Consider the following 223,291-nt stretch of genomic DNA (forward strand, 5'->3'; position numbering starts at 1 on the left):
CAGCACATCCCCCAGAGAGACATCAAAGCAGACCCAACATGAGGCCTTTATCTGAACAATTGCTCCTTTCTATCCTGCACCCCAACCCTGACCACCCCCACAACCCCTATTCCAAATTTCCACTTGATTAAGCCCTAAGCTGAACAGAGTTGAATCTGGAGGGAAAATGGTTCACTAATTATGTCTCTCAAGTCTAACGTGAAAAAAAGACCCCTGCTCTCTCTGCTTTAATTTGACTAAGGTAAAAATAAATCTGTTAATTTAGGTATATGCAACTTCTAAAGCTATCATTCTCATTATTAACACTTTGCATCTAATATGCAATAGAATGGGTTTAGACTAGAACTGATTGAACAGGATGTAATATAGCAAGCAGGGCATTGTCATAAATGTAAAGCAATTAATTAAGATGTTTTGAGAATAGTTGTGAAGTTGTCTTTAAGAAGTGGACCCTAGCTTTCAGGGATTAATGTGAAAACCACCAGAGTTGTTTATGTCTTGGAAAAACTCTCCTGAAACTCTCATCCGTATGGCTCTTCCCTTCAACAATTCTGATCCACAACAATTGCTTTTGCAAAATGCACATTTTACTTCTAGCTCTTGACATTAATTTCCCACAATTGGTTTTCTCCTATTTGTAAGTAATTACCTCTGTTGGCGAGTGTAAGCAGAAGCAGCCTGCAGACCACTGTACACATTCCCTGCCTGGTGGTGAGGTTGCCAGGCAATATGAGCTGCCGGGTGAATGTCTCTTTCTCCCCCTGCATGCTTCCCTCTCAGCTCTTTCTGACCGGCCACCCCCCAACTCTTTTCTCAGCTTGCCTCTCCTTTATTTGCATACTAAAAGATCAAGCAAATGCTCATTATAAACCAGGGTTGTCAAACTGATTATCACTATTAAACACTTTAGGGAAGTTTGAGGGCGCTCACATGAGCATATGAACAATGTCAACTGTATTTGCATGTCTGTTGTAGTTTTTATTGTGAAATACAGTAGAAAAAAAGTCTAGTTGTTTTATATAATGTTAATTGCATGCATCATGTTTGTTGTATTCCAGAAAATGTAAGCCTTTATATTGTTTTCTTTCTGTTGTCCACTAGAGGAGGGCAATGTGCAGGTGTTGAAAAGTTGTAAACACATTATCAGAGCTGTAATTCTACTTGTGCAGTCATGTGAAAAAAAATAGGCATAACCTCTATTAATTCTAAGGTTTTACATCTCAGGACATAACAAGAACTCGTCAGATCTTTCCACAGCATTTCAGTCAGGTTGAGGTATGGACTTTGGGTCGTTGCAGCACCTTATTATTTTTTTTTCTTTTTTACCCCTTCTGTTGGAGATTTGCTGCAGTGCTTGGAATCATTGTCCAGTTGCATGAACCAATTTAGATCAAGAGTCACAAAAACATTGGTGTATAAATGAGTTCATGGTCAACTCAATGACTGCAAGGTGTCCAGGTCCTGCAGCTGCATAGCAAGCCAAATCATCATCTCTCCATCACCGAGCTTGACGGCTAGAATGAGGTGTTTGTGCTGACTTGCTGTGTTTTGTTTTAGCCAAATGTGGCGCTGTAAATTCTGACTGAACATATTAATTTTTGTCTCATTTGTGTCAAGGACATTGTTCCACAAGTCTTGTGGTTTGTTCAGATACAAAACTTAGGCTTTGAGACCACGCCTTATTTTGTAAGAAGTCACTTTCTCCTGGCGGTCTTTCCAAATAATATATCCAGATTTGTTCAGTCTTTTCTTCTTTAACATTTAACCAACTAATGGAAGCCTGTAGAGTCTAAGATGTAGCTTTTGGAGTTTTTGCAATTTCCCTCAGTATTGCACAGACCGACCTTGGGGTGAACTTGCTGGAACATCCACTTCTTAAAAGTATCTTGAATATTTTCCACTTGTCACACTTGCTGAGTACATTTGGAGAGCACCACCTTAACTCAGCATACTTAGTTTTTCATAGATTACTTTTGCATTTTAACTTAGTTTTTGTGACATGACATATTACACATGGTGTAATGTGTCAAGCTCTGCTGTTTATCTAAGAGTTTACTTGCCTAAGATTTTAAAACCAGGTATGGGCCAGATGATTTTTAATGATGATCTGATACATAAACCAATAGACTTGAAAGAAGGTGCACTTCCTTTCTGTGGCCATCTAGGGAATTTATTAAACACTGGGTGATTAACCTGTCACTCTAAGTTGATAATACATAATTTAAATCTTAATACAGGTTAAATCTGTAAGTTTGTGTATACTGAAATTCATCCAGCTGTCATTTAAGAGGAAATTAGCCAGGCTGTAAACGCGCTTAGTGCTGTAAAATTTAGGATATCATCATGGGTTTCATGGGGCTGACTTAGTCTTGAGTGACCATTCAAGGTACTGCAGTTTACGGCACCTCTGTCTTGACTTTCTGGCTTTCGTCTCTGGGGGCTACAAACTATTTACCCCCAAAGCCACAACATTTCAGAAGTCTATCGCCACTGCATCTTTAAACAGGAAGGAGTCATTACTCTGACAAAACTCACGAATAAATGGAGCGGACTTTTAGTTTACATAAAACAGGCGGCCACAGTGGCAACGGCTTACAAATACTACAACAACTCACATAATGTGTATTGTAATGAGCCTGGAAATTTGTTGTTTGTTTTTTTAGTTCTTTTGTTGAAAATAATTTTGCTGGGATTTCAAAGGGCAGAGTTAGAAAAAATACTAATATTGTAAAATAATAATTTTCTCTTGTAATTTGTTGTAGACGTGTAAAATAATGCTCAATGAAGATCTCTTTGTGTTTTCCAACTTATTTTAATTTGATGGTTTAATTTATTCAATCCAGACATGCAAGGAGCATATAGGAGACCATAAAATCTTGCTTTGTCATTGAAGTGCCCTCAGTGACAAAATGGCTCTTTCTAATAGGTCCTATCCTCAAGAGATGTGTATAATTAGAGCTATGAAAACAGGAAACACCTCACCCTCCCTATCGTTCTCCTCTCCCTCTGTCCACCCTCTTGTCTCTTGTCCCCTCCCTTAGATGTGTATTTAAAAATTATCAGGTGCAAGATGTTGAGTATCACTGTAATGAGCCAAGTGATGGTTATCACTGTGTCTTACATCCTTTGGTTTACTGGAATAGAGGACGTGGCTGCGCTCTTTTATTTTTTTCTGCCAGAAAACTGAAAACAGGTTGCAAGCCACACATTCAGAGTAGACTGTATTGTAAATTCTAACTTGTAATGAAGATTGTAGACTCTGTAAGGTCTCTAGCTTACTGAAAAATCCTATTACAAATCACTTAGTTGCTTTTATTAATTAATTTATTTATTCATTCATTCATTTTTTTTTTACCAGAATAAAAAAATGTAAAACTGTTAATTTTATACAATCATTTTTTAAGCTATTCCAATTACTGAAGCCTACCCCAGCAAAGAGGGGTATAGTCTGAAAAGGTCACCAGTCCCTAATAAGGTTAAAACAGTAAGGCAAATAACCACTACATTTGAAACTAATCTCTGGTTAATCCCATTTCTATAAGCAGTTCCTGCAATGATTCTACAACTTGACTGGAGCCCATACATAATTAAATTAATTGGGCATCAGGGCACACATTTGTCTATGTAAGGTATCTCAGCTGAGTTGTTGATCATGAAATTAAGAGGATCGTTTGTGGACCTCCAAGAAAAGGACTGTGTCAAAGCACAGGAAGAACACAATATCTCTCCAGCTGGTAAAATGACTGAACGTTCAACATCATTCTAAAATGGAAAAAAGTTTGAGAACACAAACGAGCTTCTTAAGAACGGGGAAGGAAAGGTCTTAGTTAGACAGACTAAATGCAAGCAGATGGTTACCATAAAAGAAATTCTGAGTTCCTTTTTGAATATTGGGTGACTTTTACAGGACAACGATCAATACAGCAATCAACCAGTTAGGATTTGTAGAGTGACCAGTCAAAAAAAAAAGTTTTTATATCACAGAAAGGTGTATAGCAGCTTGATGGGAATTTGTCAAAAAGGGACATGAATGAATCTCAGAAACACAAATTTTCTAATATTTTAAACAAAGGTCTAGCTGAGCACAATTATAAGCAGCATGGGAGGAAACCTGGCTCTGATAATCACTGTAAAAGCAGTCCTACAGTCAGCCATGATTTTGGCAGCATAATGGCGTGGTGTTGTTTTGGTTTGGGAACTGGGAGACCAGTCAGGACAGAGACAAAAATACAGTGCAGTCCTCACTGAAAACTTTTTCTGGGTTGTTTAGGATCTTAAACTATGGTAAATATATTATTTGCATTTGTACACAACAGTAACCTGAACCAACCAGCCAAGAAAACACTAAGCTTCAGGAAACTTTTGTGAGTGAACTCAGCTACAGTCAGACTTGAAATCAGCAGAGCATCTCTGTAGAGATCTAAAACGATACATCCAAGAAGAAAGAGACAACAACCCTAGGACAGGTGGACCAAATTTATAGGATTATTTAGGTGGCATGGCTCAGTGGGTAGAACATGAGCGACATGAGCTCTCCCGGCCCGGAGAGCACATGTCGAGGAGTCCATGAGCAAGACACCAAACCCCTAATTGCTCCTGATGGGGCATGGTTGAGCGCCTTGAATGGTAGCTTCCGCCATCAGTGTGTGAATGTGTGTGTGAATGGGTGAATGACGTGCATGTAAAGCACTTTGGATAAAAGTGCTATATAAGTACAGACCATTTACCATTCATTTGAAGACCTGAAGCTAAATGTTTTCTTATCAAGCAAGTGGACTGAATAATTATGGGGTGTATTTAAAATGAAAAAGTTGCATCAGACAATTAAACATTCTCACATTTGTTTTTGCTGATGAGGTAGAAATGTTCTGAAAACTGGAAGTATGCACCATATCTTGTCAGAGAAACATAATAATTCACACCATTCCAAATATAACTCTTCACCTTCACTTGCATCCCACTGCTTCCACTTTGACATCCAGGGATCCATTTGTACTGAATGTTAACATGGTTTTAATAGTTTGGTTCATTGTGGGGGATGTGCTGGTGTGGTCTCTAATTTATGTTTCTTCCTGCAAAGATTAAAGACTCCATGGAGACCAGGTGTACACCTCATACCAAAAATTACGTACTTGTACTGCCCTTCATTTTAAAGGCCACATAAGTGATAAATTCTTCCACTTCTGTGAAAGGGAACAATTTAAATTCTTTATGGAGCATCTGCACTTAACCCACTTTTCTTCTCTGACTAAGGTATGCAGAGTTCAAGAGAGAAAAGCCAGCATTTTTTTTTTATTGATCCAAAGCCCCCTTCCCCACCCCCCGCCCCCCGCCCCCAACTCCCGGTGTGGTATGCACACCTGGAGGTGTTTGCTGAGTGGCTCAAGTAATCCATATAACAATGCAGACTGACATCTGGTGCCATCAAAAGCACTGGAGGCAGTTTGCTCTGACAGGCTTTGCTTTGTCTCTAGTGATCAGCAAGTGTGTAATGCTGTTTTCTTTAATGTGATAATCCTTTATTTTAACACTGCAGATGAAAGCAGATTTAGATATTTCAGCAGAAAAAAAGGTGAGAAATGTATGTAACTGATTTGTGAAAACAAATAAGATAACATAACCAAAATGTTTGCCTATGACATTGAGGACCAAAGAGCACAGGTAAAGTCCAGTTGTCTAGACTTTTTTTTTTTTTTTTTTTTTTTTGATATGGCAGGCTAGTTGAGTTGCTCTGCTCTTGGATCCCCTCACCGAGTACACACTGGAGAGAGATGGGTGCAGATAAAGCAGCAGGGTTACGCCCTGCTGAGGAATTGGGTTGCCTTGGGGGCTGGGAAACTTTCTGGCTGGCTAGCCTTAATATTGTGATTCCCTTCAGTCAACAAAACAGTGTGTTTGATGGGACATGTTAGGTTGCTCCAAGACTTGGGGGCTGGCCCTCTCTGGTTAGACAGCTGTCAGCTCCTCAGTGCTCAGAGAGCCAGCAAGTACTCCATGTGTTGTTGGAGACTTTAAAGTCAGAGAGCATAGTGAGGTAAGTGCTGATTTATACAATTGAGGAAATATTTTGATTGGGAATAATTTGGATCCAAGGTTAGACTTTATAGTCAAGTTACTCTAATTTGTCTCAGGGATTCATTCTCTTTTGTCAGATCTTTGTCTTTGGAGATTTTTGTTCTCAAGAGACACTTAACAGAAACCATTGCTAATTTGAATTAATCTGAAAGTTTAGCATGGTAATTCAGATTTGCAATGAAATATGTTGTGGCTGCATGCTTTATCTGATATAAAGTAACTTATATAGTCTTTTTGTGGTTTGAATTTTTGTTGAAACAGATTTATGAGCATGATATGATCCAAGCATGACTTTGTAAAGATTACTAAATCTAACATCAGTGCATTTAAAATAGGAAAGTTACATTTTTTGTCTACCTGTTCTGCCCTACCAGTTAGATTAGGGAATGAAGGGAGTGAAACTGTTTAATAGCTTTTATTACAACAGTTTTCCATCAGGGACTAAACACTACTTCTGACCTCTTATTAGAAGAAGTATAGGTCATGCTTCAGTGTATTTCTTGCTCTCAGTTCATTCTGCTGTGTATGAATACCCTGTCAGTCTGAATGAGTGCATTCTCCTTGACTCATTGAACTGTGGGTGCTTCTGCTGTAACCCGACCTTGCCTCTTCCAGCCACCTGTGCTCGTGCGTTCAGGGAAAACACTGGCTTTTGTGTTGGAGTGAGACGTCCACACAGCAGGGGGCTGCGGTACATAAGAGTCGGCTGTGACAGGTGGCACACTCTCCCCGTGTTTCCCCACAGTACAGATATGGTCGGGCCTTTGGTGGAACAGCTGTACTGTACTGTCATGGTGTAAGGTTAGGAGTAAAATCACATTCCTAACAGCATTCTTATAGATATTTCATTTAAAATGTGTTTCTTTTAGATCAAAGCAAGTTTCCATATAGATTTTGATGTCATTTTGTATGACTTCCGATGGCTTTGGGGAGCAGGAGGTTAGGGTGCAGTGTGGGTGTTTCTGTTTGTGTAGCTGTGTGCATTTGTAAACTGTGGGTAATCAGTCTGAAATGTGCAGTCTGTGTGCAAGAAGAGGAACAGTTCACTTCAGAGTCTCCAGTGACTGTTTGAAGCAGCCTACTGGGACTGGTCGATAGGGGTCAGAGGGGGCAATAGCCTTGGTTGTGTGAACCTGGATGAGGATGTGATTTCACAAGACTGTGTGAGACAGACGGAGGTACAGAGATGGTTTGTTGTTCCTTTTATTAATTTAGAGTCCAACCTTATCTGTAAGTACAAAACATAGCTTTATTTAATTCTTTCTGAAGATTTAGATTGTAAAAATTGTTTTTCTTTTTTTATCTAAAGCACTGAGAATTGGTTGAGAATATTGTAAGCAAGAATTTATATTTATTTTTATTTAAAATATTTATTTCATTCATAACAAGAACTTAAAAAAACAAAACAATCAATACAACAAAATTTTCAAAAATTTGAATGAAAAAGGGCAGAAAGAAAAAAAAAAAACATTATATAATCTGCCCCTCTAATGTAATCCGAGCTGCAATGTACAATGTATTTGCTAGTGTTTTGGAAGAATTTTGATTTCTAATCATTTTGTTGTAGGTTATGCTAGTTTATAAGCACATATCTGATGCTTTCAGGTTAGTAAAGTTTAATAATTTGCTTTATTTCCTAGTTTCATCCATCCATCCATCCATTTTCTATACCGCTTATTCCAATTAAGGGCTGCGGGAAAGCTGGAGCCTATCCCGGCAATTGGTAGGTGAGAGGCACGGTACACCCTGGACAGTGTATCACTGATCCTAGTTTCATGTGTTTTGTTTTGTTTTGGTTTTTTTGTAGCAATTAGACAAAACAAGTTATGTTGCTTTTCATAATTTCAATCAAAAAAGTATTAGAGAAACTAATGGCCAAGTTATTCATTGCAAATTTTTTATTCCTTTTTTGTAAGGAGATAGATACTGTCGTGAAGATATCTAACTTTACTAGGTGGACATTGCCACAGCTTTTGTAGTTTGTAAGGAGAGGAAAAGTTGATCTTTAACTTTTCATCACAGCTGTTGGTGGCCTGTGTGTCACTGTGGGGTTGGTATGAAGTGAGGTAGGATGAAGGTGTCACATTCCACAGTTTGGTGTGTGTTTGTGTTAGTTCATCACAATGACCACCCATTTACCTGCAACAGGGTTTTGACTCCATCTACTCCACTCTAGATCCACCATTCCCCTTGGTAATTCCTCCTCATTCTACATTTTGGTGTGTGTACCCATGCTTGTTGGCCTGTGTGAGTATATGCACATCTGAAATAGACCACAAAAATGTCTGTCTTTATATAAACATGTGCTGTGTTCATCCACCCCCTCTTAAGTCTCTCATATTTTTATCAGTCAGACATGATGAAAAATGACGGAACTGCAACTCTCATGTCATCTGACTAATTTGTTCCACTGATAGCTTTATCTGATCCACCCCATGCCACCATTGGGACCACCACTATCTGCTTTTTCAGATCACATAAATATTGTTTACCAGAAGTTTGCGTAAATGAGGTTATATTAAGCCTCATGATTGCTCATGGAAAAACAGGAAAAGTTTAACTCTGGTAGTTGTGCAAGCATATTAGTGTAAATGGAGCTGATGCATTACCTTAAAGAAAATCCCGCAGGCATGTGCAGCTTGTGCATTGATTTATTTTGTTTTTCAAAGTTTCTTTGGTAGCAAAAAAATGCATCCCCACACACACACACACACACAAAGTTTCAGTCAATATAAATGCAGTAAATAAAAGAAAACAACATGCTTACACTAAAAAGTAATGCATCTTAGTTAGGTCTTATGACCTACGGTAAATATATGGTGATTTTTTTTCTCTCTGTAGAAACCCCATGTGTTTGTTTCTTCTATTTCACAGTGTTGTGGAGAGTTTTTAAATAAACACCTGCCTGGCACAGGAAGCAGGTGTGAGGTCTATAAAAACTGAGACGTTTAAATCTCAATTTGCCCTCCCTTCTCAGCGTAAACATCACATGTATTACACACAACTTGGGCACTGTTGACAGAACAAGAAGTTTCACGTGAAATCCAGTGATATAGTTCATTCAGAAGGTTTGTTCAGGAATTACAATATTTCAGGGTGTATTTTTAATCAGAACTAAGGGAGTGGAAGGGTCAGTACAGACAGTACACAGGTATCAGATAATTTCATTAGCATTTCTAAGTCATGATTAAATTAATTTTATTCTATTCTATTCTGTTCTATTCTATTCTATTCTACAGTCAGGCAAGAAATCAAACAGGAGGGGACATCATAATTAAGTGGCAGTCAGATTGCTGTGAGTTCAGTTGGACAAAGGTACTATCATGCAATGCTAGAGGCTGTGCTCTTTTGGTCACTACCCACAACTCTTGACCATAGGTGAAGGTAGGAACACAGATTGACTGGTAAATCGAGAGCTTTGCCTTTGGGCTCAGCTCCTTATTCACCATGTCAGACCAATGCAGAGTCCACATCACTGCAGACGCCACACCTATCCGCCTGCCGATCTCCCGCTCCATCCTTCCCTCACTTCTCATGAACAATACCCTGAGATACTTGAACTCCTCCATTTGGGGCAGGACTTTTTGCCGGCCCGGAGAAAGCACTCCAATCTTTTCCGGCTGAGACCCATGATCTCAGATTTGGAGGTGCTCATCTCATCCCAGCCACTTCACACTCAGCTGCGAATTGCTCCAGTGAGAGCTGAAGATCGCAGCCCGATGAAGTTAATAGAACCACATCATCCGCAAAGAGTGGAGACCCAATTCTGAGGCCACCAAACTGGATCCCTTCAACACCTTGACTCTGGCACTGGTCGTACAGGGACCAGACAACTTGTACAAGGTGGTCCGCCACTTCATACTCCCAGAGCACCCCCCACAGGAGCCCCTGGGGGACACGGTTGAACACCTTCTCCAAGTCCACAAAAGACATGTAGACTGGTTGAGCAAATTCCCATACCCCTTCCAAGAACCTGAAGAGGGTGTAGAGCTGGTCCACTGGTCCACTGTTCCACGACCGGGACGAAAGCCACACTGCTTGTCCTCAATCCGAAGTTCGACTACCCGACGGTGAGGAATGTGATCCCCTTGTAGTTGGAGCACCTCCTCCAATCCCCCTTTTTGAAGGGTGGACCACCACCCCAGTCTTCCAGTCCAGGGGGACTGTCCCCGATGTCCACGCAATGCTGCAAAGGTGTGTCAGTCAAGACAGCCCTACAGCATCCAGAGCCTTAAGAAACTCTGGGCGGATCTTATCCACCCCTGGGGCCCTGCCACTGAGGAGCTTCTTAACCGCCTTAGCGACCTCAGCCCCAGAAATAGGAGAGCCCATGCCAGGGTCCCCTGACTGTGCTTCCTCATCGGAATACGTGTCATGGGATTGAGGATGTCTTCAAAAAATTACCTCCACCGACTCACAACGTCCTGAGTCAAGGTCAGCAGTCCCCTATCCCCACTGTACACAGTGTTGATGGAGCACTACTTCCCCCTCCTGAGTCGCTTGATGGTGGACCAGAATCTTCTTAAAGCCGTCTGGAAGTCATTCTTCATGGCCTCGTCAAACTCCTCCCATGCCCGAGTTTTTACTTTAGTAACCACTAAAGCTGCATTCTGCTTAGCCTACCAATACCCATCAGCTGCCTCCAGAGTCCCACAGGCCAAAAAGCCCTGAAAGGACTCCTTCAGATTCACGGCATCCCTCACTGCTGGTGTCTACCTACGAATTCGGGGATTTCCGCCATGGCAAGCACCGATAACCTTACAGCCACAGCTCCAGTTGGCCGCCTCAACAGTAGAGGCACAGAACAAAGCCCACTTGGATCCAGTGTCTCCCTGGCTCACTTGGGACATGGCTGAAGCACTGCCAGAGATGGGAGTTGAAGCTCTTTCTGACAGGGGACCCACCATTCACAACTGGATCCTCACAACACACTTGGGTCTGCCGTGCCTGACTGGCATTCTCCCCCACCATCTGAGCCAACTCATCACCAGATAGTGATCAGTTTACAGTTCTGCCCCTCTCTTCACCTGAGTGTCCAAGACATGAGGCCGCAAGTCTGATGATACAACTACAAAGTCAATCATCGGACTTCCAACCTAGAGTGTCCTGGTGGCAAGTTCACACGTGGACACTCTTATGCCTGAACATGGTGGTTGTTATGGATAATCCATGACAAGCACAGAAGTCCAATAACAAAACACTACTCAAATTCAGATCAGGGGAGCTGTTCCTCCCAGTCACGCTACCTCCAGGTCTCGCTGTCATTGCCCACATGAGCACCAAAGTCCCCCAGCATCATGAAGTGTCAAGATAGCAGGCCACTATTAGACAGAATTTGATGTCATGAGAGTGACTCCCAACCCCGCTATCTTTAAAATCCTGAAGTCGTGATTGTGAATAACAACAATTGGCCGCTGCGGCAGTTTGTTGATCCTTTGTGTTTTGCATCTTGCATCCAACAGCCTTCTCTGGCTTAAACCGTTTTCTGATTCCGTACATTAAAACAATCAGCATGTAAATCATGAGCTCCGCGTCCTCCATTATTGTTCTGTGTGTGTCGCAAACAAATAACTTCACAATAGTTACTAGCTGCCTTGCTAAGATGACCCCACCCTTGAGTGGTTTACTACTCTACGGTCAATTTTTTTTCTAAGAAATTAAAAAAATTTAAATCAAATCCAGTGTCTCACCCAGTACCGAAATATTAGGTGGTGACACAATATCTGCATCTGACAAATTAATTTTAAAATTTAATTTAATAAATAAAAATGGCAAATTTTTAGTTAACATTCAGACTGTCAACTTGGGAATAAATACACAAAGATATTCCCAAACTACACATATAATAAACTTAAGTTCGTTGCCTATGTAACATATTTTTTAACTCAATATTTTAAGACAGAATGAAGAATAAAGAAAACAGAATAAAAAAGAGAGATGAAGAAGAAAACCTACCTTCTCCAGTCCAAGGCAGCAGAAATTATAGGCTCCGTTTTGGCACCAACAGCATACAACGTGGAGAAAGAGGAGTGTATATTTGAATAGTCCACATGTGAGGTATGTCTGCTTCTGTTTACATAGTAGATTATAGAGTAGACATAGGAATGAGACTAAATAAGACCGAATGTAGATCCTGTAACAGTCAGCATGTGCTGTGTGCAACATATATATTTTTTATTTTGCAGAGGTGTTTCCTCCTTGCAGCCATGTTCTACATCAAAGTGTAAATTTCACAGGACACTATTGCCAGCATGATCCACAGTGTGTTTGAAAAGCCCACGAGTGCTGTGTTACTGCAGCCAGTGACAGTGGGTCTTCTTGTCTCTGTCAGGTCATTTTGATGTCTTACCATAATGACATCTCTAAATATAAACCAACTTAATTACCTATCCTCACTACTGTCTCTGTTTAGCAGGCTGACTTAATACGATCTTCACATTTTCACACAGTGTTCATTCCCACAGAGCATGTTTTTTTCCCCTTTTTTTCCTCACTTGAACAAGGATTTCCTGTGTTTAGGAAGAAATAGGATGGAGCTAAAGTTCAGTGTTAACAAGCTGTTCACTTTGCTACATTCCTGTTGTAAAAACACAAGCCTCTTCTGTGTTTTTGGTCCCATTGAGGAGTTTCCGGCATTAACTGACAGTTGTTGTCATCATCATTAAACGGATATTAGAAGATGCCATATCTAGCTGCTGTAACAGAAGGATGTCTCACATATGCCAGTGGTTTGTAAGAGGCAGTTAAAGGATCAGGCATTCCCCTGACAATATTTAAGGGGAATGCTATTGTAGTGGTTGACCTGAGCCTCCAATCCAATGCTGATGTCTTCCTTTCTTTTTTCTTTTGAAAAGCAGCAGAATAAGCTGAAACCCTAGTCCATTTGTATTGTGAGGACAAAGAGACAGCATTGTGGTAAGAGGGGTAGAGGGGAGCCGTCGGTGGAGGAAGGGGTGCAAAGGGTCGGGGGCATAGAGAACAGTTGGTCAAAGTCTGATCCATATTGGCTTGAGTGTTGGGGGTTGTTCCAGTTGGGGTATACAGGTTAGGTTGTGTGGGTCTCTGCGTTTTCTGAATGACAAGCTTGGAGTTGCTTCATCATGCATTTATCCAGCTGGAAGAGGCTTCAGTAGCAGAGCAGCAACAGCAGGGCGGGGGAGGTTATGTAGGAGGAAGGGAGGGAGAGTGACGGAGAATCTAGCGCTCTGCCTCTCTCACGCTCTGGAGTTCAGTCTGCTTCAGTTATCCACACCACAGCACACACACACTGTCAGACATGGAAGAGGAATAGTGCTGGACCTGTTGATATCATTGCAATGACATACAGCGGTCAAGGTGTGGACTACCAGATCAACCACTTGGAGCTCATGACACGTTACTTATTGAAGTTTCGGATTTCTTCTGGTGCATGATTGCTGTCAATGGCCAAAATGCACTCCAGAGCAAAGTCTCGCAGTTGTGACAACTACCTGAGTATTAAGGTATGAGCCTGACATGCCTTACTAACTTTCTAAAACCTTGTGTTTTTCTTAGATATTTTGATTATTTCTACTGTACTGTGTGTAAACAAAGCTTGCTGTTAAACTCCAGCATGTTTGTTATTTTACATATTCCAGAGGTGGATGTTTTTTAAAGCAGCAGCACACAGGCAGCTGATGTTTTGACTCCTTCAGGGGTAGACAAAACATAGCAGGTAGCTTTTTTTGCGAATGCGATATGTAAGGGAGAGACAAGAACAATATATGTTGATATGTAATTGCTCGAGGTATAAAACATATTCCTTTAGTTTTGGGCATTCAGTAATTTCAGTTTTGTGTTTTTTGTTTCTTTTTTTAGCAACAAATTGTAAAAATTACAATAAACTCGTCATATTTTTCATCTTGTATTAGTTTCTTAAGTAGGTACTGACTTATGTATAAATATTTAAAGAACATTTGTCATCTCTGAGGGTCAGTGACAAGTTTGCATCCTCTCAGACTTGTTTTGTTATCAGTGTGCAGCCACTTGTTGGGGAATGTAGCCATTCTATATTTACTCTGCTAAGGTATCAACAGACTTTGTTAGTCTCCTTTGTCTCTACTGTCATTGCTCATCACAGCTCTGATTGATTGAAGGACCTCCTTTCACTTTTTGTCCTCTTTGTTGGATTGTCTTTAATGCAGAGGCATAATCAATAATGCAAATGTTTATGTTTTGTACTGTACAAAATGCATTTATAGTGTCACTGAGGTCTGTCGGTGCAGTTCGGGGACAACATCCTATCAGTGCTGTTTACATCCTGTAGGACAAAGTCATTAGTTGCTTTCTGTACACATGAATCAAATCTTTCTGATAGTCTGCGTGGGAATCTGTAGAAAAAATATACCTTCACCACTAAATTGGGCTGCTGTAGTTTTTAAAGTTGCTTTAACCTAATGATTGGCAGAAATGTTATTTCATAGTTCATGTAAATGAAAATTTAAATGAAAAGAAAATCAATGCTGGTACATGTTGGTACTCTAGTTTATTATATTACCTCATTACTTATCTACATTTGTCACAACATTATTGTGCCCCTTCCTGGTTATATTCTGTGAAAACAATCTGTTTTTAAAAGCTGCATTTCCCATTATCTGTATTGATAAGTGAGAAATGTAGTGTATTTTTGTATAAAACTAATGTCTTTGTATGTTGACTTGAGAGACAACTTGTTTTTCTTTTATTTATTTAAAAAGAGGGACAACTTGTGATGTAACAGAGATCTTTGTCTGACATTGTTAAGTAACCTTACTGACTAAAGCTTCTTGCAGTGTAGATATCCTGACTACTTACCTCAGTTCCTTTTCTTTTCTCTCTCCCTCAAAAGAGATAGGATTTCTATTGGTGCAGATCAAAAACTGAATCAATTTATTCACTAAGGTGGGGTGGTGGTGGTGATGGTGGGCCGGGGGGAGGGGGGGGGGGGGGGGGGGGGTGTCTCACCAGACTCCTTTTGTTGGCATCCTGGCACCTGGCAGTGGGGCAGGTCTGTGCAACCTTCAGCCTTTGTCATCCTGCTGCCTTTGAGGCTGTTAGCAGGTTGGTTAGTGAGTAGCCTGTATGGGGGCTCCAAAGCTCTCCTGTTACACTCCCCTGGTGGCTTCATGCTCCACTGGAGGCCTGGTAGGCAATGTCTTTTGTGTCCCTGACCCAGTAAATGTGTCAGTGACCACTTCGCGTTAACTCTCTCTGACTCTGTGTCTGTCTCTCGCTTTCCTTTATCTCAGTGATGCACTCCTTTGTTCTTTTCTTTTCCAACTTGATCTCCGACATCCACTTTAAAGGATGATACCTTTTTTTAGAAGACCGAACATGTGAGCAGGACATGTTTGAAGTGTTTTTATAAAAACACGAAAACAAGTAAAAGAAAGCTTGAGCTGATTAAAATGTTAATTTTTGGCAGTGTCATCTCAACTGGGATTTAACTCCATACGTAACCTTGAAGTTTGTTTGTTTCACCAAAAGACAAAACCTCCGGTGTTTAATGTTCTTATTTTCTATGTTCACCTCTCGAACAGCTGGTTTTACCGACAGCTCAGACAAAAGCATCCCACCTGGAGCTTAAAGCCACTAATTACCACCTCCATCGCTCAGCCAGAGGCTCACAAAGACCTGGCATCAGAAAGGGTGGGACATCCCACTTTGCTCTCGTCCTGGCTAAAGCTCCGAAGCTAGACATACACAGCTATACACACTGCATTCCTCTGTAGCACAGAGCGGATGGGAACCTCTGCTTTGGTGGCTAAGCTCAGTTATTCTGCTGAGATATGCAAATATGTTGTGCTATAGACAGGTAACACTCAGTGAAAGCCTTAAATGCATCATGTCAATAGAGGGATATGTTTAACCATTTGATTAGATTAGATTAAATTAGACTTTCTTCAACCCTCATTAGGAAAATGTAGTGTTGCAGACAGCTGTATATAGTATCCACAGTACACACAGAACCCAAGATAGAAAACACATCCATCAGTATGTACATATAAAGAACTGCAAAAAAGCAAAGTGACAATACAATTGAACAAATAAGTAGGTATAAATATACGTACAGCTGTGAGTTGTATAAAGGAAAATTGCTAGATTTATTATACCCAGATATTGCACAATGATGAGCTTTGTTGTGGGTGGATGATCAGCTCTGCTTGGAGCAGGCCTGATTATGGAGTCTGACAGCAGAGGGGAGGAAAAACTTGCGGTATCTTTCTGTCATGTACCACAGGTGAAGAAGCCTAAGATATTAGGCATCACTTTGGCATCAACACTTGACTGCCACTCCAACAATACAACGTCTTTGATAGTAATTAAGCTTAAATCTGTTATCTATTCATTTAATTGTTCTTCAAAACTCTTCCTCTATCACTACCACAGTTTTTTTTTCTCTTCTTTGGAAACCTGAGAACAAACTTGTTAGTCTGTCCTAGCAAGGGCTTTCCTCTCATTGTTAGCTCTCCACCATGTTATTCTTCTCCTCTTGGGTGCAACGGTGACTAATGCCCAGAGAAGTTTTTGTTTCTCTACAAGCAAGCTGACTGCTAATGGAAGTGGGTGTTTTTGTTTTTTTTTTTCCTGGGCACCAACACTGTACAGCACATGCCACTTAGAGAGGCGGAGCACACAATGAGAGCCTTGTAGTAGAGTCCTGGCATGCGTACGAATGAGCTGAACTGTACTCTCTTTTCTAATTGATGGTGCTGAGCTGCTTAGATTAAAAGGACAGATCCTACAAAGGGTGAAACATGGGCTGTCTGACCAGCAAAATCCAACAGAGCATCCCTTGATTTTTAGGCAGTCTTTTTTTGTATCTTATTTTACACATGTATTGTTATGGAAATGTAGCAGAGACCTTCAAGTGAGAGTAACAGGCATAAAGAGCTGCATATTTGAACGCTGCGTTCTTCAACATGCTACATGGTTGTTATAGTGTGCCAGTCTCCCTGGCTTTACTATTTATCTGTCTGCTTATCATTATAGGCAGATGTCTCTATTCCACTGTTGTTCCATTCAGGAAGGACAGATAGTGAAGTGATGTTTGGCCTTAGCTCTGACTAATCAGAGGAAGGTCATAGCCTGAACTGTGAGCATAACCACCCCTCCAGGTCAACCTCATTCAGAACTGCAATAATCCCCAATGTCCTGTCTGACAGTTTGTAACTAACATGTTGGACATGCCATTAGCTCTGTTGGGGACTGATGGTGGTGGGGCCAGGTCATGTATGGGTCAGATGATGACATGGTTGTTATTAAAGGGTAACGTTCCACCATCCTGGACGCAACTGGAGTCCAGTCAGGACTTTCCAGTTTGGCTGTTTGTATTTGCTGACGGTGACATCACTCTGACCAGGTGTTTCCCCTCACTGGGATGCTCAGACTTCCTGACTGTCCAGTTAAATGGGATCCTGTGTAGCTAATCACAGGCATTAAATCATATCTTAAAATTTATGTACAGTCTACAGATACTTTGTAGTTTCATAAAATTAGAATGATTGCAGTTCAAAGACATGTGTTACCAGGTGGTTTTGCTATATTTCTTGGATGTTTGCCTCTAATGTAATAATAAGCATTGCTAATGATAACATGCATCTTATTTTCCTCAGGACGCTGAGTCGTTGGACAAGTGTATCCAAAGCACCTTGTCTGCCTTGTACCGTCCCTTCAGCGCCACTGCTTCCACTGTCCTCTGGCAGCTCTTCAGCGTGGTGGAGAGACAGTACCGTGGGGACGGCCTCCGCTGCCTCATTGACTTCTTGCTTCCTTCCAAGAGGATTCTACAGATCATCCAGAAAGAAACCTGTGTGAGTGCATGATGGACACGGTTAAATTGAGGAATCCAAGAATGCCTGCTGAGATTTATTTAAGGAACCTTTTTGGGCAAAACACAATGAGAGATTTACTTGCTGGACTGTTGGGGATGTTTATCTTGGATCTCTTTTTAGTTTCTGTTTGTGCAGATTATGAAATGTAAAGAAAGCTGCAGGGAGGACATAACAAGAAAAAATGCACAAAGAAGAAAGCTGCTGAGTTTGAATATTTTTGCTGAGTGGGAAAAGTGACACTGAGACAGAGTTGATGATTGTCCTGAGAACAAGTGGAAAGCAGTCAACTTTTTCTGAATGGAGAAACTGTGGTCTGCTTGAGGAGCTGCCATTCTCTTGGGTCTGAAGTGAAACTCAATATTTTCTCTCACAAACTTTGATTACTGTTGAGTTAGGGCATAAGACCACAGCACTGAAACTTTATTCTTCTGTATTCATCTCTCTGGCGATTACACTGTGACGATAGCCGTACAGCAATAGTTTCACCAAAGCCTAGCCCCGGAGAACAGCTCGCTGTGCATGCAAGTCTTTGTATTGGAGGCAATATGAGAGGCTTCAGAGGGAGATCACATCTTCAGCCTTTTTTTCTTGGTTTTCATATGAGATGAAAAAACAACCCTTAAGCAATGTGTCTTTTCCTCAGGGTATGTTTCTTTTTCATGGCGTCACTGCAAAAGATTTGTGTTGCTGTTACTGTGAAACAAGGCCTGATCAGACAGGTTCATCTTTAGACGAATGATCCCTCAGAGTGATTCATCCTGTGCATCCTGTAAAAGCAACTTGACGCTCCATTACAGCTTAACGTGTATTTGAACACAGCTTTGCAGATGTCAGTAGAAATTATGTCAGTGGCTTAGCAACCACACAGATGATAGCTGTGTTTAGCAGGAGTGGGTACTGACTGATTTCTCTGTTTTCTTTCAGGTGAAATTCAGAGGATTGCTGTTCTATCATGAGGGGTGGCCTCTTTGCATCCATGACAAAGTTGTTCTGCAACTTTCCCCTCTTCATAAAGTTCGACTAAAGCAAGGAGACTTCTACTTTCAGATAGTTCCTTTAGGCCGCAAGGCTGTCAAGCTCGTGATAAAATGTCTGTCTGCCAGTGGGCAGGCCGTTGCAGAAATCCCCATTTCAGACAGCATGTTTGGCAACATCTTCACAGCTGAGTTCTTGCAGAATGTAACACGTGACAGAAACCTACACCCACTACAGAACTGCCTGCTTACCACCGGTACGGCTGTGTATAGGACACCGTGGAAGAACGTGGTCAACCCGCTCTTTGTCAGCAGCACAACGGATGCAATTATGCAAGCTCGCTGTAGCAGAGGTAGCTTCCGTGGCCCTCTCAGCACCTGCAGCACCAGCGGATCCACGGGAACTCTGGACAGTCACCGCAGCTCTAGAGAGTCCCTGCTTTCTCAGGGAGCGGAGTCCATCTTTTCTGAGCCCACTTCCCCCAGCAAAAATCACATGGATTCCAGCATAGAGAACCAGAGCACCAACAGCGAAAATAATGCTACACCCATCATTAAAAACAAAGGACCAGCTGAGGATTGTGATAAAGGGGCAGGAGATAAAGAGGGCAGTGAAGGAGAAAGACAGCCAGGATCCAAGATGCTCTCTTTTAGTACAGACCTCAGTAACCCAGGCCCTCAACGCCGCATACCGAGAGACTCTGTTACCTTTGAGAGCAAGAGACTTTTCAGGAAATCTTATATGGAGGCTCTGCAGAATCCTATGAGCCTCGGGTCTAGCTCTGAATCCATCCTGGAGGAAAGCCCGGAGCATAGCACCAGCCCAAGAGACAGAGCAGTTACACCAGGCAGCAGCCCCGACACCCGCTTGTCTCCCAGAGAACATTTATCTCTTAGGTTTGGTAGCCGGGGCTGGCTCAGTGGTGATGACTCCAAGCCCAACACACCTTTATTTTACCTACAGAGAGGGTTGCGGAGTGCTGAGAGACGGGCAGAAAGGCGCTCCAAGTCACTAGAGAGGACTAATAAAGCAGGCCAAGTTAAAGGCCACAGAGAACGATCGTCATCTGGAGGCTCAGCTAGCATCTCTCCCAAAAAGCTGATGAATGGTTATGCTCTCCGTTTTGGGAAGGTCGATGTGGAAGCTGTTTTTCCTGGAAATGAGAAAAGCAGCAAAGAGGAGTCGGGTATGTCATACATCACCGCAGTTCTTCTCCTACTCTGTCAGCACACAAAACTGACACTTCAAATGATCTTTTGTGATCGTGTCATGGAGCCATTTCATATAAATATTCAATCCCTTTAGTCTCTTACTATCTTTTATAAAACCTCCACTTGAAAACAATCCTCAAATCCAGTTATACACTCAATACTTTAAAGCCAAAATGAACATCTTTGGGCTCCTTGGATATGAATGGTGTTCTGAAATAAGACATCATTATCACCAGGGAATTAGAGGATTATCTTAACAACTCAATCAAAATATACTTTTCCACTTTTACCAAGTAAAAACTATAAATTAAAGAATAAATACCAACCTCATGACAATGACCTAAGCACTATGAATGGACATCTTGCTATACCAGATTTAATTATGGGTCTGCTGGTTTGCTTTTTTTTGTGCAGCTTGCAGTGAAAAGTGAAGAGGAGTTCAGTTTTTAAGATGGAGATCAGGTGCCAGTCAATCAAATCCTCTGAATAGTCATGTGCTTCATTTCATAACTGACTGTTACCTGCCTCACTGATGGAATTAATGGAGTTGTTACTGAGTGTGATTTCATAGAATCATCTAATTTGGCAATTGGTTAATTCCAGCAAGTTAAAGTCATACTAGTGAGCCATGTTTGTTTGGCACATTAGTTTATGTAGAGATTAACTCTCAATCTGTATATTACATATTATTTTGCTTTTCTGCTGACTCCAAAACTTCTTGACTAGTGTCACTCTTTCTAACAGTGGTTGGATCAGTCTATGACTCATCGCTCATCAAATAATACAACCTGAGGTTGTGAAAGCTTCTTAATAGCTAGATGGTGGTGTTTCACCAGTGTGTAATTATGCCCTGCAGCAGGACTGGTTGCAACACTTCATCAGATGGCTGGAGTCTGAGTAAAGACTCCTTACATCTCTGGAGCATTAATGCTTTCATTAATGACAGATTGCCTTTCAAAGCCCACACTTTGTGTTCTTTGGCATGTTCAGGGGACAGGTATGGCCCTACCCTGGAAACAGCACTTTAGCCACAATCCTGTGTTTTCTTTACTTCTGTCAGTCTGTTTTGTGTTGGTTTGTGCTGGGTAGCTCAGGAAAGAAGTAATGTGAGAGCACCACCCAGGGATTCATACTGTTTTTATAAATAGATCTACTTCCATGAATTGAAATGTGAGGTCCAAACTAAGTGATGATTTTGGTCGATCTTTAAATCCAAACTTTGGACCATGGCACACTGCAGCTGTGAATGCTCCAGTCTGCCAGTGCTGACTTAGCCTCTTTTATAGTTTAAAAACCTAACACAAGATAATACTCAGGAGGCTTTTCTTTACATTTGCCACTTCCTCTCACAACAAAGCATTTTAGGAAACATGCAGCAAACACAAGCCTGGTCACACAGTCACACAGGAAATGCACTGACTATTTAAAGACAATAGAAACTGAGCTGGCAGGGTTTACTGTCACAGAACGAGCAGAACAATACAAGAGGCCTCAAACTGTTTAAAAAGACAACACACACCACAGGCGTCCATCAAACACAGATAAATACCTGCAGAGCTCCTAACAGTTGGTTGAACAATGGTTGATGTTAAACTGTGGACCTTTTAACAGATTAATGAATAATTTCAGGGAAAAATGTAATGTTTATAACCTATTTTTAATATATTCATTTGTCTTAACAATCTAAATTAATTGGTTCTGTTCTGAGATAAATCCTTACAAATGGTTGAATTTTGTTTCTCTTGCTTGAATTTGCACCACCTCTCATCTAATAATCAAGCTAATGTGCATTATTCTAAGTCACCTGTATCTGTTATGCCTAAAACCAGCCTCAGAAACCTCTTAGTGAATATTACTTTAGTCTAAAGATCTTGTTTAGCAGCTCTGAAAATGCTGTTAATATTAAAAAGCATTAAGCTAAATATGAGCAGACATTTACAAACTGTAGAGGACTTTCCAGCCATTCTGCTTACTTCCTCACCCACCCTCCCATCTCCCCTATAGGCTGGGTGGCTGTTCATCTCAAGCTTGGGTCCTCTACCAGAGTTTTTGGAGCTTGTGGGTCCTAAGCAGTATCTTTGCTGTTCCTACAACTGCGCTCTTCTGGATGGGGGTGTCTGATGGTTCTCCAGGTATCTGTTAGAGCCACTTCTCCAGCATGGGAGACGTGGTCCCCAGTGCTAGGATGACCACTGGTACTAGTGTTGCCTTAACACTATGGCTTTCCTTTGCCACTTATCCATGATCACTGTGTCTGGAAATCTCACAGGATCTTAGCCCTCTCATTCTCCACCACCTAGGGAGGTGTTTCCAATTTTCACCTAGGGGTCTCCTTTCCATATCCTGCACAGATGTTTCTGTACACCATGCCGGCTATTTGGTTATGGGGTTCTATGTATTCTTTGCCTGCCAGTATCTTGCACCCTGATGTGAGGTGCTGAAATGTTTCAGGGGCCTCTTTGCACAGCCTGCACCTGAGGTCCTGCCTGGTGTGGCAGATCTGGCCTGACACTCAAATCTTGCTCCTGTGTTGCCACGATTAGTGCCTCTGTGCTTTCCTTCAATCCAGCCTCTCAAGCCATTGGTAGGACTTCTGCAGCATCCACTTTAGCTATCTGTCTGTGGTACATCCTGTGCAGGGGCTTGTCCTCCCATGACTGTTCCTCCATTTCATTCTCCTCCAGGTTCCATTGCCTGAGGCACTCACTCAGTGCTTCATCCCTTGAAGCCATCTTCCTGATGTATTCATGGAGCTTGGATGTTTTATCTTGAATAGTGGCCGTGATGCTCACTAGTCCTCTGCCTCCCTCTTTGCGCTTAGTGTATGGCTTCTGGACACTGGATTTGGGGTGGAACCCTCCATGTATGGTGAATAACTTACGTGTTGTAACATCTGTGGCGTGAACTTCCTTCTTTGGCCAGCTTATTATCCCAACCGGGTCCTTTATTGAGAACAATGTTTGATTAATAAATCAAGAATGGTAATAAAATGGGTAAAAGTGCACAACTGTATTGAGCATAATAATAGGCACTAATGTGGCTAAACCCCATTGTGTTGTTGGTAAAACTAGAACTTTTATTAAAAGACCCAATAACCCAAACACATTGTTTACTGATCTTTATTTGGATTATATTTATTTATTTAGAGTATCATTTAGAACCAAAACTACTTGAACTGACTGAAATCCAAATAAACTTTATGTTAGCAATTTGTATTTATTGTCAAACATTTAATTAAATCAAATATTCCTGTACAGTAGCATCTACATATATGTATATGTGTAAACCATTAAGGAAATCCAATTTCAAAAAGGATTTAAAAATACAGCGGGAAAAAAATAGAAATGTGTTTATAACAACATTTAAGAATTAAGTTATTTAATTCTCCTTTTCGAAATGGCATTTGAAAATACATCTACAAATCACAGTATTTAATAATAAATTAATATTTCAATATGGAATTTCTCTTGAATATTTCAATTTAAAAATTCGAATTACAAAACACTTGATTTCTTGCAATTTGATATATTTTAATTTTTGAATTTAAAATTATATTTAGCTATCTATATATTTATTTCATAATTATTTAGTCATCATCAGAATGCTGTATTGCTCTTTCAAACACCCTCCTAGTCCTTCATAGCTTTTGTCTAGCAAATAGTTAAGAATCAGCAAATGTTCAGCTTATTATCAAATAGGAAAAAGAAATGAGACTAAACCTCTCATTAGACAGAATAAACCCACAGAATTAGGAATTGCTTATCACATTTTTGTTGCTGATGAATTTTCTGCGACTCAAATCATTAAGGGTGTTTGCAGTGACAGCATTTTGTTGGAAAATGCGCTGCCTTGGGAACACGTTCAGAGTTGTAAACTGTGGTACCGCTTGGGAATGTCAAGCACATCATTCCTGTAAACAAAGCCTCTAGCTATGCTGAACTGAACAAAGGGATGTGAAGATATGAAAGTCTAATAACACCAGAGTTAGCCATGACTCAGGCTGACTAAACACCTGGATTCAATGATGACTCAGGGTGAGCTCACTAATGGAGCGCATCTATTTTTCCTCTAAGGTACTAGTTTTTGGTTGAAAAGTACAGATCAGTGAAAGGAAACTTTTTATTTCTAATGTTTGTTTTATTTTTTTCTTTTTGTTTGTTTGTTTTCGGAGAAATGTACACATCGCCATGAATCTATCAAAATTTTGCTCACTGGTTGTTTATCTCTGCAGGTCAGCATGATGTCAGCAAAACAAGTGGCGAAGAGTCACACAGTCCCAAAGCAGCCACTGGGATGACCCTGAGGCCAGCTTCAGATCAGAGTTCTTCCTATGACTATAATTCAACTTTCCCCAAGCTGATGGCAGAGGTCAGCCAAGAGCTGCTCACATCAGGGGCTGTCATTTTGCCAGGTAGGGGGCTCTAACTTCCACCCATCAGCTTGTCTGACAGTTAACTGTAAGCCAAAGTCATTCATTCATCCCAATTCATTTGTGTTGTGCATACTTGGAATATAGAAATGTGTTTTAACGAGATGGTGTTTTTTAGTACTGGTCTCTGTCGCTATTGTTTTAATACTGTTTTTATCCAATGTTCTGTTTTTTTTCCTTTTTATTTTGTTTTTAATGTTAAATTATGATTCTTGTATTCTGTAAAGCACTTTAAATCACCCTGTTGTTGAATTGTGCTATACAAGTAAACTTGCCTTGCCTTGTATAAATCACCTTTAGATAGATGACAGTTAAATAATACATTAAACTTTTTATTAACTTCTTGTAATAAATTAGTTAAATAATAAATTTAACCTTTTTATTAACCTCTTGTAATAAACACTTGTGGAAAAAGTAATCAAAACTATAAAAGACACATGCTCTATACTTATTTTCCAGCAATTAAAAACAACTGGCTTTACACTTTATTTTGTAGTACTAGCTCTTTATTTCTGGGTAATATTTTAGATTGCTGTGGGTACTCCTTCCTCGTTGTGTTGCGTTTAATTAAACTGGTATTTATAAAACCTTTTGTTCTTGTTGACCTCCCTCCCACCCGCCCTATTCCAGGAAACAGAGATCGCAGTGGAAGAGCAGTGCTGCAGGTGTGCACGAGAGCTCAGGTGTGGGCAGGCGAGACGTGCACAGTCAAGGACCTTACCTGCTTATTAGGCTACTACCAATCAACTCTGCGGTAAGTGTCAGGTTTAACCACTTTTGTGTAAGATTGTAATTTAAAAAAGTAAATTTCACAAGTAAATTAGGATTATTGATAACTTTTACACCTTAGTTTTACTTGTCTGCAGGTGTATTTGAACCAATTTGTTTGAAACTGTGAAAGAGAGAACCTATTTTTAGGTTGCGCAAACAATCAAGTGTTTGACAAAAACAACCCACTAATTGTTATCCTCTGGTTTTAGGAAAGAAAGGCGTGATCAAGGTCTAACTGTTGTAATAGACAGCAGAAGGCAGCAGCCCGTTCCAGCTCTGTTGTCATCTCTGTCTGAATTTCAGGTGAGGCCACAGTGGAAAATATGTAATTACTCTCTGACACGCCCATTACCTTTTCAACCCTGCAGAAGTCTCTGCAGTCTGTAATGCTACATCTTCCTCTAAAAGTCATGACACTCTGACGTTGCTTACAGGTTAGCTATTGCTCTGCCTCCCGGTCTCTGTCGCTATGTGATTTGTGTTTTTGAGGAGGCACACCTTAAACAATAGAAACTACACTTCCAAGGCATTTCTTTGAAAAAGCCTGGCCTCGATGCTCCTTGTGGAGAGCTCTGTCCTAACTTGTCTGTTTTTAACCACATGTCAGTAGCGGGTTGGCTGCAGCCAGCTCAAAAGATTCATATGATCATGCAATTTTATGGTAATGACTTTCTGTAAAATTTCTATAGTGATGTAAGACTATAAAGTTTTTAAATATCTTTACTCTGTAGTTCAAACTGTCTTCAGATATTTTTGTATTATTTTTCTATCTTTAGTTAAAGTGAGTGTAAAATTGCTTGTGCTTGTTTTTTTGTTTTTTGTTTTTTTCAGACTTTAGTACCAAATGCACTTTACTCCATCCTTTTCCTGGTGGACAAGGAGGCATCAGCAAATCTTGATAGAGACATTAGTGTCCAGGTAACACTCTTCATTTCTCTTCATTTCATCTATAAGTAGACATACTTAGATTAAAGTAGATCTGATAAGGGGAGTTTGCAAGAATTCAGCTTATCCACGTCTGTTTTTTTACTAGAATGAGATTAGATTGAATTGTATCTAATCTCCTTAGAACAAGCTCTGATGTCAGAGCTTAATGACGAGCAGGAACTGTGCTGAAGGTGGTTAAAGCCTCTGTCGCCTAAAGGCACAACAAGTAGCACACTTTGAGAGACCTTTGTTTACATTTTTCTTCTTTTTCACCCAGACTGAGACGCTTACATCTCTAAAGGCCCTGCTGAAGCACATTGACCCAACTCACCTCACACGTGACCTGGAAGGCACCTTCAGCTATGACCACAACCACTGGATCAGCTTCAGACAGGTGGGTGGAGGAGGCTGGACCCTAGAAACATGATGGATAAACTTACTCCTACATTGTCAGACTTTTGTTGAGCCTAAGAAAAAATGTCATCTCTGAGCCAGTTATAACAGTATCAGCTTCATATGTGGCAATATTTTTGTTTTCTTATTGTTTGTGCTAATAATCTCCTTCTCTCTGATTTCTTCGCTCATCTTTCTCTTGCAGAAAATTGAACCATTTGCCAGCAGTTGCAGTGCAGCCATCGCCTCCCTTCAGGACTCTATCAACACACTGAGAAACATTGGTACTCTCAAGACTTCTAAGGTCAGAAAAAAATCTGCACACACACAGTCCAGCCTTTGTATAAACATGTCTAGACTAGCACATAATAGCTACTGGCTACTGTCCCCCTAACCCCATACACCACCCCGCTTGAGTAAACAGTTGAGGAGGTGTGTTGCTGTCAGCTTCAAAGATTCTGAGACTAAATCAACCTTGATAATATTTTAAAGGACACTATATTTTATTTACATTTTGTTCATTTAGCAGGTTATTTGGGCCAAAACAACTTACAAGGGAGGCACTACATTCAAGCCTCAGTGCAATAAGACACCCTGGTCTGGTCAATGCTAATATTTGCTAGTTCATTCCACAAATGAAAGCAATCTGGACTGAGACTTCCTTATATGTAAGAAATCCAGTGCAAGAGTATAAGCTTGTATGTCTGAGTTAACTGGGTACAGATCGCACCAGTATGTAGGTATTAGAGACTTGAATTTAGTTCCGAAATCTATGGGGAGAATTGGCTAGGATGACCAATAGGATTCAAGGATTCAAGGATTCAAGGATTCAAGGAACTTTATTGTCATACCAGCTCACATTTACATGTTTATGGTACGAAATTAGAACTGAGGTCCCGGTTTGAGCCATAAGAAGGAGGGCAATAAGTGAAATAAAATAAGACATGAAGAGAAAAAAAAAAATAGAAATATAGGCTAAATATAAATAGAATATAAGCTAAATACAATAGAATATAAACAGCACAATTTTAAATAAAATAAAAATAAAAATAACAGTAAACACTAAAGAGCCCAGTTTGCATGTGCAGCCTAGATAAATATGTGCAAGTATGTATGTGCATGAGGTAGTGGTAGTCCAAAGTATAACATTTCTGATATTAATATTAGTGATATTGCACTTATATGGACAGCAGGTAAACATGTAAACATGTGGACAGGAACTCCCCTGGGGGGGGTAAAGTGTTTGCAGTGCAGGTCTGTTTGTCGGAGTGGGGGGGTGGATTCAGTTTAGGATGGGGATGGGGGCAGGGCAGCAGGGTTTGGGCTGGTGTTCAGAGGTGGGGAAGGGTGGGGTAGGGTGGGGAGGAGTCTACAAGGCATGGCAAGAGTTCAGCAGTCTGACAGCTTCGGGGAAGAAGCTGTTCCTGAACCTGGTGGTCTTGCTCCTTATGCATCTCAGCCGCCTGCCTGAGGGGAGGGGTTGGAAAAGACCATGTGCTGGATGGGTGGAGTCCTTCATGATGCGGAGGGCCCTCCCCCTGCATCGTGCTGTGTAGAGGTCTGAGGTGGTGGGAAGGCTGCTCCCCATAATCCTCTGTGCAGCCTTTACCACCCTCTGCAGAGCCCTCCTCTCAGCGGCGGTGCAGTTGCCGTGCCACACAGTGATGCAGGTGCAGAGGACGCTCTCCACCGCGCAGCGGTAGAAGCTCCTCAGGACAGCGCTCCCTAGTCCGGCTCGCCGCAGCTTCCTAAGGAAGTAGAGGCGCTGGTGTGCTTTCCTGACCAGCTGGGAAGTGTTGGTGTTCCAGGTGAGGTCCTCGGTTATGTGCACACCCAGGTACCTGTAGCTGGAGACCACCTCCACAGCTACTCCTCCGATGTGCAGGGGAGGAGTAGGGCGCTTATCCTTCCTGAAGTCCACCACCATCTCCTTGGTCTTCTTCACATTGATGCAGAGGTTGTTTTCTCTGCACCACTGCACCAGGTGTTCCACCTCCTCTCTGTATTCCGACTCATCGTTGTTGTTGATGCGTCCCACAACCGCTGTATCATCTGCAAACTTCACTATATGACAGCTGGGATGTCTCGCCGAGCAGTCATATGTCAGCAGAGTGAACAGGAGGGGGCTCAGCACACAGCCCTGAGGAGAGCCGGTGCTGAGGGTGATGGAGGAGGAGGTGGAGTTATGGATCCTGACAGTCTGAGGTCTGTTGGTCAGAAAGTCCAGGACCCAGTTCCCCAAGTCCAGGACCCAGTTCCCCAATTAGTTCCCCAGTTAGATCAATCTAAAGAGGTATTAGTTGTAAATGGTGATCCTTCATCCTTCATCCATGTAGGTACATTTGAGAGAAAAGATGAAGTCCATGCTGACACCATGGGGGTCATCTTGGGGGAATGAGAGTTCAGCAGACGATACCCAACTGTATGTGTTGTATTATGCATCAGTGTGTTTTATTGCCTTTGATGGATGGAAAAGTTCTGCAAAGTTCAACAGCATAATGCATAATGCCTGGATGGTTGCTAGTTTGGCAAACCTCAAATTCATAATGAGTAAAATGTGATTTTTAACATTAAAGCCTGTAAATATGTAATCCTTACATAAAATAAGGACCTGTACATGAACATAATATGGAATTTTATTATGATGTTGATTAAACTGCAGCTGTTATAATGCAGTCATTAATTTGTCACTGCTTGCGTCTTAATCAAGGAGGTGTCTGAGGTGTTAGAAAAGCAGAAGCATCTCATGAAGTGTGTACTGGATGACACCCGTCTAAACAGACTGCGTCTCGAAGGAGGAACTGTACTCGCCCGCATCAGGAAGGAAGAGGCCTGTGAGAATGAAAACTACAGGTACAGCTAGAGGACAGGATGGCCTTGTGATGACCAAAGGGCAACTCCTTATATCCTGTTTAATTATTCTGATTTTTTTTTTCTTCAGGGACACCGTCGACATGTTGAATGCACTGTACAACCAAGTAGATGAAGAAGTTCATAAACTTGTAATCTTATCTAATAAGTCACAGAAAGAGTTAGAGGGCCTGCTGGAGGTGCACAAGTTTGAGGAGCAAACCCAACAAGTGAGCTCAAGTTTACATGAATCTTAACATTGTTGCCTCTCCAGCAAATCTTCAGTAGTTTATTTTTTTTTATCTCTTGTGATAAAATGCTCATTTGATGAACAATCATTTTATTTTCCAGATTAAACACTGGTTTAGTGTAGAAGGAGAGAAACAGCTCACATCTCCGGAATATATCAATCTGTCTGTGGCCAAAATAAAGGAAATGAGAGAGAGTTTGGACCAGTTTCTTGAGGAGTCTGTGGTAAAAAAAAAAAGTGCTTCAAAATATTTTCATATTTACTTAATTTACAACATGCAACTTTATAAAGATAGTTGAATTGATTTGTTTTCCTGATAGCATCAGCAGAGGATTGGCCTTCAACTTGTTAAAGAGTCCCCAGAGTGCCTCCCTGGTTCGGTTCTACTAGATTTTAAGCAACATCTGGGTTCCGTCTTAAGCAGAGTAGAGCAGAGGAAGGCTAAACTAGACATCTTATCAAACCTGTATGAGTTCTATGACTCCGTAAGTATGATATTTCCTAGTTTATACCAACTTTGTCTGATCCTCAACATGGATATGTGTTATATGATATAATGAAATAAAACCACTCTCTCCCATCCTTAGGCAAACCAGTGGATGGACCACTGTCAGGATTATTTCCATCAGTTGAGTCTAGACAGCTCAGATGTGAGATTTCCCCCCTCTGTGGTGCAGATCCTGCAGGATTATTGCACTGAGGCATCTAAGTTCTCCATGGAAAACTTCAGCACGCTCAATAACATGGTGCTCTCACTTGAGAACCCTCATCAGCTGCAACAGTGGAACTCCGTGTGGCATAAATGTCAGCAGACCAAACAGCAGCTGGAGGAGACTCTAGCCCAAGCCTTGACGTCAGCTTCGAACTCAACAGATGCTGATACGGAGGATTCTATGAAGACTTTAGAGAGTCCAGCTGTCACTCCAGAGCACCACAGAGCTAATGAATGTGTTCGTTTACCTGTGGCGATTGCATCATTGACTTTTGAGAACAGTAAGGATCACTCTGTGGGGCCTTTCTCAGAGAGTCCCTCATCTTCATCGCACTTCACGTTCCCTCCTGACATTGACAGTAAAACCGACTTGGGGCGGAGCTTATCTACCATCGATGACACGGACAGTGACTGCACCATCGACTCAACCATCTCCTGCCACTCTGAGCCCGTCTACTCCAAGGCCACTAGGCTCCGCAAGCAGCCAATGAAGAAAATTATGAAGAAGACAATGAGCTTTGAACTATCCCCAAGAGATGTTTGTCACTCAGATGTCAGCCACATTCATGGATACACAGGTGTGTACATTAAAGGTTTGGAGGTGGCCAATAATGTGTCTGTGGAGAAGAAGCTGCAGAGGCCTGATGTGATGAGTCCTGCAGTCGGGCGCAGCCGCAGTATGTCAACGCCATGCAGGATCCATAACGGACACACTGATGCAGAGAGCAAGAAACAGAGCACGTGAGGAAGAAAACTTTTTTTTTCTTCATTATTTTGTGAATGAACTTATTCTTATACCCTGTTAAATTGTTTTCGTTCACCAGTAAAGTGCAGCACATCATGGATGAAATGATTTCCACAGAGAGGGAGTATGTCCGTTCTCTCAGCTACATCATTGAGCATTATTTCCCTGAAATGGAGCGCCTCGACTTGCCTCAGGACCTGCGTGGGAAGCGCAGCATTATTTTTGGGAATGTGGAGAAACTGTGGGACTTCCATAGCCAGTACTTCTTGAAAGAGCTGGAGGCGTGTGCCCACTTCCCGCTGTCCATCAGCAGCTGCTTTCTGAGACATGTGAGTCCACACAATCACATCTTAAACTGAAACATTGTCAGTTTAAAAAACAGTACTCACATGAAGAAGATATGACTGGAGTCAGAGCTCTGGAAAATTTTCCATTGGAGTAAAAAATGTGGAAATCTAAAATTGTAGAATAATTAAGTATAAAAAGAAAGAAAGAACGAACAAGAACGAAAGAGAGAACAAGAAAGAAAGAGAAAGAAAGAAAAGAAAAATGAAAGAAAGTTTAAGACAAAAAATTCATATGAGTAATAGAAGAGTATTTTTTTTATATTTATGTAAAAAGATATACACAACATTATGTATGTAAATGGTTGTGGGAAGTAAAATGTGATTTTCTATTTGATTATTTTGACATTCATTTACATTTTTTCTTTTGTCAGATAATCTTTATTTCATTTTTTATTTTTGAACATTTTCTTTATATATTCATTTTTATTTGTATTTCTTTACTTATTTATTTTACTATTCTGTCTTTATTAACATATCTATTAGTACATTTCTGTTTCTATGTTCTCGTCGTTTTTAATTCACTTTCTTTATTTCCCTTTTATTCATAATTTAATCTTAAATTCTCGTTATAGGTTAACATTTGTGTACTTACAGTATATATTTATTAATGTATTTTTTATACTTCTATGTTTCTACTTATTAATTTTTCTTAATTTGTGTCTTTGTAAATTAGTATTTACCTATGGGCTTGTTTATTCTTATTTCTATTTCCTTATTCTTTTTTAATGTCAAGCTATTTTCCAGAATTTATTTACATAGTCTTTGACTGTTTATTTTAATACTTTCACCTTTTTTATTATTATTTTTTTTAAAGATTTATTTATTTTTTTATTTTTTTACTTACTCATATGAATTCAAAACTATCAACATTGTGTTATATTAATTTATAGTTACTGCCTTTTTAAAAAGAGTAATTTTTGTTGTTGAATAACATGGTTTCACTGTCCTGCACTGTCATGAGTGTATGCATCACCTCTTACCATCATAATGAGTATCTGGGGCCTCAACCAAACATGTATGGCCTTTGAGAGCTGAGTCATCCACCGTGTTTGGCACACCAAAGTGAAATATCAGCATACTTCATGCTGTATTCTGTGTTGTAACTTGTTAATGTTGTATGCAGGAGGATCAGTTTGGAATGTATGCTCTGTACAGCAAGAATAAGCCGCAGTCTGATGCCCTGCTCAGCAGCCATGGGAACGAATTCTTTAAGGTGTGTCTGGGATTTCTGCTCTGGTCACATTCCTCACACAGTGTTTGATCCCAGGGTCAAGACACTGGATGCTAAATTTTATGATCATAAGGAAAGAGAAAGAATAGCATCCAACAATCCGGTTTACTGTTTCTTTCTCCAGAATAAGCAAATGGAGCTCGGAGACAAGATGGATTTGGCATCATACTTGCTGAAGCCCATTCAGAGGATGAGTAAATATGCACTGCTGCTCAAAGACCTGATAAAGGAGTGCAGCCAGTCCCAAGAGCAGGAGCTGAGTGACCTCCGCACCGCAGAGGAGATGGTCAAGTTTCAGCTTCGCCATGGAAATGACCTGTTGGCCATGGATGCCATTCGGGGCTGTGATGTAATTAGCAACACACATACACATAGCCATGAAGCATGAGCACTGCCTACTGTCATTAAAAGACTATCAGGCAGCAAAGAAGTCATGAAGGGTATATTTGAAATGGAAGTCATCTTTCTGTGTTTACAATAGAGTGAGGTCAGAATCCCACAAGGAATTGCATTGTTCTCTCTGACGCATGTGAATGGCCATGTTTCCTCTCCAGGTGAACCTGAAAGAGCAGGGTCAACTCCGCTGCCAGGATGAGTTCATAGTGTGGTGTGGACGCAGGAAATACCTGCGCCACGTCTTTTTGTTTGAAGACCTCATTCTCTTCAGCAAGACAAAGAAGATAGAGGGAGGATATGACATTTACATCTACAAACAGTCTTTTAAAGTAAGAATTCATTGGTTTCCTTTTTTAATGTTACTGTTTACATAATGGAGTATAACCTGCATTTTTGTCCATATAGACAGCAGAAATAGGTATGACAGAAAATGTGGGTGACAGTGGCCTTCGTTTTGAGATCTGGTTTCGTCGGAGGAAGTCACAGGACACATTTATACTCCAAGCCAGCTCTGCAGAGGTCAAGGCAGTGTGGACGGCTATTATTGGCAAGATCCTTTGGAGGCAGGCCCTCAGAAACAGAGGTGTGTTTCTGTTCAGATTTTACATTTCATATGAAAACTTCATGGATTCCTTTTTTTATTTTAAGGAAACATTCAGACCTCTTTCACACTGTGTCTACTGATAATGTGGAATCCTTGTACAATCATCATGGGCTTTAGAAGTTAATATTTCCTGTTTAGCACGGTTCCACTGTCTTGAATTCCTTAAGCTTCAAGATGATCAAGAGTTTTCTTACATATATTGACATTTAAACAACATTAATGTTACATATCCCTCATTTTTTTGTTTATGAACTATTTATTGTTGGATTATCTCCTTTCTTTCATAAATGATGCTCCAGTATTTCCTGTGCTAAATTAGATAAAAAAGCAAGTCCTAAAGCTCCTATTTGGAAAATTTAAACAGCCCTAACTCCTACCCTAACGGCAGATGGCCACGCTTCCTGAGTTTGGTTCTGCTAGAGGTTTTTTAAATCAAAGGGAAGATTCAATGCAATCTGACGGTTCCCTTAACTAGACCATTTGTTTTATGAGCTGGCTGGTTAGTATGAATTGAACTACAATGGACTGTATAATCAACTTGATTTAATTGGATTATAATTGGATTCCAGTGTCCCTTTAAAAGCGCATTGGGATGACTTTGTCATGAACTGGTGCTATAAAAACATAAGAAAATAAAAAATTAATAATAATAAAAAAATGTAACATAACATCACAGTCGACCATGACACTGACAGGGTACACCTATCATCTGATATCTACTGTCATTTAATTTGGAAGGACTGATTCTAACCTTATAATGTTTATGATGACATAACTTTCAGGGGTTGTTTCTTTTTTTCCACATGATTAATTGGGTTTGTTTTACTTATTTAAACAATAAAAACATGTTTAAAAAAATGTCCAGTGTATGTGTCAGAGTATATCACAGGGAGTTGAAAAAGTCATAAAAAGTTTCTTTTACAAGGTTTTTTCATTTATTACTTTTATTGTTGTGCTTCTAGAGCTACGTATGCAGGAGATGGTGTCCATGGGGATTGGAAGTAAACCCTTCATGGACATCAAGCCAAGTGATGCGGCCATTAGTGACAGAGCCATTGACTATATAATGAAAGGATCAGGTGAGAGCTTAATTTGTTCCGATTGCTCTTATTTTCTGTAAGTCTTCAAATATTAGTTATAGACCTCCTGATCATTAAGTTACATAAAAACATACTTTCTTAAAACACAAAAAAATGTGCTCTTGTTTACAGATGTCTTCCAGAAATACATAAATAGCTCTGTTAATTAACACAGATGTAATTCAAGTGTTTAAAGTTATTTGCTATCTAAAATTGTCTATGCCTTTTCATGTCAGCCAAAGGATTAACCATGAATCCATTTATTTATTTAGCCATCCGTACATTTCTCTCAACCAACAGAGCCTCGGACCAGGGCCTCCATTGCAGTCCCCTCATTTGAACACTGTGCTGCATTCAAGAGGCCCCACTCCACCATCTCCAACAGCAGCACCTCCTCCTCCAGCAGCCAGTCATCCTCCTCCCTGCTGGGATCACTCAATCTCCACCTGTACTCCTCACCTTCTCACTCACACACACACCCATACTCAATCGGCAGCATTACCTCCTTTGTCCAGTGGCCTTACGACTGCATAGAGGAAGATGAGCTAGAACAGGACACTGGAAGCAGCCAGCCCTCCATGAGTAAGTGGAAAATACTTAAATTGGTTGCTTATTTTTATTTTGGTTTCGGTTAAGAATTAGGGCTATGGGTCATTTTAGTTATTTAACATAAAAGAAATAAATTAAATGTGCCATCTGAAGCCTTTAATATTTTTCAGATTAATAACTACTATCTGCTGCATTGTCTTTTTTTAGTGCTACCACTAGGAGCTGCCAGAAGCCCATAACAGCTGCAGTGTGTAATGTGTTTCACTTTATTTTAGAATATCTTATTTGTTTGTTGTATGACAGTCACTGAGAGCTCGGAGACCTCCTCCCAGTGTAACTCCAGTGAAAGTGTAACAGGACTGGGTACCATAACCATACAAGGGCAGCCCAGCGTTGTCATGGAATCATACAACAACAACAACAAGTCCTCCTCGTTCCTCTGCTCCTCCACTCCTCCCTCCTCCATCACCTCCTCCCCTATATTCCAGAAAGATGAAGGCCTTCATCCCCAGGGCACCAAGTTCATCACAGCGGTAAGTGCTTGATGATTTTCAGCAGATATTATTTATATGAGATAAGCTCTTTATATGAGTGTTTTTCTAGAAATGTTGCCTAAAATGTGCCTGCGGTGACAGCTTTATGCTGTGGTTGGAGTATATAAACACAAATATTTTTTATGAATTTTATTTTCAACTTCTGCTTTATGATTGCCATTGAATCAATTATTAGTCAGTTGTTTATAAAATTATAGTTTATAAACAACTAAACTTTTAAATTCTTATTTCTGTTTCACCCTTTTTTCTTATGTTTTTAATTATTAGATTTAATTGTTGCCTGATTTTTAAATGAAATTATGTTTTTTTTTCTTAACTTCACCTCTTCTTTGCTCCTGTGGTTTCTTTCTCCTCTAATTTTTAGTAAAAATATTGAAATTTATCTTGCTGTATGCTATAGTGTATTAGTGCATCCAGGTGTTTTCCATTACTTATTTTTTTCAATAAGGGGAAGCTAAGTTAATGCAAGTTCTTTATTTTTAAATGGTTACAGCACACTCATTAATGTTTCATCCCTGAGTTGAATCAGTACCTTTCTAAAACAAAATACATTAAAAACTACATCACCTACCTAGAAGTTGGCATCAGAGTGATCTGTATATTCTCGCTAACAGCCTTGTCATATTCCTCATGCTTTTTTGTTTCTTTTGACTAACTGACATCTGAGTGTTATGGGCTCCATATTTATCGTAAGATGATTGTTATGCAGAAATGTCAAGCAAAAAAAATGAGGTCAAAGTTCAGATGATATATTCTGGAGTTCTCTCTGAATGTAGTTTTTACATTTGCTTCCACCAACAGTGACAGTGCAAAGAGTTTGAGTATTAAGAAAGAGAAAGAGAAAATGTCTTGAATTAATTTGTTAATTTCAATCAGATTATGACCTGAGCTTGATGATCAGTTTAACAAGTCCGGTCTGTATGAATAACTTAAAAATTATTTTCTGTGAACATGAAACTGAGGCTTCTTGTGTAAAGATGGTCTAAGAGTTAAATTACTGAATTTGGGTTAATGAAATGTAAATTCCTGTAACATGTAAGAATCTAAACATGAACTAGATTTTTACTCTTTTACTACTCTTTAACCTATATTAAACAGTAAGTAAGGGATTATTGTTTCATTGATTGGGTCCGTTTTTAAGTTGGATTTTAACTGCTGAATCGAATGTAAGTGGTAGAGAATCAACACCACTTTATATTTTCTCATTATCTTTTTGCCTTTTTGTTTTTACCAGAGCTCAGCCGCTCATTTAGCAATAGGCCTCTCCACAGCAGTCTGACTCCAGTGGGTTTTTAGCTCAGTAAGTAACCACGGTTATAGCAGTGGGCATCTTTGTTGTTCTAACAACATTAACAGCTATTAAAAAAAAAAAAAGAAAGAAAGAAAACTGCCCAAAGCCTGATTACTAATCTGTGTGAAAATGATTGTTTTGTGCCTGTGTTGCTTGGTGCATGATGACGTGATCCTAAAGGGTTTAGTCGGTTCTTCTTTTGACAAGTAGTTTGTCTTATAAACTTTTGGCTATGTTTCGTGTTTTCCTCTTGGTTTCCACTTCTTTTCGTTTTCCACTGTTTGACATGAGGGTGAAGTGCAGGCTGTAAATCACCACATGTCGTGCATGTTTGAACACATGCATGCTGTGTTATGACCTTTGCTTTAGGGCTTTTGCATTAGTAGTGAATGTAATTGGCATGTTATTTGCCTGAATTGTGTTAAATAGTTGATCTAGTCAATGTTACTTTTTATTGCTTTTGATGACAAAAAAACATTACATTTTAAGATTAAACAAAATATACCAATGCATGAATCGGTATTAAATTGCTGAGAACAGTAGAAAATGGAATTAACTGTTAGCTCTGTGAATACAGTGAAGCATTTGGAGGATAATTGGAGTAAATAAGGTTGTTCTGTCATTCATAATGCCCATAAATCACTTGGTTGTTATTATTTGTTTCACACATGACTGCATAAAATTTATACTTTTTAGTCAAGAAGAAACAGTGTAAAGACTAATCTTTCTGGAAAAGTTTCAAAATTGTGTAACATTGCTTTTTCATCTTGCAAACATTTAACATATAACTTAAACATTTAACTCCTTGTTATGAACATTCAGTTTGATGTTACAAAGATGTTATGTACTTAAAATAAAAAGGTAAGCACATATTTTAGCCATGGAGGAGGGGGGAGAACTGACAAAGTGTATTTCCTTGTGAGTTCTGCATTCTAAGTCAAGTAGAGCTATTTCTGTTGTTCCGTTGTCATATGTGGAAGTGTTTAATTTTGAGTATCTTATCGTGTTTTGTCTGATTTTAATTGCAGCTGTGATGTCCTCAAAGCAGAACAAATAGCAGATGGAAAATAAGAGTCGAGCGTTGGAGCACAAAGACTTTAATGGGTGAAACTCAACCATCAAAGATTTCACGATGATAATGTAAATTGACAACTGACATGAACTGACATGATATAAACTGTCGCAGCGGTACGTCAGAGGACTGTACATTTGTTTTAATGAGCTAGTCATGTGTTTAATTTGTAGATTTGTTTTACAAGATGCAAAAAATAGCAAACCGAACCAGACTATTGTATTTGTACTGTTGTATTTCTTTTGTCACCAGTCTTGAGTTATGACAGATTTGTACAGTTGAATAAAATATTTTAAACATATTGTTGTGTTCACTTTATTTATACCAACTAATGATTGACCAAATAACTTTAACAAGCATTTTTGTACCATAAGAGAAACGTTCAAAGCGTAAATTAAGCTTTAAAAAAAGTTGCAGATATTTCCACTGATAACAGTGTAAAACCACACACACAAGCCTTTGCGCTAAATACTAAACGCTAGATACTTCTGCAAAGTGTGACACACCACTAACCTTACATGAAGGTGTACAGGGGGGAGGAGGAGTGGTTTTGCAGAGGCGCTGTCACATGCTAACCACAGTTCTTGTGTTCACAATCCAAGTCAAACATCAGACTCATACCACAACCAGCAACAATATAGGCAACAAAACACAATGCCACTCTTAATGTACAGAAGGCCTAGATTCTTTTCATTGAAGTACTTCTGTTCAGCATATAGCTCTAGTCTTTTATGTAGAAAAAGCTCCTGATCCTCTATACACCATTCATTTTAAGCTTCAGCTTGCTGCAGTTTGATCATGGTAATTTTGAACGTTTCTCTTTAGTGAACCAGAAGCAGAGGACTACAGAGAGGAAAATCTCCAGCCCCAACACACACAGCTCCAGCAATTCCATCTGTTGGAAACAAAAATATCATTAAATTCACATTATTTACCCACAGCAAATATATATGTATGTAAAAGCTAAACAAGTCCTTTCTTTGAATAAGTTGCATTAAACTTTATATTAATCTCTCTTACCTTTATGTACTCGTTAGGTCCCGAAGCCGAAGCCCAACCCCGAGCCAGGTCCACGCTTATCAGACAAGCTGCAACAACAGCTAAAATAATGCAGCCGCAGTTAATTCCAAGAGACACCTGTGACAAAAATCATAGCGTTGTTTTTCTGATAGTAACCACCATTGATAACTTAGGAATTTTTCCAGGGTGTCCGTTGAGTTTTACTCACAGTTAATAATGCCGGAAATTTGAACAACAGATTGGAAACAAGTCCAGCAATTATGTACTGTAGGGGATGAGAATTCACCGTAAATTACCTTTTACTTAGTGCAGATTTTTTTATTATTTATTTCTTATTTTAATGGAGACTTACAAGCACTCCAGTCAGTTGTGAGACTCTGAACAGATTTAAGAGGGAGCCTTGGATGGGTTGGGTAACAGCAAAAACGATCCCCACTCCAACACTGAGGAGGCCACTCATTACCTGCAGAGACTGACAGAGGGCCGGAAACATCAAATAATTAAACCAAGCTATTTTTAATCTTCCCAAAATCTAAACTCTGTTCATACTTCATACTCTGTTCATACAGAAAATAAAAAACATCATTCACAGCACCAACTATACAACAATCAAACAATTACAATATTACTTCTACTGAAAAAAGGACAACACCACCTAAAAATGTATTGAAGGACACAGTTATAATTATAACATTAGTGGGCTTTGGCGATATGTCCAACTATTTGTATATCTGGATATTTTCAGACAGAATGATACAGACATCACATACATACGGTCTTTGGTATTTACTATTATTGAGGTATCTTTTCTTGGTAAGTAGGTCTCTTTGTATTTACAAAATTTATAATTTAAAATACCAGTTTGATATGTGATATCTGCATGAGTGAAGCAGCAAGACAGAAATTACAAATGTATTTTTTCATGCAGATAGAAATAATAATGAAAGACATTTTACTCTTTTGTACAGTCGTTGTGAACATTTAAATATTAATATGTACAAATTTCTGTCTAAAAATTTGGACATAAACAGCTTAGAAATTGATTCAATAGTTATTCAAATCTTATTTTTCTAAGCTGGTCTTTTTAATGAGAGATTGCATTTCTGTGTGTTTAAAACAGGATCAGAGCAGAACCCAAGCAGCGCTTAGACCCTCTGCAATGAGGGAGTCACTTTGAGCTATTTTATTTCAAGCAAAAGAAAAAAATTACTAAGTAAGAGGATGCTAAATATCAACTCAAAGGTGTGTCTGTTGTTAAAAAATATTAGTAGAATACAATTTTTATTTATCTATTTAAGTCAGAGAGACTGAGGACAATAACAAGAAATCGTCACCCTGACAAAAAGTCGATAAACTTCCCAACCCAAAATAAAAGTGTGTTACTTATTTGTTACTTCTCTGGTTAAAAAAAAAATAATAATAAAAAATAGTATTTATATAATTGCTTTGTTTTATTTGTAATTTAGCTGCCTCTTAATTTCTTCTTAAAAACCTGGTATAGAAATGGGGCTCACAGCCATCTGTCAGTCAAATTCAACCAATCATGTCTCAGTCTTTCTTATTTTAGACATGCACCCTTATTATTCTATGTCTGGTTCACTTTCTTCTTGAGGAAAAAAAACTTTCCCATTTAGGATGATCAGGAAGAAGTATGGTGGTCAGGGTGGAACTGGACTCTGGACGACGTAGTGGAGAAGAGGACTCTGTCTAAACTACAGCTCATCTTGACAACCCAGTAGTGGCAAGCTGTCAACATAGAGGAGCTGCACAGACAAACTGAGGACATTGTTTGTCCCTCGAGCCATCAGGTTGCACAACATGAATGTGGGAAACTGGGGGATGCGAGAGTGAACTTAATAACAATCAGCTGATGACATTTTTTTTCTGCTGACTTTCAACACTCCATCTGTACAGCTTTAGTGTATTAAGTAGCTTATCAAGTAATCTCATTAACATCTGCTGTGATGAAACTTTTTAAACTAATATTTGTATATTTTGATTTTAAAATGATGGAAAAAAAATTGTTGCTTAGTATTATCGCCTCAAAAAGAGAAAGTTGTGTGGGTTCATTCTATAGACGTCCTTCTACAGTCCAAAAACATGCATGTTAGGGGGAGTCTTACTTCCTCTGTATGTGAATAAGTGTGGCATTGTCTGTGTCACTTTGATGGACTGGCAAAAAAATGTGTGTGTGTGTGTGTGTGTGTGTGTGTGTGTGTGTGTGTGTGTGTGTGTGTGTGTGTGTGTGTGTGTGTGTGTGTGTGTGTGTGTGTGTGTGTGTGTGTGTGAAAGAGAGAGAGAGAGACAGAGTTAATAAGCACTAAAAAAAAAACAACTAAACAAACATTCATATGTCTGTAAAGTATGAGCTAATAATTCATGGTTGCAACAAAAATTACAACTGAAATCCTAATATTTTAGGTTAAAAAGCAAACAAATAATATAAGTTTGTGATATCTTTGCACATTTTCTGTATTGATAACATTATGAGAAACTTTAGCCTTCACATTTACCAGTGGTACCACAAAACCACCAAGAAGAACTTCCTGTTGCTGCTGCCCAGAAGTACGCAGTGAGCGTTTATTTGAACATGTCTGCTTTTCATATCTGTCTCTGAAAACGTGCAGGAGCTATTGTATTTAGTCATTGTTCATTCCTTTTTTTAAAGCAAAATAACTTCCTTTTCTTTTATGTACAAAGTTTACTTGGAAAGTACAGTGAAACACTTATTAAAAAGCTCCTCCAGTCATTACAAGCAGGTCATCATATTACAGTATGTACAGTATTTCTAATCTAATAAAAAGAACCACAGACACTTACAGCCTTCTGACATTTTGGAAATCTGAAATTCTTCATATTGGCTTCAACTGTACCCTCAATGAAAAGGGACATATATGTAAGCTGAGTTACCATGAAGCTGATTGTGTTGTAATTAAAGTGCAGACAGTTATTTCTCATGCTCTCCATGAGCAGTGCATCCCATCAATCTGCAGATGTTTGTACTAAACTCAAGTCGTGATCTCAAGACTTAACTTTGCATGTATTTCCTATTTATTATTTATCAGCTGTTTAGTAAATCCTGAGCAGTTTTAACTCTCTTACCCCTAACACAGCTGGCTGTTTCTGCAGCAGGTTGTGCAGCGGCCTTTTTGCAGCAGGCATCATTTCTGAGGCCTGGTAACAGTGAATCAGAAGTGGAGGGGGAGGCGGCTCCCTCCGGCCAACTGCTGGGGGAAACTCATCATCTAGGATGTCCATCTCAATGTCGGCGCAGGCCATGGTGATTCTCTGATCTGAAGAGACAGTTTCTTGATTATTTAAAAATCTTTACAATTTTTAGATAAACAGTTCCTCTCCCCTGTAGGTCCAACATGTAATGATTATTGCACTAATATAATAATTTAATAAAACTGCATATGACAGTCCTGTTATAAAATTAAAGAATTATATTGTGGGGGGGGGGGGGGGGGGGGGTTGCTTTTTTTCCATTACCATGGCATTTCTATTAGTCTTGCCATATGGTTGATATATTGTATTATATTATATTATATTATATTATATTATTACTATTATAGCGTTACATTTTATACTATTAATTTTTATATATTATATTATCAATTAGCTTATTTTGTCTTATTTATTTATTATTATTATTATTAATAATAATAATAATGTTTAGATAACTTTACCGATCCTGTTTTATCATTTTTATTTGTTTGTTTTTGGGTTTGTACTGGGACCAGAGTAACAAATTTTGTTCCGCCTCATGTTTTTAACATGTGTCACGTGACAATAATGAATCCTGGAATTATTGATTATATAGCTTTTTAATGTTGATCCTGAGAAGTTTGTTTTCTCATTCAGAACAAATAGCAAATTTATGACAGATTAAATAAAAACCTTAAGATTCAAACTATAATTAAGTCATTATAGATTTTTGTGATGTTAATGGATTTTTATGTGCAGATATCCAATAACAGATGACGTTACAAAATGATAAATTATATAGCATATTTTAAAAACTACATAACACTGGATAATAGCGTATCCTTTTTTAACTTCAGATTAGTTAATAGCAAACATCATGATGCAAAACAAAGGAGCTCTAATCCACAAGTATTTTGTGGGATGTTTTTTACAGAAGCTTCAAATTGCCCATGCAGAGCAACACTGGTAAATTGTGTTTAAGAACGCTAAACCCAGTCTAGTTAAAAAAAAAAGATTTTAGATCAGGCTTCTTACCACGTTTGGCTTGAGCAGTATCTTTTACACACTCTGTATCTGCCTCCAACAAGAGTCTCGCTCTTTAGACACTTCCCTGCAAACACTGACGGATGAGGTCATCACACATTTTAACTTCCTCACTCAGAAAGATGTCTCTACAATTTCACCATTTTTAGTCCTCAGATGCTATTTCGATTGTTGTTTTGTAATATTTCTTAATTAATGATAATCACTTTTTGAGACCCCCCCTCATACACACACACACACGATAATAAGATAAAAATAATAATATAGATTTTAAAATTTGGCCAAAGTAGTTTGCATGCTTTTTGTGGGTGTGAGATAAGGGGCTTGGCATGAGGGTGGGGGTAGAGTCAGAGACAGAAGAAAACAAGCAAACCAGGCCATTTCCTTTTAGAAGTCATTTGACAAAAAGGTGAATTTCAGGTCTGAATTGAGCTAAATTAAATATAAAAAGGTATATTTGGTTTTACTGAAAACAACAAAAATTGATTGCCAGCTGTTACAAAATCTGTTTTAACACTTTTTTTTATCTTGTTCACAGGACAATGAGGAAGACATTTACATGTAACGAATCAATGATCATCACCATTCCCATTAGAAGTCTCAAGGATGTTCAGATGGGTCAGCTGATGCCAGAAAACTTCCACTGCGTGTTCAAAGATAACTTCAAGGTCTTTGTCACTAAGGGGAAGCCTAAACCAGTCGGTGTAAGTTTAACTCTGCTGTATTTGAAGCAGGTGTAATGAAAACATGCTTACAAACATTATACATTTGCACGTAAAACTGGCTTTATGTTCCGTATTGTGTTTCTGTCATATTTAGGCCGCCCAAGCCACTGCTGGCGTGTTTATTATCGCTCTTGGTCTGCTTTGTCGGGGCTTCCTCATCTTCAATCTTCTAAGTGTTCTGGTACATACAATTACTAATTTATAATCAGGAAATAAGGACATTTTTATGTTTGTGTAAAATAACTGACTATTATTTCTCTAGTTTGTGATCTCTGGTATGTTGTCCTATGCTGCAGGGACTCGTCCAAACATACACTTGGTAAGCCATCTCATTTATGATGATCTTGTTTGCACTGGAAAATCCATCAAAAGTCAGAAAAGTTGGTCTGCTTTTAAAGAAAACATCCAATTCTTCTATCATGACTTGACCTAAAAATGATAATATATTTTAAAAATTGTACGATACCATTTTGTTTCTCTCACTACAAGCTATAGTGACATACAGAATTCTTTAACAGCCTAAAAAGAAATAATCATATAAGTCAGACCAGGATGTGTTGCTCTCTATATTTCATGTTCTATAAATGGCCACAATGTGTTTTTAGAACAGAACTCTTCGTTTGATCGATTTTGTCCCATTAATGCAATAATCTGCTGTCTGCACTGATGGGAACATTGGATCTATGTACATTTAGTATAATGTTTTGTTTTGTTTTGTTTTTTTGCTTTTTTCTTTACTTTCTAGACAAAACTGTCATTCTCTATGAACATCATCAGCTTCTTTTGGTCACTTGCAGCACTTTGTGTCTTCATAATAATCATATTTCCAGGCCCAACCCCGGTACATTACAACACCTTCTTCTTTAACAAAATCAAAAGTTGCTTCTTCTATATAACAGTTGCTGTTGTACTTCAACATTATTTTCCCCATTTGTTTTATAGGAGATTAATGGAATCCTAGGACTGATAGTAAGTCTGCTTGTTGTTGAAAGTATGATTGCGCTGTTCTTGGTCTACTGGTTGAGTAAAGCCATTTGCAGAGAACATTTCAACACTTTGGTATGTTTGTAATTTTCTTCATGCACATTACCACTGCACATAAAGAAAACAGTAAGCTCAGGTTAATCATCCTTAAACAATAATAATCCTTTGTTTTTCTGCAGCCCACCATACTGCTGAAAGAGACTGAAGCAAACCAATGATCAACTCACATGAATGCGGTACAGCCTGATAATGTCATTTCTCCCCAATATTCAAGAAAAAACTGAGAAAATCCTCGTTGTTTCTTTGCAAGAATGCTTGGAAAAACTGCAAAAATGCATAAATGACTGGCATGTTACTTTCGTTTATATACAATTACCAGTTTATATATATATATTTAAATTCTAGTAGGCTGCACATGTTCTTGTTAAATTAGAGAAAATACAGTCAGCTAATCTCGACACGCAGTTCAAGTCTCTTGTTTTACATAATTTTTGAAAAGCTTTGAAAAGTTTTTACTCTGAGTGCAAATAATGCAAATAAGGACTGATGATCTAATGTTTTTCTCTATCTCTTTCTTTTTTATGTTGGCTGATAATTTGACTGTACATATCTAAATGAAAGAATACAGGATTTTTTTCTACCAGGACAGCTGTTAAATCAAACCTGTAAAATCTGTACATTTTTAGAACTCAACTATAACATCATTGAAACTTTCAATATTTCATGTGCTAATTTGTACAAAAGTTTATTTTGTTTTGGATTTGTTCAACAAACTTTAAAATGTTAGCTTTACTTATTGTCATCTTGTAATCTGCCTAACATATAAACGAGTGCCACTTTTTTTTGTAACTATAGATTTAGTGTCTTTTTTGGATTAAAATGAAATAAAGACATGTTTCAAAAATAGTTTTTAATGCTTTATCCTCCTTTTTTAAGCTTAAACAAAACTCCTTGTTGCACCCACAAAGAATATATAATTATTACATGCTGTTTTTTTTTTTTTTTTTTGTAGCCTAAATGCATTTCTTATATTGATATTAAATATACATTTTCTTATGGACATAATTTACAAAAGTTGCCAGTCTCAAACTGTAACTGAACAAACGTTCACAAAAAATATTTTGTATCCCACTTCATCAAAAAATTCAGATAGGTAATAAAATAAATAAATAAATAAATAGTAGTGGAAAAATACTGCAAGACTATTGAAAACACTCCATGGGTGCGCGAATCCGGTCCTCGAGATCTACTATACTGTAACATTCAGATGCATCCCTCCTTCAGCACAGCTCTATCTAATGAATGGCTCAACAGGCCTCTGCAGAGCTGAATGACGCGCGGATGAGAGATTTCAGTCGTGGCCACTAGAGGGAGACAAATACAATAAATCAAGTAAAGTAATTTTGTTATTCAGTGGAAACTATGGCGACTTCCCAGAAATATATTTATTTGACATTGAGAAGCTTTATTTTATATTCGGTTTTCCTAAGCAGATACTGGTGAGAAGTTATGTATTGCAAAATGCACTAAAAAATTATTATAATCTCTTTTAGATATTTCTATTCTATTAAACTTGTATGTAAATCTGCCTGCATTTACTTGTATTTAACTTATCTTATTACTTTTCATGTTTTATGTAAAACTTGTTATGGTTTAAACATGAAATATGAAAGGTAATTTTTGTGGTTTAAAGACACAATAACAATCCGCATATAACGATAAAGAAAAGTCTTCCGCTTTGTGACACTCCCAACAAACACAACCCAATCATAACCCAACGTGAACGATTTCCTTGGAACTGGCTTCAGCGCTTTACGATTCCGCTTTTCTCTATACGCTGGTAGCAAATAATGTAACTTATATCAATATTCCAGCTGTTTTCTGTTTGTTTTGGTGGCGGTTGCTGGTTGGAGGGGGGATCACTTTCTCATGCCACTACTTCGAGGCGCTGCTGCTGCTGCTGCCTGATTCCAGCTATGGCGTCCTTGTATAGCGGGTCCCATACCTTGAGCAAGGATGATGTGAATTACAGGATGCATTTTCGTATGATAAACGAGCAGCAAGTTGAAGATATCACCATAGATTTTTTTTACAAGCCGCACACGATAACGCTGCTGACATGTACGGTGCTCAGTTTGATGTATTTCGCGTTTACAAGGTGAGTCGACCACTGCTAATGTTAGCTAGCCCCTGAGGGTTAGCTTAGCTAGGCTAACAGGAGCAGTGATGCTCAGGCAGGTACACAGATCTTAGCTAACTAGCTTGACCACCACTTAGAGGATTTTCTCACTTTAAGTAACTGGGATTAGCATCTTAATCCTTACTGTTATTAAGCGTTGACCTCAGCTAACAAAAGAAGAACAGATTATTTAACTATAATCCAGTGGTGGACGTTGTTTACTGTGTTTACATTCGCTACAACACTGTAACTAACAGGGAAACGACTAGCTTTACATTTTAAATCATCTGCTTTACTAAATCTCTCTTGGTTAAGTATTCACACTGTAATTACTGTAATGACCCGCTGTTCTGTTACACATTAAGGTACGTCGATGCTTTTACAGCAGTTTCTGAGCTGTAAATTATACTGAATGGACTGGGCTGTTGAACATACCTTTGTAAGAATATTGTTTTTTGTTTTTCACCCTGTCTGCAGAGATGATGGAAATCCTGACAGCAATCTCTGGATAGGACTGATTCTGGTCATCTCCTTCTTCCTTGTCATCAGTGTTTTGGCATTTCCCAATGGTGGGCACAAAACGTAGTACTAGGGTGGTAAAATACTGGAATAAAAGCGATCCAAAACACACATTTTATTTCCACTCATGTATTGTAATATGGAAATATACATGGATTTAGAAAAATAGTAGGAATAATATGAATAGATCTATTTAGGAATAATTAATCACAATTAATTATTCTCTGCTGAGCTTAAATGTTGTACTGTAAAACATAAAAACAGGAGCATGCTAAGAGTTAATTTTGAAGGGGAAAGTTATATAGTTTAATATGCTGACTGAATCGCCATGGCGCCATTTATTTATGCATTAAAAATAACTAATGATCAATATGTGATTTGCTTTTGATGGCATATTACATTTTTAGCTTGTCAGCTTTGTTGACATTATTTAAATAATAAAGCAAATTAGTCATGTTGCCTCGTGATAAAAGTTGCAAAGCTTGTTGATTAATCTCCTGGTTCTGATTACCATCACCCAGATTTATTTCCACAGAACTGATGCAGTAGTTTTTGTAACCAAATTTTTATTTCTGTCAATCCAGTGTCCTTTTCTCATTTTGTTATGTGCATGGAGACTCAGCGTGTCACTCATCAACAACCAACCATCTGGTTTATTAAAAAGATTTTAAATAAAAAAAAAAATCCCCTGTTACCTTAAATTTCCCTGAGGACTCTCCAAAGGGATTAATGAAGTATTTCTATTCTATTAATCATGGGGGATGAGAACCGCCTATAAAGTGTGTTTGACTAAGGCTTGATTGCAGTCATCCTGAAGGTGTTTCACACACAGTTATATTTGTCAAGCACCTTTGGGATGACTAATCAGTAAATAATGAGGACTACTTATGAGCTTAGAGGAGCTATAATAACTACCTCAGTATGACAGGAAGGAAAGGGAAATAGATCACGGGAGCTAAATTTGAATCCAGACATGACTATTAATTATCGGTATGTTCTCCCAGTGTCATATTTGTTCATAGTTTGTCAGTGATTTTAGTTCCCTTGCAAGGCCATAAATGCACTATCTGCAGACAGAAGCAGGGGAATGATTAGCATAATGAGTTGTATGTTTTAAAGTTATTTAAATATTTGCATTATCACTTGTAGTGGATTATATCATTGACAGAGTGCTACTATATGACATTTTAGGTCCATTCACCAGACCACACCCAGCAATATGGCGAATAGTGTTTGGTGAGTAGTTCCTGAAAGTTTTTAAGAGAAAAAAATATATATTTTTGTTCAGACCTTTTCCCTTCCTAATATTTCATCTTTCTGATTCTAAGGTCTGAGTGTACTCTATTTCCTCTTCCTGGTCTTCATCATCTTCCTCAACTGGCAGCAGGTGAAGCAGCTCATGTACTGGTTGGATCCAAACCTGCGTTATGCCAAGAGAGAGGCAGACATAATGGTGAGTGATGCTGGCTTAAAGTGAAGATGATTTTCCCAATAATATACAAGCACTGGTTGTTCTCACTGTCAGGGGATTATCAATCTTGATAATGAGGCTTTCTGTTCTGCTGCCTGCAGGAATATGCTGTGAACTGCCATGTCATCACATGGGAGAGAATCCTGAGCCATTTTGACATTTTTGCATTCAGCCATTTCTGGGGTTGGGGTATGAAGGCTCTCCTCATTCGAAGCTATGGTTTGTGCTGGACCATCAGTATTACCTGGGAGCTTACAGAGGTAGAGAAACATGCAAACTTGTCAATGCTTTCATCCTGCTTGCCTGCTTTCCTGCATCTGATCACCAAAGCCGATGATGTAATTTTTTATCTAGTAGAAATTAATGACAATCACTCGTTCATTAAATTTACATAAGATATTAAATAGAAGTTTTGAAGTTATGTAATAGACTCTAATCACATTTTGTTCTTCTGTACCAAAAGCTGTTCTTCATGCATCTGTTGCCTAACTTTGCTGAGTGCTGGTGGGACCAAGTGATTCTGGATATTCTGCTGTGTAATGGAGGTGGAATCTGGCTTGGTATGACTGTCTGTCGCTTTTTGGAGATGAGGACGTACCACTGGGCCAGTATCAAGTATGACAACTGTTTTGACTTTCTGTTGTGGTTTTATGAGATCTGATGAAAAGGTGCCAATCGGTAACTTATAATCAATTGCTGAGAGTTTGAGCCATCTATTCAAATAGCTGCAATTTTATAAATGAACAAATATATTAAGTATTACAAAGTACTGACAAGTTAGTTTGATTGGCCAAGAGTGGACCATTTATTAAGGTGATCCTTTTGCTCAAATATATATATTTTTTATTGTTTAAATACAAGCAGCGTGCCGTCTTAGAGTAGCAGTCGACTGTTTCTTTGCACCAGGAACAGCATGATACAGCCGCTGTAGGACGCATCAATAATGGAAGGATTGTAAATATGTTGTTAGTAATAAATATTTGTATGTTTAAGTGAACTTAATATAATTCTAGACATAAATCCTTTGTAATCCTTGCTCTGTGCTTCCAACTAGGGACATCCACACCACCACTGGGAAGCTCAAACGGGCAGTGTTGCAATTCACCCCTGCAAGCTGGACCTATGTACGCTGGCTTGACCCTAAGTCCTCCCTGCAGAGAGTGATGGGAGTCTATCTGTTCATGATCATATGGCAGGTGGGTCACTGAGAAATCCTCTCTTGCCATCTTAAGATGACTAAATGCTGAGTAGCAAGAGATCATCCTGTGCTTGGCGTGCTAAGTCTGGGCTAATCTAATTGGCTCCTCTGTTGCTAAAATCTAAAGCCACATGGATCAGTTTAATGCACAGGTGTCCTGCTGTTTGCACATAACGGTTAATCCCTGAAGAGTGTGACTGTCTGGGTTACTTGGGAGCAATTTGTGGTAATGTGAAAACCATGGATGTAGAAATTCCACCCCCAGTGGAACTGATTGCCACTGGCGGACATGAAAATGTTTTGTTTGGAAGAACACCATCTGCCTTTCTCCTCACTTATGCTGATGAGGCTTTAAAAAGTAATAATTGCCCATTTTTGACAATTAGTTTTGAGAATTAGTTCATCCACAGAATAGGTCTACTATATGTGTCCTGTAAAAAATCTTACTGCTATAGTTTATTCCTTAAGAGTACTCATTAAATTAAAATATTTAATTGAAATTGTGTAGTCAGTCAGTATTAAATCACAAAGTTTCACACATCCTGACCAACAACATACACTTTGAGTTGTCAAAGGCACATGTAAGGCTACATTCCTGATATTTATACCAGTTTTTGTGCTCGCAGTTTTACTGCCGTTTTACTGACTTTCCAGCTATGGAACAAAGCCCTTGTTAAATGTCAAGTCCACACCTGTTGCTTGTCTTGCAACAATTTCAGCATGTGTGTTGTGAGTGAGATTTATGAATGACGCATGGTGGAACAGCTCGCTCGGCTCGTGTCAAGGGAAGATCCAGCTGTTTAATGAAATAGACTAAAAGTTAGAAATATCCTGCCTAACTCATTGTTCTTCTGCCAAATGTTGAGTCAAGTTGATGTTATGTGATCATTGCAGTTTGCTTATTATTGTTGGCAAGATTAGCGTAAAAATGAATAACCTCCTCTGGAGAAGATTATCTGTTCATTATAAACTACCATGTTGATCTGACCAGGTTAAAAGAGAGCCCCCTTCACAATGTAAACTCTTTATGCACAACATACATCGCTAACCCATTAATATCTCTTCTTCATGCACCCTTCTGTGCAGAGTAGTCGTAAATTTGAATTTCCTCCATTTGTATACAGTCTGTTTAACTGGATTGTGAAGTTTAACCTCTTTAGAGGTTTATGAGCATCATAAACTCAAGTTCCAAGAAACTCCCCTTTATTTCATGATGGAATACCTCAAATATGCTAGTTTGGTATAAGCCTGGCAGACTATTCGCATGACTCAAAACACCAGAATTTCCACTTTAAGTATAAATGGTTTACACATTTTCAAAGATCTCTTTGAGTGTTTAAACATCATTGTAATATAATAAACGTATCGTTCTTTCTTTGTTTTTTTTCCTTACAGCTAACAGAGCTGAACACTTTCTTCCTCAAACACATTTTCATCTTTCCTGCAAGTCACGCTCTAAGCTGGTGCCGGATCCTGTTCATTGGTATCATCACAGCTCCGACAGTGAGGTACACTGACACGAGTTCCTTGTTTTTACAGTTTTTCAGTTTAATGTTTTGGGTGAGAAACTGAACTTGAACTGCTGGTGAATTTTGCTGACGTGTGTTTGTTTCTGCTGCAGGCAGTATTACGCCTACCTTACAGACACACAGTGTAAGAGAGTTGGGACGCAGTGCTGGGTGTTTGGGTAAGTCAAAACTAAGTGTAAACCTGAGTACAGTTTATTTTTACAAATTAAATGTTCCATCCCTGTACATGGACTGAAAAAGGACTATTCTGTTCTAGTAAGTAAGGTTTACTAAAGTTTTAATCCTATAAAAACACCAGAGTGTCTGACAGCCAGAGGCAGTGGCTGCAGATAAAGGAAGTAATGTTAACAATCATGAATGTTAACGGATCTACATTATCAGGGGTTGTAGGGTTTCCAGGCATTTTACTTACTCCTGTAAGATCAAAATTTTTATCTGATCTGTATCATTAATGTTATTATCCCAAAAGTAATTCGTTTTCCCGAGCCTGTGTTAATGTGCTGCTTTCATTCTGCAGATTAAAAACCACAGATATTTATTTTGAGCCCTTTTTCTCTTTATTAAGTGTGTATTAGCTGAATACATTTTTTTTCTCCTCCTGTTTGCAGGGCAATAGCCTTTCTGGAGGCCCTGGCTTGTATTAAGTTTGGACAGGACTTGTTCTCAAAAACACAGATCCTCTATGTGATCCTCTGGCTGTTGTGTTTGGTAAGATCAGGATCACAGGCTTCTTCTGTCGAAATGAATAACAGCACTCTCCAGGAAGGGAATGAAATATGTGAAATTTTGTACCTTTACTACTAACAGACCACAGGTTTTTCATGTCTGAAACTTTTTGTACTGCAAGTTATTGATTTGCCATAAATCACTCAACAGTCTCCTTTACCTTTGTTCTGTTTTAAGGCCTTCATCACATTCCTTTGTCTGCATGGAATGGTTTGGTGTGCAGAGACATATGGTCCAAGGGAAAAGGTGTGTTTATTGCTTTGGCTTTCAAGAATGTTTTCCATCAAACTGCTGCAGACCAGAGGCCTGTACTAAGGAGTAGGATTTGTGGCATAGCTAGGAAGTCCAGATTTAGTTTAAGGTTTCCAGAGCCATGAAGACACTTAATTTCTTACTGCCATGTAATTTGCCATATTTTCTATCATGTTGTAAGGTATCGTACAGTCCAGTTCAACTTGGCCCAGTTCTTCATTTTCCATTGTAGACAGTATCCCCTCAACATGGGTGGGATCAGCTGTTCATCATAGCAGGATATGTGACAAAGACAAGGCACTATGTTTATGAATGAGGAGTGTATTGTTTTTGCTACAAATCTTTAGTACGAGAGGCTTTGAATATTCTTTGGAAGTGTTAACAACTGATTGCCACTGAGCTCACCTCTGAGGTGCAAAAAAAAAAGATCAAACTGCATCTGTACTCGGTAAATAAACATGCTCATGTATTAATTAGTCATGCACACTATAGGTAATCCATGCAAACAAAAACATATCAGTGACTTATGTTGTAAGTTGTGTGCTAGATTCTCTAACAGCTTCATAGAACAAGCAAGTGTTTTGGCTGTGGTAGAACCAGATAAAGTGTCAGTTATTCGTGTATGGTGCTACTATCAATGACAAAACCACACACGAGCAAACTGTACTGCACCATGCAATGGAAAAACACGTTATGCTGCAAGCGTACTCTGTTCTGCAGCCAGCTACTTTTGAGATAAGGCATCATCAAACAGAAAGAGACCAACAACTAATCAGTAATTTCCATTGGAAAAGAGGAGAACTAACAAAAGGGGGAAAGTTTTGTTTGTGAATAATCAATGGCTTTCCCCAATGAGCACCTGTGAGGGAGACATCTTAGTGGTAGGGACTGCTTTGTCTCAGATACTTGCATATCTGTTATAAGGCTGAAACAAAATAACTGTTGCTTTTTTTCCTTGATGTTATCTTTGAATCCCCTGTATATGTTCAGAATTATACTGTCTAGAAATTTGTGGTTTTGGTGGGACGCTGATGCCAACACTGCTCCTTTCACATGAATGCACATATCCAGAGTCCGGAAACCTGGGTCACTTGTTGAGCTGATAAAAAGTATTGTCCCGTGATTAAGCTTGATCTTTATTCTTGGGGTTTGTTAAGCTGGGTGACAATAAGAAACACAGTATAAAACTAACGGTGGTGCTGTGGTTAGCACCACAGCCTCACAGTAATAAGGTCGCTGGTTTGAGGCTCGGCTGTGGGGGAGGTTTGAATGGTGGCTTTTCTGTGTGGAGTTTTGCATTTTCTCTATGTGTATGGATGGGTTTGTTCCGGGTACTCCGGCTTCCTCCCACCATCTAAAGACATGCATGTTAGGTTAATTGGTTACTCTAAATTCTCCCTAGGAATGAGTGTGTCAGTGTGAGTGGTTGTTTGTCTCTCTGTTGGCCCTGCGATGGACTAGTGACCTGTCCAGGGTGTACCTGCCTCTCACTTGCTAATTGCTGGGATAGGCTCCAGCTTCCCTGTGACCCTGAATTGGACTAAGCGGTATAAAAAATGGATAGACGGATGGATGAATAAAATTAACTTGCTTCATAATATAGGTCCTAGTAATATTTCCAGAGTGTTTATAAAAAAGAAAAGTACTTTTTCTCTCTTTACAAAGGCCTCATGGAGAAGCCTCCCACCTTTTTCCCTTTTCATTTAATTCTCCATTAAAACATTAAGAAGATAAAAAGTAACTATCTGATTAAAGTAGCAACAAACCAACACGTGATGTCAGTCGTGATGTGGACCAGTTGTCTAAGTCATGTATGTACTCCATGTATAAATAGCATAGTTGGTGTTGTTGATAAATATTACCTTTCAGGGTATTTCCCCTTCATGGATTTATATCAGTCAGTGTACTATGTAAGCTGAGGGTCATTTAACTGTTGCATATGATCCTTGTCCTGTTAAAGGAATGTGTGTCACATGTCTTTACCCTGTTTTCCTCTCACAGAGCCTCTCAGAATGCGAGGACAGTAATTACACAGAGTCTCCTGACCATGTGTCAGAAGGATTTAAAGGTACAGTGACTTTACTATCATTTATCAATTAAAGGGCAACCTCAGAAAAACAGCCATTAATCTTTCTTTTCTCCTGTAAAAGGCTGACCTCTAGTGTTTGAAATAGTGTTTGACTCATACTTTAACTATGCACAGTCCAGATGAGTTTTATTGTTTGAATATATGTGAGCTTCATTTTTCAGGTGAGACATATGTGGATGGGGACAGTCCCACAATCAGGCAAAGATCGAGGGACTCTGGAAAGACTAAGTCCATCAACGGTCTCGAGAGCCAGTAAAAACTGGCACCACAGGCTGCCGAGTGACTCCTGAAGTCACTCTGAAAAGCCAAGCAAGAAAAAGGGGGGAAAGCTGCCACCTCTTCCCAGTGTAATTGAAGTCTACAAAGCCCCCACCTAACAGCAGAGGGAGTGCAGAGAGGGAGCAGATGAACAGGTCCATGAAGTGTTAGTAGGAGTGCACAGTGGCTCAGACTACAGAGATGCACACTAAAGTGTGAATTGTAGGCAAGAAACTCCTAAACCAGTAATCACAGGTTTCTTTGTGTCTGAAAGAGAGAGAAGAAGGGTGTGTGAGAATAAAAACTGCCGATTCTAGATGTGACTGCATGCTCACTGTAGCTGATAATTGACACATATCCTATTATACAGTATAATTAAAAGTTAATGTGCATTTGACTGGTTTAAACCAGCCTTAACCCCAGTATGTCGGTTCAACACATTTCAATGTTTGAAGCCATTAAAATAAATTTATCACTTTAATAGAAGCCTGTATGTTTATAGCACATAAAAGTCATTTTTATTTAAGTATTTGTCACTGATCTATTTACAACATAGATGTTCACTATGTCCTGTTTTTAACTTGAATGTGGGCAGGAGTTCAATGGAAGACAGCTTTAGCTTGGTAGGATCATCGACTGAGGTTCGTGTTTGACCCGTAACGAAGCAAAGCACACAGTTTAAGCACTTTGCAGAATGTTCCCTTGAAAATACTGTACATTTTGTAATGTTTGAGTATTTTGTGATTCATTGTGATCTTGAGTGACTTTACTTTCCCTGCCCATCTGTGGCTGCTATCGTTTATATTTTTATATTTTCCTGTACTGATAAGAGAGGGCAGTTTTTTTCAAAGTCCTGCATGTGCTGTCAGGTTCTTCCTGCTGGTGTGCAGTTGGCTATCTTTTACTTTTCACCTTCTTGTTGCATGATTGTGTCAAATCAAATGTTTTAGTATGAAAATGTTACAACAGTAGTCAAGGAATCTTTTAACACCACACACCAGAATATTGAGTATTGTTGTTTATGTCTTTGAGTCATTGTAACAGTTTAATTCACCCCTTGTGCCTGTTTGCATGGAATTATTTTTTATTCCTATCTTTCTCAGTTTGTAGTATGACTAAATTTGAGCATTTTGTGTTAGCTGATCCAGGCTTTGAGTGCTTTATTGAAGGTTTGTTGTCATTTGATCTGCCAGTATCATCTCAGTACTGATATATCCCTCATAATCCTTGACAATCCATACACTGACCTCTGTGGCACCTGTGCTACAGTCAGGCATTATAAATGGTACATTGTCTTTGGATTAAAATTTCATTTGCCAAAAACAGTTCTGCTGAAAATGATTTGTGCTGTTGTTTTTCACTGTGAAAAAAGGCAATGTATTAAAATGTTTTACATTTCCCTTGTAAAATTCTTTTATTTGTTGTGCAATGATTTCGACTCTCAGCTTTTTAAGTAAATAAGCAGAGCACTTACATTTGTCTTGCTTACTAGATAGGCTTTTTTATGCTGTACAATAGTAAATCTTGAATGAGCTTGCTTGACCTCTGTAGGACGTCCTGCTATACCAAAGAGCTGTTGGATTGGCTGACTCAAGCGCTGCCCACATAGGTTCAGATTTCACTCAGTCTGCACACCATGAAACAGACTGAAATAGCTGTCTCATGCTGACCTATAACAGGATGTGTCTAGAGGTAGAGCTGGTGCTCATTTGGAAAAAAAAAGCAGCTATAGATTACAGGAAATTCAGAACTTGATCAAGGTGAAAACCTCCAGTTTTCAGCACTTATTACCAAGTGTGTACTTGGGCAAACTAAAATTTTGGGGATCCTGGTTTTGAATGCAGCATAATATATTTTTTCATCATCCCTCTTACCTCTGAATTTGTGTAGAAATATGTCTGCAGTGTAGTGTTATTAACAAACTCTCCAAAGTTATATGATAGCTGACTTCCAAAGGAGGGCAGCAGAGAGCTTCAGTTATATTAAGGACATCACGTGGTGATGTAGGCCTCAAAGCACAGGACATGTTTTATAGCAAAACTTAGCAGTTCTGTGCTTCAGATCCTGCTATTCATCCATATCGCTTTAATTGCCAAGCTTTCTTTGGGGCTTCCTGAACCTTATCCAACCTGCATAATCTGACTGAACAATATCAGCCTAAGCTGGCTATCAGGATATTACAGTCATCATGGACAAGCATCCTGGTCTCCCACATCGTGGTTGCCTGAGTCCTGAGGGGACGTTGAGAGAGATCCAGATCAACTTACTGGAGTGTAAAGTCTGCTTCGAGATGTTTAACTCTAACCAGAGGGAGCGTAGACCACAAAATCTTTCCTGTGGTCATGTACTCTGTCTGGAATGCATCACAGCTTTGTCCCACCCTCTGCTGAGGAAGCTGGAGTGCCCGTTCTGTCGACAGCTGTGCAGTGTTGAAAGCACCTCCCACTGTCAGGTTCTTAGTGACCTGGAAGAGCTTCTGTTGTCCTGCAGCACCTCAACCTCTGCTCCTCCTCACAGGAGAAAAGGAAGTCTTACGTCAAAAGCAGGTTTGAGCTACACAGCTCTGCACCGCCACACTGTATTTGGTGGTTGGGGGACTCTCTTAAACCCCACTGGCATAGCTGTTTTGGGGTCTTCGGGGACAGTAGTTGTGGTGCATGATGGAGAGAAAAGGGTGGTGGTGTTTAGTCTACTGGGAAAGAAGCTGCATAGCTTTGGAAAAAGAGGAAACACCACTGGGGAGATCTGTTACCCGGTGGATCTGGCAGTGACTTCCACTGGTTATGTTGTGGTGACGGATGCAGGGGACAAAGCTGTGAAGGTTTTCACCTCCAGAGGGAATCACATCCTGTCGGTTAAGGGTTCCTTTAAGCTACCCTGGGGTGTGGACACAGACAGCTGTGGGCACATCCTGGTTTCAGATGTCCAAGCAGGCACGCTGTCCCAGGTAAAAGTGGACTATAGTCATGGTGTCATTCTGGAGCATCAAACAGCCATCTCAGACCTTCAGAGTCCCAAAGCAGTGACCTACTGTCAGATGACTGGAAACATTGCAGTGATGGAGCACCCAGATGATTTCACACATCCAACAGAAAGACATCAATACAGAAGGCTGAGAGTGTTTACAAAAGACTTTCACCTCCTGTATATAACAGACAGCTTTAGCCTGATGCTGCAGTCCACAGTGAGACTGAACATGTCAGGTGTGGCCTTCGACAGAGATGGAAATGTTATCGTGATTGACTCTGATCAGGGGTTGGTTTGTAGTTTAGGAAAGCTTCATAGTCGCCCAGTCTTGACTCCTCTAGTAGGAGATAATCTTGTCCGCCCCGTTGGACTGGTGTTACTGAACAACATGCTCATCATCCTAGATGGTGGTGACCATACAGTAAAGATTTATTCTCAAAAATCAGATTCTGGTTCTGTTATTTAGCTTATATGAATAAAACTAAAAGTAAAGTGTTTAGTGAGAGAAATGAAAGTGAATCTAAAATGAATAAATGCTACAGAAGATTTTGATTTGCAAGTCATAAAATATTTTTGCAGTGTGAAGCATGCATTGTTTTTAAGCTGTTGTGTCCTTATTTTACATAGCTTTTAAAATAATATATTACTATTTCATAACATTGGAATAAAATTATTTCCAAACTATGTGTATATTTATTCTAAGATGCCCCTAAAAAGTCTCAGGGGTCAGAAGGAAAGGAGATAAGAAGGTGAAAAGGAAAGGTGAGAAGAAAGATTTCCATTTCAAGCCAAAATGTTTTCCTGCAAAATTTGTTCTATGTGATTGAGTTTAGTCATATTTATATTTCCAGAACTTTTAATGATGGTTTTGACATTTTATTAGATTACAAATCTGCGGGCAAATTACATTAGCAATAAATCCCCAGAATCTGAGTGATTCAGCCATTAAAAAAAAAAAAAAAAAAAAAAAAAAAAAGCTTTTTTTGATATGCGCCTTCTACAATTACAGAATGATAAATGGGGGTAATAGGGGGTTTTTAGGGACCATGACCGTCTGTTTTCCGGTTGAATAACTTCATCTGCTGACCCAAGATTTCCAGAGATTACATCCAAAATGATTCATTTCACCACACCTTCTTAGTTGGTAGAGAAATTGTGCTGAGATGGGAACTGAGACACTTTTTGCTTTAAAACTCATTTAAATTTGTGTCATTTTATAATCATATAATTGTTTGTTTGGTCAATTCTATATTTTATTTTTTGTCTTATAACAAAACTTCATTGTGTGTAAAAGAGAGAAAGTTACATGTTTCTATTAAACTCACCATAGTCTTCTCCATCCTTGTCTAAGTCACTATGTGTCACAATCGTGCTATATTGTTGGTGCATGTAAATCAGCTTGTCACGCGGAGCCACTTTTATCTCCTCCGCTTGTTTCTCCTCCAGTTGAGCGGGGCGGTGCGTAAAGCTGTCCCCCTCTTCGGCTCAGCCTCTCCAGTCTGCCAGTGGAGAGCAGTCGTGCTCCCAGTGGAAGATGGCGGTGGGGATGCTGTCTGGAGCTGGAGCCGAGAACTCGATTTGCACAAGAAGCCAACCCGGATGGGTTTAAAGAAGAAGAAGAAAAAAATGAACTTATCCCCTTATGTTCTCTTCGAGATCTGGACTCATTTAAGGTGTTTTAACTCGTGACCGCTGCCTTTTTTTTCTCTGGCAGAAATCCGGGTTCTTGTCGTGTATTTACGGACTATACATTGATAGCTCCGCGCATAGACAGACAGGGTGGGAGTTAAAGAAAAAGTGGAGAAAATGTCGGATACAAAGGTAAAAGTTGCAGTGAGAGTTCGGCCCATGAACCGCAGGGGTAAGTGTTATACCGACGATTTCTACTTGCAGACTCTTTTTCATGGATTCATGCCAAATTATCATAAAGTTTTTGCTTTCTTCGCCATTGCTGCCATAAGTTATGAGCCTCAAATCATGCTTGAGTTTAGTTTCAACACGGTTAAAGTAGCTCAGATTAAACTCTTCACACCCCCGCATTCTGCTTTACTTTCCCCAAACACTTCTTTCTGCAGAGATTGAACTGAATACAAAATGTGTCGTGGATATGGAGGACAACCAAACAGTTCTACACCCTCCACCCTCAAATGCAAAAGGAGACAACAGGTAAACAAAACTAAAATACTGACAAGAGTTTACCCAGGAAAGTTAAAATGGCACACTACATTGTAGTCGGGAATTGGCATCTATCTTTGGCCTTGTGAGCTAGTTTGGGTGCATCACAGCAGAAGTCCTTGCAGAGCAGAGGCCTGGGTGAAATGCCTGTCAGTGAAAGCAGAAAAACACAGATTGCACTCTCACTGTAATGAGAGTGCAATCTGGTGTAATAACGCAAAAACAACGTTCAAGATTTCCAAATAACTATTTTCCACCACAAACCTAACATTAGTCATAAAAACAAGACAAACATGAAGCTGATTTACAGCCATGAAAATGGCTCAGTTGCTTGACAAATTTTTAATTATTTTTTCCTTTAATCCCAGTAAATAAATGCAGTGGTCTATCAGGAACACTGCAGTGCTGCTGCTCTGCAGTGCCTGTCAATCATCTGATTGCAACATTATATTATATTATATTATGTTATATTATATTATATTATATTATATTATATTATATTATATTATATTATATTTTCCATACAAAATGTGCCATAATGACAGTACTATTAATAATTTGCATGGAGCACATTTAGAAAGTTTCCAGGTTCTTTCAGGTTTTCATACATCAATTTCTACATACACACAGTATTTTACAATGATGAAACAAAACAATTTCTCTTGAGTGTTTTTTGAATGTTATATGTTATATTCATGATTGCGCTCTGTTACATCCAAGTTTTCTTGGTGGTCCTAAGGATGCTCCTGTAAACATACTTATGGCTAAGTGAGGTCATTGGTTCGTTGGATATAGTCAAGAAAGGCTTACTCTCATCAATATAAGGTCTCACATTTGATGACACATCAGAGTAAAAACTAAACCATGAAGTGTAAAAAGAACAGAGAAATTCAGAAATGGAAAAATGTTGGAATCATAAATATACATCCCGGATTTGATTGCTGCCAAATGTGTAATCAGGGTTGAAGAGACGGATAACCAACAAGCCAGTGGTCAGTATGAATAAGATCTTAAAATCCTTTGTGGATTTGGGAGAACTTTAGAGAAGGAAAGCTGTCAGAGCAGCACTCTACCAATCGAGCCATCACCAGGCCTACAGTTGAGGTTGGTGACAGCAGCATCATGCTGTGGGAATGCTTTTCTGCTGGGCGACCTGAAAGATGGATTCAGTGCAATGTTGAATGACAACATTGTCCAGGGTGCTCATGATCTCAGGTTGGGATGAAGGTTTATATCTCAACAAGACAGCAACCTGGAGAATACTGCCAAGAAAACACTGTAGTGGCTTCAGGAAAACTGTTGTGCAGGAGTTGCCCAGCACACAATAGAAATTTGAACCCAGTAAAGCATTATTCTACTGGGCTTAAATTCTAGAGAGACCTGAAAATGGCTGTGAGCTTCTGCAAAATGCCAGATTGAGTGAAACTTTTAACTTGTTTTGCTTTGTCATTGTGGAGAATTTTGAGCTGATTGATGGCAAGAAATGACAATAATTAATGAGTCTGAAACAAAAAAAATGCAGTAAAGTTGATGAAGGGGTCTAAAAATCAAGGCTGGTTGAGGATTTGGACTGTTTGGCATGAGAACGTCTATCAGACTGAACAGATTAATATCAAGCCTCAGGGTATTACTTTAAATCTCCAGAGCCAGAGCTAATATATGCTGTGTTGCATTCAAAGTGGCATTAGAGCAAATTATTATTGCTCTTCACAATGACACCACTACTGTACATCTTATCAGGAGGTGATATGGCTAAAAGTGAGGAAAATCTCCTGCAAAAGAAGAAACACTGTCGTTTTTGCTGCTTTGAGATTTGACATGATTTTAGATTAATAAGGGGATCACCGTGCATGTACGCTAGTGATGACTGTATGCTTGTGAATTTCATGCTTGTTAGCAGGGATCAGAGATGTTATAGTTCACCCATCACAGGCAAAGGCTGTTCTACAATTTTGCGCTTGGTTTGTTTGCTCTCCTCTGCTGTCGGTGTCACAGATGATTAGGCATCTGACCTGATTACCCAAAGATGCACAGAAATCTAGCAGAATTTATGTTTTTTTTTAAACAAAAGGAATACATATATATTTAACTTTTTTTTTTTTTTTTATCATTTTAAATAAACAGATTTTTAAGCTACAGGAAAAGTCCACAGAGGTGGCTGTTGATAGTTACAGAAAGCAAAATCATGCTACAGCCAAGTCTTTTTTTTATGGTTACCACCTAATCTTGTTAATTTGCAACCGTTTCTATGCTGCTCTGTGTAACTAACAGTCAGCATTAAATGCTAATGAGCTTGCTCTGCCAGGAGCTCGGTTCCTAACATTAACCTGTATTTAAGGCAATTATCAGAACAGAAATTGCTGTACAATGGCTGTGTTCCAGGCAATTAAACAAATCACACTCAAATCTTGCATATGTGGAACAGGAGGCATAACAACAGAGCTTAAAACAGCTGTGAACCGGAGGTCAGCGGTGTGACTGTACTGGGATGTGGAGTGGCTGCATCATCAGTATTTTTCCTGTTAGATGATTGGTGTTTAAATCTGTTGCTGGACCGTTCCACTCTCCTCCGTTGCTATGTTGATACAAAGCACAGACATTGTTTGCCATCGACCGGCCGAAGCTTCAATATCTGAATTAGATTTCGTATCACTGCGTGGAAATTCCTTTCATAGATTTAGTGAGGTAGAATGTATTTTGCAGGAGTCGCTGGTATTTTCTATCCTGACATGTGCATCAGAATTTTTATTGGTGGTATGTCTTAGAGTAGTTCAGTCTGTAGCTGTACATTGACCATGACAGTGAGCTGCTTTGATTTTGTTGCAGCCTAGGCATATAATTATTCAGTGCTAGTGCTGTGTGTGTGTGTGTGTGTTTTGGTTCTGTGTGTTTAGGCCACCTTGGTTTTCTCAAACCATATAATTTTCCTTCTTGCTGCTTGTGGAGCCGCAGAAAACGGGGATACCCCGTCGTTGAGACTTTGCCATGTTTTGAAGACACCTGTTACTGTGTGTTGTAAATGTGTCAGATTTAGTGGGTATTAGCATGTCAAATATGGCTGCAGAGCCTAAACCATGGGAACTTTTTATCTCTCATGGGAGCACTCAGGCACAGCCTCTGCAAGGGAACTGTTTTAAAATATATTTTTGTGTGAAGACCTCTTAGGGTGGATGATTTAAAAATGAAAACAGAGGCAACATGCAGAGCTCAGTGAAGAGGTTTTTGGTTTTGCTCAATACCTGAAGAGTCTGGTCTCAGTTCAGTGAAAGACTGAAATGTCTTGTGAAGCTAATTCCCTGTTGGATCATTAATCAGACATTTTTCTTTCCATTTTGTTGAGTTGAGTTAATCAGACTGTACAGCACCTCCTAAACTTGAGAGTCATGCAAAGAATTTGAAATAAAATACGGGATTTCCTTTGATGACTAAGCCTCATTCTTCGCACTACAGAACGTTATGGCTACACTCGTGATCCCCCCACCCATCCTCCTCTCCTGTTGCTCTGAGAAATTAACAGTAATCTCATCGAAGGGCAAATGAAACATAGATTGTGACTTCAGGCCAAGAGGTTACGTTTCCCAAGTTTCACCTTTCGTCTGCTGGTTGAGCTGGCACTAATGGTAGATTTGAAATAGGAGTCTGGGAAAGTAGTTTTGTTTTCACGCGGCAGCCTACACTCCTCTGACTTTTAGACACAATCAAGGTGTGTGTGGGTTGTGTGAAGGGGGTGGGGTGTGGTGAGGCAGAAAAATACCTGAGGCTGTCGTCTGCATAGCGGATAAGCGGTGGACAAGGAAATACCCTGGTACTCACACAATGGGGCTGTATTACATCCATCAAGCCCCAGCATGTCCGTCACTGGGCAACAGCTGAATACAAGGTCTTTAAGTGTTGGAAAAGTTTCTTCGTATGAATCCTCTTTTCTGTGAATTTCTGTAGACAAACCAAAGAACTGTAGCAAAAGCCAACAATATACCATGACTAACTTTTTTAGTTAGTCCGGCTGAAGGACTGTCTTCAGGCACTTGGAGATGATGTCTGTGCTCAAGCTTGTAATTTCCACTCTAATCTCATCTTATCTCTGATGGTCGCAGGGGCTCAATAGGATTTATCTCCACTAGCCTGTGTTATCTTGCTTACTTAGGTATTGTAATCTAGGTGGTGTGGAGGGGGCTACAAGTAAGACATTTGCTTTTAGGAAGTTGCTTGTCCTAGTTCTCATTCCTGGAATTATCTTGAACAAATATAGCTATTGTAATAAGCTCAAATACTGTATCCTTGTAGGTTTTTTTTCCTGCAACTTTAAGTAAAGCTATTTTTCCTCCATACAGTTAAAAGATCTTACTATATCAAGGAAGAAATTAGTAAACATTTTGGAAGTTAGATAACAAGATTTACATCCCTGGTCCTTTCTGGGAAGTAGGTATATATCTTCAGTGAACAGTTAGTTAGCTAAATTGATAAGCTAAGTAAAGCTAGAAGCGTGTTTGGAGAAGGCATCCTCTGGAATTTTAAGAAAATTATTCGGATGAGCAACATAACCAAATAAGTTCTCCCCCTGATCATATTCCACCCCTCCATTAGGTGTGATTGGTAGTTTTGGCTTACACACAGACAATTTAACTGGAAGCAAATAAGCTACATTTATTCAAATTTAAAACAGTTGGATAGAATATGACATGCTTTATTGTCTTCTTGGAGAAATTTATTTTGGAATCAAGTAGTGTCACAGATATCTTCACAAAAGATCAGTAAACCGAGATTGAAACCTAAATGACACACTGACATTCATTATGCACATTCAGCTGTCATTACCCTGCCACATCCTGGGGCTTAGAAACCACACTTCACAACCTTTTTTTTTTTTTTTTTTTTCCTGCCTGGAGCATCACTTAATAGCTGAACATTGGTCTGACTCTTACTTGCTGGAGAGAGCTCAGAGAAGAGGCAGGATTCAAGATGGATGCTTAATTAGCCTTTTTTTAGTGGGCACCAAAGTGTCAAAATCTGCTTATGTTCAGTACTGTTGCTTTAAAAACTGACAGTAATCCACCTAAACATGAAAACATACCTTAAAGCTGGCTGTCTCTAGATTGTAGTGCTATGTTACTATGCTACCCAGTTTCTGGCAAAAGATACAAATTTAATGAAAATTAACTTTATTTTATTTTCTAACTTTTCTGGGAACATCACACAGTTTTTTGTTTTTAATTAAGTTTTATTTATCACTGCAGACTTTCTATTCTTACAATAATCCTTATTTAACCAGAAGTCTCATTAAGATCGACAATCTCTTTTGTAAGCATGCTCTAGCTAAGACAGCAGCACTGTTACATCACTCTTCACATTTTACACACACTTGTAATGTTCTCTCACGGTTATTGCATACATTATCACAAATATTTTTGTTAAATAAAGTTGGTGATTTAGAAATTGTGGAGCTTGGTCATAGAGGTCACACATGAGCTCTTTCCAAAACAACCCACTTCTAAATGTCAATGCTGCCTTGTCCAGTGACTGCCCTCAGGAATGTTCTCTTTGTCTTTCCATTTTGCTCACTATGTGCCAATAATCAACCTTTCCACTCAGTATGATCTTGTTCTCAGAGTCAGTGGGCCTAAAATACACCACACCAGCTTGTATTTTATGTTTTCTTGGAATCTGGGGAAAGTGCTATAAGAACACAGATGAAACAATTGCATTCCCTTGAGGGCTGTTCGCTGTTTATTTAGAGGGTGGGACATTGTTTAGGTCTCAATCCGGAATTGAGAAAAGATGGCGCCCTCCCTCTTTGTCAAGCCTGCGCCTCATTAATCTCAGATGTGGCCTCATACTGAGGGCAGAAGCATATGTAAAAATCTGCTTTCTGACGTTTTTTTTGTTTCCGTGATAATTTTCGTGAATGATTCTCTCAGATGAGGCCTTTTTGAAGTTTGGAAGCTGGTATGTTGTGTTTACACGGTTTTTAAGTTCATATGGCTTCTTTTTTCTTTTTAACTTTTCTGGAATATTCAATTAAAGTATATGACTATAGTCAGTAAGCATTTCTGTGTGCAGTAAATGATATTTATGATATTATTTGCTCTCTATCAGCACAATGGATTTTCTGTTCTGTTATCCTTAGTGACCACATGCCAAATCTATTTCAATAAGTGAAATTCAGCAGCCAGAGTCACAGAAGGTGTGTCCTAGCAGCTTCCCTTCCTTCCAGTTTGATGAACTTCACTCTCTTCCAGCTTATTTTTTCCCTTTTAAACTTATTAGATTTAAGACTTTGCAGCACATTTAATCAGTATAATCCCTGCATTGTAGTGCATACACACTGCCTGTAGCATACTGACCTAACTTGTTGCTGGTGTGTCAGAAATGCCGGAGAGGATTAAATTAGGCCTATCCTGCATCATATGCTGTGTTGTCAACATTTGTTTTGGAAACTCCGAGGCTCCATGCTGAAGTTGGTATGAGCATCATGTGTGCTGCTGGTGGCAGTGTTCTTCATTAAGGCTGTTTTTGGGATCCTGACTTTGGCTTTATTATTGGAACTTTGACTCATAAAGCTGTAATGTTGTCTTCCCTCTGTGCTTGTCACTGTTGCTTTGCAACAGCAGTCTCAAAATACAGAAAAATCATGGGGTTAAATTGACCTATTAAGTGACATCCCTCAACCTCTTTTCCACCAGAAACTAGTTTTAGCTTTTAGGGTGATCCATAAGTTCCTGTGTTAGAAAAACACAGAATTAGGCAAGACTAGTGATGGAAGTGCCTTTACTTAAAGACTCCATAGTTCTGCGTATTTGCGCCTTGACATGAAGTTATGGTGACTTTGCAGATTTGCAGGAAAATCTAATAGAAACAAAGCTCAGTGTCATCAGTTGTACTGATTGGTCGGTTCTTCTGAAAACTCAGTTTTTACAAAGTAACACAAAAAAACGTATTCATATTAATCCTGAAAGTGTTTTTTTCTTTATCATTATACAGCTGAACCTCAAAAGTTTTTCATATGGGCTATGTGCTATCTTAATTTATTCTCCATCAATAACACAAATACTGATATTCACACATCTTATAACTCACAAGTGTTCCCTTTACTATGACTCCAAAAATATTCAAATATACCTTGTGGTTGCAGAGATATTTTCAGAGATCATTTCATTATTTGACTTTTCTTTTAAGAGCCTAAAAGTAGATAAAGGGCTCAACGTTTTAAGTTGTGTTGCTAAAGGTACTGAGATATATGCATATTTACTGTGGGTGTGTTAAGCAAAGCTTCAGTGTACTTTGTAGCAGGAGTCAGTTCCCGTAGAAGAAGCTTGTAAGAAGTTCCAGAGCTTGTTTGTAGGGCAGGAGTTGGCTCGCACAGTAACTTGGATTGCTCTGCTTTTGTCATCAGTCAGCTAACTTCCTTCAGTGTTATGTTGGAAATATTTCCAAATGCCCACCATGCATATCTCTGACTCCAGCCACTTCTCATGTTTAGCTTGGATCACATATACTCGTAAAAGTGAAAGACTTGTCAGCTTCTTTTGAAAAACTATAATCTGTCATGCAGAGAGCTGAAGCCCCCCTCAACTGTATGTCTGTTGAACGTGTGTGCAGCAGGATGACCTCTGCCTTGAGTGGGTGCGGCCTGAAGCGTTCGGTTCTAAACATTCTGGAAGGCTGTTTGAAATGTTAGCCTGTAGCCTGAGAGAGCATGGCGCTCTGTAACCAAACACTTACCCACATGTAGAGATGCCTCATCATAGCATTTTGGGTATGGAGCTTGATGGATTTTGATTGTCTTGAAGTCTGTCGACAGCTTAACAGGAATAAGTCATGTTTGGGTGAATGGAGATTAAAAAGATGGGGGAGGCGAAGCTTTAACAACAGATCGAGAGGAGCAATCCAGATATGTGATGGGGAGTGCCACTTAGATATGTTGCATGTGTGTGCACTGGAAAAATTAATGCTGTGCCTTTCTAATAGGAGGGGGGGACCTTGTTCCATGTTAGTTTCTATTTAAGGAGAAGGAAAATATTCACATTCTAATTGCAATCATAATTTAAAACTCATGAAGTAATGAGCCGTTGAAATATTTTTTGTTATGCCAGCCAGGTCCTGATCTGATTAGTGATGCTGGATTAAAGTGAATGATGAAAGCAAAAAAATATTTGCTCCATCTAATACATCAGTGACATGTTGGCAGTGTAATTTTTAGACTAGATAGATGCTCAAGTGAGTGGATAGTACTGTACAGTAATCTGGTGTGTGGTCTACTGGGCAAGAAGAGTGCAGTTTTTGGTGGCATAATAACCCAGTGGCCTTAATCCAGCTTTGTAACCAAAGAGGGGGGAATTCCACTGCTGCAGTTCAACTCTATACATTCATTTTCAGCTGCAAGGCACAGAAACGTGTCACATCTGTCATGTGTCATGCTCTGACTCGATTTCTCCACAAAAAGAATCTACAGCAGTCTGGCACTAAACAGGACTTTTGATGATAAGAAAGAGGAAGATTTGTTTTCATATGCAGGATCAATTAAAATGATGTGAGGCCAGTTTTCACCCCCAGCCAACTCCAAACCATTCAAGGCTGCTTTAGCATCAGGAAGCTGGAAGCATGAGAGCTCGACCATGTCCTTGATGAAACACATGATGGTGCACACAATCGGCGCCCAAAGAGACTTTTACATTCAGTTCTGCTATGCTGAGACTGCAGAGGCCAAGTGTATTTGTCTCAGAATGGTGGGGGGAGGTGGGGTGAGAGTCTGATGCTATCTGGCACTTCTGTGCCATACATGTGTGCCATACATTTGTACCGTGGAACCACAACAATGTCTTTAATAAGCCTCAAGACATCATTTGACATGCATGCTGACTATTACGCAAACAACCTGTGGGCTTCATACTTGAATAATAACATCTGTGACTGTGCTGCCTCTGAGAACATTTGTTAAATGAAAAAATGTAGGTAGAGATATCTGTTTTTTTCTCTCTGTCTTACATCATATTAAAAATTGATTCACTGATTAATGAATAGAAGACAGACCGTAGCTTAGATATTTTCAAGCAAAAAAAAAAAAAAAAAAGAAAAGAAAAAAAGGACCACAGATTTCTGGGGTGATTAGAGAGATTATTTCTAAAGCAGAGTGGGAGAACTGGAGCCTAATGTACTGTACTTATTGGGGGGAGGGGGTTGTTATACATGGTGGAGGATAAAATTACTATTTGATCACAAGATTTGAAGGAAGTTGGTTTTTGGAAATAGACAACATATTAGGGAGTAATAGCTCTCTAAATATAGGCACTTAGAAGCAGTTCCTCCTATTGTCATATGCAGCATTCTCAGCATACCAGAAGTGGATGTGTTAACTGTACATACAGTAGACTGCACAATGAGCAACATCAACCAAACTGCAGCAGCATCTCTGTGGTGGTTTAGGTCATGCTGCTGATGCAGAGATTCTGCTATTCCTTATTATTTTATAGCTTGGTGACAGATCAATACTACTGTTTTTTTTTTTTTTGTTTGTTTGTTTTTTGTTTTTTTTTTATGGAAAGAGGAGTCTGGCCTGTAGCCTGTCTACCTCAGCAACCTGTCTATAGGAAGCCTGCTGCAGATCCATATATCATATTGTATCTCCTCCTGCACATCCTGTCTCAGCGTGTAAGAACAAACCAGTCAGTGCCCATATTTAGATTCGGGGTATGAACTCTTACAAGGCCCTCTTATTTCTTCACTCCTTTCCCCACACACTTTCTTTCTGTCCTTCATCATCATGAGCCTAAGCACAGCCAATTGCCTGAGTGTAGTCTACAAAACAAGTCAAGTTTTGGGTTTGGAGAGCACCTTGCATAGCAACAATAGATTTAAAATGAAGAAATACTTTAGAGGGCGTGAGCATGGCCATGCAGCTCTGTAGTTGTTGGTGACTCAGTTGAGATTTGTGTGCAACACTCTGGTGCAGTATTTCAGTCTTCCTAAAGGACCCTGCAGTGTATTAGTTACCAAGTGAAGGTGATGCCTGCCTCTGTCTTAGTGCCAGGAAATGTCTGCAGGAGGGATCTGCTGACTGTTGGAGGACAGGACTGTAGATGTAGCATCACTAGATGTGGATGTGGAGTATTGTTATGTGTTGCAGGGCGTCATACTGCAGGATGAAACCTTATACAGAAGAGGGAACGGGTTTAGGGGCTGTTTGGTTAAGTTACAGTTCTTTCTTTAGTTAAGAAACCAACCCTACGTATACTACCCTTTTGTTCTTAGTTCCGGCAGCTGGTCATGCTCAGTGCAGCTTCCCCAGACTGGCCTCAGTGTTAAGTCCACAGGAATAAGAGCTATTTATTCAACAGAGTCAGTGGGACATTGAATCCTAAATCACTTCCCTTCCTCATGCTCCACTGGCCCAATTATGAGCCCAATCACAGCAGCACCCACCACCAGGAAATGCCGTGTGCAGTGTGGACGTAAATGAATGGGTGTATATAGGGATGAATGAAGAAGTCACAAGAGGAGTTAAACGTGTGGAAAATTAAAAAAAAAAAAAAAAAAAAAAGCAGTCTGAGGTTTCATAAGAAATTAAGATCTTTGTTGTTTATTGTAGTTCATTTAATTCCCACTTCAAACAAAATCTCAGTGCTGACAAAATTCCTGCTGGGAGGACAATTGGTATGAACCTTCTCTGTTAATGATAACCATGTTCTTTCCTCTTTGTTTTCCTGTTTCTGTTTCACCTGTGGGTTTCCTCTATGTATGATGGGTCGGCTTTCTACTTCAACAGAAAACAACCCAAGGTATGTATATTTCATTTATTTCTTTCTCTAGAAACTCAAACAACCAGCATTTAATAAGCTTTGTAGTGATTTCTCAGTCATGGTTGTGGCGTCACAGATGAGAATACATACAGAAGTAAGGTGCAGGATGAGCAGCACTGTTCCTTGGTGGAGCTTAGAGGCAACATCCACAGGTGCAGCTACTGTTTTGACATTGTTTCTAGGAACATGATTGAAAGTGTTTTGGTAGTTTGGTTGGTCAGCAGGAGCCGGATAGATGTCCGTGTGAATGTGTCAGCGCTGTAAGATCTCGTGAACACCCACAAAAGCTCTACAATGGAGAGAGGGATGAGCATGGACATTGGGGCTGTGTGTGTGCACATTCAAAGCTGCATTGTTGCAGTGCACCCCCACTTCCCCCCTTGACAACACACTGGTGACTAGCTCAGAGATGGTTCACACACCAGGGACAGGCTTTGTGCTCAGTGCACTCGGCTCCCTGACTGGACCGGGGGAACATTAGTCTGGGCTGCGGGCGAGCATGGTCTCTGGGGCATGTGAACCTGAGCTGCCCTGTAATAACCCTAAGCTAGACAAGCACGTGTCTGTCTGCTTAGTTATGACACACAAATTATTCCCTTTACATTTTTAAGTACAATCACATTCAACTAGTTTTGATCCTAAAATAACAAAAAGGCCTTTGTGCTTCTCAGCTTCATCATTATTTGTACTGCTGATTAATAATAATTGTCCAATCATGAACAATTTGTTGTGCAATCACACCCTCGGGCTGGACAGAGACAGACCAGAGGGCACTGAAGCCCTAGTTACCAAACCAGCCCTAATTGAGAATGATGGCACTTTTGTTCCCTTGAATGGCACCCACTCACTTGTCTGAAGTCACAAGAGGAGGTCTTGCTTTCATAGCATTCAGTGATCTCAGTTCTTCCCATGCTGACTGTGCAACCACTGGTTCCCTGACCATTAGCCCTTGTGATGATTAAAAGGGACTTTAATTATTTTGTGGTATTTGAGTTGGGGAAAGTATTTTGGCAGAGTACCGTCAGTACATTGCAAACCAGGAGTGCATGCGCTGCAGTGTAAAGAAAATGAGCTTTGAAAATGGAAGTTGTGTCTCTTTTAAGATATGTAGCAACAAGTTGCAGAAAACATGAGACTTAAACAAATGCATCTTAAAGATGAAAACATTTCTCACAGACTCTTTTGACAACTTCTATGGAAAACATCAGTTCTAATCTACATAAAGCACAGCAACTTGTTTTAAACAAACCAGAAACCAGCTCTTTACATTCTTATCAAAATCCTGGTTTGCATTATAACCCTTCATTTGAATATTCAAATCAATATCAGTGTGATGAAGTTTTAACAAAATGCTGCAATAGGCAGACAAATAACATAGTTAATTGTTGCTACTTAAACAGAAATTTAAGGAGAATTTCCGATGCCTAAGGGTTCTCATGAATGCAACACATTAGCTAACAGGAGCTGTTTTTGTCTATGAGGAGTTGTGTTCCTTGGTAAATGAGGCCATTGCTCTTTCCCAGAGAGCATCCTCTCTGTGCGTTATTCCTCCAGACAGAGCTCATGCAGGTGCCTGGAGGATACAAGGGCTTTCTGCTGTTCAAGTCTGTGCCGCGAGACCTGGTAATAAGGGCCTAGAGCCAGCCGGCACCACTGGGAACAGCTACCGCCAGGTTTCCTTGGAGATGAGGGTCACTGGGAGCTGGAATTTTTCTTAAGAAGCACTGACCCTGATTTATGAATTCATTTAACTCCAGCTACTATGACAGAACGCTGGGCTACTCACAGTGGATTTGTGCAGCCATGGTGCTGCGTTATTAAGTGGTAGCCCAACCAAATGCTCAGGCTTAAGCTTACTCGCCAGCCATTCTGATTTACTGTACAGCAGGGTGGCATGGTTCTACACAATAATCCTGTCTGTACCACAGAAGTAGACACTTTTACAAAAGATCAGATCACATGTTGTACTGTACGTGCTGGGACAGGTGTGAGAATGTGTGTTTATGCCCTCTGTACTTTCTGCTCTGCAGGTGTTTGCTTTTGACCACTGTTTCTGGTCCATGGATGAATCCAACGTTCCCAAATATGCTGGTGAGTCATTACGGCTAAGCCCGATCTTTATCCAAACATCTCAGTCATGTGTCATGTAAAGACCCAATGAGCTTTCTGTTGCCACTTTAAGGGAAAGGAGAGTCTCTTTTTGATGGGAAGCTTTGTTTGCATGATGCAAAACAGGGATGCGTTTGACATATGTGATCATTTGCATTTAGAGTGAACAGCTTACAAAGAAGTTGTATTTGCATTGATACGTAGTGTCGCAAAGTTATGACAAACCACTGCCAGTCTTTTTTTTAATTTAACCAATTTGTTTATTTTTTATTAATTTACCTTTATTAGTGTATTTTTATCATTAATTTATTTAATATTTGATTGTAGTTTATTTTATTCCAGGCTTATTCTTTTCATTTGTTTCCTTATTTTTTACTGTATTTATTTAGCTTTTATATAATTGTAAATAAATTCAGGCATTACAGGGTTATAATGAATAAATTATAACGTAGGTTTGTACAGTAAATACTCAGAAACTCAGACTGTGCTCATCTGCATTTTAAAATGTGCTTATGAATCATCTACCAGTCTTATTTTTTTTTCTTTTGGCTACAGAAAAGATGGTATTTCTCCCAAATCTGAGAAAGATTATGAGCATCACTGTGTATATTTTGTTCATCATATCTCTCATCTTGTTACAGAAATGTAATTCTTACATGTGCGTTGTGCTGAACTGATAAGGCAGTCTGTTCACTGTAGGACTGCTGCCTCAGTGGTCCAGGCCAAGGCTTTATTTAGCTCATTAAACAGCTGTCTCATTCAGCTGGGGCATGTTCGTGAGCAATGCAACAGATTTCTCTACACAGTCTTTATATTTTCCACACGACCAGACAAGAATCTGGCACCTTTCATGAATCTTACTCATTATTTTGGGGATCTTTTCAATACACTTCTCTGTACTAATTTTGCATCCCATTAAGTCCACCAGATAATAGAGGATACTCATGTGCAACTGAGTTGGTCCTCTGTTTACCATAATCTCCATGGTGACTGATTCTTTCTCTGAAAGGTCAAGAGGTCGTGTTCAAGTGCCTTGGAGAGGGAATACTTGAGAATGCATTCCAAGGATATAACGCCTGCATATTTGCCTATGGACAAACAGGTAACGGAAGATATACAAGAAATCTGCGTCAAGTTACTTTTTTGTTTGCTATTTTGTGCTAAATCCATTTGTTAATCCACTTTTGAAAATAAATCACCTCTTTTATACCTAACTATATCAGTAATTGTTTGGTGAGAGCATAAGCTGGAGTTCACAAATGTCTCCCAAACATAAGCAGACAATGGAAATGTACAGTTTAATGTTACTATGAGCTATACATGGCTTGACTTTTCAGACCAGGAAGACAGACACAATTTTGTATTGATTGGTGTGGATTAACTACAGTATTTGGTTATCTGAATACATTCTGTATGTAATATTTTGCTTCATGATCTGTAAAACTTGTGTTTTCTGGGTTAACACATAATAGTAACCAAGCTAATGATGCCAGAAAAACACCAAAGCTGTACCCTTATTGAAGCACTGCACTGTATAGCTCACTTTCTGAAGTTGTTACTTATGTGCTTCCAGGTTCAGGCAAGTCCTTTTCCATGATGGGAAATGGCGAGCAGCCAGGTTTAATACCCCGCCTGTGCTGCTCGCTGTTTGAGAGGGTCCACAAAGAGGCGAACGAGGCCCATTCTTTTAAGGTGGAAGTGTCCTACATGGAGATCTACAACGAGAAGGTCCGTGACCTGCTGGATCCCAAAGGGTGAGTCAGATGTGTGGTCTTGAGGATGTATGATGTGCATCAGCTCACTGAACTTTATGAGCTAATGCTTTGGACTGCTGTGGACCCCAGGTGACAGATACAGATGGTTAAAAAAATTGTGTTGTAACGTTCTCAACTCACAGTGAGACAGTGACGTGTTTGTCAGCTCCTGCTTTGTGTTAGGTTGCAACACTGTTGTGTCTAGACGCCTAAAATATTGGATGCCGACAGAATTATGTGAGTAGGAAGGTCGACCTAGTCATTTCCTGCCGACAAGCAGCCAGCATCGTCCTCTAACACTGCTGCATTCTTTTCCTCTGTGGTGTGATGTGGGTTGGCAGACAGACTGCTAGGAAGCCTGAGCTGTGAATGGGTATGTTTCAGGGACATCTGTTAGTGAAGCGGGGAGCAAGAGAGCAGTCACAGCCGCCTGTGAGTTAAGTCCAGAGAGGGGCTACAGTGCAGTGCTCTATGTGCTGCAGATGTCTGGAGATGCAGCCAGAGTCTTTTTGATGGCAGGTTCCTCTTATGTACATAGCGAGTCTTACATTCTTGATCCAGTATGGGTGAGTAAATATTAGCAATAGTATAGACATTAAAAAAAGAGTGCAAATAGAGTCTGTCACACTTAACTGACAGCTAGTCATGATCTCTGCAGTAGTTCTATTCTTTACTGCTGTTGATAGTAAAATATTGAAGTGGACATAAAAAAAACTTGTTTCGACTCATCCGTTTTTCTAAAACCATCAATTATTGATCGGTAGAGTTGTTCCCAATACCTTACAGGATAGATTCAGAATATCATCTAATGGAACATCTTACTTAAAATTACATGACACGTTATTTTCCTAGTATGAAAGTTCAAGTTACTGAGAAAATTATGCTCTAAGTTTGATTTTGGTTTGTAAAATCTGCCCCAGAATGAGTTTAAGCTGTAAGGTATTGTTTTTTTTGCTAAAACACAACATATAATTATGGATGCTAAAGTGTCCACATTGATGTCTAAAAACTTCCCAAAACATTGTTAATAATATTTTCTTTCTTGAGTCAGTCTCAGAAACGTGTTGTTGATGCAATATTCAAATATCAATTAAAGGTGCAATTGGTGGAAAATGTGTGCAAAAGGTGTTGTAAAAAGAGATGATTTTTTTATTTTTATTGAAGGCATTCTTTCTGCATTCTGTAGACATATTTGTGTTTTAATGCTAACTCAGATAACACTCATGAAATAGACACTAAAACTTCTACAGCACAGAAATTGACCCAGCATCGATGCTGCTTATCTGAATGGTGATTTGTTGTGTTACTAACATAATCTCAGTATGAACTGGTGAAAAAGTACAGCAGCAGTGATCATCCTGCACTTTCTTGGTTGCTCTCCAAAAGCTTTTTTTGGACAGTTGCAATATGCAATAATTGACAAGGAAGTAAAATCAAACATTTTTCAAAATAAGATGATGATCATTTTGATGATGATGTAATTTTTAGGCATTAAAAAGTTCTCCTTTCTCTCATGTTGGAGTAAAAGCAAACTGGATGCTCAACTGCACAGTGGTGCATGTGCTAACTACTTAGCATGCTTGTTTTAGCTGGTTAGCATGCTACTAGTACATGTATCTGCAGAACGTCATAACCATCCACATCTATCTGTCTGTCTGTCTGTTTCACTTTTTTAACTTACTGTGCCACTTTCTCTGTTTTTGTAAGGAGCCGCCAGTCCCTGAAAGTTCGGGAACACAAAGTTCTAGGTCCATATGTGGATGGTCTTTCGCAGCTGGCTGTGACCAACTTTGAGGTGTGTCTCTCACCTATATGTCATCATATTATCACCAACGATGGAACTGAATCCTCTTGGTCACCTACTAAAGGGCCTCATATTTCACATACATATAGACATGATGTATAGCATCCAAAAGAAATTCCATTTTATACTGTAATCTCTCCAGTTGACAAACCACTGATTTATAATGGAATAACCTTGTAGCTTAAAACCCTCCCTTGTGCAGAAAATCCTATGACACATTTTCTTGGTTTGGCTGCAGTCGTGAGGTTACATGTAGTTTACATGCCAAGCCTTGGCAGGTCCTTCCTCAATGAAATTAGAACATCTCCACCCTGTTCCTCTGTGCTCTGCTCAAGCTGATTTTAGTGCTGTGGGTTTCCCACTGTCTTTCATGACCCAGCTAAATAAAATGAAAAACAGCCTCATGTGAATACTTTATACCAGGGGTGCCCAAGTTCGGTCCTCGAGATCTACCATCCTGCAACTTTTAGATGCAACCCTTCTCCAACACACTTGAATCAGATGTCATCTGCATGTCATTCAGCGCTGCAGAGGCCTGGTAACGAGCCAGTCATTTGATTCAGGTGTGTTGGAGAAGGGTTGCATCTAAAAGTTGCAGGATGGTAGATCTTGAGGACCGGACTTGGGCACCCCTGCTTTATACCTTTCTTTTGCAAACTTTAAAAAACAGAGCCGGTTCTAGGGAGGATGCAGGGTGGGCCAGTGCCACCCTGACAGCAGGCTTGGAACTAGGGCTGCACGATTAATCGTTAAAAAATCTCGATCTCAATCCACACATACACGTGATCTCATTTCTAACAACAACGATTCTGAAGCATTTTTAATCACTGCTGCGTCACAAATAAACGTTTCGATTTTTTCCCCGAATTTTTTAAAGCGCCCTCAAACGCAGCACTACCGCTGCCTCCCCACCCCCTAACCAATGGTAAAGCGTTATTACTTCAGTGGAGCAAGCCCACCTGCAGTTAGCTGGTTTTTCAAAAAAGCGAGCGAGACGAGAGTAAAGCAAAGCGGAGTTCAGTCTGCAGCTGGGGGTTGAATGGATGACGAAGAGATACCAGGAGGTAGCGGCGACATTCACCCGCCCGCCCGAACCGAGCTAGTACCTGTGTATTCCTGCTACAAGCTCACCTTCTGAACGGCTGTTCAGTACAGGGGGAAACATTGTGACATGTCACCGCTCATCACTGAAGCCCCAACATGTTGACAGACTTGTATTTTTGGCCAAGAATCTTTAAGCCAATTCTGAAGTTATATTTTCATGGCCATGCATACGCTTTACGTTCTTAGAAATCTAACTGTTTAATTTATATATGATAAGGGGAATATGTTATCAGCCTCTCTCTTTTTTTTTTACCTTTTGTGGAAATAGTCTTTCTTCCAAATGATAGAACTACAACTATGCATCTGCCAAAGAAATGCTCCAACAAAGCTCTCATGCAAACACAAGCTTTTTTTGAACATTTTTTTGAATAGATTGTTTTGTTTAAGTTTATTTGTGCAATAAATATTATGTGGATAAAAAAATCCTGACAGAATCGTGATCTCAATTTTAAGCAAAAAAATCGTGATTCACATTTTTCCCAGAATCGTGCAGCCCTACTTGGAACCCTGTGGAACCCCTGCTGAGTGCAGAGCCGGAGGCATTTTTTTTTTTTGCAATAATTTTACCTGACAGGAGATCAGGTTGGATCTAATAAAGAGACGCACCACCGGTGGCTGGCGAGTTTAACTGTAGTTCATATAGGGCTGTCAAAATGAACACATTAATGCAAATAGATTATTCTGTGTAATTAAACCATTTTGTTTAACACATAAACAACAAAGTTATTACTTGTGCCATATTAAAAATCTGAATTTGGCATTATCTTGGTGAGAGCAGCTGATTTTGGGCATGTACAGTAGGCACATGCCCAACCTACTTTAGATGTTTTTTTTGTTTTGTTTTGTTTTGTTTTTTCTGATTAACATTTCCTTCACATATCCACAACAGCAGGGTGGACCTGCCAGTGCAGCCAAAACTAAAAATATTTGTGTGGACTGAAGAAGTTTTATGTCAGCATGGTTTGAAGTTCACAACTGTCTAGAATACTAAAAACAACTGGGCTGATTATATTTGTGTATGCAGACATTTATTTTAAAGCCCCGGACACTGATGATGCACAATCTGGATATAAGAACTAGAAGAAGGCTATTGTGATTTTGTTTAAGAAAAAAAGTGTTTAGCTGAATCATCACTTGTCTAAAGCTGAGATAAGATGCTGAGATGTCTCATCCCCCCACCATGTTGGTCTAGAACCACCACTTCTTAGTAATTCTTTTCAAGTCTGACAAAGTCTACTCATCTCTAATCTAAATAAAATGTTTAATAAGATTGTGTGCTTATCTCTAATCCCTTTTATTTATTGTTTTAGGACATTGAAGTGTTGATGTCGGAGGGCAACAAATCTCGCACAGTTGCAGCCACTAACATGAATGAGGAGAGCAGTCGATCACATGCCGTCTTCAGTATCATTGTCACACAAACACTCTATGATCTGCAGTCTGGGGTTAGTTTTTTCTGCTTTTCAAACCTTTACATGACATACGTATATTGATGTGTTTCCTTTAAACACACCTGTCTTGGGTCATATTGTGCATGGAAACAGAATTCAGGGGAGAAAGTGAGCAAAATGAGCCTGGTTGACCTGGCAGGAAGTGAGCGAGTATCCAAGACCGGAGCTGCTGGGGAGCGCCTCAAAGAAGGAAGTAATATAAACAAGTGGGTTCTTTATTTAGATATATCAAATCTATATGAAGTCTCACAATTTGGCATGTTACCTGTGGAGGCTGAATGCATTTTTGTGTGGTTTTAGGTCTCTCACTACATTAGGCTGTGTGATTTCTGCTCTGGCTGATCAGTCTGCAGGAAAGGGAAAGGCTAAGTTTGTGCCTTACAGAGATTCAGTCCTCACCTGGCTGCTAAAGGTTTGACCCACAAATTACATTTTTATTACAGTCTTTTGGTTGTTATAATGACCTCTTCCATGCTGATAAATAATAAAGAACATTTAAGCATCTCTGCCTCTTTGCAATATGTTCCCTTGACTCCAGGACAACCTTGGTGGAAACAGTAAGACAGCCATGATAGCCACAGTGAGTCCAGCTGCTGATAACTATGAGGAGACATTGTCCACGCTACGTTATGCCGACAGGGCCAAGAGAATCGTCAACCACGCAGTGGTGAATGAAGACCCCAACGCTCGGATCATCAGAGAGCTCAGAGAAGAGGTGGAGAAACTTAAAGTTCAGCTCTCTCAGGCGGAGGTGAGAAGATAGGTGGACCAGATTGTGAATAAGTTTATGCCAGAATGAACACCAGTATGACTGATTGCTTTCTTCTTTATTTTCCGTCAGTCTATGAAGGCTCCTGAGCTGCAGGAGAAACTGCAAGAATCTGAGAAACTCATTCAGGAGATGACGGTCACCTGGGAAGAGAAGCTAAGGAAGACTGAGGAGATTGCCACTGTACGCACATGAGTCACAAAAACTCCAAATCCTGAACTCAGTGAATTCAGTGTGTATTTATATGCGCAGCTACACTGTTATTATCTGTGTTTACAGGAGCGCCAGAAGCAGCTGGAGAGCATGGGCATTTCTTTGGAAACCTCTGGGATTAAAGTGGGTGAGGACAAGTGTTTCCTGGTCAATCTGAATGCGGATCCTGCATTAAACGAACTACTGGTTTACTACCTAAAGGTAATCCAATTTTTATAATGTGATAAAGTGTTTTTGTTTATTTTTTAAGTACATTACCTTTAGTACTGATGGTCAGTGTTGGGAAAGTTCAATTTCTACATGAACTAGTTCAAAGTTCAGTTCACACAATTTAAAATGAACTAGTTCAGTTAATAGTTCATAATTGAAATTTGTGAACTAAGTTCACAGTTCTAAAAATGAACTAGTTATTTTTTCCTAATGTGTTGCTGCAAGCTATTACCCTCAGAATACTGGCATTTTTCTATTGTTGCCACCCATTCAGTCAGCGCTCGTAGCCAGCTGCAGCTTTCACTCCTACAGTAGAAAAACATGAGGAAAAACTTGCTTGAATGTTTTTTTTTATGAGGAATTAGTAAATTATAAGACGTAGGGACCAGGCTGAGGTAGGAAACAAAGGATGTAGCTCAAAGTACAAAACATTTAAACATTATTTATCTTTTTATTAAGTCAAGTTTTTGTGAATGTATTTTTTTCTGACTTGTTTGTCCAAAGAAAAGTTCTAGAACTTGGGTCATAAAAGTGCAATATTCAACCCAAATGAATAAGTAAAAAACAAAAAAAGACATGCAAGACCATATTTCTTGCATTTGTCAAGTTTATGAAAGCTGAGGGTTCCTCTTTCCTCAAAGGCTGCAGGTCTAAGACGATATACTGCAAAAGGTTTTCCAGCTGAGGCTGGAGATGAAGATAACGAAGCTGCTGCTACTGTCCACCGTTATTAAGTTTTGGGTGGTAGAGGATCTGCTTTGGCACGCCGTTGTCAAATCTTTAGATTGTTTTTAATGACATTTAGTTTACATAACTTGGGAGGTTAGCTTGGTGCTTTATTTTAATATGCTGTTTCAGGTTTGCTGTTGACATTGTTGATGTCTGGAGTTGCTTCTTGACACCCGGCAGGCAAAGTTTACACAAAAAGGCAAGATATCTCCCTCCTGGATCATCACTGACCTTTTGATGTGATCATACAAAGATGCCGTAGTGATCATTGAGGCAGAGGTGGTGCTGCTGCCTTCTTTGGATTTTGCCTCCATGCGGCTCTGTGGTGGCTGGGGTTTCCAGATTTGGTGTTTTTCACCTATATATTAAGGCCTGTTTAGGATGTGTGTTAGCCAGGATTTTGCCTGGAAGGCTCCATGGAAATCTGGAACTCAGTTCAACTGTGAGAGAACGCCGTTCACAAACGTCAGAATGAGCATACTCACAATAACATTCATCGAGCAGAAATACAGTATGTTCAGTTCATGTTCACCCAAAATATGAATGAGTTCATGAACGATTGTTGCAATGAACTTGTTCAGGCACAACGCTGCTCATGGTCATTTGCAGAAGACTTTGAAAATGCAGTTGATTTAATGCAATAATTCCAGCAAGATAAGGTAGTGCTAATTCTCCACTCAGGGGCCACCATACCACAGCATTAAAAGGGGATGCAGCAAAATTGCAACATTAATTGAGTACCAGGAACACTGCAAACAATGGAAGACAAAACAAAAATACTGATGTAAATATCACATTTCTTTTAACAACTTAGACAGTGAGTAACCGAGATGTTGCATTGTTACATCTTTATTACCATAGCAACTGTCAGAAGTTGAAAACACTTCATCATGAATTGAGAGTGACGCAGAAGCTGGTAAATTTGCCAAAGAAAGTCAGTTTATATTTTACATTTGTTACTGTATATATGTTTATTACTATATATTACTCCACATATTATCTATTGACTAAGGCTCTGTAACACATCAGTACACAGGATGCAGCGATTTAGATGATAGTATGAGAGCACAAATCCAATAAAAGCAGGTCTGAAGCAACAAGCATGTGAGAAAACAGTCTGCACAGTTTGCAGAACAACAGGCCTTTGTCTGGCCTCTGTAGGCTAGCCTGGCATATCAGTGAGGAATGACTATGGTAATGTGAAATGGGTTATTACATCCTCTAGCTGCCATATTTGCCTAACAACGCCCCCTTTGCACACAAGTTTTTTTTTTAAATTGTGGCTGAGGTTTGCTTTACTTTCAGATTTTCCTGAAATTGACAAATTCTTGAATTAATGTTTTTCGAATTTTTTTCATAGCTGCTCAGTAAATAGATCTAGATGTTATTGTATTTGGGTCTGTCATTATAGTTTTGTGAATCTGTCTTCCACCTGTGTGTAGGAGCACACACGTGTGGGTGCAGACACATCTCAGGACATCCAGCTCTTTGGGATCGGTATCCAGCCAGAACACTGTATCCTGGAGCTCTGCCCAGATGGTGATGTCACCTTGATGCCCATAGGGAATGCCAGGTGAGCTATTTACAGCTACATCCAAAATATTTGCTGCCTGTCTGCCTATCTGTTTTCTTCATGAATGACTGCACCTCAGAGTTTCACATGACCTCAGTGCACAGGAATCTCATGATCTGAGCTCCTTCACTTTGATATCAGAGCTGTGTTGGCCTCCCACTACAAAAGAACTGTTCTTTTGATTAGATTTCCAAAGACATCTTTGTGCTTTCTACAGGACCTGTGTGAATGGTACAATGATCGACTCCTTAGTACACTTGTGGCATGGAGACCGAATCTTATGGGGAAACAATCATTTTTTCAGGTATGAGCCCTCTGATTGTGTTGCCACATTCAAGCTTGCAGGCATTTATTGAGAGGGACTTATTAGACGTTTTATTCTGTAGGATAAATCTGCCTAAACGAAAGCGGCGGGACCGCTTGAAGGAGCTGGAGAGAGCTTCTCCCAGAGAGAGCTTTGTTGAAGCGGATGTGGAGACCGCCAGTGAGGCCTCCTCTGAGCAAGACTACAGCTATGAGTTTGCACAGATGGAGGTCATGATGAAGACTCTTGGAAACAATGGTACGATTAGGACTCTCTGCAACCTTCCTCTATTAATGTATTATAAATTAATTCAAACCCTGATGTTCAAGTTTTAGTTGCCCTTTTTTTAATCTCAGAAGTATTTATTTATTTATTCTTTTGTAAGTTACTGTAAATAGTTCTGTATTCAGTTATAAAATGTGTTTGTCACCACATATATAGACCCCATGCAGAATGTGGTCCAGGTGTTGGAGAAGCAGTACCTGGAGGAGAAGCGGATGGCTCTGGAGGAGCAGAGACTGATGTATGAACGAGAGCTGGAGTCATTACGGCAACAGCTGTCTCCTGAGAAAACACCACAGCATCAGCGCAGCAGCAGCGAACGCCTTACTTTCCCAACACACACGCCACATGGCAAGCTGCGTCTGTGGACAGAGGAGCGGTTAGTGAAGTGCCCACACAAGTGATGTTCGTGTTCGGGCTTTTTACTACTCAAGCCTGCCAGTAAAGCCATGGCTCAGTGGCGAAAACTGTTATTAAAATTTGACTATTTTTTTTATACAAATATCTTTCTGGAACAAACATCTTGAGTAGATGTTTGAATCCACACAGACTGTACATAAAAGATTACAGATCTTCATACGTTAGAATGAAAACATTGTTGTCTTTTTGCGTGTCTGTGTGCGAGACAGGGATGAGCTTTTCCGCCAGAGTCTGTCTCGACTCAGAGAGCAGGTGGTGAAAGCCAACACTTTGGTGCGAGAAGCCAACTTTTTGGCAGAGGAGATGAACAAACTCACTGACTATCAGGTCACCCTTCAGATTCCTGCAGCCAACCTCAGTGCCAACCGCAAGGTCAGACTCATTTATAATGTTTAGGCCTTAAACCACCATTCTGAATGGAAATTAATCTGCACCATTTTTATGTAGCGTGGAGCAATCGTGAGTGAGCCCGCCATTCAGGTGCGGCGAAGAGGGAAGGGAACCCAGGTGTGGACCATTGAGAAGCTGGAGAATAAACTAGTAGACATGAGAGATCATTACAGAGACTGGAAAGAAGGCACAGAGGAAATGGTGAGAATTAAAAGAGTAAAGAGCAAGATATAAACAGAATATTATTTTTAAGTTTGGTCCTTTATTTTGTATTTTTGTTTTAGTATAACAAAGCAAATGGTAAACACTGCGATCCGTTCTACGAGGCTCACGAGAACCACAACCTGATAGGAGTGGCCAATATTTTCCTAGAGTGCCTTTTTCATGATGTCAAACTACAATATGCTGTTCCCATCATCAGCCAACAGGGAGAGGTGATACACCAATAATTTGGTGCCTTTTCATACCCAGTCATTCAGACCTTTGGGATTTTAATAGCAGTGACATTGTTCTTCTGCTTCTGTGTGCAGGTAGCAGGTAGGTTGCATGTTGAGCTGTTTCGAGTTAGTGGAGCCATGCCTGAGCGCCTGTCAGGGGGAGACGACTCATCTGAGAACTCCAGTGAGAGCAGTTGCTACGAGGTCATGGACACTAATGGAGAGATTGTCCACATGGCCAAGAGGCTCACCTGCAGGGTAAGAGTAGCTTTTCCAAGGTTAATATTTTTGATTGAGGTTTAAGCTCTTAAATGAACAATGTAAGTAATTCTTATCCTGTTTGATTGTCTTGCTGCTATAGGTGAGGATCAGGGAGGCCACAGGGCTGCCGCTCAACCTGTCCAACTTTGTCTTCTGTCAGTACACATTCTGGGAGCACGGTGAGCCCACCGTTGCCCCTCCCATGGTCAGCCCAGACAAACCTTCACCTCGAAGTCCAGATGCTCAGTTTACTGTCCAGTTTGATCACCTCAAGGTAACAAAAAATGAGCTGTTGTTTCATTTGAACAACTTACTTTAGAAACACTAGAAGATTAATTATCCTCTTTACACTGACTTTTTTCTATTTTTTATTTTTTTCTTGGTCCAGGACTACATTGTGAATGTAACAGATGATTTTTTAGAGTTTATATCAGATGGAGCGTTGGCCATTGAGGTCTGGGGTCACCGCTGTGCTGGAAACAGACGTTCACTCTGGGAGTTAGATGCACTGGAGGCCAAGACCCAGACTCTCCGGGACAGGTCTGACTTTTGCACTTCTGGACGCATGCAGACAATGACGTTTCACACCTTGCTAACACTGGCTGTTGCGCGTTTAAGGTGGAGTGAGGTTTCTCGCAGGATCGAGCTTTGGGTCTCCATCCAGGAGCTGAACGAGCAGGGAGATTACACGCCTGTGGAGCTGCATCCTGGAAAAGACATCAGCACAGGAGGAGTCTTCCAACTTCGACAGGTCTGATAAATGAGGGAGAAAATTCCCCTTGAGTTCAGCTGATCTACAGCAGTTACTAATTATTATATAATTGTATTTATGAGAGCAGGGTCACTCCAGGAGGCTGCAGGTGTGCGTGAAGCCAGTCCAGAACTCAGGCACTTTGCCTCTGCTGGTGGAGGCTGTGCTGTCTGTTTCCATTGGCTGTGTGTCGGTTCGCTCCACTAAGCTACAGAGGCCACTCGACAGCTACCAGGTCGGTGAAATACACGTCTTTCTTAACATACATGCCACTTGGACTGTGAACTTAACATGTTGACAGCAATAGAAAAAGGATTTGCAGTTGGTTTAAAGTAGATTTTTATTATGGGAACATAATGCTTGTGTTACAATATTAAGCTGATCCAGCCAAAGTATGGCTAATGTTTCTCAGGTTTTGTTCCTTGACTGATCCTAATAGGTGGCTGGCAGTCAGACAAAGGAGGCTAAGTAATGTGTAAGCTCAGTAGTATGTTAGTTATGCTGGCATGCACTGTTGTGTCTCGGATTAAGTTGCAGAAAATTACTTTTTTTTTTTTAGTTCTTTATTTCCTCTCTTTTAATAATAAAAAGAAGACAATGGGACTTCAAAACATGCATAAAATAGTTATTTTTAAACATTCATGCCTCAGAAAGTTACTCAGACAGCCCTTGGTTTGCTCTGAGGTGTAATACCAGGGCCTTTACAGGTATCCTCACATTTGATTGAGTGTGTTCTCCCTTGCCAGAGAGAGTCGGAAGACGATATGGATAGTTATCAGGTACCCACTAAATCTCCTCCTGCTGCTGCTCTCTCTGTAGTTCACCCTGCAGCATGAAGGAAACCAACTGATCATGTGTTTTGTGATGAGGCGTTTTGCTGAGGGCATGTGAGGCAGGAGTTTGTGCCTCTGTTGACTAAAAAAGTGCTTTATTAAACAGCAGCTGCACATGTGAATGATTTCTGATGCTGTAATTATCAACTACACTAGCCATTTTATGCCAGCTGTCATTTAGAAAAACAGTTCCACCCATGGCTGAGCTCCCAGCCAGCACAGCATGTCTGCCATGGTCTTGTTACACTCTGCTGCCTTTTCACTCAAAGTTGCACAAACTAATGCTACTGTTTGTTTGTCACCACTGAAAACCTTCACTTAAGGGCATTGCATGGCTGCATGATCAATACTTTGAATAATAAAAGTGTGCTGATATCAGATGGTTGGCTTTGGGGTCTTTTGAGTACAGCTGTTGCTGCAGAGGCTAATTTCTCTCACATGGCAAAATAATCTGCCACATATTCAGGTAAGTCATTAGGATGGTTTTTCAGCATGTGGGTGTGCATGCAAGTGTGCATGAATAATTATTCAAGGGTTACATTAAGATTCTTGTGTGCATGTACTTTTTTAAAAAAATCTTTTAGCCAAAACTTTAGAATCTTAAGCAGGGGTGGCCAAACGTCGGTCCTCGAGAGCCACAATCCTGCAGGTTTTACATGCATCCCTGCACCGACACACCTGACTTAAACTAATGAGTCATGTTGCAGATCCTTATAGGTTGTTGGATCCATTTAATTTGAGTCAGGTGTGTTGGTGCAGGGATGCATGGAAAACCTGCAGGATTGTGGCCCTCGAGGACCGACGTTGGCCACCGCTGATCTAAAGCTTTATTTTTTTCTTTTTCTTTTAACATCTTGAGTTGTGGAACAAACATTAAGTTAGGCTTCTGCTTAGCTTCATCAATACATTTGAAGTCCCTATTTTAAGGAGCAGTTATGGCAATCAGATCTGTGAACACTCAAGCAGTGCCTGGTAACATTTTCCTGTGACCTGCAGCAGATCATTTGCAGCCTCGCTGAGACACCTAGCACTGATTCTGCTCTCTGTCTGCTTCCAGGAAGAGGATCTCAACTGTGTTAGAGAGCGCTGGTCAGATGCACTGATCAAACGTCGGGAGTATCTCGATGAACAAATTAAGAAAATCATAAACAAACTTGGTGAGTTCTAGACCCTGTACATTTGAAAGAATATAGTCAGCATTGCTGTGACTCGTTTCCTTTCTTCGTCATTGTATCCAGAAAAGTCAGAGGAGGACATTGAGCGTGAAGCTCGGCTGGTGGAGCAGTGGGTTGGCCTGACTGAAGAGAGAAATGCAGTGCTGGTACCTGCACCTGGCAGTGGCATCCCTGGAGCTCCTGCAGACTGGTAAGAAAATAATGCAGTAAGTATTTTCTTCATGTTTGGCCCTTTTGATGTCATTAACTACAACTATCTGCATGCAGGGCTCCACCTGCAGGGATGGAGGCACACATTCCTGTTCTCTTCCTGGACTTAAATGGTAAGGGAGACTCAAACTGTTACACACTGGTTCCTCTTTAGCTTTCCAAATACTAACTGTCTTTTATGCCACCAGCCGATAATCTGACAGTGAACGAACAGCTGACCGGGCCTCACGCAGCAGGCGTTAACTCTATCCTGCCCAAAGAGCATGGAAGCCAATTCTTCTATCTGCCCATCATCAAGCACAGTGATGAGGAGGTGAGCAACAAGATTATTGCCCTCTGGTGGCAAAACAAACAAACAAAATAAAAAATAATAGCATGATAAATACAACTGGAAGAAAACATTTGTGGACCATTTGGAGTTAGAACTATTTCTGGATTGATTTCTGTTATTTAAAGACAACACAATCTGACTAAACTAAAAAGTCTTTATTTTTCATTTCTTCATTTAAAACACTTAAGAAGCTGAAAATGAGTAAAAATTAAAGAGTGTTGATCAAATGGGGCTTGTTGCTATTTATTTACAGCAAAACATGTAAAGTTTGCAAAAGACCGTCTAGATAATCCACAACATTAATTGAACAGTGTTCTGATAAGATTAATGATTCACAATGTACAATATGGAGTAAAAACCTCAAGCTAACACCAACCTCATCTTAACTATAAAGTGTGGTTTAAGGTTCTTTTACTAACTCAAGGCCCAGGCATTGCAATCATTGAGGTAACAATGAAGTTAAAAAGGTTTACAGTGGAATATAAAGTAGGTGTTTCAAGTGAAGACGTTGGGGGGTGCAACAAAACATTGACTCAAAGCAGTACGGTTCAAAGGTCTAATATGACCTTAATCAGACCAAGAATCCACGGCATGACCTGAAGAGTGCTTTTCAATCAAATCATGCCAGAAATACTAACAAAGAGAATCATTGTTGTCAAGAGAAAGGTTTTAAAACTCTTTCTTAAATTCTCATAAGCAGCGCCGCGTGTCTGATAAAGGTTGTTGCTGCATTAGCTGTTCAACTAGTAACTACTAAATAATCATTTTGCCATTTATATTGTCAATTTATTTTTTCACACGCAATCACAATCTCATAAAAACAGTTTTCATGTAATTATATGCGCAGTTGTATCATGGCACAAACATATAATTTCATGGGTTGCTATGTGCACGTGTGAAAGCATTTAAAAGAAAACTCCTTTTAATTGCTTCCCTTTTTATGTTGAGCAGCAGTATTAATGGTACAGCCATCTCCTCCCTCTTTGTCACACTAAACTGTAATAAAATGGTAATTAAACATACCCGAAGCCACAATCCTCCTCCGTCACTACGGTGGAATTATACCAGGTGCGTGTGCGTCACTTTACGGCTGTGGCATGGTTTTGTTCCAACCTGCATGGCACGGCATTTTATACCGGGAGCGTGTCAGGTATGGAGTGCCCATGAGTGCAGTCCACCTCATACAAAATCACAGAAGACGTGGAGAATCTTGTGATTCTACAAGATAAACGTCTTGTTGTTTATAAAAAAAAAAAACACTGAGACCCCCTGACCAATATTTTCATGGTTCAGCAGCGCAAATCTGCGCAGGGCTTTTATTTTGGAAAACACACTGCTACCATGTCTGATTTCCTGTCTGCCCCTATCTGAACTGCGGAATTGATGCACTCTGGGTGCGTGAAGCATCAGAAATAGACTTGGTGCGTAAATTTAGCAGAGTGCCGCGACAACACGCTTCTGGGACACTTCTACAAAACAAACCATAGACTAAAATGGCCACGAATAGCAGCGGTGGCTGCGGTGCAGCCATAACGTGCCGCACACACACCCGGTGTAATTCCGCCGTAAGAAATGTCTCTGTCTGAGTGGTTATGGCCCACTGGCACAGATTCTCTCTCTGAGCGTCATCAGTAAACACAGCTCTTCTCATTCACCAGGTGTTGGCAGTGTGCTCCTGGGACTCTTCCATTCACGATTCTGTCCACCTCAACCGGGTCACTTCACCTAATGAACGCATCTACTTGATTATTAAGGCCACAGTGCAGCTCAGTCACCCTGCCTCTATGGAGCTGGTGCTCCGCAAGAGGATTGCTGTCAACATCTATAACAAGCAGGTTTGTAAAAGATGAGATTGCAGGCAGTCAGCCTACAGCAAAGATGAAGTTAACTGCAGCGGGTTGTGTTGTACTAATCCACATGGTTCTGGGTTTATATCATACAGAGCTTCACTCAGAGTCTCAAGAGAAAAATGTCCCTGAAGAACACGCTTCACTCCTCTGGTGTGATTTATGAGATTGTTTCCAACATACCAAAGGTACAACTCTGCCTCTGAGATTAAATGTTTAAATGAGTTAGAATACAAATCCAGCCTATTTTTGTTGTTGATTTGTTGCTACAATTAAGCTTAGATTATGTTTTTATCACCCTTTTCTTCTCTACTGTCTTTCCAGGCCTCAGAGGAGCCAGAGGAGAGGGAAACCTTGGCCCTAATGGCTGCTCGCGGCGACAGTGAGGAGACCAAGGATGGAGAAACCTACATAGAGAAATACACACGGGGAGTTCTGGAAGTGGAGAACATCCTGAGTCTAGAGAGGCTGCGGCAGGTGAGGTACACACAGCAACACCCACACTATGAAACACCAAAGAACATGTTTACTGAATTACAGTTCTTGCGTCATAATGAAAAAAATTGGTTATTGTTTAGACAGGCCATAAGTCAGGCTCAGCTCTAATGGATGCTCTCCATCCAACTGGCATATCTCATGTAGTGCCCACAGTATAGACTGCATTAGCCTGCTGACATTAACATGTGCAAGCTTCGTCATGCCCTCCCTCTTCAGTCATGAGGCCAGCACCTGCATTTCTGATTGATAATGTAATTTCAGCTAGCACAACATTCCTATAAGAATCACAAGAAAGTGCAGCTTTCTTGGTCTCCACTGAGCTTCAGTTCTTTTAATTAATCATATTTCTTTCCCTTTGGGAATTAATAATTTGTAATTTAACTGAGCTTCATTTATTTTCTTATCAGGCTTCCTTCTTTAGACTTTCCATATAAGCAGATAATAGGTTTGCTTTGTTGGTCATATTATATGATATTTGCTGCTACATAAGGTTCTTTATGTCAATTCTTAATGCAAAGTCTGGTATGGTCCTTTCTGTTTTCATATTTGCTATTCCTTTAACTACCTCAGGTTTTCCCTGCATGCACATAAAAAACAAGAACAAAGCAGAACAAACTGAAGTCAGTGAAAACTGTGAGGACAACCTCTGACTAAAAATTAACTAACTGAACCGTCCCATTTATTCTCTACAGGCAGTGACAGTGAAGGAAGCTCTTGCTGCAAAGGGGAGACACTTAAGAAGGAGTATCAGCACACCAAATGTACAGCATGTAATTAACATACTGTATATCCCTCTGCAATGACTACTAAACATATGGAAATAATTGTTTGTAAAGTTTTTTAAAGCTGATAAACTTATGCTTCTTTCTTCCTAGTCTTCATGTTGTAAGATTGACCTGACTGGCTGTGAGGATGAGGAGTGCAAGGTACATCAGTTTCATGATTAAAGTACATTTTTATGTAACTGTAATATGAGACTTTATTTCAGCTTTATTAGTTTGAACCTCAGTTTCTAAGATAATGAAAAATCTGTGTCATGTTACCAAGAGAAAAGGAGAAAGTAATGTTGCTCTTCTGTCATTTTACTTAATTTAGGTTAAGTAGAAAGTCTATAAAGGCATGATATAGCTTACTACTTACACATTTATCAAAACCTCATGTTACTGTCTAGGACCACTGTGATCATGTGGACAACGGCAGCTGTAACCCTCAAGACGGCATCCTTTGTACCACACCCATCAAAAGCAAGGAGAACCCAGGTAAACTGGACTCAGCCCATCTATACCAGCTACACCACATCTTTACTGTCTTTTATTTGAGGAGAATTCTGACTGGGTTACCGCTGAATATTCCTATATAGGTTTGGTTCCAGACAGTCCTACCTTTTTCAGCGCCAGCCCCTTCAAAGTCCTCTCGCCTCAGCCACCTAAATTCCTCAAGTCGTTGCTTCCTGTCAAAGAGGAAAACAAAGCAAAGAAAACCCTGGAGGCCCGCCCACTACTGGGACAAGAGGTAGGAAGGACTGGTCTCTCTCAAGTGGGAAGTGTTCACATCTTTGTTTTTGTCAGTTTGTTCTCACGGTCATGAAACTTTTCATTTGTCCATGATTTGTCAGTCCACTATCAATCCTGATTTTCCATATCAAATTTCATTTCCAAAACATGATAAATGTATTGACATTGACAGAAGAAAAACCATGAATTGCCTTAAGTTGCTTTATAACCTCACTCATTATGTATGTTACTGTATTGACCTGAAAACACCAGACACATGAGCATGACCTCAGCTGAAGGCAGTCACCACTCAGTTTTTACAAAGCTCTGCTGTCTCAAGTCTCATAATTGGATTTTCCAGATAGCTTGTGGCTCTTCTGATCATTTGAACTAACCATGTACTTTGTTTTCTTGAAGTGAACTAAAATGGGCACAGTTATATATTGTTGGTTTGAAGATGGTAGCAAAAATTACCTCAAAAACAGAACAAAAAGAGCAACAGGGATTAGAAAAAGCTTCAAATTTCTAAAGGTTGGGGTACATAAATAGCTTCATATATATATAGATATATATATCTATATATATATGTATACAAAAGTGTAAGGATGAGTGTTTTTGCTTCAATTAAAAAGATCTGTTCCTCTCATTAGGACACTTCAACCATTGTTTTTGTGATGTATTAAACTGCATGGCACTAACTGTATAACTGGCCTGCCCAGCTCATGCATGCTGTGTGTGGGTGTGAAGTGTGTGTTGTTGTTCTGACCCATCTGCAGAGCATGCGCTCATGTGTGGACAGCCCTGCACTGCTCCCCTCTCCCTGCTCCTGGCTCCGGCCCAGGGCAGGCAGCGAGGGCCACTGCAAGCCTTCCACTCCAATCTCCACCTCCATCTCCACTCCCACCAGCAGACAGCTCAACCACACACTACCACACACTGCTGTAAGTTCTACCCATACATCCATAGGAGTTGTACACATACAGTATGTACACTTGCTGGCACATTAACGACTCACACTGCTGCTCCCACATGTGCATACCTTATTAGACTGCTTTAAGAGTTCACATAAAGACCTCATTAACTAATCTCTAATCCGTTGCTACTACATATGGCTCATTTTGTGAACTTTGAGTCTGAAAAGCTGTGCAATCATGAGATGGAACTCAACCTATTTTTCTTTTCTTTTTTTATTGTCTACTTGTTAGTCTGGGACCATTTGACATATAAACCATTCAAATACCAGAATTTCCACCTCATTTTATGGCAGTTTCTATGACTTTTCTCAGGTATATATTTTTTTTACCATTTCCAAAGTATTAAATTTATGAGAAAACAAACCCTCATAGTCATAAAGGGCCGGGATATTCTGAGCTTGAATAAAATATTCACCCAAGTAAAACATATTAAATGGAAATGTGCTTTTAACGTGCCACAGCATCCACAGTTTTCACTATACAGCCATCATTCTTTCATCAAAACGTTTGGAAATGTGTCTTATCTCTCATATTTGTCTCTCTATGCCAACAGACTTACACTTTTTGTTTTGTAAGCCCCCAATATGACAGAGAAAAAACCAACTGCCTCTTATACACCAAAAAAAGTTATGCTTACACTTTTTACTGTAGAAACAAAATTGTTACAGAAGTGTTTTGACAGTCATGGATGCAAAACTATATCAGAGTGAGGCACCATTTTTTCTCTAAATAGCAAAAAATTTTGTGAATTTTCATTTTGAGTCAGATAGACTGTTGCACGTGACATCCCTTTGGCAACCTTAGCTGCCACTCAGAGGGCACAGGTGATGGATAAATGGACATTTTTAAAAAGTAGATGCTTCCATTAGCAGGATGAGTCCTTCTAAAACATGTCCTTCTAAGGAAGAAGCACCCCATCCTCGAATTTATTCATTACAAAATAGAACAAACAGACAAACATCCTCCAATGTTCCTTTCATCATGGGCATTTTTATGTTCTTTGGCAACAAACCGTTATTGTCACTTTTCTTGTAACAGCAAGATTTAATAAATAAATATACCTTAGAATAACATTTACAATCAATGAATTTTGTCCCTGAAGTCTACAAATAAAAAAAACATAGATATGCTTGATGTACATGAAACTCTACACTTAATTTCATATAATTTTGTCTTTTTCTCCATGCTTTTTATTTTTATTTTTTTGAGTCTGTAGAGAAATGCTTACAACAGTAGAATTTGTGGCAACGGCTCCAGAGATGGTTGAAAAAGCAAATTGCTAAATTTTAATGTTAGGATGACACATAACACATAAAACAATTTTAAAGGAAGTTTCATACACCAAGGCAAATGTACCATGAAACTCATACTTTATGTTCATGCTCCATCATTACATTTAGCCATTTTCACTGTTTTCATTCTCATTAGAAATGTAAAAAAAAGTGAGCATATACATACATAAGGCTTTAGTTAACAGTGTGTTTTTGGGATGTCTTTTGTTCTGATGTTTTTTCATCAGCATGACTCAGATGACGAGGAGCCTGATGTGGACATGACTCTGAATCTAAATCAAAGTCTGCAGGACCAAAGTGGCTTCCAGCCTTACATCCCAGAGGACTTTGCAAACTTTGAGGTCTACAACGCCACTCTGGAGAGCCAGGATGGGTTTCGCTCTGACTTAAAAGGAAGCCGGTGTGGAGGTGGAGAAAAAGAGATGTCCCGAAGCCCCACGGCCAGCAGCTGCACCAGTGGCTATTTTTCACACAGTGCCTCCAACACCACGCTGTCTGACATGCCTTTCAGTGCCAGTGAGAGCTCTGACCATCTCAGCTGCACCTTTAGAGATTCCCATGATACTCCAGGATGCCCTGCAGGAAGAGGCTACATCCAGACCAAAAGTGTTTCTGCAGGGAGTGACAGCCAGCAGCCACCTCTTTCAGCTGGTGGGGTTCATGACCTGCTTGTTCATTCAGCCTCTTCACCTGTTAATATCCCAAATTGTACAGATAAGCAGCACTCATTTCCACTGCCTCACATCTGTGTTCTTAGTACCAGCCTGGAGTTCACAGACTTTAAAGGGGCTGATGACAGTATTAGAGAGGATGATTTAGCACATTTTACAGAAGAATGGAAGCAGGAGGGGGTGGATATTTCTACAAACCAACAGAAAAAAACTGATAATGTACAAAAATGTGACAGTGACAATCAGCTTTCCTCTAATGTCTCTAGAAAGACATCTAATCCTGATTATGAAGACCCTGTTAGCGTAGCTGTGTCCTGCCCTAACACAACAGTGAGTTGCACTTCAGTCAAAGCCCCAGTTTCTCCACCTGACAAAACCCCAGCTCCATCTCTATCCCTCAGAATTCCCTCTCCATCAGTCCATCCTCCAGCATCACCATGTGTTGTCAAACCTTTATCAACAGCCCCATCCTCTGGCCCAGCTCCAAGAGCAGGAGGAGAACCTCCAATCCAGGAGCCAGCTCAGGGAGATCTGCCCCATGGGAGTCCCTGTCCCAGTCCAAATCCCAGCAGTGCTGAACCCTCAGGGGACTCCAGTGGGGATGAAAGCACCCCTGTGGCTCAGCTTCCTGACTGGATGGCACCTGGGGAACAAGTGTGGGTGGGGAAAAGGAGAGGAACAGTTCACTATGTAGGAGGGGTGGAGTTTGCAAAGGGGATCTGGATTGGTGTCAAGCTGGATATGGCTGTGGGTAAGTCCCTTTTAAGTGCTTTCTGATAGCAGAGCAAGACAAAAGTCATTATTGGGCAATATTTGATTGTTTTAAGTTTTTATATAGTTTGTACCAGAGTGAGCAATCAGAGGTTGAATTTTAAATCTGTTGAATCGTTACACAAACTGCTGTAAGACCATGTAGTCTCTGCTTGTTATTTATGGTTGAAACAAATATGAACAGAGGTACCAATATCAGATATATTTAATCACATAAATATGGCTGGTAGTAATCATAAGTGATACCATGGGTGACATGACCTGTCCCTTAGTGACCACGTTTATGCTTTAAATGTCTTCATATTAAAATATCAAATCAAAAAGATCAAATATGTAAGAGATGGAGCCAGTGGGGCGGGAGTACATTGATTTAGTTCAGTGAAAACCCTTCTCTGAAAATATTAATTAAGAATCTGTAAATTCAGTCAGGAAAATTTATTTTAAAATGAAAATATTTGCTGTAGAATTGTGGTTCCTGCATATTCCATACATATTAAAACCTTAGATCACTAAAACACAGGTCACTAATGCAGAAATGTTAAATCAGGTCTTCACTGGTGTGGATGCTCTAAGCTAGTATCACAAATCAGGACTATTTTCATTATAAATTGTTTAGTTTTTTGTTTTTTTTCCTCTTTTTTTTCTTATTTTTTGCTTTTGTATATATCTGAAAATAATTGCAAATCGTCCTCACTCTTACATTTCATAATACTTCTTTTCCCAACTAACAATAAAAAAACCCAGTTAATATAAATAAGAATGAGTTTTAAAATAATATTAGAAAAAGAAAGCACCAGTAACCTGTGATGTATCTGGTGTCTTTTCTTAAAAAAATACTCAGAATTATCAAAACAGCTGTCATGCATTGAAAAAATCTAAAGTTGATAATAAGTGTATGATGTAAAATGTGCAATATTTCCCCCTGAAATGTTGTGCAGTAAAAATGAAATACTCAAGTAACATGAAATTATAATCCAGTACAGCATTAGAATTAATGTGTGTATTTTTTTATTCCATCCCTGCTTCAGCTGCAGAGCTCTTAGGCAGTTTTCAGAGAAATAAACACCAAAATCCCACAGTTAAAATAAGTGTGTCCACACTGTGGAACATTTAGCAGCTGTTACATATGTTCAGAAGCAAGATTGTTAGAAATACATTCATTTGAATGTTCATGTTAATTTGAGTGTACTGGGTTAATCAGCAATTTTACAGGTTAATCTAGAATGTGATGAAAAGTAAATATTACTAGGTCTGTTATTGTAATGTGGCTCTCGTGGACTAATTGATGTATTATTTACTTAAACAAGTGTAGTAATTATTTCCACTGCAACACTGCAAGAGAGTCACAGCTTAAGCTTTATTTATACCTGCCATTAAGATGCATCTTTGGTAATTCACAGGAGGACAGCTCTAAATTTAGGTATAAACATAGTCAGGACTTATTGAAAAGGTAGCCTGGGACACACCTGGTTCCTTTAATATTATAAATGAACATGCATACTGAAATACTTTGAAATACCACCTGGTCAAGTGGCATCTGCTGTTTGGATTTTGTTCTTGCTAATTCAGTGTTCAGGAAAAAATAACTATGTAGTCATGTAGACGTACTGTATTTGCTTCACAGGTAATAGGTTCTCTGTTTGAATCCCAGTCGGGTCTATCTTTATGAAGTTTTCCTGTGTTATCGTCCTTGTAGTTCTGTGATGGCTCTTCATTAGGTTCTCCAGAGTAGGTGTTTGTGTGAGCATGTAGTGGATGCAGAAAACTGGATCTCTTCAAGGATGCATGCTCATGCAAGTTGTAAACAGAGTTCAATACAGAATATTAAGCATATTATGTTTCACTGTTAGTTAGAGGTAAAGCTAGAATAAACTGACTCAGGTATGTGATACAAATCGAATGCCATTTTTTAAAATCTGCATCTGAAAAGTCTAAATGTGACAAATGTGACCCCAAATCACAGAGGAGCTTAATTAGTTATGCTTAACTCTCCTGTAGGTAAGCACAATGGGACTGTCCAGGGCAGAGTCTACTTCCGCTGTCCCCCTGGCCATGGTGTGTTTGTGAAGCCATCTCGACTCACCAGAGGACCACCCTCCATGGACCCAGAACCCCAGACTCTGATCAGATAGGACCCAAAGAAGGACTGGTATTTCTGAGGAATAACAGGGACCCTAGAGTACCCCTGTGACTGCCATGGAGACTGATTTCTGACCACTTAAGTCTCTGAGCTGATGGATTCTGTTGGTGTGGATTTGTGCATTTAATGAAGGTATTTTCCTGTTTCTGTTCACTGAAAAGAAAAAAATCACTATGCACATTTCTTGAGTTTTCTATATGGTCATATTTTTTATAGAGGACTTAACTTTTAACTGGAAATGGAATAATACCCACATACATTTTCTTACATTGGTTCTGAACTTTAAATATAATATTTTTGTATGACAATGCATCCCCTTCTCTGAGACTCATAATTGAGTGATCTGGGATTTGAAAATTAAGAATGTACTACTGTTAGTAAACATTGATATTTACATCAATACAATATATCAGGGCTAACCAAAGAACTACGGTTCCATATCTGCTGTTACGAGTAATATGATATTTTTCTAATGTGCATATATGGAGGTATTCACTACAAACTGGCGTGTCCAAGTAAAGCTTAGTGCCATATCTCGAGGAGTAATGCCACACACCCTGAACGTTGGACAAGTCTGCAAAACCTGGGAGCTGCTTTCAGGGTGTGCATTTAGAAATGATCTTGTTGATGTACTGTAACACTGTGGAGGAAGTAATCCCCATCCAGCATCGGACTGTTGCTGTTTGAAAGCTTGCACTGGAAAGGATTCTTGGCGAGTTCACCATCCGTCTTCCGTATTGGACTGATAAAATATTTGTAACTGAAGAACTGTGTGTTATCACTTAGATCCGCTGAACAAAGCAGACAGACTTTTGCCTGAAGCTTGGATGTACTGATGCCTTATTGCCCTGCTTGCATAAAACAAAAGGCACATAAACCCCAGACAACTCAATGAAGCATTCACTGAGTTATAAAAAAAAAACTAACTACATTGCAACCTGTATATGTATCATGAAGCCCAGAGATATTCAGGCTGTCAACCTACCTTGCTGACTGATTAACTGAATATCTTTTTAACTGATTGTCCTTCTGCTTCTGTGTGTTAACTGACTGATGTAAAACCACGTGTTAAAAGGCATTTTCTCACATAGAGGATCAGATGAATGGCTGATTGTATCAGGTTACTGAAAACAGTGCACATTTAGATTAGCTGGGGAGATGAGTTTTCCTAGAAACTTCGTTTTTTGTGGTGAAATGTGGAACTGACTAGAAATAGCTGAATATTCAAGCTGTAATTTCAAGTAAATGGAAGAAACCCAAGATCTTACTTTAAATAAGAGAACAAAGCTGCTCTCCCTAATAAGGAGTTGTAAATAAAAATGTATTTGAACATAGTATTTACACTATTATAATGTACAGAATTGTATTTATAATGTATCTGTTTTAATTGGTACAAAATGTTCTAGAATAGAACATTTACAATCAAAATGTGTGTGGACTCCTTTTTTTTACTCAATCAAGCTAACTTTGTGTGTGTGATAGAGACATAGGGTTTAAGTAGTTAAGTCTATTATTGTCCTGTATCACATTTAGATATTCAGAAAGCATAGTAAGCATTCATTTTCTCATGTGTGGCTTATGAAAGGGGGACTGAATATACATCAGTATGGTTCTTTTTTGGGGGGTTGCCGTCTACAAGGTAACCAATACATGAATTAGAATAATATTTTGTCTTATTTTTTAAAAGGTTGTATTCTTAACTATAATAAGCACAAAAAGTAAAGAAATTTTTGTTTGGTTATTCATCTCTCCCCTTTATTTAATACCAGTTAGTGTTGTATTATAAATTGTAGGAAACTGATTAGTTACCATTGCAGTGAGGTATAAATCTTATAAGGACCATGCATCTGTGAAATGAACAACACAGCTAAACCTGTGCCCAAATCCCCTGCAATATTCTCCTGTTGGTATTTACTCTTGATTTCTCCCTGTTTAGCTGTGTTGCTCTTTCTACAGAAGAGTGATCCTTACAAGTTATACCTCATTGTAAAGGTGTTTAATCAGGCTTTCCAACTATGTATATAATACAACACCAGTTGGTTCAATTATATAAATATAAATAATTAACTGGCCAAGTTTATGATGCAAGAGTTTCTTGGTTGAGGTCAGCGTTTGTGTTGTTTACTTTCTTCCTCGTCTTGAGGTACTGTGTATCCAAGACACAATTCAGACATCCATTAAATGAAACAGTCAGTAAATGGTGGTCTTCAAAACAGAATATGATTTGCTGAAATCTTGCTGTGCTCATGCACCCTCCACAAACAAATACATATTTTGTTAAAAAATATGGTTACTGTTTTTGAAGAAATGTTGCAACAGTCATCATGAAGTGTGATAACCATCGCAGTGGAATGAGACAAGAGATGTCAGCAGTGGTGCTTGTTTGCTCCACTTTGTAATTTATGCAGGATAAAAATGTATTCTCCCACTAGCAGATTATATTCCAGGACAAACATGTAAATATGATGCCCTGATAGACGATGGAGATATGTAGAGAGCCATGGATTGATTACAGAACAAAAGGACACTTTGGATGACACATGTGAGTCCACAACCCCTCCAAGAAGCCCAAATAGGATGAGACGAAAAACAACATCAAAGTAAACGGATGTGATGTTTGAAATTTTCTTTTTTGTCATTCTGTAATATGATCCTATCTAACAAATGAACCAGAGGGAATAATCCTCATTAAAGCCTGAAAGAACAAAGAGCTTGTGCTTCCAGTCTCCATTGGGCGCTCTTGCCGCTGTTGTAGCAGCTGTGCGGCAATAGGCAGTCTGAACACTGTGTGGCGGCCTGGATCTGGGTGGAGTTAAGTTTCTGTCACAAACACTGACAACTGGGAAACCTTCACAACAAACTAACAGGTGTCCGACTCCCCCTCCTTCAGTCCCACAGTCCGTCATACTACCAGGGGGCTGCGTGTCTGCGCCGCAAACTCAACGCTCTTTACTTTATCTGGCCTGAAAACTTCGGCGGAGTCACTTTTATACATTTCCACAAATGATGCACTCGGCACAGAAAGACACCACGTTCACCAAGATCTTTGTGGGAGGCCTTCCTTATCACACAACGGACGCAAGTCTGAGAAAGTATTTCGAGGTCTTTGGAGACATCGAAGAAGCTGTTGTTATAACTGATCGACAGACGGGGAAATCCAGAGGTTATGGATTTGTAAGTTTCAACATGTTGATATGTCTTAAGGGACTTTTGAAAACTGGTAGTACACACGCACAGTCGTGGATCAGTTGTTCAGTGTTGGCACTGAACTGTTTCCTGCTCTCACAACAGGTTAGAAATTGGTAGTTTGTAGTTGTGCCAGAAAGACAGAGATGGCTTATAAACTACTGGAAAAAAGATTTTTTTTTTTTAACAATGTTAAGTGAGGAAAGACGAAATATTTTATCACGGTTTTATATGATCTCACGAAGTCATGAAAAATATGTGACAGAATTGGATAGTAGCACAAGATGAATGGAAAATGTGTTGTCTTTAGGTGACCATGGCCGACCGGGCTTCAGCTGACCGAGCCTGTAAGGACCCCAATCCCATTATAGATGGCAGGAAAGCCAATGTGAACTTGGCCTACCTGGGGGCGAAACCCAGAGTCATTCAGCCAGGTGAGAGTTCATGCCACTACTCACTCATCTACTTGGACTGACAGTGTTGCATAAAAACAGAAATAGCCTTAACTGTAAAGATGTAAGATGTAATTCAAAGTTAGCTGCTTAATATCCTTATATTTGGACAAAAAATACTGATACTTCCATGTATGTGTACTTTGTTCAAGCAAATCCTCAAGATTTGAAAAAAAAAACAACTAACAATTGTCTGTCTTAATTCTAGGATTTGCATTCGGTGTGCCTCAGATCCATCCGGCATTCATCCAAAGACCTTATGGGTATGTTAAGGTGTAAAACCTCTGTGTCTGTAACAAAATCTGTCTATATAAAATGGAAAACCACTTGTTATGATCATATATAATCTGTTTTAATTGTTTTCACCTTGAATGAGGACATATGCGTGTTTTATGTTTTTTTCCTCTGCTTGGGGGGGTGGACTGTAAAGGAAGTGCGCATTTGTCCCCAGCCACTACAGGACTTGACTTCACGCTGTCTATCTCTTTCTGATCTGACAGGCTCGGTAACGGTTAAAATAGCTGATGAAGGGACATGATGATTTGAGGAATAGCTGAGTCTGCATTGGGCAGAGCACTAAAGTGTTACCTGTATACTCTGACATACACAAACGAGCTGAAATGGTGACTAGATGCATGGAAGTCTTTGGTTTTTGTTTTTATTTGATTTTATTTTCAGTTTTCTATAGTCAATAGACTGGTGTGTGCCTTGTTTTCAGTATGATGTGGTGTTCAGCTTAACTGTGTGCCTATCTCTACTTGCAGTGGGGGAGGTGGGGTGTGCGGGGGGGGGGGGGGGGGGTGTACAGACTTTCAGTATTGATAGGGAGTTATAACTCTGCAATGGAGTGTTCCCTCTTTTACCTTTTTAATGATTGTGCTTTAGCCTGTGATTTTATTTATTTTATTTGATTCTTTTCCAGTTTCTAGTTAACATTAAATGTTTTGTTGTCAAAGGGGCGGCTGATGATCACTCACAGTATTTTAATTTCACTATAGATCCCCTGCAACAAAACAAACTCTGGCTTGCATGCAGGACTTCTTATTCTGTTTCCTTACCCATGATGCTGTGTTTTTTTTTCTTCACTTTTTTATATACATATTCTATTAACCTATTCCCTTTACTTCTGATGAACCCCATTTTTTATGCTTTGAAGCTTTCTTGTCACTCCAGTGATTGTATGCAAAAAAAAGCATAGCAAACATACCCCACCTAACAAAAAGAAACGTTATGAGCAAATAATAAGACTCCTAATTAAATCTTAGACAGTAGATGACTTTACATGGGATTATATATTCATTATTTATCTGTGAAATAATAAAACAGACTAAAATGGTGCTGTACTTTAGGTTGGAGACAGAGATCTTAGACACCAGCTGTTGGCTACAGAGATCTGCATGGCCTCTCAAATTCAGATGGAAAATGGGAGTCACTCAGCGGTGCTGTTAATAATGTATGGCAAAGACAGGGCCGCTCGGCTATGGACAACAGGTGGGCTAGGCCATGCGCCTGTGAAGGCTTTTGGTTACGTGCTGGGGATTACCCATGTGTCCTGGTGATTTACAAAGCACCTTTATTTAGCTCATAACTTTCAGGACGACAAAATGTTCACCCCCTCGCTTTCAAAAGACATTGATAAAGACATGTGCTCTTTTAGCATTTAAACACATCATAATTAAAAAAGGAAAAAATGGTGCCAAAGGAAAGTATAAAGGATATTATAGTTTCTGTCTTGTCAAGTAAAATAAATAAAAAGAGAAAATCCAGATATAATTTTACAAATTCAAACTTGTATATTCATTATACAGCCATGGGACAAAAGCATTAGCTGTTGTTGTCAGTGCCCCAGCATTGAATCAGCTGGAACACCTCCAGTCTGATCATAAAAAATTCAGGAAAGTCGCTGAAACAGTAGTGCAGCGAAGGTAGTTGCTGTGGCCGACGAGCAGTCTGCCATGTGGCACTGAAGGAGAAGATCGTTTGTCCTTTGGAGATGACAAGAGGAGCAAAAATAGCATGCTTCCAGCCTCCCTTGTCAGTCAAGTTGGTGTGTGTATATTTGTGTGTGGGAGGGTATATCTGTAGGAGGGGGAGGGATGGGGTAGAGACACTTATATGTGGACAGATATACTTCACACCTGCTCCTCAGTATATTTACTGAGGGTGACTTCAACACAAGTTTTAAGTGGGGACGAGTTTACCCAGATACAAAGTTTTGTATTTGTCCACTTATACCCTGGTCCTTTGCTCCTGTTGCTCTTAAAATTGACTTCCTTGTTCTTACACAGTTTTCTCCGTAAAAGTTAAGTTAATAAATTTCTTTCAAACAAATAATATAACAGGGGCTCTACAGAACCTTACACATCAAAGGTACACACTTGAAAAGATGCTAAAATCAATTTAAAAGCTGCATTGACAGCAGTTTGGCTGCTCATTCAGAGAGCCTATTTTTTGTGTTTTTAGGGACCTATTAACACGTGTGGGCATGTCTATATGTGTGCTGTTGGTGTGGACAGAATAATGTCCACCTGTTGTGTTGACATGTTGTGTTTGGTGATAAGCTCGCATTTTGTCAAATATGGTTTTCAGTGGTTTTCATTGGTGCAGAGCTTGGCTGTGTCTTCTTTTAATGCCTTCAAGTGTTTCAGATTCAGGTGCTTAATTTATTTATTTATTAAAAGCTGCGCTTGTGTTTCTTTGTGGTTTTGCTGCTTTTTAACTGGTCATTTCTAGGTAGGGTTCTGTTTAATGAATGGATTTGCTGTGCTCTGAGGACTGGATTGACATATTTGGCACCTGCTTTTCAGTTTTCCAGAGTTTAGTTTCAGCGTTGGAAATTCAACCTAGTGTAGTTCCGCTCTGAACCTGTGTGTCTTTGTGTCCTACAGGATCCCAGCCCACTATGTCTATCCTCAGGCCTTTGTCCAACCCAGTGTGGTGATCCCTCATGTACAACCATCTGCTGCTACAGCAACAGCTGCTGCTGCAACCTCCCCATACCTTGACTATACTGGAGCAGCTTATGCCCAGTACTCTGCTGCTGCCACGGCTGCTGCCGCTGCTGCTGCTTATGAGCAGTATCCATATGCAGCCTCACCAGCACCAACGAGCTACATGACTACTGCAGGGTATGGATACACTGTCCAACAGCCACTCGCCACTGCTGCCACCCCAGGAGCTGCTGCTGCTGCTGCAGCCTTCAGCCAGTACCAGCCCCAGCAGCTCCAGACAGATCGCATGCAGTAAAAACCATGAAGACTACCTTCAAAGTTGGAAAAAAAGGGAGGTTCCCTCCTCCAGTGAAGAGGGTGAAATTAGGACAGACAGTAAAAGTTGTCATCACAAGTTTAACTTTATCAATCCTTCTACCAAAGAGCCTGAAGAAAATATGGAGACAGATGAGAAATAACTGTAAATTTTATTCAAGTGACAACAGTATTGGATGTATATGAATATTTAATATTTATTCAGCATTAAAATATTTCCTGTTAACTGAAATACACTCATTAGACCTCATGTGAACCATTACTGAACTTTGGATGTACAGTGGAATTTGTATGAAACTCCCAACTGCTTTCATGTCTTATGATTGGGTTTCTTCCACTACATTTTAAAAACCAACAAAAACACGTAGATAAGAGCAGTGGGTTACATCATCATCCAGTTTTTAGTATTTATAGTTTCGGACCACTACTTTCCTTGGTAAAGCTATGCATACGTTAAAAGGGAAGTCAGTATTTTGTTGGGACTGCATTTGAACTGAAGTAGATTAGACACCCTGAAGAAGTTCCATTTAAACTGTCTTTTCTTGATGGTACATATGAAAAATGATAGCTGAAGCTGGTAAAAGCACTCACCTTTTCTTCCCTTTGCATTACACCTCAAGAAAACTGAGCAAAAGGGAAGAAGCACTACTGAATGTGAATCTTTCATTTTGATAAAAAATGTTTCATAGAGTGCCTTTTAAATTATGCTATTTATGTATTTATTCTGGAGCCTTACAGCAATAAACCCTTTATTATTATTTCTTCCACTATGGATCTATGAAGTCTGCTGTAGAACATCTTCACATGTGCTGCTGTGTTTCTCATGTTCAAGAGCATGTGATGGTTATTTAAGCACAGCTTAACAAATTGCTGCAGTCTATACAAAGAACAAATAAGTGAAATGTGGAAAGAAGTTCAAAGGTTTTTCTATTTTCTGTAGTTTTAATGTTGTTGTCTCTAAGATTTGTAATTCTTAAATGTCGCTTTTTATACTTGACCAGTTTGATAAAGGACAGTGCATATGTATACTGCAATCTTTTAATATTTCTCACATTTGTTGTCTTTTGACATTAAATGGTTGTAATGCCAGGGCATCGCCCTTTTTCACCTTGTAATGCATGACTCCAAATATTGTAATTTGGGAAATAAAATTAAAATTTACCTTCATCCTCTTTGTCGATGTGCTCTCAAGTGTTGGTGTTGCTCACAGACTTAAAGTTGAATGATGAGAGGTGGTTGTTTCATGGTACTTCAGCATAATGGTCACTGACTTTTACATCCATGTATTTCTAATAAGAAATACAATCCTGACACAAATTTCTGAGACAGAAACCCAAGCAGAGAATTAAATACTTTCCAACTTATACACATTATAAAAAGCACATGATCTTTGACATTACATTGTTAGCGATGCACAGTCAAATTCTGGGCAGGTACTGACATTGTTAAAGGTGTCCAGTGACACTGATAGTTTTCCATATAGCTTTTTTTAATGCCAGGAAAACTATAAAAATATACACTATAAAAATAAATAATATCCGTTTTGAAGTAATTCCATCCTTAATCGCACTGTTTTTGAATGAAATGTATACAAAAAACTTTTCTCCCTAGGAGGGTGTGAGCGTTAGTAGTTGTTTGTCTCTGTGATGGACCCATGACCTCTAGGTATAAGCAGGTATAGCTAATTGATGTATAGCTTAAAAATGTTTTACTCTATTAAACTTTTACCAACTGAAAGACTTGTCAGTGCTTGGCTCAGTGGGTAGAGTGGTCGTCTTGTAGCCTGAGGGTTGCCATTCAATCCTCGCCCTGTCGAGCGCATGTTGAGGTGTCTCTGAGCAAGACACCGAATCCCAAATTGCTCCTATCGGTCGTGGTTAGCGCCTTGCATGGCAGCTTCTGCCATCAGTGTGTGAATGCGATGTATGATGTAAAGCACTTTGGGTAAAAGTGCTATATAAATACAGACCATGTGGCCACACAACCAATTTTCCTAAGTTTTTTTTTGTTGTTGTTGTCTAACAATATTATGCAAATATAAATCTTTTCAGTTTCAGAGTTAAATTCATCCAACACAACAATAAGCCACACCAGATAAATGTCAGCTAATTACATTGGTTGATGGTACCCTGTTATATTCTATCATTGCAGTCAATAAGCTTAGTGCCAGCCAATATCATCGTTAGGCTTGTATATCTTTCTTTCCCTAATTGATGCACTTACTGCTCATGTGTCTGAGCAGAATAAAATAGTTGAAATGCCCATGTCTGTGAGAGACCTCTGACTGATAGAAGCCCTGTGGTCTATTCTGGTGTGTGGTACTGGGAAGTTAACAATGAATCATTTAGTGTGAGGTGGGATCATTTGTGCAGCGAAAGACTGAAAAAAAAAACGGCTTCAGTATTTGGGTATGTATTCTTGTTTTACTCTCTAAAACATGTATTGGTCTGAGAGTATTGCGATTTTTATGGAAATACAGAACATCATACAGTAAGTCCCTTAAACTTCCTTTTCGACATGGTAGACCATGCAACTCTTATTTTGTTTGGAAAGCTGTGTGGGTGTCAGGGGGACTGCTCTCAAGTGGTTTTATCTGACCTGAGTGGGAGGTCCTTTTCCAGTTAGGCTAGGGGACTCCACCTCATCTTCTGCTCCTCTGAACTGTGGTGTTCCCCAGGGTTCTATCCTTGGGCCAATTCTTTTTGCCCTGTACCTCTTCCCACTCAGGAAGACTTTTAGAAAACATGGCATGTCTTATCATTTCTATGCTGATAACTGCCAAATTTACATGTCAATCGCCAGAAACAGCCACTGCTCCACTCAACTCAAGGCTTGGTTAGCCCAAATCTTTTCAAAGGGCAAGACTGAGATAATGCTGCTTGGAAATGCCCCCTTTGACTTGGGACCCCTCCAAAATTATTTTCGTCCCAAAGTCACCAGCCTTGACGTCACCCTGGATGGCAATTTTAAAATTGACCAACAGGTCAATGCCATTTTAAAACTGAGTTTTTATTACCTTTTGTCTTTGATGAAAAGTGAAATCTTTTTTTATCTTTTAATCTTTTTGAACAGGTTGTGCATTATTTTATTTCTTCTCACCTGGAAAGAAATGTGAACATATCACCCCTATTTTAGCTTCTTTGTACTTGCTGCCTGTACATTTTAGAATTGATTTTAAGATCTTATTGTTTGTATTTAAAGCTTTAAATGGACTGCCCCCTCAATACATTACTGACTGCCTCCAAATTTACCCTCCAGCTCACACTCTGAGGTCCCAGGGCCAGTCCCACGGTCCCTAAGAAGAGACTTAAAACTAGAGAGGACAGGGCCTGGAACGTTCTGCCCCTCCATGTCTGATCTGCTCCCACAGTGGAGTGCTTTAAGTCTCGTCTAAAGACCCACTTTTATTCTCTGCCTTTTATAACTATGTAAGTTGTGTGGTTGGTCCTCTGTGTCTTTTTTATTTATTTTATCTTTTCACTAGTTTTTATTGTTTTAAGAAGAACTTGTGGAGCTAAACAGAGAAACACTTGGTTATTTACTTTTAAAAATTTTATTAATCAATATTGCTGATTTTTGATGTGCAGCACTTTGGACGCGTGTCTTTGTTTTACAATGTGCTTTATAAATAAAGTGGATTGGACTGGATTTTTCCAAATCAAAAATGCCTGTCTAGCTTCAGTTTGTCAATCCCACCTAAACCCTTAAACAGCAATAACAAATTACTGACTAGAGGTATAAACTTGCTGGATATAGAGCCACATGATATTATGTTAAAGGATCATAAATCCACTAAGTTTTGAACCAGTGGTGGAATATGCTTTATACATGGAAATATGATAGTTTACTCTAGAGCACATAATCATTTGTAATTTATTGTTACATAAAGGTCTAATTGTCTCGCTATAGAAATCAATGAAAAACAATTCATTAATAAAAAAAAAGGACCACATTTAAAAAGAACACTGAAGAAAAGATCAAACAAAAAATGCAAAAAGCAAACTACAAACTAATACAATTTTGATTCACATCTTTAGTTTATCACTTCAGAGATAAACTGATAACTCACTTACCTCTCTAACCCATTCTAACACCAAACAGTTATCATTATTGATCAGCAAAAATGTGTAGGCAGATGGCAAAGGAAAATCAATCTGAGTAACAGGATAAAAAGGGAGCAGTGTTGCTTCATTTGTTAGTGATTTTAAAGTTAGCCTGATTGGTGTGGGCGCTATTTGACCTGGGGAAATTAAGATTCTTTTCAATTGCCTTGTTCTTATTTCTTGCCTAAGTAGTAGCTTTCTGACACCTGCTGGTTATTGAGAGTTATTTCTCCTTGTAAGAGTAAATAAAATACTCTGAGCAGCGTTAGAAGAGTCGCTCATCAAGTTTTTGGAAATCCTTACTTTCTATTTTACTGACGCATGTGAGGCGGAGCCAACTGTACTTGAACGTTTACTGTCTCAGTGAGGCGTTTTCTAGAGGTCAAATTATAAACAATTCAGTGAATTTAATTGTCTTGATTTGTGTGAAAACAAATTTGATGTATAAAATAATCTGACAAATATGCTTAAAAAATGTCACTTAATATTGTGGTGGATGAATTTTCAAAATCAAAAAACACCTGTCTAGCTTTACTCAAGTAAAATGTCAATCCCACCTAAACCCTTAAACAGCAATAACAAATTACAGACTAGAGGCATAAACTTGCTGGATATAGAGCCATATGATATTATGTTAAAGGATCATAAAATCACTATAGCAATAATACTAAAATTAATTAAATTGCATCATTATGACCAAATATTCCAAAATGTCGTATACATATCGCTGCATTGTGAATGTAATATAGTTTTGACACACAAACTAATTCAATGAGTAGCCTACTACTAGAGACTCTGTGGAAATTCAAATATTTTCTAGCTGTTGATGTCGTGTGTGATTTCTATTTCTCCCATTTATTTTTGTAACGTGAACGCCGCGGCTTCCGCATCATTGGAAGCAGCTCTGGTAGTTTTCGATGGGTAGTTTTCTGGCACTTTGAGTGCCTCGAATATAAAGAGTCTGTGGAAGAAGTCGAATAATCTAAAAGGAACCCTGGTTATATCTGTATTTTTCCTTGGGCTAGTGTAAGTGGTTAAAGACTTGATCTATCACAATTTTTCTGTCTTTCTGTTGGCTAGCCACAGGCTACGATTTTTTTTCCTCGTGAAAGAAAATAAGTGAAAGGAAAACTTAAACATATTAATTTTGTCATTGGCTAAAATAGTAGTTATATTAATATAATGTACGACACTTTAACATCAACAGCTAATACAAATGACGACAGCGTGGAGGTCGTTTCGACAAATTTGTTTGACGTTTGTTTAAGTCAAATTTGTGGCCTAAATTTCTTAAACCTCGCGAGTCTCGGTAAAACTCGGAAGAAATTGAAATACTTCTGATTGGTATCAAATCTTGTATCTACACTGCATTTTAGATTCTTGTGTGGTGTTTGATAAAAGTGTAGACAAACTGTAAAATGTCTTAATTTTCTTTACGGTGTCAATGTTTATCGTATTTGATATCTACCGGAAGACACCGCTGTCACGTGATCTCACTGACGTTTGCTTTGTTGTAAGCGTCTCCCTGCTTTCATAATCGAACTGGTTTATTGCTGTTAAAACGTTTCATATGACTTCTCCTTTTTTCATAATTCTCAGAGCCATTCCAGTAGTCCAGCACCCTTGTCAGACTGTCCGGATCTAAAACAGAGATGACAACCGAGAAGAGCGAGTACACTCCTGTGGAGGTGGGCACCTCTCAGCCCCCTCTTCCCGGTAATCCTGCTTTTCCTGTCGCATTTGGCATGAACTCTCCGGGTCCGGAGATGTACGGGGGGCCCACTGCACCCGGTTTTGTCCCTTTTCCTCCACCGACTTCTTTTGCGCCGGTTCCCCCTGGAGCTTTCGGCATGCCATCGAACCCCCAAGGAGGAAGTTTAGGATATGTCAACCCGGCTTGCCCACCTTATTCCCCACCAGGCCCGGGCTTTGCTGACAGCTACGGTGGTTAGTACCTCTTACACTGTGGTATTTTAAGTTTGGACCTCAACTAAATTTATAAGGCGACTAAATCAGTTTTGATGTGTCTGGTTTTTGTCACGGCAGATAATACTTACCACCACGAGGAGGCTCCACCACCCTTCCATGACAATCAAGACTTTGATTTTGGATTAGACAACAAAACTATAAGACGAGCCTTTATTAGAAAGGTAAGAGGACACCAAAACAGGTAAAATAAATAAAAGCGTTAATAGAGGATCTTTTAGGTTCAGTTCTTCATCAATCAAATGGGTGTATTTCACGGACTCTTTGACTCCAACATTTTGTGTTTTATAGTCTTCAAAGCTAAGATTCTTTAACTTTGACACAATGTGAGAATCACAAACAACATCTTTAACATGACCTGTTTCTGCTGCCTAACAATTTGTTTTCCTACCAGGTATTCCTGGTGTTAACTGCCCAGCTGATGGTGACGTTCGCCTTTGTGGCTGTTTTCACCTTTGTGAAAGAAGTCAAGGCATTTGTCTTGGTGAACACCTGGACCTACTTTGTGTCCTATGTTGTATTCTTTGTGTCGGTTTGTGTGATCAGCTGCTGTGGAAGTGTTCGCCGAAGACACCCCTGGAACCTGGTTGCTTTGGTAAGACTGAATATTTCACAACAGGAAATGATGGAGGAGAAATTCACAACACAAGAAATTTAACTGTTTTTCACTTTGACTATTGTTGGCCTTTAGGTTTTCTGCAGGTTGTGCCAATTTGTTGTGGTGAGAGTGACTGAGTTGTTGCTTTTATGCTCAGAAGCTTATATGAAGTTTTCAGGCTGTTGACCTCATTTTTAAATTTAAATTGAGCCTCACAAAATCACCATTGTATGAACAAAATAATTAGCCACTTGCCTGAAGTAGTGCTGATGTACTTAATTAGTCTTTCTTGTTTCCAGTCCATCCTGACTCTCAGTATGTCCTACATGGTGGGAATGATCGCCAGCTTCCATGATACTGAGTCTGTGATCATGGCAGTGGGAATCACAGCATTTGTGTGCTTCACAGTGGTCATCTTCTCTCTGCAGGTCTGTTTTTGTTGGTCCCAGCTTCCTGCATGGTAATTACAGACATCAGTCACACTCTGTAGCACAAGTTGCATTTAAACCACTCTTGTCTTCTTCCCACAGACCAAATATGACTTCACTTCCTGTTATGGCGTGCTGTTTGTCTGTTTGATTGTCCTGATTGTCTTCGGCTTCCTCTGCATCTTCATCCAAAACAGGATTCTTGAGATCGTGTATGCTGGACTGGGAGCATTACTCTTTACTTGTGTAAGTCATTGGACAAACAGTTTGCTTCTGCTACGTCAAGGGCTGGATTTTGAGTGAAAAAGCTGCAAGTATAATAACACTCAACATTAAATGATGTCATTGGCTAGCTCTAAGTTTAGTCAGAAATCCAGTTAAACCAGATGCTACAATCCAGGTGCAACCTGGACCAACTGTTATTTTTTTAGTGTCCATCATGATGTTGATGAACGTGGGAAGGAGAGTGACATTCAGTTTGTATTTCAGACCCTGGGATGCATTATATGGACCTTGTTGAAGCACTTTCTGTTAAGCTGATGTTAACTGCCGCATGCATTCTGACTTTTATCTCAATAAAATGTATTTTATGAAAGACATTTACATGGTTTTGAACAAAAAGAATCGAGGCCTAAAGCTACAAAAATAACATTCATGTAGCAGTTGCTATTAGGCAAAGCATTGTACAAGTGAGAAACGAATAATTAGATTATATGGGATCCAGTAACCTGCCCAAAACATACTTGGGCAAGTAAGTTGGAAAGATTGAGGATCAAGCCCATGACTTTCTGGTTGAAAGGAAAACACTCCATACTTCTATAAATTTGATCAAATCACTCCTGTTGTCAGAAGCCTGTACTTGCTACCTGTTAGTTTGAGGATTTTCTTAATTTGCTCACTCAAATGCACATTTTAAAACTCAGACATTCTGGCCCAGACACCCCATAGTTGTTCAAAAAGAAAAAAAAGCTGCTAAAGCAAGTTGTTGTGGTCACAGCTTCTCCAGTTGCTTGTTATATTGCATTAGTTGTCTTCTAACTTTCTCACTAAAAAACAGAAACTCATTTCTTTTCCTTTATTGTGTTTAAAATCAGATGGATCTACTAGGTTGTCTGTATTTACATGTATGTCTTTCAGGTCTTATTTAGCAAAGATATTTGTTGTTGAATCCATGAAATGTGGAGACCAAAACATGAACAAACAGAATGCATCTTTTCACAATGTTAGAGGGCTTTTGAAGGCAGATGTTGACATATTTCCCCATTTCTTCTTTGTGCAACACTGCATGAAACGTTTGACCTGTTTTAAATTTCTTTGTGTGTTTCAGTTCTTGGCAGTGGACACACAGCTGCTGCTTGGCAACAAGGAACTGGCTTTAAGTCCTGAAGAATATGTGTTTGCTGCCCTGAATCTGTACACAGACATCATCAACATCTTCCTCTACATTCTCGCTATCATCGGAAGAGCAAGGGGTGGCTGAGCAGAGAGAGCAACACATAGAGATTCAAATAGAAATTTTTCTGTTCATACTGAGTTTTCATAATCATAATCTTCGTATTTGCTTTGTAGTGTGTATTCATTACACAGTTAAAGGATGCTTTTGCTTTCCAGCATAAATGCAATTTTTTAATGGTAGTTTAAAGAAGCACTCTAAAGTTGCAGATTTATTGATTTCTGAAGTTTTATGTGTATAATCTGTTGTATAAAAATATATTTTGGTCTGTGAGGGTGTATTTTATGTCATACTGAATCATGAGCAGCATAAAAACCTGAAGAAGACGGACGATCCCAACTGGAGTTGTACTTGCAAGTTTTTTCTAGAGCTTTTCGGTGTCACATATAAGCGCAAATTTAAAAGGTCAGCATAGGAATGAATGCACGTCTGTTAGCAGTCTTGATTAGTGTCTGTTCTAACAGCAGGGCTTGTCTGTGATGACTGTTTGAGTTTATGTGACTAAATTGGGGAAAGCTTGTAAACTGGACCTTTTTTTGGTTAAACCACTATTTCCTGGGTTAAGAGTGAAGTTTGAAGCTTAACCAAAATGCCAGCTTGAATGAGAAGGGCTAAAAATGCAGTGGATGAAATTATAACAGCTCAGTCTCCATGACAACTGACAAATACATCCACTGATTATGCTTAAAAGTGTTACTAATAAGTGGTCCTTGTGTTGAAACTTGTTTTTCTCTCCTTGTTAAAGTATATTTCTACTGTCAATTAACTTTGATGAACTCAAGTTATAAAAGACTTTTTTTAAACCTAATGTCTGTCCTTTGTATGGTTTAGAAGAATTAAAAAAATACATTCCACCATAGAAATGTCTTGTTTTTATTCAAATTTGTTTGCTTTTCTCTGCTTGGCTAGTTTTTGGGAGTTCGAGGCACAGCTCGAGATCTGTGAATCTCACCATGGATCTGGGGTACCCTGATGCAGTCTTGCAGGCCCAAAATGAGCATCTCATGCAGGAAAATGGTCAGCTGAGGGCCGTGTTAAGTCTGCTCAAAGAAAACGTGGAGCTAAAATCTATGATGCAAAGCTTCAACAATCACACTCGGGGGGAGTTCACAGGTATGGTGTTTCTCTTTACCACTAGATGGCAGCCCTGTTTCAGTTTAGACACGGTAGAGTCGATATGATTACTTCAATGACCAGTGGTTAAGAATTTTGTCAATGTGCTTATTTAATAAAGCAATAACATGTAATTGTCACACAAGGTGACGGGTAAGCATGAACAAATGAAATGTATTTGTTCATTTGAGCAAATTATGCAGTTCAACAGCTGATATAGAAAATGTCTCAAGTAGTTTCTATAGCAACAGAGTAATACAATGTTAATAACCATTTTTATACAGCTTAGGTTAGTAATAAAAATATTATTTTAACAGCCTTATGCAGGGCAGCTCATTCAAAAATATCCTTTCCTATATCCTATACTCATTGTACAATCAAAAAGGAACAAAAACATAACTAATGATAACTAGAGATTCACTAGGGATAAAACAAATTTAAAATATTACAATATAAAGACATTCATAGAATCTTTGGCACCTGTGTTTTTATCAAATGGCATTTTATTTTTCTGTCTATACATTAATAAGTGTATTTTTATTTGCATAAGTCTTTCCAGTGTTTTCTTTAACCAGTAGATCGTCTTTGTCATGCTCCAAGGCAATTTGTTTATGTGAACCCAACTGCAAAAGAAAAAAAAAAAAAGTTCTTGTAATTATGTGAGAAAATGATGTTTTTAAAGAACATAGTCTAACAGATTTAATCTCATATTCTTAATTTAATTTAATACATTTGAAGCTTCAGTTTTCGTAGGAAGAAAATAAATGAACAGAGCTCATTATACATTTTCCCACTAAGCTTTTTTTTTTTTTTTTTTTTTTTTTGGCAAATCATTAATAGTAACAATATAATACTGCTAAAGTCACTGAAGGAATCTTGGGGCTCCCAAGGCCACCTGTCCTTTTTTTTATACCTACTTAATTCAGTTTAGGGTTGCCTATTCCAGCTGTTATCAGGCAAGAAATAGTGTATGCCCTGAGCAAGTTACCAGTCCATCACAGAAAGAAAAAAACAGACACTCACTAAGATGCCTGTTTTTCGACTGTGGGGAAAAAAACTGAGGAGAACCCATGCAAACCCAGTCACTATTCAAACCAGTAACATTTTTACAGTGTTAACCACCACTGATAACCTGATGATGCTAGTGATAACCACAAAGTTATCAGTAACTTTATATATATTCAATACCATGCTGGGAACAAATGTAAGGAGGTCAAAACAAGCAGGATGTGGTCAGACCTCATTCCCAGTCTGTCAACTACAACCTTCGTCTTTGTTTAAGTAAAGTACAATCTCTCCTTCATTGTTATGATAATTGATCAGAACTGTTTGTACAGTCTCAGGCATCAAGTCATCCACCCAGATGCAAAACACCTTTGACGAGCAAGTGTTCAAGAAAGATTTGCAGCCAACCAAATCCAAACATGAGCCCCGAACATCATCTCCCATCAACTTCAAGTCTTTTCTCCAAAGCTCTGCATGCAAAGACACAGATGAGGCAGAAGAGCTTCAAAAGTGCCAAACCGAGAGCCCTCTTTGTGACAAAGGTTTCACAGTCCTAACAATTTTGGAGCAATAATAAAGTTGCTTGTACTTTTTGTTTTCACTTATATTATTCATTTGCAGGTCTTCAAAAGCTGCTTGGAGAGATTGCCTTTCAACTAGATAGGAGAATTCTGTCCCACATCTTCCAGGCCTGTGAGAGGTTCTATGGTTTCTCAGTGCTCAGGATACCAGAGAAGATCATAGATGCAAGTTTATAAAAACCTCTATTCAGTTATCACAGATGTGCCCGTTAATGAAATTACTTTTTGATATGGCAGTCCAAGTAAACACATTGCCATTGAAAGACTTAAAAGGAAATATTAAACCTGCGTCATCCTGTCTTACAGGTTAGTACACACCCACTGACGGGGAAGGTGGATAAGGGCTATCAACTTTATCTCACTGAGAGGTATGAAGACCTCATGGACAAGCTGAGCCAGCTTGGATACAAACAAGCACTTCACCCTCTTTTCTCTGAATTCATTGTCAACACCTTTGGGATCCTAAAGGACAGGCTTAGTAAAAACAGTCCCCAGTGGGCCGACTACAATAATTCGGACTTTGTGAGGAAGGTGATAGTAACCACTGCCCCTAGCAAACTTCAGAAGGACCTGCTACTTGTGCTTGATTGTCTCTGCTGCATGGCAGCAAGTGACAAAAAACCACTGCTTTATTGGTAGACATTCCTGCATCCAACAAAACAGCAAGCTGGAGAACCTTATACATCTTGAAGTGAAAAACAACGCTAATAAATGACAGCATGAGATGAACATTGTGTGACTAAGATTTTCTGGAAAAAATGCCCACCACACATATTTGCTTGGTTGCTCATTTCGACTCCACAGTATATGTAAGAACTGATCAGCTGTCTGTAAACTGATGATAGTTTGAAGCAGAATTCACAACAAAATTTAAGTGCTCAGTGAATCATGTTCCTCAGCAGTATAAGCCTGTAGCAGTATAATTAAGAGTCACCTAAGCCAGTCCTAACTCTTCATCGAAAAGGAAAGTTTTTATTCTGAATTTTAAAGGCAGAGGGGGTGTCTGCTTCCCAAACCCAAAAGTGGGAGCTGGTTCCTTTAGGAAAGAGACCGGATAACTATAGGTTCAGTCTCCCATTCTGCCTTTAGAAACTCTAGGAACCACAAGTAAACCTTTAGTCTGTGAGTGAAGTGCTGTGTTAGAAAGATATGGAACCACGAGATCTTGAAAATACGATGGAGAATGGTCACTAAATAAAATCTGATGCATATTTAATGGGGAAATGCTGTTTGTTAGAAAAGAAATAAATCCAGAATGGAGAAAAGTCTTCATTGCATGATAAAATAATATAACCATGTCAGATTTTCAATTTGATATTTAAAGCTCTAATGTGTGTTTTCTTGCCTTAGTGGATGCAGGAGGACCAAGTAGAGTAGAACTAGATTTGCTGGACGGTAGTTCTCTTCTGTAATGAATTTTACAATCAAGTGGGGCGTTGTTTTTATCATGGACGTTTTTACTCACTAATAAGTCAATCAGAAAATGAAGCTAAACTTGAATTAGCCATGAGTTCTAACTAACTAACTAACTAACTAACTAACTAACTAACTAACTAACTAACTAACTAACTAACTAAACTGTAAATTAGTAACATACTAATGAAGTTAGCAACTTTTCTGTAGTTCGCCTCAGGTAGGCTAACGTGTCAGACGGACCAGACACCATGGTAACGCCGTAGGGGTGTGGCTTAATAATGCCACAAGCGGCTGAGAACAAGGAGGGTTTATATTCCAAAGGGTTACTTTTGTTGGTCTAGTAAATCTGTTTCCAACCCGAGGACTGATGGTTGCGTCCTTGCAAATGACAAACAGATAATTAAATGTAATGACATAAGTACACAAAAAGGTTGCTGATCGAATGGGTTCATCGGGCAGAATGCCCCAATTTTCGTGCTAAGGTAAGACCATATGGGCTTCCAGTTTAGCTAGAGATTTTAAGCTAGCGGCGCAAAATGACAGGTGACTGCTTTCAGTTGTAACTGACTTGTTGGTAGACTTTTATAAAGCGTGTATTAAACGTGATTATTCACTGACCTCGCTAAATGTTATTTTATGGTTCTGATAAACCACCGATATGTGAATGTAAAGCATTTGAGAATGGTTATTAAGTTAAACTGGTATCGTTAACGCAACTGTTGTGATTCAGTGCGAGTACCTGTGCTGCAATTCCTCAACCTGTACGAGTGTCCAGTGAAAAGACACATTGACACGGACAGCTCCCAGTTACGACACGGTAGCTGGATTTTAACACACCCGTTGTCTGTAAAATACAGATGTCTTTTACATATTAGTTTTTTAAACCAATATTTAGTCAAACAAAAGTTATTGCAAGAATAAAAGTCAATAAGCTGCTGTGGGAGTGAACACGTGAACGCATCACTGCGACGTTCAAAGAAAAGTCCATACAGTGTAGATTTCCCAATAAATCACCATTATAACGCAGCACTCCTACTGTTTGTAGCTGGTTTACCCTAAAGAAAAACAACCATCTCATAATTAGACTGTTTGAATAGAAATTATTGTACAATGCATTGTTAATATATTATAAGTGAATTAAATGGTAATTAAAAATATAAATGTAATAATACATGTTTAGTAAAATATTTGTTTAACTGATACCTCACCAAACCTGTTTTACTTAGTATCTTACATAAGTACATAAGTAACTTAGTATAATACATAAGTATTTGTGGTGTTTAGGCAGACTTTGCTTTGTAGTCTTATTTAGCAACGCTGTACAGATGGTGACAGTTGGATTACAGCATTTTTTTTTCTATTTGCCTCTTAAAAGTGATCAAGGCAAATTGCATAAGCATGCTTTAAGCCGGTCTGATGTTTCCCGTGAACCTCACAATACTGCAGTCACATCAGAAACATTCTCTGTTGCTTCATGTTTTCCACTGCGTGTACAGACAAGTCAATAAGCCAGGTATTTCTGAGCGTTCTTACTGTAAATTTACAGGCAAACACAAAAATGTGCAAATAGTTTGACATCTTTCTCCTGTTTTAGTGCCTGGCGGAGCTTGTGAAGGAGAGACTGTTTCCAGGAATGCATCCGGAACCGGATGTCTGGATGTTGTTTGTCGTAATCGTTGTTTAGAGAAAGTGGAAAGGCATGGCCCTGGAAGAATCTCCCTTTCCTAATGGGTTTGTTGCAGGTATCCATGCTGTGGGATGGACACTCATCCTGCCTTGTTTCTGGTGTCTTGATTGCGTCATTGCTGTATGCAAGTCCACCACCCAGGAGCAACTCCAGCGAGAAGAACAGGAATGCTACTTTCATCCCCTCAAGGTCTTCTTTGGCTCCATTCTCTTCTTCATTCTTTTTCTTATCACAGCCCCCTTGGCTTTCCTGGGCTTTATGCTCTGGGCACCCCTTCAGGCATGCCGCAGGCCATTTTACTACCACAGAGAACCACCATCCTCACCAGAAATAGAGATTCACAAAGGCTTTGAGCTCGCAGGAAAGGCATCATTTGGTTTTGCCACAGCCAACCTGTGTTTGTTACCTGAAAGTCTGGCTCGATTTAACAACCTGGGCCACACTCAGCACAGGGCATCTGCCATCGGTGAGCGGATTGTACAGGGTGTGTGTCGACCCCATATCAGGATCTTGATTGACTCCCCCAGCAGCTGTGGCACTCTCAGCCCCTCAAACAGCATTCTCCCCACAGCCAGCTCAAATACATATGGGGCTACAGGACAGTCACAACCACCAGTAAACCACCATGTCGAATCAACCCAAAGACAGTTTAGAGTGGTTCGTGTGCCTTGTGATGACACAGAAGAGCCATCATCTGAGTCATCTTCTCCATGCCTCAATTCCAATCAGAATTCCAACCAGCAGGGCCGATCGAGCCACCGGCGTGCTCCCCGCGCTTTGCTCTCTCAGGGTCTCCGCCAGCAAGGTGATGTACCGTGGGAGGTGTCGTCTTTGTTTCCAGCTGATGTTGATATACTGTGCCTGGAAGAGGTGTTTGATAAGAGAGCTGCTCAGAAGCTCACCAATATATTAAAGCCAGTGTTTGGACACATACTGTATGACGTTGGCGTATATGCCTGCCAGCCACCCTGCAGATGTACCTCTTTTAAGTTCTTCAACAGTGGCCTGTTCCTTGCCAGCAGATTCCCTGTGCTGGAGGTTCAGTACAAGTGCTTTCCAAACAGTCGTGGGGAAGATGCGCTGGCTGCCAAGGGCCTCCTCTCTGCTAAGGTGACTAGTTTTATGACCTGCCTCATTTTGAAATGTGTTTTGTTAATTGATATTTTAGCCTCATGTGCCGAAAGTGTTCAGAGTGTTGACGGTGGAAGGTTTCACCAGAATTTGAGTTTGAAAATACTTGGAAATAGATAATCTATTGAGTAAGAGCCTTTTTTTTCCCTTCAGTATTATTAAACTTCTGATTCTTGATTAATCTGTGAGAGATGAGGCATAAATGTTATATTAATAATGTCTAACACGGTAATAAATCTTCTTTATGGGAAAAACATCTCAGACATAATTATGCTGCAGATGTTTGCATAGTTTGAAGGGATCTCTTATATCATTAATTAAGTACCAAGCAGTTTTGATAACTAGCTGAAACTAAAAAATAGGTTGATTTCATTAATTACTGTCATGCTTTTTTTTCCTTAACTCTGAACGAACATTAAAAAAATATGATGCAATACATGCATTGAAATTCTCAGGTGTTAATCGGGCAGAATAAAAAACAGAAGAAAGTGGTCGGCTATTTTAACTGCACACATCTTCACGCACCAGAGGGCAAGTCACACTTTTTAAATTGGTTTCTTTTGGTAAAATTAACATTTTTACATGTTGCTATGAGGAGAAAAAAAAAAACCAAGTCAGGTGTATGATACCCTCTCTGCTCTCTAACCAGGTGAAGGGGATATTCGCTGTGAGCAGTTGAACATGGTTACCAAGTGGATTGTTGATTTTCAGACTGCCTACAAACAGCCAGAGGAGGAAGTTGTTTTTGATGTGCTCTGTGGTGATTTCAACTTTGATAACTGCTCACCTGGTGCGGCTTTCATACAATTAGCTATTTTGTCAATATTTTTGTATTTTTCTAAAAGTACTGTAAGTACATGTGGTTGTGTTTGAGCAGATGACCATCTGGAACAGAATCACCATATTTTTGAAGATTATAAAGACCCTTGCAGAGCTGGACCTGGAAAGGAAAAGCCTTGGGTCATTGGTTAGTATTATTTACACATAACAGATTAGATTGAATATATATCAGATATATGGCAAATATAATACATTGGTTATTACTGTGGTTTGCTCCCGAAGGTACTCTCCTGGAGCAGCCAACTCTATATGAAGATGAGGTAAACTCCCCAGATAGTCTACAAAGGTATTCTCAGCTCTGCTGGTTTCAATATGTTGAGATTACATCTATTTACACTTTAATAATTACTGTGGCATGACACCCTGTGCTGTCTTCCTTATGTCTATACAGAACTTTGGAAAGAGATGATCTGAGGAGGTATTATATCTCCCCTCCTGTTCCTGCAGCAAGCTCTCCCCTAGTTTATCCAGAGACTGGCCAGCCTTGGATTGGACGTAGAATTGACTACATCCTCTACCGAGAAAACTCCATTTCAAAGCAGTGCCGAACAGTACGTACATCACTTTTTTCATCTTTCTCTGTTCAATTCTCATTTTTTTTTATATCTATGAAGATACAAGTAACTATGACATTAAATAAACTGGTAATAAATATAACATACTTGCACATGTAAAAATAATAATAGTCGTGTTTTATAACTTTCTTGTTTCCATCCAGGAAATTGAAGAGGTGACCTTTATAACCCACCTGGCAGGCCTCACGGATCATATTCCTGTGGGCTTGAGACTGAATGTCGTTATGGAATCTGACTGTGACGATGAATGAAAATCTTCAAACAATGGGAGCAAAACATACAAAAATGTACACAGCATTCCTTTATACAGGGAAAACTATGTTTTGATAACATGGCTGAATTTGTAAACTGAGTAAATATGTGTTGGCAAATAAGATTGTACCACAAATTAATTTTATTTTTATGGATTTATTGAGGTTTTTTTAATGCACACATTTTATATAAATGTAAGTGTTGTACAGGCCAGATGTGTTAGTTTTTGTAAAACAGTATGTTTTTAGAATTTTCCACAGAATTTTTTCCTACAGAATAAAAGCAGACTTAATTTTATTGTGTATTTTGCCTTTAATGTTACAGCAATTATAAAGTCTGAATATAGCCCTCTGACAAAATGACACAGTAGGCATAATTTTAATCATAAGCTGAAAATAACTGGACATTTATCCAACGATTATACTTTTTTTTTATCTGAGTCTTTTTGTTTCTGCGTATTTATAGGTGCACATTTCTCAGTTTAGAGATAGTTTTACTTTATACTCTTGATATGATAAAGAAATTTTAGCTTCCATGTAGTTTGTAGATAGTAATTTTGGGTTAGGGTTAGTAAGTTTTAATATTGTTAATATAAATGTGTGCTAATGGCAATTTAAATAATAAACTAGTTTAACTTTTTTCCCTTTCTGTGGGTTGTGAAGGTTGTGGGTATAAGGAGAGAGATTTGGTGATTTGACCTTCTCATTCGGGAACAGGTTATTTTTTAAAGGAACAACATAAAACAGGAAGAAATTTTTAGATCCACTTCCTACCTTGTAACATTGTTTAGCTTCTGGTTTTTCAGCTTTCAGTACAAAATGCAACAACAATCTGATGAGAGTTACTGAATTTGCATTATGAACAGTTTAGACATGTTCCACAAAGAAGCAGTTCACATGTTAAAATGCTGGCTGAATATGAGCTATCATGGAAAATAAAGCCACATTAGTCTGTTTAATTACAGGTGAACATTTACTCACATGCCAGACTTAAAACATTTTAAATAGGGAAAAACAAGCCTCATTAACCAACATCTGCATATCCAACAGAGTGATGATGGAGAATTATATCAATGTTTATTGTTTCCTGCAGGTTACAAGTATACCCTTACCCTCCAACTTTCCACAAGTCAGCCACGGACTGACTGAATGAATGAATAAATATTTTGCTCCCCTGTGGATGAGAGATGACGTAAGCAGTAAGAAGGGAAGTAGGCAGTCTTCAGGGTGGGCCCAGGCCTGGTAGGCCCATCCAAAACATTGCAGTAGCCTTAAGCAGGCTACTCCAATGGTTCCCAACCTATTTTCCTTGGGGACCCATTTTATGCAAATACTAAAAAGCCATGGATTCCTGTTCCACCCTGTGCTGTTTATGCTTTAAAAAGTGAAATTCTCCTCATAAATGTGTTCTTGCTGAGTCCTGTCCTTCCACAAAGCCAAAGTTAAGAACATATAGCCTCCCTTTTTATTTATTTATTTATTTATTTATTTATTTATTTATTTATTAAAATAGGGATTATTTGTTGACAGTAATCACAATGGCTCTAAATGTCCAAAGCCTTGGGGGTCTCCTGTGCTCTTAATTGCTTTGCTCCTTAATACAAATAATTACATGAAGAGATAATGAGCATATATTTTTTTAAATAAAAAAGATCACTGAGAAGAGAAACAATCTGATGATAGTTGGATGCAGGATTATATTATCTACACAACAACAACAAAAAATATAAGGCAGTTTTTCTTTTACAACATTGACCATTATAAAACAGTACTTGCTCTGAAATTGGTCAGACTCGAAACTCCTTTCACCACTACAGCTTTAAAAACAAGAGTGGCGAAATGTTAGTTCACAAATTTAAACTATAATCTAGATAAGTTTAATAGGTTTAATAGTGGGACATTTTATAATCCTGCCTTGTCACATGGATTTAGAAAACAACGTCCTAAACCCTGAGGTCAATACCATTCATTGTCGGTAGAGGGTGGCCTTAACCTATTGCAAGCAGACAGAAACCAACAAAGAAGAGGTACGAACCAATCATAAACCAAGGACAAGAGGTACTTCCTGTTTGTGGCCCATGAATGATAAACTCGTGGACAACGTTGCATGCAGCAAGTATAAAAGTTAAAATTATGAACGTTCTCCATCGCTCAAGAAATCTGTTAACAGTGTGGTGTAAAAGTAGCTATTTATTAGAACCGACTAGTGTTTTTAAAGGCGTCAGTTTGTTAAGTGAAGCTCGGTCCCAAAGCCTTACAGTAAATTTGGCTACATGTAAACAACGCTGTTATGAGGCAGCTTCGCCCAGGTGTCGCTTTAACGCAACAAGATATTACTGTGATAATGGTGCAAGTAGACATTCTGAGAGCACAGGCATGTTTGAAGAAGCAAAAGATGAAATGGACATGAACCACAAACACACCGACTCCATCAGTCCGAGTAAGTCATTATTGGGTGTATTTGTGATCTACTGGGAGCTGTAGTCTGTCGCTGACGGAGGTTTGCAGGGCTGTCAGTATTCGAGAGGGGTTTGGAGCGGTGGGGAGAGGGACTGTCCTTCATGGATGAGAGTTTAGCCATCATCCTCTCTTCTAACACTGGAAAATAATGCACTTTAAAAACTGTAGTAGTAAGTCTCCTTAGTTCCTAAATACCTATAAAAGATAAGGTGATGCAGCAAAATGGTAATCACATCTCTTAAAAAAAATAAATAAATGAATAAAGCAGACTGTTGGCATAACATTTAAAATGAGCTTATAGAAACAGATTTTCTGTCTCAGCACTTGGTATATAATATTCGTTTAATATTCAAGTTTCTAAACATTTGCAAATTATTGTATTAATCTTTTATTCACATTTCACATAGCCAGTTTACTTTTTGGAAACAGGATTGTATTTGCAGAGACCCCTTTTAGGCTTTGAAGATTTTTTTCTACATTCAGTGACAATATTCATTGTCATTTAATTCAACAATTATTTTCTTAGTGTCTCGTTATCTTTTTTATTCCATAAATGTCAGTAAGTCATGAAAGCTGACTCACGCAATTTGCTAAAGCACAGGTCATATGCTTTTTTTTTTTTTCTTTTTTCCTGTTAGAATACCTTTTTTTATAATACATTTAAACATCAAATTTTACTTTCTGCGAGTTAGAAATGGCGATTTTTAAAAAGTTATTTCAACTACTAAAATGTAATTATTTACTGTTAATTATACATTGAATCAGACAGCTCCCTTAATTGTAATTGATTTTCTATGGAAAAAAAAAAATACCGATTAACAAAAACTAGTAGTATTATGTACATTAACTCACTAAGACAGCATTAGTTACAAAGGTGCTGTGATTATTTCAGGTAGCACAAATAACATGTTCCAAACTAATCAATGGCTTACAGAATATATAATAATAATAACAACAATAAAAAATAGCGGTTTAGATTTATATAGTGCTTTTCAATGCACCCCAATTGCTTTACATTAATTCATTCACTCCACACTCACGACGGTAACCTACATGTGTTTCCACAGCTGCCTTGAGCAAGCTACCAGAAATACTGCTGCCAGTCTGTCCCAGTGGCCTCGCCACATAATACTGAACTGCCTGGATATGCTGTTTTAGACATTTTGTGTCATCTTTTTGCAGGATTTTCAGAGACTTTCACTCTCGATGTCCTGGTGTCTCTTCTGCGTCAGGAAAATGCTGTGGACCTCTGTGTGATTAAAGTTCCAGACCATATCAAATATACAGAGTACTTCATTGTTGTCAGTGGTGTATCACCGAGACACCTCCGTGCGATGGCACTTTATGCTGTCAAAGTGGTAACGCACCTTTAAGTACTCACTAGTAGATATTTTGTGTAACATGTATTTGTTTGAGAAGCATTTATTATGGATGCTCTTCTTCCAGTACAAGTTTCTGAAGAAAGATGAGAATCAAAGTGTCAAGCTTGAAGGGAAGGATGCAGAGGACTGGATGTGCATTGACTTTGGTATGTATATTCTTGAAGACCCAGTTTCTACAGCTGTATGTGCACAGTGGTATTTGTTAATGTAGTTACATAAATTTGTTTCTATTTTTCCTCAGGTAATATGGTTGTTCACTTTATGCTGCCAGAGGCCAGAGAAGTGTATGAACTTGAAAAACTGTGGACTCTGCGTGCCTATGATGAACAGCTGAAGAATATTCCTACTGAGCTGCTCCCAGAAGATTTCATACTGGATATTGAGCTTACAAAGTGACAAATCATTTTAAGCTGTGCCCTGGCTAACCAGCTTCTTTAGAACATTTGGTACTTTATTTTTATACCTCTTTGAGCAGTAATTAAATGGGCTTTTGTCATTTACAAGGAGAGATTTAAATGGACCCATCCATTTTTACAGCTAAAAAACGAAGCATGGCTTCATCATTCTGAATAATTTTATATATACACATTTCTTGTTCATATTATTTAACCATTACATCACTAAGAAAAACATATTTGTGAAATGTCAGTTTGATGAAAGCATTTTTTTATCATAGGTTGATGGTTGAAATAAATAATATTTCAACCACTCTACTCACGTTATAATTGTTCTTAATAATTATATTGTTGCAGGGGTTTGTATTTATCTGCCTTTACTGCAAGGTTTTGGGTATTAGACAAAAGCTTTCTTGTATAAGAGGATGTAAACAACTATTAAAACAGTACTTTGAACAGATTTACTGGTTATGTTGTACAGTACTAAAACTACCTTAGTTGTATATGCAACATGTTTCCTTGGCAATTAACCTTATTTTATTCAAACCATGGACAAGGTTCCACTTACAATTGCATTTTTTTTTATTTTTTTTTTTTATCTTTCATGAAGTTGTCATCTACATTTCATCACATCAGGATTTTGCTTTCTGTGATTTGCCAGTTATTCGTGGACCTATTGAGTAACAGCTGCATCATCAGGGGTAGATAGATGCTCTTCCTTACAACAAATTTAAAATGATCTTTCAGCTCCTATTTAACATTTGATATGTTGCGTTTCTACTCTGTTATTTTTAGAGTTTATGATATTAGTAAGAAATTATATTTGGTTTTATAAATTTTAAACGGCATTCAGACTTTCTGGACATAAGACTAAATCTTTGGCTTGTACAGATTTCTTCCATGTAAGGAATGTTAATGCTGTATGTTGATCACAAAAATCCAGTTCTCTGGACCCATCTTCTTGCAGCCAGGAGATACAGGGAGAGCGGTTTTTCCTAGAAACAATTTTGACCTGCTGTCAGGACTGCAGCTGTGTCCCCGCTGGCGCCTGCAGCCCCAGTTTGATAAGTGAGAACCTTTTTTAAGCTTTTAACCCCTCGGCAGATGAAATGCAGTGAAATGTGCAACGATATCTTAACCAGAATTAACATTATCCTTCTCAAAAGGGTTCTCTTTAAAATATCTATATTTAAATAAAATTACCCTCAATAAAGATACAGATTACACACTGGACACATTCACAAAGCGATTTGATTTGTTGAGAGTTTAAGTTTAGGAACACTCTCCTTAAGAAACAAGGTTCACCAAAACAAACTGTTCAAGTTGGTGTTTCGGCCAATTCAAAGAAGTTGATTGCTTCTTACAGGAAAAGACATGTTGTTGGCCAAACTATTATTCGTGACATGCATTAACCTGGCACTCACATGCACTAAAAGACTTACCAGTAAATGGGTAACATATAAGTAAGTCGGTCAGCACTTGAATGAAATTGTGTTTACAGTCTGCAGCCGGTCGATGGTTCGCAGAGAGCTCACATTCACAATACCATTCCTCGCTGTTTTAAAGCTATACTGCCTAAAATGTGACAATGGATAATGAATCTAATTTTTTTTTATTCTAATTTTAGTTTCTGCATGAAGACGTCATCTTTCCAAACACTTGAAAATAGCTGACCATCATCTGCCGTTTAAAGTTATACATCATCAACTTTATTAAAACTTGTCATGCTGCTTGTGGTCTTTTAAGTGAACAGCCTAAATTGAACATTTTCTATCTGTCCACTTATATTTTGCCAAGATAGTCTGCCTTTGTACTGTATTTAATGCAAACAAAAAAATGATAAAATACTACAAAATGACAATTACCTAGACCTTTTTGAAATTTACAATTAAATTCAATTAAATTTAGGTTGCTGATCATTCACAATACCATTCCTCACAGTTTTAAAACTATACTGCCTACAATGTGACAATGGATAATGAATTCTCCCATCATCGTGTAGAAATAATGATACATTTACATCTGAAAGTAAGGATGGAGAATTATAAAACTTTTAAGGTATATTTGAATTATCTAGGATTTTCTTTTGTAGATAGACCGAATGTGAACGTAAACTCAAGTATGCACAAATCTCAGAGGGTATGAATGCACATACACATACTTTACCCCCATAACTTCCTAGCAAGTGACCATCATACTTCATTGACTTTCTGTCAGGACATTAGCTAAATGTGGAAAAGCAATGAAGCAGGAGAAGCCTGGCAGAGCCTGGCAGGACCTGGAGTTGGATGTTTGCAACTCGTGGGGTGTGCTATCTGAACTTAAACTGTGTCCAATGTTTTAAACACTAATGTTCAAATGCAAGATGGACATGGATAATAGTGAATTTATATAAGTTTCCAGCTGAAAAATAAGAAATGGAAGTAGACTGATTTTGTTTAGAGATACTTTCATGAAAAATGAATGTGTATATTGCGGCTTATTGTTATACATTACTATATATGCAATATCTTTGGCTTAATCATAATATTTAGGGACCAAATGGTATGGAACCAGATTCTCTCTAGTGGATAGAAGGAAACCTGAAAGAAATGTTCCTCTCAAAATTTGCCATTCCAGCTAATTTTGTCATTATCTGCCAAAATGGTTTACCCACTGTTGTGGGGCCATCAGAAGTCTATGATGTCGTGTATTATGAGGAAAAGGAATATTAGTTAGCTTTTGCAATGGAATATCTGTTTTGCAGGATTTATTGCTGTGTAAAGATACATCATGCTGCCTTGAACACCTCATTTTCTTGCACTTCTTTCCACACAAATGATTGAACTGCCATGCAGCATAAAGCTTTTCATCCAGTTTTAGTTTGTATCATATTCTATGCGGGTGTATGTACACTGCAACATGATAATACACAATGGAAAGAGCAGGGTAATCAGTAGCTGTTTATTACTCCCCCAGTATGCAGCTAGCTAGCAATTAATCTTTTTTCTCCCACAACCTCCAAACAAGGCGCTGAGTTTTGGTCCTCCATTAAAAGCCCACCTGTCCTTTAGGTTGATGAAATTCCAACTTACCCACTGTTAAGAAGTATTTAGCATTTTGTTTAATCTGTTATCAGTCTCTACCCGGCAGGAGGGTTGGCACTTGGCTGCCGTCTCTGGTTTTCTCTTGGTGAAAAAGCTTATGAGTTGTATTAGACAAGACACTCAAAGGACTTTGTGATGTATCCACCTGGCCTTCATTTGTCAGCAAGGTACCTGCAGGCAGATGAGCCTGAGTGTGTAATTAGACATTTATTATTGGCCAGTCCCCACACAGCACATGCTTTATTTCTGAGGTAAAGGATAAAATGGATATACCATAAAATGTAAACACTGTGTGGATGAAACACGCCAGTCAGGTATACAGTGTCTTAATATTCAGTGTATAATGTGAAGCAGGAAGTTTGTAGTCTTTTTTTTTTCTGTAAGAACTGTGCTAAAGTTCTCGTGTGACTGTCATAGATGACAACAGCACCAGTCTACTGTCAAATTTAAGATGAGTGCTCTTCAGAGAAAATAGTTGCCATTAAAGTTGTCTTACCATTTAGGGGCTGAAAGCATTTGTGCCCTCTATCAACTGGAATTGGAAGTTTATGGGTTTGTCTGATTTACTGCTCTTTCTTGTGCAATTTTGCATCATTTGGACCTGTGCTCCTCCGTTTGGCCAGACTTGCCAATTTAAGTCAACTCCTTGTCAGTTAATAGTATTAAAGGTGAAGTTTTTACTGTTTTGTATCCCTGCAGAGACAGGAGAAGCAATATGACTTCTAAATGATCACTTAAGTGTAACTCCAAGACACTGCGAAAAAGCCATTTTGGCCATGCCTTACTTCTAATTTTTGTTTCTGCATGCAAACCCCTACCACATTGTTCAATCAACTGTAGCGTCATCTTTCCAAACACATCAGCCGTTTATAGTTACACATCATCAGCTTTATTAAAACTTGTCATGCTGGTTGTGGTCTTTTAAATGAACAGCCTAAACTGAACCTTTATATCTCTCCACTTATATTTTGCCAAGATAATCTGCCTTTGTACTTTATTTAATGCAGAAAAAAAAAAGATAAAATACTACAAAATGACAATTAATTACATAGACCTATTTGAATTCTGCAATTAAATTAACTCCAATTAAATTCAGGCTGCTGATCATGATGTATTACACTAACTTGTGGTGATAAAACATAATTAATTAAATTCTTAAAGCATGTTCACTTCTAATGCAGTTTATCTACATTCAAAAAATGTAAAAAGACATTCACTCCATTCACTCAAATAACGTTTTAATCAGTCTGATGCTGACACCTTTCATGGTTTGATAATGCAACTTAGCATTTCCATTTGTTTTACAGGTTTAATTAAGCTAATGAGGCAACAGATATTTCTCAGGAGTAACTTTAAAGAAAATGACATACCCCCCTCCCCTCCCCACACAGAGCATTGTATAAAAGGCAGGCAGCAATGTTGTGAATCTAACAGAGGTGCCTTGAACAGTGTGAAAAACAACTACAGCAGTATTTTCAAGTGTAAGGAAATTTGTTATTTCTCATAATTTAACTGAAAGGTTTACTTTTTGATTGAAAAGGAGCAGGCAGTTATAGATTTAACAGCTTTATTTGGCTCCAGATCATAAACCCTAGGAGTATAAGTAATATGGAACTTCTATTTCTGGTTTTGCGTTATTGTTGGATAATCATCTTTTAGTCTTCATTTTGACTTAATTTTCCTTTGATCCAGGATACCCTACAACGCTGTGATGTCGCCGGCTGTTCTGGCTCTCTGCCTGCTGATTTGCGTTCATTCTGGCATAAATGGATATCCTGTCAAGCCTGCTGGCCCCCGGGAAGGAGCACCACCTGAAGAGCTTGCCAAGTATTATTCTGCACTAAGACACTACATCAATCTAATTACAAGACAGAGGTCAGTATTTGAACTTCTGCAACATATACAGTGGAGTAAATTATGTGTGTGCAAATTAAGTATTAAATAGTTGCTTTATTAATGTTTTATTTGCTGTTTATTTACTTTTTTATGCACAGGTATGGAAAGAGAGACACTCCAGACACTGTATTTTCAGATGTGCTGGTAAGGGAGAGCACAGAGAGTGTCCCAAGGTCCAACTATGTCAGGTAATTTTTTTTTAATATTAGTCAACTCTTTGTTTCTATTATGAATGGAAATAGATAGTGAAAAGTATACAACTACAGCACAGACTATTTACACTGTATAATAATTGAAGAAAACAGAAATGTAAAAAGTTTATTCTTATGAAGTTGATAGTATTACTTAACTTATAATTTCACTCATTATGCTTTAAGGGGATATGTAGGACCATATTCAATGGTGGTCCTATATTGAACTGAATCTGTTTCTTTCTAATCAGTTGTCTTTGAATCAAGTATAAATCAGAACTGGAAAATATCTCAGTGTAAATACTGTAGGTTTGAATGTTTTGTAACCTCTGTATGTTTTTATGCAGGCTTGAGGGACTACCTGTGTGGTGATGCTGCTGGAGTTGTCACATCCAGATAATTTGTAAAGCTGTTCCTCTCTCTCTTACTGAAATAAAATTAACTTGTCTTTAAATCTACATGGAATAAACACTGTCTAAAGAAATTCCTTTGGATGGCATATTTCATTGCACTGTAAGGTGTATTAGTCATGAATTGTGTTTATTAGTCCTGGTAATAATTGCGTTTTGTTTGAATCCTGGTTATGTGTTGCACATGTATACATGTTATTCTGCTGTCTAAAATTGAGACGTGGTGTGTTTTTGGTTTGAGAGAATTAAAAATATGCTACATGAAGTTCTCCAAGAGAAATCTGGACACTGTGGCAAGTAGACCATGACTCTGAACATTCTCTACTGGTTGATGATCATGAAGACTGAGCTAAAGAGAAAATTAGAGACATCTATATTTATATATTGTCAGAAACCTGGATGCCTAACAACAATGTATACAATGATAAGGCTGGTACTGTGTTGAAGTGTTTGGTGATACTCACTGATGGAGCAACAGTGCTCTCTTCTGGTGAAGTGTCATCTTAACACTGATTTTTTTCTAAATGACTCAAATATATTTTAAAGCACTTCTGCCACTAATGTCCTTTTTTAGTAAATAGTGAAAAAGAAATTACTGTTAACTTAAGCTCACTTAGTTTTTTCATCTTAAATCAAGTCTATTGAGATGCACCTGCAGCCTGACTGAAAACAGATAAACAGGTTAATCCCTTCAAGTGACCTGAATATATCAAAAGCAAATCAAGACTATCGTACAAGCTTTCTTTATACAAATGCATTGCTAATCAGGGCACCTATGATGACTTTAAAAAAACAAAAAACAAAACAAAAAAAAAACATAATGCCAAATGACATTCAGCATATAACACAACAGCATGGCTCGATGGTCCAAAGTAAGGGAGTCTGAGTGCAAAACGGACATGTCCGGCACATTATTACACAATAAATACTAAATATTGAGCTGTTGTGTACCTACAATCTTTTTTCAAGCAGGATGACAAAATTATAAGTTCTTAAAACGGATCAAAACTCTTCTTATAGACCTTTATCATTCTCCGAGCATAACAATATACATACATAAATAAGTATTAAATAATTCAGAAAAACAGTACTAGCCTATAGAAAAAGTTATTTTTTTCCTTTCTTTTGTTTCTTTATGTTATATAAAAAAAACAGGATTTACATAATCGACATATGGGCATTATTGATTCCATCGAAACCTTCTTGGAACTTATGTTGGTGTAAAATTACCAGTAAATGATATGGGTGAGCTGTGAAGGATCTCAATGGGCTAGTTATAACTTGAACGGACTGGCTGACATTAGTCCTGGACCGTCTGTGTGGAAAGGGAGCGTAGAAAGAGAAGGGGCGCAGCAAGACAGCACGTTGGAAATGCACCTTCAAGTTACTATTGCTGAAAAGATCGGCGAATTATGATAAGCTGAAATTAAATAAAACATGGGAGCACGAGTGGACTCTGATTAAAATACATCAGGTAAAGTATCATTCATATGATCAGATTTAAACGGTGTCATCGTGAGACCTTATGGTTCTCGCCTTGCACTGAACCTTCAGCTAATATTTAGCTATTAACCAGCTAGCTTTATCATAGTAGTTAGCAAACTTTAACTCACTGCGGCAAGCAGATATTTTTTAGTAAACATTAACTATCAAAGTTAGTTGGTTTAATTTCGTGACTTGGACTTAAGTATAAGTTTATGGTCTTATTCTTGAGACTGAAAAGTATTTTACAGCGTACACCAGTAGTTGCTACCAATCATTAGCATCGCTAACTTGTTTGCATGTGCTTTACAAATCGATACGGGACGTGCTCTGTTTAAAAGACAACATGAATTTGCAAAGTTTCAGTGTAACCGATATCAACTACAATCTGGTTGTTGTACAGTAAAAATAATATAAGCATTTGTTACTGATTATTAGCCTTCAGTGGCTAATAATCTTTCTAGCTACACATATTGAGGATGGTTACACGTGCGCTGTGCGCGTGTAGCTTGACAGTAGAATCTAATCACTGCAGCCAAAACGTTTCCTGAAAAGAGTCGATTCAAAGTGTTTTGTTTAAACTCACTTTCCTATGACTTTAGGACCTGTTGAGCTGCAAACGTTCACTTCTCATAAAGTTAATCATGTATGTGATGGTAGTAAAAAAAGAAAACAAATACGAAACAAAAAACAAACAAACAAACACAAAACAAAACAACAAAAAACAAAACAAAAAAACATTCAGGCATGTTGATGAGCTTTAAGTGAGTGAACATCAGCAACTGTAACTGTTTACGGGGTTAAAGCTGATCAATGCTGTAACATATTGAAAAGAAGGTAGAAGGAATTAACTTAAAAATGTTCATCTAAAGACCTTTGCATAACTTGAAGATTTATTATGAAAAATATTGTACCATACACTTAATGAACACAAAATTGAGTACATTCCAATATTAGGTTTCATTTGTACAAAAAATATGTTCACATGAACACTGTTTATGTCCACAGACCACGTAACAAAGCATTTATACATGTTTGGTGACTTTGAACAGCACTTAAGTCAAGACCAACCCACGTTGACAACTACATTGTCTATGTAGATCAGTGGTCACCAACTCCGGTCCTCAAGATCTACCATCCTGCAGGTTTTCGTGTTTCCCTGCTGCAACACATCTGACTCAAATCACTGGCTCATAAACAGGCTGGTACAGAAGTTGACAAGTTGTTGGATAACCTTTTTCATTTGAATTAGGTTTGTTGTGCCAGGGAAACACTAAAACCTGTAGGATGGTAGATCTCGATAACTGGAGTTGGTGACCACTGATGTAGGTTGGTAACCTTACCAAACATTTGGCTATGGCAATTCCACTTTAGTCCATACTTTTGTAATTTCCTTGCTTCTTCTGCAATCTGTGTCATTTATGATGTTGTCTTGTGTTTCACTGTGTTGTTTTGCTGCATCGTTACACCCTGTTGTCTTGCTGTGTTGTTATGATGTGTCGTTTCACTGTGTTTCTGTGATGTGTTGTTATGATGAGAGCCACTGCTTGCACCACGAGCATCATGCACCGCATATACGGGGCAAACCTAGGCTAATGATCAATCATAATCACGGCATATTAAAAGTTAATATTTTTGTAGGATTCTGAATGCAAACCTCGATCTGGGGTTGCTGAAAACAGCAATAAATAAACATATAAATAAATGAATGAATGAAAGCAACCTCCATAGGCAGCCTCCAACAGCTGTAATATCAGCTCTGCAACAACTTGCTTCATACTACTTCCACACAAACAAATGGAAGAGCAGAGCCACCTCCTGTAACTTCCAGCTAATTACAGATCACAGATCTTAAACAAATCGCGCGCCATCACATCACTTTGATGGACAGGTTCGTGATTTCTAAACTTCTGACATGTTCAGTGACATTTTGCATATGTCAGAATGAACCTGGTTGATTATGGTGGTGGTAAATTTTATTTATTTAATGTTTGTTAGCATTTCACAAGCTTTGTTATTTTATTAAGATTTTATATTCTTATTTTACAGTCATTTGGTGATACTGCTGCTGTGGTGCCTAGTGTGCTGAACAAGGAACTCTATTTTGAGAACATTAAGAAGACATGCGTCATTGTAGACATTTTTATCCATTTTGGCAAATGCTCAGAACAACCCAACATTTTAAGGATTTTAACCCTTTAAATGGCAGATTAATTACATGATGTCACTGCTGTTGGCATATTCACTTTTAAGGACAAAAATGTACCATTAATGTATTGGGTCATCCAATAATTGGAAGGTTGGTGGTTCATAAAAGTATTGTTAGCAAAATGTTGAATTCTAAAATTTGTGAAGAAAGACTTTCTTAGAAAGAAATTTGCCATAACAAATGCCATTTGCATTAACACAGGCAAAATGATGACAACATTGTGAGACAGAAATTTGCCCAAATAGACAAAAATAGACATGATTATAATTGTGGATTTATTTATTTTTTTATTGACACTAAACAGATGTAGTTCAGTGTTGCATTTCTGATGTTATAGAGTTTTCAGTTTCTGGTGAAACAGGGTTACCTTTGTTTAAAAAGCCCACAGTTGTGTTTGCATGAACTCTTATTGCAGTAGTGGTAGAATGGTTTACCTATTGAGAGAGCATGTTTGTACAACAAGCCTCTATTGTGTGTGGCTGGTACAGTCTTCAATCTGATCAGTTGTCATTCAGTTGTCTTTTATTCTTTTATTTTCCAAGTGCCCTCTGTGCTAATGTTTATACTAATCGGGGCAAACACCATAAGTAGATGCTGCTCCATTGCTGAGGTGGCATTTTTGTGAATGGCAGAGCAGGACAGATGAGAATCAGACTATTTTCTAAATTATGTCAAGGAAATCTTGAAGGACTTGCACTTGGCTGTTTGAACAATTGTGATATAAATTAAATCAATTTTAAAATGAAATCAAATCATTTAAATTAAATCAAAACTGGATGCAAAGGACACAGAGCTGACTCCATGGCGATTGCCATTATCTGTCTTCTGTCTGTTCCATCGAACGCGGAAGCGGCACAGAAGCGCCGCCAAGTGGCTGTTTTGCTGCTTTGTGGCAAATCGCAGCAACTCTAGTCAAAGAGAGTTCTTCCACCAGGCGTGCCGCACAGCGTTTTTGAACCGCTATGGCGCTCTGCTTCTCTAAAAATACACCGTTCTATTTTTGCCGCTTACCGCTTGGAGACCGTGTCAGCCTAGAGCAGAGCGGATCCTTCAGGCAGGAAGTCAGTCGATGAAAAGTAATAAATAAAAAAAAAATTGTGTTAAAAATAAAACACTATCTGGATCACGTTTTACTCTGAAACATCAACATTAGTGCATGGCCACGAAGCTGTCAGGTGAGAGAGGGTCTCACATGATACTTGACACCTTAAACAAGATGTGGAGGTTTGGTACGGCACACTTCCCTATTATAAAAAATAAAGAACAAGCATGTGAGACCTGGTCAGACTGGCTAAAAAACCTGTTGCTTATTTTTTGTTCTCTTTAAATGCCCACAAGTGCACAAACTATCACGCAATGTTGTAATTCTCACTTGAGAATCCAGCCACAGCAGACACGCTCTGCTCCGAAACATTCCTGGTGTGACAGGGTGCCAGGCGGAAAGCGAGGCGTTCTGTGCCGCTTTCGTGTTGGAACAGAGGGGTAGGGGTGACACTGAGGGGGGCATTGTGTGTCTGTGGATGTGTTTGCATCAGGGTGGACATACAGAGAGCAGAGCAGGAGTGACACACTGTCAGCGGAAACACTCGATTTTATTCCCACCAACAAAAACAGTAAATTTTGGTGAGCAGTTGTCAGTCTGTTACTAAATTGTACGTTTCCATGTTGTCGTTCATCTTAACATGAAACAACGAGTAACGTTTGTTATGCTGGTTAATGCTATCAGAGTAAGAGACAAGGAGCTGTGGTGTTGCTGAGAGTAAATGATAATTTCTGAGATATTGTGAAATGTAAAGTTATTTGCTCTTATCAGGGCAATGTTGTGACAAAAAAATAAAAATATTTTCAGTCAGTAGCAAACACATCAGATAGGCCTACATGGCCTATAGCAAAACTGTGTCAAATATATGAGAATAGAAAATTAACAGGCTTGGCAAAAGTCAAGTCAACAATTTACCAACTTTTCATAACTTATGAGATTTTAGTTTATATTCCAAAGCGGACAGTCAGTTATTAAAAGAAGTTTCTACCAGATTAAGCAGAATTTGCATTAATGTGCTGAAGTCTGACTAATGTGAAAAACAAATTAAGTTTGAGATCTCCAAATTACACACTCTAATTACTAAATGAAGACCACTGTCTAACATGAAGTCCAGACATTCATGCTGCTGTCCATGTCAGCAGGTACGATGTAATAAGAACTTGCCACCTCAGTAATGGCGGTGCCGCAATATGTCACAACACACATAATGGCCGTCGGATATGTATACAATACACCAAGATGAACATGGTTTTTTATCCACATGTTAGCGCTTATTCGCGTGATTCTATCTAAATTATGTGATCAGCATCACATTTTAGAAAATGTGAGTTTGCTTCATTGTACATCATGGCTTTTACAGTATAGTCATTTTACAGAGTGCAATGTAGTGACTTGAGTTGGTTTCCTACATTCTCTAGCTCTCCAGTTGCTCTGGTTTCTGTAGGCGGGCAGTTGGGCGGCTTTTGACCATGTTTAGAGTTTCACCATCCTAAACTGAGGAATAATAAATATGACCATGGCAAATGCAAAGTGTGGCTCAGGTAAGCCATCAAAGACAAATCCTGCATTCATTCATTCATTCATTCATACATACATACATACATACATACAGTTGAGTTGTAATGTGTCACATTTGTCATTTCATTACCAGTTGGATGGTATTGTGCCCACCGCCCAGATTTGTTCCTTTGTGGACGGATAATCACTCATTGGAAAAGAAAAAACTTATTATGTACGATGTACTCACAGGATAGCTTAACGTTTTGGATTCTGTGGTTGAACCTTAAACCAAGGAAGATCAGCATTCTCTCCTGACAGACAAATCATAATGATGACCAGTTTTAATGAAATAATTTTCACTTGAAAGTACAGAAAAACAAAATAGAAAATAAAATAAATAAAAAAATGCCTTTCTTGTTGGTGAATAATCTGAGCTCTAATTTTTTTCTTGCAGAAGCAGTAAATTGTGAAATGACTACATTATCTTGCTGTGTGCTTTTAGCCACTACTGGACCGATCTTGTTAAACAATTCCTTTGTGACCCTTTGTGCTTGTTGCTGCTGCAATGGAAATGAGGGATGTTCTTTGTGAATTGGCCCATTGATTCACTGTCCACTTGTTGTTCTTGCCTTTTAAATCCTACAGCAGTGAAAGTTATTTTCCCTCAATATTTGAATCAGCTGTATTGTAACCAGCGATGAGTTTAGTTTTTTTCATCAACATTTGTGTCGGCTGTCGCTTGGCAGGAAATTTTATGCCAAAAAGTTTACTTTTCTTTAGCTAAATGTCTTCTATTTATTTCTTTCTCTTCAGCCATGCAGCAGGTACTGGACAACCTTAAAGACCTGCCATCAGGCACAGGAGCTAAAGATATTGACCTCATCTTCCTCAGAGGCATCATGGAGAGCCCCATTGTCCGCTCCCTTGCAAAGGTAAAACACACACTTACTACTACTGTTTTGCGCTTCAGGCATATGCACGGCAAATCCTAATCTCATTAGCTGACCTTCTAACTTTACTTAAGAAGAGGAACATCTCTATGATCGTGTTATTTCTGTTGTACAACATGTGAGTTGTACACTTAAGTAACCCACTGCTTACCTAAGTATGATGTCAGGAGAGACATTATGGACAAATATGACATATATGAAAAACATATGCTTTCTGCACAAGCATGTCTATTCACAATCACACTGTATGATGTGATGTGGTATCTGTCTGCCTACATCAACTTGCTTTGGGCACATTTATCCATTTATCCAAGTTTAACTTATTTAAGTTTAACGACTTATAAGAATAGTCTTAGAGATGGAAATCACTGCTGGTGTGAAGGGTGAAACAAGCAAAGGTTTATTCTTTGCTTGGCTGAATGACAAATGTCACGCTGTTTTAAAATGAAAAAATGACCCCCCCCCCCCCCCGTTTATTTAAAGGCTTAAGAAGTCAGAAAACCTCCTAATGCCTGTGAAATCAATTTTAAACAGCTAGAATAGGCTGACAGCCCTGTGAAGGGATGGTTATGTAACTTTATCCTAGAAAAAAAATCTCCTATGAGGACAGAGGTCATTAGGTTCAAATGCTATGTATATAAATAGAAAATATTCATAGAAAACACGCAAAGGCAAGTTCCTGACCTCATTAGTAGATAAAAGATCATAGCTCTACATAAAAAAGGTTTGTTTATTCTTTTTTACATAAAGCACTTATACTTTGTCCAGATTTACACTGGGGGCCTGTCTTTGACCATACATGCAGCATCCAAATTAATATTTAAATGCTTGAATTTGTTTTTTTTTATTATTATTTTATACTGCTCAGACTCTCAAACAACCCATGAAATAAGAAATCGTATGACAACATTATTGATTAGACAAGGACATTTAAATTTTTTTTTACAACTCTCACCAGATGTTGAAAGCATTTCTACGAAACAGTCAGATGTAACCATGTGACAGGCCTGCGAGCTGTTACTTTGCTAGAAAGAGCTTTAAGAAGTCAAGTATTCAGGTGCAGTTTATAGTCTGGAACATTTCCTGGCAGTTCGATTCAAAACCCAGTGGTTAATGGTTCATCTAAGATTTGACACAATATTTTGGCAGAATTGCAGCTCTTATTATATCATTGCAGGATTGATAATATGTTGAAATCAAATTTAGTTCCAGAAGTTTTTATTATATTGCATAATGTGGATTGAGATTTCAAATAACCATGAAAGAACGTTTTGTTATCCATTTTCTACCAGTAGGGTTATCAGTCTGCCAAAACAGAACCAAAGTTCTCTTTGTGGGCCATGTAGGAGAAGGAGGAATTCACTGTGACCCATTTTCATTTTGTCTTGAGTTGTTAAACAATTCATGGGTTTACACACACACACACACACACAAAGGAAAAAGGCAATGGTGTGGCAGTACCAAAAAATTGTTCAGCTATTTTAAGAATATGATAGATAAAATGATAACATTTTTTTATTGTAAGCATATATATCCCATTCTTTGCTTAGCTGTGCTATTTGTTGGTGTGTGCTTGGATTTAGGCCCACGAGCGTCTTGAGGAAGTTAAGTTAGAAGCTGTCCGGGATGATAACGTTCAGTTGGTGGCAGAAATCTTGGATTCCCTCAACAAGCTGGCAGAAAAAGATGCTCCTGCTGCTGAGCTTGTCAGAATCCTTCAGGAGCCTCATTTCAAGGTATTTAAGATCCTTATTTCTCCTTTATTGGATTGCTGCTAGGTTAAGTGTGGGGTGGTATATGGGCAAGCGTGTGTTTACTTGTGTGTGAGTGAATATTTAAGCTTTTCATGATGAACATAGTCTAGTTCTTTTGGACGCGCCGGAGATGATGGTTAGTGTCCTTGTCACTCTGAATATTATGAACGACTTGTGCTCTGCAGCATCAGAAGGTGGAGCTTTCTTTCCTTAGGCCAATAGCAGGCTGAGTCATGTGAGTAAAGCCACGGGAGAAGGCTGCTCTACTGTCTCAGTAAATCTTTACATTTGCTGATGCAAGTTTTCTGTCTTCTCTAAACGATGTTGGCTTTAGTTTGTAGCTCCTAGGGTAAGAATAAGACTGTTTTATTTATTCTTTGTGAATGTGCTTTTTTTCACTTTTTAATAGGAATCTAGCAAATGCATGCTACTGTGTAGGTCATTATCTTTATTATTTTAGTAGATGGATTCCAATAGTTGCCACGATTGTCTTTGTTAACAAAAAGAAACTACCAAGAATTGTTAAGTTTGAAGACTGACCCAGACCTTTCTGTCTCTATTGTCTCAGTCTTTGATAGAGGCTCATGACAAAGTGGCTTCAAAGTGCTACGAAATGCCCAACGCAACTGTTAACAGCAATTCCACTTTGCCGAGTGCACTCATGCCAGCTGATGCTGTCAGGATGATTGGCATTCAGAAGAAAGCTGGAGAACCACTGGTAAGTTGGCCTGTCGTTTATAACAACTACAGCCCCTTAGAGGAAATATTTAACAACCTTGTTGGCTGTAAAGTCACCATATGTTCAGAAGCAGTGACTTGGTTTAATATAGTCACTTAGCTTGGACAGGTTTGTTTTTTCTTCACAGCAGCAAGACTGCCCAACCATGAAATGGGCCTCCCTAAGGATTTATGAGCTGTGGAGGTGGAATACTGAAACACTCATACTCTATTTCAGGGAGTGACGTTTCGTGTGGTGAAAGGTGAAATGGTGATAGCCCGGATCCTGCACGGCAGCTCGATCGACAGGCAGGGGATGCTGCACACGGGGGATGTCATCTGTGAGGTGAATGGTCGTGAGGTCGGCAGCAACCCTCATGAACTCCAGGAGCTGCTAAGAGCATGCAGTGGAAGCATCACACTTAAGGTCCTGCCAAGCTACAAAGACACGCCTGCACCACCACAGGTAAGGAAAAAAGAGGTGACATTTTATGTTTTACCTGCCAGATTTTTCACCTTTAAAAAATAAATAATCCTACTGAATTATCACTTTTAGTTCAGTTTTATTTATAGAGCCAATTCACAAGGAAAATCGTCTCATGGCAATTTAAAGACGTAAAAAGTCCAGCTGTATAAAATCCAATTAAAGAAAAAGTTTCATGGAAAACAAATGGTATTTTTCTTGATGTGTGAATCAAGGCCATTAGCCAGATTGGCATTTTTACTCACTTGTACTACAGCTAGAGAGGATTTGTGCTAAATCTGTAGGATTGTGTGCAAACGGCCTGGCTGATCACAGAATGCCAGTCTGAAAACTGAGCCCACGAGGATCTATTAATAACACTCCACACACTAACTAGGACATACACCACTCTGTTCATTGGTGCACGCCTCTCTCGTCCTTAATGTAACAGGCACGCACAGCAGCTGACACCAGGGAGTAGTATGTAAGGTTATGTCAGACAGCAACCTTTGTGCCAAGGGGGACCAAATGATTTCTTTGTTCCACTTTTTTCTTCTGTACTTGTTGGTTTTCTGCTGTGGTAAAAGTGAAAGTCTTCACTACAGCTCATTATTATCTATAGGTCTGTTTTTTTTTTCTTATACCTGCCCCACTTAATTCAGTCCTCTGTCTTAAAGCATTCAGAGCAGCAAATCAGGTGAAAGTAAAGGACTTGTCCTGATAAGGCAGTTAAATCATTTTTCATGTCAGGATAGTTTAAAGCAGCACTGCTGAACTTTGGCACTGCACACATACCTAATGAAGGCTACTGCGACATACATCTTGTCTCTTCTCTGAGTTCTCTCCAGCCAGTAAAAGTCAATCTGATGTTGACTCTTATCTTATTTCTTGCTCTCTCACTTTCTCTCATGGCTGAATCAGCCATGTTGTGCATTCACAATGGCTGATGTGTTGATATTAAGCTACTGGTGTGTGACGCAGTGCCATCAAGAGAAATGCAGCTGTCATGTGATGCTCCATCCATCCATCCATTTTCTGCCGCTTATCCGGAGTCGGGTTGCGGGGGCAGCTGCCTAAGCAGGGAAACCCAGACTTCCCTCTCCACGGCCACATTCACCGGCTCATCCTGAGGGATCCCGAGGCGTTCCCAGGCCAGCCGAGAGATGTAGTCCGTCCAGCGCGTCCTAGGTCTTCCCTGGGGCCTCTATCCAGTGGGACGTGCCCGGAACACCTCACCAGGGAGGCGTCCAGGAGGCATCCTAACCAGATGCCCGAGCCACCTCATCTGGCTCCTCTCGATGTGGAGGAGCAGCGGCTCTACTCTGAGCCCCTCCCGGATCACCGAGCTTTTCTAAGGGAGAGCCCAGCCACCCTGAGGAGAAAACTCATTACGGCCACTTGTACTCGCGATCTTGTTCTTTCGGTCACTACCCACAGCTCATGACCATAGGTGAGGGTAGGAACGTAGATCGACCGGTAAATCGAGAGCTTTGCCTTTTGGCTCAGCTCCTTCTTCACCACGACAGACCGATGCAGAGTCCGCATCACTGCAGACGCGGCACCGATCCGCCTGTCAACCTCCCGCTTCATCCTTCCCTCACTCGTGAACAAGACACCGAGATACGTGAACTCCTCCACTTGGGGCAGGACCCTATTGCAGACCCAGAGAGAGCACTCCACCCTTTTCCGGCTGAGGACCATGGTCTCGGACTGATTCTCATCCCAGCCGTTTCACACTCGGCTACGAATCGCTCCAGTGAGATCTGAAGATCACAGCCTGATGAAGCCAACAGAACCACATCATCCGCAAAGAGCAGAGACCCAATCCTGAGGCCACTGAACCGGATCCCCTCAACACCTTGGCTGCGCCTAGAAATTCTGTCCATAAAGGTTATGAACAGAATCGGTGACAAAGGGCAGCCTTGGCGGAGTCCAACCCGCACTGGAAACGATTCTGATTTACTGAAACGATGTGATGCTCCAAGCTGGAAAAAAAACCTTGTTGTGAAGTAATGTTTCTCAGTCTTGGGAAGCTGCAGTGCAACAGGAATATACATAATAAATGTAACTATCAAAACGAGTCAGAAGCACAGAGCTCTAAGGTCAGAAAGTTATGTAGTATTGCTTTAAAGAAGCATCGTGTAAGATGCGGATATGAAAGTAGTATTCTGTAGTAGAGTTGGGGCGATACAGAAACTAGCACTGGAAATACTCGCCGATCCTGCTAAAAGTAAGGGGATCGGCAAGTATTTTACAGGAACACAGGTTTGTTTTTTTTGAGTTGGTATGCACGTGAGTCACTGTTGTGCTAACACTTAGCATTAGTGTTATGTCAGCAATTTTGCATTATTATTCATTAGAAAGTCCCACCTACTAAACAGCAGCATGCCTGATATGCAGGGCTGAAGTTTCCAGAGGCAGCACAAATGCTGGCAGCTAAAGCATTTCGTTTGCCAACACATGAAAGAGCATGAGGAGATTGTTGCCTTAAAGGAAAAGTGAAACGAACCGTAGGAACAACAAACACTGGCAAATGCTTTTAAAAATGTGAGAAAATTTGCAAATAAAAATCTATTTTGTGTTCAGTTCTGTTGCAGTCATTGTTTTCACATGTTAATAAAATTGAAATGAATTATCTCAACATGTAATTCATGTTTTACATGTTAAACTATAAAAGATTAATTATGATACCATTTTTGATAGCAATGCCTAAAATGTGAGAGATGCAAAAGTCTTAATGAAGTTGGGTTTTGTTTTGTCCTTTCAATAAATTGCTTAATTGAAGTTTACCCATATCATGTCTATATTTAATTTAGGCTGTTTTTATTTAAATTTTTAAAATAAATCTTATGTCTTTGAAGGAAAAAAAAATCAATATTTGTCCCAGAAAAAAACCCCAACTTTGTAGCTATTCATTTATGTAGTTAATAGTTTCCTGGGAAATTAATACAAATACTGTTGACTCATTCTACATCTGGGGACGTATTCTGACTGTAGATCTAATAAAACACTTTTTAGGATTTTTTTTCAGTTTATCAAAGCTCATGAAATGTTAGAGGAGCCTGATCTGATTGTAGCTGATCATTCATACCGGACTGCACTGCTAGATCCTGTTTAACAGGACATTTGCAGTGGTAACTGGCGTTTTGCTGGCCATATCATAGGTACTTTAAACGGGTAGTTTACAGCCTTAGGAAATTGTGTCATGCTTGTGCAGCAGACACTCCAACCAAATCAAGCACAGTAAAACTAGAGAGTGAAACCAAAGCTGCAGCCTTTTAAACAGTTAATAAATCTCTCTGTCTCTCATCAAACGTGCCACTTGGGACTCAGATTTTATCCCTTTCTTTGAGGGTATTTTTAACTGAAGACGTGTTGGAAGTAGGTTATTCAATGTAGGAAATTCTACAACTTTTCTTGCTCTGACATTGTTCATGCATAAACAGAGATGAGCAGGAAAACATCTGATGGGAACATACATACACCTCTTACTTCATACAGCAAGGTTTAATATACAGTGAGATGGAACAGGATTTCAAGTTGTCTGTAAGATTGTGTTATGTATACTGCATAATTTAATTGTGCCTTATCTTGTTCAAAACCTTAACTGTAGGTTTATCTGAAGCCACACTTCAACTACAACCCAGCCACAGACAACTTGATCCCCTGTAAAGAGGCAGGCCTGGCCTTCACCAAAGGAGACATACTTCATGTAGTTAACAAGGAGGACCCCAACTGGTGGCAGGTGAGTTGGTGCAAACTGGAAATATTAACTGTTAGTAACCTACAGAAAGCTGCTGATGGGGTAGAAAATGCTTCTAATAAAGTAGATGTAGTTTTCTTTCTGTTTGTAAAATATTTACACTAGTAGTCTGGTTTCCATGAAGGCATGCAAAGTTGTTGGTGGAGCAACAGGCCTCATACCAAGTCAGTTTTTGGAAGAGAAGAGGAAAGCTTTTGTGAGAAGAGACTGGGACACTGTTGGCACAGGTCAGTACCAACCACATTCCCTTTTTCGCATCATACTAGTCATTCTTTTTTCAGCTTTTATGATAGTCAGAAATCACTTGCCTTTGGCATTACAGTGTAGTGTGTTGACTTCTTTTACTCTGTCAGGAATGCTCTGCGGAACTTTAACTACCAAGAAAAAAAAGAAAAAAATGATGTACCTCACTTCAAAGAATGCAGGTTTGTATCATAAAATATTCAAAACTTTTGTTTTTTTTTTATTAAATCTTCTGATTTGTCCTGTGTATTATCTTGAGTAGAGTTTGACCGTTACGAACTACAGATCTATGAGGAAGTAGCCAGGATGCCGCCGTTCCAGAGGAAAACGCTGGTTCTGATTGGATCCCAGGGAGTTGGGAGGCGGAGCCTAAAGAACAGACTCATTGTCATGAATCCTCTGAGATATGGAACCACCGTCCCCTGTGAGTGTGAAAGAGACACACAGTAGAACTGTATGCACTTGGTTTACTCCCAGGGTTCATGTGATCCATCTCCTGATGTATTTTTTTTTTTTTTTGCTTCCAGTTACATCACGCCGTCCCAGAGAAGAAGAGAAAGATGGCCAAAACTACTGTTTTGTGACACGGGAAGCAATGGAGAAGGACATAAAGGAAAGCAGATATCTGGAGCATGGCGAGTACGATGGCAACCTTTACGGTACCAAGATCGACTCTATTCACGAAGTGGTGGATACAACACGTACATGCATCCTGGACGTCAACCCTCAGGTCAGTCAGAAACATGAAATTTTAAATTTAGGATGCTGTTTTTCCTGACGTTTTAGACTTAACATCAAATTTTACACCCAGGCCCTTAAAGTGTTGAAGACTGCGGAGTTCATGCCATTTGTGGTGTTTATTGCTGCTCCTGACCTGGACACACTAAGAGAGATGCACAAAGCTGTGGTTGATGCTGGCCTTACTACCAAACTACTTACAGTAAGATGATTTAAGATTCTTAAATACTTTTAGTTTTAATGATAGTTTTAATGGTCATTAGACAACAATGTGTCATACTAATGGGCTGACTCCCTTTCTTGTGATAGGAGAATGATTTAAAGAAGACCGTGGATGAGAGTGCCAGGATCCGCCGGGCATACAGCCACTACTTTGACCTGACTATTGTTAATGACAATCTGGATAAGGCCTTTGACAAGCTGCAGGATGCTGTCGAGCGATTATTTGTAGAACCACAGTGGGTTCCAATCAGCTGGGTCTACTGATGTTTTACCCTCTGCTGGACAGACACCACCGTTTGAGCTGCCAGGCCTGGGATAAAAGAAGTTTTTTTCATCCACAGATAAAGTGTGGGGCATCAATCCTGTGTGATTTGGGTCTCAAACAAACCTGCATCAGTCACCTTAATCTGAATTGCCAGATTTCTTACTAGCAAACTATGCAACTCACAACACACAGGAAGTGTACTTATTTATTGGCAAAGACTTTTTTTTAAAGTATATTTTCTATTCAAATAGTTTGGGAAAGAAAGTACTGGTCCTTGTTACATTATTTTTAAACCAAATAAATTTTGCCATGTTCGCTATTGATTTCACATCTGTATGTGAGAGAAATTGTATTTATTCTGCAAGAACAGAGGGCTTTGTCATTTTATGATACCTCAGTGTTAACAGTTTACATTGTGTCCAGTGCTTCATCTCATGTTGTCACTACAAAGTCAGTTATACACAGAAATGTCACATGTTTAAGATCTTTTTGTCTCCTGAAGGTGATTTTGTTCCCCTACATGTTTTCAGCTCAGCCTCATGGATGGTAAATGTTTTGCCAGTCACCAGATGCTGCTGCACAGGGAAAACAGCAATACTAGTGTTAACTCAGTATTTTTTTTTTCAGTCAAGAAAAAAAAATATTAATTTTGCTAATTATGTGTCATACATATGAAATATGCAAGTGTTGGACAATAAGTTAATTTGGTGCTGTTTGTGTTAGAAAACTTTCCACAGAACTCAAACAGGGTACTGCATCTCAGCGAACCATCCCATTTGATGTGATATTACTAAAATCTAACGGTTTTAAATGAAGTTCATATTTACTTAAGAAAGGTTTATTTTACAAGATTTCAGATAAGATGTATTTTCAGATGTCAAATAAATAACTCGTGTTTTCTAATTATCTGCTTTGGTTTTGCCTTTTCCTTTCAGCAGAACCAAGAAATGATCTCAGAATCAGTATATATGTGCACACACACACGGACATGAATTTCTTGGGTTTCTTGTTTTATATTTGTTTAGCACCAGAGAAATAATGAAACAATTTTCAATATTAAGTATGACGCACTCTGAAACTCAACAGATAAGCAGTCAAATGGAACAAAACATTCATATTCCAGTCTGAAATTGTTAATGAGGTTTGTGGCTGGAACAAAACAAGCCTGAAATAATCTTTCTGGGGAAAACAGTCTTTCTGGCAGATGTTAAATGTATAATCCAGCAGAGCAAATCAATCAAAATTAAAAAAGTTAAAAATCTAAAATCATTAAGAATGTGAAATGGAACAAATGTTTTTACATCTTTAAAATCTGATATTTCCAAAAGATTTGTGTTATAAATGAACACCTGTAAATAATAGATTTATTTTCATGTGATATTTGATTCTGTCTGGATTATCATACAATCACAATAGTTTAGATTCTGGGATGTGCAATAGATCCAGAGATCCTATTTCTTTCCTTATTTTAGGATAACCTGCTGCAACTTGATCTATGAGATCCCATTCATCCATTTCAATGTTTCAATTTTTTGTTGGATTTTGTCTCCACTTCAGCCACAGTAGGCCAATGACGCAAGACTTCGGATTGCGATGCACAGGACCAGAGGAAGATTTCCTTGTGGATGCTTAATTTCAGTCCGCACCACGTTTCCATCTTTTTTCAGGGACACGTTAGACAAGGAAAACAGATGTTTTGTGTTTATGTAGACGTCCTCTGTCAGTACTGCGCTGCTCAGGGGCATCTCCTTATTTTCTGATACGCACTGCACCTAGAGCAGGTGTGAGAAAAACAAGGAGGTAGCTACATTAATGTGTAATACAGAAAATAACGTAAAAATGCAAACAGAATTTTGCAAAGACAGTCTCCTCTAACCAGTTGCTCCAGGGTCCGTAATGTTGTGGGGTTGCTGCAGATTCTCAAGTATTCAAGACAATCTTGTGTCATCTCTGAAAACCAAGGAATCCAGATGATGAAACAACACAAGGAAATTTATCAGGGCGGGATACCTAAAGTCAGACCTCTAAACTTAAGAATTTAGAGCAGCAAAAGCTGCACAAACAGAGGATAAAATTTTTCTCACCATCCAAAGCACTGATAATGAGATGAAGGGCTGTGAGGATTGATGTGGACTGGCCTGCTTGAGATGGTACCAACAGGTCAAGAATACCTTGGATTTTTTGTTGTTCAGAATCTGTCGGTCTAACATCACCTAGACCTGGTTCCAGATACTTCTGTTCCAACTGACACAGAAAGAGAGACATGCACTTTAACAGATCTGTGTAATTTCATTCTACCTGCCAAGGTCAAAACGTACTACTTTCTGAAGTGAACTGATAGCTGGTGGGTCCTGCATAAGTTCTGTGATTTGTTGGAGCAGAGAAGATCTGATGGATGCAGGAAGACCTGAAAGCAGCTGGAAATTATCCTTCAGGCGCACCAGCTCTGAGGTTGGGAAAAAATACAACATAAAATTGACATGTTTCATTTTTTGACTTCCAAAGACATTTCATGCACAAGTAGCAGGCAAAAACTGTTAGCTTTTAAGAAAAAGAATTGGGTGCATTTCATCAAATATGTAGCATATACTAAGGTCAGCTGTTTAAATGAAAATGGCATTTTGTTCTCACAAATGTGTGTATGCAGCATGAATTATTCTTCAAAACTCTTTCCTCGTTGTAAAAATACAGTTTCCTGTTGAAACCAGGTATATAATTATCTGCCAAATCCTTACTAAACTTCAAAGGAGCGGAAATGTAACAAATAAAAAAATTGCTTTATTTGAACTATTACATGGTTTCATGCTTTAAAAGCAATCTTATGATGTAGGTCAAAGTACAAAGAGTTACACCCTTCTGGTCAGTAACACAAGACAGGACCAAAATCCCCTGAAACACTTTGTGTTGTTATAACAACCATTTTTAGTCAGACGTTTTCCTCTGTGGTGGAAAGAAATTTGTGGATACCTTGTTGAATGAGGCCAATTTCAGAAGTGTGCACAGGAGTTCCTGAGACACTTAGGAGTCCTTGTTTAGCAGCACCATCTACTTCAAAACCACCATTGGTGTCTGACATCAGGCACAGCACTGTGGAAAATAAATAACACAAATTTATGAGTTTTTAAAATTGGCAAAAAGCAGTGCAATGACTATAAATTTAGGGAATGACCCCTCACCAAAGCACCCATCCTGTTTGACGTCCAGCTCTATAAGGCCATATGCTATTGTAGTTTGAGTAGGAATCTCCATGGTAATGTTACTGTCTTTACTTAAGCTCCCATTTTCCTTCAGTGAAATCTAAAGTAGAAACAATACAGCAGCCAGCTTAGAAAAAAAAATAAAATATATATATATATATGTATAAAACAAAAACATGCAAACTACAACAAACCTAAATCAGTTTCAGACAAAAATATGTAGAAAACCAACAATTTTCCTCTGCAACAGTCCTGGCAACAATACCAGGTTATATGTGGCTCCACCTCCTTTCAAAGAACAGGACATGATGCTATAAAAAAAAAAATCACAGAAACCACAAAATCTCCTGTGATTCAACAGTTTACAGTGGAAGTTTATTAACACAAACAGGAACCATAATAACAAAAGGGGAAGGGAACTCTTTTTCCATCCCAAACAAGAAACATTTTGTTCACCCAAATGGCACAAATCACTTTCTCTTGACAAGAAAATACAACACTTGGCTTCTCCTTCTCCTTTTTAAAAATATTGCACTGAAAAAAAAAAAAAAAAAAAAAAAAAAAAAAAAAAAAAAAACTTTCCCCACACACAAATGTACAAATATAGTGAAAAAGAATGTTTCAGTATCACTGGCACTTGTCTGCGCAACAGTACCTTATGGCTTTTGGGGCCACATGAGCTCAGGCTCCCTCCACACTGTCCACCCTGCTGCACCTCCTCTATGACTGAACATGGCTGGGTGGTTAAAATGCGCTCCTTCACAATCCCAAAAACCCGCTTGTGCTTCTCCTTTGCCTGCTGGATCAGACAGTGGGACATGTCCAAAACCCTGAGACAATAAATAAAAAAACAAAAAACAAAAAACATCAATGTTAGATTTAATTAAAGATATTTCAGAGCAGTTGTTTACCCAATTTAAAAAAAAATTTCATGAAATAAGGCAATCTTCTACCTAATCTACTACAACTCTTCTTGTATTGTTCTTTAACAACTGAACTTCCTGTTTTGTGTGAAATTTCACAATTGGACAAAGATCACTTCTGCTGTTTGAAGATGTTTTACAGACTGAATGTCAGATGATATTTACAGTGCAGTATCATATTTGCTAAGCTGTCATACTGCACAGTGTATTCAGGTAAAAGAAACTAACCTGTCTTTGCAGTCTTGCAACAACTTCTGCACATCCACTTCATCTTTCTTTAAACTGCCAAAGGATGACTGGAGTTTGGAGGAGTCCTTGCCCTCCAGGTTGACGTTGGCTTTGACAAAAGCAGCATCCACACTTCCCTGAATGTTGTCACCAAATGTCCCAGTGTATTTGATGAAGTCAGCCTCTGACACATCTTGGAAGAATGATAAGATTTCACCAGATTAGCCTGCAGATGTTTCACTGAGATTAGAGCAGTCACTAATATTAGAGGCGTTTTAGATGTATACCTGGATTTATTGGCATTTCTCCTATTAGTATATCATTGAAGTGGAAATCAGTGGGAAGATATTTGGGCTTCTGCCAGAACCAGAAACGCTTGCGCTTCACCACCACTGTCAGTAGAGCAATAGTGTCATTCAAGCTGGACACTGGGATCAATAAACCTCTATTATCCACCTCCTCTACAAAGTTTTTGGTCGCTATGGCAAACATCTTCCAACTGGACCTGAGGGCAAAAGTGAAGTCAGGTTTGTTTACTGGGTAAAGACAGCACCGCCCATGTGGCCCCCTGTCGGGCTACACACTGTCAGAAACACTGCGTTAATTATCAATACAACATTCCTTATTTTTTTGTCAAATTAAACTGTTTTCACACTTTTACCACAGCACGTAAACAAGGTAAACCAATTTATAAGCAGCGTTACCCAAACACTTGTGAAAAGTAGCTTGCAGCGTCAACAAAGGCGTTTTGTAGTGATCGAAACTGAAAATTCGCTTGTTTGTTAAATAGCTTCGTAAATACATCAGATATAAATACTACAGGTATTACCGTTTCTCTGAACTCTTTGGTTTAAATGTAAATCAGGCAGGAAACTTCTTGGAAGACAGACTTTTCTTTGCAACATCGGCCCCTTCTGTCTCAGTTTTGGACAAAGACTCTCGCGGAGGCCCCGCCCCTTTCAAGGAGGCGCTCGCTCCTCCTGACACGAAAAGATCACCACCAAAACCCCTTTACTCACCTGTACAACAAATCAAATCAATGTGGTGCTCAACCCTGAAAACATTCATTAAAACGCTGCTGAAAACAAAAAAAAAATAATAATTTTGTTTTGCAACATGTAGCCTAACTCATGGATGTACATTATTTGAATGTTGTTGTTGAAGTGAATTTGTTTCCAGGTGCCTTAAAAGTGTTAATCCCTAATATGATAATCAAATACTACCACTGTTGACAGTTTGAAATGAAACTATGACGGTAGCAGGCTGTTGATTGGCTGCTTTGGATCATTTAATCATATTTGTTGCCACCTAGTGGCTTCTCGAGATCTGACTTGAAAAGTTAGTTTGGATAGAAAATACTATTGTCATTGAGAAGTATTAATTAGTGCTTAGTACGTGCAGTGTTGCAGTAATTGTACCTGAAGTATAACCACATATTACTAATTAGTGCTGTAACTCCTCTCAATTCCCTAATCAAATATGATACTACTCATCACCATTTTTTGACTGCTTTAGCTGAAGGTTTCTTTGGATGAAAATTTCAGAATCTTAGCTGAAATGTGTGGATGTAAACCTGCATGAGCCATCATTTGGTATAAGTATGCTACATTTAATAAAGGGTTAAGACAAATATTCTACTCAAACAAGCTCATAATAAACTTGGACGAAACCACTGTTTCCAAACTTTTTGACCATTCCAGTAATTTAAATGAATGTTCAAATGATATGATGTATTTCTTTCTTCTCCTTTTAGTAAATAATCTGTTGATAAAACTGTGAACTACGTTGAACTTTTTGAAGCAGTTTGCACTTAAGCTCCTTTTCATGCAGTTAGCACTAAAATACTGCGGACACTATGAACCTTGAATATTAATTATCCATTGGCATATTTGTTCTGTATATCAGGCAGAGGAGGCAAACTTTTACATTAATTTTATTACATCCTGCTGCAGTTTATATACTTTTTTTTTAAAATTGGGATTTTTCATGCATGACATTCACTTGACCTAAAGTATATTTTTCATTTCTACATTGATACTTTATACAAGACTCTTTTTACATGACTCTTGTTATTTATTGAGACCATGAATGATTTTTCAAATGATCATTATATTAACTGGCTAGTTAATCAACACAAGAAGAATCTAAATGCTGTTTTTTTCTTAATTCTGTTCATCAGTACATAATAATAATAATATAATAGAGTAATAATAGAGTCATTTTGCTATACATTTATACTCTTTCTGATAACCTTTAGTTGTTTTAAGGCTCCATAGCTGGCAAGCTATCCTTGGACTCTGGCCTATACTAGGCTACATTACATCAGTAAACAAGTCATAAATACAAAACATCACAGAGTTAAACATTAACTAAGTAAGCTCGGTAAAAGTGAGCATTGTGTCAAAGTTCTGGCACAAAGAACACATGAAATTATAAAGAAATGAGAAGTCTGATATTGGCCCTGTGATGGACTGGCGACCTGTCCAGGTGTACCTGCCTCCTGCAGGCAAGTTGCTGGGATAGGCTCCAGCTTCCCAGTGACTCTGAATTGGACTAAGTGGTATAGAAAATGGATGGATGGATGGAAGTCTGATATCTGTAGTTCTAAACAAATGATCTTTCACCCTTGTGGTAGTACACCTAAGCTAAAAACAGCTGTGGATATACAATAAATGAGTGTTGCATAACATAATGTGTTTACTTGTGTAACAAACAAGGCAGTGATTTAATACTTCCGTGCACATTCAATTCAAAAACTGCTTTTAACCAAATATTTTTCATAGTCTTCTAAATTAAGCTTATATACTGCAGTTATTGCTATTTATTATACATTTATCATATAATTACCTGATTACCTACCTAAATGACTCACAAATAACTCGAGAAAAAAAAGAAGCAAAAACAAAGAATCTGAATTTATTTGATGTCATGGTGCATACATTTGGATGCTTTTGGTCCTAAAGCCACATGTCCCGATGGTGCAATGAATAAAGTGAAAAAAAACATCAAAACAAACAAAAACTAAATTGATATTTGCTACTGCTGCTTATATAGTACACAATAATTTACACAGTCATAGAGAAAAAAAAGCAAAAAAAGCAGTAATTACAGTTGTGATAGAAAGATAAGCTGAGCACAGTGGGGATAAAGAAATCATTTGAACAATTCTTGCTCATCCTTACAAAACATCTATTTTTAGGCAGTGCAACAAAATAAATTAAACAATGTGAGTACAACTTAGTAAGGCATCAGGCAATGCAGAATATATATTGAATGTGTACACTCAATTAATGGCATATCAAGGCTAGTTTATCTCTGAGGTAGAGAATGTCAATGATAAGACAACAGTTAAAGTGACCAGTTGTTCGGTACATTTCAAGCTAGTGTGGATTAAGTAATAAAATGATTTATCATCCCTTATACCAACAAATTCTCCTTTTTTAATACAGCATAATAGGTGTGGAAACGTGGGCACAAATTTCCAAAACTAATCAACATTCTGTTAACATGCTAACATAAATGTGTTTACACAACATAGATAAGCACTTGTTATTAAGGCAATAACTTTAAAGAACTGCAATACAGAAAACGAATGCTGAACGTGGATGATTGGACTGGGGTTATAGACATCACCAGAACCAGCCTGGATCACAGTAGAGGCTGCGCAGGTCGAAATGTGTATAATCAGCAGCTCAGGAGTCACCACAGTGTAGGAAAATCCATGTGGACAAAGCCAGGGTCCTTTCTCAGCTCCCAATATGTGTTGTTGCTCACCCAGGTATCATCCTTCGACTTCCTGCGGAGATGACGTAACAAATACAGTGAGACATATCTTAACCCGTTAAGGCCCGACTCATGAAAAAATGGTATGAAATGTCCAATTTTTAAAATATGGATATTTTTATTTGGCCCTTTAACAACATGTAACAAAAAAATTAACATTTTTTGGGGGGATATCTACCAGTTATTACCATGTGATATATTAAAAATATTATAATATGGTTTTCTGCTTCTGGGTATCTATTAGGGGAGAGAAGATGAATATCAGATTGTGTTCAACAGGATTATGAACAAAGTTTATACCATAAATTGAAGCAAAACGTCTCAGAAACTGTATGTAACAAATATGTCACGTTCTTATGGGTTAGATGGATTTTCTTTTGTTTTCCTGATCATCCATCCATCTATGGATCCATGATCAGTCTGTACAAAATAAATTTCAATAGCAAGAAAAAAACACTGTTTCTTAGAGTTTTCTGTAAATGTATTAAATCCATTAAATACCACAGAATCAAATAGCCCATTAACTTAAGTGTGCTCTTGAAGTAGATTTCAGCCTCAAGTGTTATCAAGAATTATTCTGTCTTGGCATGCGTTTCCTTTGAAATCATAAGACCCCTGGAAAGATTTTCTCTAAGGATTCCTTTATATTCCTCTACATCCATATTTCTCTCTATCCTGACTGATCTTTGAGATCCTGTTGATTGATGCTGCCGTCGTTGTGTTTAACTGTTTGAAAGCTGTGTCAAACAGTTCAGGCTTTGTTACACCAGACCAGTACAATTCTCATGGTATGAAATGTTTCTTCTGGCAAATTCCCAGCAGGCTGTCATTTGCCTTTTATTAAGAAATATCTTCTGTGTGGTCACTGTCATTAAAGTCTGATTGATTGAGTACAGCACTAATGGTTATTCTGTAATATTTTCTTGTCTCAAAGTTTTTTTTTATTACAGCCACCATTGTCTTGCTCTACATAAAAGTTTAAATAAAACAACAAAAAAAAAAATATCTTAAACAATTTCACTAGAATAGCATATAATGGTGTTTATTTTTTATAATATACTTTAATTTCATGTACTGTAAATAACTTCAGTAGTGTGTCACAGTCATGCATAATGGATGTGAAAGACCTTACTAAAAAGAAAAGATAATTATTGTTTAGAGTTTTATTTTTGTGCACAAGCTTGACTCATGTGCTGCTTGAGATTTCCAAAGAATATTAAGGAAAAAAGACAAAATTCCCTTCCATCTGCAGATCTGTGTCTGATCACTGCCATGCAAGGCTTTATACAGTACAGGCTGTGTGTTCTTCTGTTGCAGATAAAGTCCTCTATCCAAAACCCCGACACCATCCCTGAGACCATCAAATCAAATGGATTTTAATTTTTCGAAATGAATGCTGTTTGCATTTTAAATGCCAGTAAAACTGGCCCTTATCTTTGCTGTCATCCTATTGTCATGCCTCGTTCAGTTGGGATGTAAATTATACTTTTAGATGCAAAGAGCTAAATAAGAGTGTCCAGAATTCAAAGCTATAAATGGGAGTGGAAATCAACTTTGTGTGCATTCAGAAAATGTAATAATGATTGAGTTTTACAAAAGAGAAACGTGCATGGCTTCATAAATCTAGTGAAAATAATCATTGTGAGCATTTTTGGCTGTGTGTGTAAACACAGTTTTTGTAACGAAACTACACACAGTTTTATGCATCTGTCACAAGGTCTGTTTGCTGACACAATGTTGATTAAAAAAACAAAAAAAACAAACAAACAAAAACACCAAAACACACGTAAAAGTATATATGGGCATGCATGAGCCTTCTTACTTATTCCAAACTAATTCAATTAAGCACAAACGTAGTCCAGTGAAGTTACTGTATACAAACGCAGCCGTGAACTGTGTTGAAAGTAAAATGCAAATAAATCGACAAAACACCCAAAAAGTCTGTTTTTGCTTCATTAATGTGGAGAATTGTGCCTAAATTAACTCAGGAAATTAAATAATTTTATTTCAAGGTCATCCTAAAACTTACAGAAAGTGGTAAAATTTGGGGCATTTAGGCTACCTGAAGAATTTAGGCTGATATGATGCGTTGTTCTCCTCCAGGACTCTCCGTCTATCTCTCTGCAGCTGTTCAATCCTCTGCTTTTGTTCTTCTGCTGCCTCCAAGTTCCCCTCTTCCAGCAGCCTGTCGGTGAGACACAGACATATTCATTATGCAAACATGGTTAAAAATTAATGTTCAGTATCCATTTTTAATTTTCACTCATGTTTTTCTGGCTGTGAGTCATTACTGTGTGATTATCTAACTATGAATAAATAAGAAACGGGTAAGGGCTACAGTACAAACAGCATCATTGCAAAGGCTTGAAAGCTTCTTTATTTTTCTGTGCTGCCTCGGGGCAGAAGTGTTAACTTCACAGAAGTACAAACCTTTAAATTACAAGCTAAAATTAGATTGAAACATCTGAAACCTCTCTACTTGCCTACTATTTTTACCACAGCTATTTCTGTGTCTATTTTTATACAATTTTGATCATAAGGTGGATGAATAAGTTTATATTCATGTTGTCAAATCACAAAAGATGCTCTGATGTTTACTGTTAGTACACAAATGTGTCTGGTATTTTTCTTGCCAAATATAAAAGATTTAACCAACATTTTACTTTGATTTAATATCTGTACTTATGGGGAAAACAGGATATTGTAAAAAAGTTGACAAGAACCACTCAGCTTAAGAGCACAGACACATTGATGGCATTTTCATTTTTTCCATTACCTTTGGTCCACTCGTAGTCGGGTGTCTGTAGGTGATAGCAGCAGTTTTAGGAATGGGTCCATTTCATTTAGTTCCATTGCAAATTTTGTAAAACCATAGTACTGCTCATGGTTCACTGGCATCGCATCTACATGCAAATAATACATATTATTAAGCAGACCAAACACATCATAAAAGAGCTGACTTTGCTTACTTCTGAAAAAAAGCTTACTTGCTCTCCAGATGCATGTAGCCGATGGTGGGTCTCCACAGAAAACTGCTTCGTGCCACTTTCCAAAGAGTCTGTGGATGACCTTTCCTTTATTATCTGTAATAGTTCCCTCCACCTCATTTACACTTGAGTTCCAGTATTTGGCCTGTGAAAGAAATAGCAGTTGTGCGTCATGGCAAACAAGTATTGATGACACTGCACAGACCTCGATAATGTCCTCTTGCTGTCAGCAGATGCTGCTGTTGCGTAAACAACCCCAATCCCCAGTGTGTGTTTTTCAGAGCTGGTATGCCTGATGAAAAATAAGGATACATAATGATTTCTGACATGTCTTGACTTGCAACCCTGGAAAGCTTCAGGAGGTGTTTTAAAGAGCACACGCTAAGGCAATTAACCTATTCTTCTGGGTACACACTTCCATACGTCAAAGATTGAAAGCGTGTAGCGGCTTTTGCTAACAGGCAGGTGAAAAGTAACATATATGTAGACAATGTGCAGACTAATGAACTGCAATTACTATGATATAAGTTATATGTTATATAGGTATATACTTATGTAACTAGTGTGTGAAAGAGAGAAAGAGCATGTATATGAAAAAATACAGAAAGTAAAGTCCTGTGTCTGACTTACAACATTTGATAAATGTTGCTGTAAGACATACAGATGTGACATTTGTTCATAGTGCTGAATACTTTTACAGAAGGTGATCTAATACCATGTGTAATACAACTTCAGTGTGTCTCACAGCAGTGTACCTCTTCAGAGGTTGGTTTATTTTAGCAGTAATACTCCATTTATTTACCCAAAGCCAGTGTTTGTGGTAGTGAACTTAAGACAATAAAGTTGAAAAACAGCATTTACTGTTGCAGAAATGATACACAGACCCACCTGGTTTTAAAATACAATTCAAGTGAAAGATAAAATCATTTATGAAACTATAAATTGATTTAAAGTAGCTACAGCATAACAAAAAAAACTGTAATTCAAACTGTCACTGTGCTTCAGAGTTTTCACCATGATGATAAGATGTATTAGTATAACTTCTCACCTTTTCTTTTGTATTAAATCATTTAATCTTTGTTGGTTTCTGTTGAATTTAGCGTTGTTTTGTGACGTTTTACAGTAAAATTTAAAGCAGATATAAATTGGACTGAAAAGAATTTATATAATTAAATGAGTGTATTTTTGTGCATCAGTCTGAAGGTTTTAGATGTAAACATTACATAAAAACCAAAATATGCACACATTGTTTTAAACTATATATTTGCAGATATGATGATTTCACACATGTATGACCCAGCGTTTAGATCTGTTTAAAGATAGATAAAACTGTGAGTTTTTTGTTGTGTCCATTCTTTGCCTCCATGTTTTGCCAGTTAACAAAATTTGGAAACATTTATCTTGAAAAAATGAAAGAAAGGAACTTGGTACACATCGTGTATAGGATTCTAGTTGTAAAATAAGATTTTTTTCATAACGTTTCTTATTCTATGTCAATAAACTGGTCAGCTATATTTGTTAACATTGTTTAATTTTCATTTTTTCTTCCACAAAATATGAAAGTGCTTGAAGAAGACCTCACAACAAAGGAATATTAAATGTATATGACTGTGACCTGCATGGTATCTAACTCCATGGGTTTAGCATTTTTTTAATTATTAATGCCACAAAAATACCAGTTACAGAATAATTAAGTCAATAAATAAATAGAATATATAAATACATGCATACATACAAACAAATAATAACAATAATAATGCTAACGAGAGTATAACTCCCCCTGTTGCCAGATAGACTGTTATGTAGTTCTGTTACAGGCTGTGTGCCTTTAAAAGTGTAGCAGCATTACTGGAAATAAAGATCATTAATGGTACTTTTTTACTTAACATGTTTTGATTGTTTGCCTACCTTGACAAAAGTAATCTTGCACTGACAAATGTCACTGCTAGAGTTTTTGACAAAGATCTCCCCATAGTGCTCAATCCAGCGCTGCCCACTGAGAATGTTGTGGATGCAGGATGTCACCTTGTTCCATTCATAATGGTCCCCAAATCTGGAGTGAGGAATGAAATCAAGTTTCTTAGTCATCAGAAACTCTGGGACACCACAGCTGAACATACATGGCTATTGGTTTGCTGTACTGTACAGGTGTTGGAATTAAAGCTTTTATCTCTATCTGAATGAGTCTGTGAGACAAAAAGTAACTGTAGTCTGATTACATCCTCATGTGCAGATTGGCCCTGCCAGAAAATGACTGTCCTCCTAATTTAATTGAACTGTTATCTATTCTTTTCTTAAAAGAAATCAAACTACAAATTTAGCTGCTAAAATTATTTCTGTAATATTTAATTATGTAGCTAAAAGAACCGTATTTCTATTTCAATTCCAAATTCAACAAATCAACACAGCTCTAATGTGACTCAAAATGAAACGTATGAAGCATAAGCAGAATAAATGGAAACAGAGTAGGACGTGAGTGGAAGAATACTCAGTCAAAACTGAATTAAGACATACTGCACAAGTTTCTCGGATGGTTTGAGGGAGGAAGTCGGGGGTCTGTTCAGTGATCTTGACTCACCGTGGTAGAGTTACATGAGTGGTGCCGACAGGAACAATCTCCATCGACTTTCCCCAGAATTTGTTCTTACACCTCACATCTATAAATGCAAATGCACAAATTAGAATTGATTCTGGACAGCAACCTACTGTTATATCTATAGACAGAGAAAAAGATTTAAAAATAGAAAAATAAATACCAGTACCTTGCCAGAAAACAAAGTTTTTAGATTCTGCATGGCAAGCTGAGATGGGTGGGTGATGGCTGACCTGATGGTGCAGATGGGAACAAACAGTTGGGTTCAAATGTCTTACATAGGTACAATACAAATAATCTTGTCTTATCAATTATTCAGTATTTACAGTTAAGTTCAATCTTATCTGTCAGTGTGAACACTGATTGTTCAACTGGTCATAAAACAAACAATAAGTCTTGCATACCTGCTCAGCAACAAACTGAAAGCCTTTGTCTGGCCGGTCACATTCGTAAGTCTCGCCTAGAACAGGATTGAAAGGCTTTCCTCCTGTTCTGTAGTAGCTGGATGCATAACCAGATACCACAAATGTGGCTATGTACATCTGCAACAGGGAAAAAAGAAAAACCAGATGAATTATACATGATATTCCACATTCATAACAGAAAAGTGATGACCAGGAAACAACTATCTGAGCTATCTCATTCATTTTATATGTTTCTCAAATCACTGGTTCATAATTAATGGCAAATCCAATTTTGAATCCCAGCAGTTCTGATTTACGGAGCAGAGTTAACTAAAAGACCTCCAGAAGTTGAGCCAAGAGGGAACTAGAACTTGTTGCACCTCCTATCAGGAGGCCAGAGACTGCAGCTTACATTTAACTACTAAATCACTGTTGTTTTGTGTATCCTCTGCTTGATATTTTTATTGGTATGGAGTTTATTTATAGATTTTCTTTACAGATTTTTTCCCCCTTGGTGTATTCATGATCTCTTTGTATCTTCACCTCCGCCCAGGTGGAGATTGTTTTTGGTGGCGTTGGTTTATCTGCCTGTTTGTCTGTCTTTTTGCATCATAACTCAGAAAGTTATGGACCGATTTTGATTATATTTAATAATAATAATTAATAATAATTGATATTATTGATTACATTTTCTGTGTCTGTTTTTCTATTGCAATGACCTTCATATATTCTTGTTTAAATACCTCTAATTTATTTTGTCAAATGTGATACCACAGGCTGTATTTCTATGGCTCTCACACAAAAAAGAGGAAATTCCACCAAGCAAAATCAATACAAATATAAAACTAAAAAATATAAAACAGGTGGAATCATGCATCTGTTTGCTGAATATCATGTTCCATGTTCTCCCACATGAAACCTTGTGAACAGTTCTTATACAAGCTTAAATCAACCTTAGCATTCTCATTGTCTAGTTGCCATGTGTCCTGTTTCTTTTTGTGTGTGTGTGTTTTTGTATTGTTTTTTACAATACAGTTCACAAATTTTATCTAGATGTTATCTAGATGTTGCACTAAAGCCAGAAAACTGGAGCGATCACAGACAGTTCTGTCAGCCGACTGAGGCATGCTGTCTTTCTTGAGAAGGCGTATGCGAACTACTGTGTTCCATCTTGTCATAATATATCTTGTGGGAACTTTATATGATACCATTTAATATGCTGTAGATTTATATGGACTTTAGGTTAAAAAAAGCCCCATTATCATTTTCATTGATAAGGAGCCAGTGAAGATGTTCTACAATTTCAAATATCTGGAATATCAAATATCTGAAGACCGGACAGCTGCAACACCACCAACTTGATTTAACAAAACTCAGAGGTGTTTGTTTTTCTGAGGAAGCTGAAAAAGAACTTCCTTTCATCTGACAAACTTTTATCGTAGTAAGGTTGTACAATTTGTTTCTCCAGCTGCACTACAGCTGAAACAAACAGCCTGTAGAATATTATTAAAACAGCTTAGTGGATCGTCGGCTCTCCCTTCCCTTCCCTCAGTGACATTTGTCATCACTGCCTTCATAGGCAGTGTATTTAGGATTTCAAAGGACCCATCGAACCCTGAACATTGCTTGTCCAGTAGGCTCCCATGAGGCAGGCTGAGAACTGGACAAAAACCCAGTGACTTCAGAATAGATTTTAGCCCAGAGCTGTGGAAACTCATCCACAACATTAAAAATCAGTAAATCACACTCACAGGCTAATGCAATGGCATTATTGTCAATATTGTCATTACAGCCATTATTTAATACTTTTTTACTCTAACTTCTTTAAAAAATATTTTATTGACTTTCAAGAGTTTCCCAGTATCTCATGATTGCACTGTTATATTTCTATCTATTCATAATTTATTATGCTTTTTATTCATTTGGTGCTGCTTTTTGAGGGGACTGCCAAGCAAAATTTCATTATATTTTCCACATGTAATGACAATAAAATATCTATTTATCTATGAGACTTCTGCCTGGACTAAATCTGTCTTGCAACAGAGATTTTGTTTTACCAAAATTGGACTTCCTGGTAAAAAAAAGGAAAATAAATAATTACTAATTGTTAATGCCATGTGTCATTCAGCAACTGATTTGACCAGATTCAACCCTGAATCATCAAAGCAAATAATATATCAAGAGAAAAGACATCTCAGCAGTTGATCTACCATCTCACCATACGTTCAAAAGGGTCCTGTGTGGTAGCAGCCCTGTCTAACAGTTCACTGTACTCCAGCTCTTCACACAGTCTCTGAAGGGTGTTGAGTGGCTCATTAAGATGCACAGGCATTGCCACCTTGGACAGGTCTTTGCCAATGTTGTTTCTGAGGATGTTCCACAGGCTGATGGTGCTGTTACTGGGGCTGGGTGAGGGCAGACAGGATCGACGTTGACAATAGACAGGGCCTTCTTCTACGGAGCCTTGAAAAAGATGCATAGGTAAATTGGAAAAGACACTGTGGGAAGCATCTAGAAAATATGAAAATTAAATGATTACAATACAAATAAGCCAGGATACAAAAAGGAAACAACTACAGCTAAGTTGATAAATCTCCACGGTGGTCAGTACGGTGTTAAATTTACCTGAATTTGGTCTTTCACTTTCTGTTTCATTGCTGAAATTGTCCATGGAAAAGTTGTCACTAATATCACTGATGTATGAGTCATCATCAGATACCTAAAAAAAAAAAAGATTTAGTAGCTGGTACATATTAGGCAGGTTTTTAATGACAATGGCAAAATGAAGGAACGGACAGGTCTCTTTGAACATCCTGTCATGTTAGCCCTGATTTTATTGAGTTGGAAATGATTTCCTCACACCTAGTCATAAAGTTGCACCTCAGTTCACTGTATTTTTAGATGAAAGTATTTAACTTCTATTTCCACATTGCTTCTGCTCAAGCTGCCATGCCATCAGACATGCAACACAAACACAGAAGGAAGAGAAAATAAAGGAAGATACAACAGACTAGTTTTATAACACAGGTAACAATAACCTTAATGTAGGACCTCATAATGTTAAATTAAATCTCTTATTTTTCTCTATGGAGTCGAACACAACTGAATTGTCAGAGTGCTTCATACTGTAAAGCATCATGTACATCAGATACAGAAAAAGAACTGAAGAAATCTTAAATGACTGGCAATCAATAAATAAGGCACATCTGGTGCTTCTCATTATGAATTTTTCTCTCCAATTCTCACAGCTATTCTTGTGAAACAGATGCTGCAGCAGAACTGTCATCACCATTATAGACAAGAAAAATGACTCCAGATATTAGCAGCAATAATAATTTAATTATTAAGCTCTGACAAAAGTTAAACTGCATGTCACTGGTTGATTGGGAGTGAAAAACACAATACTACAACAACTAATGCTGACTGTTGATCACACTTACCTCATTTTCAGAGGAACTAGCAGACAATAGAACCTCCTGTGCATCAAAAAACTCAGACAATGACTCTGCAATTGAAGCTCTGCTCTCATTGGATATTTGGTGTTTGAGGGGATTGGAGTCATCTATAGAGTCCTGTTTCTAAGAAAGACAGTGTTCATGGCTTTAATATGAAAAAAAGGTAGCTCTATAATGTCTGTTAAATGAAATATACAATGCAAATATGACAGCATTACCCAAATCAAATTGTAGATATCATTGCAGCACTACATTTCTGCATTGCTATAGAAAATACAGAGATTTGCAACTATAGATAAAAATATTTTTAAAAGAATATTTATGTTTGTCTATGAAATTTACTTTAGAAATTATTTTACAATAATGAATTGTATTAATTACAGTTAAATTAATTAAAGTTTTGCACCTGCTGTCATATTTCCAATAACATAAGTTGTTCACAAACTTGCAAAGTACACTCCAAAACAAACAAACAAACAAACAAACAAACAAACAAACAAACAAACAAACAAACAAACAAACAAACAAACAAACAAAACAAACAAACAAACAAACAAACAAACAAACAAAACATGCAAGAGGTTACAAAAAGGAATTTTCCCCACATCTGAGCTCAATTATTACTGGAGCTGATGAATCAAATCGGAGCTAATCCCAGAGGAAGAGCTATTTGCAATATGTGTTCAACAAATTTCCAGAGACACAATTAAGTAGATCTGCTCACGTCTTGTTAGCAAATCTGATTAAAAGAGCAGAGAGCCTCCTTTAGAAGAGAATTATGTGACAGGTAGTCAGAGGTCTTCTGAGCCATGCTGTAGTCAAACCTGTACATAGAATAAAAATGCAAATTGTTTCTGTTTTTTTTTTTTTTTTTAATTTTCATTATGAGTCAAGTGAGGGGAAGGATGGTTCATTTTTTCTGTGGCAAATTCTAGACAGTGTGGGTTGTAAAACAAAGACAGAGATAGTACTGTAATAATCATCATGCTGGGGTGGGGAAAGCCAAGTCACTGGATTCCTGCACCCACCTGCACAGGGGCAGTGAGATTTATTAGTGTGGGCTCTGTGATGTGGGACTCAGCATGAATCTTGCTCAGGCGCTCTCTCAGCTCAGAGTTCTGGGCTAAAGCCTGGAAAAATAACCGGTGTAAACATTGTTTATGGTACACACACCCAACTAGAATGACCTTAAATCCTGAATACTTTTAAAACTCTATTCTGATTTTCCAAAGTGCCATTCAAGTTTAAATTGGAGTAAATTGTTGCTATGTTAGTGTCTTTATGTGAGGCTGAATAGGCAAATCCACAGTAATGGAGGAGGAAAAGCTAAGAATCTCCAGGGTATTTAAAATAAAAGAAATGTGTTGGCGTAAAGCACACCAACATTTTGATGTGGCAAAAAATGATTTATTTCGCCAGCTTAGAAATTGTCTACAACCACACTTACACAATGCCTTGCTGATGCCACGAGAATGAATGTGTATAACCAAAGACAGAAAACAGAAAATAAGGTTTTAGGTGGGAGGCTGCAACCAGAGAAAACATGACTGTAGCTGAACGTGGTCTTATTAAGGTGGGCAGACATCACACTTGGACCTAGTAATCCCACTAAAAGGCTAGTCAATGTGTCATGCCTGACAAGAGTTGGGGGAGGACACAGCATCTGATAGTTGTGTTGAAAAGAAGGTGGAATACCTAACCCAGTTCCACTGACTGAAAGCTTTGCCATGTTTGAGAGTGTTTTGCTTCACATACCGCTGCCAGAGTGTTCTTCAAATTAACAACTTGTGGTGAGGTCGGGGGACATGATTCGTGATCCAGAATTTGCTTTAATCTCTCCCTTTCAGATGTTAGTGAACTCAGTACTAACTTCATGGTTGTGTGCACTGTAGCAACAACAGAAAAAGAGGAGAGCCTTAACTCCAATTTGCATTTAACCAGAATGATATAGCTCGAACATACAGCATATGTACAGCAGAAACAGTTATAGTCTGTCACACAAAGCTACCAATAAGCTGTGAACATGATTTTTTTACTCAGCAAGCTGCATTGTTAGTCTCCAAACCTTCATATTACCACACACGTCATGATCACTGATTTAGAACTTACAGACAAGCGTTATTAAATAATCCCTGTAGTAGACTGAAGTCAACTCTCCATTCATAGCTTCATAATTTAGAACCATACAACCCTTTATTTGGCACCAAAGCAATTAAACAACCCTCATAATTGCTAACAAACTTCCCTCCTTGTCTCCATTGGGATTTTGGACCAGTTCTCATCTGCAATGACTCTAATGTAGCTAAGCTATTCAAGCACCAGGGTTTCAAAGCAGACACTCCAGCAGCCAAAATCTCCATAGACGCAAACTGAAGGAGGACACTTTTCTGTAACACAAACACTCAAAACTTTAGCCAGCCTTTGGAAAAGCTCACTTGGTGATTAATTCTTTGTGAGATGACATTAAAATTAAAATGTTTGAACAAAGGAGTGTGTTGCATACTTGGTGAGAGAAAGAACAAGAGCTCAGTCTAAATAACTTTCCCACATTCAAGCATACTGAGGAGAATGCAGCTGCTGGGTAATCTTGTTTAAGTAAACTAAAGTGATATAAAACAGAACTCCATTTATATTGCAGGGGAAAACTTCAGGCAGCTTGTAGAAAAACCTGAGGAGGGCTGGTCCTTCAATGACGAAGGGGTCTATACAACCAGTGGAGTCAATAAATGGCTGACAAAGGAATAACATTTTAGTATGTCCCAGCCAGAGTCCAAAATAAAAACAAAAATATACAGAAAAAGCCTCAGTAAAGACATCTTCCAGTGTCAACAAACTGAGGGATGCCACAGAAGAGAACTGGTCCAGAACCCGGTCAGGCAAACAAAAAGCTTGTTAGTTTTTACAAAAACTGTTTGATTGATGTGATAGCACATAAAAGCTTTGCCATTAATTTCTGACATCAGTTTGAATTTATTCTGTTTTGCAACAATCTATTCGAGCTAATTGTTAAACCTGTAGTCAGTTATTTTGTGTAATTTTCACACACAAGATGCAGAAATCATCTATTCGCAAAAAAGATATTCTGAATTTTGTCATTTAAACAAATATATACTGCTTATTAAGGATAACTGATGCAAACTAAAATAAAACAATGGTTTTCACTTACAGTTTGTTGCAACACGGCAAAAATCCTCCTGCAGTTTTGCCACATCAAAAGGGGAATCCGTGGTTTCAGGGTCGGCTTTTTCATTCCCGAGTGCGGCTGTAGAAAGGTTGGGGTTAGAGGCATGGAGCCGGACAGCACCAGAGGAGATGCAGCTTGGTACCTATGGTAAGGGAAAAAGAACAGCTGCCAAAAAGACTCATATTGAGAAAAGATTTAGTGCTGGAAAGATTTACTTTATTGTCATGTTGCCCACCTGCAGAGTTGTTTTGACATCTTTATTGTAGTTTTTATTGCGCCATTTCCTTGGAAGTCTCTTTTCTTTTTTGGGGCTGTCAAATGTAGATGTCTAGTGAACATAAAAGAAGATGATGATGGTCAGCAGAGAGAATATATGTAAGACTGAAAACTGTTTTACAACTGCTTCAAGACACAACATGAAAGAAGTTCTTTATTTAGCAGCAGTTAACCTGAGGATAAACAATAAAATATGTACAAGTAACTGCAGGGACTTTAGCTTGTATTTTGGATATGATTTCTAGTTTGAATTTAATTTTGCATTGCAGTCATTACAACTAAACCTACTATGCATGTCAATATTAAAGGGAAAAAGAGACAAAACGCTGACCTGTAGTGCTTGGATGGATGGTGCAGAGTAGGTGCGGTGAAGGACTTCCATGCTTTGTAGCAGGTGGTTAAGCTCCAGCAGGTAGCTCTCACATACTGACAAGTCTGTAAGGAAGGAATATGACTGAAAATCAGAAAAGGAAGCTTCAAAGAACAAGAGAGACATATAAATTTGCACTAGTTGGCATTTTGTGTTATGTAGACAAACCCATCGACTCTCTGCAAAGCAGTAAAAAGTGATCAGGTATCACTGAAGTCAGGCATTCTTACGCCAGGGAAAGGGTAGCAGATCCACACAAGCTCATAAAGCTGCTGTAGAGCATGTCCATTTTTTTAGGTTCAATTTGGCAACACTAAAAAATTTGCTTCTCCTGCATTGAGATGTGCTTGATATAATTATTTTCCAGTAACAACAGTATATTGTTAACTCAGTGCACCAGATGGTTTGTTTCACTGTAATCTTGGCAATCTCATGAAAATCCAACTGTTTAGCAAGGTAAATTCAAAGCAACACACACTAAGACTATAGACCTGCCAGGGTACCACAACCACAACATCCAACTGCACCTGCCTGTGAAAAGGCAACGGTAAGCCAATAGCAAGCTCAATCTGGGCTGTCCCACATTTGGACATTTATAGGGTCAAATGAGAATCTTCAGAACACACACTCACAACATCTGCTTCTAATGCGCCTCCACTTACAGCGAGTACTGAAACTTAGAGGTCCAGAGGTGAAGATGTTATGAACAATTGTTTATAGGTTTCTGCAAATAAAGACTAACAATATACCTGCATCAGTATTCTGTAAACAAATGTATGACTGAACTGTCACCAAACATACATTTTCCCAAAAGGTTCTTATTTACAAAATTACAACTTCTCACCAACAGCCAGTCATAGAATCTTAATGAATGAAAACTCAGACAAACCCTGCATCAGTAATCACCAGCTTCCTGCGTTTAATAACACTACCCTGCCGGTCTTATCTAACATGCAAATAAGACAGCAGGAAGATGTAATTATTGGAAATGACTGATGATTGATTGACGTGTTAATTTCGAATATGAAAGACAAAATAATACAAATGTGACAAATGTCATTTTGAAGCCTAAATTAAATAAGCTGTTTTCACTAAACTTAGAGGTCCTTTTTCTTTGTCATTTGCTACTTTATTGTAAATAAAAAGCTTGTGATTAGAAAAGCTAAAATAATTATATATATATATGTGTGTGTGTGTATATATGTATATATATATATAGATAGCTGTAACTTTATCAGCTAATGCATCTGAGTGGAACAATGAGATATCTTAGCATTATTATCCTGATCAAGCTTGCAGACAGAGTGTATAGGACAGTATATATATATATATATATATATATATATGTATATTTATATATATATATATGCTTGTTTATATTATATTGTTTTATTTAACTTATCTTATTGTTATTATTGTTATCTTTATTGCATTCTATTTGCCTCTATTTTGCTTTGTACCTGTATATATTGTGTCTTGTGCTTGTCCTGCTTTACTGTTGGTGTTGTATTGCTGCTGGTACCCAAATTTCCCTGAGGGCTCTCCTAAGGGATTAATAAAGTATTTCTATTCTATTTTATATATATATGTATATGCTGATAGTTTGGAGGCTGAAATATCTGGCTAAAATAATGGCTAACTACGTTTTCCCTAGTTTGACCTGTGATGACTGATGTTGATAGGATTCTGATACTTTTAAACTCTTTCATTCATATTTTCTGTTGCCTGTTTAGTTTATTCACACAATATAGGTGTGCTGTTCTGTGTAAATTGTGTGTACTGTTACATTAAAGGAGACAATCAATTTGCTACCTGCATGGGTCGAGATACTTTTGTAAAAAGATTTTGAATCTTAACAGCTTTATTTTCTTAGAAAATGATAAAAAAAATATATATAGGAGACAAAGAGGCACTGTAAATAACTAGAGTAGCTTCCTCTGATGAGGGACAGTTGGTTGAATCCACTTAGGTTGAAAGGAGCTGGCCAGTATTCATGCTTGTCCTGGAACTCAACCTCAGATAAGCAGCAAAAGAAGGATGGATAAAAGGGAAAAAAGATATATTGATGGGACACTGTCACAGCTTGTAAATCAACCGTGGACTGAGAAGTTACACAAAAATTTGTATTCCCACATTTGTCTTGTGATACAAGGCTGTAACTTTGCAAAAGAAGAAGACATACAGGCTCTGCTAAGTGTTAAGAGACTCACAAATTTAGTGTGCAGCTCTACTGTCTCACCTTTGGAGCATTTGTCCATGTCATCAGATGACTGGAGCCAGGCAGCGACTTTCGCCTGGCTGTTGGAGCTTAAGGGGAAGGTTCCTGCAGAATGCACTGTGGACTGTCTTCGTATAGACATGCACTGCAGCAGCAAATAGAATCAAAAGTCAGACCAACAGCAATTTGCTTTCTTCATAAAAAATCTTTCTGTCAAGGGACTTTGCAGTTTAAATTAATAAGGAACAACAAAGGACATTTAGTGAGTTAGCGAGTTTGCACTTAAATAGAGACCACATAGTTACAAACTGTGTGCAGTGTAGTGCTCAGTTGTACCCTTCTGATAGAGGCACCCTCGACCATGCTGGGGGAGTTGGGGGAGGGGTAGTGGGGATAGTAGAAGGACTTCTCGTTAGTGCACATTGCAGTCTCATTTTGCCGGTAAAGCCGATGGTGACGCAGCTTCGAAACCCATTCATCAAACATCTCCTGTGACTTCATCTGCAGATCAGATAAGGAGGAGTCATGTAAAGGAGACGGAAAACACATAGAAAGAAGAAGGACACTGTGACTACTATACCCTTGAAAAATCACACGAGGCTAAATGAAACAAGTAACTTTGATGTTAGCAGGGAATTAAATAGAAATAATCTGGATCCTTGCTTGTGGGAGATGCCTTTTATTTATTGGCTTTGTGGTTTACCTTCAGGTGATAGATGTTTTCCTCGGCGTCAAGATCAATACACTTGGTCTTCTTTTTAATGGCCATGACGGAGAGACCCACATCAATGCAACCACGCAATTTCCCTTTCTCAATCTAAGAGGCAACACAAAAACACTATAAGCACATTAGACTGAGCACATTAAAAATGCTACAGGAAGCTGTTTAGTCTTATAAATAGAATAATAATAATCCCGTTATTGGCTTTGCCAATTCCAAACTAACTTTCTGCATCACTGAAATATAATAAATAGCAAAAGGGGATTGAGAGGGAATTAGGTCCTTTTGTATCTGCACACACATATTAGCAGCAGCATAAAAGGAAAATTACAAAAGACATAAACTGTCTTTTGAAATCTTCTGTAACTGACAAGTCCATACAATGTAGAGCCAGAAGCTTTACTCACATCAGTGCTGCATTTGCCATACTTAAGAATTCCCTTGTCCAAGAAAAAGTATCTCTGTAGGGATAAGGAAAGAGAATGAGCACATGAGATATAACCAAAAATAAAATATAACATTACTGACAGAAGGCCATTATACCATTATTATGATTCTGTAAGGGACAACCTCTTGATAAAGTAAGTAATTAATGTCTTTGCAGTGAGATGTTTGTCATCCCAGATACTTCTCTTGGATCTGTCTGCCTTTATCACACTTCCTTTCACTCAGATGCAATCTCTCTCCTCCACTCTATTTCTAAATGTATTTCTTTGGGCTCGTAGTGTACGTCACAAGTACCAGATTGTTGAAAGCACAAAGACCAGACTGGAAGTCAATACTATACAGATCTAGTAACCAACAGGCCATCAGCTAATGCATCTGAGTGGAACAATGAGATATCTTAGCATTATTATGTAGGAAAAGCTTTCAGGCAGAGTGTAAATAGGCACTGACACAGGTCACGTGTAACTTTCCTGCATCTCCCACACAAGCTCATTCAATTAGTTTAAAACTCAAACGAGTCATGTCAGCATGTTTGCAAAGAGACTCTGGTAAGTGTGGAAGAAAGCTGGCAAATTTAATTGACAGCTGTCACAGTTTAAAATATGTCATGACGTCTATCACTGAGAGAAGTGTAATATCACACAGGTCATTTGAGGACCTTGCAAAGGTTTCATCATACCTTATGCCAACCCTTCATAGGCCACTTCCTCCTTTTCAGCATGTAGCCCTCCTGTTTCTGGGGCTCAAGAACACTGCTGAATCCTCCACGCAGGCCTTCCACTATTTCCCAACTGTCCTGCAGGTACAGGACACATGGTTTGTGAGATCTCTGAGAGACAGTTTAGTTATGCAAATTAATCAAATTAACCACACATAAACCATGCTGGAAGTTATGGCTGCAGATGCAGTGAAGATCTGCAGCATCATTCCCATCTAGTGTCAGCCAGTCTGTGGGAGGCTCTGAGAGCAGGAGATCAGACTGTCATTGCTACAGGCCTATAAAGTTACATGTCTAGTGTGGTTATTTACACTTTCACCTCATGGTCCCATTTTCAAAATTACCTTACCTATCTCATCTCACTTTATGCAATAAACCTTTTTTTTTTTTTATCTGAGATTGGAACGGTCAAGTCCAAATCCCCTGCAAATGCAGAGATTAAGATGACATTTCATCATGGCTTTATCTACAATGCGGTGTTTGTACTGCAGCAGTGAGATTTCCTGGAAGGCTTTACAAACACTACAAAGGAGTTCATATTATGTTTATGTGGACACAGAGAATACTGCATCATTTTTTGCTTTTCTATGTTTTTATTTCCAGTTTAAATTAATAATTACCTCACTGATCAGTTGGCCAATTACAGTTTTCACCTTTTGTGAATCATTTTTACTGTTTATAAATACTTAATAACCCTTGTTTATTGGAGTTAATAAAGCTGATATTGCTGTATTTTAAAATTATGTCATAAATGACCTACAAAAACAGTAATGGTGTAATGCCACCAGCATCCCCAGAGACTTTGGATCTTTGGCAGAGGTTTGAGGTGACTTAGTTTGTTGCCTTAGCGTGTCCCTGACTGTTCCAGTTTAACAGTTCTGGCTCAACAAACCCTATCATCCACACAAGCTGACTGCTAAAGGTGAGCCCATCTGAAATAAAAAGGATGAGGAAAGGACAAGGGCACAGCTTGTGGGCTGATCCTTCAGTCTCCCAAATACTCGTCACAGCTCTCTCCTCTGACACAGTCCTACAATGAGTCATTACTGTCACATACTGCCTATGCACTTTTTCCAGGGTCAAAATACACTTGGTTATGCAGTGCCAAGAAAACAGTTTTAGTAATAGGATTAGTGCTTTGCATAAGGAAACTGTAAATGACATTCTTTTAAAACTTGTCTAACATCCTGTATCTCCTGCTGCGTCTCAAGATGGTTATCTGGGTTATCTGGGCAGACTGAGCTTTTTTCTTAAAAAGCAAGCGTGATAAAAAATGTTTAAATAAATTAAACAGAAAAGTAATTGTTGTGTCCATGCCCTTCTTCCCAGAAGATTCTCTCCTTCTCTCTTTTAGTGTTTCTAGTGTAGTATCAGGTGCATGTTTGCCAGGTAACCTCTCATCATTCATTCTGTCTATGTATGAAGTATGAAGGCATGGTACAAAAAGTATGGCAGAGAGTACAGTAGAAAATCTTTTCTAAAGAGGAACTTGGCTATCAGAGGAAGAAAAAAGACTTTTACTTATTGTGGGAAAAAAAAACAAAAAACAAAACAAACAAACAAACAAACAAAAACACATTACTACTTGTTAATTTTTTCACATTTTATGTAAAAAAAAAGTTCATATTTTTGTTTAGTGCTCTTTACTGCTCTTGATGTAAACTGTTTTAAATTGTATTAGTAAAATATTTGTAATGGATTGTTTGGCTGTTAGGATTTATCTGGATAAAGACATTTTCACCCTGTGTAGCCTTCTCAGATCCGTTTGCGGTTTACCAGGCTTCTTATTCCATTTCCTAATTTGTACATCCTTGAATTAACACCTTGACCCCTAACCTTCCACCAGATATGCAAGCAGAGAAGACAAGGACAGACACAAAGACATAGCTGGTGAGGTCACAGGTTTTTTAATAAAAGAAAACACATCCTTGTTTTCCTTGTTTTCGAGCCGTCTTAAATCAGTATCAATTAAAGAGGTTACTCTTTACTTTGGTCAAATGAGTATTACAGGTGTTTGTGACAACATACATGTTTACTTGGAGAAGGATGCTGGACAAAAGAGGTGATGAGGTACAAATGAAACAGACAGACATGAACTTAATATCTCTCCAGTCCCACCACTGAATCCTGAGTCTACCCTCCCACCAACTGAAGAAGAAAGAAGAAAAAAAAACCCTCCAAAGTAACACACTCAAAAAGAATTTGAATCAGATGCCAGAACAACTTGAACTGGCACAAAACAGGAGCACAAACTGAGCTCTGAGCTCAAAATGTTTCAGGAAATATGTAAATGATACATGTCTCTAGCTTCTCAAAAACCCCATTCCCAACACTAGTCTATGCTGGTTCCTAGTCAAAACAGATAATAGCACATCTTACTCAGGTTAAGTTAAGAAGGTGGAGGTTAGGTTAAAGCTGAGTTAGATTATCCAGGGCCGAGCAGAATCTGTAACACTGACTACAAGTCTGTTCCTTTTATTGCAAATTAAGAGATGAAAACCTGTAAGTATGAAAAAATCCTACCACACCTGATTGAAGATTATTTCATATTAAGATATGTACTTGAAACCACTATTTACCACTGCAGGATATTATACTAAACTATATTTATTTGCTCCAAGTATTGTTTTTTTTTTTCCTTTGCTAATGGGAAAGCTTTCGCAATTCCTGCATTTATTGCTTTTTTCAGAACAATTAACCAGAAATGACTTGTCCTGTGTTTGTTGTACTAGATTAATACTTAATTACTTTCATTTTCAAAAGGAAATGGCATGTGGGTAATGATAAATTAATGAGTGTGCAGCCTGGAGATAAACGCTCAAAGCAAATGCAAAAACATTTGTACATGATGCTAATAAGTCCTCAGTGATATGAAATACCTTTGTGGAAATAATTGTACATTTTTAAATGAGTCACAGCACAAAAATATTCAGGATTTGTGAAAATGTGGTGATCTTAAACTTGAGGAGAATATGAAGGAGTGGCTGCATTTCTTAGCTAATGTACGTTTACTTAAGAGCAAGATACTACCTTTTCATTACACAAACTGCAAAATAAGAAAAGAAAAAGAACAGCGTTTAGCCTCATTCCTCCCCATGATCTGTGCAACATGAGTGTTACCTGTCGACTGTCATGTTTGGACGAGGAGCTGCTGTTGCTGCGTGACAAGGAGGAGATCTTCTGTGACATGGCTGAGCTGCGCTCCTCTGAGCTCATCTTGCTGCAGACTGGCCAGAGTCAACTACAGCTGGATTACAATGGACATTCCTGTAGATGGAAAGAAAAGGTGAAGAGGGGACTATGTGGAGACAGTGTGCTGAGGAAGATCTTTTGAATAGGAAGGGTCTCCTAAAAGCCCTTTAGTGCTCACTGAAAAATACATTAGGTTATTTAGAGTGATTAGTTTTGTCAGCATCTTGTAGCAGAAATATGGCTGTAATGAGAAAAGCTGCACATAACTCTTAACAGAAAACAACATTGACAGTCAGGACTCTAGGATATAAATTATACTGCTACTGAAGAGACTGCACGTTTAAATAATTCATATTGTACCCTTTCATACAGTGATGGATTAAAAACATTTAAAAATCCCATAAATATAAAGCAAACACTTAAAATACATGCAAAACAGTGTGGGAAGACATATTGCATTCAAACTTAAGGAAAAGTACCTAACTATTATCTGTAGTAGGTATACTTGTTTTAACTATTTGATAGAGTCTAAATAATTTGCAGACTACTTAGTGGAAAATTAGTGGTTCCTATGGTTTGTACAGTCTTTTATTAAAATGTGAAATTTGTTCATATGCATATGAACGTAGTAACAAAATTATATTATTTCTATTTACATTCAAAGTAAAATATTAGCACAAAAAACAGTTGTAAAGATATAATGCTTCTAAGAGAGATGTGATCAGTGTCTGGGTAAATATTACTGAGTGGTGGTTGGTATGGCTACATGACATCACAGTAATGAGGAACATAAATAACAAGTGTCACGTGTAAGGATGCAGTGAAATGTGAGATAATCAGCTAAGTGTAAGATCCTCACCTCAACAGAGTGTGAAAATAGTTGGACCTCTTAAAGGAATGACAGCCTTCAGTCAACAGCTGCACTACATCCAGTGTAATTAACATTATGTGCCTGGTCTACTGCAACAGCACATCATACCACTTTTCACTAATTCAGTGTGAGTGGCAGTTTGTCATAGTTCAACTACCAGGCAGAGAGTGTGTTTGTGGATATCTTGTCATCCACACAGGAATGAGCAGCAGGTCATTAGTTTATCTTTACCGAAGACGTGCAATGATACTTACTTTGATGGCCATTACACCAGAGATCACAGCTATGTGAAATGAATGTCTTTGTGATTTTAAGATACACAACAATTCATTTTATGTCATAACGCTTCCTCTTTCAACAACAACCCTCTACAGCAGTTAGTAATCCCCTAAAACCTCACCTGTGTTCCCCAAAATTGTACATATCTATGTTTTTGCCATGAAAACAAACTCATGACCTTAAACTTGCTTGAGTAGGACTCTATACCTTTTCCCTCATTCATTGAACAGGGATCTATGAATATAGTAGATATCTTCGCCTATACCACAGGCACAGACTCAACAGCACTACAACACTGATTCTGCTACACTATGCCAATGCCAGATCTAAGACTGGGGAAATCAGGCATTCACATTTGAACCAGACAGAGAATAGTTCTCAAGGAGAGGAAGCTAAATGACACAAAGGACGTTATGAAGCGGTAATAATGACACAAATATAAACCTCATACCCAGTTTTGGGACATTTGGTTAACTCTTATTGTTAGACCAAACAGGTAACAATGATTGGGACTGCTAATTATCATCATAATGAAAACGTGATTAATTTTGCTTTCACACGATAAGTGACACCTGCTTGCACTCTTTTCAGAGAGATGTAAACAGCAGTGAAAGACAAAGTTAGGTCAGTGGGTACTGGCTACATGTACTGAAAGAGTTTCCACTTCAGTGCAGGAATTATGAATGCAGGCAAGATGGAGAACATTTGAACATTTCTGCTCATACCTGTGGTGTCCCCTGAATAAATGCTTGGAACGACACACTGTTTAAGTGTGCTCAGTGACTAAACTCAGTTGTTTTTGGGTTTAATTTAAAAAACAGTTACCTAAAAAAATGAGGACTGCAGATTTTTATAGACCTTTTCATTGTAAACAGTATCTTAAAAAAATCATCCACGTCATTACAACTTCGAATGAGACGTTGAGACTTACAGAATCAGATGTCATTCTGTGTCCCAGCCATAAACTAAACATGTCATGTCTGCACTTTGCTATAAGAGTAAAACACTCAGAAAAGCGACTGCCTAGCTTGTGCTTTTTCTTATAGCTTGTTTTTCATTTATTTGACTCTTCAAAACACATGCCAAATAACTGAACAATCTCACTCAGCACATACTCTGATTGATTCTTCTGGCAGATATGGGCAGTGTGAACAGTGCTTTTACTGAGATTGATCAGATTGATTTCAATTAGCTAGAAGAAATTTTGTCCATGTAAACATAGATTTACATATACAAACAATCATGCATGATCAAACTCATACCTGCAGCCAATTTTATAATAATCAATCAACATGCATGCCTTTGGATTGTGAAAGGAAATCTAGACTAATAGAGAAAATTCGAATAGAACATGCCAATGGAAATCATCCAGCAGTTCGATCGCAAATCTTTTTTCCAATAAATTTAACAAAAAGAGATTAATTTTCTGTTTGCTTTGAAGTTTTGTTCCTAGAAACTGAGCACAATGTTTGGCTTTGAAGCAAACACACAGGTTGTGATGATACATCCTAACTGACTTTGATAAATGTATAAAAGCGCCTCAAGATAAATAATTGGTGTAACTAATTTCCCATTCAAAGACCATTAAACCCAAGTAGAAAAAGGGGCACAACAGATGATGTCATAAAAAGAGCTCCAGTGGAAAACAAAGTGAAACCATTGTTTAATCCAGCTGTTTTATACATTTAAATAGAAACAGTATCAGTTAAGTATAAACAATGATTGCCCTTAGCTCAAATAACTGCACTTGAGTGATTATGTAATCATAGCGATGTTTTCTTTGTATCATAGTGACTAATTATTCTTATTGTCACAGTACAGCTATCATCTGTGAAAATAACAAATTAATATCCATCTTACTACTTAGTTAAAGAACACTTACGATTATCTTTAAAAACAAAACAAACAAAACAAAAAATATATATATATATATATCTGTGATTGCTACAAAATGGTAGCATCTGCAGACACCTTTTGATATTACTAATCAGTTGATGGGGACCATTGATGAGGGCCACAACATGCTTTAAAAGCTCCTGAAAAATTCCAGTAAGCTGATCCTTACTAGCATTGTGTCTCGGGCTGAGTAGGACAAACCACACGCTGAGTGTGAAGTCGCATCAAGGTTAAATACATTACCCGTTTTGCATCAGCTTGCTTTGCACCAAATGATGGCTACAGCCTCTAGTGTTAGACATAAGTGTGGTCATCTGAAACCTCCACTGTGGCTAAGCCAGCGCCAGTTCTCTGTCTGTGGACCACAGGATGAGATTTACAAAGCAATGAGCCTAGAATGAATCCAAAAATGTAAAACAAAGAGGCACCTGATAGAAGTAGAGGATGTCTTGTGCATTTTGCTGCTCATTTAATACAAAATACCATGAATTGACAATGTGTAGAAACAGAGTGAGCCACAGACAGCAGTGATTTATACCACACTAAATGTAATCTATCTATCTGTCCACCCAGAGCTCCCTTACTGTCTTGTATTATTTATTTATCCTTTTTTCACTGATATGTGCAGGTTAGTAACACTGTCGCCCTTCAGGGTGTCATTTCATCTTATGTAACAACACTACTTCGCCGGCCTTCATTAAGGTGTCAGACGTCAGAGTTCCACTCATCAGCCTTGCTTACAGTAGAGCTTCATTTTAATCGCATAACAATATTTGCCCCCAAAAAACAACTTTTTTAACATTTTTTTTTTTTTCACCTAAATGGATTTTAATGGACAACTCATTAAGAAGTAGGCCTATACGTGCTTTTACGTCAGCCTCCAGTCTCTAGATTAGTCTCTTCTTTGAAATAGAGTCACTAAAACTCGCTAAATTTAACGTCAAAATAGTTAAATTGGCAACACTGATTTAGCCAAGCTCCAATGTGTATCTTGATTTAATCGGTGTAATGGAAATCGTGCACTCACAAATGTAACAGTGAGTTTAATTAAGTGTAATTTGTGTCCAACATTAAGATTGCATAGTCATGTAAAACTACTAATGTCACCCTGTGGAGGAGCGAGGTGGAGTTGTGTCAAGTAGCTCCCTCCACCACTAAAACTGACTGAACAGAGGTGTAAAGCCTGGACTGAAAAGAGTGTGGAAAAATGACAAAATGAGTCTGCTTTAAGCAAAAACTGGTATTACAAATTGAAACTATGTTGATTATACTGAATCTTAAATTCCTTGGAGTAATTTAAGGCTAGCTTACAGGGACAGACTATAAAAGATCTTTGTGTAAACCATTCAGACATTTAATTTGTTTTCATATTTATAAAGAGGCGAATACTTTATTTAATTCCTGTGCAATAACATAAGCAATCACACAACTACTGGTGTTTTACATACCAAGTTCATAAATGTATGTAACAGCTTTCTTTTCAGTGTCACACACAAAAGGCTAAACAGAGAGGAAAATGAAAGCTCTTGAATAATACAATAAAGTGTGGGTGGAAGCCCCAATTGTTCTGTAATGAGAAACCAGCATGACACATTGGACAAGATGTACATCTAACTAGCGAGGTTTAAAACCAATACTGTTGTCTTGATTATCTCACTCAGTATGTTCACTCAGCTCTGGAGAAGAGCTTTTTTGAGTATGATATGAGGCAGTTGGGTTTATTTGTTGTTTTTTGACACTTAGGTTTTAAATGCTAACCAGCTAGCACTAACTGATGTACTCTTGTAATATCAGTCTGTGTAGTACACTTTTCCTTCATTGTGAGAAATTACAAGAAAGGGAATTAGTGTTGCTCAGATTAGTGCATTTTTCTTTTTGACAGATTATGTTTCCAATACTGTAAAACATCACAACTTCTTCTAGTTGCACCTAGATGAATACTGCCTCGGCATCTTGTCAAGGATGACTACTCCTAACTTGGTCCTTTTGTTGTAAGAGGAGGTGATCAGTTCTCCCCCATCTGATTCTCCTCATTCATTTGTTTGAGCATAGCCAAAGATAATTCTGCATTCATTCTTCTGCTTCTGTCTGTCTGTTAGCAACATAGCTCAAAAAGTTATGGACAGAATTTGTAGTTAATTTTCAGGAAATGTCAGAAATGGAATAAAGGAACAAGTGTTCACATTTTAGGGGCGATCCGAATCACAGTCTGGATCTGGGAATTTCTTAAAGGATTCTTTATTATTGGGAGATAGGGATAATTTTGCTATTCCATCTTCTAACTAATCAGATAATGGCCAGAATCATTGGCACAAAACAAAATAAAATAAAAGAAAATAGAATAAAATAAAATAAAATAAAATAAAAGAAAAGAAAAGAAAAGAAAAAAATGACAAGATGACACCATGGTAGATCTTATAATCCAACATTGTTTGACCTGTACCATGTTGATTTTCTGCAGCTGTTGATCCAGAAGGTTCAAATGCAGGGCGTACTGGATGGGCTGTTGGGCCTTTTGGAGTTTTTCTCATGTGAGTGACTCTATGGCTTGGCAGAGGTTTGTGCTCTCTGAGTGCTTCTAGTTCCTTATAAACACTGAATAATGAACAAAAAATGTTTTCATTACATTTCTTTATAATCTCATTTGCTACATATACAATACATTTTTTTAGGCAATTTCTTTTTAGCCTCTAAAAAAACCAAAACACACACACACAAAAAAAAAAAAAAAAAAACAAAACACATGGACCACTCAAAAACAGTACTTTTCTCAGATTCTTTTACTAATAGTGTTCTCTATCTGTAATTTTACAATGTTTTACAAAACGCTTATAAAACTAACATATGCTGAATATCTCCTCTACACCTGTAGAGGAGATTTCCCTCCATGTTTGCTGTTTACTAACGTGCGCTGCGCCACGGCTCTCGTATGTTTTAATAACAAAACGCCAAAAGATGTGATGACCTCAAAAACATGGGTGCAGATGAGACAAACTATGTAATAATCACTGCAACCTATGAAGACACGCTAAGAAAGATACATTTTGCATTTAGCTTGCAGCTGTATCTGATGCACAATGAAACTACCTGTGCAGCCGTATCACAAATATCTCTCAGACCACCGATTCAAATCAGTGAATCTTTCTATCCCTACTGAAAATGCTGTTGAAGTTCTCACTTGTTCTCTCAAAACAACCTTAGACCTGTCAAAACGTGGACACCCATTGATCTCTGGAGTATCCTGCACTGTTCCTCTGGCAAGGATACGTTGCAGCTTCAGTCCTTAGATCTTTACACTGGCTTCCTGTTTGTCCAAGAATTGACTTCAAAGTTCAGCTTTTAGTTTACAAAGCACTGAATGGTTTAGAGCCAAAGTACAATCAGGGTCACTCTGTAACTTTTATTTTTTTCATTTTATCTTATTTTATTTTAGCTTTATGTCTTTATTGAATTTCTTTTATTTCATTTAACAGCTATGTACTTTTTAATGCTTCTTTAAAGCACTCTGAATTGTCTTGTACATAAAATGTACTATACTAATAAACTTGCCTTGCTTTGCCTTCAGGCAGATTTTCTGAGCTTTGGCCTTTGTGGATTTGGCTTGTTCTGACACATTATGTGGATGTTTGATTGGCTTGGGATCAGGGAAAGTTGGAATAATCACCTTTCATAAGCTGTTCCTGAGGAGGTTTGACCTTTAAGTGTCAGCAGCTTGGCAAAATACTGTACATTTGGCAAACTGACAAGATATCTACCTTTCAAGGCTGCTGCACACAGTGATAGTACCAGTTTTGTCAACTGGAAGCTCACTAGAGAGCTGTTAACAAGTTTTTGGACAAGGTACAGCGCTCAACTGAAGCTGTAGATAGTTTAATGTCCCTCAAAGTTGTGCTAACTGCATTGACAGAAGCTGAAAGCCCTCTATTACATCTCATCTGCACTTCCTGTAGCTGATGCCTTTCTGTCCTTCCACTGTCTCTAGAGGCTGCCAAAGGAGCTGACAGGCATAGCAAGCTTTCAGGCATCATTAGGATGTGACTCACCAGAATAAATGTCTTGTGGTTAAACCTCCACAGTGCAGCTTTCTTCGGAAATAGAGTCATAACTTGAAAAAATTATAGTACTTAAGCTCCTATTAACAGCTGGTGTGTGACAGCAATCAGAGCGTTTGGGCCGGGATGGATTTCCACTTCTTAGAAATATGAAATCTAAGTAGTAAAAGTGAAAAAGGGCACAGTTCTGCTGAAGTTCAGTATGGAGTAAAAAGGTGCTTAACGCAGGTTTAGAAGCAAGTATGGTGCAAGGTGATCTCAAATTTAATCAAGCTGATAAAATGACACATAGATAAATAGCCGTTAAATTTTGAGGTTTGCAGAATACCTTTCTTATTATACAGAATAATATAGCAATAAGAGAGTTATATTTCAATGTGATGCAATGAAAACCACTTATTCCCCACGTTTATTCGGCCTATGTGTATGACACAACCTATTTTCATGCACAAAGCAAACCAAGCTGCAACATACACTATAAATAAAAAAAAAAAAACTAACTTTGTTTCTTTCAGCAGACAAAACGAATGGCCATTCCAGCTTGGACTAAATCTAAAAGGATTCCCCATCTTGTGTTACTGGCTGATTTGATGAAACGGAATTATCCAAATAGAAGAGAATCAATGTTGATTTAATATCGCCACAAGTAAAATGTCCCTCAAAGCATCTCTGTGCTCTTTTCATCTATGGAACAATCTGCCTATAGGTGACATACAAATGGCCTCTGTATATGCCACACAGTTTTTATTATTTATTATTATTATTATTATTTTGCTACCTAAATCTGAATGGGAACTGTAGAGCATCATTTCCCTTTGCTCTAATGTCATCCGCCTGACAAAATCAGAATAACTTGTCTAATTCTGATTGCCTTTCATTTCCCTCTGCAGGCTAAACTTGTCAGAATCTGATTTTCAAGGAGCAGATAAATTATTCTTCCTCTATGTGTCCTCTGGTAGCTACCCTCTAAACAAGGAGAAACACCGAGCTCTCATTTGCTGCATCTAAAAGTTACCACTTTAATAACAGTAATCTTATCACAGCTGTGCATTACCCTGCCGGGATGATGCCACTCAGTCTTTCTTATTTCATTATCGAAATGCAGAATGACAATTTCTTAGAGCGAAATAAAAAGTAAAAAACCTCTGACATAAAAGCAAAATAAAGTGTGTTTTTAAAGCTGTAGGAAACAGAACTTTCCTTATACAACATAACATGTGACAAAGAAAACAATGATTGAATTTGGCAATCCACTGACTTAATAATAATGATTCATTCTTTACTCTGGCAGCAGTAACAAGCTCATCTCTGATGGGAAAAATATATTTTTCTGTAATAGTTTGTCATTTGGTTTTTGTGTGGATTAAACTACAGTTGCAAATGGGATTTTGTAACATTTTTAAAGCCACCAAAAACTTTTAAGTTTAATAATCCACTTTTTTAACATGCAAAATAGCCACCTTTCAGCAGAAAATGAACTATTTTAAGGGCATGAAAGTTTTTGAAAGGATTAAGGGAAATGTATTTAAGGGGTGACAGCACCAGTAAATGAAATTAATTCTGAAGCCAGTTGATATCACCATGAAATTTCTGCAGCTGGTTACAATAAAACAGGTATAGAAATCAGAAATTCTAGCATGTAAATAAGATCAAATCTAAATTAATATTGGATGACTTGCATAAAGTGAACGAGTGTAATAAAATAACAGCACAGTTTTTCTACCTTGCCCAGAGCATGCAAGGTAGCAGTTTCTAAATAGACACAAAACTTTTTCCATAACTACGTTTTCCAGACAAATTTCATTTTATCTATAAGGAGACTGTCAATTTGACATCTACATTAAACTGTTTTCAAATGTGCAAATAAAAATAGTAATTTACTTTACACCCTATATTGTAAAACCAAGTTTATTTAGAAGCTATAAGCTGTGTTTGCTCTAATTTGTGGAATTTCAGAGTTTTAGCATGCAATCATTTCATCTAATGCCGACAGCACCAACAATACGCAGAGCTTTGATTAAGAATAGCAAAAGAGAAGAGGATAGTAATTCAAATCTGAATGCAACACCTCTCAGACTGTGACATCAAAAACTGTGATTGGAGTTGTGTAAGGTCCTTCAAGAGGCTGCAATCAGTTAAAGAGAAGAGGTACCAGCTTCTGTCTCAGTTTGAATTACTGAGCTGGAAAAGAGAGACAGAGAATAACACTGTGGTAAAAGACGACTGTACAAGAAATAGAGGAGAGTCCCGGAAACATTATGGCCAAGAAGTAATTAATCACCTCCAGCCACAACTTCTGCCATTTATCTTTTCCCAAGAAGACCCGGGCAGTGGAAGTGTTATCCATCTGCAGAACAATGGCTGCACAGAAGAGTCAAGATATTTCCTTTCAAAAGATTACTGTATATTATTCCAACAGCACCACCAAGTCATCATGGTAGCACCGCCATTAGCCCAAAGAATTGACATAAACTGGATTAAACCCAAAATAAGATCAAATTTTTTTTAGGGCGTCTCTTGACCAAGCAGGGTCATGCTAGCCCAGTTTCAGTGCGTATGTGTTTAATACACTTTTCTGGAGATGCACAGATGGTAATGCCTGCTCCTGATCTGCTTAAAGCATCATGGTGAAAGGTTGCCAATGCCGGAGGGAACCACTCCAAAAAGCAGGCTCATGCTGCTGAGCTCTAAGTGCGGACTGCTTCCTCCTCTATTTCTAATCATACATTTTCCTCAGCTTAAAATTGAGTTTGAAGCACTTCCTACTCATCATATTGACCCTCAGAGAGAAAGTTTCTGGAGTTTTGTTCTGATGGAGAGACAAATACTGTTCCCTCCATCATACCTTACTGCAGTATGAAATGTGTTTTCATTCATGTTAAAAATTGTCAAACAACTGAGAAGTGTCGAAAGAGGGCCTCTGTTTTGTTATATATGCACTGTAGAGGAGCCTGACAGCTTCAAAACTCAACGCCAGCTCATTAGGACACAGAAGCTTTGGTTTACTTTAACGCTCACTCACCAAAGAGCAGACAAAACCCCACCGAATTTCCTGCAGCCAACTGCAAACTTGGCAAACTAGCTGTTGCTTTTCCAATTTAAGATCACTCAGCAGTAATTAGAATCCAACAGCACTACCTCAACATCCTTTCTCATCTTAATTCAAAAACCAACATGTTAATGTTTCCTTGTGAGAATACATAGGGCCAAAAACACAAAAAATATCAAAAAGCAGAAAGAACATCTGCACTGCCACAAGAAAACTCTTTGCCCTTGGAGTGGAGATATATTTAGATATGCCATGGTTTTCCATTATCTTCCATTTATGGGCAAACAAAAATGTACACTCCGCCTGAGAGGAGTTTGGGAGATTTACTTTAAGCTTGAACTCTGAGCTGCACCAGTAACACTCAAACTCACTGCATTGTATGGATGAGCCTCTGGTACAAATCAATCTCTGATTAAGTATATCATGGGAAATAAACCAGAAACTGTACTGTGGGACTCCATGAGAAATTAAAGGATGGGAATCATCTACAAAGCAGCACAGAATTTTCTTCTTTAACAGGCTTGGGTATATGTTGTTTGACTGCAGTTGTCAGTCGGACTTTCTTTGCTGTGTCATCTAATGTTATTTTTTAATATGGTCTTCTTTTTCTGTCAAGTTTTATTGACCCAATTTCCCTCTGTTACCTAATGTACTTAAGAGTAAGACAATTGTATAATCCTCAAATCAAATAGTCACCATATGGTGTGTGGACTTTTTTCTGGCTAAATGTAAAAAGCTTTATTGGATACACATCATGGGAGAAATGTGCTGAGAAATTGCTATCTTAATGGTCTAACATTAACTTCTGCCTACATTAAAACAACTGAAAGAGTGAAAGCTAACAAGCTAACACAGGGACAACACTAACATGATGATGTTTATGATGTCATTTCACATGATGTTAGTTTAGCCTGTAGCATGCTAACATTAACTGGCCGACGATGAACACGCAGCACGGCTGAAAGTAATGGAAATGTTACAGCATTTCCACGTTTTAACTCAGAAAACAAATGATGCACCAGAATGTGATGATCGCGACAGATATGTTCTTATTTGAACTTATAATAAGAAAAACCTCAAAACTCTGTGTTTTATGTGAATGATTAAAGCTTCATTCCAACATTTTGGCCGACATAATATCAGAATAAACACCAGGGCTCTGGAGTGCATCAGCACTTTTTAACAGCAACTAATCAACACTGACAGAAAAAAAAAAAATGCAGAGAAATGTTATTTTGTCATTTCTGTTCACAGTGTTTCTGCCTCCTCACGTCAGCTCTCTTGTGTCTCAGTTTGACCATGTCTCAAGGCTAAAAGGTGTTCTTGCTCACGACTGCATAATTCCATCTCAAGATTTATGTGAAACCTGAATGAGCTTAACTTCAGAGCTCTGCTGTGAAAACATTTAAGGTTTGATTTGACAGAGGAGAGACTAATCATGTGAACAAAACAATCATTTTCTGTACCCTAGTGCAAAAAAACCAAAAAAAAACCAAAAGACCTTTATTTTATTTGTAAAGTTTATTTGTAATTTTATCTAAATTATACATGTCTAAAATTCATAAGAATTGAAATTCATAACTCTTTAAATAACACATTTGGACTGTGATTTTTTTTTTTTTTTTTTAACAGGGACAGCACATATTAAGAAACAAAGATAAAAATCAGTGTAAATATGCCAGGGTTAGCCAAAAGCAAATTTTCACCCGTTGTCCCTTTATATAGTCAAACTCTTAAAATACCAGTATTTGTCTTTGGGACAATTCATCAAGTATTTCTCCAGATAATAAGAAAAGTTGAAAATCATGTCAAGACATCAGTTTTACATTATTTAAAAACACAAGACATTTCATTCTTTGAAATAGTGAAATTTTTAATAATTAATGTTACTAGAGCACAAAAATGACCAAGATTGTATAAAGGAGTTTAGTAAAAACATGTCTTTGCTCTATGAATTTACTATTGTTTTTAAGTTAAAAGTATCAGCAGGAGCCACCATCGTTAAATTTTCATGCTGATATCTGGCAGTCTGTAGGAGGGGTTATGAAACCAGCCTTTGAGCTTCCTACAGTCGTTTTGGCGCCTGGAAAAGGTTCAAGACACAAGCAGCAGCCTGCCGTTGAAAGTCTATACAACTCATTTGAAAAACAGCAAAATGATATAATTGTCAGTTTAATTCTGATATTTTTTGGTATTTCACACTAAATTGTGTCAAATTGTTTTCATCAAGCCAAAGCCTGTCTTGAAAATGGACTTAAAAGCTGGCACGATCTATAAATGTAGCTCCTTTACATCAAACCACATTCACCTCTTCCTGTTTGAAACTGCATGCATCATTTACAGACGCCTACTTTCCACACAAAGAGAACAAACACCTGTCACATGCTCTTCCATGCATGTCTGCTTTGCTTCTTCTTTATCTACTTTCTACATTAGTCACTTGCTGTTTGTTGGATATTTAGAGAGAACTATTTATTAGCATAAACTCTGCAGCAATGCACAGGTCCCTGTATGATTTATGATGTCGTGTTTGGACCACTGAAAGTGACCAGCTCAATACTACAGCCATTACTATCCATGTTGTGTTAATGAGTGCATGAGAATTATTGACCGGTAGGTATCAGTGTACTGAGCTGACACTGTGTGCAGTAATCTGCAATATGACATTACAGGATAAGCACAGCACACAGCAGGTGACCTAGAAAGCTGCAGAAACGCTCCCAGTGATGTAAAGATCAGGACAAAAATAAATGGTGATTACTGTAGAATCTAATAGATTTGTTTGAGAAAGTAAACATTTAGTAAAACTACTCTGGAGTTCTCCTCATGCAGTGTAGTGTCCTAAGGCTACTATAACTACACAGACAAATATGTTTAAAAAATCTCCCTAGCTGCTGCGTTCCACAGATTTTATTGATTCCTCTCTTGCACAATCTTGTCTCTGAGTGTGATGTGAAAGGAACAGAAAAACCTCAAGAGGAGTGGCAAATTGGCCTAAACAAGCCACAGTCCCTAGAGAAAACAGCTGTGACAATGAAGCAGGAAAGGGAATTCACATGCTCGGCTTAACAAGTATCGAGTGTTACAGCAAACATCTTTACTCCAGCCTTTAAAAATTTCTATATCAAAAAAGTTTTCTCTGAAGACCTAGATGCTGTCCTTCACCTGCATATATGACTGATGAAGGACATACCCAAGGTCCCCTCAAGAAATAGCTTCACAGAGACGTTTGAAAAGATATAGCATTGCCTAAAAAAGGCCCTTGTTGCTTTATTGACACAACACCCATGAGAGCTGAAAGGACGTTGTCTAAGTCACACAATTACCATTTCTCTGAAGAACAAACAGTTGTGACACAAGTTCAAGAACTACCCCCAAACTCCAAAATCGTCCTAAATGTGCTGAGTTCACGCAAAGGCATCTGGAAGCATGTTTATGATCATCATCTGAAGTCTGTGAATTAAAAGGCACAATGTGAAATAATCCTTAATCCTGTTTTTGCACCAAACGCTGCGCAGTAAGCATAACACGCTGAGCTTAAATCCCGATTACACTTGTGCTCACTATCACATACATCAACATCCACTCAGCATGAGAGATGCTAACACTCAAACAATCTCCTTATTGGTTTGAACTCACACTGGGTATCTTTCCTTATTGTATATTAGGTTAAAATGAAAACAGTAGACTATCCTCCAACACTTGTCTTTACTTTTCTAAAGGAAGAGTAGGGGGTTTAGAGTTACCATGGAGACAGAAATGATGTACTGTACTGGTGTTTGGTATCTGAATCACCTATGATGTTCAAAAAAATTACTGCTCCTCGGAAAACTCGTTGCAAGCTTTTAAGTCATTATTGACTACGCTTGTATTTACATTAAAACACTTTATTATTGGTTTTTTTAAACTTTAAAGCTTTACATTTAATGCTAGATTAAACTGCTGTGAAATGTTTTGCGTTAAAATGAACTTAAGATGCCCTTGATCCATGCAGTCAACATAACTAATCCTAAAAGTAAAGGTAAAGAATGTTTCACCTTTGTCCTTGTAAAAGAGAGTCAAAGACTACACAACATAACAAGCAAAAGAAAAACAAAGCACTTACCTCGAGGTACAGATAGAAAGATTCAAAGAAGAGATATTTATCTACAACTAGTGAGGAGCAATTCAAGTAGAAATGACAGACTTAATACACAGTCTCTTTACTCCGGTATGACATGCACATACATGCAGCACTCTGGCCGCTCTGAACACATCAATTTCTCCACCTCTGCACGGAGGAGGATGATGCAGCATGACTGGCTGAAACGAACTCCAATTAAAAAGCACCTTCTTTTTCTTTTTTTTTTTTTTTATCTCGACGTTATCTCAAAGGGGCGGGGTTTGTGTAATTGACAGCATCTTTTCTATGACGTTACAGGAGGACCCCCAAATCAAGGACAAACAGTAAAAAATAAAACTCTCTCGTGCGAGTCATTCATTGTAGTCTGTAACTGGGCCTAACTGTAGTTGTAATTGTTTATTAACGTATACATCTTATCCCCAGATTATTTAAAAAATCTAATGTGTCAAATAAGATTGTAACATCCTTCTCCTTTTAAAGCAACGCTGAAAACACACGAATAAAGGACTGTTGAGAAAAGTCAGACTGAAGAACAGAAAGTGATTATATACTGCCACCTGCTGGATGAATGCTGGAATTACTGCTTTTTAGTGGCAGTCATGAGACATATGATTGAAGAAATTAAATAGCTAACAAAATTTTATAAATAAAATACTAGCATCCTGCATGTATGTGAATAAACAGATATTTTTACATAAAGATCTTAAATTAGCAGTGTAATACGTGCAGGCTGACCATTTATCCTTGATGTTTTGGCCCTTAAGATAAGATTTGGGTGCATATGAGCTAAATTAGACTAAACAAAATAACCCAGCAACAAGAAGCAGTTTTGGCTTGCCTGTCCTTAAGAAACAGTTCAGAGGAAATATCTTGACAAATAGAGATTTTCTGCAGTATTCAACAAGAAAACGTCAAATGTCCATTTTGCTGTGAAAGCAATTATATGTTTTTTCTTTTTTTTCCCTCAGTTACAATGATTCAAGGCTGCAGGCTTGCTGCTCAAGGACTTGCTATCACAAAGGATGAAAAAAACTTTTCAGACAAGTCTGCCTGGCAGCAACAGTTTATGAGCAAAAGAGCTTTCTTTTCTTTCACCGAGGCAAGCTGGAAGGTTACTGCAACATCTTTAATACAATGATTTGGATTCCATAACACAAGCGGCACAATTCTCTAATGGTTCACTCAGTTCTGGTGAACCTTTCGTTAGGAAGAGAGAGAGAAAAAAAATCAGCCTCAATCACTTTACTACACTTTTCTCAACCCAGTAACAACAAGATACACCTTGCTGTTATTGGGTTGGACCACTTTTTGCTCTCAGAACTGCCTTCATTTTTCATGGCACAGGTTTAATGAGGTATTGGAAACACTCCTCAGAAATTTTGATCCATATTGATCTGATAGTATCACACAGATGACGCTGCATATTTAATTGCACATCTATGATGCAAAACTCTCTGTGTGGAGACCATTGGAGTACAGTGAACTCATTGTCATGTTAAAGAAACCAGTTTGAGATGATTTGAGCTTTGAGGCATTGTGCATTATCCTGCTGGAAGCAACCATCAGAAGATGGTACTTTGTGATCATGAATGGATTGATATGGTCAGCAGTTATAGTCGGGTAGGCTGTGACATTTAAACGATCTTATGTGGTACTAAGGGGGCAAAACTGTACCCAAAAAAACAAAAACAAAAAAAAAACAAACAAAAAAACAAAAATCAAACATTGCCTACTCCAGTACCCACCACCAGCAGCCTGAACCGCTGATACAAGGCAGGACGGATCGATGCTTTCACGTTGTTAATCCCTGATTCTAAACCTACTGTATAATATGTGGCAGCTGAAACGGAAACTTATCAGGCCAGGCAACATTTTTCCAATCGTCTATTGTCTAGTTTTGGTAAACCTGTCTGAATTATGGCCTAATTTTTCTGTTATTATCTAACATGAGTGGCACCCACTGTGGTCTTTTGCTGCTGTGGCTCATCTGCTTTAAAGTTTGACACGTGCATTCATTCTGCATTACTGGGTTGTAACAAGTAATTATTTAAATTACTCTTGCCTTTTTGTTTTCTATAACCAGTGCTCTTTCTCTCCTCATCTTGTCAACAAGGTATTTTTACCCAGACAACTGCTGCTTTGGGACATTTTCTCTATTTCAGACCATTCCCTGTAAACCAAAGATGTTGTTGTGTGTAAAAACAAAATTAGATCAGCAGTGCCTGAAATACTCAGACCAGCCCATCTAGCACTAACATTTAAGTCACTTAAATTCCCTTTCCTCTTCATTCTGATGCTCATTTTGAGCTTCAGCAAGTTGTCTTGACCATGTCAAGTTTGGCTAAATGCACTGAGTAGCTGCCACGTGGTTGGCTGATTAGCTCTTTGCGTTAACAAGCAACTACAGTAAAAAAGTGGCCATGCGGACATTGTATTGTCAGGGATTATATATATATATATATATATATATATATATATATATATATGTATATGTGTGTGTGTGTGTGTGTGTGTGTGTGTGCGTGTGTGTGTCTGTGTGTGTGAAAAGATTAATAAAATACAGAATACGAGGCAAAAAACAGAATTTGTACATCTTGAAAAAGCTTTAATTTGTGAGGTTGAGATAGTTGTCTAAAGACCTGTGAAACATGATATGTGAAGTCACAGATCATGGTAAGCATACAAGAAAATTCCAGGATGATTTCAATTTCCCATAACCTGGCAGACTGATGTAGAGAGCATGGTTACACAGACCTCCTACTTCTGGCAGTCCAATCAAACTTAGTAATTAGTAATGAAAGGCCCAGATCGGTTAGTAACTAAAAAGCAAATGGCCACCATGACTGATCAAGAGATTCTCTGCAGTAATTGCAGAACTTTGCAAAACGGCCAGACAGATACCAGCCCCTACAGTAAAAAGAAACTGTACAAGTCTGTTACAGGTCACACATTATAGAAATAGACAGTTGTGCACATACATATATACCTGCACTTATATAAATAGTGAGATATTGAGGGTCCTAAGACATCTGGATAAGCTGGCAGACTGGGACTTCTCCTAAATTTATATATATATATATATATTTATATATATATATATATAAATGGTTGTAAAATATGTATATGTGACCAAACCATTTTCTTTATTTTCAATAAATGAATTAATAAAATGAAGAACCATAAAAATACATCTATTGTTACATTTGAATGCAGCTCAATGTAGAAAAAAATGACTCCAATGTGATATAAATCTAATTTGATTGCCCTCAGAGTAAAATATAAAGAATGTTTAGAGAAGAAGAGCATGTCAGTGAGGTTATCCACGGATATAGCGGCAATTAATCCCATGGAAGTTGTGTTTTTTCCCACTGACAACATTGTCCCTCAGGTCCACGACAGCACGAGTTACGGAGTTGTTGAAGTTTCGATGTGCCTCTGATTTACTGAATGACTGTTGAAGTTCCAGGAAGCTGAGGGCTCTGCTGGCTATATCCACAGACCCAGATCTGTCTACTGAGTGAATGCCTGGCAGAACAGGAGGTCGGGTTAGGATACAGGGATTAGAAAAAGCATGTAGATGCTCTCTTCTATCTGTCATAACTTGCTGCTCTGATAATAACCCAGCATGTGCTCCAGCACTTGTCTGGCCTCTGGCTGCAGGAGGATTTCCAACTTTGAGATTCTCTTCTTTGCCAATTAATAGATCCTTTGCATGCAGCTCCATGGGACTCCTCTCTCTATTGACAGTTGTGTGTAAATGTGGCTGATTGTTCAAGTCCAATCGTTGATCTGTGTTTAATATCTGAGCCGCATTAGTTCTTTTGTTGCTCTGTGACTTAGATTCTGTCATGAGAGTTTCATCAAACCAGACTTTGCCATTTTCCCTCTGTTTGCCCTCATACACTGAGCCTTTACCCTGAGCTTGCTGTTTGTGTACAGTCTCCTGGGAAAGCTCAGTGTGCTGCACTTCTGTGGAGTAAGTTCTGTTCTGCGACTGGCTGAACCCCATTTGGTTTGAAACAGTTGCCTCATAGGTAGCTGTGATCTTTTGTGGCCTATGCTTGTTTATAATTGCTGGAATATTCCTTTGGTTTGATATTAAAGACATCTGGAGTCCAGCAGCAGTGGGACTGCACATGCTCCTTTCCACTTTGCTTTCTTGCCTCATTCCACATCCTTTATTTGGTTTAGAGGGAACAAACATTGGGTAGGACCTTTCTCGCTGCAGAGAAAATTACTTTTATCAACATTTTAAATTGTAAATATTACTGCAAAACTACAACTTGTAATTTACCAAGGGTGCAGGGTGTGCACTTATTTCAGTGAGGTTATTTATTTGTTCCTGAAAATCGTCTCTCTTCAAAGGATTTGCTGGACCTAATCCTTAAAACAATATATTACATTAGGCCACATTACCAATAATTACCTTCAAAATCATAACATGAAAATCACTTGATTATTTGTGTTTTTTCAGTAAAGCCCTACACATCACTTCTCATGCATTAAAAACTGCTAAACTGATCAATGTGTGTGTGTTTGTTTTTACAGTTTCTTCAAACATCTGCCAGGCTTCCTACCTGGATAGTGCATTTGATAAGAAGTGATCCAGAGCGTTCTCTCCAAGTTTTTCAGCACGTTGCTTGTCCGTTCTGATAATGTCAAATCCCAATCACGAAGTTTAGGGTTGGGCAGTATTACCTTTGGAGGAGTGGGGTAGAAAACTTGGTTCTTTCCTTTTAATGGTTTTGTATGCTGAAAGAGGTTGACGGAAGGCTAGTTATGTTTTGTTTGACCTTTTTATACAAGGCATTTTATACTTTTTGTCTTGATTACTCACATCCAAAAAGCCATTTTCTCCTGTCCATGAAACAGCCTTCTTTATGATTTTCACTGGTGTTTCTATGGTCTCATGTCTGTATGGGGAACCTGTGAACATGGATAAACAAAATCATTATGAGACACAAAAATGATCACTAAGAAAAGTAAATTGTCAGAAAGAAAATGTTGAACAGAACGAGACAGAAATTCCCCAAAGTGTAACCAAACTATATACAATGAAGTCAAAATAAGAAGTAATTTTACCCTAAAGTGACCTCACAAAATTTTTAGCAAATAGAAATATAAGCAAATAGATGCACAATGGCATAGAAAATATTACCAAGGGATTAAAAAAATTAACAAACAAATGGGTGCAAAAAATAACAAAAAATAGATAATGGATAAAATTATACAAAAACAGTTCCAAATAGGATTAAAAAACATACAAAATGCTAAAAATAAGACAAGCTTTGACTAAAATAGCTAACTTACTGTAATAATTGTGCAAAATGTACAAAATGTCTGTGAAAAATCACATGCTGTATATTTTTTTAAAAATTTATTTTGTTGTTATATTTCTTTTTTGTCCAGCCAGGCCGTTTGTCTCCATCTTCAAGAATATATCTTACCAATAGTTTTGCTAATGACAGTGACTTTGGGTGCTGTGTTTGGGATAAGGAGGTTGGGGAAGGGTTGAGAAGCAGCTCTGACTCCTGTTAACGGGTCATCTGGGGAGCGGAAAGATGGGAACAATGAAACCCGGGGGATATGGGATGAATAGGGATGCTCTTTTAGTGTGGCAATCTTTATCGTTTTCTCCCTGGAAAAAAAGTTAATTAAATAAAAATAAGGTTGAGTGATGTTTGGTGCAAAGGAAAGAAGAGGTAGCCACAAGTACATAACAAGGACACTGCAGATATAAAAAAGTGTAAATTATGTGTATATCATGACAGAAAATGTACTCACGACATATTTATGTCAGTTGGTTTTGGTATACTGAGAAAAGAAAGAGATTATATGCTATCGCTAAGGATTCATCATATACAAAGGCTTCAAAGGATTGTTGACTTTAATGTCAGTTTTCTAAATGTAAAATAAATAACTGGCTACCTACAGTTGGTCATTGAGACGAACATTACTTTTCTTCCTGCCCGTACTGTTATGATGTTGTCGACTGCTGATATGTCTGTAAATGTAAAGCAACTGTTTATCATTATGCTACATCTATTATTGATTCTCCAACAATTTTACCATGAAGAACATCTCTACACTTACTCAGGTATGGTTCCTCCATAGCCCCAGGGGTTATTACCATTTAAATCAGCCGAAAAGCAGTGGGTTATTGAAGATTTTGACTCTGTGTAGCTGCTGGAGAGCTTGCTCATAATGAAGAAGGGTGAAGAAGGGATATAAGTCTGAAAAGAAGATTGTACAAAATAAATATATACAGAGAAATGAGCCAGATTTTTGAAGAAGCTAAAAATACTGACAACAGCAAGTTTTCTTTGTAAACCCTTCGAGATCAGTATGGCAGAATTATAAAATACAGTGAAAACATAAATCGCAAGACAAGCAGTCATACTCACTTAGATGGGAGGAAGGAAATTCCAGTATAGATTCTTTTATTCTGCAGTTGCAGGAGGTCGTTTTGTTCCAGATAAAAAATACAAATGCTGAAGCTGTTGCTGCAAGCAGGGCTTCTTCTTTGCTTGTGTCCAGTGAAGAGGGTTTAAACTCCTAGGACAACCTAAATAACGACTGTAAAGAATAGGATCCAAACTAGTGACACCCAATCCGACCCAAAGCACAGAGTGTTAACAAAACTGCCTTTGCAGACTTGAACCAACAAAAAGCTGACACATCTCTCCAACTCATGCTTCCGGGAAGCAGCATGATATGAAGTGTAAGCTTCTATATATTATTCATTTTAACATCTGTAAAGTAGCAGCACAAAATCACTGCTGAGGATGCCTATCATTCAGTCATCAAGTGTGGATCTGATAATATTACACATTCACAGCACATTTACAGCCAGGTAGAATGAAAATCTAGCTGGCTCTGGCTAACACGTGCTGAAACCAGATGCAAGCTGTGTACAACCGGTGTTTGGTTGCAGGGAGTCATATTTCATCGTCTCAATTTCTGAGCAGTATAGAAAGGTAAGAGAGATACTGCCTTGTACCTTAGTAGATGTCATAAAACTCATTCAAAGACATTCATCCGAGGACAGATGCTTAATCTCCAACAGACAATCATGCTTTTTAAAATGATTACAGAGTATGTTCTCATTTTGTGGAACATCATCTTCTCTGGTTGAGTTTAAGCTGGGATGAGAGCTGTCCACGGTGCTGCTGGTGTGTCATTACTTTCTTACAGTACTTGCCTTTGATGCAAAAGACAATCACACAACTACAGATCAAAAGTGAAAACTGACAAAAATAATTTAACGTACTATAACTTATTTTGAAAAAGACAGTGTCAGGATGGTTTCTAATTTTCACATATCAAACAAAGTATTCAGTTTTGTATTAATTCTGGGAAATTTTGTGTTACAAATATCTAAGGGTGAAAGTCTAAGATTTCAAACCTTTACATATCCACTTAAAGCCCAAGTTTCTAAAATTATTGTAAATTCACATAATCCATCATTTTTGTGATGCATAAGTTGGTGTCCTAACTATCAATAGATTAGTTTGAAACTGATACTGGATTTTAAACTTCTTCAAACTATAAACGCAGCAGGGAAAACACTGTTTTATCATCAATTGATCATATTTTATTGACAGTGACCCAAATTTAAATACAATTCAGATATAAATGCTGCTGGATTCTAACCTGTGGATTGAGATGTCTGATTTGAGTTTGTCGCACAAATACTTGAAAGGTCTCTTTAAAAAAAATGAAAAATGTTCAAAGGGTCGACACACCTAATATACTTCTCACTCTTTAAATCATCCTGAAAACTGCACCAGCACATATAATCAATTCAGATGCCTCTCCTTGGACATAAAATGGACTTCTTTCCAAGCAGAAAAGCTTGCCTTGTTTGTTCGCTCACAAGACCCATATTCTGCATTCTGCTTTTTAATTGGGAATCTCAAGAGACCTTGTCCAAAGCAAAACACCCAAGTCCTTTCAAGCAGCCTAAGCTAAGTCCACTAACCAATTACTATGCTCTGCCCCAGCAGAGCCGCCGCTCTACGGATTACATTTCCTACTGCTGCATTACAAATGCGCCACAGGCTGCAGTGATTTCCTTAATATTAAGTTGTTGCACAGATGCAAGCTGATGCTTAAACCCTGCAAGATTTAAAACACCAACAGGATTCAACTTAACCTGCTATTGCCTTTGATAGTTCACATCATACCTCAGTAGCCTGTGAAACACTGTCAGAAATTAAATCAGCCTTCTTGGAAAGTGAAACATACAACATGAGTTATTTATGACAGAATCTGGTAAAAAACAAAACAACAAACAAACAAAAGAAAAAAACAACGTAAGGTTGCAGGCAGGTACTGATTTCTCACCTAGTACTCCTCAAACATAATCTTTTCTCAGCTTCAGGTTTGCTGTACTAATTGGACTTTAGCAAGTTCTTTTTATCAGGTAATACAAGCAAAATGAAACAAAATGAAAAAAAGTCTCCATATATGGCCCCAGGAAAATTATTTGCATATAAGCTTTTCCTTATGTCATGAAAAACAATTTGTGTCAATGAGTTCTACTTTTTTTAAAGTTGTAATGATGGTTTAAGACTATATCAGAGACTGTTTTATAACCCCTAACCATTACTCTGATGGTTAGGGGTCCCAGCTGCCAGAATGATCCAGTTGACAGTCCATTTTGCCTTGTTGATGGACTGCAGTCCCTGAAGGAGTTCATCGAGACATTTGAGAGCTGAGAACTAAAGAATGAATGTAAAACCTGTGGACTTGCTCTTTAAAGATCTAGAGAATATTAGATTAATTTCATGTTTCCAAAGATTGAAAAACACATTTAAAAACCACAGCGGTGCAGGGAGTGTGTGGGTGTTGCATGAATGTGAGATTGGCTGTGAGATATAACACAAGTGTGTTTTGTGTCCACAAAATTTGTTTTTGTTGTTTGTTTTTAAATTCAAAATCTGGATGCAAACCATACATGACAGGGATGTTTCTCCAGTTGCATGCAACTCTGTGGCAAATATTTGTCTTTTTATATTCCTTCTCTATCTATTCAGTCACATTCTGGGAGTCAAGTGCCCCTATCTATCTATCTATCTATCTATCTATCTATCTATCTATCTATCTATCTATCTATCTATCTATCTATCTATCTATCTATCTATCGTTTAACATTCTGCTCGCGTGTTTTAAATGTTGAGTAAATGAAACATCACACTGATTCTGTATTTTATTAAAGCCCTGAACTGACTGTCTCTGGTGGCACAGAAAGAAGAGAGAGAGTGAAGAGCCTGTCGTGTATTTATTTATTTATTTATTTTCCTTTTTTCAGTTTCTAGGAAGAATATATAGGCGCCGCGTTTTCCCACACCTCTGCATAGTATTCCTCAGAAATCCACCAGAGGCAGCTCGGGCTATCGTTTGACTGACAGCTGTAGCTCCTCTCACAGTCGTCATCAGTTCGAAAGTGAATCAATCTGACCATTACTGCTCCCAGCATTTCAGAGAAGAGTTTACAATGGACTGTAACAAATTAGGAATGGATACATGTATATATTTTTGAGAACCTCACTTTTCGAGAAGCTCGTTTCCTGCCACCTCACTCCGACATCTACTCGCCTCCAACTATTGTTCTATTGGATTTGAGATTGGTCCTTGCAACCAGCCTTCACTATGACTACATTTGACTTCTCGGACGTTGAGGCGTTTTTAGATTGCCACCCAGATCTTTTTGAGGAGTATCTTGTTCGGAGAGCCAAATGTGATCAGGTGAGCAGGTGGCTGAAGGAGCATCAGCCGTCGAAAGTGTCCACAGTGGAGGAGAAGCGGGGCGCTGCCATGGACCCGCTCTGGCCCACCAGCACTGACGGGCTCCGACGCAGATCGTCTCACATGGAACTGCGGCGGAACTTCGCCCGCTCCAAAGCCCACACTGCGCACCGCACATACGACGAGCATGTGAGCTTAAGTGAACACGAGTCTCAGTCAAGTATGAGGCGCCGTGCGCTCCTGCGTAAAGCCAGTTCGCTGCCGCCGACCACCGCGCACATCTTGAGCGCCCTGCTTGAGTCCAGAGTCAACGTGCCTCAGTACGCATCCAGTGCCATAGACTACAAATACAGACTGAGAGAAACCAATGAGAGGGAGTTCTTCTTAGAGTTAGTGAAGGATATATCTAATGATTTGGATCTGACCAACCTGAGTTATAAAATTCTGATCAACGTGTGCATCCTGGTAGATGCAGATAGATGTTCGCTTTTCCTCGTCGAGGGACCCGCTCACAAAAGGACACTGGTGTCCAAATTCTTTGATGTGCACTCAGGCACCACAGTCAGACCATCATCCAGCACTCTGAACTCCAATGAAGTGCAAGTACCATGGGGGAAGGGCATCATTGGATATGTGGCAGAGCATGGAGAGACTGTAAATATCTCAAACGCATATGAGGTAATGCGCTATAAATTTCACACCATTGCCAAACTTATTTCAGATATTTGGCATATTTAAACTAATTTAATAAATATGTACTTAATATAAATTATTCACCTAAAGCATAACATTATTGTTTGAAGTGACCTTCGGTCACATTTCCACACGAAAAGTTTCTAAAGCAAAGAAAGAAAAAAAAAAAAAGGGGGGGGGGGGGGGGGGGGGGGGGGGTTGGTCTAAATCATGAATAAATAATTATAGAGAATAATAACTATCTCGTTAAGCAGTAAGTTTCTTTGTAGTCCCACCCTTCAGAGCTACAACTCAATCTATAGGAATTACCAAAAAAGGAGGAAAGAAAACGTTACCATTCTTTCAGGTTCCCCCCGCCAGATCTTGTCTTGCGCAACACATCATTATCTCATGGCCCTGGGCTGCTGGGTTGGCTGAGGCAACATGATGATGTGGATCCCCCTGCGGACTATTACTGCAATATAAGCTATAGATATATAGTAGATATGTGCCAGCAATGGGGTATTATCGTTTCCCCATATATAGTTTTTAAAAATAAATAAATAAATAAAATAAAATAAAAAGAATCTCAGCTTTAATATTGCGCCAGGCATCATAGGTGACAAAGATGCGTAAAACCTAGACGTTGTGGACATGTGGTTATGGTTGTGCCAGTGTGGCGTATAAATGTGGCCTTAAATGTGGGATAATCACTGCCTAACATGTGTTTATGTGGCAACAATTTCAGGACCATCGCTTCAGTGATGAGATAGACAAGTTAACTGGTTATAAGACTCAGACCATCCTCTGCATGGCCATCTGCAACAGTGATGGAGAAATCATTGGTGTTGTGCAAGCAATTAATAAAAATCCAATGGGTACCCCTTTTACTGAGGACGATGAAAAGGTACAGTTATTGTTATTATTGTTTTTAATTTTATTTATTTTTTATTTTTTTTAGAAAAACAAATACACACAAACGCAAACAAAAATTTACCATGTGTATTTTTGGGGTTTGTGCCATTGAGGGCATTTTAGAAATTGTGTTGGATTGGAGTATTGTATGTACCCACTACAATCACAGCAAATACCGAGACTCACAGTAACATTTAACACACCAGAGCCAACTGAGATGTTTGCACTCTAAATCTTCTTAATGGCTGTAGAGAGGAGCAAAGTGTTCCCTTTAAAGAGAAATAACGTAAAAATGAAGAGAAGAGGTCAACCTTTTACTCAAGCACAGCACATTTAATATGTCTGGCTGTGCAACACACTTAGGGGACATGGTTTAAGCTGATGCACTCTTGTTTGTTCCCTGAGCTACCCAGATAAAATGGACCTCTACAATGTGCATGTGTTATAGCTTTATATTTGGTTCCACAGCTTCAAATATAATTTAATGATCTCTCTTTGGGGATGATCAATATTATATTGCACATTTTAGGAATTTGAATGGTGCTGGCTTCTTATTTAGATGAGAAGTCAGGCAACCAAAAGCTAAAATCGCTCATCTGTCTAACCATGGGTAAACAAATTAGAAAATAAAACCATAAATCTAGGGGGATTCTTGCATTTTGGTAGATTGTAATATTTTGCAGTTCAGCTGCATCTAGTTGCTGCAGTTTGCAGGTTGTCCACTAGGTGGCAGAAAAAAAGTTGTGGAAGATTATTTATCTGGATATTATTGATCTGTTTATTAGAAAAATGCAGTTTCTTGTAATTTTAAAAGTTAACATGGTTTTTTGCACACACACACACACACACACACATTCACATTATATATATATATATATATATATATATATATATATTCAAAGTAGAAATTTTTGCAAAGTCACAATCTGCCAGCTTATCTCCATATTTTAGGACCCCCCAATGTCTCACTCTTTCTCTAAATCAATACTTCATTAACAGGAAATCTGTCTGAGAGAAATTTGTGCTGAGAGATGGCTGACTCCATCATGACTTTCTCCTCACATCACCACTATCCTTTTCTTTTTCCGACTCAGTTTTATGCCCTCTAATTTAACCAAGAAATATCCATTATTTGTATATTTTTTATACATGGTATCATTGCTTATTTTTGCTCTTTTCCTCAGGTTCTACAGATGTACCTGCCGTTCTGCGGAATATCAATTTCCAATGCCAAGCTGTTTTCAGAGTCTCGCAAGGAGTATGAGAGGAGTAGGGTGAGATGTTGTAAATTATTCTTTTTGCTTCATCTTTGCATGTGTCAGGTTATATGTTTAATTAAGCACATAGTCTTACTAAATATTTTGCACATCACAAGTACAGTTACTGTTAACACATCAGCCTAGCTTACTAGCTATTTTTAGTCAGCGTAATGGAAACCTAGTTTAAACCTATTAAGTTACAACTGAAAGCTATGACAACACAATGTAAATGTACACTGTTTGTTTAATGAAGATAAGTCAGAGTGTTAATTCTTGTTGTCACAGGCTTTGTTAGAGGTGGTCAATGACCTTTTTGAAGAGCAGACTGACCTGGAGAAGATTGTCAGGAAGATCATGCAGCGAGCGCTGACACTGCTGCAGTGTGAACGCTGTTCTGTTCTTCTTTTAGAGGACATTGATTCACCTGTGAGATCTTTTCTTTTGTAGCTTATTAAAACTCTCCTGGATGCTCAGATGTGTAACAACAGCTATCCACATTTTATTGATATGATACCTTTTAATTTAACTTTCACTAGGTTGTGAAGTTCTCCAAAACATTTGAGCTCATGTCTCCCCTGTGCAACATGGACCGAGATATCAGGTAGAGGATAGGATGCTGGAACATAAATTCAAACCGCGTAGTTAATTAATATGCATAAATTTGATGACTGGTTATGTTAAAATCATAGAAGGTTTCCTCTGATTTACTTCCAGTGTTAACAGTATATTGTTTTCCCTTTCTTTCATTTCTTTATTTCTCCATGTCAGCATGGAGAAGTTATCCTGCTCAGACTGGCTGATCAATAACAGCATTGCTGAGTTGGTGGCTTCCACAGGACTGCCTGTTAACATCAGTGACGTGTGTCAGGACCCACGCTTTGATGCTGAGGTGTGGACATAGTGGTGTGATTACCAGATCCATGGGAGTTTAAACTTTTATTTAAAACTCATTGAAAAATACATATTTTAACCACTGTAAAAATGTATTACTAACCCAGACAGGTTTTATGATTCTGTCTGCTCCATTTAAAGGCAGACCAGGCCTCAGGCTTTCACATCAGATCTGTGTTATGTGTCCCTATATGGAATCGAACTCATCAGATAATTGGTAGGTTGGCCAGAATTAGTGGAGTTTATCTTACTGGAGGTCTGTTTCTGTTGCAATCAAGGATTTATGTGTTTTTGCTGCAGGGGTGGCGCAAATTCTGAACCGCCTGGACAGGAAGACGTTCAATGATGCAGATCAGAGACTGTTTGAGGTCAGGTGTTTAAGATTTGTACTATCACAAAACTTTGTGTTCACTGGCATTTGTTGCACTAACTATTATGGTCATGTTCTTTGAGTGCAGGCATTTGTCATATTCTGTGGGCTTGGAATCAACAATACTATGATGTACAATCAAGTTAAGAAGACATGGGCCAAACAGTCTGTAGCACTTGATGTAAGCATATTCATCGGTCCAAATGTCCTAATTCTCTTTTTACCTGTCTCTCAGTCACAGTAGAGGACATGAAATATTCAACATGACTTTTCATCTTTTACCAAAATCTTTTAATTGTCCTATTCTTCCTTTATATGGCAAGCAGTATTCTAAAAATGATTGGAAAGAAAATTATAATAAGAATCCCAAATAAAACTTTCTAATGCTACTCTTAACAGAGGATCTCATATTTATTAGCATCTCCCACTATGTTCCGTAACACTGGCCACTATCTAACCTGCGCAGCCACATTATCCTCAGAAAACATGACTCTGCTTCTCTACAAATTAATATTTCAGCTTCTTTCAATAATTCATAATAATAATATGTGCCAGTGTGCTCATCACTCATCAAAGGGAACATACTCCGCTTTATTTCTGTCACAAAGTCTTTTCTGATTCTTTAATCACTTAGAGACCCCCCCCTTTCTTTTGTTTTGTTTTTAGTGTTCGGTGACCCACAACCTTGCAAAAAATAGGTCTTAGAAGCAAAGATATACTTTCTTTGACCTGATTCAGCCAGAACACAAATTAGATTGGTGGAAGAGACTTGGAAACTTATTATCTGCAGAGCTGAATCTCTTTTTGAGATATGGTCTTACCTAGCTCAGACAATCCCCTTACAGTTTTACATCAGCACTAGAATCATTCCTGTGAATCTCACTACTTTACATGATTTTTGCTTCTTCAGATGCTGTCTTACCATGCCACCTGCTCCAAAGTAGAAGTTGACAGACTTAAGGTAATCCTCAAACTGAAACTGTAGGATACTATTACATACATGCTATTATGGCTATATGAATTTTGCTGGTGGTCAAGGATGAAATATAATTGGAAACCTAAGTGCTGATTGACCTTCTACCATCCTTCCCTGGCACTGTGTGACTGATAGCTCTGTCCTTTTCTCCCAAGGCTGCCAAGATCCCCCTGAGCGGTGAGCTAGGCATTGATGAGTTCCACTTCAATGACTTCTCCTTGGACAATGACGCCATGATCACGGCTTCACTCAGGATGTTTCTGGAACTTGGTGTGGTCCAAAAGTTTAAAATTGATTATGAGGTGAGGCTCTGTGATCTGTCTTGCAAGTTGTGTCCTTACAAGTCAGGTGATTTTAAAAGATGACACGTGAATCCCACCTGTATGTTTGTCTCCTTGTAGGTTTTGTGTCGCTGGCTTCTGACTGTGAGGAAAAACTATCGAACTGTGGTGTATCATAACTGGAGGCATGCTTTCAATGTGTCACAGTGCATGTTCGTTATGATCACGGTAAGCTTCAAGGCTAATCAAGTAAACTTACATTACTTTGTTAGCTTTTTATTAAAGTTGGCAGACTGAAACAAATTATTACAGTGTCATGAAAAAAGTTGGAACCTGAGTAATTTTGTGAGTATAAGATTAACTGCTCTTCCAAGGCATGCCGATAGCCCGTAAAACATGATTAATTTGAACATTTTAAGATACACAGTGCATTGTTTATGTTTAGATTAGCTTAAAAAGACCGGAGAGCCATGCAAAAGTTTGGGCTTAGTTTTATCAATTAACTGTTGATTATTGATGGCGCAAAATATTAATTATCTAAGGAGCTTCAAATTTTGTGCTGGGCTTCTTTTTGTTATTGGTAATTTAAATGAAAGAAAAAATTGTGTCAGCTTAATCCTTTTTCATGCAGTTTTGTGCAAATGTCTAGAGCCACTTATTTCTTTATATTTTCCTTCAAAAGTGCCAGATTTTCTTGTAATCTTTTGAAGTTGTTTCGACTAACAGTTCTTCAGACTCTCTGAAGATAATTAATAATAAGAGTTTTGCTTTGGACATTAATTGCTTTTTCTCTCATTTAATTTCAACAACAGACAACTTAGTAAATAACCCATTTTTAACTGTGATTTCAGGAACTTTAAAACTGAGTCTGTCACAATGACACATGATTTATCTCTTTTGTCGCATGTATTTAAAAGAAACCACTGCTTGTTTGAAATACATAAAGTTTTCATTTTTATACCAACAAGGTGGTTCCCAAAGAACTGTCAGCTGGAAACCTAACTTATCCTGGCATGGTGAGCAATGTGTTGCTAAAAAGTGTAAGTTGGACAAGGACAGGGGAAAACGTAAGCGGTAGGCCTGAAAAACTAACTACACCAGATGAAATAGTATCTAAACTGATGTCCATAAGAAAAAAGAGACAAGACCTGACAAAGGACCTGAGAGATGCAAATGACCCCTCAGCTAATCCATCTTCTGTTTACTGAATCCTCATCAGAAATGGTCTTAATGGAAGAGTGGCTGTCAAGAAGCCAGTTTTAAGAAAGAGAAAGAGCTAGTGAAAAGGCTGAAGTATGCCAATACACAGGCTTCTGGTAAGAAGGACCTCTCAGAGACAGATCAGAATCAACCAGGATTTTAATTACAAGTTTAGAGAATAACCAACAGCTTACGATGGAGACAAAAGAGGTAACAAACTTGCAAGTACAGAACACAGCTAGGTGAGTCGGAGCCGGGAGTGGGGAAGAAGGAAGGTCCAGCATAGCTGATACAAGGTCTGACAAAAAGTGAGTGTGGAGCTGGGGTATATGAAGCTGGGTTGTGAATTGACTGCTGGTGAGTTCATTCAGAGAATGACTATGGTGATGCTATTAACCTATATACTTTTTTTCCATTTACCTTTGCGCATGTTTCACTGAATTGACCTGTTTGATATTTTCCTGGAGTAAATGAATGGTGGCCCTTTTGCACAGCACTTGTATCTATCATGACACATCACCAAGGCACTTGTGTAAATGTGATCTGGTAGAGGCGTAACATCTATCCTATCCTATCCTATCCTATCCTATCCTATCCTATCCTATCCTATCCCATCCTATCTTTTTAATCAATAGATGTATTGAATTAAACTAATACATTAATAAAATAATTTGCACAAATGAAAATGGACTGAATAAATAGAAAATGTTTCTTGTGGTTGATTCCTTTACTTGGCTTGATGACCATCAGCTTTGCTTTGTGCAGACAGCAAGTTTCCAGGATGTCCTGTCAGACGCAGAGATATTGGCACTGATGGTCGGTTGTTTGTGCCATGACTTGGACCACCGAGGCACCAACAATGCATTTCAAGCCAAGTATATATATATATATATATCAAAGAGACCAGCTTTATAACATAGAGGTTACAGAGTGGATAGATATATTTTTGTCTCTGCTCTGTTATTCCTGCAGGACAGGCTCTGCTCTGGCTCTGCTGTATGGAACATCAGCCACCCTGGAGCATCATCACTTCAACCATGCTGTCATGATCCTGCAGAGTGAGGTCAGGCCAATAATTGTGGTTGTAATGCTTAAGAGTTGCAAGTCAAAAAGTAAATACAAAAGTTTAAAGTTAGTTTTTAGGGATATGTAAAAAGTTTTTTTTCTAACATTCTGCCAGTCTGAAAGAAAAACATGCATTATTGGGGCACTGTACTAATTTTAAGGTAGTATTTTGTTTATTCAATCTGGCAGTATTTTTGAGATTAGTATAACTTTTTGGAAAGAAAGAATGATACCATGATGAAACGAACAAAAACTCAAACATTCAATACTTATTAACAAAGATTATGATCAAGAGATTTTTACATTTTTTGTGAACTTACACCAAAATTCTCTTAAATACAACTAGATCTAACCCAGCTTTGATGTAGTTAAATATCAGTATGAAATTTATTTCATATGCTATTTTTTGCTGCTGAAACAGCATTGCATATACAGATATAACTGGACATTATCACCAGAGAACATTTAATAAGTATATTTGTCCACATAGTAGTACCATAGTAGTGTCAGAACCCATGATTATAAGTTGGGATTGTAAGTTGTAAGATAGTGATAGTGAGTTTGGTTTCTGTCAGGTTGTGCTCACATGACATGACAGGAATTGAAAATAATTAAAACTAAAATAAGGAAACCACAGCAAAGAGATTTTTCTGAATGTCTAACCATGGATTTTATAGCATACAGACACCAATTTACACCATTTGATTCCTAACTTCTGACCACTGGCCTGTGAAAGTGCAGTAGAAAAGTAATGAATGTGTTGTATGAAGATCTGTGGATTAGTTTCTTCCACCTTACTTTACTTTTTCCATAGAAATGCTTGTGGCAAAATTAACAGTAGTGAGATTTGAAAATAGGCTTAATGAATCACACAAAAACACATAAAAGACTTGAACGATGCTGTGCTGACAATTTAAACTTATGCCGCATCTCTGTACGGAGCCTTACTGCTTTAAAGTTTCACTACTGATTAAAGGCAGATATCCATTCACAATATACTAGAAACTTACTTTTGACTTTTTTTTTAAACATCTGTGCTGCTTTGCAAACTAAAAAACATATTTGCAGTTGGTTAAGGTTGGAACATCTGGATGTCTCTGTGCTGGACAAATGTGAAGATTAGCTGAATCTGGAGGCATATTAAATAAAAGAGGAAATAAGGTGAAAATATTTATTAAAATCTTAAAGTATTGCAAATTATATATCTTCCTCAATGGACCAACTAAATCAGCTAAAAAAATGAGAAAGAAAGAAAACATTTTGAAAAACAATGACATAAAACCGCAATAAAAAGCAGCAGATTTTCTACAACTACTTTTCTATCCTTTTAAATTGATTCATCATTGTACTGAGACCACTGGGCTTGCATAAAGCCAATGACATGCAGTTTCAGCCTTGGAACAATGCTATGCATAAACTGCTGACAGGCAACATCAGTAACCACTAGTTTCATCAGGAGGGGGTGCTTTGTCTCAGGTGTAGATCAGTTTGATCACTAGCAGTGTTCTGTATTGATTTTTTAAGCAGAGGACAGAGAAAGTCCATACACACTGCTAATTAAAATTGCAAATGGGAGCTTCATTTGACATTGAGCAATGACTTTACCAATGCAGTGGGCTTAAAGGGACATTTTAGCCCCTTTTTATAATCATGGCCTTCTTTGATGTGTATACTTATACTGTGTACTATTGTGTTTTTCTTTTGCAGGGCCACAATATCTTTGCAAACCTAAGCTCTAAAGAGTACAGCAACATGATGCAACTATTGAAACAGGCAATTCTCTCCACAGACCTCACTTTGCACTTTGAGTAAGTGGCATTTCTCTAGTTTAAGAATAGTAAAACATAGATCATTGTTGTACAGATTGTTGAATAAATCTTTGCAAGTAATTAGAAGAGTTAATGTTTGTATCTCCTATATCAGAAATATAGTGTTCAAGAAGCAGTTTTTCTGGTTTCCTGTCCACCATAACATTTTCAGTGTGCTTGACTGTCTCTGAATCAAAAGGCGCAGAACCAAATTCTTTGAGCATGTTCTGTCTGGAGAATTCAGCTGGACAGATGAAGGACACAGAGAAGTTCTCAGGTTTCAACATTTGTCCTGAATAAAATAAATCTGTTCAACTGCGAAAAGCAAAATGGAAGTAGTACTGAGCTTTCTTATCATTGACAGGTCTATGCTGATGACAGCATGTGATCTGGGAGCTGTCACTCGTCCATGGAAGATATCCAAGCAGGTTTGAACCATGATTACTATTGTCAGACTGTAGTTATGGTTATACATTTAAACCACAAAGTTCAGCTACTTTCCAACAAAGCATGATGGGTTTATCTAAGTGTAGCTTCAGGCATCCAGGTCATGGTAAATATATGAACTTAAATAAAGGCAACTGTACTTTTATTTTGTGGTTCTTGAAGATGCTTTACCTCTCATCCAAAACCTGTGTCCTTAAACTGTTTTGGTCACAAGGTCAAATGTATAAATGGCTGTGAAAGAGTAGAGAGAAGAATCAAGAAGAACCTTGTAGGTGCTAGGATTGTGATATTTGTGACCAAGAGATGTTTTTCAGTTTAAATATATGGCTTCCTTGATTTTCTCCAAACACAACATCCCGGTACATTTAAAACCAAACAGCACCCTTAGATAGAAATTGGTTAACCCAAAGGACAAAATACCCAAATGCAAGCTGAATGGCAGGGTGCAGTGGAGTGCTCAGACTTCTGTATAGGAGAGACTGAACAACCACTTCGTAAACACATGGCTCAACACAGGAGACCCAGCTCTACAGGTCAAGATTCAGAGGTTCATCTGCAGTAATGTTCTTATACAATACAAATGGTTTGGGAAAGGTATTAAGAAAGCCCTCTAAGTTAAAATGGAAAATCCATCTCTGAATACAGGAGGTGGCCTCAGACATCCCCTTTGTATCACTTTTCCAGCACCTACAATGCAACCTTGAAACTAACCAATTTCACAACTATTCACACGTTGGACTTTGTGACCAAAGCCACTTTGGTCACACAGGTAAACAATTCACATTCAACAATGAGCTAAATGACCCACAGACTGGTCAGTTGAGTCAGTGACACTACATGACCTTGATATAAAAAAGCTGAAACTCCCACTTAACTGGTTAGAACTGAAGAAGGCTTTCAGACGAGGTGTGAAACATATTCAAGAACCAAGAAACACAAGTCCAATTGCCTTTACTGAAAAGCTTGGGATATGCATGTTCTTCGGTGTGGTCATGAAGGACGTTTGTATTCATGCTCCATAGTTAATGCATGTAGTGCAGTGTTTCCCAGTCCAAGTCCTCGGGACCCCCTGCCCTGCATGTTTTAGATGTAACCCTATTTTAACACCTGAATTAAATGAATGGCTCGTTAACAGGCTGCAAAGAACTGGATGAGAAAGTTCATTCATTTGAATCAGGTGTGTTGGAGAAGGAACACATCTAAGACATGCAAGGCAGGGGGTCCCGAGGACCTGGATTGGGAAACACTGGTGTAGTGTGTTCTTGTAATATACCCATTTCTTTTGATTAAGAGGTAAAGATTGTTGTATTTTTTTTTTCTTTATTTTAGCTGAAAAACAGCAAAATGACATTAATTTTCTGTCAATTAGAAGAAGAAAAGGTTTCTTTGTTAGGATATATCCCCTCTAAGTCCCTTTGTGTGGGCAACAGAGGTAGAACCCCTAAAGCTCTACAAAAACTTCAATTAGGTTAGTTTAGTTTGCCAGAAGTCACCCAGTAAAGCCCAGTTGGTTGGGTAATCCACTTAGCTCACTAATCTACTTGGACACAGAGAAGCGTTGGATTTATTTGCAAAGCTTAAAGTTGCTTCCATCCCAGTCCACGTTTATGCTATTTTGCCCACTGGGCAAAAACAAACAATACAAAACTAAGAAACACAAGAAGAAAAAAATCAAACAAACAACAAAAACACATCAATATTTTACAAAACCCAACAACAAAACACAAAATGACACTTAGAGTAACACAACAGTGAAAAACAAACAAACAAAGAAAAAAAAAAACACCACAAATCTCTGATTCAATAAATCAGTACAAAACTGATAATGTTGAATGAAAATCCAGATCAATAAAAAATCTAAATGTAATAAAAAAAACACAACAATTCACCAAAATCTGTTTATGGGTTTTGTGTTGTAAAGTATTTTAGTTGTATCTGTTTATTTTCTAAAGTGTTGTTGAAATATTGTTGAAATTTTATCTTTGTTTTTGCTTTTTAATATCACTATGTGTTGTTTAGTTTTAGGTCTTAGTAGTTATTTAGTCTAATGTTGTGTTTTGCACATCAGAGCACTTGTTTTCTGAACATTAGCAATGCAGAGTTTGTAGTCAGCATGACCCCTGTTCAGAACAGCATGTAATTAGAACAACACCAAAACTAAAAAAAGAAAATTAAATCAAATTTATTCTGTGTAGCCACCCTTTTGCCAGTTATAATATCACAATTATGCTTTATATATGAGTAAAATAATTAAGTAGTGATTGTTCATTGATATCACAGGTTGCAGAGCTGGTGACGAGTGAATTCTTTGAACAAGGGGACAGAGAGAGGTCTGAACTTAAGTTAACCCCGGCAGTAAGTAATAAAGATTTCTGTCTTTCCTGTCACTGGTATATCCTTTTTCACACTCAGTTAACATCATGCCAGAAGGAAAAATTATTTCTTTAATCCCAGGCATTTGTCAAATTATTATGATGAAAGTTTTGGTCATGGATGACAGAGGTTATCATCTCCCTTCAGGCCATCTTTGACCGGAATCGCAAAGATGAACTACCTGCCTTACAGCTAGAATGGATTGATGGGATCTGTAAACCCCTGTATCAGGTAGTTAATCCCAGATGACTAAAACTGCGTGTTTAGGGCTCATTTTGAGAAACAAACAAACAGTAATAAAATCATCATTTGGGGTTTTGGAGACTATCTTTACTCTGCTGTGTGTCTCCCAGGCACTGCTGAAGCTCAACAGGAAGTTACAGCCAATGGTGGATGGGATAGATGCCAATCGACAGAAGTGGCAGGAACTCTGTTTATCATACCAGCAGACACGCAGAGCCTCAGGGTCCATCCAGAGCACAGAATCAGGTCAGAATACTGAGTTCTGTGCCAATGAAGAAAGCAGTGAACGATTGGAGTGCACGGACCGAGTGAAGCCAGTTGAAAACATCCCATTTGGGTCAAAGTCTGAGTGCAGTGAGGATCTGAGACGCAGAGCAAACAAAGAGTCCTGTGATGATGCATCAGCAACACCTGGAAACATAACAGGAAGGAAGTAAAGAAGGTTTTAAAGCAGGGAAGTGTTATGTAGGTTGATCCACTGAATGGCACACATGGGACTCTTAAAATGCCCTGTGATTTTCTAACGCTGGCACTAGGAAAATGAAATGCTGGTCTAATCAGTTGAGCCTATGGCTTCTCCCAAGCATCACTGTGTTCAACTCAGGAGTGGGGTGAAATCCCATCGGTTAAACTCTATTCAAAGGGTATTGTTCCCATGTGTATGTATACATCTGAAAGTGTTTTATCTTTAAGACAAAACGACTGCTGAGACCAAAGAGGGCCATTTACTAATGTGATGTTTTTATTGGGACAGTCTCAAAAATCACAAGCCCATTGGAATGCCTTTAAAAAACGAAAGGAATCACTGTGACGTGTCACGTAAATTACCGTTATGAATGTAGACTGGAGCATTATCTTGTTCCTGAATGTTTAAAGACAGGCTGTCTTACCTTCGTTACAGATATTTTGGCTGCATGGTATTATTTTTGGTGTTTGTTAAATAAGTTGTCAGTCAACTCGTTCTGTGAACTGCATGTATGTCATATCAATAGTATATCGTGCCATGCTTTGACAGAAAAAAAAAAGGGGGGGGGGGGGGGGTTGAGTGTATTAAGATTTTGTAGTAACTTAATTCAAAACCTCTGGCCTGTTTGTGTGTGAGTATGTGTTTGAGTGTGTGTGCCATTACCTATAAATGTCTTGAAAATTCATTACCATTTTCTCACTTCATTGTGCTCATGTAAACTTACAGAATATTTTTGTAAAATACAATATTATTTCCACCCATCTGAGTTAAACACATTTTTTCCTTGTTTGTTCAGTTTAAATCAGATCTAATTCTGCTTCTCTGCTCTTTAAAGTACCATTAAGTAAATTCAAAGATTTTCATGGGAACCTGTTATATATATGAAACAACAATAGCTTAAAATATATGAAGAGTGAGATCTGTGTGTATGGACTTACGGAGTTGGATTATTAAACATTTTTAGTTGCCCTTATTATTAAATAATGTTAAATATTTTTTTTATTAATTTTTATTTTCAGGATTTTTGGGGCTGGTCTGAAATTAGGACTTATTACAGCAAGAGGGGATTTAGGAAGCCAAAAGGAGCCCCTGCCCCTAACACAATAGGATATTAGTCTCAAAAAAGCCAACCAAGCTAGATAAGTATTTGAAGGTTAACTGCCTTGAACATGAAAATACCCTGGATGTTGAAATCTCCTGAACTAATCACAATAAAGGAAAAATAATAATATGACGTATAACTAAATTATTTTTATAAGGTTAAGTTGAAATGTGGCATTGCAGTTGTCCAAGTAGCTGGCACCAACTCAGAGAATCAGATTTAAGCTCAGTGGATTGAAGGGCTAAATTGATAATGTTAATAATCATAGTGGATTACTTGTGTCAAGACACAGTGCCACACCAAGAAGGTAGAGGGCAACTCAGAGACCCAGAGTCATAGGCATTACTTTGACCATCGGATGCTTAGTGGATTATTTATGTTTTTTCTAGAGCCATGATTATGAGGGTTGAGGATCATCTTCAAGATCTTGTTCTGAGCTGTGACTAATATGCATTACTTACAGTTAATTATAGCTGAAATGCAATTCTGATAAGTTAAAGCTGGAAAGTACCCTAAATATTTAATAACTGCAGTGTGAATTGGTGATTTCACATTTAAGCAATTTGTTTCTATTCAAATATGCACCATTTAGGTTTGTCTCATTAACAAGGTTCATTTAACCTGGTCTAAGATCTGTCCATTAGCATCCTCAGCAGAAACTCTCCCTCAAAGCAAAGAATGCTGCTCATTTTTTAAAATGATTTTTAAACTAATTTCATTTACTTGAATGTTTGGGTGGTTCATAACACATATTTCTACAATGTGATAAACTTACAAAGCACATTTATTTCAGCTTTATTCAGACTTTAAAACTCCTCATGTGCTGTAACTCTAATGGGTAATGTTAGCCAAGCCTCATGTTGTGAGTGATGAATAATTTTATTGTTTACTATTTCAGCAGCATGAATACATCCATGAGTTTTTCTTACTCTGTGTAAGAAGAAAGACTTGGCTATGACTTCAGAAGGTTGTTCAATATTGTGTAAGTACAGATTGTGAAACCACCTTTTCAAAATTAGGAATATGTTTATATGGAATACATTTGTTTGCTGGTGCATGTTGATTATGTTAAAACTGCATGTTTGAAGATGACATGAACATTTTGATGCCTTCAACTGCCCTAAGAGATTTGCTTTGCATGCAAGTTCTGCAATGGACATACTACTCTGTGTTGTACTTACTTTGTTGTTGCGGCACTGTTGTTGATTAGAACAAATGTAACTTTCTATTTTCCAAGACAGACTTTACCAACATTATATGTTAATTGTTTTTCATGCAAAATAAAGTCTTGCAGATGAGAAAAAGATGTTGAAAGGTGGTAAGTTTTTAAATAAATTGCTGTTCCATGGAAACTAATGATTTGTTATTGCATTTGTTTAAAAAAACAGCCACTTTTACCAATATATAAAAATCTATCAAGTTTGGTGTTTCAAAACATACCTATAAAATCTAAGTTAATCAGGCAAGTAGTGACATCTCTCCTCATCGATTGCCTCAAGGCACCAACTCCAAATATATTTCAACTTGAATAGATTTTCGTTCGAAAAGTTTGAACTTTTTTCATAATACTTAAAGACAGATTTGTTACACAAACCATTAAGTAGCTAAATGAACCACTAATCAGTGTGATGGTGGTCCTCCTCTTATTGATAATGATTTCACAATATCTGTATATAGATGGGCTGCACTGTGGTGTGGAGGCCACTGCCTCACAGCAAGAAGGTCGCTGGTTCGAGTCTCGGTTGGGGGGAGGTTCAAACAGTGGACTCTCTGTGTGGAGTTTACTTGTTCTCCCCTTGTATGTCTGGGTTCTGTCTGGGTACACTGGCTTCCTCCCACTGTCCAAACACATGCATGTTAGGTTATTAGGTCACTAAATTCTCACTATGAGTGCTAATTCCTGGGATAGGCTCCAGCTTCTCCACAACCCTGAACTGGACTAAGCAGTATAGAAAATGGATGGATCTATATAGATATCAGGCCTTACAGATTGTGTTTACAGCTGTGACTGAGTTTTGAAGGTTGATTGGTGGCAATAGGTCAGCAGGTTAACTTGAGTCACGTGCATATTGTTTTGATTCACTACTATTGTTTTTTTTTTATTGTAATTTCTGGGTGATAATTTTATTTAACAGACAATTATGCTGTGTTACAGTAGCACAACTTAACAACTCAGTGCTTCTGACTCCTTTTGATGGCACAGTGATATGTATTATGTACATTCCTGGAGCTGACATTGCCCAGAAGCGTCCCAAGGCTGGCAGTATGCAAGATGTATGCTGAATTAGCTGTCTGGGGATGCCTCAGTGAGAAAATCTGTCAAAGTTAAGAAGTGGGGCTTTAAAATATATTAGTCTGTTTTACTTAATTGTTCCCAGTTTGACTTTTTTTTTTTTTTTTTTTTGGTTGACTGGACTTTTGATCACTTAACTGATACCAGTACCCAGTCTTTTCTCAAAGTAAATTTTTATTTTCTAAAAGTTTTCTCATTGTAATGCACTTTGGATGCACTTTTAGCATTAACCCTTTAGGCGCCAGAGTTTTTAAGTTTTTAAGGGATACCATAAATGTAATGTTGATGTTTATGATGGCAGGAAAGTTACTCGTCTAATGTTGTATTGTGGCATCACACCACACATGTCGCTTCATGTATGTTGTTATTATGGATGGATGTACCGTAATTTCCAAGAGAAGTATCACTTTCACTGTTGCTAGAAGACCAATTGTCACCCTTAAGAGGCAAAATTTCCCCTCCATAATCAGAGATGGCTTGCTGTGAAAGTACTTCAACAGCAAAAGAAAAAAAAGCGTTGAGATATGTTACGTGTGATTCAGTCTGCGTCACCGACTATTCATACTCCATCTTCGGCTCCGTATGATGTCTTTCAAAGGCATTTTCCTCATAAAATTTGAATTGACCCCCTCCCTTGCATTCTTCGCGTCCCCCACCCTGCCATCTAGCAGTGGAAAGTAGTAAGCCTGGTGCTTGTTGCAATTTTCCAACTTTGGCATTTAGAGGGTTAAAATGAATAAGTATAATACACAATTTTTTTTTTCTATAAGAGTTTTGACACAAAGGGAGAGCCAATCAGTATTCCAATTGATTTTAGAGGTAACACAAATTTTATTTGCTTTTTTTTATATATATATACCAAGATACTGCTTTAGATGATAATCAACTGCTCTTCTCTTTTACTTCTAACTATGGTCCAAAATAACTCAAGATGGCCACAGCCAAATGTTAAACTCCAGACTTTAAAGACTCACTAAAACTTTGGCAGATTTTCTAGTTAATGTGCCCTTACTGACAGTTAATTTGGCATCCGCTTGATTCCTGTACAGTGTAATAAATTTCAAATGTCTTCAACTTAGAAACGGAAGTACAAAAGCTGCCTTAAAACTGTGAACAGACTCAACCCTCAGATTAGCATGTTTTCAACTTGAAGAGGAAGTTTTACAAGATGATTGACTTATTGCTTTGCTCTGCCTTGTGGGAGTGGGTTGCTCTTGGGCTCCTAGGGCCCTGGGCCTTGCGCTCTGTCCATCTCTGGGGGTCAGCACCTTTGTGTCTTTGTGCTGCTGATGTTTTTGTTGATGTGACTGATTTTTTTTTCTACAGCTTGTCTGTCTTTTTATAGGTGATTCTGTTGATTGTTAGTTTAGTTTTCTTAAAGATGTTGCAGGTGTTTTTTTTTTTCCTTACAGGTTTTTTTCTGCTAAGATTGAACAGCTGATGCTGTTACCTTATATCTGGTGTATCCTTATCTTTTCTCTTTTTTTCTCTCTGTCTTTTGTTGTTGTGTCTCCATTCTCTTTTACCTCTTTCATTTTATTTTGCTTGTCTACTTTCTTCTTTCTCATGCTAGCTATCTGTGTATCGACATGCTCTCACCGAGGTGCCTGATATTTCCAATAGTAAACATTACAGCATTCTTATCTCATTGGTCACATTAGTTCAGCACTACATTGAAAAAAATATAAACTGGATTAAAGAATAGACACTTGCAAAACCAGGCATTAATCAGGAGAAACGTAATGTGTTTTTTAATTAATTTTTATTTTATTTTTCGTAGCTACGGGGAAAGTCTCCAAGATCAACCTGTCAGTCCTGATCGACGGATTGGCGACCACTGGTCTAGTACAAGGACATTTACAAAAGTCTTTTGGGACTAGTGGGTGGTGGAGTAGGGTTTTTGTGGATTGGACTTCTTTTTCTACAGATGTCATCAAATCCCATCAGATTAATATCTAGGGATTTAGGAGGCAGAAGGATATCACAGACTCTTTGTTGAGCTTTTTGTGTCCTTTCTAAATAGTTTTTGCAAGGTTAACTGCAGCCCTGCTGGGGCAGACTGGTTGGGGAGTGCATGGTTAATAGAAACATTTAGGTAGGCAATAAGTGTCAAAGTAGTGTCCAAGTGTAACTTAAAATGGAGATTTTTCCAGCTGAACATTGCATTGCATAACACTGCATGTTACTCACTTCACCTGTCAGTGGTCATAATATTATTGCTGATCTGATTCATTTTTATTAGCTAATACACATAAAAGGCTAATTGGCACTTTTCAAAGCATCTAATCATGTAATTAAAAAGACTAGTAGCTGGAAAAAGTTGTGACCTAATAGTCATGCCATAGTTAAATACACTGACAAAGCAACAAAATACAGCATCAGCCTCAGAGAGAACACAGTGTAGAGAGAATTCTTACATATTCATAGTCTCTTTTGAAATCTGTTATTCATCTGTAGAGAATGTTTGATGTTGATTTTAATAAGGCAGTGAGGTGAGGCAACAGTAGCAGCAGTTACATGTAAAACTCAGAGCAGTTCGACGAGCATGCAGCCGCCAGCTGCCGAGCCATAGTCAGAGCTGGGCCTTAATCTATAATTTAACATGGATTGAGTTTATTCTCCTCAGGGTTGATGATCAGGGGAGAACCGGAGGGAGAGAGGAGGGAGAGCCTTCCAACCTAATTTTTGATACAGGGCCTTGCTCTGCCATGGTCTTTGATCTCTCTCCAGCTGCCTATTTCTCTTCTCTGTTGTTTTTTTCTGTTTCATCTCCCTCACATGCAGAAATGGAGTCTTTCATTCCTATTCACGTTGACATACTGTACTATAGGTAGAGGAGCACAAAAAAATTGCACATCATGGGTGAAAAACAAACACCCTGAAGAAACCTGCCTAAAGTTTAATAACCTTTTTATACACCTAGTTTCCCTGAGTCATTACTTATAAGGCAGGCTGAGAATAGAAACCAAACAACACTATATCCTCTGAGAATGAATAACAATTAGACTTATAAATACTGTGAAAGTAAAGATAATCACAGCATTGAGATTGCTCTTTTCTGCTGCTTTGTAAATCTACGGGAAATGTCCTACATCCGTTTTTAGAAACTTGATTGCCCTAGTGTGAAGTAGACTATAAATATTAATACATACTCTCAGTTGTAATGCTAACATAGAAATAACTTTGTTCATCTCATGATAATTTATTTCAAAATGTGCATTTATTTCTCATAATGCAACATACAACAATCCTTGTAGGTTTTGAGCAGAATGGACTGGCATGTCTTAGTCTGACCATTTCAATATTTAACAGCTCTTCAGCAAAGTTTGAACACAGAAGAGTTTCAATGCAGCCAACAGTAAGCTTTGGTGCAGCTGGAAAGTGTCTGAGTTTTGAATAACTCTAAAGCAACTGGAATAATTTTTTTTGTTTACATCCCTGCTAAGATATTCTGCTTCTAGCAGATGATTTCACTACAGAGCCATGCTATTTTCAACACTTGAAGAATATGATTTGACATTGTCTTGCTGAAAGAAGCAAGCCCTTCCCTGAAAAAGAGGTTATTTGGACTAAAGCATATGCTGAACCAAAATCTGCATATATTTTTCAACATTATTAAATCCTTTATAGAAATTCATTCTTCTGAAAATAAAGTATAAATATGCTCAACGAATGCCTCAGTATCCAAGTTACTTAGCACTTACTAAGCTAGGGCTACATGATCCAGTTTAATTTAAACAGGAGGCTAACAAGGTTGCTAGTTGATTTTAAAGTAAGCTGCAGTATAAAAATCTGAAAAATATAGTCTCTAGCCAGTCTTATTTTGTATGGGAAGATGTAAGAATGAAGAAAAAGGGACATTTTCCAACTTTGTGTAAAGAGGAAGGAAACAGTTCAAGTCCCAGTGTCAGCAGCCCTGATATCTCCAAACATGAAGCTAACCACACAGGACATTGTTGTCAGCAGTGTCGGGGTTGTTACTCTAAAAAGTTATTAGTTACTAGTTGATCATTACTTCTGTAAATTGTAATGAAATCAGTTTACTCATTACTGCATTTGAAAAGTAACGCTACTTATTATTTTACCATTTCTTAATTCACCGTGTAGACATGGACAAACATCTTAGCCGAATCTTCACTGCCTGTCTGCATAGCATTTACTGTATATTACAAACAAAATGGCTTTAAAACCACAAGAGCAACATCCCTGTCTAGGGGAGGAAATGGGCACACTTGTCTTATAATCATTTTATGAAGTATTTTTCTAAACCTGGGCAATTCAATAATCGACAGGGGGTGCATGTCTCCTACAATGAACCCTCCAACTAGCTTGTTAATTTCTGTCTTACTGGCTGTTGTGCTCCAGGAAATGTTAAAAAAAAGCTGTGCTTGTTTAGGTGGGTCGGCTGCTGATGGACTCCTTCCACTGACCGGCGAGCAGGATCTTTCGCCATAAGTTTGGACTGAAACTGGACTGAACTGAAAATAATGCAAATATCACCACTGACCAAAAGCCTGTACCTCCGAATCTCCAGCTTCATTTTTCTTTCTCCTTGGTTGGCAACTAACAATCAGCTAGGTCAGGGGTGCCCAAGTTCGGTCCTCGAGATCTACCATCCTGCAACTTTTAGATGCAACCCTTCTCCAACACACCTGAATCAAATGACTGGCTCGTTACCAGGCCTCAGCAGAGCTGAACAACATGCAGATGATGTCTGATTCAAGCGTGTTGGAGAAGGGTTGCATCTAAAAGTTGCAGGATGGTAGATCTCGAGGACCGAATTTGGGCACCCCTGAGCTACGTCATGCAAATCGATCTCTATGGCAACATGCCCAGACTAGCACACACACACAGGCGACAGCATGCGAGCACTACTTAAAACAGATCAGAATTTTACGCATAGGCAAACACACTGGAGTGTTACTGTAATTCAGTAAAGTAATTTCGTTACCGATATTTTAAGTGTAACACATTACCTTACTTCATTACCCAAAAAAGTAATATCGTTACTGTAACGTGTTACTCCCAACACTTGTTGACAGGATCCAGTCTACCACCACCACCTGGCAGTAAGCCAGAACTGTAAGAGGGAGAAGCCATTGATCATCTTGTTACCACATGAAACGCCACATACTGTGCCTCAAAACAACCAGCTTATCTTTGTATGGACCTTTTTTAATTGTCTGAAAATATTTCCAGATTTTTTTCCCTCGTCTTTACCTCTGACAAGTTTAGTCACTGTGTGATGTTATTTTTTTTTTAAATATTCCTTCTGTTGCCTTTGGTAGTTACGCTAATTAATTTTACATGTTACATCTGGTGTGCAACATGGCACAGCCTTATTCCGTCTTTTGTAGTCTACATCTGAGGTTTTTTAATCACTTACTGACATCAAACAAAAATAGCATTTCTCGGGTTCAAGTGATGTTAAAATTTAAAATAAATATTTTATGTTAATGATAATGACTGGTTCAGCTGACCGTGTGAATTGCAGAGGTATTTGTTACAGTTTCTCTAGTTGCAGTTTAATTGTCAGTGAAGTTTAATTGATTTTTATGCACGTTCGCAAATTTTATAGCGACCATCCAATTTAGAATACTGTATTTGGTATGTTTTTGTAGTAGCATTTTTAATTAAACATAGGGAGCAAATGGCTTTCAAACCAATATTTCTTTTTATTTACAATTTATACAGTGCTTGAATGTTTTGGAGATGAGACTGAAAAAGTAATTATGCACAAACTAATGAATTTACTTCCTTATTCTGTCATAATGGATTCCCTTTAGGTGCAACACAAAAATCCACTTTTAGTCATGCAGACTAACAGAAGAATAAATATTTCCTTTGAGCAAAACTGTATATTCTTGGTTTTGGAAACAGCAATAAAACAAAATATTAAAGTCTGTTTAGAAGTTTTTAAATTAATATTAGCAACAACATACTTGTAAACTGTCTCTCTATGTACAGCTATCTGCCTTAACAAATGCCCTGCAATATGTGCATGAATTTTGTTAGTCCATGCCATTTACCTAAGAGATTTCAGGGTTCACTATGTGGGGTACTAAACAGATGATTGGCAAGATCTAGATTCTTTATAAATCAAACTATTATTTGGAATAAAACATGTACATTAAGAGATTACAGTGCAGAAGTTGTAAACCAGAATCAGCAGAAGGTTTTAATCATAGCTTCAGCAATCAGGGAAATTAACCACCATGCCATTGGCCCCAGATGGTGTTTTGCAGAGCCAAGACTAAACAGAAAATGCACAAAAGATGTGAAGGACACATTTTCACAATGAAATGTGGTGAGTTTTAACTTCATGTTTTGCTGCAGACATGGGTAGAGCTGTTCTTCATCTCCAAGTGGTGAGAGGCTGCCACAGCAATTTGAAAACCAAGCCTTTGAACCTCTGCAGCTTCTTGTCATTCCGTTCTCTCTCTAACTTTGGGTCATCAGATAAACGGTCCAGAACAGATGCTCATGGCTGATTATCCTGACAGATACATCGAGGTGTTTTGTGCTGTTTAACATCAGAGTCAGCTGCATATTCACACAACAGCGCCTGCCTAGATGAGGGTTATAAAAAATTAAACAAGCCTGAAACAAATCTGAGGGAAATATCTTTCCCCTGCTGCCTCTCCACTGACCAGCTCATTGTGAATCCCAAGAGGACAAACATACAGACGCTCACTTGTGTTGATTCACATAACTGCCAAGGGCTTTTTGTCAAATTTCTCATGGTCCTTGA

At 38.4% G+C, this 223,291-nt stretch overlaps 16 protein-coding genes and 1 long non-coding RNA gene across 32 annotated transcripts; 13 read left to right on the forward strand and 4 right to left on the reverse strand.

The window, feature by feature from the left end:
* Positions 1 to 13,339: 13,339 nt before the first annotated feature.
* On the forward strand, positions 13,340 to 38,591 carry zgc:158766 (uncharacterized protein LOC100009641 homolog). Of its 3 annotated transcripts, XM_041988342.1 has the most exons (24): positions 13,340 to 13,556; positions 17,688 to 17,885; positions 18,831 to 20,067; positions 24,324 to 24,503; positions 25,152 to 25,275; positions 25,502 to 25,595; positions 26,124 to 26,210; positions 26,497 to 26,613; positions 26,818 to 26,916; positions 29,323 to 29,465; positions 29,554 to 29,692; positions 29,814 to 29,936; positions 30,033 to 30,197; positions 30,300 to 31,165; positions 31,249 to 31,498; positions 32,640 to 32,729; positions 32,872 to 33,096; positions 33,302 to 33,472; positions 33,549 to 33,726; positions 34,710 to 34,826; positions 35,127 to 35,408; positions 35,679 to 35,908; positions 37,164 to 37,229; positions 38,249 to 38,591. In XM_041988342.1, exons 1-23 carry the CDS (start codon positions 13,497 to 13,499, stop codon positions 37,206 to 37,208), a joined length of 5,220 nt encoding a protein of 1,739 aa, XP_041844276.1. In that variant the 5' UTR covers positions 13,340 to 13,496; the 3' UTR covers positions 37,209 to 37,229; positions 38,249 to 38,591. The 3 variants fall into 3 exon arrangements, with proteins under 3 accessions (XP_041844276.1, XP_041844277.1, XP_041844278.1); XM_041988343.1 differs by lacking the exon at positions 37,164 to 37,229; XM_041988344.1 differs by lacking the exons at positions 35,679 to 35,908; positions 37,164 to 37,229; positions 38,249 to 38,591 and having other exon boundaries at positions 35,099 to 35,305.
* si:ch211-269k10.4 (uncharacterized protein LOC100150242 homolog) lies at positions 38,302 to 43,769 on the reverse strand. The gene is made up of 6 exons (XM_041988345.1): positions 43,555 to 43,769; positions 42,415 to 42,605; positions 39,665 to 39,784; positions 39,521 to 39,577; positions 39,313 to 39,429; positions 38,302 to 39,187 (listed from the first exon to the last, which is right to left on the reverse strand). The coding sequence occupies exons 2-6, from the start codon at positions 42,589 to 42,591 to the stop codon at positions 39,089 to 39,091; spliced, it is 570 nt and encodes a 189-aa protein (XP_041844279.1). The 5' UTR covers positions 42,592 to 42,605; positions 43,555 to 43,769; the 3' UTR covers positions 38,302 to 39,088.
* Positions 43,770 to 43,786: 17 nt separating this feature from the next.
* Positions 43,787 to 46,155, forward strand: LOC121641944 (membrane-spanning 4-domains subfamily A member 4D). 3 transcript variants are annotated; one of them, XM_041988346.1, is made up of 7 exons: positions 43,787 to 44,014; positions 44,102 to 44,267; positions 44,383 to 44,469; positions 44,551 to 44,607; positions 45,034 to 45,129; positions 45,231 to 45,347; positions 45,452 to 46,155. In XM_041988346.1, the coding sequence occupies exons 2-7, from the start codon at positions 44,106 to 44,108 to the stop codon at positions 45,488 to 45,490; spliced, it is 558 nt and encodes a 185-aa protein (XP_041844280.1). In that variant the 5' UTR covers positions 43,787 to 44,014; positions 44,102 to 44,105; the 3' UTR covers positions 45,491 to 46,155. The 3 variants fall into 3 exon arrangements, with proteins under 3 accessions (XP_041844280.1, XP_041844282.1, XP_041844281.1); XM_041988348.1 differs by having other exon boundaries at positions 45,231 to 45,257; XM_041988347.1 differs by having other exon boundaries at positions 45,034 to 45,125; positions 45,230 to 45,347.
* Positions 46,156 to 47,029: 874 nt separating this feature from the next.
* Positions 47,030 to 56,892, forward strand: ptdss1a (phosphatidylserine synthase 1a). Its single transcript, XM_041988447.1, has 13 exons — positions 47,030 to 47,430; positions 47,929 to 48,020; positions 49,162 to 49,206; positions 49,299 to 49,423; positions 49,543 to 49,701; positions 49,905 to 50,056; positions 50,496 to 50,637; positions 52,035 to 52,147; positions 52,261 to 52,326; positions 52,777 to 52,876; positions 53,072 to 53,140; positions 55,148 to 55,214; positions 55,397 to 56,892. Exons 1-13 carry the CDS (start codon positions 47,249 to 47,251, stop codon positions 55,489 to 55,491), a joined length of 1,407 nt encoding a protein of 468 aa, XP_041844381.1. The 5' UTR covers positions 47,030 to 47,248; the 3' UTR covers positions 55,492 to 56,892.
* Positions 56,893 to 57,507: 615 nt separating this feature from the next.
* LOC121641904 (E3 ubiquitin-protein ligase NHLRC1-like) lies at positions 57,508 to 59,436 on the forward strand. Its single transcript, XM_041988277.1, has one exon. It carries the CDS (start codon positions 57,682 to 57,684, stop codon positions 58,924 to 58,926), a length of 1,245 nt encoding a protein of 414 aa, XP_041844211.1. The 5' UTR covers positions 57,508 to 57,681; the 3' UTR covers positions 58,927 to 59,436.
* A 540-nt stretch (positions 59,437 to 59,976) lies between these two features.
* Positions 59,977 to 99,886, forward strand: kif13a (kinesin family member 13A). Of its 5 annotated transcripts, none has more exons than XM_041988379.1 (40): positions 59,977 to 60,321; positions 60,536 to 60,626; positions 71,395 to 71,407; positions 73,459 to 73,519; positions 74,547 to 74,639; positions 75,111 to 75,291; positions 76,999 to 77,086; positions 79,510 to 79,644; positions 79,744 to 79,856; positions 79,951 to 80,062; positions 80,189 to 80,401; positions 80,492 to 80,602; positions 80,699 to 80,833; positions 83,014 to 83,144; positions 83,362 to 83,448; positions 83,531 to 83,706; positions 83,890 to 84,109; positions 84,360 to 84,522; positions 84,598 to 84,741; positions 84,825 to 84,974; positions 85,071 to 85,235; positions 85,339 to 85,512; positions 85,627 to 85,778; positions 85,857 to 85,989; positions 86,078 to 86,224; positions 86,736 to 86,768; positions 87,880 to 87,979; positions 88,061 to 88,187; positions 88,265 to 88,320; positions 88,396 to 88,520; positions 90,197 to 90,373; positions 90,481 to 90,573; positions 90,710 to 90,862; positions 91,576 to 91,653; positions 91,759 to 91,809; positions 92,055 to 92,142; positions 92,244 to 92,395; positions 93,153 to 93,317; positions 94,870 to 96,064; positions 98,083 to 99,886. In XM_041988379.1, the coding sequence occupies exons 1-40, from the start codon at positions 60,267 to 60,269 to the stop codon at positions 98,214 to 98,216; spliced, it is 5,970 nt and encodes a 1,989-aa protein (XP_041844313.1). In that variant the 5' UTR covers positions 59,977 to 60,266; the 3' UTR covers positions 98,217 to 99,886. The 5 variants fall into 5 exon arrangements, with proteins under 5 accessions (XP_041844313.1, XP_041844314.1, XP_041844316.1 ...); XM_041988380.1 differs by having other exon boundaries at positions 91,576 to 91,644; XM_041988382.1 differs by lacking the exon at positions 93,153 to 93,317.
* A 767-nt stretch (positions 99,887 to 100,653) lies between these two features.
* On the forward strand, positions 100,654 to 106,294 carry rbm24b (RNA binding motif protein 24b). Its single transcript, XM_041988840.1, has 4 exons — positions 100,654 to 101,398; positions 101,721 to 101,844; positions 102,071 to 102,125; positions 104,751 to 106,294. The coding sequence occupies exons 1-4, from the start codon at positions 101,228 to 101,230 to the stop codon at positions 105,106 to 105,108; spliced, it is 708 nt and encodes a 235-aa protein (XP_041844774.1). The 5' UTR covers positions 100,654 to 101,227; the 3' UTR covers positions 105,109 to 106,294.
* On the reverse strand, positions 105,936 to 110,031 carry LOC121642236. Its single transcript, XR_006010860.1, has 3 exons — positions 109,953 to 110,031; positions 108,365 to 108,367; positions 105,936 to 105,948 (listed from the first exon to the last, which is right to left on the reverse strand). It is a non-coding gene; the product is annotated as an uncharacterized LOC121642236 (long non-coding RNA).
* A 74-nt stretch (positions 110,032 to 110,105) lies between these two features.
* grinab (glutamate receptor, ionotropic, N-methyl D-aspartate-associated protein 1b (glutamate binding)) lies at positions 110,106 to 114,550 on the forward strand. Its single transcript, XM_041988837.1, has 7 exons — positions 110,106 to 110,257; positions 110,831 to 111,178; positions 111,278 to 111,381; positions 111,612 to 111,812; positions 112,115 to 112,243; positions 112,346 to 112,489; positions 113,571 to 114,550. Exons 2-7 carry the CDS (start codon positions 110,884 to 110,886, stop codon positions 113,721 to 113,723), a joined length of 1,026 nt encoding a protein of 341 aa, XP_041844771.1. The 5' UTR covers positions 110,106 to 110,257; positions 110,831 to 110,883; the 3' UTR covers positions 113,724 to 114,550.
* Positions 114,551 to 114,631: 81 nt separating this feature from the next.
* On the forward strand, positions 114,632 to 117,113 carry LOC121642232 (speriolin-like protein). Its single transcript, XM_041988838.1, has 4 exons — positions 114,632 to 114,809; positions 116,147 to 116,356; positions 116,436 to 116,560; positions 116,702 to 117,113. Exons 1-4 carry the CDS (start codon positions 114,650 to 114,652, stop codon positions 117,032 to 117,034), a joined length of 828 nt encoding a protein of 275 aa, XP_041844772.1. The 5' UTR covers positions 114,632 to 114,649; the 3' UTR covers positions 117,035 to 117,113.
* Positions 117,114 to 118,104: 991 nt separating this feature from the next.
* Positions 118,105 to 122,593, forward strand: smpd5 (sphingomyelin phosphodiesterase 5). Of its 4 annotated transcripts, none has more exons than XM_041988831.1 (8): positions 118,105 to 118,293; positions 119,187 to 120,608; positions 121,085 to 121,160; positions 121,279 to 121,419; positions 121,507 to 121,596; positions 121,692 to 121,755; positions 121,861 to 122,020; positions 122,188 to 122,593. In XM_041988831.1, the coding sequence occupies exons 2-8, from the start codon at positions 119,511 to 119,513 to the stop codon at positions 122,293 to 122,295; spliced, it is 1,737 nt and encodes a 578-aa protein (XP_041844765.1). In that variant the 5' UTR covers positions 118,105 to 118,293; positions 119,187 to 119,510; the 3' UTR covers positions 122,296 to 122,593. The 4 variants fall into 4 exon arrangements, with proteins under 4 accessions (XP_041844765.1, XP_041844764.1, XP_041844767.1 ...); XM_041988830.1 differs by having other exon boundaries at positions 119,406 to 120,608; XM_041988833.1 differs by having other exon boundaries at positions 119,554 to 120,608.
* A 1,765-nt stretch (positions 122,594 to 124,358) lies between these two features.
* On the forward strand, positions 124,359 to 126,992 carry malsu1 (mitochondrial assembly of ribosomal large subunit 1). Its single transcript, XM_041988839.1, has 4 exons — positions 124,359 to 124,735; positions 125,938 to 126,113; positions 126,202 to 126,283; positions 126,379 to 126,992. Exons 1-4 carry the CDS (start codon positions 124,378 to 124,380, stop codon positions 126,531 to 126,533), a joined length of 771 nt encoding a protein of 256 aa, XP_041844773.1. The 5' UTR covers positions 124,359 to 124,377; the 3' UTR covers positions 126,534 to 126,992.
* A 4,072-nt stretch (positions 126,993 to 131,064) lies between these two features.
* Positions 131,065 to 132,125, forward strand: LOC121642235 (peptide YY-like). Its single transcript, XM_041988841.1, has 4 exons — positions 131,065 to 131,099; positions 131,311 to 131,493; positions 131,613 to 131,702; positions 132,053 to 132,125. The coding sequence occupies exons 2-4, from the start codon at positions 131,330 to 131,332 to the stop codon at positions 132,075 to 132,077; spliced, it is 279 nt and encodes a 92-aa protein (XP_041844775.1). The 5' UTR covers positions 131,065 to 131,099; positions 131,311 to 131,329; the 3' UTR covers positions 132,078 to 132,125.
* Positions 132,126 to 133,363: 1,238 nt separating this feature from the next.
* pals2a (protein associated with LIN7 2, MAGUK family member a) lies at positions 133,364 to 148,369 on the forward strand. Its single transcript, XM_041988834.1, has 12 exons — positions 133,364 to 133,589; positions 139,162 to 139,280; positions 140,882 to 141,034; positions 141,621 to 141,770; positions 142,008 to 142,235; positions 145,846 to 145,977; positions 146,120 to 146,222; positions 146,349 to 146,420; positions 146,501 to 146,662; positions 146,766 to 146,968; positions 147,050 to 147,178; positions 147,286 to 148,369. Exons 2-12 carry the CDS (start codon positions 139,164 to 139,166, stop codon positions 147,460 to 147,462), a joined length of 1,626 nt encoding a protein of 541 aa, XP_041844768.1. The 5' UTR covers positions 133,364 to 133,589; positions 139,162 to 139,163; the 3' UTR covers positions 147,463 to 148,369.
* A 61-nt stretch (positions 148,370 to 148,430) lies between these two features.
* Positions 148,431 to 152,762, reverse strand: gsdmeb (gasdermin Eb). Of its 2 annotated transcripts, none has more exons than XM_041988836.1 (10): positions 152,641 to 152,762; positions 152,099 to 152,316; positions 151,812 to 152,004; positions 151,316 to 151,490; positions 150,640 to 150,760; positions 150,431 to 150,550; positions 149,782 to 149,909; positions 149,548 to 149,707; positions 149,340 to 149,413; positions 148,431 to 149,235 (listed from the first exon to the last, which is right to left on the reverse strand). In XM_041988836.1, exons 2-10 carry the CDS (start codon positions 152,301 to 152,303, stop codon positions 149,017 to 149,019), a joined length of 1,395 nt encoding a protein of 464 aa, XP_041844770.1. In that variant the 5' UTR covers positions 152,304 to 152,316; positions 152,641 to 152,762; the 3' UTR covers positions 148,431 to 149,016. The 2 variants fall into 2 exon arrangements, with proteins under 2 accessions (XP_041844770.1, XP_041844769.1); XM_041988835.1 differs by having other exon boundaries at positions 152,099 to 152,320; positions 152,639 to 152,753.
* Positions 152,763 to 154,713: 1,951 nt separating this feature from the next.
* On the reverse strand, positions 154,714 to 190,540 carry osbpl3b (oxysterol binding protein-like 3b). 4 transcript variants are annotated; one of them, XM_041988264.1, is made up of 23 exons: positions 190,412 to 190,540; positions 176,088 to 176,234; positions 172,929 to 173,045; positions 172,210 to 172,263; positions 171,785 to 171,898; positions 171,418 to 171,582; positions 171,103 to 171,226; positions 168,825 to 168,928; positions 168,453 to 168,545; positions 168,200 to 168,359; positions 166,789 to 166,919; positions 166,062 to 166,163; positions 165,019 to 165,156; positions 164,204 to 164,297; positions 163,797 to 164,041; positions 161,579 to 161,716; positions 161,344 to 161,407; positions 161,160 to 161,238; positions 160,490 to 160,634; positions 158,582 to 158,726; positions 158,371 to 158,497; positions 157,657 to 157,779; positions 154,714 to 155,607 (listed from the first exon to the last, which is right to left on the reverse strand). In XM_041988264.1, exons 2-23 carry the CDS (start codon positions 176,181 to 176,183, stop codon positions 155,511 to 155,513), a joined length of 2,655 nt encoding a protein of 884 aa, XP_041844198.1. In that variant the 5' UTR covers positions 176,184 to 176,234; positions 190,412 to 190,540; the 3' UTR covers positions 154,714 to 155,510. The 4 variants fall into 4 exon arrangements, with proteins under 4 accessions (XP_041844198.1, XP_041844199.1, XP_041844200.1 ...); XM_041988265.1 differs by lacking the exon at positions 166,062 to 166,163; XM_041988266.1 differs by lacking the exons at positions 166,062 to 166,163; positions 166,789 to 166,919 and having other exon boundaries at positions 168,200 to 168,382.
* A 9,315-nt stretch (positions 190,541 to 199,855) lies between these two features.
* On the forward strand, positions 199,856 to 214,000 carry pde11al (phosphodiesterase 11a, like). The gene is made up of 20 exons (XM_041986798.1): positions 199,856 to 200,857; positions 201,600 to 201,758; positions 202,951 to 203,040; positions 203,311 to 203,451; positions 203,562 to 203,626; positions 203,794 to 203,914; positions 204,058 to 204,133; positions 204,217 to 204,284; positions 204,375 to 204,467; positions 205,197 to 205,247; positions 205,418 to 205,564; positions 205,664 to 205,771; positions 207,509 to 207,618; positions 207,716 to 207,806; positions 209,516 to 209,616; positions 209,816 to 209,893; positions 209,981 to 210,044; positions 212,344 to 212,418; positions 212,584 to 212,667; positions 212,790 to 214,000. Exons 1-20 carry the CDS (start codon positions 200,084 to 200,086, stop codon positions 213,114 to 213,116), a joined length of 2,823 nt encoding a protein of 940 aa, XP_041842732.1. The 5' UTR covers positions 199,856 to 200,083; the 3' UTR covers positions 213,117 to 214,000.
* The last annotated feature ends 9,291 nt before the right edge of the window (positions 214,001 to 223,291 follow it).

Source organism: Melanotaenia boesemani, chromosome 6 (genome assembly GCF_017639745.1).
Source record: "Melanotaenia boesemani isolate fMelBoe1 chromosome 6, fMelBoe1.pri, whole genome shotgun sequence".
NCBI lineage: Eukaryota > Metazoa > Chordata > Actinopteri > Atheriniformes > Melanotaeniidae > Melanotaenia > Melanotaenia boesemani.

Bases quoted from the DNA above. Each gene is read 5' to 3' on its own strand.
- pde11al (XM_041986798.1), top strand. From the start codon at position 200,084: ATGACTACATTTGACTTCTCGGACGTTGAGGCGTTTTTAGATTGCCAC. The intron at 200,858-201,599 runs GTAATGCGCTAT...CAACAATTTCAG, and splicing joins ATATCTCAAACGCATATGAG to GACCATCGCTTCAGTGATGA. The intron at 203,041-203,310 runs GTGAGATGTTGT...TTGTTGTCACAG, and splicing joins AGGAGTATGAGAGGAGTAGG to GCTTTGTTAGAGGTGGTCAA.
- rbm24b (XM_041988840.1), top strand. From the start codon at position 101,228: ATGATGCACTCGGCACAGAAAGACACCACGTTCACCAAGATCTTTGTG. The intron at 101,399-101,720 runs GTAAGTTTCAAC...TGTTGTCTTTAG, and splicing joins AATCCAGAGGTTATGGATTT to GTGACCATGGCCGACCGGGC. The intron at 101,845-102,070 runs GTGAGAGTTCAT...TCTTAATTCTAG, and splicing joins ACCCAGAGTCATTCAGCCAG to GATTTGCATTCGGTGTGCCT.
- gsdmeb (XM_041988836.1), bottom strand. From the start codon at position 152,303: ATGTTTGCCATAGCGACCAAAAACTTTGTAGAGGAGGTGGATAATAGA. The intron at 151,491-151,811 runs GTTAGTTTCTTT...TTATTGTCTCAG, and splicing joins TTGCAAGACTGCAAAGACAG to GGTTTTGGACATGTCCCACT. The intron at 150,761-151,315 runs GTACTGTTGCGC...TTTCTACTTTAG, and splicing joins GTGGCCCCAAAAGCCATAAG to ATTTCACTGAAGGAAAATGG.
- LOC121641904 (XM_041988277.1), top strand. From the start codon at position 57,682: ATGGACAAGCATCCTGGTCTCCCACATCGTGGTTGCCTGAGTCCTGAG.
- kif13a (XM_041988379.1), top strand. From the start codon at position 60,267: ATGTCGGATACAAAGGTAAAAGTTGCAGTGAGAGTTCGGCCCATGAAC. The intron at 60,322-60,535 runs GTAAGTGTTATA...TTCTTTCTGCAG, and splicing joins TCGGCCCATGAACCGCAGGG to AGATTGAACTGAATACAAAA. The intron at 75,292-76,998 runs GTGAGTCAGATG...TGTTTTTGTAAG, and splicing joins GACCTGCTGGATCCCAAAGG to GAGCCGCCAGTCCCTGAAAG.
- LOC121642232 (XM_041988838.1), top strand. From the start codon at position 114,650: ATGGATCTGGGGTACCCTGATGCAGTCTTGCAGGCCCAAAATGAGCAT. The intron at 114,810-116,146 runs GTATGGTGTTTC...CTGTTTGTACAG, and splicing joins CACTCGGGGGGAGTTCACAG to TCTCAGGCATCAAGTCATCC. The intron at 116,357-116,435 runs GTTTCACAGTCC...ATTCATTTGCAG, and splicing joins GAGCCCTCTTTGTGACAAAG to GTCTTCAAAAGCTGCTTGGA.
- smpd5 (XM_041988831.1), top strand. From the start codon at position 119,511: ATGGCCCTGGAAGAATCTCCCTTTCCTAATGGGTTTGTTGCAGGTATC. The intron at 120,609-121,084 runs GTGACTAGTTTT...TGAAATTCTCAG, and splicing joins AGGGCCTCCTCTCTGCTAAG to GTGTTAATCGGGCAGAATAA. The intron at 121,161-121,278 runs GCAAGTCACACT...CTCTCTAACCAG, and splicing joins ACATCTTCACGCACCAGAGG to GTGAAGGGGATATTCGCTGT.
- ptdss1a (XM_041988447.1), top strand. From the start codon at position 47,249: ATGGCGTCCTTGTATAGCGGGTCCCATACCTTGAGCAAGGATGATGTG. The intron at 50,057-50,495 runs GTATGACAACTG...GCTTCCAACTAG, and splicing joins TACCACTGGGCCAGTATCAA to GGACATCCACACCACCACTG. The intron at 52,148-52,260 runs GTACACTGACAC...TTTCTGCTGCAG, and splicing joins ATCACAGCTCCGACAGTGAG to GCAGTATTACGCCTACCTTA.
- malsu1 (XM_041988839.1), top strand. From the start codon at position 124,378: ATGATAAACTCGTGGACAACGTTGCATGCAGCAAGTATAAAAGTTAAA. The intron at 126,114-126,201 runs GTAACGCACCTT...CTCTTCTTCCAG, and splicing joins CACTTTATGCTGTCAAAGTG to TACAAGTTTCTGAAGAAAGA. The intron at 126,284-126,378 runs GTATGTATATTC...ATTTTTCCTCAG, and splicing joins CTGGATGTGCATTGACTTTG to GTAATATGGTTGTTCACTTT.
- zgc:158766 (XM_041988342.1), top strand. From the start codon at position 13,497: ATGGCCAAAATGCACTCCAGAGCAAAGTCTCGCAGTTGTGACAACTAC. The intron at 31,499-32,639 runs GTGAGTCCACAC...TGTTGTATGCAG, and splicing joins GCAGCTGCTTTCTGAGACAT to GAGGATCAGTTTGGAATGTA. The intron at 35,409-35,678 runs GTAAGTGGAAAA...GTTGTATGACAG, and splicing joins AAGCAGCCAGCCCTCCATGA to TCACTGAGAGCTCGGAGACC.
- osbpl3b (XM_041988264.1), bottom strand. From the start codon at position 176,183: ATGAGCTCAGAGGAGCGCAGCTCAGCCATGTCACAGAAGATCTCCTCC. The intron at 171,899-172,209 runs GTGAGTAAAGCT...GTTGCCTCTTAG, and splicing joins ATGGCAAATGCAGCACTGAT to ATTGAGAAAGGGAAATTGCG. The intron at 168,546-168,824 runs GTCAGCGTTTTG...TATGTTCACTAG, and splicing joins CATCCATCCAAGCACTACAG to ACATCTACATTTGACAGCCC.
- pals2a (XM_041988834.1), top strand. From the start codon at position 139,164: ATGCAGCAGGTACTGGACAACCTTAAAGACCTGCCATCAGGCACAGGA. The intron at 141,035-141,620 runs GTATTTAAGATC...CTATTGTCTCAG, and splicing joins TTCAGGAGCCTCATTTCAAG to TCTTTGATAGAGGCTCATGA. The intron at 146,421-146,500 runs GTTTGTATCATA...TATCTTGAGTAG, and splicing joins CCTCACTTCAAAGAATGCAG to AGTTTGACCGTTACGAACTA.
- LOC121641944 (XM_041988346.1), top strand. From the start codon at position 44,106: ATGAGGAAGACATTTACATGTAACGAATCAATGATCATCACCATTCCC. The intron at 45,130-45,230 runs GTACATTACAAC...TTTGTTTTATAG, and splicing joins TATTTCCAGGCCCAACCCCG to GAGATTAATGGAATCCTAGG. The intron at 45,348-45,451 runs GTATGTTTGTAA...GTTTTTCTGCAG, and splicing joins GAGAACATTTCAACACTTTG to CCCACCATACTGCTGAAAGA.
- LOC121642235 (XM_041988841.1), top strand. From the start codon at position 131,330: ATGTCGCCGGCTGTTCTGGCTCTCTGCCTGCTGATTTGCGTTCATTCT. The intron at 131,494-131,612 runs GTCAGTATTTGA...TTTTATGCACAG, and splicing joins AATCTAATTACAAGACAGAG to GTATGGAAAGAGAGACACTC. The intron at 131,703-132,052 runs GTAATTTTTTTT...GTTTTTATGCAG, and splicing joins CCAAGGTCCAACTATGTCAG to GCTTGAGGGACTACCTGTGT.
- grinab (XM_041988837.1), top strand. From the start codon at position 110,884: ATGACAACCGAGAAGAGCGAGTACACTCCTGTGGAGGTGGGCACCTCT. The intron at 111,382-111,611 runs GTAAGAGGACAC...TTTTCCTACCAG, and splicing joins GACGAGCCTTTATTAGAAAG to GTATTCCTGGTGTTAACTGC. The intron at 111,813-112,114 runs GTAAGACTGAAT...TCTTGTTTCCAG, and splicing joins CCTGGAACCTGGTTGCTTTG to TCCATCCTGACTCTCAGTAT.
- si:ch211-269k10.4 (XM_041988345.1), bottom strand. From the start codon at position 42,591: ATGGCCTGCGCCGACATTGAGATGGACATCCTAGATGATGAGTTTCCC. The intron at 39,785-42,414 runs GTAAGAGAGTTA...GCCCTCTGTCAG, and splicing joins AACAGCCAGCTGTGTTAGGG to TCTCTGCAGGTAATGAGTGG. The intron at 39,430-39,520 runs GTGAGTAAAACT...TTTTTGTCACAG, and splicing joins AATTTCCGGCATTATTAACT to GTGTCTCTTGGAATTAACTG.